Raw genomic sequence first — 288,358 nt, forward strand, 5'->3', positions numbered from 1 at the left:
AACTTTTGATATATATTTGGGGATTTTGAGTTGGACTTACACTGGAGAAAACATTCCTTGTTTTTTGATTTCTTATTAAAATGTTGATCTTGCTAACTGGAAAAAAATAGAGCCCTGATTCTGAGCACATTTCATCCTGGCACAGCAGAGGAAGTTTTATTCTGCTTCAGTAAAGGTTATTTGCAAACCACAGAACCCATATTAGGAAAAATGAATACTAAACAAAAAGACTAGCTGTACTTATTTATCAATAACGATATCTTGATTGAAAAGTTCCTATACCAGCTCTACTTCTGGCTGTAAAGATTAGGTATGTTGTTAAATAGGATTAGATCTGAGAATAATGATCAGCCCATGCATAAGAATTTTTGCTTTTTTTTCCTGTGGAAATTGCACATTTTTGAGAATAAAATTTGACTGCATTCTCTGCTGCTCCAGTACCACTTTTATTTAATAAATAGATACCACAAGTGATTTAGGCCCCCTTTTCTTTTTCCATTATATACTTCAACATTTAGTCCTGGATAATTTTAATATTTGAATGGTAAAGCATTCATCTGCATTACTATTATCATTGCTGCTGCTATTATTATTATTACTTATTGACACTTCATTCTTTTTTGTTAGTATTTATACATTGTGACCTATTTCAGTAAACTAATTACAGCTACAATTCTCTCAAGTAGTTAAAAGTAACTGAGTGCAGAAGCCACATATTTAAAGCTGGATGCTTAGTAAGATTTTTCAAGATTTCAGCACAGAACCCTCACTGAATTCAGTGGAGCTTTCTGTAATTCCCATAAAGCTCACCCTGAAAAGAAAAAAGACTCTGTAAATGACTTACTGCCAAATCCACATCTTTACTATGTATTTAACTGTCTTTATAAGTTTGTGATAAAATACATTAGGCCCATATTCTTTTACTTTCTGTGCAGCTGAGATCTCAAGTAGTTCTTATGGGCAAAAATTATCAATCTTTGTACAGACTGAACTTCCACTGATATTATTTGATCTATATACAGACAACAGGATTTAATCTCTTGTACTGAATATTCATTAATAAAAGCATGTAATATTTTCCTTAACATTACCTACCAAAGAAAGAGAAGAGGTGAGGAGATAATATAAAACAGCATCTTCTCATTGAAGTCAAAGTAGCTTTACTTCCCCATAGAAACTGGCCTCTGGACTTCCATATAACTTGCTATACAAACAAAATGAACCAAAATTTATGTCTCAGAACTAAAGTATGAAATAATATTGTCTAGAAAATAGCTAGTGGATTTTTATATTAGCTGTGTAATGACATAGAATATGACCTGTACACATGTATAAGAAGACACAGTTGTTCAAAAAAATCTCAAACACAAGACAGCACAATCTTCTACAGTCCCCTTCTCTTATATTTTCTTAATATAATAGTATGATCTGCTGTAATTTTATTTTAAATTAAATCATGTCAGTGCAATAATTTCTGTAGTCGTTGGGCTTTGTGAGATGTATCACTATTGTCCTGTCAAACAACTCTTTCTATGACTCCTTCTTTCCATCCCTCCTCCCAGCCCAAAGGAAATGTAGCTAAGGAGAAATCATCATATGGTGGGTGCACAGCTGGGTTTGTCCTTGGCCAATTCTGTTCAATTTTTTCGCTAATGACTTGGATGTTGGAAAAGATGGTACATTATATGTTATGTCTGACACCAAACTGGGAAGATTACCACCTCTTTCAAGGGCTGGCTCAGAATTCAATTACCCCTTGACAAAAGGCAAGTAGAAAGGGCTATACTTCATCAAGGATAAATCAAATTCACAAATGGGGAATGACTGGCTAAGCCGATATGGGGGGGCAAAAGGTTTCTCACAAGCTACATATGAGTTAGGGTCATGGGCTCAGAGTGACACCTTGGTCTCGAACCTTCTTCCCCACTTATTGAATAAGGCCCATCTCTCTCAAACTGTGATGACTATTCAGCTTGCTCAACTACTTTGTCTAGCTGAAAGAACCATGGAGATAATCCTAAAGTTAAGGCGACGTATTTGAGAAGTAATAAGGTGAGGTGTTGGGCTTATCTCTTTGTGTCTGTCACCATATCCTAACTGTGCTTTTCATTTGAATGAACTTGTTTTTATTTTGTTCTCAAATCTTTTCTCAGCACTAGGAAGGACTTCAGGATAAATACTAGTGAATAGTGGCTGTTTCTGTTATAGTGAATCCAATGTACCCTCGAGCTTTCCTGGACAGTGAGGTCTACATTTGTGCTTCTGAACTTCCTTACCCCCAGAGCAGTGTAGCTCCACCAAAACTAAGAGTGATCCTGGCCTGTCCCAAGCCATGTCCAGGAACTGCATGGCAGAGTGGGAGGTAGTATGGGCCTAAACTGGGATGATGCAAGCTGTGTAACGGTATAGACAATTTTGTCCCAGTGCCTATCAACGTTCCTGGGAACTGTTTAATGTACTGAAATAAACTGCTCCTATTCAATTCAGTTTCCCATGCTGTGGAGGTGGGGTAGGATGAGGTGGGGTAGAAAACATAATTAGGGTTTATTAACTACTCTCAGAATATCACCAGCTCTTTGTAGGCTTAGGAGTCCCCAGGAGTCTGCAGAGTACTCTTCTACTAAACTGAAAGGTGAATAATTCAAGTTGCCAAGTGAGCAGAAAAAGTGTCCTTTTTGAGATGTTAGTCAGATCCTACTGAAAAACATCCTAATAATGCAAAAAGGATCACAGAATGTGCATCACCTTGAATTTGTTACAGTGAACAGTATTATGTTATTGTAAAATATGTGAACCCTAGTAATTTTGGTAAATTGTAGGAATATTGTATGAAAGGCATGTGAGTAACTTCTACATTGCTCAGGCTGGGTAAGGCCTGATATGGAATACCTTTTCCACTGCTGGGTCAATGGTTTTAAAACAAGGTGTGAACAAAATGCATCACAGTCAAGAACAGAGCCCCCAAACAGTACAGGGATTTAAAAAATATGACCTATGAGGAAAGCTTGAAATAACAATTTTTTGCTCAGCCAGAAAGGAGAAGACCGAGTCGTGAAATGAGCTCCTGTTTAAAGGTTGTTATAATGAGCAACCGTTCTCAGTCTTTACTGAGCAAGGACAAGATAGAATTAACTGAATTTGGATCAAGGAATATTTAACTGAATATTAGGAAATTACTGTTATTAGGATGGTAAAACACTCAAACAGGCTTCATATCCTAAAGGGACATTTATTCTCTGCAAATTGCAACTGATTCAGAGGAACCCTACTGCAACCACTGGACACTGTAATAACAAGGGCAGCACTTGAATCCCCAGATAAACTCAGCTGAATTGCAGTTTAAGTGTTGAGGTTATTATTGGCAGTTTTTTACTGCTAATTCAGAAAGTATAAACTCTTTTGGAGCCTGACATTACCTAAGGTAAAATTCAGGCTAAACTATCTTCCAGAAGAGATATGGTGCTTGAGGTTTAACTGGATCCTAAGTCCTGTAAATACAGGGAATGGTGTATGTGGCTTTGATTCAGCTGAAGAGAGTTAGGCTTAAGATTGTCTTACTGTGACCAACAGGACCTGCCATTTAACTTCAATTATGCCATGCTGCTCAGTTTTATGCCTTCAGGTTGCCAATATTAACAGCCAAATATTATTCCACTTCACAGGAACTATTGCTCAGTTATATGCTTTTGTGGATGTAAAGGAAGGGGACCACCTGCCACATTAGTTTGTCAGACATAACAGGACTTTATTCATTGAGGCACTACATTCATATGAAGAATTATTCTACTGAACTATTTCAAAACTTCAGCAAAAGTTGCTGGCATTTTTAGGGCTCCTACAAAATAGCAAGCTAGGATTTTTGAAAGCTTCTACCCAAAGGTACTACAGACTTCATAATTAGACAGTGTCTTTCTGGCTAACAAATTTCTCTTACCAGACCTTCATATTCTGAAGCCAAAGGAAATGGCTTTACCTTGACCTTGTCAAATGACAGGCAACTGAGACCTGCAACAGATTGCTGTACTGATCATCTGTACTGGCTTGTGTTTGGGAAGGCTGCAGCAAAAGAAAACCTCTGGAGTAATGGCTTCTCCTTTTTTTTTTTTTTTTGGTTCAGATGGGCTTCCATTCTCATGCCAGGTAAATTGGGCCAGGAACTGTTTGTTCTGAGATAACTTACTGCCTCAGCTGAATTATCAAGCCACTGTTCTGACTGAGAGTTTTCAACCATCCAAAGTGCCCTCTAACAAGCTCTACCCTTTCATACTTATCCCTAGCTTAAAGAAAAGGGTGTGAGGAAACTCAGAAGTCTGACATTCTTCACAAAGTTCAGTAAATATTTAATATCTATAGGAAAACACCACATAACATGCATATCAGTTATGAAAAATGTTAAAAGAAATAAAATTCAAATTGGAAATCAAATTCAAAATTGGAAGAATGACTCTCCTGAGTTTTTCAGGAAGAAAAACACATCATTAGGGAACTTGTTATGCCTTAAGTCTTTATAAAACCTGTGTTAAGAACACCCTGAACTCATATGTTTATTTTGTCTCTCCATAGAGTCCCCTATCAGGCACAAAGAAGAAGAACAGAAGATATGTGGGTTGCTCTCTGCTTGGGAATGTGATCTACTGGGAATGAGGTACACTGTACAGGAGCCAATATACATCTGAGACTTCATATTGATATATATAACTCTTTTTCCCAAATCAGTAGTCTGTCCAGCTACCAGTGATACTATATATTTATCAGGGAGGGCACCCTGTTATGGAGTTCATTCCTGGTCATCTTGTGGGAGAGCATCTCCACTCAGAGGAAGTGAGTAGTGCATTGAACATGTCATCTTTGGCAGTTAAGCTGTATCTCTCTAAAATATGGCCTTATAGTTTTTCCCAGCAGATAGGCCACCTGTAACTGAGGCAAGGCTTAGAATACACTTAGGCTTAGAATATCTTCTAATAGTAAAAAAATCATTATGTGCTCAAAACCTGTATATTTTTTTTAGTACTCAGCTATAGTGGCATGGTGGTAGATGAATACAGGTTTTCACAGAACTGAACAAAAGCTGAGATTATTTTAGTTTAAGTTCCTCTAACCTCAGTATTATTTCCTGTTTGCTTTTTCACTGCTTAAAACAGAAGCTCTTCAGGTAACGTACTTCTTTGTATTTATACAGTTACTGTCACACTGTGAGTGCTAGCAGAAACAAACAATAATATATAACATTGCACAGAAACACATATGCAATAATTCAGCAAAGGCAGCGGAGATATGTTACCCACAAATTAATGCCTCTATATCTACAAAAATCTTCCTAGAACTACACTGATGTCTTTTGAAGGTTATAAAGTTTTTCCCATGGCAAACAGTTAAACAGTTCTGCTCTACAGCCAGTCTGGTGACCCATTAAAATGTACTTTATGAAATGTCAGCTCACAAATAATAAAAAAGGGACTAAAAACCAATATAGGAAGATACTTTGGTTGTGTTCTTTGAAGGATTTCCTAGTTTCTCTCTTCCTGAGATTCTCTGTCAAACTATTCTTATTAATATACTGAGACTATGAGTTATGATGGTATAATCATTGATCCTACACTGAGAGATGTGCTTGCATCCTGACTATCTATTTCCTTGAATCTGACGTAGAGAAATAGCTTTATGACATACTGTAATACAATACTGAAATAATAAGGAAAAAGGATAATGTGGATGTTCATTGCCTTAATTATTTTAGAATAACAGTGGGACATGGGCGATGCCAATATCTATTGGCTGTGTCAGGGCTGACTGATTTAGCCCTGTGTTCCTGCAGTCCACACAAAGGGACCAGTTGGCACAGTTGGGTATGGAGAACCCCGGCACCTGCTGATTACACAAGTGTTTCTATTCTCACCCAATCTCACCCTGTTCTTCAAATCAAAGTACTTTAATTGCACCTAGCTCAAAGATTTGGCAACAGCCTAAGCACAGGCATCAAGGGACTCACAAAAGCAGCAACAAAAGAAGCTCAAATCCTTGAAAATATACATCCTAAGTATAATCATTTTTTTAAAAACTTTTTCTCGTTGCTGACTTATCTTAGCTCTTCACTATGTATCCATGCTCATTTCCTATACAGATAAACACAGGCAACTTTTTTTCCTTTCAACTTAATGATTCAAATCTGCCTCTTTCAGATTTATATATTTTTTCAAAATTTTACTTCATCTTTAAGTTACTTGCAGGCCCATTTATTTCCTTGTTATTTTATTTTATTAAGCAAAATAGAACCAGAAGAATGCCTTTCCTCTTTTAAATGAGCGTGTTCATCTTTGACTTAAAACATGGTGCTGAAAGTCAAGGGGCACTTACCTTATCTTTTTTCTATATGAAGAAATACAAAGTAATTAAAATTAATATTATACTTGTTTCTTACTTAAAATAGCTATCAAGAAAAAAGAAATCATTTTGCTTAGAGTGTATACTTTGCATTCTCCTATAGGGTCATTACTGGCTCCGAGGGTGGCCTGGGTGGCAAGAGCATGTGGTAGCAACAGCATTCACCAGCTCACTGCATGGTAGCTGGGAAGCCTCCTGGTGGGCTCATTTGGGGATGCTTTCCCTTGGGTGGTCAGGGGGCTGAAGCACATGATGGTGAGGAGAGGCTGAGAGAAAGCTGGGTTTGCTCAGCCTGGAGAAGAAAAGGTCCAGAGAGGACCTAATTGCTGTCTACAACTACCTAACCAGAAGTACAGATACAGACAAGACAGAGTCAAACTTTTCTCAGAGGTGCACAGTGTTAGGACAAGTGGCAACGGACACAAGCTGGAACATGGGAAATTCTGATTAGGTATTAGGAATTTTTTTTTATTATTATTTTTTTTACCACAGGGGCCATTAAATACTGACCAGACTGCCCAGAGAAGTTGTTCTGTTCCATGGTTCTACGATTACCATCGACTTTAGACATACGGTTTTTGAGACCCCTATTTCCACAGGTCTTGAACATATGTCGGTGAATGTAGTCACTTTATGGACTTGTGTGCATTTAATATTTCTTAAAATCAGTTTCTAAATACATATGTACATATATATGAAAAGACAAACTTTATGCATCTTCTCATAAAATATTGCTGAAAAAGATAGAACAGCCCAAGAGGCATTACAAATAGGTAAACATTTTCCTGGGTTTATGGGGGAATACAGAGAATTTTTGTAAGGTTAAACATCACTATTTCTTACAGAGAGATACAGTTGCAAATAGCATCTTTTTCTGAGAAGGTCATAAATTTTATTGCAAGTAGAAAGAGTCTGGACGACTTGCATTTTTCAGCCAGTGTTTCTAAACCTAATGAGCTACGTCAAGGGACAATAGAGAGTTGTGATATGACTTTTCTGACTGAATAGAACCTCATTAAGCAGTTAAATCATTTTTGTATTATAATGTGTTTTGAAACTGAGGATGAATATGCTGTATCAGGAGAGTGCAGGGACCGCCTTCCCTTATCAAGAATTGTCTAAATGAAATCCACATGTTTCTGCAGGCCAGAAAGTGTCTGGCAGGTTGTTACTTCACTAGTTTCTACCATCTGAATCTAAACCAGCAGCACCCGCTCTCAAATCAGGCCTGGCGTGGGACTACGCTGTTCAGTTCTGGCTCTTTACAGGGAGTAAGCGGAGGTCAGATAGTGCTAATTTTTGCTCTCTGCTCCCTACCTGTTTGTGCTGGTTAATGCACTGAGGTTGGACTGCTTGCATGGGGAAGGGAAGGACCAGTTCCCCTTATCTGGGGAACCAGCCTTTCTTCCTAGACATGGATGGTTTTGGATAGTTAGATGGAGTATTGGATTGGGCCTTACAGTTTTGTAATCAAGGCTCATGATCCAGCCTTTTGTGTGTTACTTAATTTGAAATCTGTGATTGTTACAGGCATTTGTACTTGTATAAATCACTTTTTTGGATTTGTTTACTTTAAGTGATTCCACTCCTGATTTTGATTTCTGCTGTTCATCTATTAGAAATTGTTTTGGGTGAAGTTACTCTGCAAGGAACTCAAATAGTGTATATGTTGCAGTCCATGTTTGTCAGGAATCATCTGGGACTAAAGAAAGGTTTTGCATCTGAAAATGCTGCCTGAGAAGATGAGAAGGCTTCTGACTCACAGAAGAATTTTCTGTCAAAGTTGTTAGATTGGATTTATTTCTCCAATGTGGATGGAGCCTGTGGACCTGCACCCATCGGAGAGGGCTCTGCCTGTGCTGGGGTCACCCTTGGCTCCAGGCTTGTCCCCCTCCGAGGGCAGTCCTGCTCTTGCTGCTCCCTGACAAGAGTTTTCAATGTTCCCAAGTTTCTTCTCTCAGCAAAAACCTGCGAACAAACTACGGATTAGCTGACCTGACAGTCTTTAATTTGTACAGTCTTTAATTTGTACAATTCTGTGTTTGTGTAATGTGTCCCTGATCTATACAATTCTCCTAATTAGAGTTACATTCACAGTCCCTGTTAGAATTTGAATCAGTCTGTGGATTTTCTTATTTGAACTGCTCTTCAGTGAATTGTTAGATTGTGAAGGATTGCTGGTGTGTCTGGGTATTAAAGGCATATAGAGAAATAAGCGTTCCTTTGTCTAAAATCCCTCACTGCTACTGAAAATATGGATCCTGGCCTTCCAGAGATATAGGAAAGCGAAGGAATTTGTTCAGGAGCTTAAATACACAGTTCTTGTTTTATCCACCAGTTTGTTTACTTACACGCTCATGTACATGTGGTCAAATTTATCAGCTATTTCAGAATATTCCTATTTTATATTTTGTCAGCTGTGACCTCTTTCTTATTTAGTAAGGCTACACTAAATGATTGAGGGAAAGATTTTAAACTTTGCCACAGGGATTTTGTCCTTATGAGAAATAGAAGCAAATTCTGTGTCTCCTGTTCTTCGGCTTTGCTCACCACTTCTTGTTACTCAGGTGTCAGACTGCTACATTGGGCCTATTGAGTCACATGAAAGATAAAGGTATATTTCTGCCAAGGATACAGGAGACAAAGCTAACCAATACCGTTTTTTATAAATGCATGTATTAATAATGTTATTACGAAGGGTGGTGTTTTAGTGGACACACTGCATATTCTATTTTTTTCGTTACAAGTTGCTACCAATTAATTTAGTGCTGACCAGAGGAAAGTTCTTCCCAGAAGAGGAATGTATCTCATGTTGCTCCATAATAGAATGTTCCCAGGCATCTCAAGAGTGAAGAACTACAATAACCTGAAAACAGAACAGCACTGCGAGGAGTATAAACTGCAAGAAGATGAAGCTTGGTAAACCTCGGGAAGAGATTACATGACAAATTGCAGCATTCCAACATATAGAAAATTCAGCTTGTAATGTGTCCTTGGGTACCCATTACTCTGCTTTCTCCAAAGATGTTGAAGGGAGATTGAACTGCTGTTTGTTTGTACCTTATCTGTGTTACATTAATCGCACACTTCAGGACACTGGTGGGGACAAGAAGATTTTTTTTTCTCTTTGTTTTACTTGTACTCAGCTTTTCTTCTTTGTCCTCCCTTTTTCCTCTGATGTACTATTGGTTGTTGCATCTGTAGACAGTACACTGTCTGGGATGCATGGGTGTCACTAAAATGTAAAAAGTCTGAAGTGCTTGGCTGGTAAATCCTGCTCAGATTATGAGAGTTAAGACTATTGCAGATTTTAATTCATAAAAGATTTCTCTTCAGGTGAGAATGTGGGCATGTTTTGGGGAGAGCAGATAGGGTCGTCTTTTAAGAAACATCTTGCCTTATTTAATAATTTCCCTGCTATTGGAGGCAATTATGAAATTCACAATACCCATCATGCACTTGCTATGTCATTATTTACTTACGGCTTTTGGTCTTTTCATTCTGGTATATTAGTTATAGGGTGTTTTTGAGTGTTTTGTGTTGTGGGTTGGGTAGTAAAGTGGAGTAGGCATTTTGGGGATCATTCTGAATGTCACTGGCTATATTACAGGCAGATATGATTAAGTCATATAAGTGGCACTTCTCCAGGCCTCTGTTTCAAGTCGAGGGGCTTCTTGGGGGAAAAAAAAAAAAGTAAATTTTCAGTAAAGAAGGATTTCTTTTTTTTGATATGTCTATTTGGGTATCAACAACACAAAGACTGTAAATCTTTTAAATGAAAAATGTGACAATTGAATCTATATCATCATAAAAGAGAATACATATGAGGAGTCAAGAAGCCCAGAAAAGTGCAGATTATCTGCTTATGCATATAATGGTTGTATATCTTTTACTCTGAAATATGAACAGCGTGACTTCTACTGCCTTGTTCACCAGTGTCCTATCAATGTAAGGATCTATGTGTTTTGAGGAGCAAGGGGCATGCTTGAACATATTTAATTCTATAATTATCATTCTTAAGTAGTATAAATTATAGTTACCCTTTAAAGAATAAGTCCATCTGTGAATAAAAAGAAACACTGGGTCAGTTGCAGGGGTTCTTATAATTTTAACAGAGTAAAAATAACTGATGTTGCTAGAAATATTTTGCTAAATAACATAGCATGATGAATTGAATAATACACCTCACAGAGGGAAATGAGGGAAATTATAACCTTAGAATTAATGCTGTTTCCCATTTCGTACATCATGGAAATAGTTTTGCTTGGCAGAAGCTTGCAGCCATTAACAAACACATGAAATAGAATTCACATTTGCAAAAGTCTCTATCAGAAATTGAAAACAAAAAGGAAATTACTATATAATTTCCCCCCCCCCCCCCCCAGGCCCCCAAACATCAATTCACTCTAATTTTTTGAACAGAGATAGAAGGTAACCTTTTCTGCCTGGTCAAACATACACACAGCTAAACATCTATCTATAGCCAATGGAAATAATCTAGAAGCTTCAGCAGCATTTCTCTTGGAACAACACCTGCTTCACTCTGCTGCTTTTTTGTCAGAGTAGTGAAGTAAAGAATTTATTTTTGCCAATTGGTTGTATAGAGATTAAGTATCAGAGCACACTTCTGTGCAAGTTTTTTAATGTATGTTTTTAAACACCTGCTATTAATTAGGAAAGAGATTCTCTCTGTGCAATAGGCAAGCTTGAGTGCTATGAATCATGTAGAAATACGAAGGAGTATAAGCTTAGCGAATGCAGAGCCTTCTTGCAGCAGGAAAGAACCTCTGTCCTGTGGACTGGGGGCACCGGGTTCTCTGCTTATATTCCAGTAATTAAGCTGCTGTAGCAGCCTGAAACAGTAATACCTTCTTTTATTTCCCCCAATGACTTTCCAACACACATGTAATTCATTAAAACTAGGTTCAGAGGAACAGGTGTTAGTCTGTAAGATTCACCTCAGGGACACCTTGCAGTGGAACACAATTTTCACCTCCAGGAATGCCTAAGGATACACAATACCTTTGTTAAGACACTGTGTATATATATATATATCAAGAAAACATTGTCAGGATCAGTATGATGCTTAACACTGAAAGGTATTGCAAGTATTTTTATATTTTAAAGATGAGGAAAAAAGAGTTAGGAGTGAGAAAAACAGTGTGTTGTATGACACTAGCTCATGATTCCTTATTCAAAAAGCTAAGCCTTCTTGTTTCTTATTAGTATTTGCTAACTGGAAAGTATATGCAGTTTGCCCAATAAGTGATATTTTTAGATAAAAAGCTTTTGCCTGTTAACCACATTTCTATTCTTCCAATTCACCATTCCTCATGACACCTAGGTACCATTCATAACCATGAGTAGTTCAGTGTTAAAAACCTAGTGAGAAGGAAAAGGAGAGATGTACTGCCAGAGAGAAGAAGGCTTCGTTTGCATTTGCTATCTAGGCATAATCAAACAGTTGTGTGATTAAGAAATTTTGCAAGGTGACACTTGCAAAAAAACCTGTATACCTCTGCAGGAGCTTCAGGACTCACATCAGAGTGCTCTTGTTTTCCCCTGTGAGGAAGATGCATTGCTGTGCGCATGGCTGAATGTTGTGCTCTATGATAATATAGACCATGCAGAGAACTGACTATGTCTGCTGAGGACTACCTGTCTGCTCTGCCAATATGGATGAGGTTGCCCTTGCTAGAAGGCTCTTGAAGAGGGTATTTTTAATTTTCTCAGATATTGAATATGAGCCTGTGTTTGGGTCAAGAGGAAATTCTTGATGAAATTCTTGATTGTGAACCTTTTGGCTGATGTCAAACATGTGGCAGGAAGGTTAGGCTAGTATGTATCATTAAATCCCTCAGGACTCAGACAACTTAATGCTTGGGGTAAGCACTAGTATGAATTCAAACTAATGCATTGCTCTACCTCACTGTGTGGGGACATAACTTTCATAGGGTTTAATTCATAACATTTTATGCTCCATTTACTTTTCTTTTTCCCACAATTAGTAGATATCATATATTTTTTAAGGGGAATACATGGTTTTCATATGCATTAAAATACCCATTGTCCTGTCTGGGTAGGCTGATATGCCATGGCATTTTGGAGCAGTCTGGAGAAATTAAGGGAGAAATAAGGTCAGCAAAAACATCATACAGTACGAAAAATTAACAATTACTCTGTCAGTCTCCTTGCCTAGCCATTATATAAAGTCTTTTCTCACCCAGTGAACCCATGAAAATCTGAAGAATCAGCATATTAGAAATCTTGTAAAAAACATTGTGTATATTGCTTGATCCTTTTTTGTGTTTTGATGACCTCATTAAAGTAGCTACAGAACTACAAACTGGAAAGTGACCTGTAGATCCATGGATCCATTACAGGGGATGTCTATTATTGCAGCTCATTTATTCATGGGGACCAAGGAAAATTAGCTTGGCAAACAGCTCTACTGCAGTGTAGCTTTTTCTAGTTTGCTCACACCTTCTATTTTCATTGCAAAATATAGATGCTGATTACCTATCCAATGGCACTCATGCTGTTAGGATATGTCTAAATATTTCCAAGAATGTAGCATCCCTCCATGAAAGAAAGCCCTGGCCAGGTCCATGGGCTGCCTATAAGAATTATTTCTTTATGGCTCCCCGCCTAAGGGAGACAGTGGTACATCAGGAATTAGGGGCACTCGATGCACATGGTACACACAGACCATCACAGCCTGTTTTTACTGCCTTTATTACCACTGGGTGCCTCTACCATGCAGTCACCTAGATGCTGCAAATTTCCAGAGCAGAAAGGATAAAAAAGATACATTAGAAAAAAAAAGAGACAAAAAAAGGAGGAAGAATTCTCCAGATTCAAATGAAGAGAAGACAGATGAAGCGGAGAGACTTACATACCTAGGATGAAGGTAGTAGAAAAGGATTTGACATATTTAGGGTGCTGATAAGTGGGGCAAGTGAGGACTAAGACATCTTAAAAAAAAATGATGATGAGGTACATGAACTTGAATAAATAAAGACAGTTGGCAGGCCAGCACATGCCTAACACAGTTGTTGCTGGAAAAAGGCAGTTGTTGCGGAGTGCTGCTTTTGTGACTGCAGGCTACTTACCTGAAACACTGCTAACCTTTTTGAGGCCTTGAAAAATTAGTTACTTATATTAAACTTATATAGAGTTCCCCAGAATATATACCACTGCTCTCTTCCCTTGGGCATCCAGCAGTCTCTAAATTACTTCTCAGAGCTGTGCCAGGAAATGCTTTTAAATGTTGGAAAGTATGCCATATATTTCATAAAACCTTTTCTGCTTATTTAACTTCTGTTTCAGCCATGTTAGCTACAGAAGAAAGATTGCAATTTTATAATTTTGCTGTGACATATGCAGAAAAGACATTTTAATAATATTGATTAACATGAATTGATTTAGAGCTTCATTTGAAGACTGCTTTTTTTAATTGCTAGTTTTTATTAATATAAGAATCTTTGTAAATCTCCTCCCTAAATTATCTAATTACCATATGCCAACAGAAATGGCATTTATACAAACAATTTTCTCAGGAAAGGAAGAACAAGCCAAGTACAATAAACAACAACAAAAAATTTGTTCAAGGTCACAGATTATCTTTTTCATCTAGAACATGGGCAATTATGAGATACTGTACTCATGTTTTTTTTTTCTGGATATATTATGTTGCTAGTATATGCACAAAAAATTTAAAATAAGTATGGAAAGTACAGGAATCTTGTGTGAAACAGAAGCTTGCTAATCATTAATTAGCACTGCTAAAGGCAGAAAGTGCTAAAGCTTCTGTCAGAATCAGATTCATTGTTGCCAGCTCTCTTGGTTTTAATGCAATAAATATTTTTTCTTGAAGGCCTACCATAAGTTCAGTGATTATGCAAGAATTTCAACTTTCATTAAAAAAAATTACAGGTTTAGGTGTCCTGTAGTTAGGCAAAGAAGCTTGCAAATGTGAATCAAATATAAATTCATACAAAATCAAAGCATCCTGATCTTTAATACATGCTCTTTTTCTGAATATACAGGAGCAAAACATCATTGATAGGGGAAGGGAAGCTTTTGTTTGTCATGAAAGGACTTCAGAGTGTCCTTCTTGTGCCAAATTTGAGTTCTTATTCACTGGTCTTTGTGCTGTCTTAGCCATTTTCATATCTTAGTTCACCTTTAACTGCCAATAAGTCAGATAGCAGTTTCTCTTTCTTCAGTACAGAACTCATTTCCCCTATGAACAAACTGGGCAGCGTATCAGGGTAACATTTTTATTGGCTAGCGAGCGTGGTTCATAACACGAATGCATGGGAGGAACATTTATTTTCCCTAGATAGACGCCTTCCTTTTCTCCTTTCCACTGCAATTCTGCAATGATTTCTTCTTTATACAGTGGGAAAATTACCTTTCTGTATTCTTCACATGTTTTCTTCTGTTAATTAAACATAAAAAGATTAGAAGGGAAAAAGTGATAGATCTTGGGAACACCTGTAGGAAAATGCTTCTTTTTTCCCCATTGCTCTGTGTGTTGCTTTAGGACCACTATGAAACTGGAGTCCTCCAGAGCATTCTGTATAACGATTTTGTGAAGCTGTTTCCCCGACATTTTCTGTGAGTAGAATCAATATCCTCACACCAAACAAAACCACGCTCTCATGCTTATTTACACAAGTGAAAATAAGGGTCAGCTTTGGCCATGCTTGTTCGCCTTGTGTAGTGCTTAGAGCTGTACAAGCAAGTTGTCTCACCCAAGCTGTCATGGTTGCAGTGCAGGGTCAAAATGGTGCTGTGGAAAAGGCAGCAGGTTCTGTGTTAGAGTAGTGCCCTCAGTCTATTCAGCCCCCGACTCAGCAAACCCGTCAATTTGGGTGGGGAGGGCCATAACACAGCGTGTGGGGAAGTCAAAGGGCTTCCTCAAGTTCTGTTTAGCTGCACCACATTTGGACTCCCTGTCTAGACCCATCTCTGTACCTCGAGAGCCTGTGTCACCGTTGTATGTCCCTTGTTTAGATGGTTCCCAGGAGCCAGTTATATACTACATACTAGTGGGAACCATCATATATTATACGGCATATGAGTTTTAAATCTGTGGAGGCTGAAATACTGAAGTGTTATTTCACTCAAAAGCATTTCTTTTTGAAAAGAGTAAAGGAATTGTTTTTCACTGAAATCAGTTTAGTGCTGAAAAGTCCAAGGAGAGATTTCCCAAGATGCTTAAGTGGAATAGGTATGCCATAATAAGCATGATTTAAATATATTTGTCTGTGTATATCAGAGTACAGTACACCAATATATCAATACAATAGCAATAGACTAAATATCCTGATCAGCACTATGGTTTCCTATTTCAGTGCATTGCATTGCTATTGTTTTGTTAGCGATTATTTTTACTACCAGCTCTACTCACAGACCGGAAAATTAGTATGCAGACACAAACAAAAAGACACTTGTTCCCCAAAGACTTTACGCTGTAAAGTATAAGATCTATCAGCTCTGTGCTCTCAGTATCCTCAGCAGGATAAGTTAAGATCCAAGAATGTCTGAGACACCCCTACTACGTTGCTCCAGAGTGAGAATGTTTTCCTTTCAGAATAGTGGTGGAAAAATTCTATTTTGGGAAGCAATGTGTGAGTTGTTATACACAAAGTTGCATTCAAATAGTTAGGTTTCATTTCCATTTATCTCTTTGAAGACTGATTGCTTTGTCAGAAGGCATCTACTCAGACTTCACCCAGGGAGCTCTGGGCAGCCATCAGCTCGCACCTTGACATGGTTGTGATTTGGCAAGTGGGCAGCTGGGGTACTTCAGTGACGACTGATGAATAATAATGCAATTACTCTTTAATGATGAACTTCTTATCATTAACATTGACATTGCACTGACTTTGATACATTGTTGTAGCAAACACTACACCAGGATAGAGAAGGTCAGAATACCTGACCCAAACATACCAGGAGGGAAAGTGAGGTAAAACATAATGCCATCTTCTCCTTTGTGCTTGAGAACCAAATTCACCTTATTTTATGTCTCTTCATGACAAACGGTTGAGGATTGTTAACTGTAGTATAATCTGTGGAGGGAAGCTGGAGGCTTTGGTATCTGGCCAGGACAAAATGCGGATCTGTGCATTAAGAAGGGAGTGGGTGACTGAAGCTGTGGCATAAACAAACTTGTAGGGTCTGTCTCTTAAAACTGTAGTCTGTGAAACAGTTAACGTTGGGAATGACAACTGTTAGGTTTTAGTGTTGCTGTAGTCATTTTATGTAGTCCAAAGGCTACTTATTTAGGTGCCTAGATAGAGATGCAGATATTTATTTAAATAGGTATTTTTAATATTTTACCTTCAGATTTTCTTGGAATGGAAAGAACCAGAATCACCCATAAATTGTGTAAGTCTGAGCTACTGACTTCTGTGGCTGAGAGTAAAGGAGTATGTGATGATAATCTTCCAACCTTTTTTTTTGGTTCAAAATATATTTGAAAATAGGTTTTTTTAATCTTTCAAAAATATTAATGTTTATGCGTAAATAATAATGTTATGCAGTAATGCATATTAGACAAAATTGGTCTTATATGTTGCACTGGAATATAAGTATTTTTTTTCTTTTTGCTTCAGATTCTGTGTTTCTTAACACTTCTTAATTGTTTTTGCCTTGGGTTAGCCCATCTTCTTAAGCTGATGCAATATGTAGAACAAAACGGGTACGACAATGCAATTGGTAGGAACTGGAAACCTTCTCAACATTTATCAGAGACTTCGTACATGTAGCTGGTCTTCAAAACATATGCGTTTATTCCACTCATTTTGATCAAGGTATAAATCACAGAAGAGAATTCTGCCCACTGAACATTTTAAAAAGGCAGACAGAGCTGCAGATGGGTTCAGTAAAACAGGAGGCTGTGAATCAAAATTTGAAATGAAAAATAGATGAAAATGCCTTGCCTCAGACAGTTTAAATATTAATACCAACATATCTTGGATGAAAAAGACCAATATTTTGTGGTTGTGACATTTCCCACAGTTACAAAATAAGCAGATTTCTTAGGGATATTTTGGAACAACATGGAAAGTTTTTCTATTTTGTAAATGGCAGTATGATTTTGGACTCAATTCAGCCTGAAACATTAAGTTCAATTACCTGTCAATCTTTTTTAGATTTAAAAATAAAGAAAAAGAAACAACTCCTCATGGCTTTAATAGTAAATGTCTGTTATGCAATGCTCAGATTCTGCAATAACTGTTAAGTAGACCTACATGTTTCCGTTGTTCATGTAAATCTTTCTCAGAGCAAACATTTTGTAGAGTTGGAGATAATGAATTACTTCTTTATCTTAGATAGCAACCACCCTATTTCTAATAGAATTGGATCACAGAATCACACACAACGGTTGAGGTTGGAGGGGATCTCTGGAAATCATCGTCCATCCCCCCTGCTCAAGCAGGGTCACCTAGAGCAGGTTGCCCAGGACCCTATCCAGATGGCTTTTGAACGTCTCCAAGGATGGAGACTCCACAGCCTCTCTGGGCAACCTGTTCCAGTGCTCTGTCACCCTCACAAAAGATGACAGGAAAGAATTTTTTCCTCATCTTCAGATGGAACTTTTTGTGCTTAAATTTGTTGCCTCTCATCCTATCATTGGTCACCATAGAGAAGAGTCTGGCCCCATCCTCTTTATACCTTCCCTTCAGGTATTTATACACATTGATAAGATCCCCCTCAGTCTTTTTTCCAGGCTGAAGAGTCCCAGGTCTCTCAGCCTTGCTTCATATGACAGATTCTCCAGTCCCTTCATCAGCTTAGTAGCCCTTTGCTGGAATTGCTCCAGTGGGTCCAAGGTCTGATTTGGAAATCCTGACTCAAACTCAGATGTTCTGTGCTTTGGGTGTTTGATCTTAAAATGAACAGTAGATGGCTTCCAAGAACATCCCCATCAGTGAATGAGAGTTGCAGATAAAGATTGAAGAAACAGCCACAGACGGTACAGAAGAATGCCAAAGATCTGTTGTGGGAAGATCAGGTTTTCTTATTTCCACTGCTTTTAAAAAAATAATCCAAAACGGAGGCTGTTTGACACTGCCAAATTCCACACCTAATATCATTTAAAACTGTACTAATAGCTGTACTGGGTTGCACTAAAAGTCTGCAGAGTCTAGTATCTCCTGTGAGAGAGGCTGGTAGCACAAATGTAGGAAAAGGTTTTCAGAAGAGGGCAAGTATATAGTGAAGCTTCCCCCCATATGCCTTCCCAGCTTCCAGCAATCTGTTACATCCACAGTGTTGCCGTTAATAATAATTGATGGATCTTTTTTCTGCCAGTCTAGCTAATCTATATTTGAACACATAATGCTGGATTCAACAGTGTCATGGCAATGATTTCATAGTTTAGGTATGCACAGTGTGGTGAAGTCATTTTTGTCTTTAACTTGATGAGTGTTTATTTCACAGAATAATCATTCACTGTTACCCCTTCTGTGACAGTCACAGCTTCACAGACCTCTATCGTATCTTCCCCCACCCCAAATTTTTTTCATCTAGCTGAGAGCTCTGACCAGTTTTATCTCTCTTCATACAGACACCATTCAGTAACTTTGTTCATTTTTGCCACCTTCTCTGAGCTTTTCTAATTCCACTAGCTCTTTATTGAGCTAGTATGATGGCTGGGTTTACACAATACCATAATGGCATTTTATATTTTTCTCTTTTGTTCCTTGTCTAAAGGAGAAAAACACAAATATCATACTGTCTTCTTCATCACTGCTAAGCATTGAGCTGATGAAATGTGCTGTTTATTGAGGTTATGTCTACACTGTAGTCACAACACATTGTGTAGTTTAGGCATGTTAAAGACTACATTAATTTAGTGTCATCATGACAGCAAGGAGCTTAAACCAGGCAACAAGCCACACCCCAGGAGTAGCCATTAAACAAGCCTGTCTTGAGCTCTGTGCAGCCATGGGTAATTTGAGTTCTGCAGAGGTGTTACGTAGCCAGTCAGTCTCAAGCCTCCACAGCTGTGTGCGGTTATTTCATCCCAGGTATTCAGTCTGATTTGTCTTTGCAGATCTTCAGGATATACCAGCCAGCCCTTTCCTTCAGCTTACTAAGGTCTCTCTAGTTGACAGCCGTGACCTCCAGCATATCCCCTCCAATCACCTGCAAACTGATGAATGTGATGTTTGTCCCACTCTCCAGGTTGCTGGTAAAGATGTTGAACAGCGCTGGTCCCATTGCTGGCCCTTGAGGACTGTCATTGATAACCATCCTGGGCTTGACAGTCCTACCATTTTTTCACTCACCATCCATCTGGTCCATATATCTGTAGTTTGGTGGCAAAGATGCTGTGGGAGTCAGTGCTGAAACCCTTGCTGAAATCAAGGTAAATGGCACCCTCTGCTCTTTATTGGTTCCATTGTGCGTTTGTTGAAAACTGAGACATTTTGGTTTGTCAGTGTTAAGTGTGGAACAGCATAGAGGGAAAAGCAGTTAAAACCACAGTGAACACCTGCAGTAAATGCTGGAGAGGCTTGAGCCTTAAAGACTTTAGAATGTTTTTAGGTATGAAGATGTGCTTTGTCCCAGATCTTCTTGACAAACTCCAGCTTAGTATTTATATAGGCTGACATAAATATCCTTTGCTTTTGCATGAAAAGGAAATGTCTAAATTTTCTCTAACCTGTGGGATTTTTCCAGTGTTTAGTGACAGTATTGTACTTTTTGTAAGATTAAATTATTTTCATATCTATACATAGGTATGCATGTACATAAATATGTGAGACAGTCTTCATATTCTTCATGATTCAAAAATAAATGTAAATGCTATTTCAGAAAAAAAAAAACAGTGCTCAAAATAAACCCTATTTTGATACATTAATACATTTAATACATTTTCGTCTTAAAATATTAGACATACTTAGTCTTCTGGCCTGTCCTTAGCAATGTTGTTTCTCTCAAACCTTTAGACAAAGTGAGGACATTCAGATCTCCTGTGTTACAATCAAGTAACTTTGTAATATTTAATTCATAAAAAGTTTTGGTAGGTATCCTTGCTGTTGGGTTTTATAAGCTGAAAATGATGAAGTTAACAGTAGAATGGGAGACTAGTTTTCCCTATAGTCCAGAATGGTATAGAACAGAATAATCACTTGTTTACCACTAATTGGCTGATACCATATTGTTCCACATATTTTTTCTCCTTTTCCTACTTGACAGTTCTTCAACAGTCAATTATATCTTTGATAAGGCATTATTATTTTCTGCTCTGTAACATCCCATACAGAACAACAGAATTCGCTGCTATGTAAACATGTAAGAATTATGCAGATAATTTCAAATGATATGCTTTTAAAGGAAAAAAAAGAAGAAAATGAAATTTGATGAATTTTTATCTTATACTACACTGTCTCTTTTCCTCTCTTTTGCATACATCCACATATGTACATGGATACACTCACATACATCAGTTTCCTTGTCTAGCCACAGAGAGCAATAAATTTTATTACCTGGAAATTCAGGTAATAAAAAGCCGGTGAATTAGTTACATCAGATAGATGGAACGATGCCATTTATGAATGCCCCAAGTCTCCTTAAAAAAAAAAAGCAATCCTTATGCAGGGCATTAACTCTGTGCACAGGAGCAGCCTCCTTGGAGTTTGTTTGCATGTTTGAGAAGACCCATCATGCTTACACATGCTCACTGTCAAACCAGTGCCACCAGGGGCTAGTGGGTTTGCTGAATCAGAGCGACACGCTGCCTGGCTAATGTCTCCCTAGCTCCTGTGGTGATAGGTATTGGCAGCAAGGAAGCTGCCTGTTTTTGTTGCTAATTTGTTTTCTGATTTATAGCTCTTTTGTGTGTGTGTCACTTTTATGTACGATATATTTCCACTGTTGATGCTGTCTTCCTTCTGCTCACGATGGTGTTCCTATGTCCCAACAGATTCATGTGTTTGTGGCAATGAGAGAGACAGAAGTGACAGCTCTCCTCCTAGGGTGCAGCTCATAAATTATCCCTTACAACCAAAGCATAACACAAAACCGTTTTTTCAAGTGGTCACAGATGAGCAATGTCTAAAGGAATTTTCTTTTTCAGATGCTTCATTAATTCATCTGTTTACTGATCTTAAGTATGCAAACTGCAAAAAGGTGAAAACAGGTGAAAATGCACTCACTAAAGCCTTTTGGAGAATGGCTTGATTCTGCTATTGGTGAACACTAGGTAAACCTAAGTTCTTAACAATATATTTTTTACTGCTCTTTCTTATTGAAATGTTATATTGCTTTGAGTGCAAAATTTTATTTCCAGCAGGAAGAAAGCACAAAAATAAAAGATGAGAGAGAAATGGAGGCAGAAATTTGGGCAATTAATACTACCAGCTATGAATAAAGTGGCTATGAATATGGTGAGCTCAGAACATTTAACATTTATACCAAAAGATGTCTTAGATATCTGTAATTATGTAGTGACATGACTTCCCATATAAAATTGTATCACATATAGAATTAAAGGTAACTACATTCCATACAGTAAAATAAAGATAAAGCTAAGAGGTGAACAAAACCTGGCATGTTCTTCCTGAAAAAATTCTGAAGAGTGAAAAGCTAAACCAAAATGTCTCTCTCCTAAAGCCTCTGCATATATATATACATATATATGCTCCTAGGAAGTAGCAAGGCTTCCTAGTCACAGGAGTTAACCATGGAAAAGCCAGTATTCTTTTAAAAGGTGTTTTCTGTTTCTTAAGGAGGAACTGTGAAGAACTGACGGAGATATCACTATTCAGAATCACACATAATATAACCCAGGACATTACTTTCTAGTTTTATAAATGGAAGTTATGTGTCAAGCTTTTGCTTGTTCTGGACACTAATTGTAAGAAACCAATGGAATGACCTTGCCCTACCTCCTTTAATGAAAGAATATGCAATAAAGCCAAGTGAATAATATTTTGTATATTTTATAAGACTAAATCAAATGACTTTTTTTTTTTAACATTTTTGCCTCATATAAAACAGGATTACAAAACCTTTAAGATTACTGAAATGGCTGAATTGGGTTTAATCTCTACTATGGACGTATAGGTGTCAATGTGTTGGTGAGATGAAGGAAAATTAGACTCCCCTAGGTCCATCTATGAGGAAGTATTTGTGGAGAGAGAGAGAAAGGGAGAGTGTGTGTGCACTCTTACAGATCCCTTATCCAGACCTATTGGTACCTGCCCCCTTCAGGTAGGTTTTGCTCCATCCCGAGGACTGTGGAAGTAAAAACCTGTGAAACTAAGTGACTGAAGCAGAGAATAGCATTCAAACCTTGAGACATTGAACTGGAAAGATCTTTTTGCTACTTTTTCATGACACATAACCTCAATTTTAAATCAATACTTTTTTTTCAGTAAAAAGAGAGGAGGAGGGTTGTCAATATACATATTTCAGCTAAGCAAAGTTTGGGCAGCCCTCTTTTAAAGGTCTGTGTCAGTTTACTGCTTGTCCTTTTACTTGTCATTTTCAGTGGCTTTTGGTACCTTTCTTATTGCTTTATTTAACCTTTGTTCTCTGGGTTCTGTTTGTTCTGATCAATGATAAGTGCACACCTTTTTATTCTGGACTCTCTGGGGACTATAACATGGTTTTGTTCAGTTGATTGAATTGTTCCATTATTGCTATTTCTGTTTTCTCTCTTAAAGCTTGCTTTCTTTAATTCAGTTAAACCAACATCTGAATAGCTCTAAAAGGCTGATGATACCAATGCTGTCAAGATCCCATTGGTCTTCCAGCTGAAGCTGCTGGAAGGCAATCTGGCTGGTTTCTCTCAGTATTTTTTCTCTCAGTATTTTGGTTTTTAATTTTCTGATTATTTTGATAGCTCAGTAGTTTCTGTAGCAATGAAGGTGAAATCATCCTTGCTTTTCATGTACATTTTTTTTGGTGTTAGTCCCAGCCAATATGGCACTGTCAGAAAGTGTTAGATACAGCTTTTTATGTTGTCTGAAACAGTTTTTCAACTGCAAGCTGGAAATAAGAATTTGAAAGCCTGTGTCCAGGACTGTGTTTAGCGTATTGTGTTAACACTTATCATCATTATGGTTATTTCTACCAAATGTTTTCTGCTTTTCAGATAGTGCCAATTTTCCTGATGGGAAAGATCACTTGAACATCAGCTGTGGAGGTAAATAATTGGTGGTGAAGAATGTAAGAGCTGAACTGAACTGGATTAACGTTGAATGGATTGCATTTAGGCATACAGAAATTTCTGACATATTGGCTCAGGTACAGGTAGCTGTGTTTTATACTTTAATATTGCATCCCTTAGTATGAATTTCAGATTGTAAATTTTAAAAAATGACAGCACTTTTCTAGGATAAAGAACTGTGATGACCTGAGGGTGGGTCTGCACTGCTGAGTGGAGATGCTGTAGAGATTGCAGAATCACAGAATGGTGAGATCATCTAGTTCAACCAGGCTACCCAGGACCATGTCGAGATGGCTTTTGAATGTCTCCAAGGAAGGAGACTCCACAACCTCTCGGGGCAACCTGTTCCAGTGCTCAGTCACCCTCACAGTAAAGAAGTATTTCCTCATGTTCAGATGGAATTGTCTGTGTTTCAGTTTGTGCCTGTTGCCTCGTGTCCTGTCGCTGGGCACCACTGAGAAGAATCTGGCCCCATCCTCTTGACACCCTCCCTTCAGATACTTGTACACATTGATAAGATCTCCTCTCAGCCTTCTCTTCTGCAGGCCAAACAGGCCAAGCTCTCTCAGTCTTTCCTCATAAGAGAGATGCTCCAGTCCCCTAATCATCTTTGTGGCCCTTCTCTGGACTTGCTCCAGCATGTCCCTGTTTCTCTTGTACTGGGGAGCCCAGAACCGGACACAGCACTCCAGATGTGGCTTCACCAGGGCTGAGTAGAGGGGAAGGATCGCCTCCCTTGACCTCCTGGCAACGCTCTTCCTGGTGCAACCCAGGAGGCTGTTGGCCACCTTTGCCACAAGGGCACATTGTTGGCTCATGGTCAACTTGTTTTCCACTAAGACCCCCAGGTCCCTCGCTGCAGAGCTGCTTTCCAGCAGGTCAGCCCCCAGCCTGTCCTGGTGCTTGGGGTTATTCCTCCCTAGGTGCAGGACCCTGCACTTGTCTTTGTTGGACTTCATGAGGTTCCTCTCTGTCCATCTCCCCAGCCTGTCCAGGTCCCTCTGAATGGCAGCACAGCCCTCTGGTGTATCAGCCCCTCGTCCTCATCTTGTATCACCTGCAAACTTGCTAAGGGTGCATTCTGTCCCATCATCCAGGTCTTTAATGTAGATGTTAAACAGTATAGGCCCCAGTATTGACTCTGGGGAACACCACTAGTCACTGGCCTCCAGCTGGACTTTGCACCACTGCTGACAACCCACTGACCCAGCAGTTCAAAGAGTTTTCAGTCCACCTCTCTGACTATTTATGTAGCCCATACTTCATCAGCTTGTCTATGAGGATGTTATCAGAGTGTTAAAAGCCTTAGTCAAGGTAAGTCATGGTAAACAACATTCACTGCTCTCCCCTCACCGACCAAGCAAGTCATCTCATCATACAAGACTATTAGGTTGTTTAAGCATGATTTCCCCTTCGTAAATCCATGCTGACTACTCTCAGTCACCTTCTTGTCCTTTGCGTGCCTGGAAATAGTGTTCAGGATTAGTTACTTTATCACCTTCCCAGGGATCAAGGTGAGGTTGACTATCTGTTCCCTGGATCGTCCTTCTTGCCCTTCTTGAAGATAGGGGTGCCATTTGCTCTCTTCCAGTCCTCAGGCACCTCTCCTGATCGCAGTGATCTGCCAAAGGTAATCAAGAGTATGTCAAGTCTGTTTAAATGTTCCCTAACCCAATCTTCCTCCATGAAGGGTAAGTCTTCATTGCTCCAGACTTCCCCCTTCAATGCCAGAAGCTTGACATGCCTGAGGGTCAGTGTTATCAGTAAAGACAGAGGCAAAAGAAGGCATTCAGTACCTCTGCCTTTTCTGTGTCCTTTGTCACTAGGGCTTCTGCCCGATATAGCCGCTGGCCCACATTTTCGCTAGACTTCCTTCTGCTGCTTATACTTAGAGAAGCCCTTCTTGCTACCTTTCATGTGACTTGTCAGTATCAACTCCAGATTGGCTTTACCTCACCTAACCCCATCCCTGCATGCTTGGATGGTGTCTCTATATTCCTCCTGGATCACCTGTCCCTGCTTCCACCTCTTGTATGCTTCCTTTTTATGTTTGAGTTTTGTCAGGAGCTCCTTGTCCATCCATGCAGACCTCCTTCCATCTTTGCTTGATTTCCTGCTTGCTGGGATGAACCATTCTTGAGGTTGGAGGAAGTGATCCTTGAATATCAGCCAGTTCTCTTGGACCCCTGTTCCCTCCATGGCTGTATCCCATGAGATTCTTCCAGGCAGATCCCTGAAGAGGCCAAAGTCTGCTCTCCTGAATCCAGGGCTGTGGTCCTGCATTTTGCCCTGCTCCCTCCTCTCAGAATCCTGAATTCCACCATCTTGTGGTTGCTGCAGCAAAGGCTGTCCTCAGCTTTCATGTCTCTGACCAGACCCCTGAAGTGTTGGAGCTGAGCACCACTAAGTCTTCACAGCACAGCAGTAGTTTCAGGGTTGTATATAAGTCATGCTCACCAAAGCTCCTGCTTCCAGTGTGAGCACAAGCAGGGCCATTTCAAGTGTCTGTGTGCCTGATGTGTGAGGCACTCTGTGTACTTGTCAGGTTCTTTCAGCTGTGCCAAAAATCAGAAATTTAAATGTTTGTTTATTATAGCAACATGCTGATCTGATTAAGGAGGTTTATTGGCTTTCTTACAAAAAATAAAATAAATATTATTCTCTTTGTCTGAAGCAGGATAGGAGAATAACGAAATGGCTCTATCAGGCTTGGCAGATTGGGAGTCCAGAAGGAATTTTCCTCTGTCAAATTAGTAGAGATTTTTTTTTTGTTGTTGTTGCCTAATAGTATTGTGAGATCTACTTTGCAGAATCATTTGGCAATTTATCTAACCAAGCACATGGGAACAGCAGTCTCCAGGAGTGCATCCAGGTGATGTTTTATCTCTTGCCTTATTATGTGGTGATTCTCTTGGTCTTTTCCTCTCCCTTCTTCTGACTTTTTGAGACCCTCAAAGCAAAGAGTGGGTCAAATCTGAATTCACCTAAAAATCTCTGTGGACCTTGAACATAATGCCTAGGATAATATATTAGTACAGCAGAAAAGGGACTTAAAACTCATGTCTGCATATTATCCTAAAGCATCTGATACAATTGTCCTACTTTGAGGAAAAGCCAACCCAGTAAATGTAAATAACCTCTTAGACCAAACAAAACAGAAATGTAATAATATTCCAAAATAAAAAAATTATTAGTCTAAAAGATCAAAAAAAAATTAAATAAAAAAACCAGAAAAAAATAGCATAAAATACTCTGGGGCCTTGATCCTGCTGGTTTATTTTACTTCAATTTTTTTCTAATATTATGATACTGTAATTGCCTATGATATATTTCAGGCCAAGAGCCCAAAAAATCTGTCACTGACATCTTTAACTCTTCCAAAGACAAATTATTTTAAAGATTTGGTTTTGACAGTTTAACTCTTCCAAAGACAAATGATTTTAAACTGCCAAAACCACCATGATTAGCTGTAGAAATGCATATGCCTGCATAAATGAGAGCTGCTGATTGCAAAAGGAATTCTGAATCCAAAATTTATAGCAGATATATAGATAATATACTTCTTACTGTCTATATTTTTCTGTAGAAAACACAGTTACGGTGAAGTATGCAAGCACATGTATAGTGCTAATGGTATGATAAGCATTGAGATGTACAAAAAAAGGAAGTAGAATTTTTAAATTATCAAAACAATAAAATTAATATTGTGTAAAACCAGAAATATTTGTGAATATTAGAATATATTAATCTTTATGTGTTTGTGTACATGTGTATGTATGAGTGTGTGCATATATATTCTTTCCCTCTCTTTATCTCACTGCTTTGTTTTGGGTCTATGCAATAGCTGAATCTCCTAATAACATTCTAATAGTAATGTGACCACAGATATCCATGTCATGTCCAAAGTCTTAGTCTTTAAAAGGTAACCGTCACTATCCAAGCCTACTGCCTCCAAGTAAAGGTTCAAATGTCCTCACTCAGAACTGATATCATAGCATTAATGTTCAGATTTAAGACGTACATTGCTAAACAAATATTTAGCTATATAGGAAATAAGGAGGTCAGGAATATATTCTGAATTGGATACTACATCCTGGAAAGCAGTGTTGGAGGGCAATTTGGGGCTATAGTGGACAAACAACTACATCTGAGCTTGTGTTATGCAGCAGAGCACTGGCAGATCCTTTGATGTATAAACAGGGGAGCAATAAATGGGAGCAGGAAAGTGATTTTCATCCTTATATATGGCAGTGCTGAGCCTGGTACAGGAGTACCATGTACTGTTCTGGTATCAACATTTTTTAAAAGGATGTTGGAACAGTGGTACAGAAAAGAACCATAAAATGCCCTACAGAGATTGCACAATCTCTAAGAGATAATTTGATTATAGTGTGTAAGTATCTTCAGGGGAAAAATATAGAACAGTGAACCAATGACTGGGAGCTGCAGACAGACAAGTTAAAATTAAAATGAGGCACAATATTCTTAGAAGTGAGATTGATTAACCATTGGAACAAAAGAGGTGCTTGAATTCTCTTGTATCATGGTCGTCTAATCAAGGCTAGATGTCCTTCTGAAAGTCAAACACAACTTACTGGGCTCAGAGAGAAGTAACTGGGGGAGTCTGAATGACCTGTTAAATACTGTCTGACAGAACAACTGAATTATTTAGTCCTTTCACTAGGGAACTCTCTTATAATGTGAAGCCGTGTATCCATTCTGGACTTCCGTCAGGTAGGCTGATTTCTGGGCCACATCTCTCAGTGCCCCCCACATCAGACAGGAAATTCAGAAGCGTTCCACTCGTGTTATCTGCTGAAAATGACACCAAATTTCTCTTTGATTAATCTTGTTGATATCAGAATTAGAACATTCTTTGTATAAGAAATATCCCCCAAATTTGGATATTTCTTACCTTCCCTCAAGGCTGAATATTAGTGATGTTTAATGCATGTAATATGATATAAGGGCTATCTGTCATCCGTACGTTCCTCACAGACAGGACAAAATCTTAGAAACCATGAAATCTTTCATGTGAAAACTGGTTGTTCAAAGTTGGGGTACTCCTAGATGATATACCAGCATAGGCTAGCTCTAAAGAAAACCTTTTGGACTCTGATGGGAGTTGGGAAAGCCCTATTTTCCTATCTGGGTTGTGGCCTATGATGTCTAGTTTAGGAGCCCTATCATAGGCTAGGCAGCACTGTGCCACTTACTGTACAAACACAGAGAAAGGTCAGTCCATCCTGAAGAGATCTTATATATTATTAAGTAAGGCACCATATAAAGCCTTGGTGCATCATCACATAAAGGGCTTACACTTTTGCATGTGACCAATTTACTGGAGAGGACAAGTTATCACCCATTAGCCAGTCGGTATGAACTGTCTGTCTGCACACACAGTCCTCTTGAGGGCTAAGCTAATTTCACTTTATCCGGCCCTTTCTGTGGGCTAAGAGCATGTATATGGACAGTTACCATGGACCAGCTGATGTCTGGTGACTTGTGTCCCCATAAGTGATGTGTCTGAGCCTATTTTAAATCTGCGTCTCTCCCTCTAGCTCAACACACATAATAGAGTTACTCAGCCCAAGAAGTATACATTTACCCATGTTGAAGAGAAACAGTAAAATGAAACAGTGGATGACAGCAAAAACTGCTGTGTTTTTTTGCCTTGTCTATCCTGCATATATGTATAAGAGATACAGATGAAAAGAAAACCTGTTTATTACTAGCTAATGGTAGACATAGAAAAGATTGTAATTCAGAATAATTCTTACTCTATGTGGAGCCAACTTTTCTGTTTAATTAGCTAAGAAATATATTAAATACCCAGTTTTTTTATTGTTTTTTCCTTTAAAAATAAGTAAAACATTTAGCAAGTTTACTGAACTGTTGCTACAGCATACCTTGGGGGAGGAGGAGGCAGCTGTCAATGGTTGACTGAACTGAGATGCTTAAAAAATAGTGATGAATAACATGTACAGTTACGGCTGAAAGTGTACATCACCTTAGAGTTATCAGCAATGGCAAAGAAAACAATGTTACTAGCATCTATAGCCATCTGTAAGAGAGAATGGACAGAGTGTTTTTTGTTTGTTTGTTTGTTTGTTTGTTAACCAAAGCCTTAGCAACAAGACCTTCTGAAGACAGGAAGCACTTCCATTATTTCCTGTGAAAATTCAGTCAGATCCTGTACTTTTTCTGTTCCACGTAGGATGGAAGAACACCCCCTGCCCTGCGAATTAGTGGGTTGTATTTTTTTTAATCTGATACTGTTCCAGTCTCATCTTTTTTATATGCAGTGCCTAAAATACTCTTTTGTGCATTACTTCTGATTCCTGGTCCTGTTCTTTTAATCCTCATAGGCTTATTTTCAAAATCAGACCTATTTTTGCTGCCTTATTTAAGATATCATTCTACTATCTTATTAAATTACTTAGCACACACTTTGCAAAAAACTCACTGGAGGTACTAGTGGACTATGTTATATCAAGTATGCTTACTGCTATATTTTCGAAGCACCACGATTTGGAATTTGACTTCATGACTCCACTTGGCATCAATAGGAAGCACATGTGGTTGTTTCTCTAGTTTACTATTTGAAAATGAATGGATACTTTCCTAAATTATTTTAAGAAAAAGCCTCAGTAGTTGATCCTGCAGGACTGGATCTTAAATTTCAGTATGTGAATCAAAGATGAGAGGAAAATCAGTTATGGCAATGGGGGAATGGAGTTTGGGTTATTTACAGAGTTATAAATCTCTTTCATTCCCAATACGATACATCTTTACCTGTTGTCACATGAGTATAGTGACTCAGCAAGGCCAATGTGAGAACTGTGCTGTGCTCTGGGTCAAAAGGCGGAAGAGATTTGCTGACCTAAATGAGACTGGGGTCTTTCAGGTTTGGTTCCACCTCTTGAAGAGGCCAAAACATCGTGATTTAAAAGACTTTAATACTCCCTGTCTGGCCAATTGGGTAGAGGGGTTGGAAAGACAAGTGTTAAGAGTGACTGATGTACTTTCCTTATTATAGTGTTTATTTTTTCAATTTCAAAAGAAAGTCCGTGTTGCAGAAAATGCTATTAATTAAATGAAATGGACTCAGCTGCATCATTTGGAATCAACTCATTCCTCTCTGAAAACCCAGAAATCACAAAACTCATTCTATTTAATATACATCATTCCATAAGACTTTAAGACATTTTCCAAATAAGAAACAACTGGAACTTTCTATCCTTAGAAATAATAAACTGAAATTAATATTGAAGAATATTTGATTTTGGTTCTTAGATATTTTTGAGGAAGTATTGTAATTTCATGATCAATGCCAGGCCAGTTTTGCTACTAATTTTTAAGATAATTATCATCCTGGGAGATATCTGGTCTATTACACCCTCTCATAAATAAAGACACTGGCTTGTGTCAGATATGGTCACAATGAATGGGAATGGGTGAAAGTGATTTATACCAAAATATGCTCCATCTGCTTGCTTTGGAATACTCATTGCATTTCAGTTTCATATTTCTCTTGACCAGAGACTGTTAACATCATTGAAGTACTCTGATTTCCACAAATAGAGGCCAAAACGAGAAGATCAAACTCATTTTCTTTTACGAGCCAAGCCTGGATTTGAGTTTAGGTCTCAGGAAAGACAAGGATGTAAAGCTGATATTCTCTTTCATCCTATTCTTCTATTGCTCTTTTTGTTTCAGCTTAGCTATCCTGTGTCTTACTCATAGACTTATGTTACAGATTTAGGTCACTTCCAGAGTTTTACATCTGGAAATAAAATTCTGCTATTAAGCGGCAGCAGTCATAGGAAGGCCTATTTTAATGTGACAACATAAAAGCTGCATATATTATTTTAGATTCAGAGATAAAATGAAGGCTAGTGTTGTGAATCTGTGCTACAGTACAAGAGCAAATCAAGAAGTTACAGCTTGTTCTGGTGTCAAATGAAACAACAAAATAGACAGCTGAGCTGAGGATTTCCATTTCAATTCCGATGAAGCTTTTCCATTTCAATATATATGGAAAATTCATGGCTTTCCTTGCTTCAGCCTGACTGCAGTCTAACCTAAATGATTAAAGGCATTGTAAGAATTAAAATAATAGAGTATTTATTCATTCATTTCTGTGATAATTTTATTAAGCTAATGTGCAGACAGCACTAAGAAATACTCTTCAGACCTTTCTGCATCCTTATCTACTATTTTATATTAAATACACCTGCCCACCATATTCAGGTTGGTGTGAAGGGGGATTCACCTCAGTAGATATACAGCTGAATCTCCAGGCTACTATACTGGAAATGGAAAGCTGCTTTACTAAACTTGTTTATCTGTCTAAAACAGGATTTGTTGAATCATCACCAGCACATTACAAGACTCTAACAAAGACTGAGATAGATTATATCACCTATGAATAGGACCATGTGTCGAATCTAATGTACGCAATTGTTTGAAAATAAAACCTTTCATTTCATAATCATTAAAATGTTCTGTCTATACTGACATAAATAATAAATGGATTCTTCTTGAAGTAAACCACATGTGTGCTGACCAGTGAATGTGCCATATAATTGCAGTACTTTTATGTTCAGATGGCAGAATACATACTTTGTTTAAAAATATTGGTTTAGTAAATATTTTACAAGATAGTTATGAGTAAATGTGGTAAGAGGAGGACAGACCAATATAATTCAGTTTGCCACAGCCATAGACTTTGAAGTAACTTAAATGTATTTTTGACACATATAATTTTCCTTGATACTTAAATACAGTTTAACATTTACATCTGCTACATTTATGTAAGCTAGAGCTTACATTAAAGGTAAGAATCTTCAAAAAAGCTTTCACCTTTCCAAAGAAGAAGAGCAGACCTTTTCTTCTTTGAAAGATGTAGAAAAATGTAATATTTAAATTATGATTTATTGATAATGGTCCATTGCACATCCTGAGTGATACGTATTTTGTACATTCTAGTTATTAGAGTGACCATAAGTGACTTCTTAAAAATATGTTTACGAAAGCTTTTGTAGATAAACATGAAATGGTATAGCACTAAAGAAGAAGCACCAAAACTATTGTGTGAGATGAACATCCTGTTTTCTGTATTTCTCGACTCATGTGCCCACGGAAAAGATTTTCTTCAAAGACTTTATCGTAGCCATAGCCATAAGCATATACACTCACTGCACAGCTGTGTGGTGTGATCTGAGAAATGAATTTATATTGTGGAGTGAAATGTATGAAATGATTCCCTCGGGTTTGTGGCTTCCTTTGAGCCAACATTTAAAGAAAATGAACCAAAACAAACCTAAACAAAACAGTTCCCTCTGTGGCTAACCCCACAGTTTACAAGTAGTAATAATTAAAAAACAACTGAATAAACCTACTTTCAGTCCAGCCCCACTTCTAGATGTGCTGATGTGTTACCCTAAAAACCCAAAGTGCCCTGACATCACCTGACTACTTTTGTGTTTCCCATCTCACAGAACAAATACAGAGAGAGACAAGCCCTGCTCCACTCCCAAAATAGGGGCCTCTGGATTTCTATTATGGCAATTAAGATGCTAATACAACTGAAGATCACACAGAGGCTTGCACAGACCTTTAGGCGTATCATTTTAAGCTGAGGTGAAGGTGTTATGAGCTGGCACAACGAGGCAATTCAATGATTAAAATGATTCTAGAGCAGGTGGCACTCAGCAGCACATAAAATCCTGCACCTCAATCATTCAGGAATGGGAATCAATTAAACCACTTAGTAAAAGACAGAATATTAAAGTTTTAAAGATATGACTAGAGACCCTCTCTCAGATTTTTGGTAGCAAAATTAAAAAAGTGGAGAGAGTTGAGAGGCAAATTACAGAAGATTTACTGTGAAGCCTGGGTCTTTATAGGGAAGTTAGTGATCCCAAGTACTTTGTGGACTGTGCTCATTAAAGTCCTATCTAAATGAAACAGTTTTTTTTCAAATAACAACTGAAAAGTTGATGGCTAAATATTATGTACTGAATTTATATTAAAAAGGATTGTATTAAAAAGGACTGTTTAACTCCACCTAATCCATGCAATTAAAATCTCTTAGGTATTTAAAATAAGTCAGAAAACTGACATCATTGGTATTTCCTGCTTTCTGTCATATTTAAAGAATTAAGAAATGTTTCTTTTTGCATTTCAGCTCTTCTTCAGCTGTGATCAGAATGAACGTTGGAAAGAAAGAGAAAGTAAGGTAAACTACTTTTATATTTTAAGAAAGACTATGTTTGAAATTCAAATGGAAACCTGCACTTGCTTTTTCTGTTTGAAAACTGATGACTTCATTGTTTCCTGTCATTTAGACTGTGGCCCTATAAATCTTTTTACCCTTAATTAACAGTGAGAGTCTTGGTGATGGTAGCCTACAGAAGGAACACTAACCAACACTAGTAACTATTCCTGAAGCACAAGAATAATTGGCACTCTTGTGGTGTTACTTGTGCCCATGTAATTCTTTATTTGGACTAAAACATCACTCATTCTGCTCCTTCTTTTCCTTCCCTCCCTTTTAACAGTCATTAAAGGAGCATCTCATAGCATAGTTATTTGTAGACATAATAAATAAAAGATGCTTGGCAGACTGACAATAACGTCACTGCAAAGAACATTGTTCTCAGTGCTGTATCAATAGCACACCAGCAATTTTTTGATGGGAATGATGTTCAGGACTGTGCTACTGACAGTATATGAAAATGCTATGGTTAACCACCATGGAAAATTGTAGAAGCCACCTTTTGCTCGATAAGTGGTCTTGTTTGTAATGCCTGCCTTTGCTTTAGTGATCAGCTTTTCCCTTGTATGGTATTGCAGGGGCCAAACTCAAATTATAAGTCTTAGTACAAAAGGGAAGTGGGTCAGGGCCAATATATTCTCAGTTTCAGCACCAAACTTAATCTCCTTGACTTCTTTAATACTACAAAATCTATCTAGTTAAATGCAATATGTGTGGAACAAGAATATTTGTTTTTGCAATCTTTGAGAGAACTCTGGAGGACCTTTGATTTATATTTCTCCCTCTGTTGTTGTTCTGGCCTTAATATCATATTTTATTATATTTTTAGCTTACTACATATGTTAAATGATTTGCAGTTCATGTCTGGAGAAAACATACATACAGCTGTTCCTGCTTCTTTCTTAGAATTTCCTTTTTTTTTCTTTTGTGTATTTAGAGCATACTTTCTTTGCATGCGGTGCAGCTGTGCCTACTGCTGTTGTGGGAGTGGTTTTTCACTTCACACTATAGGGGCTTCCATACATCAGCAAGCCAGGGACTGCACCCAGATACTGAGTGTCAGCTTCATGTCACAGTAAACAGTGGCAGCCTGTGACCTTAGATTCTTTGCTAATACTTCTTGACATCTTCCAGATTCACAGGCTAACCTGTAAGGAAAATAAATAAATAATGTGCTGTGCAAAAGCACTTTAAGACCAAAGAAACAAATAAATGGTTAGCTCTTCAAGTTATGGAATCTTTTTTTTCAGTTTAACCAGGAAAAATTAGCATAGCAAATGCTGTTCTGCAAGAGAACTATTCTTCTTTCTAATAAATATTCTGGGAATAGTGTTATACACTTAGCAAGCTTGAATTCCCGCAGTTATAAATCATCAATGTTCCATATGGCACAGGCACTTTTTGAACTGTGTATCCATTGGAAAAATCTTTATATTGTTTTTTGGAATGCTTTTCCTTTGCCCCTACATTTATAAATCACACTGTCACCTTCAGAATTTGTTTATTTTCCAAATGCTTGTCTGCAGCGAGGAGGGTAAAACAACAACAACAGAACTGTCTTTTCCTATACTTGTACTATTTCAGCTGGTACAATTGATGGAAGGCTTACATTGTATTAATGATTCAGCTCTGCTTTCAGACAGTCTGTGTTGCTATTGAACGCCTTTCCTTAAAACAAGTGCAAAGAGTGTTTGAACCCCTACCTAAAAATAGGGGCTTTTAATGGAAGGTATAAGATGCTAACTTACAAGGGAGAGAGTGTAGGAAGCTGGTGGGGCTGCACTGGCCTACGTGCAGCCACAGAGGATGCTATCAATAGCAACCTGGGTAGATTTGGTCCAACCCCAGGTGAATAGGCACTTATGTCAGTTGCAACCCCTGCCGGGTTTAAGCAAATGACCTTCAGGACACTGTATAATAGAAAGCCTTTCATGCTACTTCTGAAAAAAGAAAAGTTTGCATTAATTATTATTTTAATCCAATGGTTTTACAGTTAATAAAATGCTCAGATGGCAGATTAACTCTTGCTGTAATTATCATTTCTCCTTGCTTAGAAATGGATACATGGACTGAAAGGTCAATTCTATCATAGTTTCTGCTCGCAGCTCAATATATGCTTCACTGAAGTACCATGCAGCTACTACGGCATTACCTGTACAGGGGAACTTACTTTATCATATGTGCTCTCTCCAGCTCTCCCTGCTGCACTAGACACTTCCCCCCCCCCACAATTTCTCAGCATGAGTCACAACTCATACAACTCTTCGTTGATTTGCTCCTGTTCTCAAGTATAACATACCTCACTGCTGAAAGTGGCACAAGGGCTAGACTTAATGATTTTATTACCCCTCATTCATGCATGTGAATCATCTAAAGAAATATATGCTATTTAAATGATAAATAGCAAGAAAATTAAAAAAAAAAAACTTATTACACTAGTCAGAGATTCCTCAGGCAGAGAGGACCGTCTGCCTGATGCAAGTCATAGATATCAAAGTACTCTGTAGTATATAAAGAAATCAAAATCATATTGATATCCAGTGAGATCCAGCTTCAGGTTACATTTCTGAATACCCAAAATGACTGCAGGTGCTTTACATCTTTCCCCCAATGATTTACCATGATGAGCATAAGAATGTGAACTCAGTTACTTTCTAGCAACTTCCTACCACCAGTAGTGAATGAATACTTGCATGAGCAGTCCCACTAAAGTTAATAGAGCTACCACTCACAAATAGGACTGGGAGTTCTGTGGTCCAGCCTTAAGGATGGTAAAGGGAGCAGAAGGTGAGATACATAAAAGCATATGGCCTGAAACAATGTAGGGAGTAGGTTGCCAATTGATTCCATGAATTAAAAGTAAATACTCTTTTCCTTGACCCTTTTGCTTGTGCGCCAAGATGTGGGAACTCTCACATTTCATGACTGTCATGAACAAGGATTATCTGCTTTTCGAGGAAAACCAAACATCCCAAAGCACCAAACCTTTGAAGCTTGAGTAGTTGAAGGAATCCTCACAATTCCACGAGAAAATCAGGAGAACAAAAACTCAGAAATCAGTGAGGAAGAAGTCAGGGTTTGATTCATGAACCTAACTATAATATCTGTAATATCGAGATGGGAGTGGTCACATGGAAGGCACATTCTTTTATTTTAATGTTTATAAAAAGTAACCGCTGTAGTAATAGAAGGTGGTGTCTGAGATCGACCACAAAAGTGCTGGAAGTTCAGGAGGAACTCTCTGGTCTGTAAGAAAAAAACAAAACAACCCCACAATATAACAGGCAGTGGAAAAATAACAAGTTACAGTAAAGAATTCATTGTCTGCCTAAAGGAGAATAAAGCTGAAGAGGAAGAACATTTCTTTCTAGGAAATAGAAAGAAATCTATGATGAAATTAAAACATAAAAAGGAGTACACCTTCTCTTAGGGAAAAGAACAAAAAATCTAAAGTTCAGGTGCTGCAAATGATATAAATGTCTCATGTTAGCAATTATTAGATGATCTGAAAACAAGAATCTCTTATTTTTAGGCAGCCACCAATCACTTTAAGGTTGTCACTAGATTTTTTTAGTATGTACTCTCCTGTTAATTATCTCCAAGTAAATGAATGCCTACAAGCAAAATGTGTAGGTCCTGAATCACTTCTCTGTAGCCAGACCTTTATTTTTGTGGATTTCAGCAGAACTCTAGTCAGATGTGTCTCTGGAAAATACCTTCTCCCTGAGTGGGAAGAAAAGAGGGTGACCAACCCATGAGCTTAAATGGGATCTGCAACTAACCAACTGAATAGCAAAGCAATACTGAAGATTTCCCCACACATCCACACCACTGTGTGGTGTCCCTAAGCCAACAGAGATAGATAAGTCTCTTTCTGATTAACCAGACATGCTCTCTATAGGCAAGCCCAGACAGGTACTGCAAATTGCCTGGGACGGTTTTGGTTTAGGGAGCTCTGACAGTGGCCGGATCCTATCAGTGCTCACGTACTTTTTTTATTAAAAAGGGTTATTTCAATGAGGAAGCCAAAGTTAAAGGGTTGATCTTCCTAGGTCTGGTAATCTGTAACTGGTGACCTTTCAATATTTCCTAATCAAATCAACAGCAGCAGCTTAGCTCAAGTTTAAGTGTTATTCCTGGAGGCTGCTCACTCTCACTGACTGATCCATCAGCCATATAGACCAGCACCCAGACTAGCTGCTGCTTAAACTCCTGACCTCAGCAAACTCCAGACTATGCCTGTAGCTTTACTTTCCAATTCTGGGTCTAATTTTTTCAGCTCTTGATGTTGCTTGTATTCTTGCTTTTATGGAGGCTCCTCTCCGCGTAGTATTTACTGGACACACAAATTTGAAAGAGTTTGTCTTTCTTCATATAAGATTTCATATACAATTTTAAAGCTTCCACACTGTTGGTGTTTCTTTACCCATATCCTGTTTAGCAGATCTCCTTTATATTCTTGCTTTATTTTTTTGTTGGGTGGTTGCATTAGAGTCAGAGTAAGTGAAAAAAAGATGATGACTCTCTTGATGGTATGGAGAATATATGGAGATGTGTATACCAATAATCGGAAATATGGATTATAATTTTGATTCAAAGGTTGCATGACCTATCTGAGATGCAGCAATTTTCATCTGCATCCTGTAGATTTACCTTGCTTAAAATGATGCAGTAATACTATGACACTCTCAGTTATAGATAGTGTCTGTATGAATAATTCAGAGGATGAAGGTTCTGTGACTCTTCATCTACTTCCTTCCCTGAAATATGCTGTGAATATGGTGTGCCATTGTTTTAGGTAATCTGATCCATAGTTGCTTGAGATTAGCTGGCATTGATTTACAAATGGCAAGAGAAATCGTACTTATAGTACACCCTGGCGCTTGTATGATATAGCCTTCCTTCTGAATCAGAGAATAGGTTCTTCTTTTTATTAAACAGTTTCTCTTGTGGTTAGAAAATTACTCTCTGCAGAACACCATCACAGCTGTGAGTCCATCTGCAGTTGGATAGAAGTCTGTTCTGCCAGATAAATGGCTAGGTCTGAATAGCCCTTTTGTGTTCAAGAACTCTTCTGGGTAGAATATGGAACAGATTTTGAACAGGAAAGGAAAGTATTTCAGGCCAGATGGTTAATCTGATAGAGCTATATTCTGACAGAAGGAAAGAGTAGTATTGTGTAGTTTTGCAGTCATATCAGGAACAGAAAAAAAACCCTCCACTAAGTTAATGGAGATCCGTGATTGTGCTGGACTCTAGGGTAATAGGACAGTTCCTAATATTATATAATGTAAAATTGCTAATGTAGTATGATAAAATTTTCATGCTGTTCCATTGTTTCAGCATTTCCTGAGTGGAAAGAATGTCTCAGATCCATATTCTTGCAAACAATTCTTCATTAACTGAATAAAGTTTGTATGTGTATCTGCATATGTGTGATCTGGATTTGGTGAACTTAATCTGTTTTTGTGTTTCTTTGTAAGATGAGTTTCATCTATATGAAATCCTGGGGAGGATCTTCCATTTAAATTGTAGGGCTAGAAAGGATTGATTCATTCCATGGAAAAGGTGAAACTGAGACTATCAGCTAATATGATAGTGTGTCTAAACTTGTGACCAAATGCCACCATTTATAATATTAGACCAGGGGTCAGCAACTTAAAGAAGAGCAAAACCTAGTGTACGGGCCAATTTAGGGTGCCAGATAAAAGGTCCAAGGAAGCCACAGAATCTAGAGCAAGGCAGCTGTGAAAGGCAGCAACAGCTCACTCTCACCAAGTTCCACATTTCCTGGGATCTGGGCCTCTCAGAAGGGCTGATATACTGCCGATAAGACACTTGTGTTTTCTGAGAGGCAGTGTCTTTTGTTTCTCACTGAGTTTCCGCTGGCCTATTTAATGTTTTAGTTGAGAAAGAAAAATGCAGTCTGGCATACTGTCCTCAAAAGATTGCCAACTTCTGCATCAGAGAGTGGTCCTTGAGAAACCTGGACCAAGTTTATGTGTTGGTGTTTTATTAGTTTAGAAAGTGAATGTAAACTTGAAAATGAAATGCATGAATAACTGGTTTCATTATAGCATAATAAAAGAAACTTGGTGAGATCTTTACAGATTGTGTTCGGAATACACCTGTGCTGAGTACCCAAGAAAGGGATTTATTTACAGTGTATTTAGGCAGTTTATGGAAGTTCTAATTAATCTCTTCATCTTTAACTGTGATCTATGATCTAGAAGGCAGAAGTCATTTGACATACACTATGGTGGCACTCATTAAAAAAATTAATTTCAGAGCCTCCTTTCAGGGTCTTACACCTAAGCGTGCATGTCTTATTTTTTTGATGTGTAATGTCAATCATCTGAATAAGAATTGGATAAGAAACTGTGATGAAGGGACAGAAGTTTGTGCAGATACAATTTAAAAATGTGAGAAGAAGTAGAGGTAAAGAAACCTGGAAATCTAGACATTATGTTTCTAAAGCATCTGCAGTCCTCAGCCTTTGAGTATGTACTTATCAAAAGAAATAGGGATAGGTGAGTTAATGTTAGCTCTTCTTTCAGATCATACTTCAAACTTGTCAGAGTATTTAACTTTGATGGAAATAAACAGGGATTTTCTTTTCCAAGTCTCATAGATAGATAGATTACACATTAACATAGTTATTCGCAGACTTGTAAGATAATTCAGGTTGGGAGGGACCTCAGGAGGTCTCTAGTACAACCTCCTATTCAAAGTATGGTGAGCTATGAGATCAGACCAGGTTGCTCATGGCTTTATCCAGTCAGATCTTGAAGACCTCCAAGGATGCAGATTGTGCAACCTCTCTGGGCAACCTGCCCCACTGCTTGATCATCCTCGTGGAGAAAATGCTTTTCTTTATATTCAGCATGAACCTCTCTTTCTTTCAGTTTTTGCTTGTCACTTCTTATCCTCCTGCCATGCACCACTGTGAAGATCTTGGCTCCACCTTCTTGTTAACATCCCCATAGACACTGGCAGGCTGCCTTTAGGTCTCCCTGAAGCTGCCTCTTTCTCAGGCTGACCAAGCCTGGTTTGCTCAGCCTCTCCCTGCAGGGCAAGTGCTCTCACCCCTGACTGTTGTGGTGGCCCTATGCTGAACTTGCTCCAGTTTGGCAACCTCTGTCTCATATTGGGAAGGCCAAAATGACACAGTATCTAGATGCGCTTTCACAAGCACACTGAGGAAAACAGTGTCAAAAGCCTTGCTACAGTAAAGGTAAATGACATCTGCCCCTCTCCCCTCATCCACAAATGCTGTGTGCCTTTGTGAGGGCATAAGTATTTCTTCAGGTAAACACTCTTGCATGATCATTTACAGAAATTGCTCTGCTGATTCTGGAAGAGTAACTCCCCTGAGATGTTATCCAGCAGCAACATCCTGCAATCAGGGGACAAATCAGAGTTATTAAACAGCTAAATTTATATGCAACTTGCAGTTCTTAAACTGTCAGTCATAAAAACCCCTTTCACTGGGAAGATCCAATAAGAATTGAATATGGAAGAATACAAACATAATATAGCCCAGATGATAAACATTGGTTTTGTGATCTTCCTTCCACAAACATATCTTAGAGCTTAGGAGGGACTGGCCACAATAAAGGTTGTATTCTAATATGAATGAGATGAAAGTTCAGATGTCTTTGTATTTGGTTAGGGCTCATCTACAGTGCCAACTTGATGAGCTGTAGGTGTATGCAATGACTCAAAGGCCTTACTCAAAGGCCTTTAAGCATTCTATAGATGTTTGAGTCACCACAGAAATTTTAATGAAAAGGATATCCTTAGACATTTATAAGATCCTACAAGATGCTTTTGTCTTCTTAGATGCACACTGACAGTTTATTATTTTCTTCTAGCTGTGCAGGTTTCAGAGTAGCTTCTTTAAAACATGCTATTATATCCATGGGACTTTCTCAGTAAGACTGGTTTGCAATAGATTTAACCCATATTTGTGGTTTGAAAACACAGAGTAACTTCAGGCTGGCATTGTTTATAGAGCATATTAATTATATTATTAATGATTTATATTTGAGGCAATATTACTTCTAGAAGCCATTTTATGAAGTCCCTATAACCTTGTAGCATGATCTTCAAAGAGGAAAAAATTGCAATATATCTAATGTAATTATGGGTAAAAATCCTTTAAGTACTGCTTGGTTTACCAGGTAAAAGTTTATGGTACTATTGGAGCCTTGGGGAACTGGAGATAACTGCATGGTCAAAATGGTTCTGATCTTGGATAAGCTGTTAATTTGTTATTAGAAGTTAATTTATTAAACACTAGCAGTTGTTTAGTGAGCTGTCTAAAGAAGGGAGATGAATGCAACTGGCAGCAAAATATTAATAAATCCTCTGTACAGGAAGGATTTTACACTGTTATTGAGACCTTCCTCTTCTGGGTAAGGGTTTTTATTTTCTCATGTGAATTTCTGTCGCTGCATACTTCCTTTCAAACACAAGACATGAATAGTACTTAAGTCACAAAGAGCAATAGTACATTGAGTTTTACACATTTATGTGACAAGGCTCTCAGACTGCTTCAGTACTGAGGTTTTTGACACTAATCGGATCAAGTATATCAGCACAGTGCCTATGTCTCTGCTGCAAAAAGGCAGCTTTAGAACTGTTTAAAAATATAGGAAAACTCCAGCATCTTTACAAAATACTTTACTTATATTTATCTATCTTCAGGTAGAGGAAGCATAAGTTTTGCCAGACACTGACAGATGCAGATTCAGAATGGAGGTGTGTTATCTTGTTTATGGCAGGGGTCAGTATGGCCTCTTTAAGAGAAAACAAAAGAAGATGACAGTGGCTTTTTGGAAAAATTCTTCTTCCCTGGTAGTCTGATACTTCTTTCTATCCCAGCAGAAAGCCTGGTTATTAGAGGCTGAGCTGTTTGTTGCCACTGCTTCCAGATGATAGTGGAATGCAATATATGGGGGTTAAAAGATGAGAGGGAACCTGTGGTCTTTGAGGAGGTCCTGCAACTGGAATTTAACCTGTAACTGCAGCGTAAAAGATTGAACTATTTTGAGAGAGGATAGTTCATGCTTTGGTATATGAGAATATATCTAGTAAAACTCTTGGGTATGCTTTAATTCTACTATAACTTATGTCATTATCTTGATATTTTTTGCAGGTTTGATCCTTTTCTGGAACCTGACTGTTCCATTACCAACAGCAATAACTTGCAGCAGAAAGCTCCATAATTTAATTGCTGTTGGGTGAAAAGGTTTTTCTGTTATCTGATTGATGTTTCAGCCTTTCATTTTTATACAGTTCTCTTGCGTTCTCTGTCATGAAAAAGGGAATATAGCAACACCCCATGTAATTTCTCTTAACTAGTCATTTCATTTGCTTTCATTATGTCATATTTCTGCTTGTCTCTTTTAGAGGAAAATTGTCTCAGTTTTTCCTTCTCCTATATTTCTTCATTGTCTTTTTCTTTATACAACCTTTATATTTATTGTTGTTGTTTTGTGATATATGAGGACCAGAGATATTAATATGATAATCACCTTTGACATTTTTATTAGTAAAAAAACAAGTGTTACATACTGTTAAGTGAATGAGCAAGCTGAATGAAGGGACTTAACCTGCGTTCCTCCAGATAGATATAATGGCAAGTAGATCTGAGATTACAAGAAAAGCCAGCAGTTTTGCCTGATACTTTCTAAGCCTAAAATCCCATCCATCAGTGACCAGGATTTCTCACAGTCCACGTGCTCTGATCTATGATCACGTAAAGATATTGGGGTTTTAAGGTGTCACTGGTTTTGGAGCCTTTGGTAAAATTTGTGAAATGTTGTTATCAAAATATTGATAGCAAAACTTGGTATTGTCAGAAGGAAGATATTTATTTTTATTATTCACATTTCAATAGCACCCATTTGTACGGTAAATGCTTTCCAAGTGTCTGAAAGCACACTCTCCTCCAAACAGATGTGTGATGTATATCACCAGTCCTGGAAAGACTTCCATGTGTTTTTCACATGGGAGTTACACTAAAGGATTAGATCAATGTGGAAAATTAAATGTGTGTGTATATTTATAATATGGAGGCCTGAGATTTAGCCAGTTAAACTGTTTTATTTCAGAAGATATTTACATAAAATTTTATTCTTTGCATTCATTAGTCTGTTCCATGCCAGTTTCAGTCTTGTATCTTGGTCTATTTCAGTTTATTCATATCAGCCTAATTTTTCTATGGTTATGCAGTTACTTAAATATTAAGTATGAACAAAATAAAAGGGATAAGTGATATTAAACTGAAATCCATTGGCCATTAAAGTAATTGGTGCAGTGCTGAAATATTTAAATTGTTGCAGCATTAATACATGGTTAAGCACAGAAACATATTTATTAAAAATTGATTTTATTTATCTATCTATCTATAAAATAACAGATAGCTTTTTTGTAACATAAATGATATAAAAATCACATAAATTCCATTTTATACAATTTTATCTTACATAGTCAGTACATAGTAACACAAAATGCATCCTCAGCAGTTTTCCTGTATGCCTTTTTCTTTCTAGGGTATCACAGAATGGTTGAGGTTGGAAGGGGCCTCTGGAGATTATCTAGTCTAACATGTCTAGTAAAATATGTCTTTGAATCTTTTTCAGGGCTAATTATATTGCTATGAATAAGTGAGATTTTTCATGGTTAGGATATCAAAACATTTTGTTCACTCATCTTACCTTACATGAACATGTGGATAAGGTATTTGTAATTTATTAAATGCTTTCTATTTGTCTGCATCATTGTAAGGCTTCAGTGAATTGTTGTCAAACCCCAGCCTTGAGATCCAAAAGCATTTACCCCCAATCCTTTCCAGATAAACAAAGGCAGCCATCATAGCCAAACTGGAAAGTGCTGCAAGTATTTAGACAACTATATATAACCCCACAACCACCGGTCTGGGAGATGGGAGTGTATTATGGCTTTAATCATGAGGATGTACCCATTTCAACTTCAGCCAAAACCAATAATGCAGAATATTTTGTCAAAATTTTTGGTGGGTTGCATATTTTAATGGGGAAAAAAAGGAGACCTGAGACCACACTACCCTTCACATTGAAAATTTTACTTTTGATACAATTTTCAAGTTTGGAGTTAGCATTATACAGACACTGGTTAGCACAGAGTTCTATTTTTATTTGTATTTGGAATACTGACTGGTATTCCAAAAAAAAATTGACTCCTGAAAGTTAAATGAATTTTAACATGAGTTTATATTCATCTGAGAGACTGTGAAATTGACAGGGAGCAGAAATCTCAGGAAACAAATGCAATGTTTATGTGACGCAGGCAACCAGTGAAATAGCAGAGCACTACCCAACCGCCAGAGAAAGCTGCTTTAAATAATGGTTAGGGTGAAGATAAACTCTCAGTGAAGATGCAGTAAATCAGAATGTAAGTGGATAGATTTGATGATATATCATGATATCAAAAAAACCCATGCTCTTAGGTCCCAGATAGGCAGCTGATAGTACCCTATATAACATTGCCAGTAATTATAAAGTATGAGACTCTATATTGTGGCCATGTGGGACTGACCATTGATCTAATGCTTGTGATGGCAGTGATATTATCACTGCGTATACCGGATGGTGGCATGTTCAGTGTTTGGAGTAAGGTCAGGAGTCTTAGTGAAAATGCTAGGTCAGCAGTAGTAGTTTTAGGATTCACTTTCCTTTTACAGCTTCATTAGCTACCCCATATTTAATCATTGCAATTTGTAAAGCTCTTTTCTCCATTCATTACTCATTTCTAATTTTGGCTAAAATATTTTCACCTGCATTTTTTATCATTAAAAATATAGTTTTGTCAAAAGCAAAAAAAAATAGGGAAATTTATGTATTGGATTTGATTTAATATTTTACTTTTTTATTTTGGCAAGTATTTTCCAAAATTCTTCCATTCAATATTTTCCCTGAATGATATTGAAAGATTATTTTGATACTACACAAAATACTTTACAATATAATTGTTACATTGTGAAAGATTAATTATTCAAAGTCTTAATATAAAACAGAATTTTGCTTCCAAAAAAGACCTGTCCATCTTGTGGGCTGTTACCAGAACTCTGTGTTTAGAATTGTCCTTTACAAAAAAAAAGGAATTTTTTTTTATTCAGTGCTGTTAGCATCCCCAGTAACCCTGATGGTTTGTACAGAACAGTAGTAATAGGATGACACCTACCTCCGATTTTGTCTGGCATCTTTATAACAATGTGTCACTTGTCACATCTGTTTGATCATGCAGACCTACAAGTGTATCAACAATGTGGCTGAAGACAAAAGGTTTCAGTTTAAGAAATAATTTGTCTTCACTGCCAGACTTGCTTCAGTCTATGGATGTTATAGTGAAGATTGCATGATAGTTGAATTGTAATTAATGAAATGAGAATAGGACTAGTACATACACTTTTGTACTGATATTTCAGAAGCTTTGAAGTATATTACCTTACTGCTTTCTGACCTGACTGGTCTAAACCTAACTAACTCCTTTTTTCAAAAATGGTTTTGGCTGTGGACAGCCACATTTTTAAAGGTACAGAAGGGCTTGAAGATGCAGAATAACACTCTCTGAGAATGCCATTTATAGACACTTTAGTTTTACTGATCTACTGCTTCCATACTTTCAAAGCACTTGAAAAATCTTGCTTGTATTAGGGATACGGCTGTGAGGGCACGAGAGTGCAATATAACTCTTACAGGCACAATTAACAGCTTCCATTTTCCTGTGTCCCTGCATGACAACATCCTTGGGATGATCCAATGCTCCAACTGAAACATAAGCGCCAATGCTCCATTCTGTCATACATAGGATTATTTTTCTTCTTCTATATTGTGCAGTTTTTTCTTAATATGAGCTGACATATTTATGAAAGGAAACAGCCCTCTGGCTAAGCTACTGGCCAGAGAAGGTGACTGTGAGTGTCTGCAGCCAAGTCCCTTCCCTCAAGCCTCTATCTTGCCAAAAACAAGGCAGCCCAAAAATATGAAGGCATCCTGATTTGCCCTTCAGAATGCCTTTACAACCTTCATCAACCTTTTATACCAAGCTCAGGATATCACGTTATTGCTGAGGTAAAAGCCACAGCTCAGGGTTTGCAAGACAGAACATTTCAATTACTTTTAGACGTCAAGCCATGTAGCATTCACAAGCCCAAGTGAAACGCCTGGGCTCTCCGTACATTATATAAAGGGAGTTGAGTGCATAAGAATGAAACTGGCAGTTGCTAGCAAGTGTTAAGTGGTTGCTGGAAAATGCTGAAGGGATAGGGCACAGCCTTATCCTAACCACGCAAACATTTAGGAATATACCTCATGATCCGAGCGCCTCACGGCTGCCAACCCTGCCAACGCTACAGCTGGGTGTCTAATTCAGGTCAGACATTTATTTCAAAAAGAAGGCGAAAAAGTGAAGAAGAATATATTTACCTAGAAAAAATCTTTAAAGTAATACATTACCCAGGAACCAGAGCAACCGGAGAGTTGTAGGTTCAAATTCTGCATAGGAATGAGAGACTGGCACCAGTGATTTTTCTCTGCTTTCCTTTTTCTAGGAAGTGAAATTACATGCTTGGATTGCCATTTTTGACCTCACTCCCCTGAATCATATTCTCTAGATGATGAGGACAGTGAGTTTCAGAATAGGCTAAAAATGGAGCTGCCACAAGTAGAAAAGCAGCATAATTCTCTCTGGATATTTCAGAGAGTAATGTAAGCTGTTGATTATTACCTAATTAGAGGAGAAGATGGAAAGGAAAAAGAAGTCTGCCTGGATTACGTGTTTGACGTACTTAAATTATTCCTGATCTGAACTGCAGGTTTGTGTTCCACACCAAAATTTGGAGTACAATATTAGAGCCTGAATTCTGGTTTTATAATCTCCTTGTAGCAGCTGCCACTCAGTCTTTCAAATCACACACATCTTTGATGTCAGGCTATTGTTCCATTAAGGTGCAGCTCACTGCTTCTTTCAGCTCAATCTCTTTTAATCTTGCAAATCAAATAAAGCTCAGTAATGCAGATAATATGTCAAAAATGTCCTTACCTCATTGACACTCCCAGTGGAAGTCTACTTTTGAAATCATTTCTCAGCCAAGTTCAGATATGTTCTGCAAACCATGAAACATCATTGAGAAGTGCTTAGTGCACATCAATAAAGGGAAAAAGATAGCCAACAGGTATCGTAATAATAGTTAACTGCAGGGTTTTTGTGCAGTGGAATTTAGAGGTGCATAAAAATAAAATCAGATTCCATGTGCATGCTATTATTACTAAATATCACTTCTTTATGAAAAATAATATCAGATTGTATTTCTAGTGATATATCAGTGGGCAGAATAATAATTGGCTAAGCCTGCTAGGAAAGTTTTGATACTACAAATAAATGGTTGTTGCAGGGCTTTAAGCAATGTAGCCTGTTATGAAATTTTTTCTCGGTGGTAAATATTTTCTCTGGCAGTTTGAAGACATAAAAAAGATGTCATCTTGATGTAAAATCAGGGGCATATTTGAGGTACCGGCATTTTTTCTGAATGTATCTCTATGAAGCCAAATTCAGATATGAGGAACGTTATAGCCTCTGACTGCATACAGAGGTATCTGAGCTTAGTGGGTGAGGAAGCAGATGAGCAACCTAGAGCTCTCTTACTGAGCAGTCCTATAATGAGGCTTTGACTGTGTTTGTGCCACAGAATATTCATTGTGTTTTTACATATTTAGAGTGACATATTCAATATGAAAAGTGAATATATAAAAGTGACATGTAAAGTGACAGAATATATTCCTGATATGGTTTTTGTTCTTTTTAGGATGCAGGAAAGGTTAGGTTGGCAGACACAAGGCAGGCTGCACCTAATCCTGGTGCAAAATCAGTGTCAGTGTGAATACAGGTATTAGAGCTGTGCTAGGTATTCTGTCCCATGCCATCACACTGCACGATGAATGACAGTGCTGGGAGTCTCAGCTGGAGCCATACATCCGCCCTGATCACAGAATGCAAGTTTTAACAGTCTTTACTGTCACAAACCTGCCCTCTGTACTTGGGACTGAAATACATGTAGTTGCATTTTTAAAAACTTCAAGGAAACAGGAAGAAAATAGACTGTGGGTTATAAAGGCTGGAGAAGGAAAAGACTCATTAGCCATTTAAGTCTTCTTGATAGCGTGAGATTATTAAAAATAGTATATTCTTTAGTGTTTAGTCCTGCCTAATCCATTGCTGATTTCAGCATGCAGATTTCTATCATTTACTCTGGGAAAGTTGTCAACAGCCTCACCTTTCTCCTTGTTAGAAATCCTCTTCTTGAGATTAGCTAGGATTTTCATGGAATCAAAAGAAACTAATTGCCTATAAGCCTCATTCCCTAAATTTCCTTTTAGAAACCCAGCTATTAATTTTTTGTTTTCTTTAAATAACTGAACACATTTCACACAGCTCCTGTTATATGTGCTGATCTTGCAACTGCTGTTAGCTCTTTTTGGTTCATCAAAGCTACTGGCCAGTAATATCATGCTCTGATGAACCACTGACAACAACTGTTGGTACAGTAGCCCTGGAAAAAAAAATCTTTAAATTTCTCTATATATGTATTTTTAGGAGAATGAAATTGTATCCTCTTCTAGCAAAGAAATTCAAGCAGACATGGTGTTTTTATTTCATTCAGTTATTGTTTAAAATCAGCTTGAAATGATAAATATGCGCTCAGCATCTGGTGATCCATCAGCCGGTGGCATATACTGCAGTAAAATGTACTTCTAAGAGGCACATAGAAGAACAAAAGCAGGAGTGTAGGGAGGTTTAGCTCAGTGGTAGTAAATCACTTGTAAGCTGTCTCCAGTGGTGTTGCAAATCTGGTGGGGCAAATATAAATGTGCCATGTGAAATCCTTTCTTCTGATTTTCCATGCAGAAATTTCAGCCATGCTATTTGTTATATTTGTGCTCTGAGTCTACGCAGGTATATTGACATACACTACTTCAGGTATAATTAATGAATTATGATCGTTATAAAAGCAGTATTTTCGATTCTATTTTTCTTCTTTTGGATTCTTCTTCTATTCTTAGAAGTCAGCACAACTCTGAGAAAGAATAAAGCCTTTAATTTTAAATAGGCCGATAGCCAGTAACTCAAAATTTTAATCACTGGCCATTTTTTTTTCTACCTGATATTATTATAAGGTGGATTTACCATTAAAGTGGAGAAGTATAAGGTGGTTAAAGACTATGCATTAGGTAATGTAATACTAATCTTTCTAGAGAGCAGAGATCATCTCCTGTCACACTCTGTGGCTGCCTCCAGCTCTGTTTAACAAAATGGTGAGTAGGTGAAACACTGAAGAATTTGTCAGAAGCCTCATTCGGGAACCTTAATATGCTGATGAAGGGGAGGATCTTTAAACTGTCTTAAGCCTTCTTAAATGGTAGTTCCAGTTAAGATCACAAATATCAGAAATCTTTTGAAACTGTGGGAGTGTCAAAATCAATGGCCTATGATTGCTAGGATGAAAAGATTCTTACCAAAAAGGGCACTCTGTTTTTGTTTGATTTATTCCCCAAACCTTATAATTTTCTGTTTGTGTGCAAGTATGTGATTTACAAATTTATGGCATTTTTGATGAACGCAGGGGGAAGAGGATTGCAAAAATCACTACTGAAGCATTTGTGCTCTGAAATAGTTGTTAAAAAGCTGTGAAAATATACTTGATGTATTTATGACCAGTTGTACTGGTGCTAACTGGACCACACTGAAATATATTGTATGTTGGTATAATTCTAGCTTTCATTTAAAAGATTTTGTTTATTTTTTTAAATTGCTTTTAGATCGCCGTTATTAACTTTTTTCCCATTTGCCTTTCAAAATTATCACTGTACTATTCTTTGTGTTATAATAATAAGGCCTTTTTTCTCTTATGCCATTATTAGCAACTAAAATAATTTGACTCAGGCCAAAAAAACCCCCTGTCTAAAAACTAAAGATTATTGGAGGATTTATCAAGAAGTTGTAAGGGAAATATAGTTGTATTAAAAAGTTCTTATTCTAGACCTTATCCATTTTTCAGAAAAACAGGACTTAAATTTTTAAATATATCTTCATGTTCCTCTGCTAACAAGAGAGAAGGACTGTGTGAAATACAGGTGTATCATCCATGTGGCAAGAATAATAATTATTACTTAATAGATCTGGGCAAATACTGCAAGAAACTGCTGATGATAACTTTTTTTTCAATTAGCATACTTGTTTTGACTGTATTAAATTCTCTTTTATGGTCACTTTCTGAACATAAGAGTGAGAGATTGATTAAACTTGATTGTTTTTGCAAATATTCCAAAAAGCGAATTTCAATGTATGTGAATTGGCATATATTTAACTTACAATTATAAACTCTTACAATAAAAATTCTTGGAGTCATCTAAGTGGCAATCACAGCTGAGAAAGTCTTTCCAATTTTGAATATATCAAACTCCTTAACAAAGAAAGAAAAAGACATTATTTAAATAAATCTGTCGGACTTGGAATCTGGGCTTGTAAACATTTGTAAGTAGAAAGAGGATAAAGATTGTTCAAATATAGTATTCATTTTTTTCTTGTTCTGGTGATCAGTCAATGTTTAAAGATTAGAAGAAAGGTTAGTGAAATCAGAAAAGCATTCTTAGAATACTTCTTTAGGAAAATTAACTTGATCTGTAAAAGTCTGAAAAACTTTCAGGCAAATTTCTAATTTACCATCTTGATTAAGAATGAATTTTCTTTCATGGTTATTGTGTGCTCATAAAGACAGGTTTGTGGTACAACTGTGTGTTGAATGGGTGAGGACTCTGCAAGTAGACTAGATATTGATGATATTTGCCATCAGTTTATTTTCAGTTGTGAATCCTGGGATTTCTGATACACATTGGAAAGTTTCATACATGTAAAGTGAGTGATAAGAAAATAATTGAATGGTATACATAATACTGATGGCATTACTGTCATAATATTTGTGGAGAGAGATGACGTTACATTAATGAAATGGAACATAGCATATTTTTTGGAATTAGTATTTAGGATTATTGCTGAATAGCTATTTGCAACACTGAACATTAAAGACAATCATTCCTCCCTGCATTTATGTAGTATCTGGCAGAACAATGAACACTGGAACTTCCAGGTGCACTATTAGAAAGTGAATAATAAATAACGTGTCAGCTAGGAGAAACATTCAAAGAAAATGGGATTAGGTATGAGCAGGTGCAATCGCTATGACTTCCATGCAAATTCATCCAATTACATCAATGGTTATTGTTGATTTCCTGCTCCAGCTTTGCTTCAGTTTCATCAGTTTAGCTTTGACTGAGTAGACTTCCGTCATTTTCCACCAGCACTTTTCTCCCAGGCTCCTTTTCTTCCTTTGTGTCAGTTTTCACAGACACTGATTCCCCTAGGGGGTATTTTGTTGCGTGGCCTATTTAGCGAGACTCACTTGGTAGTTGCTGGGGAAATAAACCAGACCATGTCTTGTGTACTTTATAAATTTGTGATAGAAGATCTCTGAGTCACAGTGACTATGTTTATGCAAAAGGACACTGGTGCTTTTAGTGCACACCGAGGACGAGGGAGAAGCCTGGAAGAGAGCTGGATATACTGGAGGGGTTGGGTTTTTCTGCCCTTAGCACCAGCGTGCTTTCGTAATCCCTTTGTGCAGTGGGCTGCTGGAGGATCGTGCCTAATAGACAAAGCCTGGCTCTGAGAACATTATGCTGCTACGTACAGTTCAGCTCTTTTTGATACATTTTCCTCTGGGGAGTGAATATGGCTGCTTCAAGAGTCAGTGATTCCAGGAGGGCACACGAAGGTTGCTTTCAGCTGAGATGCCATACTTCATAAACCAGGGATTTCAAGGCCAGATGGGGCTGTTATGGCCATTGCAGTCTATACAATACCGGCCAGATGAGTCTGTCTCATAATCTCTGTGCGTTGAAGGAGCATGTTGAAGTACAGCACAAGTTTTAGGAGGATGTCCAGTCTTAAGTTAAAGATTTCAAGTGACAGGGAAATCACTTCCTGTGGTAGATCATTTCCATGGTTAATTATCTCCATTCCTGAAACTATTGTGTATCTTTTTCCAGTTTGAATTTATACAGATTTGTCTAGCCACTGGGTCTGTTCTTTGTTTCACCCCACCATGACCATTACATCTCTGCCTTTCAGGATATGGCTCTCTATCTTTTAAATTTGTTCTTCTTAGGCAAATGTCATGTCATAGTCTATACAAAGAAGCATAGAAGATGTGAATGGTTTGTTTTTATTCAGTTGTTAGGAGACATCACCGAGAACGATTAATTATGTAGGTAGTAACTACCAGTTTAATCAGCTGACTTTACAAAGTTTCAAGACATTTCTGCATAAACACAGAGAATACCCAATATTCTGAAATTTTCATTCATGGGTGGTTATTGAATACCATTGGCTAGCTCTGGTTTTGTTTCAATTTTGAACATCAGTTAAATGGTACAGCAAATGTCAATGGTCCTGCTGGGTTTTGAAGAATCAAATTTATTTTATTAAATGAAAAATGGTTGGGGAATTTTATGATAATCAGCGTAAAGATTGTAATGTGCTGTCTCAGTAACCGGAGTAGAACATTTGGAGTTTATGCAAGTGGATATCACTGACAGTGATTTGCTCATGGTGTCTGCTTTTATTTATGTGAGAAACAGGTGGAGTGTAGAGGGTCATTTCACTATAACCTTTGTAATTGTGGAGCTTCAAGTAGTTGGCAGCAGGTCCTGCAGTTGCATATCCAAAAGGTATATTTGGCAGTGATGTTGATCTGTAATAGATAGCAGAAAGTTTAATATTACCTGCGTGCTGAAGGTTGTATGTAGAGCTTAAATAAACTCAAATCCCCAGCATTTTTCCATCTGGAAAAAAAGCAGAATTTGAAATATGAAATGTTTCGCAGATCAGCCTATGTATATTTATATGCTAAATTCCATAACATCTTCAAGGTCAAATTAAAGACACTGTGATTCATAGCTCATCTGAACTTCATACACTTTGGATTTACTTTTTAAAATAGTCCAGTGCTTTGGGGTATTGAATAACTTGCACTACTTGATAAAGAATATTATTTTTGTCATATTTTAGGTTCAGCAGATTCTGAAATGATGATCTCCTGTTTAAGGGATGTAGTTCATTTATTTCACACAACTGGGACCAGAGAAATACTGAATGTTCTCTAGACTTAGCTTATTTTGCAGTACAGTATGGCCCAGGGCACAACAAGTATAACCAGATTTCACTAGATGAAAACTGTTGCCATTCATGTATGTAGATTACTATAATAGGCATCTGGTACAATAGTGTTGTGTCTCATTGTTATAATTAAGTTTAAGTGTCAGCTATAAATTTATAATTTTATGAATTTAAGCAGAAAACTGATACTGTGTAAACTGATACGATGTTGCTCTTTACAAAGGGAAGATAGACATTTGGTGCTATAAAGAGGTAGTACATCCCCTGAGAGAATGCTGTTTTTGCAAACCTCTTATGTATCCTTGATTCTGGCTTTCAAATTTTCCTTCCACACACACTTCTAGAATTTTTACTCAGCATTTCATCAAATAAAATTCTGACAGGAGTTGGACTAAAGGTTATATAGCGCTCATGGGAATTTTTCAAATGATTTTTTCCTTCATAAAAATAGGTGTCTTCCAGGCAATTAAAAATAGAAGAAATTATATTTCAATTGAATTCTAAATTTAACAAAAGTTTGTTTTTTTTCTGCAACTGAATTTTTTTCTTGTCAAAATCATTATTACATTTTTCAAAGAGTACCAAGACCCAGAAAGGACTTTAGATTTGGCTTATTCTTCAATATGCAAATAGGTGATCTGATCTTTCCATAAAAGCAATCACCACATTTAATTCACTGAGAAAAATCAGGAGCTGCTGAAGCAGGGAGCTGTGAAGGGGAGAACCTACCATGGCTTCTCTTGAAACCAGCACAGGGCTAGGGTGACCCCAGCCCATCCTCACTGCAACTAATCCCATGGCACTGCAGGGCTGCCAGTTTCTGGTGGAATAGAGACAGACTGTGCTGGACCAGCTTACTGCAATTATTTGTCTGGCCTTGTATATGCCTCAGGAGAACCCCTAACTCTTTGAAATCTAATGGATCCATTTTTCATCAATAGCTCCCTTCCTCCTGTAAACCAGTTCAGTAAAGTTGTAGTTCCAGGTCAGAAGTTTCAGAAATCAAATCCCCCAACAAAGTATTGTGAGCAAATTATTTCTCTGAGATAGAATGAAATGTCTTTGTTTCCACCTTAAAATACCACTGCCTTCTCCAAGAATCTAGGAAATTTCCGTACAAAATGCCTACAATAACAGAAAGATATTTCTTATTTTAGGTCAGATGATACCTGCTAATTAGGAGAGGGTAATTTTATTGTTGCCCAAACATTTTTAATAAGTAAATCACCTTGCACACCCATATTAATACAGTACCAATTTGTATGAAAAATAGCAGTGTCATAACATCTATACACATAATGGACATAAAAAGCAGATGATCAAAGATGCGATCTCAAATATAAATACATTTCTGAACATTTGGATATTAGTATATATGAATATATTGCTTTCTTACATTGCAATTCTTCTGAATGTGAGAGTTGAATAGCTTCTTTCCATCCAAGTTTTTTCATACAACTTCTTTCTAAATGCGTTAATCACAAATAAGTGTGTACATGTGCTGGGGGCTAAAGAATGAGGGATGCCCTCAAGAGTTTATTGATGCTTTCACTGAAGAATGAAAAGATTAATGTAATGTCAACAAGGCAGTCACCGAACATGGATGAAAAATGACCAGAATGATGTTTGGTGCTCAGGCTGTTTTTCCCGTTGTTTCTCTAGGAAGTCAGCACTCTCATTAATATGATTTAGTTAGAACTTCATCTGAGTCCTTAAGATATTCATCAACAAGAAAATGTACAAATAAACACTAGTTGCAATTAGGGACTGCCACTAATAGATTTACCATGAATTCACCCATCTATTTTAGTCCATAGGCGAAAAGAAAGAATTTTCAACACAGATTCTGTGATTTCAGATTGTGCAACATGCAGGAGCAGATCTTTAAAATATGATATGACTGGATCAATATTTGAGTGACAAAAGAAATGCACTTGATGCATTATTGAACGGGAAAATAATCTGATGTTGGAAAATCCTGGCCACCCTAGGAAGCAGTCATGCCAACTCGCAGGGACAGGTTCCTCATTCTTTGTTATGTTCTTTGTCTGACTTAGAACTTGCCTTGTAGAATTTTTTTTAATTAATGAGACTTTGCTAATAGTACAGTGTAAGTTCAGGGAGAGCAAAGTTCTCATCAGTATTTTTGGGGTTGAACTACAGTTTGCGGGGTACATCTTTAACATAACATACATTCAATTATATAGGTTAGCAGAACTCTTCACTCAGCCTTCTAATGATCTAGTGAAAGCCAGTCCTTAAGAGGTATGGGGCTACTCAACAGTCAGCAATTTACTGACTTTGGGGATGGAGAGGTAAGAGAGGAAAGATGCAGAAGGGTGTTTTCCTGCACAACAGCAGTGCTCAGGTTGGCATGCATTCCTGCCATCCTTCACTGGCATTTCTCCCTTGTCTTAGTCTGGTTCAACTCAGCTGGCTTGAGCCTTTCTTGAGATACAGCTGGTGTGCTGCTTTAATGCTATGACAATAAATATTGGCCCTTTCAAATTAATGGCAGCATTTCCAGTAATTTCAAGAGGCAGAAGATTTCTCCCTAGTACTTTAAAAAAAAATCTAGTCTTGATTTAAAGATTCAAAGTGATGACAAGCTACCGTGTCTCTCAAGAAGCTGTACCAATAATTAATTAATTTACCCTAAAAATAATTTTTTTAAAAACAGGTGTACCTTATTTTGAATAGGATTCCTCCTCGAATTCTAGTCATTGCACTGTGTTTTCCTTCCTCTATAGTTTGAAGTGTTCTTTTTCTGCCTATGTTTGGAGATCTGTCACTCCTTCCATTTCATTTATACAAGATAGATCTATTGAGCTCCTTAAAATGCTTATTCTCTGAACACACTTCTGTTTCTCAATATTCATTTTTGCAGTAAATAAACAAGAACTAGGCAGAATGGAATATGTCTGATAATACTAGGTACCTTTGGGCTAAAAGTTGATATAGTTGCCTTAAGTTCAGAAAGGTTACACAGCACTATTTCTCTCCTTCCAAGGAGAACCTATGAGTAGCCTCCCTCCAAGCCACCTTTAGGTAGAGAAGGAGGACTGTAAAATCATCAGCAAGGCAAACCTCCTTTTCCCATTTAAATCGCAGCAAAATGTAAGTCAGTTATCCTTTTCCCTCAGATACTAATATGATATTGTAAATGTAGCCCAGGTGTGAGAAAAGATGAGGTATTTATTAATGTGGCTAAGCATAGTTCAAAAATCTGATAAAAAATGGACATTTCTTTAAGATTAAACTTTTGAGATGCTTTCCTAAAATCTGGCAAGTAGATTTCTGCATTCTGTACTATTTTAATCAGTTGCAGACCCTGAAGACAAATATGATGAAGACTGAATTACTTAAACAACTGCATCAAAAGGGAAAAAAAAGTAAATGGATTGTCCGAAGGATATGATCATCCTTTAAGTATTCAAGTGCGGTATGTATTCACTATAATTAATGACTTAATTGAGCATCAACATTTAGGTGCTCTGTAACTGTTATCTGCTTATAAGTACTCTGAAATGCTTTGTTTTAGTTATCTAGAAAGTATTCAGTATATATGATTTCAAAATAATGAAAATGCTTTTTTAAAAAATATTCTTTATTAAGATTATAAAAGATGTATTTATTATTATATTAAGATTTTAAAATATCATGCAAGATGACTTAAAAAACTGCTTATTATGAGAATAGAAAAAGTATGCATAACATTAAAAAGGTAATACAACAATACATTACATGACAGATATTATTAGAAGATAACAAACAATTAACAGAGTTATTACAATAATTATAATAACACATTTTACTGATGTCATATCCACTGAAAAGAGATTATTCAGAAAATTTAAACTTCATTCCTAGAGAATATCCCTTTTAAATTATGTATCTCAATTCAAATTTGGATATACAAATCCTAATTACCTCATATTTTACCTTACATATTCATAGATGTCAATCTTGCTCATAAATATCAGCCTTACGCACTGGTTTATTGTGAAACTAAATAAAGGTTTGAAAGTATTAGAGGTCTCCAAATAAAAGGCACTATAAATATTAAATAATATAACAGCATTTTTATTATTTTGTATTTTCTATTACAAAACTCTCAGATATTATTTTCAGGTAACTATAATGACCTTCCTCCAAGATTAAATTTCTCAAAATAGTATTTGGAGAATTTGAGTCTATCTTATGTACAGCTGATGTGGAAGCATTCTTTTAAGGATGCTTCTCTGCCCCTTGCCTAACAACCATGCTTGTCTAGTCCTGTACCTTTCTTTTGTATTGTGCTATACCACAAGATTTTTCCTTGATCTTTATCAGTGAAGGACTTTTAGTCTATGAGTTTTTAAAGAATGGTTGTGAAAATATGCTTGTCTTTACATATGCCAAACGGATCTTCAGTAAGGTCCTGATTCAACAAATTCTTGCATAATTTTAAGTGTCTGAATATTCCCATGAAATGCACAATAAGCCATGTGCTTTCCTTAACCGTGATGGTCCTCCAAGTCTTCTTAGCCAGAGCATAGTCTAAACATTAAATGCAAAAATGGTAAGTTCAGTTGTTAAGCAAAACAGGTTAGCACCCTATTTCTAATGTGCCCCATTATGGGAGTCAGTAATGACACCCATGATCACTTTTCCTTTATTGAACGGCTCAGAGAAGATAAGTTTTACCTTCTGGCACCAGATGCCAGTGGAAGCTGGTACCACTGTCGAAAGAAGCTGTCTGGCCCTTCCGCCTCTGATGGCTGGTCGTTCTATGAAATCAGTTTTCTCTTGAGGCACCCTGCAAAATAACAGGAGCACAGCAGTATCGGACCCTCGGGATTTCCTGGATTCCTCTTTCATGCTTTCTTTGTTAAAGACTGATTCCTCAGAACTGTCTGATTCCTACCCTGGGAAATCTCTCTCTTTTATACAAAGGCATTTTATAGACATTGCTGCTGGTTAGTTAATTCGGATGAAACCAAGAGGCAAGTGTTTGATACGGCATGTCATAGACTACTTGCTACTGTCTCAGCTGATGCAGGAAAGCAGTGAAATTTGTCTAAAATAGCACCTTCCTTCTGTGACTTGCCAAACTATTCTCTGGGAAATTCTGCTCCTTGCTTCTGCATCCAGAGAAGTATATCATGATTCCTCCTTTCCCTTTTCCTTTTGTTTTAAAACTGCTTAATTTTTATTTTTAGCATAACTGTTTGGCTGCACAATCCACCTGGTTATCTACTGAATGACCTTTAAAATCAGCCCACAACATCTCTGTTTTCCACATGAAGATCTTGCCACAAAGCTGTATGAAAACACATCACCTGAAACATTTCAAAGACGACCTCCATCACAGTGAGGCTTCTGACCTCAAAGTAACACTCTTTATGAGAGAAGAGTGAAAGTTTATTCTTTAATATTCTCATCTGTAGAGACTTATGTGTGTCTGCATTTCTGCCTTTTTTTTTAATTTGTTTTTTTTGTCTTGTTATCTCAATGTTTAACCCAAATGAAAATAGAAAGGTCAGGAAAACTTCTTTAAGAAAAGTAATACCTTGTTTTCAGTAAATTAAACCTGTGAGGGAAACACTTTTTGTCTTTATTTTTATTAGAATCTGTGATGCAAAACTTCATAGCTCCTGAATGACTCTTCAGGTACTTTTCTCCTTTACAAATGCCCACACAATTTTTTTACCGGTCTACGGAGCTGCATTAGCCTAGGCATAATTAATCATAAAAATGCTTAAAGAATAATGAGTATGTGAATTCATTCCTGAGCTCACAAGCAGGAAAAAGAATATGAAATATATTAGGCAATACAAATTATGTTTTAGAAAGAGAAATTGCAAAGCTACTGCATCCTAAAGTAAACAGCAATTCGGATGAATGTTTTTCATTATATAGGTTTCAATTTTGCCATGTATAATACGTTGCCTCTGTCCAAATTAGCATTTTATATTGCATAAACACTTCTATTTACATTATTGCTGGGGAGAGATTTGTCCAACATCTCTTATGTTTCAAGTGGACTTGTTTTAGATCCAAAATGTAATTACAAATTAGGTTGGCATGTGTTGATTCTTCCTCATGCCTGTCAATTAGATGGGAAACCTACTGTAAAAAAAAAAAAAAAAAAAAAAAGTAATGGCCTAAGAAACATTAAAGTAAAGATCTTAAACAGCCTGAAGTAAATTGAACCTGCACCTTCTTCCACTTAAATTCCTAGTTTCCTTTGCTATATATTTGTTATGTTTTCTTTTCTAATCAATTTTTAGGTTTCATTAATCAATTGATTGCTCCTGCTTCAACTATTCAAGTAAATAGTGCCAGTACATTGCATGCCTGAAATAATCCTAACTCTTCAGGGTACATGAAAATAATCTTTACCCCAAAACCTGATATTACAAGTAAGGTGTGTGAGAAAACAGAATCTCTTCCTGTGTGAATACTTTATGGAATAGACACATAGTCTTAACAAGATATATTGGCCAGTGAATGTACATAATTCTTGCTTCCAAGCCTCCAAGACCATTTTTCTGACTGCCCATCACTGTTGATATGTAACAGGTGCTCTCTTATAAGGTACATACCCTTTGCATAAGGTAAAGGGATTACATGGAGCCCCATGTGATCTCTTCCACTCCGACCCCCAGAAGGGAACCAAAATAGGGTCTGCTGCTGTCATATTTGTTTCTCTGTTCTGGGTCACATAAGCTGGAAAGAATCGGTAAGAAACCAACCTTATGTGAGGTTGTATCCATATGAGACACTGGCCTTCAAGTCAGTGGGATGGCTGTTATCTGAGAATGGGAGGAATAAAAACAATCACTGCCCCAGATGCACATCAAACCCAGAGCCTTAGGGCTAGGTTGTTCAGGACTGAGTCCACATTCTGATAACTTTTGATGATTTTATTGGTGCTGGGTGATGTATGAGACACAGTTGAACACACTCCTTAATGAAGGGTATTTAAGATAGAAAAGATAATCAAGATTACAGTATTTTGCTCTGCATTTTCACCTGTGAGAATACATCTGAAATCTCAAATATCATATTTTTTCTTTTCCTTTCTGTTTTTAATGGAAGTGTACTTCATCTTTAAAGTCTGCCTGAAAACCAAAATTAAACCAAAAGCACAGAATGGCAGAGGAAAACCTGACATGATAAAGATATGAAGAATAAATGAATCACCCAAAAGTTTCTTCTGGAGGTCTTGTGTGTACCTTCCAGAAAAGGATCCTTTCTTTATGCAGGTCAAGATTAAGCTAAATATCAAATTAATGCACATTTTATTGCTGTGCTATGCTTCTCATTGACTCAGTTCCTTGCACACATGGTTTGTGGTGAGCTATAGGGAAGAAAGAGAAAAATGTGTTGGAGGCATAGTAAATGTCAGCAAATTGTGTTAAATTCAAGATCTTTATTACTGATGAATGCTGAATAGGTACGTGACCTGAAGTCTGCCACAAATATCATTGATAATGTACAATTGTAGAGGGAAGCAGGGCAAGCTGGTTAGATGGAGAGAGTTTTAGATACTGGTAAGGGGAAGAGGCTGTGTATAGATTCAGTGTGACCAAATGATTTACAGTAAAGGCAGGATCACTTTGCTGTAGAAGTATTGCTGTATTTGGTTTGTAACCAAATCTTGGGTTATTTGCTTTGGAGCATTAGTCTAACTGTTTGGAAACAGGGATTTGTACATCTGAGTCTCTCTGTTTTACATGTGGAGCTCAGTCTTGTGTTTTCTGTCCTAGAAGATTGGCCCTACAGGTGTCATGTGATTTATTCTCATCTTTCAGGCATCCCAGAGATTGTCATCATGCACAACAACAGCAAAAAAGAAATTTGCCACTACAAGATGAAATTACAATTTTCAAAAATAAATTGCATATGCATAATTTGCAAAAGGAGCTCAGAATGGGCACTGCCTGAAGTATGAATAACAATCCTCAGTACTCTAATCAGCATAGTCACTGAAATTTTATTAAGTTTTGGCTGCTGTGTGTCATATTTGGCTTCAAGCAAAAAAGGTATAAGAGCTTGTCATCTCTGTCTGCAGCTCCTTTTTTGTTTTGCTTTTTATTCTTGTCAAGGCTGTATATATCCTTATATGATTCTGTTTTCTTTTTTGAAACATTCCTCTTAAATCACACTATAAAAGAATCCATTTAGTGCCTACCACTGTTTCACACTGAATAACAGGAAAATAGTAATGGCTGAACCTCAGAAAGTCTACAATAGGAGGCCCTTTGAAATCGAAACCTCTGCATTTCATTCCAGCTGGAGATGATGAAAAAAGACTACCTCTGATAATAATCTGAAGGAAAAAGGAGAGGTAGGAGGTTTTCAGAGCATAAATGGCAGAACACTTTTATAGTGATTCAAAATACCTTGCCTACAGAGGATTTCCAGTAGGAAAAAGTGTAAGGCCAAACTTGGACTCTTGCATTTAACTAGGCAGAATTCATAAAAATTGTCACTTAAATGTATGCAGGTAATAATAATGTTTCTGGTAGAGAGAGAAATGAGAGAAAGATCATCTTGAAATCTATTTTAAAATATATTGTGAGCTGAAGGGTAGATAATGTTTCTAGAAAGAACAACCCCCCCAAAAATAAAACTCTTATAGCATGAATTTTAATCAGTATCATTTGATACTAGAGCTAGAATTTTAACCAGTCCTCACATTCTCTTGAGTGAATAATTTCTTTCTTTGTTATTTTTAAAGCATTTTTACAGTGCTTAATAATATATGATGGGATCCTATCTTAGAATGTTTTCAGTCTGACCCTACTTCTTAAAATACTGATGATTTTCCCCTCGAATTTCAAAGGTATGTATTGCAGTTTAAAATTTGCTTCATTTTGCAGGGTTTGTATCTAGGCTGATGTTTGTTCAGTAGTAACTTTTTCCCTTTATTCAGTTTATCTTTTTGCACTTTAAGCAAAAAATACGGTACTAAGTCAGTTGTTTTGTTGCCAGTGAGTTGTGGGACATGGGATATAGCTTCAGTAATTATGATCCTTTTGACTGGTAGAATTCATACACAGAAAGTTAAAGTTAAAATGAGATGAAAAAAAAATATTTATCAAAGGGAAATGACTGCTTGTGATTAGTAATTATTCTTTCTAGGATTATAGAAAACTGTAATTACGTGAAGGAAAATAAGCCTTGTGTCATGCCACACAGAGGTTTTACAGGTTTAACAGAGAATGATCCTAACCAGAATTCCTAATGTGCTAATTTAGTGTATGAACAGTAAGATTTTATTAAAAGTTTTAAAACAAAGGCCATGCATTTTTTTCTTATAGGTGTGTCTTTAGTTTGCATATATTCAAAGCAGTTCAGATATATTTTAGAATAGACAGTAATGTTACTTCCAGAAGGATTTTGCTTTTAATGAGTTTATTGAAGATATTAACATCTGTCATGCCATTAAGACTTGTATTCCTGATGAGTCTCATGATGCTGTTCCTGACATGTTGATTCTTTGTACCTTTTCCAAATCAAACCTTTGCAAGCACATGAGTATGTTAAAATCAAAAGTATGTAAAGCTGAACAGAAAAAAAACAGCTCTCCCATTGGCCTCAGATGGATGAGCTGCTTTGATTCCTGGAGTTCTGTTCATATTTCCTGGAACAAATATTTGTCTCTTTCTAGTTACCAAAATTACCAAGAATGGAAGCCAGATTCAAAAGCTTCCTTCAGGTACAATAAACTCTCACTGTTCAGAAAAACAGATCCAAAAATGGATCATGATCTGGGATCTAATTTTTATTCATGACTTCTCTCCCCAGATCATGATCCATTTTTGCCTTCCGCCTAATACTGTTGCATGGCTCTTCATCATTGTCCCTGGACAGATCAACCTGTCAGTCAGCTGAAAGTGCCCACTGCATCGTTAATAGTATGCTGATTTATGATGCTTGTAATATGAGCAGTCATCCATCTAAAAGAAATGTGGACAGAGCTTTTCATCTGTAAGTACATCTAGTAGTATTTATTTTGACTGTATTATAGTTTCAAATACCATACTTCAGTGTTTTCATGAGTTAGACATTGGTTTACATGGTTCTGATGGCTGTTTTTCTTTTCTTTTTTTAATAAACTGATTAGTATCTCTGGGATAAAGAGTAGGCTAAGAAAATCATGGCTGGTTAGCTGCTGTCAACATCTGTATGCTCTCATCTCCCTTAATGTAACTTTAGACTTGATTCATAATGCAGTTGGTTCCACAGAGACTCAAATTAAACTTTCATTTTCAATATAAATGTGTCTAACCAGTGTTAGGCGAGCATTAGTGGCATGAATTATATTGATCTTAGACTCATAATCACTCTGAACCTATCCCTGAAAAATCATCTGGCTATTTGTAGGGAATATCTTAGAAACTTTAGAAGACTTATTCAGCCATTAAATCCTCATCACACATTTAATAGGAATTTTTCTGTTGCTAATCTCAGCTCAACAGACTTAGTCCTTCCCTTGTTGCCATTGTAATTTATGCGTAATCATAATTTGACAACCTCAGTCTAACAGTGCACTCTGTCCTCTAAGGAAGTTTAATACATTGTGCTGCATACACTCTTAATGCAACATTTATCACTTGAACAATAGGTGTGTATGGCCCTGTTTAATTACCCTCCAATGCGTGCAATGGCTTGCCCAGTACAACCAGATTCCCAACAGTTCAGCTTCAGTTTGCCACTGTTGACATGCAGACAGGCTGCTGTTGTTCTTTTTAGATTGAGCTAATTTTTCAAAGAATTTGTATTATTTCAGCAGGTTTTCCTGTGTTATTTTTGGTGATATGCTACCATTAATAGGCAAAAGACAGATTTATACCAATTTTCTTTATACCACAATTTTTTTCAAGCTGCTATGTTTTAAATGTCTAAGGAAGTGCAAGCTAAAGCGTGTCCTGGAAAAGACACGCAGTGAGATATTTCTGATTAGCACGGTCAGAGACACCAAGATGGTGTTATGTATTCTTGGCCAGTTTCCCTCCTCTTCTCTCATTGACAAATGAAAATGATCTTAACAGTTTTGTAAAGGTTTCACTGTGAAGGGAGTATTGACAGCTGAGATGTACTGCAATTCCTGATTAAGTCTGGTCAGCATTGCCCTGTTAGAGCAGTTTAAGGATAGCTCTCATTTTTAGTAGCTTGTACATAATAAGAAGGCTGACTGAAAGTGCTGTCAGAGTCTTTCCCCTGTAGGAAGAGATCTGCACTGTGGTCAAGTGGGAGGCCTTGTTATCCAATCAGTTCCGAAAAATAGCAGTTTTTGCTGTATCTGGACAAACTTCATGTGATATTTTGGGAGACTGTTGGTTCAGTCGTTCTGAAGGAATGCTGGCGAAGTTTTGTAACCCTCGGACATTTCTGGGAAGGGGATACAATTAGGAAGTATCTCTTTATGTTCATGTTCCTATGCGCTTTCCATAACCATTTGCTACAAGACACTGGGCTTGGTGTACCTTTGGTCTGAACCTGTATGGCCATACATTCAGGTATCCTTTTTGTGATTTATTTCTTACCTTTCTGAGTTTTCTTATATATTTTTAAAGGGGGAAGAGGAATGTAGCTCTGTGATAAATAGCTTGGGAAATATCAGGAGATTTACGGAGCAGTCACATTTATATGTAACACTATGTTGAGTAAATATTTTTCTCCATGGAAGATTGAATATAAATCTACTGGGCATTGCTAAGCCTGGGAGAGCTGTTACAAAAGTGTGTTATGAAGAACTCTTGGAAATGCTGGAATGACCAAGTAGCTCACACACAGCAGAGTAATTTTTTAAGCATTGCTAAATTGTCTGTCACGTGTGACTAAGCCAACACATGGTACTACCCAACAGGAATAGCTGTGAGGAATACGGTCCATCCTGGAATGCAGTATGCTTCTCCCACCTTAAGCCAGTCATCCTGCTTTCAGAGCCTGTGGACTAGTTCTCTGGGCTGTATTTGTTAGCTATAACCCCTAGCTGCAGATGGTACATTCTTGAAGGGGATATGAACTGTGAGGTGTGTTACCAGGCCTCATGCAAAATGTTTTTTGAAAAGAAGTGTTAATCAAACCTGCTGTAGACTTACCATTTTGTCTTAATTCTCTCCGTGGATGTACATATATATAGTATCAGTATAAGACAGTTTAAATAGTCTATAATGGAAAATATGGTTTATTAGAGAAAGAAAAGGATAAGAACATGAACAGCAGTTTAGCATATATAAATAATTATTACAGGTGCTTTTTTAGCATTAGTTAGGCTAAGCAGTAATCAGATGATCAGGAAATATAGGATGTATAGGGCAGAGAGGAGTTCATTGGCCAAATAGCCAATAAACATACTTTGCATATTCCTTTGATTTAATATATATTATCATATATGATTTCATTCTTTATATTAAGATACTTAATAATTAAAATAATGTTATTAATATATCAAAAACAGTAAAATAAAAGGTAATTGCATTTTTCTGCCCATGAACCTGTGTTCTTGCAGAGATTGCAATGCTTCCTTAAGATTAGTTGTTGAACACAGCAAAATTAGGTAAGATTTCTGCCCTAATATGCCTTCCTTAAGTTTTATATCTGTTTTTTATTTCATTCCATATCCATGTTTTAATCATTTATCTAAGTTTCATAGCATTGTAGTATATGAATTTGCCATATAATATCTATATTGCTTTATCCTTTATGTATTCATTATAGTTGATGATTGATTTAGTAAGTAATTTTTGAAAGTCGAGTGTCTTTGGAGAGGTTCTCCTGAACTTTTATGATTTTTCAGCTAAAATTTGGAGGTCTGTATTGCCTTGTTGACCAGTTCAGAAATGGAATAGAAGTATGGTTCATGGCTGAAAAGTCTACTGTTTTATAAAGAAGGTGGCAATTAAATCTGCCAGCCATAGGTTTCCCTAAACCTAGCTTGTGGAAACTGTTCACAGGATTTTTATTTTTATTTTTATAGTTAAGTTAGTAGTTTTTATTGCAGCTAATTAAAGTTTCTTAAATAAAAGTGAAAGAAGCTCTAGGAGATTACTGTTGAAAAACAGCACACGAGAAGAACTTAGGAAGAAGGATAGTTTTAAGATTGCTCATGCCCGTTGGCTGGTCATCATTTAATATAGCATCACTTTTGCAAATTTCAAGTTTCTTTCTCAATTAACAACTAAATACAGAGCAATAAAGCCTTGTTCAGTCTTTACAACAGAAGTGTACGCTCAGCATGTAGAAGTGCCTTTCAGTTTCATGGAGAAGTTCAGCAGGAGGGAAGGGAAAGTTTGCTAATTCTTTCAGAGAAAGGATTTGAGATATCTTTGATTACAAACGCTCCTGAGCCAAAATGCATCCTTCAGAAAGCTGGGAACCAGCTCAATGTCTGTAAGAAATCTACCCAAGTACATTTCCTTCAATTCGTTTTCTTGCTTGACATTTCCAAAACAGAAATGTCATCAGACTTTTTGCCAGAGGAATAAGGAAATATTGAGGTCTTTCATCATCTTGCTGAGGTATCTAAAATAAGAGCCCAGTTGTCCTAAGTCAATGAGAGCCTAGGGAAGTAAAGAAAGATAGACACTTCCAGGAGGTGATTTATTTTCCTTTACACTCGCCTTTGGCTCAGTCCAGCACTTAGGTTGGGTGAAATGAATATGAGCTAAAGAAACCAGCTACAAGCTCAGGAAAGTAAGGAAGCTGCCTTCTTCTGACCCTCAAGTCTCTGCAGCCGGAGCAGCAAATCGTATCCTGAGCCTGCAACATCACTTTTATCGTTTCAGAGTTTTTCCGTATGCTGAGAATATGCCCCGTTAGGGAATTCAACAGTCTTTGCTGCTCTGTATATTTGTGAAAGACTAGAGTACGGTGGGATATTTCCTTTTGATGTTTTTATGCTAGTTTACCATGCTTAAAAGCCCTAATGAGTTACTGTAAAAGTGAAACTAAAAGGAGTGGGGTAGTAGGATCCAATAGGTCACTAGAAGGGCTGGAAGGTTGTCTGTTACTTCCAGTCTGTGAATGCGTGCTTCTTCCTCAGTCACTTCAGAGTCTGAACTGCTGGGTTTGAACTGCTGAAGAAGGCAGTTAAAACTAGAGGCCTAGACTTGAAGCACTGGAGCACATGCATCTGCTGATAGGAAATGGCCAGATCATGGGGACAGTATCATCCAAAACTGTTGCAGCAACATTCACCAGAACTTCTCTCTCTGTCCTTCAAGTACCTTGGAATTCAGGCTTAAGTCATGGCCCAAGAGAGTTTTGCTCGTTACTTGTCTCAGGAAGTTGAAAAACTTGTGCTTCTCCCTTATCTTAACCAATTTATTAAATATCTCCTAAGACTGTAAAGAATTTGGTGAAGGAACGTGCTATTCCCTGTTTCTCTGCATGCTCCCATATGCCTGAGGTCTCTTTCTGGCCTCAGTTGCATGGTGAAAGTCAGAAATAAATTAAATTATTAAGGCTCCATAGGTCTGAAAACAACAAGAGATCAGAATTCTATTCTGTGTTTTTAAACTATGCATTCTCTTCATAGCCTAAGGTGAGCAGGTACTCAGTTTGTCTGCACATCATGTGAATCATTAAACACAGCTACAGTTGAATAAGCAATGGCCAGCATCTTCATACAATAAAGTGTGACATGCATCCAAAGTAGTGCTTGATTCTGTCATTATTAATTTTACATACTATCATGTTGTTTCTCTTCAAGAACACTCCTAAAATCACAGTGGCATATTTCAGCAAAAAGATATCCACTTAGCACACTTGCTTCTGACTTCGCCAATGTCTGATTAAAATGACTGTTGAGTTGTGCTGTTAGTAATGACTTCTGATTGCAATAACTTGCCACAAGCTGCACCAAATGAACATGAAAATGGCTGGCCAGCTTATCAAGTACTGCATGACTCTTGCTGATCTCAGTGTTAAAATCTCTGGGACAATGAGTGAAATTAAATTTTCTCCCATCTCATCTGGTAGAGGGAAAAATAAAAACTAGAAAATAGCATAATTATTAACCAACACTCAACTATGTCTCTTTGGTTCAGTATTAATATAAACCCCTTTTGTGTGCCATGGCTCTTTCAAATTGCATTTGTGAATATTTAATTGCTTTCTTCTCCTTATTACTAGCAGCTGCACTTTGTATCCTTTTATTTCTGTGAATTATACCTCATGCCAAGGAGGCAACTGTCTGCAGAAGATAAAGTGCAGAAGCACAAACATTGAGGTCACTGAATCTCTTGTGCTGAAATACTTTCTTTTCTGTCCCTCTATTTTTAGACACCTTTAATATATTTTAAAGCAGGCAAGATATGCAAACAAAAACAGAAACAAGCAAGCAAACGAACAAAACCCTGAAACAGAATTCTGATGGATCCAGCTAAAGATTTGAGTAAGTCAAAATGTCATCCCAAAGAAAATTGAACTCTGCATTTTAAAAAGCATTTTTTTCCTAGGGTGAATAAAAGTTGTATATTACTACATTTACAAGAAGTACTGTGGGCTTATTTTAGGGTAAGAATGATCACTCTTTCTTAGAGTTTATTTTCTGGCACTATGATTTACAAGGAACGAATTTTTTGATTATTTTATTACTGGTATACTTGTGCACATTTCTGAAGTATCGAATGGTCTTTCAGTTAGTCATAAAAATGTGCTCAGGGCTAAAGAGTGGAACGTGTATTTGTGTGCATGAATTTTGTTTGTGTGTGCACAAATCTTTGGTTTTAGCTGTGAAAGCATTTGATTTCTTTGGCTAGTTTTCATTTATTGAACTGCAACAATTTGTTAGCTTTTTACCCTTCAGACATTTGCTTTTTTTTCCCTCCTGTTAAGCATAAGCAGCCAGGCTCTAATGTGGGCTTGGTACGTCTGGTATTGGGGAAGAGCAGTATATTACATCTTTCTCATTAACCACAACGCATATAAAATGATTAAGCAAATCAGATACCTAGAGACTTTAAAGCATATCAGGTATTTGTCATCTGTTGCATAGAATGAATGCACTGATAACCTTTCTGCCCAAGTGAGGGAGGTAGGGTAAAAGGGAAAAGACTGTAATAATTTCCTACAATGTTCATTTAACTTTGAGATGGTTCCTCTCAGGAGACCATAATGAAAAGATAAGAGACTAATGATCCATAAATTTAACAGAACACAGATTGAACAATCTTTCTATCTGACAAAATTAATTAACATTAAAGCACATTTTCTTGAGATATTCCTCAGTAAGTGTGTATGTGTATGTGTGTGTGTGTGTGTGAAATCAAGGCCTAGGATAAGAATATTCCATAACTTTTTGAGAAGTTCATTTTTAGACTGCAACCTTAACCTTTCAAATCTGTCTCATTTCTGCTTCCGCAATCTAAATTTGAAAATTTTCATTTGTATTCATGTGTTGTTTTTCAAAAGTATAGCTGTCACCGATCATGTTCATTATGTTAAAATATTCACACTTCATACTTCATCTTTTCCTTGTATGTACTGAGAGTCACAACTACTTATTTAAGTGACAAAACTAAGGTTTTTCTTTAATGATTCTTTTTATTCAAATTATCTCTCTAGCACAAACATAATTAAGGTCTTGTATTTACTACAAAGCTAAATCAATCTGTTGCTCCAATATAGGTCCTACGTCAAGCTCTATCCATGCAGAGACAGCTTTAATTCATGTATGGAGCAGCTTTTAAGTTGAGCTGAATGGCCTTGTCACCTGCTAAGTCAATGACTCTGTCATTTCATAGAGTGGACACCTTCATTTGTGTGTATGTAACTGGAATGCAGATTTAACTCCTCTGTAAAGTCATCCCTAAAGGATGTTAGATTTTCTTTCTCATGGTGAGTTACTGACGCATACCAGAGTTAAACCATTAAGACTGAGTTTGAACAGGTACTTAGGTATTAGTCTGCCCACAAATACAGGCTTGCTCTATCTCATGACACATGCACGTGCACAAATCCAGTGTGACCATCAGGAACATTTACTAAGATTATGTCTATGCCTCCATAGGCAGTGTGGTTCTATCACAGGTAGTCATATTCATATAAATGTAGCTTTAATGTAGCTGCTGCTACATATAAATGTAGCTTTAGTAGTAAATATAAATGTAGCTTTAGTAGTAAATATAAATGTACCTTTAATGTAGCTGCTGCTAATAGTAATAAATTCTCAGTGGCCTGTGCTTTACTTTGGGCCTCTACAAGCTGAACTGAGCCCTGACTCTTTCACAAGGGGCTGGTCGATACTCTCCTAGCCATATTCAAAGTGCGTTATATGCCTGCCTGTGCTGAAGTCTTATTTCTGATGGCATTACAGAATGGATATAGATACTTTTTTAGTAATGTTTTTTAAACTTTTTTCTCCATAGCAGAAAAAATCCAATAGGCATCTGTAAAAGTTATGTATTGAACAGATGATCTATCCAAATTTCACAGATAGGAATTGTGTAGCAATAGAGTTAACTCATGCTAACTTCATGAATCACAGGAGAATAATACATAAGTTGTATGGTCTTCTGAAGCCTTATCTGTTTGTTGTACTATCTGCTATGCTGCATGGTAGAAAATACACCAAAATCTGCTGTTGTCCTTACTTTTGGGCCTTCTTTTGCTAAGTTTCAAGCAAGTTCTTGAGAAAGAACCAGTTCATTTTTGCTCTGTAAATTAGTAGTATCTTAACAATATTTTCCTTATTCTCCCATCACTTTTTAATGTGACACCACTCCATTTTTATGCTGGAAGCAGTGCTCTTCATAATCATCCCCTCTTCAGTAGAAGTCATTAAGTCTACATTGTCAAATTTCACCTTGATTACAAATATACACATTTTCCATGCTGTTAATATAAAATAAATGTCATGTATTTTTATTTGCAGCTCTAGCCAAAGTGGTTGATATTAAGGAACCATTAAGGAAACCTGAATCCCAGATCATTATTCATTCAACAGTCAAAAAAAGCATCTGTGCATTAGATGCTATTAACACATGCAGAATGCCAGATATAATGATCCCATTAAATCAGACTTGATTAATAGTTTATAAAGACTGAATTTATGTTATTTTTGGAAGTGTGGTTTATATTATTTTCCTCCATTACTTTCTGGAAACACCGGTCCAGTGAAGAACGGTCCGAAGGCCTTTTCTTGGCAGATACATAGCGTTCCACTGATTCCAGGCTGTTCCCACCTAGAGCAGAGCTGCAGAAAGTCGTTATACTGAGAAGACTGGATTTTTCCCAGCTCACATGTACAGAAGTATGCTTTTATTGCACTGCTCCACATAAACTGTTCTGTGTCCTTAAAAGTTCCTCAAGGTTTCAGCAGGAGTTCCCACTATCTATGTCTGGCTATCAAAAAATAATGTGATTAGCATTATAAGTGTGCGGAGGGGGGTGTCCTGTATTAGTTAATTAGTTAAAAAAGGTGAAGGCCCTGTGCCTGGCTTCCCACTGCCAACCTTGGTCAGTGCCACATTCGCTGCTGCTGTCGTCCTAAAGCATCCTAAAGCGTTGCTATCATCCTAAGGCTTCCTAAAGCCTGACCTTCATTGTCATATCAAATTTCTTCAGGCAAAGGTCCATTGAAACCAATTAAACTTCTAGCAATAAGAGCAGTTCTGGGCTTCATCTGTAAGTATTACATTAAATATTGCTTCCATTTAGGATGAAAATTCCAGATTGTCAAATATAATTATTGTGGGTTTTATAAAGAAAAATACACTTTTTAAAATTAGCAGGAAGCTGACTAGCAGATGAAAAACAATTGTTAGGTGTAGAAATTAGTAGAGTGAATACATGCATGTTTGCCTTCTGATAACGACTTAAAATTCCTTGTTTCATAGTGCTCCTAACAAATATTCTGGTTTGGGTTTTTGAGGAAGTGTTGGCGTTTTTACTTGTTTGGGTGTTTTGATTATTTATTTTGTTTCATTCTGGAGGCTATGATTATCTCAAAGCTGAACAAGTAATCACGTTTAACATTAAAGGTTTATATATTATAATACTTACAAATGGCTGTTACAGATAGTAGGCCTTGTTAATGAATATTCTGGGATACTTAATGAGAGGTAGAAGAATTCTATTCCATAGTTCAAAATTATGTGTTATATCAAAGGCTGTATTCTAGTTTTAATGAATGGTGTTTCAGATATCTAATACACAATCATATGTATAGGCATGTGTATATCCATGTGTGTGCTTATTTGTGCATGCATACATGAGGATTGTGCATAACTTTAAACTCTAGAGCTAGGATAATACAATATATTGGTAAGTCCTTTTATTAAGTAATGCTTTATTTCAGGGTTTGACATGAAAGATTAAAATATTCAAAGAATTTAACTCTTCTAATCACAATGGGAATATTTTCATTCTTCTAGCAGTAGATGGAATTGCAATTCCTGGATTTGGGAAATTATAGTTAATCTATATGCTGTTCCTTCAAAAGCAATCTTTATCTTTTCTCTCAAGTTTAAACCACCCACCAAGAATACCTCTTTTCTTGCCTTGAAGGAGCTTCAACCTCAAAGAATTATAGACATCACTGTGTTTATTGAATTGTAACTTCCTCTCCAGATGTTGAAATCCCTGATATTCCAACAAACATCACATTTTTGTATCATATCCTGAAAAAGTTTTAACTTGTCTGGAGATCTACTACAGTTTGTTATTTGCTTGAAACAAGTTGCTACTAAGAACTGATGCAAAGTTAAATAAAGTCATGGGGGAATGAAAGAAAATGAAAAAGATGCAGTTCATACAAACAGTGGCTGGACACTCTCGTCAAGGGGAAAGATTGACTGTTTCAGCAGGCAGTATGCCCCTGACTGTTTTAAGTACAAGCCCTTCAGGAGAACTCTTAGTTTTGCTCACTGAACCGCAAAATTAAAGTACCATGGAAGAAATCCAGACATGCAACAATACCAAAATATGTATCACACTATACTGAAAGGCTTCAAAATTACTGTATTTACACAGGGGTATTACAGACGAATAAATGAAAATTTTATGGTCTAAGAAAAGAAACACAATTTTAGTTAACTAGCATTTTTCTACTGCTCTAAAGCTTTTAATGGGAGCACAGGGAATTTGCACTCAGTGAAGTAGATCAGTGAAATGATAATTTGTCTTTGAATGGAGTACTTTTATCCCATTAATTTCTGCCATTATGGTGTGAGATAAGATGTAAGGCAGTGACTAACTGAAAATTAAGGCCCCAAAAAGAGGCAACAAAACAAAAGAATAGCTTATGCAGTATTATATAAAGCGTGTGCTAAAATTAATTTTTACCCAACCTTTTATTGTAGCTACTTTTAACCCCAATTCTTTATATACTAAATCATGCCTGCTTCTGTTATATCAAAATATATTGGTTTTACTCATCAGATCTCTTTTTAAGGATATTTGATTAAAGTCCTTTTTTGTTGTAGTTAAGAGGAGAAAGAGGGCACTGTAGTAGAGATATGCCAGAGGTGAATTCGTGGTGTTGAAAGCTGCCTTTCCCAAAGAACGGCAAAGGAAGAAACTATTCAGTGTATTACAGAAGAAGCATAAGAAAATCCTTTAGCTCATGTTATTTGCAACATTAACCTGACATTGCATAGTGAGTATGACTATCCTTTTTCAAATAAGTGTAATCACCACAGTATTTTGAAAGTACTTTTTGGGGTGACATATAAGAGAAAAGATGAAAGGATCATAAACATATGTAGTCAGACAGAATCTCCAAAGTTCAGGGCATCTCATTCAATCCTTTGCACTGAAGCTGAATCAAGTTAAACTAACATGTGCTTGTCTAATCTGTTCTTAAAAACAGTGAAGAATGTTTCATCACATCCTTGGGTAGGCGGCTAAAGTGCCTCATTACTCTTCATTAGAACATTTTTATTAGTCTCTAAACCTTAAGTCTTTGCTGATTTCTTCTTGTCCTTTCCCCTGTGTATGAGAAAACAAATGTTCATCTTCCTTTTTATAACTGCTTTTTAGCTAATGGAAGACAGTTATATTTTCTACTAGTCAGCCCATTCTTTTTTTAGACTAAACACATCTCCTTCCACTTTCTTCTCATATGTCATGTTTTTTAAAGCTCTTTGCATCTATATGTTTTCCCCAGTTCTCTTCTCCGGATTCTGCAACTTGCCAGCATCATTCTTAAGAGCGAGAAATCCAAAATGAGCCTGAGTTCTTCAGTAGATCCTCTCTAGTACCAGTAAACAGGGCAAAAATAACTACCTCTCATGTCCTACAGGGGACCTCCTAGTACACATCCTTAAGTGAGAGCTGTCTTTGCAACAGCATTCACTACCTTATGAATTTACAGTATGCTTGTGATCTTTTTATGCCCTTAGTGTCTTTTTTGCCTGGCTGTTTATTCCCCATTGGGAAAGGTGCATTTGGCTGTGTTGTAGTTGCTCTTTCCTGAGCACTCTATGCTAGTCTTTCTTGAATTCATCTTGTTGAACAATCTTGTTAAGAATGTCCGTCTGTGTGTGTTTGTTTGGTAGCTATGCTTTGAGAGTGACTCTGCTGCTACAAATCTTTTGGAGACAGCAAATAAATCTTTTCATTTGAGAAGCTGAATAAACTCACTCTGAGTTTTTGAAGGTCTGTCCTGGCTTCCTGCCACAATTCCACCAACAGATTGTCATTGCTTTACTTCTTTTCATGGTCTGACATATCAAGACTCTAAACAAGGTCTCTGGGTTCTGCTGTACTGGAAACATTGGGAAAAAAAGCAATGTAGCATAAATTAAGTTCACAATTCTATTTCCTTCAGGTTCCCTTAGGTTTGTTCTCCACTGTCACTCTTTACTAAAATGGCATCGTTCTTCATGGCTGATCTGTGCAGAATTTCCATCTCCCCACCAGATTGTCCCACTAAGATGGTTAGTTAGCTGAAGCACATCATAGCATCATGTCCCTCCTCATGTTGCAAGATGTGGGCAAATTTCTTGTTCGTTCATAGAAAAGGGTGTTTTCTTTTTGTTGTTCATCTTTGTTGCCTAGATGGATGCCTATATGGTAGACTTAAGTACAAGACAGAACTGAGTACCAAAAGCCATACAGCTGTGAAGGTGGACCACAACTTTCAGGAAAATGCACCTTGCTTGCATGAGTCAGAAGGCATAACAGAAACAAGAGCCATTCCTGTCCTCTCCTTAGCCATTCACTCCTTTTCCTTTGCTGGAGTTGCCATTGCCTCACTTATGCAGACTGATGAGCTGACTACTTGTGTCACCACCTTCTGACAGGGAGGGCAGAAATTTCTAGCAGAGGTTGCAGCTTAAGGAGGGCCAGGGAAGCCATTTTAAAATGATAATAAAAAAGATAAATGGATGAACACTTGTAGAAATGGTAATCAGGAAACTGGTCATTAGTACTAATGTTTATTAGCACTAATGCCAAATCAAGTGAGCTTTTAAACATAAAGTTAAGTTCATGTTTCAATATTTTCTTGAATCTGGACTAGGTTTTAGCTGGGAATCCCTAGGAGATTCTCAAACTAAAAATATATCTAATTTGCGCAGAGCTGATGTGGAAACATGGTACTCCTTCAAGAAACACAAACCACTTAGATCTGTAGGGTCTGTGGAGTGAAATTCAGAGCAGGCTTTTCAGGACAAATGTGCATGTGCAGTTACCATATGACCTGCATTACTATAGGCCAGGAGATTGAAGCCATAATATGGGTTTTGTAAATAAACTCATTTTATGCGTGGGATCAACTTTAAATGAATCCTTTGTTTCTTCTTCTGAAGAAAAAAATGATTATAAAATCAATAATACAATTTTGGAGAGGGTTAATTTTGCTTTGTTTTGTTGTTGTTCTTCTTCTCTAACAGTTAACGACTATTCTCATGAAGTAAAATTTCCCAAAAAACTACTGAAAGGAGGCTAGAAAATAAAGGAGAAAGAACTTTTTTTTCACAGCAGTAAAACATTAATAATATAATGCCAAATTCAGAAATTGTCTGTGAGAGGTTTTCAAACACAAGGGAATCTGTGATGTCACTTAGACTAACAAGGTATGCATTAAAATTATTTTTCCCCCGAATACCTGCTAATTTTATTTTCATTGTGCACCTATAATTAAAAAATCTTTCAAAAGTGAACTGCTGATGGGGGAAGTAATTGGAGGGAATCTCATGCTTTTTTAAGTAAGAAAAGAACATTAGCCTTATTAAATGGTTTGCACTGAATTTCAAAGCACTTTACAAATTATCCTGCTATTAGGTTAATTCTTATATTCAATATTAATTGACTGGGAATTAGAAGCCTTTGGAAAAAGAAGCAAGGGAAGAGAACCAAGTAAAAGACATTAGACTGCAGGAATCTTATGCTGTGAGGGAGAAAGCAGTGTGACTTATTTCTGGTGGTGAGAGCATACACTGATTAGCCACAGTTATATTAAAAGAATAAGGCAGAGCTTTTAGGTTCTCTGTTCTATAGCACTTAGTTCAGTGTACTTTTTTCAGGCTGTCTGATACAGCTTAGTCTTTTTAATCCATCTCTTCTTTGGCTGTGATCCTCACAAAGAGGTGAGAGGAGGAGAGGCACTAAAAGGGGACATTGGTCTTTGAAGACATTAGGTGCCCCTTTTGTGTGTAGATAGGTCCACTAGGGAAATCTCAAATCTTTTAGTCCCAAGAGTTGGCTTTTCATTTCCACTGTATATCAGCTGCAAACTGTAACAATGAAGCATTTCTATACATTCTTTGTTTTAATGTCTTGGTCCACCTCCCATTTAACCTGACTGTATCTCTATAAGGCTGTGAAAATCACAAAACACAGTATCAGTTCTCAGCCAAATCAGCCCCAATGAGAGAAAAAAATCTGATGCACAAAACAAGTGACCAGAGTGATTGTCAGCATCTTCCAGGGATAGCAGCTGTTCCTATGGCACTACGTAGAAGGAGAACAGTCTGACTAATTGAAAAGATAATTACAGATTCAGCTACAATAGTGCCTTACAGTATGTCTAGCTTCTGTCTCCCTGCTACTGACAGGTAAAGAATGTTTAACAGGAGGGTTTATTAAGAGCCTCTCTTGTGTTCGGTCTTGTGCATCCTCCCTTCTTTACAGAACTTGCCTTCTATTCATCTCTCTTAGCTGATGAAACAGGTGGGTACTATCACCTACAAACATAGCAAAAATAAAGATCAGGAGTCATTAAGAAAAAAGTAACAGCAAAGTAAAATGAAAAAAATACCTCAAAACGTCCCTGCACTATAATAATTGTTTTTAATTCTTTGATATAATAACTACAATTTGCTTGTCACTTAGGATGAAGAAGAAAAGTGTTTCATGTCTTAAGAAAAGTTTGTAGTAAGCTAAATAAAGTTGTGAATATATGAGTATATCATTATAGTGTGTGATGTGATATTTACTTTGATGTTTTTCAAACAGTCAGGAGGAGAGACACTTTACCTACATCTCTTCATGTTTTCTCAAAAAGAAAAGATGACTCAAGGCATCAAGAAGTTTCTCTTTCTTCAAGAATAATTATGTCACAGTTATATGACTGGAAGAGAAAATTCTATAAAAATAAAATTTTATGCAAATAAAAGATGGAGTGGATGGCGATGTCAAGCCATAATTTACACAATCAAGTTCAGAGACAGTTCTATTTTATGATTCCGCTTATTCTTTGCGCATAATGCTCTTTGCCCATGATATTGTCTCACAATGTCAAGGATTGTTTTTGGCCATTTAAATCCAATCAAAAAAATGTATTTTGTCCAATATCTGCAGTCATTTCCTCTCTTATTTATAGAAGCTGTTTTCCATTACTGCATTATTCTTCCCCTTTTTGCCCATTATCTTATTAATATAATGGACCACAAGAAAGTTAAAAAATGGCAGTATGCCAAAATGTCAACATGTACCTGGAAAATAAATGTAATATTTAGATACTGACTGAAAAGAAGAGCCTCCTAGGCTGCATTAGAAAAAGTGTTGCCAGCAGGATGAGGGACCTCTACTCAGCACAGGTGAGGCCACATCTGGAGTGCTGGGTCCAGTTCTTGGCTGTACAAGAGAGACATGGACCTGCTGGAAAAAATCCAGCAAAGGGCCACGAAGATGATTAAGGAAATATATAAGGAAATGTATAAGGAAAGGCTGAGAGACCTGGGACTGTTCTGCCTGGAGAAGAGGGCTCAGGAAGATCTTATCAATGTGTATAAATATCTGATGGGAGGGTGTCAAAGGGTGGGCCCAGACTCTTCTCAATGGTGTCCAGTGACAGGATAAGAGACAATGGGCACAAACTGAAACACGTGAAATTCAGTTCAAACATAAGAAAACAATTCTTCACTGTGAGGGTGGTTGAACACTGGAACAGGGTGCCCAAAGAGGCTGTGGAGTCTCCATCCTCGGAGACATTCAAAACCTGACTGGACACAGTCCTGGGTAGCCTGGTTGATCTAGGTGATCTCCAGAGGTCCCTTCTGACCCCAGCTATTCTGTGATTCTGCAATCTCTACAGCATTTCCACTCAGCAGTGCAGACCTACCCTCAGGTCATCACTGTTCTTTATCCTAGAAAAGTGCCTGTCTTTGCATTAGTGATAGGGACAGAAATTTGATCCAGGCTAGCTCATTAGGTCCCAAATAGTGGAGCACAGTTGGAAGGGAATTACTTCCAGGGTGCTCTGCCTCTCTCTGAGCAATAGAAAATGTAGTGATCTTGCAAATCTTTTTCCACTTGGGAAACTAGCCATAAAGAATGTGAGGCTCTTTCTAGCTATGAGGTTATTAGGATGAAGAGCAGGATTCAGTTCAAAAAACATGCAAACATTGAATTTGGGTGTCTATGCGCAGGTGTTTTATTCAGGTATTTTTCTTTGCCTTACTCAAGCTGAAAAATGTCCTCAGCTGTGATAGGGATATACATTAATCTATTGATGTCTTAGACTTAGGTTTCCCAGAGCATACCTGATGATACCACCTATACCTTAATGAAAGCAGAGCCTCCACTTCCATTATTGCCTGTACTTCAGTTCCATTAACACAATCTTCCATAATGTTTTTAATATTTTCTAGGATCAGGCTGGGTTAGTTCAAAATACCTATATTTCACTATAAAGTAGAATGCTAATACCTGTAATGTTTTTAGCATGAAGAACTACAATCATATTTATCTTTTGACCTTCATTTTTTAAACATTTTTCTTTAAGCTCTTCTACATCATTTTGAATGTCTCTGTTTTATGTGCTGTATGTGTGTTATGTCTTTCAAAAGATATACAAGTAAGGTATGTGCACACAAATAAGAGATCAGAGATTTCAGATAACAAAGAATGTAGTGATTCCTTTATTTATTAAGGCTATCACATTAAGCTGATGTCAGCCACTTTACAACAGGACCTTATTTCATCATGCTGTGTTGGACTTACTTATTTTAAGCTAGAACTTTTGCCTCCCTTAATTTAGCTGACATAAAGCATACAAATACTGAGGCATAAATATGTTTTCATATGAGTTAGGAGTGGGAAACCTGTGTAAACATAGGGCTAAATCAGGGCCTGAATAGCCTGGCTTAATTCTCCTCCTTCCTGGCCTCTGCAGTGCTTTAAAAGATGACAAGGTTCAGAGCTTTGATTCACAATATGTCTTGCAGACTGTCTCAGTGGCTCCCAGCAGTGCACCACCTCTTTTCTGGGCTGGTGGGAAAACCATAGCTGATCCTGTAATAAGTGTACCGCAAAAGGATCAAGACTTTCACTAGATAGGAAATGAAGTCATTGCTAAAGAAACAAATGATAAAAATGGTCTGGGTGCTGAGAGAGTCTCAGGAAGAAGTAATTTCTTTTCAAAGTTCAGGCTTGGAAAGTCTGATCCTGTGGAAGCTGAAGCCTTCTGAAAGGTGTCACAGCCATAGTACAGAAATACGGGCATAGTACCTACTTATAGATGTGTTTGTGTGTGTATATGCAGAACAACAGAGTTAAAGTGCAAGATTTTACTGCAGACCTGCTAGTGGAGCAGATGTAAGCTACTCCCTACTGTAAGCTCCTGTGCCTTGTGCAGCTTCAGACCCCAATGAATCTAGTGAGCAGGCACTGATCCTGACCACTGAACCAACACTTTTCATGCAGTTTAGTAGAGCACCAGCAGCTTCTTAGGGAATCACGCTGGGCATTTGAACTGACCTGGTTCAAAACTAATAGTGTTCAAAGTTGTGTACAACACAAGGGTCAGTTTTCTGGTTGCCTTAAGCCCTGGCCACCAGCTGGTGTCTGGGATTTGTTTTCAGACCACTGTTTTCATTCCATAATTCTAGTTTACCTCCTAATTGTCTTCCTATGTTCTTCTTTTTGTGACACTGAGCATCTTTGGGAGATACTATGCAGGCACAGCAGTTCTTTTCCATGGCAGGATCAGCTCTTCACTGTTGTGTATAGTGTCAAACGTGATCACTTTCAAACATGATCCACTTGGAGAGAAATTATACTTAAGTGGAAAATAGCTTTCTTTAGTATAAGTTTCTAACAGCTGAAATAATAGATTGATTTTTCAGTGTTTATGTTTCTAAGTACTTAAAAGCTTGGACAATTTATACTCATGTGTTTTCTGTTTTTAATAAGATCTTCTGATACATCTGAAAGAAAAATATCAGCTTAGTTTTAGAGAACACAGTCTAGAGGACACTTCCTAATGCAAACCAGTATATCGTGGCCTTATTTGCCTTTGGCTCATGGTCACCTATCACCTGTATCAGGAAGCTGTCATCAGTGCTCTTCAGAAACCTCCTAGATTGCTTGTGCCCTGCTGTGTTGTCCCTCCAGCAGATACTGGGGTGGTTGAATTCCCCCATGAGGACCAGGGCCTGTGAACGTGAGGCTACTTTCAATTGTCTGTAGAAGACCTCATCTACTTCTTCCTGATCAGGTGGCCTGTAGCAAACACCCACAACAGTGACACCCATTTTAGTCTGCGCTTTAATCCTTACTCTCAGCTCTCAGCCAGCCCATCATCCACCTGTAAGCAGAGCTCCATACATTCCAGCCCCTCTCTCACATAAAGGGAGACTCCCCCTCCTCACCTTCCTGGCCTGTCCTTCCTAAGGAGCTTGTATCCATCCATTGCAGCATTCCAGTCATGCAAGCTGTCCCACCACATCTCCATAATTGCATTGAAATCATACCCCTGTAACTGCACACAGATCTCTAATTCCTTCTGTTCCTCATGCTGCATGCATTTGTGTACAGGCACTTCAGAGAGGCATCTGAGCATGCTGATTTCCAAAAAGGGGTGCAAATGGTTTCCCAATAGTCTTGTCTTGTAGGCATTTCCTTGCCTTCATGCAAATGCTTGAGTTTCCCCACTTAAGCCCTATTTCATTGATTGTGTGATCCCTATAACTCTCCTCTTCCCACATCTTTTCTAGTTTAAAGCTCTCCTTACCAGATTGGCCAGCCTGTTGGCAAAGACATATGTGCCCCGCTTAACAAAGCACATCCCATCTCTCCCAAGCAGATCCATCCTTAAACAGGGTTCCATGGTCATGGAAATGAGAACCCTGTTGCTGACACCAGCTGTGCAGCCAATTGTTGACTCACAGTATCCATCCACTCCTTCTCACATCCTTTCCCCTCACTGGCAAGATTGAGGAGAAAACCACCTAGGCCCCCATACCCCTGACCACCGCTCCCAGAGCTCTGTATTCATGTTTGGTACTTTCCAAGTTGCCCTTGGCAGTATCAGTGGTGCCCACATGGAAGATCAGCAGGGAGCAGTAGTCAGAAGGGTGGACAAGCTTCAGCAGTCTCTCCACAACATCTCGGATCCAAGCCCCCAGCAAGCAGCAAACCTCTCTAGACAGGGGGTCAGGTCAGCAGATGGGTGCCTCTGTCCCATGCAGCAGGGAGTCACCCACTATAATCACTCACCACTTCCTCTGGGTGCTCCTGTGTGGCTCAGGGTCTGTCAGCCCAGATGCTTTACTCAAAAGCACACTAAGCTCCTCCTCAGCTTTGAGTGCAGTGAACCTGTTCAGGAGCTGCAAGCCTTCAGGAAGAGCAGGAGCCTTCGTCCTGGTACAAGAACTCACCAGCTTCCAGCCTTCATCTTCCCCAGAGTTACCACTTACTGTCCCACAAGGCACAGACTCCACATGCATCTCCTCTGCTGTTGGGGGTTGGGCTCTTGAAGCTACAGAGTCTCTGAGAAGATCCTGCCTATCTTTCGCTCATCCTCTCTGATGCTACGGAGCCTGCTGACTTCCTCTTGTAACTCCTTTACCTGGAGACGCAACTCATCAGCAACAGCAGACGTTCCGCAGGAAAGATGACTGTCAGCCCCAGCCTTATAGAGAGGCCCTAGGCTGTCCCTGCAGCCTGAGACTTGCAGAGCTGCATCCTCCATCAGAAAGTCTGTCAAGGTCAAAGCCTCCAAGACGGCAGGGACAGCAACTCTAAAAGCTACTGGGGAACATGGCCTGTGGCGTGTCACAATCATATCTGAGAATGTGTGTGCTGATCTGGACAGAGGCAAGGATCCCTTCTTTGCAACCCACTGCGTGAACTGCTGCACAAACTGTTGGCTGCACTCTAGGAGCTATGCTGTCGGCCTGGCTCTGATATAGGCCTGTCCCTAGCACTGGCTAAAAGGGTGCTTGACCTTTTCTAATCAAAGGTCAGCTGGAACAAAGGCCTCAACTCCCTCTGATCAGGGGCAACCCACAGAGCTCATTAGCAGCAGCTAGACCTTGCTAAACTGCCCAGGAGAAGTTAAGGCCTCCTGTAGCTGTCCTTACCTAGCTCTCCTTAGCTGTCAGCAGCAAGTACCCTCTAGTTCCTCAGAGGGTTCCCAGAAATCCCCCCCAGTCTCCAAAAATCATTTCAGAAGATCTAAGCAGAGCCCAGAAACTGCTGCACAAACTGCTGCATCTGTTGGCTGCCTTTGTTAGCTGCGCTCTATAGCTGCTCAGTGTCCCTTTTCATTTAGATTTCATGAAAATACTGTAAAAGTTACATGAAGCTCAGAAAGGTCAGACTTGGCTTTAGAACCTAGAAATATTAAGTATTTCATCAAAGTTATTTTTATGAGGCAGCACTGAAAAGCTTTGGTGATCTTAAATGCTGCATTGTACAGGAGGCTAAGAAATAATAAGTCTACCTCACCCCTTCCTTTTGCAGAAGGTAATACAAGGCAAGCTCTCTGTGAAGTCTGCTTTCTTCAGGAAAGATTTGTAACAAAACTAACAGACAGCTGAGAGGCAAATAAAAATATGACTGCAAATTTGGCTGAAAATTTTCTGAATAAATCAGATAGTAAAATATCTTTAGCAATTCAACAGGATTGGGGTAAGGTTTAGGGATTTTAGTAAATCTTAACAATGGATCTAATCTTTCTTTCACTCCCGGAAAGTTGTAAAAGCAGGTCCTATCACAGGCTACTGTGCTAACCGCAAGTTTATTACACAAAAGGTGGTCACAATATATAGTGATTTAAAAGAAAACAGTAATTTTTCTCTCTATGTTCAAAAGCATGATTTTGGCATCTAAGTCAATCCTTTTACGCCCATTGTGGCATTGAGACAGAGTGAGAAAGAGAGTTATGGATGTACCCCTCTGCCCCAGTATTCAATAGTTTGGTTATTCTGAAACCTAAACTGAGGCACTTAACTCACTGTTATTGATTATATTAGGTTGAATATATATAGGGTATTGTTATTATTATTCAATATTATATTGAATATATATAGGGTATTGATTATGTTCCCCCAACAGGGTAGCAGGTGGCTATATTTGGGTGGCTAACTTTTGGGCCCTGCAGTGTTGAAATTACAATGACCAGTTTTATCCCTGGAACTGACTTCTGCTTTCTAGCTTGACCTATTTTCTTGTGTAAAAGCTATACTCTTCATTAGAGTTTTATTGAGAGCTAACACCTCGGGCTGAGGTCAGCTCTGGCCTGGCCTCTTAGGAAAAGAGACAAGATGTGGGCAATGCAGTTTAATTAGAATACAATTGTATTAAAATACCACAGAGAAGGTCATATTTTGCAGACTATTTTTCTTTCCTTATTTATTATCATGTTGTAGGGAATGCTGGACAACAGCCCTGGCTCAACCAGTGAACTCTCTTCCAATAGGTACTAAGGGAGGGCTGAGGAGAACATTTTCTCTCTGCTGCATATGATGTTAGCATGATTCCTCAGGCTCCTTAAGAGACTTCTGCTAACTTTGTTTTCATCTCTGGCTTACTAGAGAACTAGATCTCTCCTCTGGGAAAATACCTGCACCAGATTTTACCTTTTACTAATTTGTGAGAATCTGAACATAACCTTTTTAACCTACCAGGATGCTGAACTGGTATAGAGAAAGTAGATAAACATGCACTGTCCTAATTCCTCTGCAGTGGGTGAAAATTACAACTTTAAGTCTGAATGACAGAGAAGAAGTTCAACGACACCCAAAGCAAATCATAAAGCCTGATTCTGGTGTCATGTGAGTCATCCAGTGGATGAAAAAGCTATACTATTTTGATACGTCTCAGATCATCAAATGTATACCAGGCCTTCTGATACACACCAGCTGCAGGATGAACAGATTTCATAATTTCTGTGACTGTTAGTCTGTACTAAGAGAGGAACAGAGTATGTATACTCTTCTCGGTGAATTGCCCTTTCCTATTTGTATCAGTCAGACGCAGTGCTAAAAACCTGCCCTCTATCTTCCCTCTTGTTCCCCCTTTCATGTGATCCTTCCAGCTCCAAGAAAAGCCAGGGTGCAGTCTGTCTGCAAGGCAGAGATTTATTTACTAGAACATGTGTGAAATCTGGGGAATGAATACCAAAATTACCCAAACAATTAACCTGTCAATCAGCAGTTCCCTCCAGCAGATGTGTTATCTATCCTTGGTAGATCAGGGATTGTGGGGTGCTTTTCTACAGGCAATTCAACCTAATCCAAATCTTTCAGTATGCGTTTTTCTACCAGTAATACCAACTGTATAGTTGGATGCATGAAGAGATTCCTTTTGACAATCTAATTGCTGATATTTTTTGCTAATTTACTAAATATGTGATTAGGCATAAACTCTAACTGAAGCAATCTGATTACTAAACTCAGGCAACCCAAAAGAGAAAATCTTTGTTCCATACTTTACAATACTTTTATCACTTATATCACTTTTTCTTTTTGCTTCTGTATAACTTCTGGTTAGCTTTTTCAGCATCAAGCTTTCAATGGCTAAGACACAAAAGTATAAGTCAGCATGAGCAAGGTTTGGCCCTTATGTTCTGTAAATAGGAGAAAGTGAGGGATACTTATGCTTTTTTTTTGTTTGCCGTGCAGACAAAGTCTGTTTTGTGTCATCTGCAAGCCTAATGAGTGTCCTCTGAAGACATGGTCCTGGAGTTTATTCTATGAGCAGCCCTGGAGAAAGTTGAGACCACTAGCAGGCACTAGGATCTAAGAAGAAATGTTTTAAAGTCTCCTTTGCAGTGGTGAAACTGAACTCTGTCTTTTTTACCGAGAAACTTTGTTCCCTAAACACAAACACTATCTGACTGCTATCAAGTTACTGGTAAATCTGAAATGAAACACCTGTATTTCCAACAGGTATTGCTATACAGTGGTAAATGTCTGCCTCCAGCAAGATTTCAAGTTGGGTTATGTTTCTTGAAGACACTGTTTACTTCCAAATCAATAGGAGTAGTAATGATAAGTCACATTAAAATGCCATAATGATGCTTCATTACCAGCTATCATCACCATTAGTACATTGTTATTATACTGTAAATATACATGTCTCCATTCGTATATCTGCCAAACTTGACACATCACCACATCACCTTTAATTGCTTTGAATGACCTGAGAAAGAATCTGGTTGGAGAATGAGGTAAAAGTGGAAAAAAAAAAAAGGTTATGTTACCCTTCCATGTTATGTCCTTTCCTCTCCTGTTTTTTTTCCTGACTTTTTCTTGGTGCTTTGATGTGTAGAATTTCTTGAATTCCTCAAAATGAACTGAAAAATATTTAGTGAGATAAATAATTACTGAATGTTCTTTCCATGATTCATCTAAGTTTGCTGGAGTTGGTTAAACAGTTTAAAAATATACTTTGACAGTTTTCTTCCAATTGCATTACATTTGGTATTCTTTAAAAACATTCAACAAACAACTGTTCTTAATCAGTAGGTGAACAATTAAACAATATATGACTTTACATGAGGCAATCATACTTCATAGTCAAGAATCAATCCAGACTGTTTTGATTACCATATATCTGTGATAGTTACAAATAACTAGGTGAGATGATGAATTATATATAGGAAAGCCAGCATTTTGCTTCTCATGGAAAAGATTCTCTAAAACATCTTAATCCTCTATTTCCCTCTTCAACTCCAGTGCTGTCTTCATCTACAAAATCAGCATCCTCTCCAAACTGTCAGACATCACATACACTTGAAATGATGTTCCACAAGAACTGTTTTAGCATGGACTTCATTTTAGTCCTCTGTATTGTGAAACCCAGTACAGTCCCCTTTTTGCACTGTTTGAGAAGGGATTTTTTTTCTCAGTCAGATCTCTTTTTGTGTACTTTCTGCTGCCAAACATTAATGCTGAAAATCCCATTGTAGATGTTCTACCTTTTTTTTTTTTTTTCTTTTTGGGAGAACTCTAAAGATATGATATTAAAAATTATTAAAAACTACAATTTTGTGAATGACAGCAACTGTTATATAACACACACACACACACACATATATATATATATATACACTATATATACACATACACACACATATATGTGTGTATAACATATTTATAGATCCCTTTAAATACTCACTCTTGTGCAGAAACATTGGCTTCCATCCATATCTCCTGTGTATCCCAAATGTATATTTAGGATACTTTTCAGATTTTCCAGACATATGTTAAGTGACGGTAACATCTGAGCTGAAGAACCATTTATTCTGAAAATTTTCATTTTTCATTTCTAAATCTAGTTTTAAACTTAATAATTTGTAATACTCTTCCCTTTCAGGTGTTCCCATTGTCTTGCATGCTACTACCAAGGTAGACAATAAATTAACCTCTTGCTTTTGCCTTTGAACATAACACATGGTGTGGAAGTTGCTGATGCTCTCATTAGATGTACTGTTTCATTTTTACCATGTTGCACAGCTATTCACAATTTTCTGATGTGGTGGCTGAGTCATCATTTAGAAGGGTTAAGTCATCTAAATCTGGAATTGGACTGACAAGCCAGGTATATTCATCATTTGCATAATGAAATCAATCAAACAAACCAGGAGAACTGAAACGATTCTTTCTCAATTTATGTATCCACATTAAAACATTTGTTTTAAGGCCATAATTATATTATCTATGTGAAAGGCATCACTTTCCATTCATGATCTTGGCTTCTTTTTTGTAGCCCTGGGCTTTCATTCTAACTTTACTGGCAATATTCTTGTTTAGGTAATAGAGCTAAGTGTATTTATTCCTTATAAATCTCTTGCTTTTATATTGACTGCTTCTGCATTTGTGCATTTTAACAGTCCCCACTGTTTTCAAGTCTTTCAACAAATCATTTGCCACTTCTCTTTAACTTCTCTCATTTTCATTATTGCAACTTGAATGGCCTAAAGAATTTCCACATCTTTATGATCCAGGACTGTAAAAGAAAGTGGAGGTCATCAGATATTGAAGACAAAAAAAGGCAAATAGGTTATCCCCTGTGGTGGGATTGAACCTTAGAGGTTCTAGAGTTACCCAATCTCACAGTCTTTCTCAAGCTCCTTTCAATTAATTGTAGAAAGTCTGTACCGGCTTCTTATAGACAGTGAGGAGCAATGGAAAATATTTTAAGTGGAAAGAGTTCCTGTGAGATGTGTGAAGGAAATGCAACTTGTAGTATATTTGTGGTAAAATAACCTAGATAATTTTAATCTAAAATTGAATGATTTCTGAAAAAAAGCTAAAAATGAAGAATATTAGTATTAAGTGTGATTGTTAAGTTTATTTAGAGCATGTTTAAAATACCTTAATAAAATATTGAAAAGCTGTGCAAATTAAAAGGCCTTGTTATAGTGGTGCTCCTTCATATGCTAGTAAAATACTGAAATCAGAGATTTTCATTACAGTTGTTTCTGTTACTATTTTCAGAAGCTTATAATTCATCAGTAAAAATTCACTGCAGGCGAAAGCTTGGCATACAACTACTAATCCACAGGAAATACTTTTTCTAGTAGATTGCTTTTATTAAGTTACAGTATTTGCAAAAAAAAAAAATTCTGATCTATACACAGCTTGCTGTTTGTTTTTGATCCTTTTATTAGACACAAAGTGTTTCTGTTAAAAAACATAAAAATACACAGAAGCTTCCTCCTAAAAAAAAATGTCACCTGTTTTCTATCTCAGGTGATGCAGAGGTACACAAATTAGAATATTTGGCCTTGAGTACACTGTAAGAAACTCTGAATCACTCTGTAAGAAATGGAATTTAAAAGCTATTGTTATTTTAGGCAAACTGGGACAATAAGGCTAATGAAAAAGTTAAAATCAGAAACAGCCTGCCAAGTGGCAATCAGTTCCTTTTCTGTTTTTATGTTATCTGCCTCTCCAGATGAATCCACTCCTGTCTTGTTGCAATATGCCCTGCTGTCAGGTGTGAGAGACTCAATCTCCCCATTGCTCTGCTTTGGCATTTCAGTGAAGGGTTCTGCTGCCCTCATCCAGCCTGCGTGCTTGTATTTTATTTCTGTGGAAACCAAGGGTGGCAGAGACAGGGTGAAAGGAGAGGCTGGGCCATGATCAACGTTTCACACTGGGATGGAGCAGGGAAGTTGTTGGCGTGCCTGGATCTGAGAACATGGTTGTGTGTCTGGATTCAGTAATATAGATGTCACTTACAATGTCAAGGTATTATCTGATGCATGAAAAGTACCAGTTCAATTGCTGTGAATTATTTATTGTTAAATTGTTAACTTGTGAATAATATATATGTGCCTATCAGTGCCATTCACCCTTTTGAAGAAGAAATGACTTATATGACATTAGGAAGAGCTATTTGTTTCACTCTGCATATCTATTGCTAGAATGTCATCTAATGCAGATGCATTTTGCATGATAATCTGAGACCCATTAGGCCTCAGTAATGAATACAGAATAGTCCAACAACTTTTTCTCATGGGCTCCATCAGCTATGGTGTTTCCTCTCAGCACAGCTGCCATGATCAAGAGTGGAAAGCAATGATTCTTGTGGTGTATCAGTCAAGCATTCTTGTTGCCACAAAGTCCCAAAGTCAATAATATGTAGCCTGAACTGTTTTTAAACTCCAAGATTTGATTTATTCTGAGTATTTGTTTAAAATACAAAAGTTCAAAATCATACTGTAGTTCATTATTTCTTGTTGCAACAAGGTATGTTTTGTTTATATTTCCCAGAAATAGGAGCTCACAGAAGCAATGGAATTTGGGATAGCAATTTTAAATAGCCTCATGGAAAGACAAATAGCTCTAGGAAGAAATAAAAATTATGAGCATGTATGTTCTTAGCAGTTTGTGTACAGTATAACTTGACTATATGCAGAAAGAATAATATTCAGTGCTAGTCTTTGTTCCATTTATGAAGCTTATAGCATCCATGACTATCACAGCACAGCTTTCCTTTCCTGACCTGTAGTTTGAAAAAGAGTCATAAAAGACCCATGAAGGACATTGGGATGCCTGTAATATTTTATGAATACTGTGTGTGCTGTCTGTTTCATCATTGTTGAGTGGTTTGGGAAGAATTCAAGTGGGAACAGCTACATGTGAAGGGGAGATGGTGACCTGACAACAGCTGCTCTAAGAGCACCTGAGACAGTTCACAGGACCAGTCCTTTGTGGGCTATTGATTTGTAACATTTTTTTTCTTAGATTTTTCTCATACTTGATCATGGAATCAAAAATCAATTACTCATCTAGTCCTTAGTGTTACTATTAAAACTACTTTAGCTGCATTGATTGGGGTTGATATATGAGTCACCAGTAGTGCATGCTTCACATGTAAAAGTCCTTTTGAAATGAATGGGGTATACCATGTTAGAGGAGACAGGAAACTGAGGTCTTTTATGTGTGTCTTTGAGAAGAACATGTATTCTTGTGGAAACTGCTCTGAGGCAAAATCCAGACAAAGACAAGCAGCCTATACTTTTTACATATTTTAATGGGTTGCTGTAAAGCTTACGAGGAATTTCAGAGTTTACCTTAACTTGCTACGTGATGGCAAAACTGCAAGTGTCTTGTCTTTACAAGGATTTAAGCTCAAAATATTTAGTGCTTACCAGTGAGTATGAATTAAGAATATACACATTTTTTATTAGTAAAGATAAAGCTGCAATGTACTAATTATCTTGATGATCTCAGAAAGCATGCAAGCCGAAGTGTCCTAGAAACACAGATTCTTCACAAGTCCCTAGAACAGAAAAATGGGTTGGCCTGTTGTAATGACTGCAATTCTGTAAGATGGTGTTGAACCAAAAACAACTAAACCTAAACCCATGCTTTTTTTAAAGAAGCAGTTCCTAGGATTTTCCCTTTTGTTCTCACCTTCTGTTTGCATGTCTGACCTTGTACCCAAGCAGAAGAGCAGCTCCCATTTCAGAAGCCACTGCCTTAGAGCCTTTGCTAAAACAGGATCCGTAATCAGTGTTTTCAGCTTACCAATCTACTATGTGGGTCAAGTTCAGAGGTAAAACTTGTCATCACTCACCAGAAATGGGCTCTGTGGCTTATTGATCCTGGCTACTCTCATGTAGTTTATTGTTACTGTGGACATTGCTTTCTAGACCTGTTTCTGATCAGAACCCATCTGGAAGCCAGCTGGAGATTGTTGCATCCTGATGCAAAACAAAATCTCCACAGAGTATAACTTTAGGGAATAAAAATAAAATCTTTGCATATTGCACAAAATTGTATGCAGTTATATCAAGTGATACACTGAGATCAAGATGAAAATGTGTCTACTACATCTACATGAACTCTTGTAGTCTTTCCCTTTCTTTTTGTTTCCAGCTTTTACTTTATTTTTTAAAATATTAAATGTGAATTTCTGTCTTTCTGCATTGCTTTCCCTTTCTTCTTAGTTCCTCTCCTTTTTCCTTGCCTGTTTGTTTAAATTCAAGCTGGAGTGGAGTTATAATAGATCTCACACTGAAGTGATTACCTGCACCACTTGGATTAAGTGATAGTGACAAGGATCACCTAGTGCCAATGAGTTTTATTCTTATTTACTTTACAGCTGTTTCTCCAGACAAGCAGTGTGAAAGAGCCTTCATGTAAATGAGAATGAGGTCCAGTGAGTTGTTTTAAAAATGAGTTCTACCACATTACAGTCTATTTTGATCAGGCTCTCATCGATGCTTGTCATTTATCACAGATCCCTGACATATGCTTTTTTTTTTTCTGACTAACCTTTACAATTATTTTTGATTATAGGTCACACTGTGAACCATATTTCACAAATTTTCTTTATGAACCATGGAATATTGCAAAGCTGAGTTCCCCATGTCCCAGTTAAGTACTGAAATTTTAATGCATTTTTTACAACTATTGTAAACCATTAACCATTGCAACTCACTGATTATTAGTTCAGAAGGAAGTATGCAGCAGCTGTGTGTTTTTTTTCTTTTAATTTAAAAGTCAACACTTTTTGTTAATCTATCCTAGATTTACTTTCCTGTTTACCTGCATGTTTTGAAGGCGTTTTATTGCTGATAGTGCTCACTAAGCTGTGTATAGTTTGTAGAAGACTTTTTGCAAAGCAAAGCTGAAATGGCTGGATGGATAGCCATCATAGCCTGTAAACCTGCACATGAATTCCACCCTGTTGGTGTATGCAATGGCAATTAGGACTGAGGAGGATTTTATTTCTGGTTCTGCTAGTTGCAAGGCTTAGTAAGGCAAGCCATTTCACCACCTGTGTTTTCCATTCTCAAGAACAGAGCTAGTGCTATTTATCTCCTTTGTAAAGCACTTTGAGATCTGCTGAGGAAAGGTGCTATATAAATGCTTGCTATTAGTAATAGTCATATAAAAGGGACAAACTAAAATGAAACTAAAAGAAAACAAACCTGAAAATAGTCCAGTAAAAGTCCTGCCTGTCTTGATAGAAAAGTTAAGAACGCTATTATAAGGAAAGGTCAGCATTATAGAAAGTGGAAAGCTTGCCCAAATGCAGAGAGAAAGAAGGCCCATAAAACATGGCAGCTCAGATGTAAATACAAATTGTGAAGACTAGAAAAGAGTTTGAAGAGTGCCTTGCAAAGAATGCTCAAGTTGCTAGTAAAGAGAGTTTTTTCCTTCATCAGAAGGAGGAAGACAAACAGGGAATTTGATGGCCAGGGTATAACAGGGGTACTCAAAGATGAGCGAGACGTAGCAGAAAGTGTAACAGATTTTTGTATGTGTGAAGACTTTGGGCAGATTCTCACATCCTCCATATTCTTTATAGCAGAGGGATCAGAGGAGCTAGACAAATTTGACCTGAATACACGGAAAGAATTAGACCAAACAGATGTTAAATAAGTCAGGAGGACTGGATGATACTTAGCAGAAATCTTTGAAGTGACTCAGATGTGAAACTGCAGAGCCTCTGGCAAAGCTGTGCAACCTATCCTTACAAACAGTTATGTGCTAGAGGACTGGCATATTACCAGGGTAACTCCCATTACAAAAAGGAGTGGGAACTGTGGAGGGGAACCTGGAAACTGCAGACCAGAGAATCTCATTTCCACCCCAGCAAGGTGAGAATATACTGAAGAATAAGATCACTCAGCACATGGATAAGCATGGGATATTGAGAAAGTCTGCACAGCTTCAGTAAAGGGAGATCCTGCCTCACTTGCCTGGTGGAGCTCTGTGAGGGTGTCACTTAGTTTGACCCATGAGGGCACTTCTTATTCCTTTGTTTTCACTAAAGAGAGGTATGTCTCTTCTCTTCTATTTCTTAACTAATCAGTTGAGTTAAATTTGAATCTTCTCCATGCTTCAGGGCTTCTGTAGGATGTTGGTAGGGTCCCTTTTTCATTCCTTCCTGCAGATGGGTGCCTTTGCATCCAGGAACTGTCACATTTTGCCATCCTCTCCAGGTGCTTGCAGACGGCCACAGCTAGACAGGAGATGGCTTGGCAGGTGTTATCACTCTTCTGACAGGTTTCAGGAAATTGCTGCGACTGCCTCGTTCAAGTGTCTTACTCACACGCTTAGAGGTGCACTGATCTGTTAAGAAGGAATTAGACCTCTGTTTTGCACAGATCATTTTTGCCTTCCTCTGTAGCATGGGTCATAGTTTACTTCCTAAATTAATCTGAGTAAATTCTCTAGTTTGCCTAGGACACATACACTCTCAATCACACGCACACACACAGAGTCCCTCATCCCCCTGTACCCTGTCCTGGGCAACTGGTTGGCAAGTCAAAAGGGCCTTGAGGAATCAGGCTTCTGGGAGCAGGTGGTGGGAGCAAGGGAGAGCTGGGGGCCCTTTGGGCAGGCAGGGAGAGCAAGTGCTGCACTCCCAGCTCTGATGATGCCCATGTAAGCAATTCCCATGATGACAATCTTCCCTCTCCAAATTCAGGATATTGTACTATATAAGATGTTGAGTTTCTAGACAGTTCTTAGCCTTTGGTCTCCATGCTTCACTCCTCAGACTACATACTACGCAATGCTGGTAGGTGTTGCTTTCCCATGAGGTGGCAGGTGCCATATCCTGTAGCTCAGCTGCTTTTTCATGCGTAGCTGCTGCTTTTTTGTTATGCATAAAACAGTCTTTTCTCAGCTCTCAGGGTTGCAAATCTTCAGTGACCAGTAATTGACCACCAGTGAGTTGTTTACAGCCATGGGGGTTTAGTTGTGTTTTCAACCTGGGACCGCATTTTCAAGTCCTTTGCTGTCATCCTGTGCTTAAACTCCATATCAAAACAAGACATCAGGTATCAAGCTTGTCCTCACATGGCAAGTTCTCATAAGAGGTTGCTAGTAGACCTAATAGGCCAGGTCTGGGTGGGGCCTTGTAAAGTTAGCATTCGGCAAAGTTAGCAAAAAGCCTGTTGCCTGCTGCTAGCAGTGGCAATACTGTTCTTACAAGGCAAACCCCATATCATTGCATCAGACTTAGATTTGTGGCTTTTAAAGTTTTACACCAAAGGATTTAGGCTGACTATCAGGTTTTGCAACTTGTAGACCAGTCTTTTGGACCCATAGCGTATATTTCATACTTGAAATACTCACTCATGGCTCAGTGCAGCACATCTAAAAATCAGTCATTTGTGGGATATACTGTGCAACTACTCTATAAACAGCCTCAAAGAACCAGTCTTCCTAAGAGGCAGTAATGAACAAACCAGTGTCTTTACATGTCCAGGTGGCCTATATCAGGAAAGAATCACAGAATCACAGAATCGCTGAGGTTGGAAGGGACCTCTGGAGATCATCTAGTCCAACCCCCCTGCTCAAGCAGGGTCACCTAGAGCACGTTGCACAGGATTGCATCCAGGTGGGTTTTGAATATCTCCAGAGAAGGAGACTCCACAACCTCTCTGGGCAACCTGTTCCAGTGCTCTGTCACCCTCACAGTGAAAAAGTATTTCCTCATGTTCAGATGGAATTGTCTGTGTTTCAGTTTGTGCCCGTTGCCTCGCGTCCTGTCAGTCAGCACCACTGAAAAGAGTCTGGTCCCATCCTCTCGACACCCTCCCTTCAGATACTTGAACACATATATAAGATCTCCTCTCAGCCTTCTCTTCTCCAAGCTAAACAGGCCAAGCTCTCTCAGCCTTTCCTCATAAGAGAGATGCTCCAGTCCCCTAATCATCTTTGTAGCCCTTCACTGGACTTGCTCCAGTAGTGCCACATCCCTCTTGTACTGGGGAGCCCAGAACTGGACGCAGTACTCTAGATGTGGCCTCACCAGGGCTGAGTAGAGGGGGAGGATCACCTCCCTCCACCTGCTGGCAACACTCTTCCTGATGCACCCCAGGATACCATTGGCCTTCTTGGCCACAAGGGCACATTGCTGCCTCATGCTTAACTTGGTGTCCACCAGCACTCCCAGGTCCTTCTCAGCAGAGCTGCTTTCCAGCAGGTCAACCCCCAGCCTGTACTGGTGACTGGGGTTATTCCTCCCCAGGTGCAGGACCCTGCACTTGCCTTTGTTGAACTTCATGAGGTTCCTCTCCGCCCACCTCTCCAGCCTGTCCAGGTCTCTCTGAATGGCAGCCCAGCCCTCTGGGGTATCCGCCACTCCTCCCAGTTTTGTATCGTCAGCAAACTTGCTGAGGGTGCACTCTGTCCCTTCATCCAGGTCATTGATGAATAAGCTGAACTAGACTGGACCCAGTACTGACCCCTGGGGGACACCGCTAGCTACAGGCCTCCAACTAGACTCTGTGCCACTGATCACAACCCTCTGAGCTCTGCCATTCAGCCAGTTCTCAATCCACCTCACTGTCCACTCATCTAACCCACACTTCCTGAGCTTGTCTATGAGGATGCTATGGGAGACAGTGTCAAAAGCCTTGCTGAAGTCAAGGTAGACAACATCCACTGCTCTCCTCTCATCTACCCAGGCAGTCATTCCATCATAGAAGGCTATCAGATTGGTTAGGCATGATTTCCCCTTGGTGAAGCCATGCTGACTACTCCTGATCACTTTCTTGTCCTCCACATGCTTGGAGATGGCCTCCAGGATGAGCTGCTCCATCACCTTTCCCGGGATGCAGGTGAGGCTGACTGGCCTGTAGTTCCCTGGGTCCTCCTTCTTGCCCTTTTTGAAGACTGGGGTGACATTGGCTTTCCTTGTGATAAGTACTGTGAGTGAGGAAAAACTTAAAAATGGTTTACTAAAAAGCTTTCGGTAGAAAGGGGATCTGAACACCGTATCTGAAAGAATTCTTCCACAATATGAGTTTCTATATTTAGCTGTCTTTCTACAGCTGTCTGTCTACATTAGTGATTGTAGTAGGAGTGGGTCTGGAGAGAGCTGAGGATGTGTTGTCTCCACTGTGTGCATTTAGGTGTTAGGGAGGTTGCTTCAGATTAGCTCAAGTCTGGTCCTGCGGACTGAATGCCCAATAGCAACTGGAGTACATTAGTATTCTTATGGAATATACATTCTGCTTTAGTTTCATCTGAAAGGAATCCAGATATTATGAAATGACTTCATGCTGCCCTGTAATGAGACAAAGCTCAGTAGGTGCAAGCTATTGGGAGATTTCCTTCAAAAGTGCACCCAAAGATCTAAACTAAAATGTTAGTGAAGGTGCAACTATATAAGACTGATCATTAATTCAAACAATGTATGGACATGTTAGAGTTTTAGAAGAGAATGTATGCTGTAGTTGAAAATAAAGTACAAAATACAAATTTGACATGTCTTTGTTAACTGTCCTTCCCCCATCCCACCAGAAAGCAAAATCTAACAGCTTTTCTAAAGATGGATTTTTGTTGAAATGTTAGTTTTTGCTCACCAGAATTCCACATCATGTCATCATAAAGGTGTCTACAGTTTTGTTTATCACACAGACTTTTATTCTAGGGGAAAGTTTAGTTTTTAATACTCACGATTTGCACTGGATATTGCTTTCGAGTACTGTTTGTATCCTAGATAGTACACATTAGAACAAATGCTGTTCTCTGCCTGGCATAATCCTCCTCACGGACTGTTATTTTGTTTTTAATCTTTTGCTGCTCCCACCTGAAAAGGGGAACTCAGGATGGTGAAAGACATTCTCTATCTGTATTTAAGTACAATTTCACTACATAGGATGGGTTACTTATTTGTATAATCCTGAATTTGTAGTTAGTAGGCAGGGAGTTATGGTGGGTATATGGCAATAGCTCAGTAGATTCAGGAATGAATTATCTTCTGCAGTACACCTATGTGTGTTGCGCAGACTTAAACCTTTCGGTAATGTTTCTGGTCTTAGAAAATCCATTGCTATTATTTTATTTGATTAAATTGTTTTCTGCAATATGAAACTCAGACTAATCATTTAAATCACCCTCGATATAAAGAAATGGAAGACAGCAAATGAGAAAATACACGGAGTGCCCAGAATGTATAAAAGTATGGAGCACTTTGCATATGAAAAGAGTTTGAAGAGAGGAGGACTCTTCAATTTGGAAAACAGGCAGCTGAGAGGGGATATGACAGAGGTATGAAAACCATGAGTAGCATGAAGAAATGTAATAGGGAACAATTATCCCCTGTTTTTCACAACAACAGTCCAGTGGAGCATCAGATGAAATGGCCAGGCAGCAGGTATAAATCAAAGAAAAGGAAATGTTCTTTCACACAGCAGGCAGGGAAAGCCTGGAACTCATCACCAGAGGCTCCTGTGGAGACTATCAGTGCAAATGGGTTTGAAAAACTCTTAGGCAAATTTATGGAGAAGAGTCAATCAAGGGCTATCCAGCAGGAAGAAGATGCAGCTTTTAACTGAAAAACTCTCTATATGTCAGATTGCTGGAAGCTAGAATGGTAGTGAGAGAATGCAGCAATTTCTGCTTTCCCTTAAGTTCTTTCCCCACACATTTACTACAGGCCTCTATCAGAAATGAGGTCAGGCTACATGGACCTTTGCTCAAATGCATTATGTTTGCTTTTCTGTTCTTATGTTTATGTTCTTATTATTGCAGTTTGTCTCAGGTAATACTTTTCCAGCAAAACACTGAGTGGAGGAGGCCACAGAGAATGGAAACCAGGATTTCCTGACAAATATGAATAATTTAAAATGTTTCCCATCTAATCCATTGATTTGTGTTAGGTGTTCAAAACTAATTTCTTCCCCAGCAGGTCATTTCCAGTTGGAAACATCCCTGTTGACCTCTGTCTTTAGTTCTTGTTTAAACCATTCATATACCTTTTTTTCCCTCCTCTGAGTTTACAAGTTTAATTTCTTCCCCAGAGGGTGTTCACAGTTCCTTCAAAACCTTCATTTCTTATCTGCAGGCTGTGATGTTCTTTGACAACACTCACACTTTCTGTTTGGTGGGTCACTCTGGTCAGGCACAGAACAGGAGGTGATTCTGGTTAGAGATGTACTGAACTAGTTGATTCTAATTAGAGAAGGTTAGAAAAACACTCCGTCTGCTGCTTTCATTTCAGATAGTTTATCCAATATCTAAATTGGAAGCAGCAGGTATCTGATCTGAAAATAAATTGTTTTTCCTTAAATCTCAACCTCAGTGCTTTGGTATTTTTTTTCCTGATGTTTCAGCCTGAGTTAGTGGGAGCAGCCGCATCAAATTCTGTTTTGGAATTCTAAAATTTGCAGAACTGCGCCACTGACTCTAGGGTGCTGTATGGGTTTCAGAGAAGGCTTTTAAATGGTAGTTTCTAAAATACACATACAGTCAACTGAATATACATTACTTGGAAGCATGTTTTCGTTACTATGTCGAAAACGTTACAGAGTGAGAGAGGCCCAGCTAACACAACATTAAGGACTTTGACCATAGTGATGTAGGATTTTGCATAAGGTACTTTATACATATGTTGTATAATTGACTATTTTATTTTTCACTTTATGCAGGCTTAATAATACTGTATGAATTAGTTTAATAGTCTATTGGCCATGCATTTTTTTTAAACCAAGGAAGAATTGAATCTGAATTCAAGATCAGGTTAAAGTGTCTAATAACATGTATATGCCAGAACATATACTCTTGAAGTTGTGCATTCAACTATCAGTGGTGTTTAGGTTTAAGGTTTCATACCAAAAATAAATAAAATGCAATACTAAAATATTTTAAATATAAATATTTTGTTCAGAGAAGGAATCTGTGCAGGCCCAAATGTTTATCTCCCAAATGACTCCATGCACTACTGCAGAAGAGAATGCAAGTTTAAGAATGATGCAAATGACACCTTTCAATTGCTCTTTTCAGAACTCTTCCCTCCACTTAAAAGTGGGGATACAGCTAAAACCTGTAGTTTCTCCAGAATCAGAACTGACTTTTTAGAATGAGGCCACTGAAGACAGATTAGCTAAAACAAGCAGAGAGAGGCAGCAACAGTTATTTCCAGTCTTGACCTTTATAGCACGATCTTTAATAGCTCTAAAACAAGTGATATCAACTGCATAGCTGAGTCCCAGAGCTTTATTTTTCTACTGGGAGACAAATACTGATTTTTGGGCTAGACCTAATAAAGGATATGTTGAATACTGGGTCCTGTTTTGATCTAGACATTATCTGACATATGACTATTATGCTAGAAAATCCTTTTCTAAAGTAAACAGCAAGCTATCTTAGCACAAGGAACCCTGTGATCTGTGCACTGTGTAATGGCTGGGTAAAGCGAGGATCCTGACCAGTGAGCATCCCTCCTACAGACTGTCAATAAGAAACAAGGCAGTGCCCAAAACTGTGCCCACAGGACTGACTATCTGGGATTTCACATTCTCAAATTCTTTCTCCAGTGCAGACACCTGTATTCTTTTCTGAAATAATGGAAGAAAGCTTGAATTTTCTTTTGAATCCTGGTAGTAATGTTGCTGGCAGCAGTACCTGTAGTCTATGTAATGCCTCCTGGTGAAAACAGTTGCACTAGTTGCATGTAAACCGACAACACTTTGGTCTTAGAAGCATATCTCAAGGAAGGTGCTTGACCCAGCAGAACAGAGGTTCCGTGGCCGGGCAGGGGCCGGGCCATGGTGGGGCTGGAGCTGGCACTGCTGCGGTGTCACGGGGCAGTGACTGACAGCCTCGGGTTGGGCTGAGATGAGGCTGGGGCTGGGGGAGGCCTGGGGGTGGGCAGGGACAGGAAGGGCCGGGAGGGTCCTCAGGACCCAGCAGCCTCTTCCCCAGCAAAGCTTTAACTTCCAAGTTGCATTATGCTCCCTTTGCTCTCATTCCTTCTCCTTGCATAAGGAATCTTGCACTCCGCTGTCCTGTGGCAACATGGAAGGTGGAGAGTGACCCAGTCCTGAACTCATCCCGGCTTAGAGTGAAAGGAGACATCAGAATTAATAAGATTTCTGCTGGGTAAGAAGCTATTGTTCTTTGCTGAGGTGAAAGTATTTATCTTCTTGGGCATAATTCACACCATTTTGTCTCTCTCTATTGAACAAACCACGTCACAGAAGCTGTTACATCGGTTGTTTGTTTTATATCTGGGACATTACAGATTGCAGTTAGACTTGAGCTCATGTCAGTAATGTGGTGAGTTAGCACAGGGTTAACTACACTGTAAATAACTTACACTTCTTCATTGCATACTATGACATTTTCTGTATGTGACAAATTTTTGAATTTGTGCTTTTCTGGCAGGTGATTGCTAAAGAGTTTCTGGTGACACTTTAGAATAAATGTCCAATGATTACTAATTCATTTGGCAGTCCTCTGTAATAATGTAAATCATGATGTTCTTCTATGACATTAGTGGATGTAATCTCTTTCAAAAATCCCACAAAATCCTCTCTCTTGTCTGACTATAGTCAAGTATATCTGCTTTAGTGTATCAAGATTTGGCAGCACTCCAGTTTCTTTGATGTAGTTAGTAGAAAGAGACTTGATAAGTAGGTACTGGTGTTTAGGGTTGAGCAAAGACAGTTTCGTTTAGATACCTTAATTTGGTTGAGTTTCATCAGTTTGTTTTTTTTGTAATGTCCCTTCCTTTTTCTATTTACATTTAAATTTAATTAGGTTGAGGCTTATTAGGCTTGGAAATAAAATCTTCATATCTAACTGAAGAGCATAAAATGGCAATACTTTGTTGTTTTAGTGAACAAAGACAGAATGCTTTTCACTCTTTTTTCCACAGTAATGGACAAAAAGCAGATTTTGCATTGAAATGTTTTTACTAACTCTGAGACTACAGTAACACAGAAAAGTGAGTGACTTTTACCAAAGACACGCTTGTAAGTGTCTTACAATATTTGAAGTAGTAGTATTTCACTGTTTTTCTCTCCTATCATGAAACTCCTCATGTGGAGAAGCCCTCCTTTGTACTATACAAGAGCATAGCTCTTCATACTGAGGCATTAAGTTGATAGGTTTACAAAATTGAACAGTAAATACTTAACCTGTGCTGCTGTTGCTCATATAACATCATGAACAAGCTGATGGATCAAAAAATTGAAAGCAAAGATAGGCAGCAGAAATGGAACTCCATTTTACTGTTTCTTTCTCTCCTGAAGTTAATGGGAAGGCAGCTGTGCCCACTTAAACACATCATGCCACTAGATTCCTCATCTGTACATGGAACTACATTAAATATGCCTACCATACTCACACTTTCCTGACAAGAACGTGGTTAATAAACACAGTAGCTTAGTGAAATAGGGTGGAGAGTACCTTGAAACAGACTTGTTTTCCTGAAAGGAGGATTAACCGTCCCTGTGTCATTACTATCAGAGGTTTGTCTTGCATATCTTGAAGATTTCTAATGATGGAGACCCTCAGTGCATCCTAATTTAACCAAATTCTGTGCTTCAATATGGATAGGGATGTCCAGCTGCAATCACGCTTTTGTCAATATAAGTTTTTTTTCCTGTATTCTGGTATGATTCAACAGATGACCATGCCAAAGTCTCCTCATTCTGTTTCTGTGCTTTCATTTAATTTCATAATAATTCAACTTCCAATTCTATAACTCACATTTAAATACAGATGGAATTGTAGAGGCACCTATGTTTCTCCTGACTTTTTTCCTTCTCGCATCTTTTTAAAAATTCCATCCCTGCATGCATATATCCATTGTAGTTATAGACTTAGAATCAGATTATGAAAGCATATCAGCTCTGAAAATATTATTTTTCAGGTCCCCAGTCATATTTTGGAAGGTCTCATCCAGTCTATGCCTTACAGAAGTGACAGGAAAACACTCTGCAGTTTCTCAGGGAAGTGTGGGTTCAGCATAAGAAATGTGATTTTTAGCATACGTATAAAAGATATTGCATTTGAACCATAAATCAGGAAATTCCTGTAAGGAAAGGGCAGTTAAGTGTGCTGTAATTATTATTCCTGGCTTTATACATGTCTCAACCTGAAGTTCTCTGTCTCAGTTCACCCCACACCAAATTCTTTGGCTCCTTTAAAGATAATCTCTTTATGTGTTAAGACAGATTTTTAAGGTTCGTTTTCATTGTTTCTGTGTTGTTAAAAACCAGCATCTGAAATGGCTTTGCAGCCTAAGGCCGTGGAGAGGCAGCAGGAAATAGAGATGCAGGAGTTCAGCTTTGTTTTTCTCTTGCATGGCTCTTGGCAGTCTCTCCATATGCTGGGATTCAGTCTCCCCCAAACCAGCGCCTGAAGCCCTCACAGTGTGTTGCTGCAGTAGAGCAGCAGGAATTCAGGGGTTTATCTTTATTAGATTTGATGCCTTGCTGTTTATGAGGCAGCACAGCTTGTACTGATAATGAAAGACCTCCCCTTCCCCCCACTCCCAATTAGTCAGTCTTGTCTGAGTTATACTCTTTATGAAAAAGTTTTGTGTCAATATTGACAAGATGAGAAAAAGAAAATGAATTGACTTTGCATAGCATGACTCTAATCCTATGAAAAATTCTGTGAGAGCAGGGTTGGACACCAGTGGCTCTCTCTCATTCTCTAACAGTATCCTGGAACATAATAAATACATTAAGTGATGAGGATGATGCTTCTGACCCTGAGTTTAACATTTGTTTCATATTATGCCAGACTGTGTTCAGGATGTTATATGAGACAGTGCACAAAACACTTAAAAAAATCTCCAAATGACCCCCCACAACAAGCAACCTCCCCCTGCACCTCCCCCTCCCTCCCCCAAGGGAGGGAGTACCTTGAACCAAGGTACTCCCCACCAAACTTTCCTTAGGACTGAGTAGCTGGTTTATTGAGTTGACATTGTGAAAAATCAAATGCCAGAAAAAACAAAATTCCCAAGGAAGGTTGGTCTTGTGATGAAGGAACTGAATCTTGAGAGTCTTGAGTATAAGATCCAGAGTAAAGTGCTTACTCTATCTGGGTGCCCTGTTTACAAAATGATGATAATGTTTCTACTTACCTTTCTTCTGTCTTGCCTAACCTAGATAGATTCCAGGCTTTTCAACTGGTACCTCTTTAAGGAAATGTGTATGCATAATACACAGCCAAAGGCAAGATGAGAAGATGAGAAAATTTCCAATCCCAGTCTATCCGGGTATTTGCTTGGTATCAATCTTATTTAATGATGATATAAATAGCAATAAAATGGATGCCTAAGTGATCTTTAAGAGTTAACAAGTGCAGACATAGGACACATCAATTAAATATGAAAAGAGGGATCAGTACTAAGCAATAACAATTATAGGTCAAAAGAGCAAAGCAAAGTCAATACATTGCTTAACAGGGATTCAGTTAACTGATTAGAGAGTAACTCTGGTGTGCTTCTGTTCACCTTGCACAACTGTGAATCATCTGCAAATACTGGGAAATCATCTGCAGGTGCTGGTTTATTACAGATACCAGCAAAGAAAGTTTGAGTCATTGAGTAAGAAGGCTGCAAAGCACCTTTTCTATAACAGAACATAGTTTTGTAATCTACTGTTAGTGACACCAGTAAGAACCTGATATTTTAAAAACACACATCTGGTAAATGAGCTGCATCAAGATTTGTTAATCTTTGCACTGATGAGGTGCACTTCATCTTCAAGGTCTTTGGGAAACCAACCCATTTTCTACCTATTTTCTTTCCCTCCTTTTCTTTTCCCAGTTATGAGTCACATATTTCTGGTACAGAAACAAAAAAAAAGTCTGATAAGAAATAAATAAAATGCAGCATTTAAAGAAGGGAGCAGGCATTTACAGTTCTTGGTTTTTTTTTCTCCATTAATTCTGTAAGATCTTCAGTTGTCTTTGTACTTGCAGTGTGCCCAGTCATGAGAATGTCATCTGGGTTTGTAATTCCAATTTCTATTTTTAACACAGCAATGAAGCTGAAGTAAAGAGCCAAATCTGATCATTGCATCCAATGCAAGCAAAATTATCTTCAGGTGGGAGTTCCTGTGGGTTTTGTGAGAAGCAGGTAGAATTACCTCTCAAGAGGTAGACATCCATTATGAAACAATGTCTTAGGAGAAACTTCCACAGAGCATTAGCCAACCGCAAAGATGGACATCAGGGCTCCTTGCTTCGCTCTTTCACGTCTAGAATTTCATGGACAGTGGAACTGTATTGGAGCTACTTCTGTAGTAAACTCCAGAAGCCTTTCAGTAGGCTTTATGATTTGGCTGCCAGTATTTGAAAGTGATCAATATGGGACAACTACTGCTTGAAGACATCTCTAATTAATCAGAATAGAAATCAGCCAAGCATTTATTGCAATTGTTAAGTGAGAGGTATCAGTACAAGGACAATTAGAACACAGGATACTTAACTACTGCAAAACACAGAAGCAGTGTTCAGTAGAGTGAGTGTCAACCCCCCCCCCCCCAAACCAAACAAAACTGAAAAAAAACCTGAAAAAAACCCCACTGTAGCTAGTTTTCAAGCAGAGGATAATAAATTGACATGATTGAAATTGAAATACTCAAGTACTTTTTTAAAAGGTCTCTTTCCATAATGTTTTTATGATCTTTATGACAGTAATTACTTCAGCCTGGCTTTCTCTTCTCAGGATCTCATGCCTAACTGATGATTGTTTCAATAAGAATGCATTTCCAAAAGTCTTCTACCTGCACCACAAAGCATTAGAACACATCCAAAAGAGTAAGTGATGCACTTTTCTGTGTATCCAAACAAGCCTGTTTTGCTAACACCATTAGCTATCTGAAATAGTTCTTAAGGATACAAGAGTTTTTTCTCATTATGAATTATTACTGCATCCCTTAGTTTTTTCCAGAAAAATCCATTTAACATAGCAAGCATCTTTTCAATGACTTGTGGATGTCTCATCTATAGTAGTGGAAGATTAGATTACCTTCCTGTTCACAGCCTTCAAACAGCAAAACATCATATCTATTTCATTAGTGACAAATATAAATTCTCAGTTTTATAAGATGAGCTTTTTCAATTCCCAGTGTTGCCAATAGGAATATATGTCTCAATCTTAGATGCAGAACTTTGTAAGGTTAGCCTCACACATATAAAAAGAAAATAAGTAATGTAACCTGTAAGTAATAAAACAGAGTAAGACATTAACTAATTGCTAGAAGGTGTTTGACTATCAAGAAAGTTCATGTTAGACATTACTAAATGCTAGTCATATATTAAATATATATTTAAGCAGCTGCTTATAATTAATTTTCACAGTTATTTTAAAATGTCAGTTGCATATGTCCTTATATAGCTGTCTTTTAAAATATAACTGACATTTTAAAGATGATAAATTTTTTACTCTGTATATTCAGAAAACACTAGTAGTGCCTGTGACTATGAAACATAAATGACTCTAGGAAATTATCAATGTTGATATAAGGTATTTTGACATGTAAATTATTATACAGGAGACTGTTGATAGATGCCAAAAATACTGTGACAGTTCTTTAGCATATACAAACAAGCAGGAATCTAACTCAGTTGCTAGCTAGTTGCTAGTTCATGTTTCATGAAATGTACAGTTGCCATGTATTATAAGGATTCAATGCTTTATAAGGTCGTATTTCCATGTGTGTGGGTGAGGCTCATAAAGAAACAGAAGAAGGTTGCCTCCCAGCAATGACAGTGCATCTCTAAATGAGGAAAGATTTAATCTATAACATTCATCAGTGTAATTAAAACTGGAACAAACTTCACTCAGATATGAATGTAGATTGTCTTCTAATTTTGTGAGAATTTTGAGCAAGTTGGTTTATTCTATTGATTGAGTATATTGCAGGCATCTAATATTTCCTGGCACTAAATATTAATACTAATTAATGCTCACTAGTGCTAAATAGGAATACTAATTAGAAATACTATTAAATAAAGATATATAACTGCCCTGGTTGCCATATATCTGTATATAGGTGCCTTTCTTTCATTTTTTAAACCAAAAGGAACTCATTTGGATTTGTATCTTCCTTACTTTGGAATGAAACCGGAGAAGCTTTTCAGAAGGCTCTGTTGTCTTTGCTGATACCAACTGCATTTTGATACAAACATCATTTTCTTCACTCATCTTTGTTGGTAGAAAAGATAATTGCCTTAGCCCCGAAGAGGTGTGCACTGCCAAACATCTTCTCTTTATTTATGGGCTCCTTAGCATGTAACAAATCATATGAACCATACTAGCAAAGGGTTCATTGTTTTGAAAACATAGGAGGGGACTGATGTCAACTCATTTAATTAATCTCACCTAACTCTAAATCAGCCTTCTTAGTCTTTATTTAAATCAGCAGAGGGAAAAAGTAATGACATGATGATTCATTTCATATGTCTTTGACACCTATTTTAAGATAGAATGTGCTGATTTCTCTCCATCATCTTTCAAATGGATTTAAGGTGCCTATCTTTCATATGGATGATTAACATTAATGTGCCTAATTTAAGGCAGATAAAACCCCTTCATAATATTTAACAGGTCTTCCTTTTCAAATGTAAATTAGGATCACCTTTCACATATATCTTGGATATCATGTATTTTTAAGGGGAAGAACTAAATGGCATATTTACTGCCTTCTGATTTTGTTTGTATAGGCATTTAAGCATAGGAAAACCATCCTTTTCAGAAAGTAACTAATTCAGATTGTCTGAATTTGTATGAGAAAAAATAATGATTTTTATTTCCTGATATTTATAGTCAATGATCCAAGCTTTGCTCTGAGTTATAATGGTCTAAACTTAGAGAAGCTTCACTGATTCTAATGAATTATTTTTCTGTTTCCATAAGATAAGTCTCATATAACAGAAAATGGAGTAAAACCCTCTGTTTTATTCCCAGTGAGATTTTCTTTAAACTAGTCTAAACTAGTCTATAAGTAACATAGCCTTTTTTGTAATCTATGCAGTTTATACTAGCACTGAAAATAGGATTTGTTATTATCTCATACCTCAGATTGAAACATTAACCATAAAACTGGTTTTATACATTAGCATTCCTTCTGGCAAAGTAGACAGAAGACTAAAATACTTCTCTAACAAAATTCTTATAATTTCACATTATTCAAGTATTAACCAAGACAGAGAACTATAGTGATTTATTCTGGAAAAATTAAGAGACCTATTACTTGCCGTGGGAAGTACAGGCATACTGTTAGTTTGACATAAACCACATAAAGATATTAAATGTGACTCTAATTAGTTTTGTTCACCATTCGAGTTTCTGCAGTTAGATTCCTTTGATGCCATCCTGCTTCTATCTAACATGAGTAATGGGATTGGTTAGTGAATAATATTTCATAGTAGAAGTGGTTTCCACTTGTATGCACAGTTCCAGTGGATGCACTTTGATAAAGTGGTAAAAATGAGAAGCTCATAACTATCTCATTTCTCAACACACAAAATCCTGTAGATTGGTGATACATCAGCATGTGCAAAATTACCCTTTGCCAATACAATGAATCTGTTCATTATATCACACTATCCTTACTTAATGACTGTTGTGCAATACATCATGTTTGGTATATATACTTATATAATGCTACTCAGCAATAAAGGAACATTGTATAATGCAACATAGACTTCATTAAACAAACTAAAACCAACCTTCAAACTTGTTTAAAAAAGAAAAAGAAAAAAGAAATAATTTGCAGCTTATCCTAAAAGTTCCATTCCATAAAAGAATAAGGTGATCTGGGAAAAGTCTATAAGCTTGCTCCTAAACTAGTATCATAGCTTGACCAAGGATGTGTGAAGCCTCATTGACTAAAGGAGACTTCATGATCAGTCTACTGTTGACACAGCAAGCTTTGAATGAGGAAATAAGTAGAATATACTCATACTATTTGTCCCTTCTCACAAGGAACTTATTAACTGTACATCACATTATCTAGGACTTCATGTATGGTTGCTGAAAAGAAAAGGCAACAGGGAATGCTGTAATTAAATTTTAGTATTACAGAAATTGGACATCTGTGTCCACACTGAACAAGGACAACATTGCTTGGATTGGAGGGGGAGGTTTCAGCTGGCATATGATTACAAATTTGCTTTGTCAGCAAGAAGTGTGAAAAAAACTCCTATATGTAACCAACAAAATCTCTATGGTAAGTGTAGTTAGAACAAATAAAAATGCTTACGTAGCTTACATGTTGGAAATCAGTGATACTAGTAAAGTAATCTTTTTCCCTGACATACACTGCTTTCACTATGGGATTTTCCAGGTGTACTTGTACTAGAATAGTGACAAATTGTTTCCAGAAATAAGATACCACTAAGTAGTTTTCCAGACAACAAGAAAAATCTAAAACAATTATTATATTTTATTACATTTTATGTTTGCAGCACTAAAATTCACTCGGTGTTTTTCAGAGTAAGTCTATAATGTCTTATATGCCTCCCATGCAGTTTTAGCAATAAAGTTAGTCCCTGCTAGGAGGCAGAGGATAGCAATCAAAAACAAAATCAGAAGGAAAGAGGAGCTGCAATGAAGAGTAACAGTGATGGGAACAGTGACTCATAGTTACGCTGATTAGGAAATAGTTCAGTTTTTTATTTTTTAATGGCTTAGGAAAGGCATGAAAAAAATGTGAAAGAAAACAAAGTAATTACTACTAAAGAGACTGTGAGGTAAAGGGAGTATTCTAAGTTGTGTATGGGGGCAATATGAAACTTTTATGTTATAACCTTAATGACTTTTCCCTTTTTTTTTCTTTTTCCTTTTTTTTGCTGGCAACCTGGGAAACATAGGGATGTCATGGATTCTTGATTAAAGTGAATTGAATTGAGGGAATGCTGATGATTCCCTGTTATCTTGAAAACACCTTTGGAAAAAAAATGAAGAAGTGAGAGGTCTGTTTAGTTACAGAAATGCTAGGATTAATTTTAGTTATCTATTTGCTATTTTTATGTATTGTTAGACTTGCAATATGATAATAACTGCTGACATAAATTTGACAAAAATCAGGTTTAACAAGTGACTTGTATAGCCACCAGGAGCTTGATACTTTGATGTTTTGGTGAATATGTTTAAGAAATGTTTAGGGAATAAATATGTAAGGTAGAAAAAGTAATTTTAAAAAGTTGTTTTAAAAGAGTGCTTTTCTGGATGCAAGGTGATAAATTTCCTCATACATCTCTTTTTCCTGTCATGTATTCTTCAAGGAAAATAACACAAAGACATCATCTTGGCTTGAAGACTTCTTTACCTTAAGTAATGAAGAAACGTTAACCTTGCCTAGCTGGTAATTATGGCAATATTTATTAAAGGGGAAAAAAAAAAGGTTATGGCTAAAGAATGAGCCACATTTTGTTAGGTTAGAACAGAATAAAAAATAATGACTGAGATTTTCATTGGATCTGCATTGAATGTCCATCTAATTGAACATTAATGGGATTTGATCATCTAATTCCCATAAGTGGCTGAAAATTTCAATCCTAATTAGCAACTGAGAGAAATAAAAGGCAGAAGAACATGAGACAAAGACGTGTGCATAGAAGACAGAGGATAAAAAGACTGTTTATTAACCTCTCAGCTAAAGTAAAAGCAAATCTTTCAAAAGCTGAAGCTGAAGCCAGAACCATGAAAAGTATAAGCAACATGTGCTCTTAGTAGAGGTGTTGGAAGAGAATCAGGAATGCATTTTTTTCAGTGTTTGTATGAGAAAGTAGCCAATGCATGCTGGTAACAGCAGTGTGGAGCTTACTGACACTACAGTGTTTGGGACGATAGGTCTCAATGATGCATATTCATGGACACTGAGAAACTTTTGTCTGTATCTTTGAGACAATGATATTATCTTCTCAACACTCAGATGATGCACCAGAAAGAAATAGTTACCCACAGAAAGACTAGGACACCACAAGGGGTCAGTCCCTAGAGTGTTTTCCTACTTCTCAGAAGCTATTGGTTCAGCTTTTCTTCAGTTCATCTAATCCTGAAGGGAGATATGTCTACTGGAACCCGCCCCCCCCCCCCCAAAAAAAACATTAAATGCATCAAACAGAAGCATACAAACATAGATAATGTTTAATTAATGTTACAATGCATTGGAGAGAGAGTTGCCAGCAGGGAGAACTGAGCTCCAGTGGATTCTCTGAAGAAAAGCAATGGATTTCCTCGGTGCAGGATTTCTGAAGTAGAGCATCTTCAGTTTGCTGATAGACTTCTTTGGCTTCTTACTTCACCTGGGAGGAGGAGAGAGACAATACCCTAAATGTCAATGTCACTGTCTAGAACTTCCTTTGATATGAATGACAGTCTCTGAAAATTCCACATATATTTGAATCAGCTAACATTTCTGAACTGTCAAAAATGCATCCTAATAATATCTTACACTTAAGCAAATATGCTCGCTTCATGATATTCCAGAATGTCAGGTTCACCATATGACTTGGCTACATCTCTTCCCCTCATTCCAGTCCTCTAAGCTTTTCCTAGAGAAACTCCACTGTAAAGGGTTAGCATGTAACACAAAGCTTCCCTAAAGCTAAATCTACATTTATTCGTTGTCAATTTAAGTTTATGAAATGTCTAGTGTTTTTTTACATAAGCTATACTAATAAGGCAAATAGGTAGTGTCTTATAACCCCTGTTTGTATAAAAGCTCAGAACACATGTACTGTGTACTTCACTATAATGGGCTGCTTGAATTGTCAGATGGAATAAACACATAAATATTTTCATGCAGGACATGCCAATATTATTTTGTTAATGTCAAAATCAGTCTCAGTGAATCTTTATGTCCTTTAAAGATCATGGAGAAACTAAATTTGTATCATAAGCTAGGACACTAGAGGATCAGATTTTGCATTTAGATGTCCAGGTAAATTCAATCATGGCAGATACTTGCATTGAATTGCTTGTGACCTAAGCTTGCTACTGATTCTGAAGTTAATGTTTTTCAGTAGTGGAAAGGCATATGCAGAGAAAATCAAGGGAAATGCACTTAAAAAAAATCTAATATCATAAAATAACAATGAAGTTACAATAGAAATGTTCTGTTCTAGAAAACATAATGAAATATTTTTGTAGGTCAGCCCAGGTAGAGGAGTACACTGTCCTAATTCAGCTGATTTAATCCTTGCTTACATTGTTTTAAGCTGATCCACCCAAGTAATAATGATATATATAAAGAATGAAACATGTTTACCTGCATCTCTGTCATGGAGTTTGTGCCAGCATAAATAAATTGATTGGTGAGCTTTTGTAACACAGACAAGACCTAAGCAAATAAGGTAAACATGTTCAAAGCAACTAAAAGAGAAAACAGTAGAATTTTAATCCAAACATTTAATCACTAAAGGGACAGATTCTGTTTTTTGTTAAACCTATCAAAACCAGGATATATATCAGCAGAGAAGATATTTCCACTGTGTGAGTATATCAACATATATTTTAAATATCATCAGATACACACTCTTGGTGTTATTGCATCTAATTTCCATGTGTCTTCATTTGGAAGCCATGTGGTATAAACATGTTAGGTGAAAGCTTTCTGCCAGCACACAGTGATGAGTCCAGCTTCTCTGCCAGAGGTGACACCAAGTACACCAGCACAAACATCCTGGCTGTACTTTCACCTAATGCTGGGAGATAGACTAGCCCTACAGTCATGCGCTTTGGGACACCACTAACCAGTGACAGCAACTCATGACAGAGGTATGCCAAAAGAGAAAAGATGATAATGGTGTGTCAAAGAGATATATCTAGCAGATGTAAATCTCCTCAGGTGTGGAAACAGTGGCAGAATATTTACTCCTAAGATACCCAAGTGCTAACTGTTTTGTCTTCCATAAATATAAACATGAGTTAACATATTGCTGCCACATTTAATTGTGTCTCTTTTCTGAATGTTGTTTTGCTTTTGTTTCAGTTTAAACAAAAACTTGGTTAATTAAGAATGCTTGAAGAAGTTAGTTTCCACCAGTTTCTAGGTGAGCAGACCTAGAGTTTCAGGGGGCAGTGAGGGGAGGCTGCCCGCAAGGGAAGGGAGTCGGGAGCGAGACTGCAGGCAGAGCAGCAGCCTCACCACCAAGGGCACTGTCCCACGGTGCCTGAACAAGGTAAGCTCAGGAAAGGACCAAGCGTGAGTGTCCAGGACTAAATGCAGCTTCTGAGCGAAGGGGGCCGTGACCCCCCCCCCCCGGCTTTTTCTCATACTGCTCTTTCCATACAGCTCTGTCATTCAAGACCTCCACTCAGTGGCATCAAAAGCTGGCCCTGAGCCTAGGCAGCCAAATCCCTAGGGGTAGAGGGAGGAAAATGTTGCACTCATGACCCTGACAGCAAGAGTCCTAAGTGGTACATTTGTTAGTTTTGAGAGGAGTATGTATGTATTTGAACTTGATCCTTGCTGCTACCAACAATTCCTGACCAAAAAAAAAAAAAAACAGATCAAAAAGAATAATGCATCCTTTTCAGATCACAGAGTCAAGAGCTAACAGTACTGCTACGTTGAGAAGACAAACTCTTAAGTAGAAATACAATATAGCCATGGCTGTTCTTGCCAGTGAAGAAAGCATGCAGACACAGATGAAAACAATTATGAGTTGGCTTGACCTGATACAGTGAAAAACAAATAGAGATGGTGTTTTTTTGGCTGTAACACTAACCTTTTCAATGAGTATGAAAAATGGAAGCTATGTAGTAAGGTATTTATTATGATCTCTTCTGAGACTAGTCATGTCTTCCATCATCAGTATGTCCTATTACTTAATGATCCACATGTCCAGTAAGAGGACATTTGGATTACACCATTCAGCAGCTATAGGCCATTCAGCTGCAATAATGAGTGCCTTAGCTGTGCTTCTGAACTATTCAGAGATAAATTTCAGTCTATCCCTAAAATAGCTACATCAGTGTCAGTGTAGTTTGTTCATTGGTAATAAATTCCAACTGATTGATATTGGTGTTTGAACTGCTTTGCCCTAAATGAGTTTCAGATCCATATCATTATGTGTTCAGCTGACACCAGTTCAACACTTCTTGCTTAGCATTTTGGATATTCTATGTTATCTGCTGGTCTTGAGATCAAACAGCATCTTGTGATGACAAGTGGTTCTGGATATTGCAGGCTTAGATTTTATCCATATCACATAGAATATAACTCCAAAAATATTCAAGTATGAGGTCTTTCTAGCTTTGCATTTGATCGGAATTAGACAGAGGCTTTTTTCTTTTATCCCCGATATTAGAAAATATGCACAGGTCCTTGAACTCTGATGAACTCTGATGCAGTAAATGCGTAAGTAGATGCTTAAGTTTAAGTTCAGTAGTCAACAGCTGTCAATAAGTCAACAGAATCTGAGAATTCTTTATTAGGAAAGGAGAAAACAGTTATATCAGTGTTTAAATTAATGGTGAGCTTAAATTTTGAATACTTCACATGATTTTGGTTCTCCCATCTCAAAAAAAAAAAAGAAAAAAGTAAAAAAGAAAAAAAAGAAAAAGAGAAAAAGAGAAAAAGAGAAAAAGAGAAAAAGAGAAAGGGAAAGAGAATGGGAAAGAGAAAGAGGGAAAAAAAAGGAAGTATTAGAACCAAAAGAGGGAAAGATAATGGTGGCAGAGGTGATCAAAGGTAAGGAATGATTTTTGCACAGAGATTAAAATATAAAATTATTTAACATGGAAAAGAAATAAGCGAATATGTGATAGATTTTATAAAGCCATATATCTAGCTGATGTACATATCCTCAAGTGTGGAAGCAGTGACAGACTGCTGTAGAAGCCACAAGTTTAAGTGAGTTTGGAAAGCAGTTAGAGGAATTCACAGAAGAGAAGCTTAAAAAGGACTCTTTAATATGGATGTACAGATATAGTCTTTCACTTGGGAAGTTCTTCAGCCACAGATTGTTAGTGGCTGGGAGGGAATAATGGGGGGATATAAGAGTATATTTATTTTTAGTCTTTAGCCTCTGTCAGAGATTAGTTCTGTTGAGCTCAAGGAAACATGACTTCAGTGGGGCTACCTACAAGTTTAAAATGGAGCATATTCATTGGTGCTTGCTGATTTAAAAAAAATACTGATTCAGGAAGCCAAACCAGTTTCTTAGAACTGCACTCATATTTGTTATAAACATGAACTGTACTATTTGTTTATAATATATCAAAGTGTAATAATTCCCTTGGGAGGAGTTTAATAGGTCCATAAAAGCAGTTCCTCAGGAGAGAAAAAGACAGATAGAAACACACAGCTTCATGAACATAATTCACCTTAACATTTTCGACATAACAAGATAAAATTCAGCAAGTGGAAATAATCTATTAATTTGGATGTAGGTTTAACATTCAAGAAACATCAAAGTATGCAATGGCCCGATAAGGCCCCTGTCCTGCCAGTAAGTCTGCTTCTGCCTTGACCTGTCTAGCTAAAATGGCTCTGCCCACCACAGCAGTGTTGTATAGGAACACAGAGCAGGAGCAGGTAAACTTTAAAATTTTAATTTCTAATTTCAATGCCTAAATTGTATCCCAAGTAGTGGTAATTATCAGTGCTTTATAGAAAGGGGAGACCCCCTTTCCCCTCCAAAAAAAAAACGGCAAAAAAGTCGTGCATGAGAAAAGAAATACTGTCCCCTGCTAGCAGACATTAGTGGAAGCCCTGCTCATAAGGACTGAGACGATAATCTCTCATTTCTAACTTGAATGCTTGTAGTGTTCTTTGCAATCCTCTGATGGAATATATTGTTAAATGCGCAATATGTTATTATCTTAGAAGTCTGAAAGCCCAAACAAGATTCTGTTTTTCCCTGTTAATTTCTGAACCACTTTGTTGTTCCATCAATATGCTATTGATAATATGATGTTCACCTACCATTGGGAGCATTTCATAAAAACAAAAGCATGCACAGGCAGATGGCTGACTCTGGACTACAGCTGACCAATTTTAGTGGAGAGGTGTAGTTCCTAATAAGAACAGGCATTGGTATCTTTCTCATGCAAATTATTACTCCTAACTAGCACTCCCCAAATCATTACAATCCAATATCAGATTCCTTGTAACAAAATGGAGTTGCTAGGCAACATGAATGGTCAGCCTTTTTCTTGTGAGAGCTCTCTTTAAAGAACAATGTATGTATTCTTTTCTGAAATTCAAACAATTATTCTTTAAATATGATTGCAGATGTGTTAAAATAAGAAGAAAATGAGAGACATCACTTAACTTTTGCTCTTGAATTCCAGTCTTTCTCATTTTGGGACACATTTTCCACTGCAGTTGTGCATGCAGAACCATCAGAAAACATTAATTAGCATGTTGTTAGGATGTAACGGATTTTAATGGCACAACTGGAAGGTCACCCACATGTCCCTAGAAAATTATAAGCAGAGATTCTCCAGCTAAAAGAGATAACCAGATGGATAAGTATGAAGTTAATGTTATTTCTTTTGGGGCTGGAATGTCAAAGTGAATATCTAATGATGTTTCTCTTTCTTTTTTCTTTTTTTTTTCCTTGAGCATGAACCACACAGGGTAGAAATAAATCAAGTATCAGTTTAAAACTGGAACTTAAAGAGGACTTAAAGTCATTTAAACGTATATGAGAAAAATAAGATGATGAGCTGAAGCTTTACTTAGAGATAAGAGTAAATAATGGCCTTTACTCATTTTATGCACAGACTGACTTACATTAGAAATCCGTTTTGAGTCATAGAATTCAGATCAAAATGCAGCTCTCAGGAAACTGAATCCAGGGTCCCCCATACAATTCAAGGACAAATTCAGGGTGGTCTGCCTATGATTTCATGCCAGTGTCACAATGCAGCAAGCAAATGTTGATTTTCCCCAGATTACTTAAATAGAAGTTGTGTCCAAAGACTGGACGCTGAGTGGAACCAAAAGCTTCTCCAAATTCAAAATGACCAGAGGAGTAGTTTTGGCAAAGGTCTGTCTCTGCAAAGTCAACTTCATACGTACAGTATTGTCAACATTTCGGTAAATAAGGTTAGAAAGTGGTTGTGCAATGACCATTTGGCCTACTGCAATATACATTATGTTCAGCAATGACTCAGGCTTACTGCACTGAGGATCAGGACTTATTTGACTGACAGATAAAAGAACATTGGCAAGGACGCCAGGATTAGCATGAACGTAATACTACTGGGGGTCTTTTAACTTCCATCTGTCAAGTGAGGCAAGCAGATGTGACTTCCCTTTAACACCTCATTGAAAGGATAACAACTCTGACAGTGCAGTACCTTGCCAAAGACCATGCTTAGTGAATTGCTTTATTTGGTTTCACAGAAATCATTTTGTACCTTCAGAAACAAGTCAAAAAAGTTGATCAGCCATATAATATCTACAAAATAAGTGACCTTAGAGAAGATACTCTCTATGTTCATTAAAATAAGTGGTTTCAGAAAACGCAGTAAAATTAAATCAGTAATTATTTGCCCCATGTCCAGGCTGTGAACCAGAAAAGGTCATTGAGATAATTTCTAATTAGTTCTCTTAAATAGATTTGAAAAGGCTAAATACTAGCAATGTTAATGTGTCAATCCATCACAGACATGACCTGTGCCTATATCTCTAACAGAGTAGCAGTAATGGAGCAGTAAATATCTGTGATCACAACCTAACGACTTTGATTCTGGATTTTGGTATGCCTGAGGTGAAACTACAGAGAACATCTGTGAACCACAGTGTGTTTCATTGTTAAATATCTTTGAGTTTGTGGCAAACTATTAGGTTTGACCTTGCATTGAAGATTGTGATCGCCAGGAATAGAGTTTGATATTTCTGGCCTAAAAGCTCCCACATCTAGACATCCAGCATAATCTGTCTCCAAGCAAATAATGAGCAAAGGCTATGGAGCAATACTGAAAAACAGGGATACACATTTAGGCAACTAGGATGTAGTCTGTGTCACTTCACTTTAACCTTTAGCAGTTACACGTTTACGATGTATGGCCTGTATTCCTCCCTCGTCAGTAGAGAGAGTCAAGAACTGCTCATTTTTTAGGCACATATTTGAACGTGGGTGAATCCTCCTGTGGCACGTCAACCTTACAGTGCAGTATTTTTGCAGATAGACATTGTTTTATACTGCAGTCAGTGTAATGACATACTGTTAGGGTAGAGCTAGCTTTAAATTAGCCAACTTCACGAGCAGAAGTCATCTGGCCAAACTCCATATGATGTAATTCAGTGTCAATCAGGATAAATTAGCCTTTGTAAAGCTTCCTGCATAGACTAGGTGACTTTTGATAGCTGAACTGGCTTACTGAAAGGTAGTTTCATTATCTCTACAGAATACAGTAGCCTTCTGTATAGTCATAATGTTATAGCCATATTTATCACTGGATAATCTCTCTTCTCTTTCAGATCAGAAAGACCCTGAACTGAAAATAGTTGGAGGCTATGGGAAAACACTAGATGTAGGTGCCTCCTTTTTAATCTTGATAGGCATATCGATATGGTTACCATCAGAGACAAGCTACTGGCCTAGATGGACATTTTGGTTCTCTTGTTCCCTTTCACAGTTTATTTTACATAAATATTAACTTTTCAAAATGAGCCTGTGTATGGTGGTACATCATGGTTTTACTGGGACTTTAAATGTTTCCTGTTTCTTTTCGGATTTCAGTTGAAACAAACATATTTGAACAAGTAAATATTACTTTAAAATTTTCACACTTTCTCTTCTAAATTTCCATTTTGAACAATGAAAGTTCAGAGCTGTTGACTTCAGGGATATGTCAAAACAAAAGAAAGGGATGGGATCTGGCTCTTCTGACTGTGAAATAATGGTGATTAATGTGCAGAAGCATTGCCCTCTTCATTTAAAATAGCAGTAATTCCATTTCTAGTAAGGAGATGAGAATGGCATGCACAGTAAGGATCCTTGGGATTAGCAGAGTGATTTCCCCTGATCCAAGTGCTTTTCCTCTAATTCTGAGAGATGCAGTTCTATATTAAAGAACAAAACAGAAAAGCTCTTTTGCTGAACTAAAAAAACCCATAAACTGAGAAAAAATACATAGTCTGTTTATGATAGCAATTAATGGACAGTAGAAGAAATTATAATTAATCAACAACAATTAAAACACAAAGGGTTTCATTTGCTTCTTTTTTTATACTTGTAGTTTGTGTTGCTGGGCTTGTACAACTGATAGTTCATTAATGATTCATTAACAAGAACTAGCATATAAATTATGATGCCTATACAACAAAGTTACGGTAGTTGTATTCTTACCATGTTAGTTGTAAAAACTGTCCTCTCCTTTTCTCTTTTTGTAAAAGTGATGTTTCATTAAAGTATTTCTACCTATATAAGTTTCTGGATTAAGGGCAACTTCTTTATTCTGATTTTAATGGTGCATTGGTTCTATTTACAAAGCTGAATTTATATTAGAGTATAAATCATGTTGGAGATTTAAAACAGATAAGAATATGACAGAAACAGGTAAGCTGAAATGAGAGCAAACAGAAAAGATATGTAACAGCAAACAGAAAGTAATGATAAATACCTAGGCTCTTGGTTCAATCTTCATGTTCTATGATTGCTGAAGAAGGAATAGAATTTCAGCTTTTACCAGGAACAACAAACCATAAACATTCAGGGGCAGATCTCCAGCTGATGCAGATTATCACAGTGATCTGCCCACCGTTTGCAGATAAGCCCCTGACCGCTGTGCAGAGTAGAGCAGAATCCAGGCAGAAGTAATTCAGTGTTGTATAAAAGGAGCTTGCCAGAATCTCATGGAGATGTCATCGCTAGGTTTTGATAGAAGCTCTATCCGTTTCCCTCAGTGAAATCTTCTCATTAGGTTGCACTCCAACCCTGTGGCGAATGATGGAGAATTCCATTATGTAGGACATGTGGCTTTTTCATCATGCATTAGTAGGCTGTGGGTGACAGTGAAGTTAGTTTCCTTGTGTGACTCTTACAGAGATAGAAGGCATTAACGTTAGAACATGACGGTTTCTTGTTCTTTGGGGAGAGATGGTATTATTTCTTATTGTTTGTTTGGATAGGTCTTAGCAGAATGCCTAGTTTTGTTTGTAGCAATCTCTCTGCCCTTTCAATGACATGCATTAACAGAATTCCCAATCAGACAGAATGGAAAATGGCATGTTTCTTTTTAACTCTTTCAGAATGTACAGGGCATGTGAAAAATGTAAGAAAACTGTGTTTAAGTGCTGCTTCCAAATCTTAGAGCTAAAGTGTTCCTGTGCCAAAACATTATTCAAATGTGATGAAAATTGTCTCCAAAGATGTTGTAGGTGGTAGGGAGACTGATAGCCCTATTCACAACACGTCAATCTCCCTAGCAAATACAGTTTAAAAATAACGTGACACTGGTTTGACATAAATTGTTGCAGACTATACATTTGTCGTTCCTATTACTGAATAGAAACCAGGCATTATGGGCTGACATGCATTTCATTTGAGTATGTCTGAGACACTTAGATTGGAAAATAAATGAAACAGTCAATACAAGTGATGTAATTAATACAAGGTCTGGCTTGGGCTGACTTTACAAGGGTGCAAGAAATTGCTTGTTGGACATCAGCGTATTTTTACTGTGCAACAGTAAGGGATTTGTGGCTATAAACAGCAGCTTCAACCTCAGTGAACCTAACTACTAGCCAGCATCTTTAAAGAGCATTTGTGTTTACAATGGCATTAACTATGCTCTTGTATCTTCCTGATTTGATGTCCATAAACAGCAGATGAAGAAGGGGTTCAAGTGAACCAACACTGTAACAGTTCCTGCTGGCGCAAATACCTTTCCCTAGTATTAACTGCTACAGTTTTCTGACAGCAATGTAAAATGTGCTCCTCTGTATGGATTCAAGCATGCCTCAACAAAAAAAAGATGTGGATAAATCCTCTGTCCATACTTACATGAATATCATAAGTTTTTTAAATCAGATAACTTGTAGAATGCTTCTTTTCTATGACTGTGTGAACAAATTCATTTGCAAAGCATGGAGGAATCAAAGAAAAGCATCAAAAGTTAAGTAAATTCTGCAGAACACTGTGGAAGACACATTGTGAAATGCTTCTCATGAATGTCCATGCTAGAAAGCTGATAGTGGCTTTTTTTCATAATTCAATCCTTTGCAGAAAAGTTACAAGTGTCCATAGCATTAAAAGTCCCCCTCCTACTAAAGGAGAAATCAGTGACATGAAACCTAAGTATAATTTGTTTTATTTTCACCTATTTACTCATTTTGGAATATAGTTGGAAGCAATCATTTTACATATATCAATTCAGCATTCTTGTTGAGCAAACCAGTCTCAAGAATTTACTCTGATCAGAGCCAAGTTTAGAGATGAGAGCAAATTTTCACATAAGAAAAACTCTTGCTACCTTGAATAATAAAACTAGGAGCAGCACAGAACATGACTTTTCCTGACAGAATCACAAATCAGAATCCAAGAATAAGAAAACTCAGCAGGGTAATTGTAGCAGTGACCCAGGATGGTATCCACAACAACAACTGTAAATATTTACAATTCACGACAGAAGCTGGCTTTGGGCTATAAATTTACATACACTGTTTGCAAAAATGAAGCCTCAGACAGAAAACAGGAATGGCGGCATTCATGTCACTTACTTACCTTTTGATTAGGTGTCTTTATATGATTTTCTCACTGGGATCATCCTTTGTACCCAGTGGAGAGAAATAAGAACTTCTAGGGCTTAAACATACAGGATGCAAAATCAGTTCATTTAAAAAATGTCTGAAGTTATAATGGATATTTTAGATGAAACAAACTCTCATCTGAATATATCTTGCATTCTCCTACTTATATAAGTTAAACATTTATGATTCTGTTTGCTCTTGAAAAATATGGTGGATCACAAGGGAACAGGGTACTTTACCTAGTGAAATAGAGATGCATGCCTCATTATTATTTTCTACAAAATGTATATTTGCATAGAAGAAAGTGGCTAAAATGATAAACCAATACATTATGATTTTCTTGAATCTAGAATTTCCAGTAGAATTTCTTTTACTGATTTAAGGACCTTCCTGGAACTGAATGTAGTTGTCATGATGAGTTCATAACAGGATTTAAGTTTGCTGTCAGCTTGCTGCAGTGAATGAACTGCTGGAACCCTTCATAGTCAGACCTAAGATACTGATAATATTGATCAGACTCACCAGCAGCTCAGATAGGGCAGCCTGTTCCATCAATTTGCTTGCTGCTTTGCTTTCCCAGTAACACAGACTATTAGGTAAGGCAGACTGGGACAGTTCTTATCCCTGATGCCGAGTGCTTCTGGGAAAAAACAAGGTAAAGTGCTCTCAGCATCATGGAAAGATGTTGGGTGGAAATAATGTGTTTACTAGACACTTTCTAGGAAGAAGAGGATTCAAAAATGGAGCCACGAGTCAGATTTGTCTGCTTGGTCACTCATGTGACCCAATGAGCTTTGATCCAGACTTTTTTCTAGACTGATTCAGCTAACCAGACCAGATTCAATCATGCTGCTATGTTCTTCCTGCATATGCTTGGGAACTAGAGCAGACACAAAGACTGGGTTTGTTTGACCAAATTAGAGACATCTGCAGTGCAGGTATTTACATCCAAGGTACATGTCTAGATTCTCTTCCTTGTCAGACAAGGAAGTTTTCTAGGGTACAAAACATCTAATTCCAGAGGAACTCTCTAAATTAGGCCACTGAACCCCAGAAGCACCTCTTTCTCTCTGTTGTCCAGGAGGGGAATTGGACTTTACCATTTACCATGTAAATGTCTATATTGTCAATAGTTAAGAGTTATTGTCAATGGTTAACAGTTAAGAGTGAGGAATCTAACCCCGGTGGGTTAGAATGTGAGCAGTCCTTACTCCCTCTTTGTCCTGGGCTGCTGCAGACAAAACAAACCATAGTGAAAGTTTGAGATAGCTCTGTGAAGCTGCCCAGATTAACTCTTCCTCTCTGTGACCACTCCTAGGAATTCATGTATCTAAAATTAATAACTCTAAGCAGTAGATATATATCTTTACACTCCCTGATTCACTACTTGCCTCCAGTTAGAAGAAAGCACCAGACTGGGCAGTTCTGTTCCCACAGGAGAATCCTCTCCAGATCTCTGGAGCTTTTACAGAGGAGCTCCTCATGCAACACTAAGTATTATAAAAAAAGGCAAAGCTCTTTGACCCTGAAATCGTCAGTTGGTATTTAAAAAGAATCCTGTCAAACAGAGAACACTATTTTGTGGATTCTTAGTATGCACATATAAAAGCCCACAGGTTATGCTCTCATCCCTACTAAGCATGTTCTTCAATACTGTACACAGTCAGCATTTCAAAGCTAATACAAGCCCTAAGGTATTTCTTTCTTTTCATCCTTTATTTTTCTCGTGGCATAAAATATTTTCAGGAGGATGTTTAAGCCACAAGCAGCCCAGATTTCTTGAAACAAACCTATTTTATGTATATTTTTTGTTAGAAAATATGCTGGAAATAATTATTCACAGTGCACCATGTGCATGTATCTGTGTGTGTATAAATTGCATGGTGAAAATACACACACACACACATATATATAAATAAAATGTACGTATATATTATTCAATCATAACAGAGCAAATACAAATTGAAAAGATGCTCAATTAACGAAGATCAACAATGACTTTCAGGAGGCTATGCTGCTTTATGCTAGTTGATGTTCAAAGAGAAGTGTCACATCTGTTCATAGCTGAAATGGGCAGGATTTTGTTAAGACCCTGACCTATGCCTGATTTTATAGAGGTGCCCCTTGGTGGCACATGGGTTTCACTGACATTTAAGGTCTAAAGTTTTGTTTTATTTTATTTCTTTTTGAAGAGCTCCATCTCTTTTTCTTTTCCTTTTCCCTTAGTTTTTTTCTTGGAAGAAAGATGAGGACAGCTTGTGAATGAAAAGGATGACTTTACCAGAGTTCTTGTTTGATGGATGTAGGGTTCTATTTCAACTTGTACAATTGTGCTACAGGGTAGTGAGGGTAAGGATTCTCAAAGGCATGAACAGGAGGTAAGCAGAAACTGCTATTAACTTTCAGTGGGTGCTTAGCAGCTTTTGATGATCCCTTCTATTAAATCTAGATATCTGTGTATGTTAATAAATCATCTATAAAAAGAATAAAAACGAGCGTCTGCAAAAGCAATTTTCAATACTGAGATGTCTTGCTGGAAGGTAGGGTATAAAGCAGCAGTGTTATAAGACTGAGAGAGCTTGGCCTGTTTAGCTTGGAGAAGAGAAGGCTGAGAGGAGATCTTATCAACGTGTACAAGTATCTGAAGGGAGGGTGTCGAGAGGATGGGACCAGACTCTTTTCAGTGGTGCCGAGTGACAGGACGTAAGGCAACAGGCACAAACTGAAACACAGACACTTCCATCTGAACATGAGGAAAAACTTTTTCACTGTGAGGGTGACAGAGCACTGGAACAGGTTGCCCAGAGAGGTGGTGGAGTCTCCTTCTCTGGAGATATTCAAAACCTGCCTGGATGCAATCCTGTGCAATGTGCTCTAGGTGACCCTGCTTGAGCAGAGGGGTTGGACTAGATGATCTCCAGAGGTCCCTTCCAACCTTAACCATCCTGTGATCCTGTGAACATCTGAGTTGCAAAAATAAATACGTCTCAGACTGGAAAATCCTGCTGCAGAAACTTGTCTGCTAGCTGCTCATCCTTTGTATTTCAAAAACAAAAGGAAGCATAAAAATACATCGGGAGTAATCAGCATGAGGACTGAGCTGATATTATGTGGGATGTTGTGGTTTTGATATGTTTTGATATGTACTTCCCAGTAGTGAAGAGTTTGAAAAAATAAAGGAAGCCATGCTGGCCTATAGAAATACATAACTGTTTTAATGCTGCTTTTGGAAAGGCACTGTCATTACCTCCATAAGATCTCTGAATCTCCCGTGATGAAAAATCCTATATTCAGATGTTACGTGAATCAGATATACCAAACTTTCCCAGGGGGTGAAGGGTGGGGATTGAAGGAGATCATTCTGCAGAGAAGCAATTAGAAAAATAACAAAAAAGAGCCCTTTCCCACCAATGTCCTGTAAGAAACCAGGCAAAAAAGCAAAAGGGAAATTCAGGGAAAAAAAAGCAAACAACCCCCCCCCCCCCACAAGTGAATGTAGTATATAATTGATTGTAAGAAAAAATGTAAGCTTACTTTATGGTAACTTGTAAAACAACAGAAACAAAGGAATTTATATAAAAACATGTAACCATCTTTGCAATTAATTTTTCATTTAATTTGTTTCCCTCAAGTGTAGCCCTACCTCATTCCAGGGGGAAAAAATGGAAGCTCATTAGCATTAGCAGGCCATTTATATTCTTCATGCTTTTTAGCTTAGAGCTGCCCAATCTAAGCGATTTTCTTTGTTATGAATATTTATATTATTCTGCACCGTGATAGTCACATTTTATCACAATACTTCCTTCAAACATAAGGGTAGGTTATAAGATTTCTTCCCACACATTTTTAATAATCACTGCTCAAACAACTCCTGTTATAAAGCACTTTATGCAGCAGATCAGCTGTAAAGCAATATTCACTGCATACCTGCATTTGTACTAAATATTCTTTATGTAGCATCTAGATCATTTAAAAATGTACAGATGTCAACTTGCAGTGCTATGAAATAGTCAAATTCACCACCTTTCTATATTTTGTCTCTTTATTCCATGGCAACATCCATATTAGTAGCTTTTCCTCCTTTCTTGAGCCTGATTTTATTTTAATAGCAGCTTTTCCCTCTTTCTTTAAGACTTATATTTATTTAATTTAATTTAATTTAATTTCATTTCATTTCTATTTTTATTTTTATTTTTTTCTTCCCCATCCAATTTTGCCTTATGGAAAAAGAAATCTGGGAGCTTTTGCTGAAGTAGATTGTATAAAGAAGCTGTATAGTAGGAGTAGTTGACCTAGTAGTGGTAGTCGTGCACAGAAATAGAAGAACTGCAGGGTGAAGTTTTTGATCCATAGCATGGAGCTGCGCAGTGATCAATTGCCTGTCCAAATCTGCTCCATACTTATTATTTTTATGGAAATGTATCATCCCAGCTTCTGTTAGGTATTCTCAGCTTCACTCTGTCTCCACCCCTTGACGTTCCAACCACTTCTGTGAGATTTAATAAAATACACTGAAAAACAAACACAAGGCCTTTTGAAAGACTGGATTTTAGTCAGATTGCAGTTGGAAAATCAAGGCTCCATTTTTTGGAACTAGTATTAGAAAATGCAGATTGCGGAGAGCTTAATGGAAGTGCCCTACTTTCCAGAGTCATTTGTTTTGATGAGAGCCTGAGTGTAAATTCTGTGTGGAACACAGACAGCTATTATGCAGTTAATTATGCACAAAGTAAACATGTACAATTGCAAACAGCAGAATGCCACCTAATAATGGATAACCTGAGATTTATGGTATGCATGCCCAATCTGTAAAGGCTTCTACTCATGAATCTAAAATGAATGGAACATTACCTAAATGATCCAGAATGAAGGATTTAACATATTGCTCTACCCTTATTGCTACTTATTTCCTGTCAGCAGATTTTTCATTTGGCTTTAATTTATTGCACATAAACACTATGCAAATGATTTGGTCATATTTAAAAACATATGGCCTGTGCTTCTGATTACCGGTTAGGTATTTTGTTACCAATTACTTGTTAAAGTAATCACTTCTTTAATTATACTGGTCAGCAGATAATGACATGCCCTCATTTACTTGAAGCCTAACTGCAGCAAAAGAAGTAGTAATGTCCCTAGAAAAACATGGTGCCTCCTTTTTGCACATATTTGTTAGCTTCCAATTTCTTCTTAGACATATTTATATGTTTATTCTTACTTCGGGTTTTCTGTCCCAATGACTGATCAGTGCTCAGATGCAGTTACCAGAGTTGTGGCTGCACCAGAACCCACCAAAGGGAGTGCTGGCTCACACACCACAATTAGCCCTCATCATCTCCATTGCATCTTCCCTGCAAGGAATAGAGCTTCAAAAATTTGTAACTGTTTGCAAAGCAGCAAGGAACCTATCTGAACTGCTAGAGCAGCATGTCAGTAGAAGGCAGCTGTTACTGTCTCTTTGTGTGATCAGATTTCTAGCTTGTCACTCTTTTTTGAGGGGAATACAAGTGAACAAGCCCCCAAACCTTAAGCCATCTTTTGTACTTATATGATAACAGTGATCTGTGACACAGGGGACAGAATAATTTGTATGTTTGAGTAGGTCATCACATCACTGGAAATATTGCTGCCATGGCTATCTGAGCATTTGTTTCTTTCTCAGATTTGGATTAACATTAATTGAAAGTAATGTCTCACTGTAATCAGGTTTTTGTTTCTTTATACTTGTTTCCTGTCTTTATTCTTTTCTTTGTTGACTGCTGGTTTCTGTTAAAATATTCTGCTGACTCAATTGCATGGTACAATACTTTTTGCCCGGGGCATTAATAAAAGAACAATACAAGAAAAGTGGAAAAATTAATCTGGAATGTGTATATTTAGCTGTGCCTACACTGCTAAATAAAGCAGATCCAGGGAGTGAGCTTAAGGACTGTTCTGTCATCATGCATGTTATTTAATTGTTATCATGCTCCCAGTCATGGTTTTGGTACCCATCATAATTTTCTGAGTCAATGTCTGGGCAGGATTTGGGGGATAGCATTTGTCAGGGAGTTTTCATACCCTTGCCAATAAGGGGTATGAACTACAATTCTGCCCTGCACATTCTTCCAGCAGTATCCCAGCAAGCTTGGCATCCTCAGGTAATCCCACGTGCCTACACCCATGCTACAATCAGCATCTCCAAAATTTACCTTCTGTTTCATGCAGTAAAACACTGATAAACTGTAACACAGGTCTCAGAGCAATCTAGACGCTTTGACCTGAAAAAAACCCACACATAGAAATGCTATGTATGACTTAAGGTGACCAAGACCCATGGAAAAATGAGGACTAAGTGTTACGTAGTCTGGATGTAGCTACATCAAACCACTTGCCCAGGGATTGGTCCCTGGCCTGTTTTTATTTAGCAGTAAAAATGTAGCAAGAATAATCAATTTAAAGGCTGCATACGACTTTGTGTGGTCAACAGCAGAAAATACAAAAATTGGGATTAAATGAAAAGAGATGCAACTGCATCATACTATGAGACATCCTTGTCTCTGGATGGATGGATAGAGTGCTCATTAGATGTAATGACTAATTTGTCCTCAGTTGTTCTGGTGTACATTATCCATTACTCAGGAAGGAAAAAGGATGTTTGCCCTGAAAAACATGGGGATTATCTGAAACCATCTGTTCTATGCAACTTTATATATCCTTGTAATTCTACTACAAAAGAGCTACTATTATTATTAATATTGCCAAGACTGAACCGACAGGTGTGCTGTACTCTATAACTCTCTTCATATAGATCACATCAGGAAATTCATTTAGAATAGTGAAGGAAGAACCACAGATATACTGAGATGGGCGAGTGAAGAAAGGAAGTGAACAAGAACTGTGAGAAAGGACATGTGAAAAAAGGAATGGCGTGACAGTCTCAAGCCAGGCAGACCCTACAATGAAGATAAAATTACAGAGCAACTCATGTAAACCTAGTGGAACTGGCTCTGTGGAGCTCACCATGTGCTTCAAAACCTATCTGACAACTTTGTAAATACACAAGCGGCTCAGAGGCATATTGCTTTTGGCACCCAAGCTATCTAGTTCAAAGCTAGCTTGTATGCCTTTGACTGCAATCCAGACATGCCTGGGTATTCAGCAAATAACATCACTGGTGTTTGCACTACTCAGACATTCTTGGCTTTCCAAATAGTATGTTACTATGGCCCCTTACCCTGCAGGTGGATGAGAAGATACTGTACAGCCACAGTTTCTTGACAGCTGTGTAGTTTTTTAGGGGGAAATGTTCTCCTTTAGGAGACACATAACACTAAAATCTAAAAAAGTTATAAAATTAGTAGTAAGGATATAATGTGGGAAATTACAGTGAATGGAAGTGAACCAAGCTGGAGAACCAGTGGCCATAGAAAAAAGAAACAAACCCAAAAGTAAGGAATTAGATACCTTTCTCTCCAGGACCATTAAAGGCTACAGATTATAAATATGTACTGCATTGCATCATTCCTTTTTACTGCCTTAATGGTCCTTCCTTCTCTTCTTGCAGCATTTTTGCTGAAGGCATCCTGCTACCTTCCTTAATGGCTCATTTTCTTACAATATTCAAAGGAGGGATGGAGTCCCACTTTCATCTTTGGGAGACCATAGCTTTCTTTTTCGCACTTGTTCCTCTGTAATTAAAGCTAACAATTCAGTTGCCCTTTAACAGCATTTTTTGCTTGGGTAGTTTGTTAAAGATTTTTCCTCCTTCCATTAACTTTTCTCTGGATCAGTTTGCTTTCACATCAGATCTCTTATTGATGTTGTTGTAGCCTGCTGTGTGAATCAGGTAAGCCTGGTAAGGCACTTTTACAGTGGCAGTCTTGGCCACAGGGTTACGAGGAAAACACAAAACCCTAACAAAAACAACTCAGAAGTTTGCTTACAAAAGAATCAGCCCCAACTGAATCTAAAGTACAGAAAAAGGCAAAGAATTCTACACTTAAATTGAAAGTGTCTTATTGAAGTCTTTTGCTGAGAGGAAACCATCTCATGTTGTTAGCTTGATCTCAGCAGTTTTCATCTATCTAATGTACTGCTCCCACAGTATGTTATACTCACTTTGCATAGAGGTAAATGACAGTACACTGCCCACGGCAATGGGGAGTCAGGCCCTTATTCTTTACCAAAGAGCTGTAAGAAGCAGAGCAGTCACTGAGGCTAGGCTTGAATTCACATGGCAGGAGCTATGCTGACAGGAGGAGGCACAGCTGCAGCGTGCCTCTGGGGCTGGAGGGACCTCTGCCTTTAATGCAGCTGCAGCAATTACTGCCACGCACCCAACTGCATGTGAGGGTGACTGCTTCCAGACCCAAGCCTACGAACAAGCATCCTCTCTTAATTAGAACAGGAAGAGGAGATCAGAGGAATTAGTAAATCAGTGCTTTGACCAGTTAATCCTGATACTTTTTGTTACACCCATGAACATTACACTGGGACTGGCAAATCCTACCTGGCCTGTAGGGAAGTAGGAGACAGGCACAGAATGAGAAAGACTCTTTTTTTCCTTTAGCTGCTAGTTTGAAGTCTGCCTGGACTAGAAATGACAAAGCTGTACCAGACGATGGTCGCTCTGAAGCTAATCAATAGTCTTGAAGTATTTACTTGATGGCAGGAGTCCATATCATAAAAATTCCTCTTTAGCAATGAAATTCCCTTTGTTATTAGAAATCAGGCCCAGGACTTGGGTAATCTGGGTATGTTACAAGAGTGAATAGCTCTCTGATTATGATGGTTTTGCTCTTCCTGCTTCTCCTCTCTCCATCCCCTGAGAATTTAGTTCTGGTCTGGAATAGGTGGTGGGCTAGGACTGGACTATAGGATTGCATCCATGCTACAGAAAAGAGGAGATAGGGAGTGGCGGAAGACAGAGGAAATACATCTTTTGAATAAGAAGATGCAGCAGCTGTACTGAGGTCTTGGAGCTGGCGTAGACTTGGTGTTGGGCCAAAACAGGGCCCAGCGGTAAATGGGGATGACGATGAGTAACTAGTTAAACATGAAGTTTCTTGCACGGTAGCCCGTGTCAAAGTGTGCTTGTGGGGGAAAGATGATTTCTTCCTCTTGCCTGACATTCCTCCAGTGCAGAATTCTGGGAGGTCAGCCTTGGCCTTGGATAAACAATAACTTTTATTTGTTTGAAACTTCTGCTGGTTTTACCATCTGGCATGAATTGTATTGCACTGAAAATGTTTTTTTAAATCAAATTCTATTATCACTTCATGTTTATCGTGTACTCTATCACTTTGCAACTGCTTGTGTAAAAATAAAGTAAAGCAGGGAAATAAAGCTATTAGTGGTTTGAAAACCCTTTAAAATCTTGTTGCAACCATTCCTGCAAACACCTGAGGCCTGAATCCTTGTCTCAAATACAGATAACTTTAATGTTCTTTTTGTTGTCTATATCATTTCATTTCTGTATAGTGTTATTTTACCAACAGATTGAGTACCTTTGGTTTTAACAAGCAGTTTATCCCTTTTATTTTGCTTCCAATTATTTATCTCTAGTTCTATTTCATGCAGTTGCATTCTGTTCTTTCTCTAGTTGACTAGTATCTAGTTCTACTTTCATTGCCAGAGTTCTTTGTTATTTTTAAAGGAGCGTTTTTTAATTTTTTTTTAACCTGGTTTAACTGCTTCACTTTAAGTGCACATTTATTTTCATTTACCTTTTATTTCAAAATCATATCTCTATTTCTTTCTCTACCTCTCTGTTTCATTTTCGTTTATGTTTTTAAATATACCCTGTTTGTAGTGTAGAACTTAAATGCTGACTGCTTTCTTTCTTGGTACTGTTAGCTACCCCTAGTCACAGTTGGTTGATTTATTTTTTGGAGGGGTTTTTTTCAAGATCAAGTCCCTCACAGTGTATCAGATAAGAGTCTGAATGGCATGAAAATAATGAACAGAATAGATCTCACTCACAGTCCAAAAATGTTAGGGAAGGCTACTTTCAAAAGACACTTTTGCAAACTATTTATATAGCAGTTTGAAATTGCTGAAGTATCCTAAATCTGATAGCTTTAAATTTCAACCCTTGCTTCTGTTTTCACATTTTGAAGCTTCTTTGGCTTTCATGCAGATGTTCTATACCAATAAATACTTAAGTCTGGCTCCTCATGGGAAAAAACCTTATCTTTTGGCAAAACCTATGAACAAGAACACTTGACCTGACCTGATGATCAAATTGCAAAGAGTAAACATAGACAACACTTTTTTTCTTTTTCTTTTTTTTTTTGCATTCACAGGAATATGTAGTGGAATAATGCAACTGAATTTATTCTTTCTTAAATAGTGGAAGATGAAATTATTGTGTTGAGAGTGCTCTTGTTCAAAGTGTTCTGACCCATAATATCAAATGATCCCATTCTGTCCTGATGAATTCAAAAAGGGAAACAGCCTGTAGGATTCTGACCTGTTCAGGGGTACAATGTAATTACATACTAATTCCTCAGAAGAAAGTTGATGTCAACTACTGGTATTTTCCTACCCTGCCTCAGTATTACCTTGCCTTCTGCTGAGACGCTGCTGAAAAAAAGTTTAACTGAATTATAATACTGTAAATCCTTTGCCAGATCCAGCTTTCTGTTACCCTGATGTAAACACCAAAATCCATGGAGTTATGCTAGCAACAAAGTGACTATGATCAGAATATAGCCATTCATGGATATAAATGGCAAATTGCCCATTTACAGATTAATCCTGGAGGAAGTTATAAAAATGCCATACTCTGATGCAAAAATGAATGGTGCATCAAAGTAAATAAAGCTAGATGCCTCACTCTTCTTTAATTTACCAGTGTGAATCATTATTAGTTCTGCCTGCCTGAAAGGACTTTGAAAGAGTTCTTGGGTTATGCTGCTTTTTAGTTTGAAATGCACATCTTACAGGGGAAAAAAACCTCTCCTTGTTGAAATGGAACATCCAATGCACAGTCAGAAAACAGGACTACCACTGCTCGTCCTGTTGAGGTTTTCTCAGCCTTACGGTTCTCCCATCATAATCATTTATGAACAGAGATGTGACTTTACTAATTTTGAATAATAAGAAGTGGTGAATGCAGTCTAGTAGGAAGGGGAGCCTGTTGCTATTTCATAATAAGCTTTTTCTTTGCTTTGAGGTTTTTTAGTTTATATTTTTAAATAACCTTTAGAATTTGAAATTACCTGATCAGGCCTCCTTTCCAAATGCAGTATCAAAGGGTTCTGAGTACTGTGAAGGTATCTTTCACTAGAGATCTAAATACCCACACAACTACAGCCAGGTTTTATTTCAGCTTCTGAACATATTGAACATGGATAAAGTGACAAATCACCAGAGCTGTGATTATACTTGTAGTCACAATAGAGCCAAAAGGTGCTGAAAGAATTGTCTCGGAGACATTAATGCTTATGCCAAACAAACTATTCTTAGAGAGAGCGTTACCACACCATAAGAGCCCATCAGTTTTCATTTTCATAGCGGGACATGGAGGGTTAGTAAATAGCAAGATTTGTACGCAGATCCCCTGAGTAATGGGTCAGACAATCGCGTTATTGATTAGCCACCATGATGGCACTAAACCTGAACCTCTGTAATGTCATCATCTCTAATCAGCTCTTGATTAGACATGCTAAAGTATCATCTCCACGATCAGGTATAGCAGTGGAGAGCTTTGACTGAGCAAATCCCTTTGAAAAGGATCCCTGGAGAAGAATTTGATTTTCCAGGCCAGAATTACCATCTCTGTGCCTTTGAATCTATACTAATAATATTATGGGGGAAAAAAATGTTTCTTATGCCGACATAAAAATCCTGTTTCCTCCCTTTCCTCTGGGTCAGGGTTATCGAATTATGAGCTGGGTACTTCACTGCTCTTTTACAATAAGCAGAACAGACTGATAATAGATAGACATTTTTATTTCTTATGTTATCTGCTGTATGACCATTGACATATGGAATTATTTAACATCGCATTTGAAAATGCTTTTAAAACACTAGATAACAACAGATAATTAGTGTCCCTTCCCAGAAAAGTAAATTCCATGCCAACATTCCATAACTGAAACTCACAATATTATGCCAACCCTGATCTTAACAGATTCTGTTTATGATTAGAGCTGCAAATCAATGATATCCTAGTCTGTGGCTTACTCTGGAGAAAAGCATTCCCTCCTTGCCTCCGCCAACATTTGCTCCAGCAATTTAAATTCTGTTATTAAGCTGTTGACAACAGTCAAGGCATCTGATAGTTTTTTGGTTTTTTTTTTTTAGGGCTGAATTATACCACTGTTAGGTTACACTCAGAGAGAGAGAGCTCAGGAAGTCAGATGAAACCAGTGAAGCCTCTCTATGGCTGAGGCTGGTATTACAGATGTAGTAACACCAGTTTCACCTCATCAGTGCACTGCTGAAATTTGTGGCTTACATTGAAAGGTTCCTGTGGTATCAGCAGGTAGAATATCAAGCCAGTGGTCACTGAAATGTCTCTGTGTCTCTTTAATTGGGTACAATAAAGTGGGAGGCTCTGGGCCCACTGTTCATGTTCCCTTGGAAAAGCTATGATGAAGACTCCTAAAAAGGTAGGTACCTTTAAAAAGAATTTAAGTACCTACAGCCCAGTTTATGATCTGTCCCTAAAAGTCCCATGATTCCTGGAATGTTTTCACCTAATATTTGGAATTGTTTTCCTGCATACTTCCAGAATTGCCCCTATCTCTGTGGGGCCCAGAACATGATGTTCATTTTTCATTTTTCTATTTTATTTTCACTATCCTCTACTTTTACTATATGTACGGCCTTGTATTGGCAGAGCTGCATGATTAGGTGTCTCAAGTTCTTTGCTAGAGACTTCATGCTTTCTTGATGCACACAAATTCCCTTTGAGGAATTAAAAAGAAAACCAAAACACGTCACAGACAGGAAGGGTTACAATCTCACAGGTGCTTTTGGAAGCTCCATAACTAGATAATATAACCACAGACCTTGAATCCAAGTGTTGTTTCACATCTGCACCTCTTCATGATGTAGCATTACATTATCTGGTCCAAACATCAGCCCAGAGACTGCACCTGGCCTATTCAGTATCTCCATCCAGCCTGTTGCCTCTGGCAAGAGGAATGACTTTGCCTAAGCAAAATCCTGCAGAAAATTGCAGCCCCCATAGGTGAAATTGGCAGATTGGAGGCCTGTTGTACGTGTGAGTGAGGACAAAATTGCTGCTTTGGTGCCACTAGTCCAGGGCAGCCCTGTGGGGATTTGGGTCCTGCGAGAGCAGCAGCTGGGCCACCCAAGGGAGCAGCTGCTGTCACAGAGGGGCCCAGGCCAGACTCAGGGTCGCTTATACGAGGAGCTGTGCGGTCTGTGGAAAAGGCTGTATGGTGCCTGCAAAACTGCTCTGGAGGGTGGCTTCAATAAAAAGGAAATGTTTACAGGCAATGAGAAAGGAGAGGGGCAATTTGCTTAGCTCTGTCTAGCAGGAAAACATGTCTTAGTTTGCTCCTACTGAGTGTGGGCTGTGATGGGATAAAATCAAGTACTGCAATTTCTTTTCTGTGTGAAAAGAACAGCTAGGGGAAGGCAGGGGAAGGAGCTATTGAAAATATGCAAATTAAAAAAATAACTGCGAGTAAAATGCATGCAAGCTGTTCTAGCAAAAGAAAAATTAACTTGCGGTCAAAATGAATTATTTGATATATTTCCTATCATGCTTACTTCTACAGACATTTAATCTTTGGATTACCCATGAAACTTTTAAAACAATTCAACATTATACAAATTAATGTTATCTTTGGACAAGAAATTTGGCAGAGTTTTAGAAGCAAAATTATTAACACAGTAGGGCTCTTGCTTAATATTAGTGAAGGATAACTACTCATGAAGTATCAAACCAATATGGTACAATGGAAATTTGCCAAAACATTATAGAATTGAATTTTTTGTATCATACAAAATTACTAGAAAGAACAATTGCAATACTATATAATGTAGCATAAGGTCACTAGCCTTTATGAAGGGATCTATCTAAGAATTTTTGGGTGGTGATGTTAAAACCAACATTGACTTATCACTGTATGGTAGACTTTTTCTGGCACCATAGATGTATTAAGCAGGCATCTGTTTAAAATGATTGCTCTACACAGAAGACAAATGATTAGGCTACTCCCAGCTAGTTGCATCCCATTTATAATGAATCCACAAGAATCTACTCTGTTGTTAAATTGTTTACCTTGCTTTTGTCCTTAAAATTTTTTCTTATGGAGATTAATTCATCTGGATTGAAATGGCAGTAAACTGACTCCTTTTGAGTGCACGCAGAGAAGGAAATTTCCCAGAGATCCTTATTTTCAGCAGCACGCGTTAGACTTGTATCACAGAGAAGTCCAAGATGTTTCCTATAAGTATTCCTCACCCTTTGAGGAAAATTTAAACTTCAGATGTTCTTCTACTCTAAACCATGGGGATTTTGAGAAGTCTTGTGCCTCACACTGGATCCCTGAATAAGCACCTTAAGGCATATCCTGGCGTTATGCCACAACTATGACCTACTGTATGTTGCACAACAGAGAGGGGACAGTATAAATTAGTCAAACTGAGCTTATGTTTTTTGTTGGAGAATGAACAAACAAATAAACTTCAGATTCTTGAAACTTGCATGTCAAAAGTTGGGTGTTTTCATTTTGAAACTATATTCTCCTTAATTCAGTGTCCATATCTCTTTTCTCTTTTTCTCTTTCCCCTTCTCTATCACTCTTTTTTTTGTGTTTTTCCTCTCTCTCTCTCTCTCTCCACTTTGCCGTTGGGAAAGGCAGCCAGGGAAGAAGACATTCAAGCAGGAACAAATTGGAGAGACTTAAAGATAAAAAAAGAAGAAAGAAACAAACCAAAAAATGGGATCAAGCTTCCCAAGCTAAAACACTGTGAGGGGGAAAAAAATGTTATTAAGTTTGTTTTCTGCATATTAACTGGGGAATAGGGCAACATATTTATGAGGAACAGTTTGTTTTCTTCCCAAACAAAATTGCTGACTACTCCTGTCTTGTCTAAGCCATGTTGAGCTTGTGAAACACGGGGCCACAAAAGTTGATCCTAGGCCCCAGAACAATCTATGAAAGGGCTTCATACCATTGGGAGCAAGGAAGAAGATGCTATGGAGAGGACCTCGTGACTGAAAGCCCCAAACTCTAAATACAAAGTCTGCAGGTTTTCTTCTAGTTCCTTGGAATTGTTTCACTCTCTCCTATACACTTGTTTGGAAGCACTAAAATAAATATATAAATATATCCATATGCTTACCTCAAAGTCATCGAGGATGCAGAGATATGTAGATTTGAACTAAACATCTGGAAAGAAACATAAAATTCAAGGACTGTGCAGTCAGGATGACTCTATTGCATCTTCATAATTTCATATTTACTGTGCTCTGTAGAGCAGACTGTGATGTGGGAGCGGGATTGTAACTTTGTCAGATAGTCACCAGCTGTGCTGTAGAAAGCACTGAAGCATCTTTCTTTCTTTCTTTGCACCACAGAAATACAGGAAAAAAATACAATACAGGATTATCTGTACTAACACAAATTGGATAGATCTGTTCTATATGGTATTAGCTGAAGTAATAATCATGATATAAAAAGATAACTAAACCAGTTGCATATGGCTAGAAATATGCTAAGTGTGAAATTCATTTTTTATTCTGCATTTCAAAAACTTAATGATGCGCTTACTAATTTTGGATACCTGCTGTTTCATCCTCAGTGCTGCATGCATGGTTTTTGCATGAAATTTTCTTTCTCCACTCTCCTTTGTGAAAGAATGGAGAGATAAAGAACACAGATGAAGTTATTCTATTTGAAATTGAAATCTATGATATGGGGGTCTCAATATATGCAGTTAGGATAACTTTGTGTCTTTGTCCTTTAGTATGAAAGCAAGCTGTGTGCTTCCCCAGTCCCTGTACCTTAAATCAACTGACTAGGAATTTCACAGAGATTACTTAGCTATGAGTGTATGTTTGAGATTGCAACTTCATTATTAAGACTATTTACCACAGCTCATGAGACACTGTGTGTTTTAAAGTCCTCATAAATTTTATCTTTCACAAGCACTTGTTTTCAAATGGCCTTGAATGCACAATAATCTTTATAGTCAATGTACATATAAAATACGAAGTTTAAATCTATTACCTCAAACCACAGTGAAATCAATTTACTTTGCATTTTGGGGTGAGAAAAGGGTGATTTAAAAAAAATCATTTATTTGTTTGAAGGATTTTTTCCAAACATGCCAGAAAGTTGAAGAAGGGGAGAAGTGTTCTGAGTCAAAATTAAATAAAATATTTCAGTCTTAAAAGCAGATTTCAGGAAGTGATGTCCTAATTTTTCAGTAATTAATAAAACTTCTGGTCATGATTTCCATTTATAAATATTCAGAGCAGCAAACGTCTGTGCTTCAAATTTCACTTATTTGTTTTTTCCCCACCATCATCTCGATGAGCTAAAGCTATACTGCTTGATACTGCTGATCTAGGCAATCTTCCTCCATGTAGAATAAGGATGTAGTGTTGTGTATGTCTAACAGGTACAAGGCAGCACAAAGCAGCCTCAGCCACCCCAGGGGTTTGTTCTCCATTCCCCAGTGCCTTCTGCACTGTGCCAACAGAGGAGAAGCTGCTGAGGGCACCACATGGGCGAATCACCTGCACTAAAACCCTGGAAGGGAATGTAGGGAAAGCAAGCTTCACCTGGATTGCTTCCATGGTGTTGTTCACCTCATGGCTGTACAAGAGTGTGAATAACAAAGTGCGGGTGGGAGGGCAGAGGCAGGAAAAGCAGCTGAGGGAAATAGGATGACCCCTGCTCTTGTTGGCTAGCGTAATATGGTTGCAGGCAGCGTGGCTGAAAGTGAAATTATTATTTCTCTTATGGCCTTGTAAAGGTTTCTTACCTTATGCTAGTATCACTGTTAGCTTACTCCCAAATGGATTCCAGCTGTCTATCAAGTTAGGAAAAAAAGAGAATACTTGGGCTCAGGTATCACTTTATGAATTTCCACATTTATTTTAAATATTGAGCTTTATCCAACCTTCCCTAAAAGATAAGAAGTATAGAGCATATCCATCCTTATCCTTTACCCTTGGAGAATTACTAACTTTGCTACATAAAAGTCCTACCTTCTTTTTTAGTGCCATTACTCACGGGTCATACCCAACGACTTTCTGTCTCACTGCCTTCCTTAGACACGTCAATAAGGTCTATGACATATTTATGGACAGATTTTCACCAAAACCCTAAAAGACACATAATGCAACTCTTTGCTGTCTTGAGATCTATTTTATTATCTCAACATGCCCCTAGCATTTTTCCGTATTTTTCTTTTGTCCACAGAAATAGCAAGATGGAGATGACCTTCATGGGGAAACTTCAAATTATTCTTGGCACGAGGATGAAGCTGTTACTCCTAGCTGTGAAGGCTAGGAGCTAGGAGCTGGCTGGGATGGGAGAACCTTCCATATACCTTCCATATATTTCAAAGAATGACTGTGGTATTCTTAAAGGAAATGTACATCTTAGCACTTGGTTGTTCTGACACTTTGCTGTGTGTATTATATGCTCTGGGTGAATAGATAACATTCTGTTTTGGAGAACCTGTTTTCTGAGTCATTAATTAGCTGTTGTCTTTGGCTCCTGGAGATCCTCAACTCCGCTGGTTGTCTTGTCTTCCATGCAGCTGGAAAACAGATGGAGCTCTAGCCAGGGAGTCTGATCAGCTGTAGGTGTCACCCTTGACATAGGTGAAGAAACCTCAACCTGTCACTTGAAAGGAGGAGAAAAAGAGTCTAAACATGAATTTCCCCTGATAGCATGAAAAAAAAGTATGTTGGCATGCTGTATAAGTCATGTTTTATGTATTTAAGGGAGGAAAACTTTGACAATTTGAGAAACTGTAGTAATAAATATGTACACAATTATGTCAGGTACACCAGCTAAGAGCATGAAAGAATGAAGTGTAAAAAATAGCAGAAGCACTCTAGATCCTGGAACAAAGTTGCATCTCTAAATTGTAGGCCACCACTTTATACATGGGCCATTGCAGCTGCCAAATAAATGACAGCATTTGAGTCTGCAGCCAGTATGCAAAAGACCCAGTGTTTGAAATTGATTGCCTAGGTGGAAGGAAGCAGAAAGTTTTCTCCTTCTATTACCTCTCATATTATTTTATATACAGGCTATTCACTGGCCTCTCTCCACCCAGGAAGTATTCAAATGGCATTGAGTGTTTTGGCAGGGAATACACTGACTGATGTCTTGCACACACTATCCAGTAAGAGCTATTTTTGTTATTTTTGTTTTATTTTAGTTATTTTTGTTTCTGCTAAAACTACAGCATGGAAATATGTGCTGTTGAGACATTTTGCTGTTTGAAGATACTCCAGGAACTACTTTCATGCCTGTAAATCAAGAATTATAATGTCATCATAATAATGAAGAACTTTGTTCTAGTCCCAAATGTGAAAATTTGATGTTCAGCTCACATGAATATCATAGCAGGCAGAGAGGGACATGAACCATTTGATAGCTTACTCACTGGATGATGATGGTATTTCACCACTGAGATTTTGTTTTTTGAAATTTTGCTTCACTCATTTTTGCATAAAAATGCTCCCCTGTCCATAGTATTTGAAATGGCTGTTCTCACAGTGAAGACAGAAAAAGGATGTAATCTTCTGATTTCCTTTTAGTTTAAACCTACTTAAAACTGTGACCCAGTTGAAAAAAATATATATGTGCTTTAGCTTTTATTTTTTTGCCTATGAAATGCTCATTGGCTTAATCTGCTTCTGAGAAATATTGTCATTCATTTTTAAGTAGTTTGCTTAACTCTGAAAGTAGGCAGAGAGGAGTAAGGAGAGAGAAATTCATTACACTGACCTTTCACATTCCAAAATACTTGGAAGGTCAGTGTCATGCTCCTGACCTGAGACTGGGGGGACATATATTTTCTTTTCTGCCCCATCACATAATTCCTACTTGGATTTATGACCAAGTTTCCAAAGAGATTTTCTAAGGTGTGTTAGAAATGTAAATTCTCAGAATGGAAGTGAGCTGCAAAAATAACTTGGCTGCTGCAAGGCCAAATGTTACCATGCTTAACTTTCAGATGCCTGACATTCATCTGAAATCCACAACCCAAAGATGGATACCTTCTCCTAAACAGTGCATTGAAGGAGGAGAGCACCACAGAATACTATCCCAAAACATGCACATGCACAACCCTCCACATCCTCTTGCATGCTGAATGGCAGTTTCTAGAGGTGTATATTGAATTGCATCCCTCTTCAATACTTAGGTGTCTTACTGGGCACTGCCAGGAAGGTGTGTCTCACTATGCAGGAGTAACAGTGTGGCTGTGATTTATCCTCACTTCAGCCATCTTGCAGAACAATACCTTTATTGATGGACTGCTTAGAGGCCTTTCTGGTATCATGTTTTTAATTGAACTTGTGCCTGTTTACAAAAACACTGAAGCTGCTGTGGACCAGATGGTGACAGAGGAGAAAGGTGAGGAAGTACTAATGACTCTCTTTCAGGAGATCTTTCAGGAAATGAGTTGTATTTGCTCCAGAATAGTATATATATAAAAAAATTTTTCCACAGGGACTAGAAACCTAGACTCTTCTTCCTAACTGAATGCATCCACCTGTCCTGTGATCTTCTGAGTTACATATTCTTTATTTTATAGATGATTTGGCAGGAAAGGGATGGGGAAATTCCCTCCACAAATTTAGGTGCATAATTTCTACAAGTATTTGAAAGTGGGCATCCTGAACCTAAAGTGAGTGCTCTATTCTTTAGCTTCCTTCCCACTCTACATACACATGCATACACATACAACCACACGCTTACACTCTTTCTCTCCATAAAATAAGACAGTTCTTACATCTTTAATGCTTCTGACCAGGGTTTAAAATGAAGTAACAGCCATCCCAAGCCGTGAATTGTTTTCTAAGAAAACTCATAGGGCTGAACTTGTGGTATACAGATGGAGAAATCATGGTTTATGGATCTTTGCTGCACTTAAGTGTGAAGCAGGTCTCAAACTGCTCAGCTGGCAGGAGCAGGCACTTCAACCATTCGCAAAACAGATAATGAGGCACCAGGCAACCAAAACACTTAGACTTTATGGCTAGGCCTATACTACTAAACTGAGCAGTGCCAGAGAAGAGAGCTGGCATTTGCTCATCCTTGCTGCTGGAAGAGTCCCTGTCCCAGGTCTGGCCTGGGTCATTCGTCACCGTGCCACTAATTCCCGAGCAGTGCTGGGGAGTTTGGTGCAGGCCAGGGAGCGTTACCATAGGTGTTTTGTGTGCAGCCACCCTGCTCTGGAGGCTAAGGGAATTTCATAACATGAGTACCGTTCATCTGTGACAGCCGGTCTTGGGGCCAGGGCATGGTCTTGAGCACATTTTGTTTGCAAGTCTAGTTTACTACTCTGTATTGTCCTGAGCTAGGTGGCAACAAAGCCATACGGGATTTTTAGACCTCAATTCTAGGCCCCTCTGTGTTACCTGAAGCTTACTTTAGATGCATCCAACTTCATTTTTAAATCTAGACTTAATTTTTGATCTGGAATGTGGGGTTATGCCTATCTCAGATAATCACATTTAAGATTTTGTGGCACTTAGATACTATGGTAGAAGACTACTAATTGGGAAAGGAGTTAAAAGTGCCTTGAATAAACTGTGTAACTCTCTACTGGTAAGACATGGGTGCTGGAGCTTGCTGAATCTAGTAGTCCGACAGAGGCGAGGCTGCCGCAGCTCCACCTCCCAGGTCCAGCCAGTGACAAGCCTGAGCCTATATCCCTAACAGACATATATATATTTACATGTACACAGCTGGCCACACAAATTAACACAAACAAATTTAGGTGGCACAAATGGCCTAATCCTGGCCATCCTAAATGCCCTCTCTGTCAGTTCAGGATGAAGGTCCTTTAGCCAGAAATATATACTTCAGTGTGGATCCCTGCAGCAGCTGCCTTAGACAGCCTGTTCAGGAACTGTCCTTGGATCCCAGGTATCCCCAGCTGCTGCCACCTGGACGTATGAGCTCCCAAGGCCACAGCCCCACTCCAGTTGTGGGTACTCAGACCTGTACACACACACACACACACACACGCACACGCACACACAGGCATGCGTGCACACGCACAGGCACACGCACCCTGGGTCCCTCCAGTACCTGGCCTCAGACACTGTCTGCCCAGTAACAGGCCCAGGACCTCCCTGGACTTCCAGCTTCCTTACACACCCATGTTCACCCACATGTGTTATGGGTCTTCCAGTAACTGGTTTTAGGCACCCAGACCACCCAGTAACAGTCTCCCAGATCCCTGGTCTCCCCTTGCCTCATGCTCTGACACACACCCAGCTGACCCCCAGACCTCATGATTTCCCCAAGAGCTGGCATGGATCTCCTGGTCCCTCCAGTAGCCATCTCTCTGGCCATCTGGTCTTTCCAGTGTCGCCACCAAATGTAGGTGGCTTCGATGCCTGGCTTCCAAACCTCTATCCTACTCGCTAGCTAATCCAGCTTGATATTTGCTAGCAATGACACACTGACATTCATACTCATGCGGTAAGCACACACGCTGGTCTCTCTGGTTCCTGATGCCCCAGACACACAGACCTCTGTGACCCATCATCTGACCCCAGGGGCTGGCACTAAGACCTCCATACACACACAAGGGAGAACCCTTCACCCAAGAAAATAGTTAGAAATGGAGTTTCGTAAGAAGATGGACCAGGTGCTGGGCATGGCCAGACACACACACTGATCAGCCGCTGTTCATGGGTCCCCAGACCCTTTTATCCCCTTATCCGTCTGCTTTCCCACGCTTGTTCCTCCCCAAACCACTGTGATCCCTCCCTTTCTCTGCCTTTGGTTCCCCCCCCAAACACCCCACAATAAGTCTTGCACAGCCCCAGGATGCTCTTCCCCCACATCCCATAACGAGCCGGCACCCTGGGCAGTGCCGCAGCCTGCAGGGTGCTCGGGGAGCCTCCCCTCGGCTCACGGTGATGGGTCTTGCCCAGCCCCTGGGGCTGGCCCCCTCCTGGAGCTCCTGGGGGTGGCCAGAACGCCCTGTCTCTGGCTGGTTATAGGAGTCTCCCTGTCAGTGCGCCCCTGCGCCCGTCGGGGTTGTGGAGGTGAGTCTGCAATCACATCACCTAACACCATAAACAGAAATATCCTGGTGTTTTGCCATGTAAATTCAGGAGCCATGGCAGACAGTTTACCAACTTCTTAATGGTTAAAGCCTATCAAGACTAATGATCTATGTGTGCCAAAAGCATGAGGAAAATATGAAAAGTCAGTAGTTGATTAAATTGTTGCCATAACAGAGACTGAGAACAACGCAAACAAAATGGAGTGAGAAGAGTGCATCTGTTACTGATATTCAGCACAGGTGAATCATGGGGGGAGGCATGAAGGGTAACAGGTTAGGAGGAAAATCATATTTAAGTAGACAGAGGTAAGAATTATTTTACAGCTTGCTAGTTTGAATTTATTATGCTTCCAAGACTGCTTAAAAGAGTAAATACAAATCATAAAAACAGTGAGCAAATCCTTGACATATCATTACATTTTTTTAAATGAAACTTTATTATAAAAATAAAAATCCTGTCTTATACAATGTTTCTGATATGCCTTGTGCTGACACAGTGCCGCCTTTTATTACACAATATAATTTTATCAATCAGATTTAACAGAGACTAATAAGACATGACTGCTATGATATGATAGATTTCAGTCTAACTCCTTAGTAACTTCACCCAAAAAAGAAATGTGATTTCCTGGAAACAGAGCCTGTGTTAAAAAACATAGCTTTTTGATCAAAAATGAAAGAACAAACGTAAAAAAAAAAACCAAAACAATGAGCTGGCATTTTCTGTTAACTTGAAAATGTGTCAGGGCATATTCTTTACTAACGAGCACCAAAGCACCTTGTGTGTTTGGAAGTTGAGAGATATACCGTATAAAAGATATTTGATAATTACAGTCAGCAGAAAGAACTGTAAACCACTGAGTTTGAAATCTCACCATTGCATCGTTGCTGTTGTTTATCCATCAAATTTCACTAAGGCAAAATATTTATACAGCAAAATCATTAGGAATTTTTTTTGATATGTAACAAATTTGGAAGCATTCTTGATATGTTTTCTTTCAAGAATGCAATAGGAACATATCAACTACACTGTGTCAAAAACCCCTAACACATATAATACTGAAATCAGTGGTAGTATTGAACAGCACTGAGAATCACCTTCATCTTTTTCTTCTTCCTTTGAAAAGCAGAGGCCAACAAAAATTGCTGCTACATAAAAAAAGAGAAAAAGACAAACACTCTTTAGTGTTTTATGTCCAATAGCAGTAAAGTAAGTCCTTTAGTTAGAGGAAGAAGCTGTCTAACCCCAGGACTGGGTCTATGTTAAGACTCCTGCAGGAGGTAGGCATTTAAGATACAATATAGTGTAAGCATGAATTAGAAATAATAACGATAACATACATCTTTCTTCTAGGATTGATTTTTTTTTTTTTTTTTTTGTAAAATGAGATTACTTCTTTGGACTGAGATAAATTGAGTCATAACCGAGCCTCTTAACACAGGACAAACAATACCACACCATGTCTATTTGAGGCCTCTTGTTTGAGTCTGAATAAGAGACAGTCCTAACTATTAAACCTGTAAGGTTTTCTATCTGTATGGAATCAGTTGCAAGACTGAGGCCCTCCCACCCTCCCACCCTGTAACAAGCATGTCCCAGAGTAATCCAGCTGTTGAAGATGTATCAGAAGATTTGGAGAATTGTAAGGTCAAAGAAAAAGAATAAAGTTCATGAAGGGGAAAATGAGAAGGAAAGTAGAACTACATGATTAGTTAAAGACGGGTCCAGTCGTGCCAGTAAACTATTACATTTGAATGTAGAGGGACCTTCCACTGGCAGGGCAAGTAATTCTCACTATTTACCAAATCTTACACACATAAAATTCTCAATGATGCTAACAATCATATTTATTTCAATATGAAAGCCTAAAAGACAGAGAGAGAAAGATTTGAATATATTGTTTACACAAAGATACCTTTCTGTTTGCTACATGTTCAGTCTTTCACCCATGCACAGGAAGTACTAGATTTGCCCTTCAGCTTTTGGATGATGCATTGTGGATATTCACAGGGAGTCAAACCATGTCAAATGTAGCTCTTACCTGTTTTTCTTCATGTGGAATCAGTTGTGCTTTAATTCGGATGCAATCTTTGGCTACACACCTGTACCAGAAAGGTACAGGTTCCTGTTATTATTTACAAGATACTGTACCAAGCACGAGAAGATCTAAGTGCCCCTACATTTTCCTACACCAGAGGACTTTGGAGTAAGAGTTGGAGCACAGTTTCATTGGAACCTATAGTACAGCTGCTCAAAGCCTAATGCTCACTGTCACAGATGATAGCTCCTACGGGGGGGGGGGGGGGCAGCAATCCCTTAAAAACAACAACCTTGTGCTCACAGTAAAAATGAATTTCAGCTCTCAGAAGAAACACATTTCAGGAAAGGTAAAGGATGTGAATTTCAGTATCGGGGAATGAATTTGTATTGAGAAGCCTACTCCACATCCCACTAAAAAATCTATTAGGAATAGGAAAATTTCTATATACAAAAAGAAAAAAATGTAGAAAAAATATTAGGAGAGAGAGAGATGTGCAGTCAAAAGACATACATCAAAAACAAACCACATCTTATGGAATACAGAATTAAAAAGTTAATAAACCCAAGGAGTTGTGAATAGGCAAGTAATAATGCCTGCTACTCTGATGCTGTTTGGTTATTTGCACTAATGATACAAAAGAGTATAAAAATTTTAAATCAGAAGAAGCCATTTAAACAACTGTTATGTTAAGAGGAAGACGCTATTGTGTCAGATCTATTGTTGATCTGTGATTTTCATGTCTGAATCAATGGGACTTATAAGACATTTACAGCTGCCTATTGGTTTTCTTCCTTCTCCTGTAACTCCTGATTTATAGACCCTGGCAAAACAAAGGTGGGATGAATTATTGAATGCTTTATTGTGACATGATGTAATAACTTTATTATTTACTGCACTTTATTATGTAGTAAATGTTGTTTTACTAGATGTCCTTTAAAGTCCTCTTGTAAAATCCAGGAATCTATGTTTTTGTCCTTGGGTTTTCTGCTAGTACATACTACATGGAGAGTATATGGGTGTCTCCCCTAGTTTCCCCTACTTGCAGAATGAGGCAGAATCCTCCATATTCTGTAGGACACCAGGATCCTTTTAGTCCTTTACACTATGTTGAAGACTGTGAAGGTTCAGAAATGGCATACATTTCTAGCAGAGTTTGCCCACCTTTACCATGCTGAAGGTGTAAAATAAGAATGAAAATTTATTCTCTCTGTTTTGCCTGACTTGAGTCCCCTGTAGAGTCAGGATATACTGACAAAGGGTTTGTGCTGTTACAGTCAACAGCTTGGGAAAATGGGGAAGAGGAGGGAGGGAGTTAAAATGATACTAGGTAATGCTGTTTAGAGTTACTCTTCTTTCAGAATCAATGGGTATCTGCCTGTGAAAAAATTTGCAGTCAGGTGCAGCCAGATAAAAATCAGCCACAAAGGGAATTTATCATTTATTTCAGCTTGATGGAATGATGGTTTCTTAGTACCACAGTTACTTTTTTTATAATGCATCTCTTCACTGTGAGAAGCAGATATTCTCCCTCTGGTATAAAACTGATAGGCAATAAATCTATTTAATATCTTGTAGTTTTGTGGGATTCTAGCTGAGAATTTTGCCAATACAAATGATACTCCAGATCACATTCAATGTTTGCTCACACTCACTCAAACATCAAATTTCAGTGCCAACCATCTTCTATTATTTACACCATTGGACAAGAGCAGAAACTGAAAGCACAGTTTAGTGCAAATATAGTACATCTTTTGCACAGCATTATCTCCTTACTTATCCAGTATTTTGTCTTTCTTCTCTCACTATGAACAACTGATACTATCCACTACGATAAGATAATTTTTTCAAGCATTATTTTAACTTCAGCTTTGTGGTGTCTGCATTTACAAATGATGCATGAGTACACACATGCTGACACTTACTTTTTTTCTTTTTTCTGGAAAATATTTTTTTCTCTGATATAAAACTGTTTTTCACTCTTTTTTGCAAGTGTAGTAGAGATCTCTAATACTGTACATCTATAAATTAAAGGGTTGTTTTGTAAAAGGCAGCTTGAAAGTACAAGGCTGGAAGCCTCTCCAGTAAGAACAAGAAAAGACTTCTCTTTCTTTTAAATCATACTAGAAGGCTAGGGAGATATTCAAATTTACAGCATTTATTTAAATATAGTTTTATTTCCATTTAGAATTAGTACTAGGGAAGCAAGGACCTGCCCTGCACTATAGGTGTCTTTCACATGAACAAAACATGAATAAAAACACTTGCATCCCCATTATCCTTAAACCAGAAAGTAGCAGAACAAAAAGCAGGTTAGCAAGAGATTGTGCAGTTGTGAACTAGCATTTTGGAGATTTGAATTCTATTTTCTGCTTAGCCACTAATGTCATTTGTGACCTTGAGTAAGTCACTTAGCTCAGATCTCTGCTTTAGTACTTTTTCGCAGAAAAAACTACAAGTGCTTTTGTACTCATTCAGTCAAGTAGCCAAGAAGCTTGGCATCTGTTTCATGCCTTAGCCTGACTGGAAATGTCCATATAAACATTCTACTATTTAACTTCTCTGAAAGACCTAAAGAGGCCAGACATATGGCCAGGGCATGCCTAAAGATGCCTACGTGAAGGACTTCTTCATACAGTCATACAGTCATAGCATACAGTCAGCCACTTAGATTCAAACCTCATCCCGGAGAGGTATTTTGCGGTCACAGAATCACAGAATCGCTGAGGTTGGAAGGGACCTCTGGAGATCATCTAGTCCAACCCCCCTGCTCAAGCAGGGTCACCTAGAGCACATTGCACAGGATTGCATCCAGGCGCGTTTTGAATATCTCCAGAGAAGGAGACTCCACCACCTCTCGGGGCAACCTGTTCCAGTGCTCTGTCACCCTCACAGTGAAAAAGTTTTTCCTCATGTTCAGATGGAAGTGTCTGTGTTTCAGTTTGTGCCCGTTGCCTCGTGTCCTGTCGCTGGGCACCACTGAAAAGAGTCTGGTCCCATCCTCTTGACACCCTCCCTTCAGATACTTGTACACGTTGATAAGATCTCCTCTCAGCCTTCTCTTCTCCAGGCTAAACAGGCCAAGATCTCTCAGCCTTTCCTCATAAGAGAGATGCTCCAGTCCCCTAATCATCTTTGTAGCCCTTCGCTGGACTTGCTCCAGTAGTGCCACATCCCTCTTGTACTGGGGAGCCCAGAACTGGACGCAATACTCCAGATGTGGCCTCACCAGGGCTGAGTAGAGGGGGAGAATCACCTCCCTCCACCTGCTGGCAACACTCTTCCTGATGCACCCCAGGATACCATTGGCCTTCTTGGCCACAAGGGCACATTGCTGCCTCATGCTTAACTTGGTGTCCACCAGCACTCCCAGGTCCTTCTCTGCAGAGCTGCTTTCCAGCAGGTCAACCCCCAACCTGTACTGGTGCATGGGGTTATTCCTCCCCAGGTGCAGGACCCTGCACTTGCCTTTGTTGAACTTCATGAGGTTCCTCTCTGCCCACCTCTCCAGCCTGTCCAGGTCCCTCTGAATGGCAGCACAGCCCTCTGGGGTATCGGCCACTCCTCCCAGTTTTGTATCATCAGCAAACTTGCTGAGGGTGCACTCTGTCCCTTCATCCAGGTCATCTCCTTTTGTATGATTGCTCAGTAGTGAGACTGCTTGTCCATGAATGGGAGAACTGAGTTTGCCGTGTATCTCAGTTTGAAGTCTCTGCAGCTTCGGGAGAAGCTGGAGACAGTGGTCCCCCTCTCCAGGGGGAAGTGGGGAGTGTGTAACTCTGGAAACTGGGCCATCGTGCAGTAAACTCAACACATCACCCTACTTGTGCATTTTAGAAGTGGTCCCTTGATTTGTTTTGAGGTGAATAGATTAGGCAAGTAACTGTAGGGAAGTGTTTCTGTCTCTGAGTCCTGATATGGTGTGCGCATATCTCTGAAGACAGTTGGGAGGGATGGCCTCAGTGGTGAGGGGCTCAGACTACGCTCAGAATCACATGTGGGCTGGATGGAAGGTATGGAATATAGGGAAACATCCTGAAGGATGATTTTAGGATTGATCCTGGGCAATGTGGATTTCCGCATTTTTAGAACTGTAGAATAATTTAGGCTGAAAGAAACTTGTGGACTAGTAGAAATCCCAGTCAAAGCAGGAATAATTTCAATGTTAGACAAACTTTCCCAGAGGCTTGTCCAGTTGAGTTTTGAACATCTTTCAGAACACAGTCTCTGGGACTGATCTATTTCCATAAGTGTATATCCTGTGGAACCAACTCCATATGACTTTTCCATATTCTTCACTTTTCTTTTTCACAGAACCGTAGCTAAGCAGCTGAAGATTGTAATATATTGCTGAAAGCATCAGGTGGGGTTTAGTTAATGTCTATTTACATCATTTTTTCTGAGATATCTAATGAATTTTCTTATATTAATTTTATTATAGTGATGCTGAGTTTTGCACTCAGCATCACCTTGTAGCTGAAGAAAGGGCCTGTGCCTTATTTTAAAGACTAAAAGAAGAGAATAAATTCACATCAAAAGTCAGAATTTGGCAATTATAATATTTTGAAGACTTCAGTTTCCAAACCATGATGCTCTTCTTTTCTACTTTTTTTGTTAAAGAACAGAATTGATTTGACTGGCATGCTGGTATATTAAAATAAATTGTCTCCATATTCTTGTATGTACACAGATCTTAAAGGCTTTAAAACTTTGGCAGGCCAGTGCAGCAATTTTCAATTTCTGATCCCTCTATGATCTGATTTATTGATTATTTAAAGATACTTATTATTTATGTGTGAATCTCAGAAGTTTTGTTAAGTGAAGAAAAGTAAAAATTCTTAGTTCAAGCCCAAGTTTACGCTGTCTAATGTTTCATCTTGTTTTCCTGAAATTCACCTTAAAAACTATGGGATTGCTGTGTTTTTTTGTTTTGTTTTGTTTTATTTTTTTAAGGAAGAGTATGATTGGCCATGTGATATCAGCTCTGGCAAAGAAGTCATAATCTCAGGTCAAGAGCAACACTTGATGAAGACAAAAGCAAAGCCCATGGTTTAGGAACAATTCTACCTCTTCTATATATGACATTTTCAGCTATTACTTTACTTGTGTTTTTAATACATCTAAAAGCTACAAGGAACAATTACCAGTCATCCTTGCTGAACTCTTGCATAACCCAAACTGCACAATTTCACCCAGGGATTCTTGCACATAACGTAGCACCTTGTGATTGAATTACTAGAGCATGCTGAATTGCTGAAAGTCCTTATGTGGAAACAAGATGTTTGTTCTTTTTGAAGTTCACTCTCTGTTGCACTACCAGCAGTTAGATTTGTAGTATCATAATGGTCTTTAGCAGCAGTTAGCTGTGATCTTGCCATAAGATGATTACGACTGTAGGTGAACTGTAAGAAAGCAAACAGGCATTGATTTAAGCCCCAGACAGTCATGGTTGAGCCTGAAATTTTAAAAACTTTATTTTGCTTCCAAAGATGCTTCTTGGACCAAAGAATGCATTTTTATACTTTTAAATAAAAATAGTTTATGTGGGCAAATAAAGCTCTTGTTATCTTTTTTTGGAGGGGTGGGGGGGCTGGTGGAGAAGACTCATCTGTGAGAAAGCTCTGCATGCGTAGGGCGGTCTCAAAGGACACTGTAGGATTCTGATTTTTTTCAGATGAATGCAATGGCTCAGGTGAGTGCCCTAAAGACTACTGTCTGCAGTGAGGATGGACTATCTCTGCAGAGCACCCCATTAAATGTTCTTGCAGTGTAAAGGGTAAGAGGAATATTTCCCACAAAATATATCTGTTTACTCTGTCTTTTTTATTTTTTTTCTTCCTAATATGGGCCCATTTTCTGTAATTGCTTCTGGACTAAAATGCTACCTAAATGGAAAAAAAAAAATAGGGCTATTATCTTCCATTGGTACTGCCAATTTTTGCTCAACTCTTTCCACTACAAAAGTGTAACAGTAGCAGGGCCATTTAATAACTGATCTGCAGGAATCATCTCTGTCCAGTTATTAGAGAGCGTCACTGCCAAAAACGTAAGATATAAACCTAAAATAAGAATTGGATTAATCCAGTACCACTGTAATCCACAAAAGGTTCATATTTGACATCGGCAAGCAGTGTAACAGATTAGAAATCCAATGTCGAACTTAAAACAAAACTAGACAAACAGACTAATCAGCTCAGTTTGAGATCAGGCTCTATGTACCCAAACCTGTGAAATGGTGAAATCTGGGAATGTGCTGTATTTCTAAGATGCACTGAAAATGAAAAGAGTGGGTCTTCAGCAAAAAACCACAGAGGACAGCAATGGCATTTCTGCAGAACATTACCATTGATATACTCTATACATAGCTGAGATTCTTCTGGCTTTTCTTTGACTGCTTAAGCATGTGCTTATTTCTGTTGAGGTCAAAACTAAATAGATATTCAAGTGCTTTGCTGCATTTAAGTTGACTATTATAATTTATTTAGTGGAGGCAGTTAATTAAATATTTCCCAGTGGTTTCATTAGGCCTCTAAGGTTATTCTGTGAATTATTTTTTTTTAAAGTGAGTTTGTTTACATAGGAATGTATTCTAAAACACTTTGAAATTGTAGGCATGCTATTTGAATGTATACTGACAGTGCACTTTCAAACATATAAACCAATATACGGAAGGGATGTGACAAACAGTAACTATGTATGTATGTGATTTATTAAAAGCATTGATTAAATCTCTCAGGAAGCTATTCCAAGGATTCTGTTCTTTAGGATTCAAAGTGGTGCTCATTTCACTGAACTGAAGGCACTAACAGTTAAGTCAGTCATCGAGATATCTTCCAGTGTGAATGAAGAGAGAAAGACGTACTGGTCTAACAACGACTAGGAAGCTAGATTAGGCCCCTAACTTTTAGATGGCCAGAATTAGGTAAGACAGACCTCACTCCTGCAGTGTAGGTAGCCATTAAAATACTACCCATTTGTGCCTAATGCACTCCTCAGTAGCTGTAAAGTGTACTAGGGACAGCATTTCACAGGCTTTCCATTGTTCATCATTTCATATATTGGTCTGTAAAATGGATATGACATTACTTGGGATAAGATGCTTTTTTCTGACATATGGGACATGCAATTGTGGCTTTGAATATGACTTTCTTACAGGTATGGTATCTACTTACGCTGTAACTCATGTCACCTACTGCTCATAGCAGTTTTCTTGACATCAGCTCCCAGTTTCACAAAAGTTTAGAAATGATATTTCTATTTAAAGCACTGTAGCTGGAGAATAACACTGATGTATAGTGAATAAAAGACAAAAAAATACTGAATCTGGTTTTAACTGGAAATGAGCCAATTACTCTGGATTGAGGCCTGCTTATTTCAGTACTGTTAATGGCTTTAAAAAGAATTCTACAGAGAATAAGTGTTATTTTTTTCCTCCATGTTTACTTTGTAGTTTGAGATCTCAGTCTGTTCACTTTGCCAATAAAATCCATAGAAATATATAGGCTGATAATAAAATGTACAAGGTACAGCATGTTGAAAGATGTTAAGAAACTGATTGTGTTTCTATTATTACTTTATTTTTATTCTTTCACGTGATGTGTCATTCTACAGCAGATTTTATAGAGCATGAGGTGAATTGATATAATTAGCTTGGTTTCCTGCCATCTTTCCCATAGGTCAAGCCAATTAAAGGATAACTGAGGGAGACTACTCCAAACTGTAGCATATGGCACCATGGCATAAAACACACAGGAAATGGAAAACAAATTGGCTGAGATTTTAGGTTTGAAATTAAATTGAATATAAACCATGTTTGACTCTGAACCTCCTTGAAAATTCCTTCTTTCTGTTAGTTTCCTATATTTGTCATGAATCAGAGCACTATTCTATTCTTGGGTCACACAGCAGCCTCTTGTTTGCCTTTCAATGAGCACCCTGCTGCAGCGATTTCACTGTTCAGCGTTTTTCATGGGTTGCAATAGAATCAGTTGAAAGCCAGAATTTCCAATTTGAGGTATATTCAGGAATTCTAAAATCAGTTTTACTGCAGAAAGCAATCCCCCCTCACACAGCCCCAGCAAATCGAATAAAATGTGTAGTATTCAAATTTTTTTGCTGTTGGGGACATTGTAAGATTAGCAATAAATTAAACTGTATTTTTGCTTCAAGATAAGTCTAGTTTCACAGGACACTTCCCTATTCAGTCTGAGTCTGAATTCTTTAGACAAGGAACCTCATTTGCCTTGGAGCTCACCAGTCCCAGGGTAGTGTGATAAAAATTGGTTTGCCAGGAAGTTTCTAACAATGCTTTATCTCAAGGGTGCATATGTAGGATTTTTTTCAATGCTGGACACTCTCCTCCAGGCCTATAAGCTGTTAGGAGGTTCCTTGGTGTGACCTTGGCATGCGTCAGTGAGGATTTTGCAGACAATCCCTGGGCAAGATTTGAGAGTTAGAATGACCTAGGGCACATTCTTGCTAGGCAATTTGTATACAGTCATCTTGTTTTGGAGGCAGAGGACTTACTAGTGAGACGCAGGCTATTTCATGTCATTTGGCCTGATGAATGTTTTCTGGCAGCTTTATTTTACTAAGATGTTAGTAAGGAGGGAGATAGGATGCACTATGAACATGTTATGTCATTGAGTACAAAGGGTGAAAAGAACAGACTTCTTTGCATGAATTCCAAATATGAACATAGTATTTGGAAAAAAGCTATTTTTCCCATTCTATTTAGGTTATAGCTCTTCAAACAAGGCCTCTTTTTCTATGAAACTTAGTGCATCCCTCATCTCAGCTGGGGCCTTGAGTATACTAATCCAGATGCAGAATAACTAATTGTTTAGGAGAGGTAAAGTGTTCCCTAGTTATTATTTAGGTATTCTTTTAAATATAGGATTTTTATACTTCTTATGATTTTTTACACAGTATAGCTCACACATGGTGACACTGTTGTTTTGGTAACTCCTTCAAGTCTAGATGTACCTTAACTGTGGTTATACAGCTGGTGGATCTGATTTTCCATTGTTATGACATTACACAACAGCATAAATGGTATTTCCACAGATAATGATTTCAATGGAGGAGCAATGGTATGCAATCAGTATAGTTACTTTGTAAATAAAAACTTACACTTTCTGAGAACTGGCAAACAAGATTAAAATCCAGAATAAAGCTGTTTTTCCTGGTTTTCAGAAAATGAATAAATGAATGCCCCTATATGTTATTCACTATGATCCTTGAATGTACGTTGGGATACTCTCAAGTGAGTATGAGAGAGAAAAACATGGCTGCTTAATTCTTAATCTTGTCTACAGGCTAGTCCTTGTAAAATAATAATTATCAAATCAGATTGTCTGAAAGAATGAACTTGTCAAACTCACATACTTTATCTGCTGTGGCAATTGATGTCAGTATAATAATGCCATGCCAGCAGTGCTTAAGCTAAGAGTTTGTCAGTTGCCCCATGATAAACTCTAGCATTTGAGGGATTTTTTTCATCCCAGTTCATCAAATCACAGAGGTCTGACATTCAATATGCAGTCCTCAGGGTTTCAAATGTTCTTTTGCTCTTGATTTATTCTAACAATAGAATACTTGAAAGAATAAAGACTTAGTATCATTGCAGTAGGCTAAGTGACTCTGATTAAATCAATTCCAGAAATTTGCTGTCGACAGCTGGACTGAAGTAGATAGTTTGGATGAGAAAAATTGGAAGTGAAGCAAAGCTTGAACTTTGAACTATGAACTGGTGCAGGAGAGCAGGGGAAACAGGGGAGCATCTTATTTCCTGTATATCTTTCCTCTGAAGGTGAAATGGATCTTCAGTGTGTGCTTGGTATTTGGAGAGTAGGCTCAGGGACTCATCTCATTTAACTTTAGAGGTCTTCCATGCAGGGAGTATAGGTGTGCTCATCACCTTAGGTTCAGGTACTGGCTTTTCCAGGACATGATTCTTCTGAGCTTTCTCAGCAGGTAAGGTGAACCACACCTTCTAATACTTACCTATTTTCATTGACAAAATGGAGTGTAGACACTAAACAAAAATGTATGTATCTGTGTTGCATACGTCTATGATTGTACAGCTGAATCCCACTCCCTGCTCTGGAGGTCTGGACAGAGAGTGGTCAGGAAAGGAAAAGGATAAATGTTGGCAGGGAAAGTGGAGAGCTTTGCTGCAGCTTTAAGATTTCTTCCCCTAATGGTGGAACAAGTGGTAATTCATAGACATGGACCTGGAAGTCTCTTTACAGGCACAATCACATGACAGATTAGATTAAAGATCAGACGGAAAGTGGTCACAATCAAGTGCTTCACAAGGAAAATGTCTTTTTTATGCATATATTTTTACATCCTGTCCTAAATGTACTAATTATTTCCATTCTCTTTTTCTCTCTCTCATTCTTTCATTTTAAACTGTAGTAATCATAAGATTTTGTGCAGGAAATTGCATTATTCATTTTCTTCTCCATTTAGAAATATTTTTCTAAGCTAAAAACCCCTTTTAACTTATGGCAATTTTGCTTCCCCATACATCAGCATTCTCAGAACATTGTTCTGAGAAATATTTTATCAGATTTATCATCCTAGCATTTTAGATAGCCTGATATCTACAAAGCTTGCGTGAATCCTGCCAGATATTCTTAAGTGGGGAAAAACATACGTACATGAATCATACATACATCATACAAATGAGCATGGACAACTTTTGTATTTAAAATAAAGGTACTCTCTATCACATGCTAGGTGAGTTCAGACTTAATATCTTCTGCTGCCTTGTCTTGATTTATATCAAACAGTAAACAATCCAACTGTTGCCACACGCACAACTAAGTTAGAAAGCATAGGGTCTGTGAAGCAAATGTTTTCCAAGCAAAATGTCTATTCTCCAAAAAATCAGGGGAGAGAAGAAATGACAGCTTGATTGTCACCTTTCCGACCCTTCCTTCTCTCCCCCTAAAATCTCTCAATGTTAATATGAAATTATACAAAAACTCCAGTTCTCTGGAAAGGCCAGTGATATTTTCCTTTAAAATAAACAGCTGGACATAAAATTTTTTCCCCGTTAGCACTTAAAACTACCGCAAAAGATCGCACAGAGCACACTAGAGGGCACTAGCGAGCTATAAATATTTTCTACTTTACCACTGGCATTTACATTACAATGTCTCTCAGGAGCTTTAGAGTCCTGTTCTCCCCTAACTATGGGCCGTTCTTGAAGTATCAAATCTTTTGGAAGATGAGGCCAAATGTACTGATGTGCTTTTCCCACTGTTCTAATGATTTGGTATATTTATAGTGAATAGATGAAAACAGTGACTTTCATTACTCCAGAAAGTTACTCACTGGGCAGTCTGAACTGTCCCTGCATGGTCAGGCTTTGCTACAGGGCTGAAACACCCCCATTCTGCACTCGGTCTGCTCTTCTGAATAATGGCTCTCGGTAGTTTTGGTAATACCAGACAAGAGTGAGCAAGTATGGGGGTCTATGCATTTCCCTTAGGGATTTTGTTTTAAGCCAGTTTAAACTCTCCTCTTCAGAGAACAAGGGCTAGTATATGAAAACATTATACCTTGTTTCTGAATATATGAATGAAATACAAGTGGCAGGAAAGGTGAAAGGAAGCGATACAGCAAATATTTCAGGAAAATATAAGAGGGCACAGTTTATGCTTCTTGCTTAAAATTGTGACTTAGTTTCCCAAATAAAGGAATTTTGCCTTCGAATCATTTGTGAGAAAGCTAAACAGCACTTCCTATCTCTTTTTAATTGCTCTGTGGCTTGAACAGAATGACATTTCCAAAAATAGGAAGTTCACCTACCCCAGCTTTCTAAAAGTATTGTGCTACCGTCGGGGAACTGCAAGTAGGAACAACCTCTTTGCTCCTTTGACCTCTACCTCTTGTTGTCTTATGGATTTTTCTCTGCTTAGGCTGGCTGCTGGAATTAAGCTTTTCTGACAGACTCGGGAGGGAGGAACAAATTTTTCCTATCAGCTGCCTGTCCTGTTTGGATGGGTGCAGGGATCTAGAGAACAAATCATTATGACCTTATATATGTGCAGTACATTTTTAAGTGCCGTTGAGATGTGACCTCACTGAGTGGGGAATATATAGGCAATATTTAAGAAATGTTTGAGACGTACTTTTTCCCAGAACTTTCCTTTGGCATTGGTGAATGTTTTTTACAAATCAGCAACATGCAGTAATGCATTTTGAAGGTGATTTAAGTTTGTAATCCTTGCTCATCTTAGGTCTTTATCTTCATGGAAAGGGATTTACTAAATGCTCTCATTTCAACATGCAAGGTTATTTGCTTTCTTCTGTGTTTCTACAGCATCCAGCCCATGACTTGGGTGGCTACAGTGATACAAACAATGATGGTAACAGATGCTATAAACCGTCATGGAGTAACTCTGCTTCTAGTTTCATCCTTGGGCACTTCTGCAGAAATAAGGGAGTTTTTAAAATGTTCTCCAAATAGCACTAAAGACCCATCCCTGTACACCAGATCAGGACATCTGATCTGGTGGTTGCTACGTCGACTCTTTCTGAACTTTCTTTCCTCCAAATGCCTGCCTGATCTTCCTTGTTTTGGGTCTATACATGAGACCACTCTTGTCAGTGACAAGCTCTCAGGTTGTGAGCCTATGACCAGAGGAGGGCCGAAGCTAGCACTGTCTCTTTTGCCTTTATTTTCTGTGGTGGAGGACAAGAGCTCTAAACCTGTTGCATAATTGACTTTTATATTTAATAGACTGCCTTCCATTACATCAGACTGCCCCTCGGGCCGTGCTGAAGTCCTGATTGATTTCTAATAGCTTTTAAAGTTAATACTATAGCCTGCTGCTATTTCTCAGTGCATTTGATTTGTGTTTTTCTGTATTGGCTTCCTAATACATACTCAACTGGAATACATTGAGTATTTCTGATTGGGGAATGCTGTGGGGAGGGAGAGAAACACCCACGATTGTTTTTCACTGCTTTTAGTTGGAAATACTATCAGAAAGCATTTCAACAAAGCCTCCTAGCATAAGTCAGCAGTTCCAGGGTCTAGGGACTAAGCCCTAGGATCTCATTAGTAGACTCAGAAGATACACCAGTTATGGCTGTGGCCAGCGAGGTCTGATTTTACTTTTGCCATATTTCATTAATTTATGAAATCTTTGAAAACTGCCCGGAATCCACATAAACTTCAAATAAGGCTGCACTTGAGACTGAAAAAATATTCTATCTGTCCCTGAAATGTCTGTCCACCAGGCCACTTAACTGAGGCAAAGATAAGGTATGCACCATTACCTCGGTTCATATGGTGGTACTCATGTCCTGCTCTTGTGCTGCCACCTCCCACCCTGAAGAAAATATTAACATCATCCATCATGCCTGGGAGCTTAAAAGCAGCACAAGGCTGACGTGTTTATCCAGTATGGGAGCAGCTTTCTGAGTGCTGAGTGTCCAGCGACAAGGCAAGAGCAGATCAAATGATCAGAGCCAGACTGGGCCTGGGCACTGCTGGCTGGCAATTCGCTCCCCCCATGCCCTGACATGGCTCCAAAACGATCTGTGGGCTTTGGGCCCATAAACCAGCTCTTCATATGGATCAGGGCATTCTCTGCGTTGGCGGGAGTGAGGAGCAGATGTCTGCGAAGCAGCTGGCAAAGCCGCCCCAGGCTGCTCCTGGACAGACTGCGCATCTGCTGCATGAGGGTAGCATTCGTGCTTGCTCCAGCTCAGGTCGCCCAGGTGCAGCCTCCCATTCATACTGGCTCCCTACTGGCCACTGCTCCAGGTCCAGCCGTGCTGCCAGTGCTGAGCGGTTCCCCCCCCTCTTCACTTCCCGTCTGGCTCTTGTCACATGCAGCTGGAGAGAGGTACCAAGTGAGGCTGGGGTCTGCCACGTCCTCCTTTGGCAGGTTGAACAGCCCCACAGCTTTCTCCCCAGGCTACTGCAATTACCGGTTGTCTTCTTCCTGGTCAGAAAATAAAACAGCTCTCCTCAGTCTCGGCTTCATCCCACAATTCCCACATGCATCTTCCCCTGACAGTTTGTTTTCCTTCTGCTGATGGTACAGTGTCCAGTGAAATCTGTCTCCTCTCAGTACCTAGGAATACTATATCTATATCTATAAAGAGATATCTTGAAGAAATATATATAAAGAGATGCACCAAGCTCTTCCAGAGGGAAGGAGCAAAAGTCTCTGAGAAACAGCTCAATCTCATCAGTAGCTGTGAAAATCAAATATCCAGTGAGTTACCCATCTGCACAGGGTTGGATTCACTATGGAGTTGATAAGTGATGATATTGCCAGTTAGCATAGTTTCAAGCAGACTGTTCATTAGGTTTTTGGCTGTCTTTTCTATGCATTCCTGGGCCCATTTTTACATATTCTTATAAAAGGTTGTGCAATAGTTTTATGCAGCCATATGCAAAATACCACTGCATGATCTTGGGCCAGCTGACAGGTGCCATATTTATAACAACACAACATTTTTACTGGGGATCAGCTAGTACAGTAAGGCAATCCTCCAAACATCACAATTTGTCATTTCTTTAAAACAAGCAATAAAATACATGGGCTTATATGTAAACATTTTGTACACAATAATGCAGCTGGTTTGACTGTGTTACATATTGAATCGTCCTGGGATTGTGATAGCAAACAAACAAAAACACTCAAAATGCCTCATTTCAATGCAACCTTATGCATGAAATTTTAAGCCCACTAAAGTCAGAAAACGTGATTTTGAATCTCCTGTGATGTAAATAGATCAGCCTGCTTGTGAAAGCAAGAGTGAAAGGAGTCAGATGGAAGCAGCAGATTACATAGATCCTGAGCTATTTTTCTCTTTAAGCAGCTGTTTAATTTTGCTGGTAGCATGTTCTTCTGAAACAGAACACCAATCCAAACTAATGTATGATAGTAAGAAACTAAAATGCTTCATACAAGCTGCTTGTTAAGGACTTGAGCATAAGCAGAACAGCGCTTCTAAGCTCATAAATTTACTGTGTGTACTGCAGTGTGGTCTTCCTTACGATGAGAAATTAGCCTTTAAAAATCATACGATCACAAGCATATCACTGGAACACGGGCAAAAGTCAAACAGCTCTGAGTGGGAATCCTACCGTGGTCCTGAATACATGGGATAATTTTCTCAGTGACTGTGCTGTAGCAATGGGTTGTTTGAAAGGATTATCCATTTCTGATGGGTGTGAATGGCTGTAGGTGTGTGCATTGTGTGTGATAGGAGACTTGAGTGTCACAAACATGGATTAAACTTCAGAAGCATTCATTTTAATGCTTTTATTTCTTGGAGATTGTGTACTTAATCTTTATAACGGTGGCCAGCTGCAGTTATGCAGAGAGAAATGCTTCATAGGCACAAGAGAAAAATAAAACAATGCAAGTGCTCTCCCGCCTTCCCCCCCTTCTTTTCAGAAGACAAGTTTGTGTCCTGGGAGGGTTTGAAAGCCAAGCTTTAAGAGCATAGATGTGCAATATCTTTTGTGAAATGTGTATATGATCTTCCTATATATCACTGAACATGAAAGGGATGTTTTGCTCTTTCATCCATGCATCACTTGTCACCGCTTAAATACAAATTGTGAACATTTTCAAAGGCAAATGCATGCCCAGAAGGATTTCCCATACTTCAGAGTTCAGATTTTAGGGTGCTTATTGTAAACTGACCCAAGCCCTTTCTTTCAATTGACAAGATTTTAATTTTTCTTTTTTCAGAAAATGTTGTCCGTATACATCGTCATGCAGCATGTAAGTAACTCAGTGGACAAAGTTTTATATAATTAAAATACCTTATCTGAGTATCTGTCTGCTTGTAAGAAGAATAAATTGACTTGACACAGTGTATGTTTATGAGCTGGATAAACTGCTTTAGGTTACAGCATAGGATGCAGAAAGAGTCTGAAGCATGATAGTGCCCAATAAATTTCATTAATGGATATTGGAAGAGGTTTATTATTATTATTATCATATATCATATGTAATCTTATCTATGTGTGTGTGTGTGTGTGTGTGCATGTATGCATGTGTGCATATGTGTGTGTTTGTGTGTGTGTGCACATGCGTGTATTTTTAAATATCTAGCCCTGTTACTCAATATCAAGGCTCAGACTCTGCTGAATAGATTTTACCCACTGGATGCCTGGTTGCTGTGGGGCTAGTTACTGTTCATGGGTTGATGCTTGTCTAAGTCTTGCCATACATTAGCATGGTTTGGGGAGTATTAGGAAGTATATAGTTTGGGGGGTAGTATATGTTTCAGCTGAGGACTGTTGAATATGGTGTGATCTATCTCTGTCTACTGTCTTTTGATTGGGGGCTAAGTGGTATCATCTGTGAAGGCTGGAATCAATGAGGAATTCTTACGTGGAAGAGAGACAGCCATTTTGGAAGGGCACAGTCTCCAGTTCAATGGATATCTCCCCATATGTCTGTACCTTCCAAACATACATTTGAGCAAGCACTATAAATGTAGCAAAGTCATTATCCTGTTGATATGCCAAGATTAGAAGTAGGTACACCAACATCCCCTTTTTGCTACCAGTAGGACTGCTGTCTTATTTTTGTAAAATTCTTTATTCCTGCCCTGAATTTCTGTACTAATAAAACTGAACAGATGGTGATGTTTGGGTAGAATATTTCAAATTGCATCTATTTCTTAAGAACACAGTCCTGTCATTGCTTCCCATGAAACATCTTGTTTTGGTTTATTGATTCCGGAACTTATAACTGCAGTGTGTGGGTATGTGAATATTTAACCAGATTACTATCTAATGCTCCATAGAGAGAAGGAGCCCCTTCCAGTTCTTGATCTGCTGTGTTTCTTCTCTGAGTGAGGACAGATAGTAATGACAGCAAATAACCTTAGCCCCTCCTTATCAAACCTGCAGCAGTGGTTGCCTGTAGAGGACAGGAAACACGTCACGTTGCAAGAGGGCTGCAGTGCACTTTTGTGGCATGCCTGTTTTCAAGAGACCCTATTACCTGGTGCCCTCTGTTTCTAGAGCACCTCAGCACAGTACACAATGTGACATACATATGAATATATGCATGCACAGGAACTGTCCTGTTCCCTACTGGCTTGAGATGCTTCTTTTGTTAAAGCACTGTCGAGACTGAGTCCATTTGTAGTTGAGGTCATGCTTTTTTACAGTTGAGAATTCCAGTAATTTTGGTGGCTAATGGTTTAAGGAGCAAGAGAAAATAATCAGGCCCGACTGACCACACAAGGTCTGTGTAAGCATACATAAGCACGTTGGCTTAGTGTCAGAAAAACTAGAATGTTTATGTGAGAGTGAAAATGTAACCCCTGAGCTGACAGAGTTCTCCCAACATCCAAAGGAAGAGGGAGTTTTCTGAAAATGTACACTTGCCATGTTTGAAATTAGAGTGTAAGCACCACTCTTACCAGTGTAATTACTGAGTCTTAGGGGCATTACCAGGTTAATAATATTAAAAAAAGTTCTAAAACTAAGAAAAATGTAATTTGTAAAGACACTTAGAACAAACATTTGTTATATGGTGTGATCAGTGAAAACGGAAAGAGATGATATGCCACTAACATATTCAGAAAGAAGGGTAGAAAGTCATACTAGGAACAGAGCAGACTTTCATGAGCAGAGGTGTATGTGAGTGTTTATTGACATGGTAAGCTAGAAGAGGAAATGTAGGACTGCCAGGGAGATACAAAAGCACTCAGCAAAAGAAGTGGGACTGCTGCTTGGCCATAGAGCCTCTACTTCTGATCTGATGGGACTTTCTGAAGGTCCATGAATCCATGGCCCTGGGAAAAGAGATAACGGCAGCAACTGAATTCCAAGCACTTGCAACATCAGTCCTGACACAGACTTGTAATTGTTGGACTGTCTGGATCACAATGGAAAAGTAGTGACTGAGTAGGAAAAACTGCATAGCTCAATGTTTTTGTTCTCATTTTCTTTTCATTTCTTTAAATATTTTGCAGGGCAGTAGGATTTCACTTATAATGCTTCTAACTTTAATAGCCTCTCTGTGGAGTCTATATATCTGTACATCTCACCATAAAAAACCTTTGAAGCTCTTGCGTCTTCAGTAGTAAACTGGTACATGGTCCTGTAGTGCTGAAATTGTATCAGAAGAAGGACTGGAAGGGTTAAATACTTCCTGAAATAGGAGTAGTTATACTTACATTTAAGGAAGGTTTCACTGACCTATACATTCTAGTACTGATGATATTGCCCAGTGAAAAAGGGGTCACCATCATTAGGCCTTTTCTTTGTATGGTTCACATAGAACGAATATGTGATATTTATGTTCTGTTACACAGAGGGCTTTCTGCATGTTGACAGGACATGAAGGAATGCATACCTAGGGTGTCATGAACCATTTGTCTATGGAAATATAATTTTTTTGATTTGCTCACCATTTTTGCAGTTGAGTAATGTGTTGACAAAAATATTAGAACTGTGTGTGAGCATAAACATATATTTTACACTGGCTCAGCAGTTGCAATTGAAACTTTAAGTAGTTTTAGCTCTTTAACGAACATTGTTAGGTGTTACATAAAGATCTTTCCTTCATTTTCATGCTAGGCTTTACTTTTCTCTCAATGTATTCACCCTTTAGAAACATTTATGTATTTTTAGGAGTGAACCAGAAAAAATGTATTTTAATAAACAGCTTCTGACTCAGTAACTAATGGTTTTGACTTCAGTTCCTTTGTGGCTTAAAAACAAGTGTTTATTTAGAAAATGCCTTCAGCAAGGATATATTTGGGGATTTATTATATGTCACAGATTAAATTATTTCTTGTTTATTCCTTTCACTTAAAATGCATAATTAATATTTCATAGTATGTTTAGATTAGTAGTTACATTTCATTCTTTACTTAATTTTAAAAGTCATTTAAAGTGATCTTAGTGAGACTTAGCTTTAGTACTCTCAGAGCACAACCTATAAATCAGGTTAAATGTTTGAGTCAGGGAGCTCTAATGCTGCTTATAAATACTGAACACTGGCAAATATTACACTTTATCTAGTGCTACAGTAGCTTGTCACCCACCAACAATTAATGACACAAGTTTCACGGTTTTACAAAAACACAAATCAGGAATTTCAAAGGCATCTCTATATTAATTAAGGGGCTTTAAGAGCTGCAAGGTCTTTTTTTTTTTTTTAGTATTATTGGTCTTCACTCTGTATTTTTCTAATCATCAGAAATGGTTGTGGAAGAATGCTCACATATATGTAAGTTACATTTATGTATCTAAAAGACTGAGATATGCACTTGGAAAAGTCATCAAAAGTACAGAGATAAAATGGGGTAGCAATTTTTAAGAACATAGGATAATTCGGGTTGGAAGAGACATCAGGAGATCATCTACTCCAGCCTCCTGCTCAAAACAGGGTTAAGTTCAGATCAGGTTGCTCAGGGTTTTATCTAGTCAGGTCTTGAACTTGAATTAATATTTCCCAGAACAAATTAATGAAAAATTTACATGTACAAAGATACAGACCAAAGATCTTTCATTAGTAAGCTAAGGCTCAATGAGTTTTTCCTCCTTGTACACCATCTTTCTTTCTCTCCCATTGCTGGCTGCTTTTGCCTTCTCCTTTCTGATCTCTTTCTCACTTCACTTTTCTCTCCTATACTTTGATCTTTTTCTTCATGGTAATCTCTAAAATGCACAGTAAAAACATCAGCGGAGTGCTCCTTCCAAGACACTGTTGGTCTAATCATAGACGCACAGAAAAGTGACCGGAAGGTTCATCATGAAGTCATTTAGTCCATCATGCTATTTCCCTCTGATGTTGATGCCCAAAAGCAGAGCCTGTAAGACCTCCTGACTGGCATCTGTCAAACCTCTGAGAATAGAGGTTCCAAACCCAACCAGATGACAACCTGCTGCAGGGCTTGACAAACCTCACCATCAGGAAGTTTTTCTTTATGTCCAGCATAAATCCTTCTTTAAGTAACTTGAGTGACTTTACTATCCTGACTGCAGTGGACATGGAAAACCTTACTTTTTGCTAAGATCAAGCTTTTCAGACTGTTACCATGCTTCAGTGCTTTCTTCTACCAACTAAATTAACACTAGTTAATGCTTTCAATGCATCCTCACAGATCATATTTTTAGATCTGTGATCATTTTCATTGCTTGCCAGAGCACATTCTTTTCTTGGCTGATTTCAGTTTTGAAGTTTGATGTCCACAACTGGACACAGTATTCAGTTTAGGCCTTAGCAATGCACTTAGTACAGCAGAAGAATTAAGCTCATGTTTTCTAAATGGTGCTTCTATTTGTATCTCTGGCATTTGCCTTTTTCATTACAGCATGACACTGTTGATTCATGCTCAGCATGTGATCTATTATAAGGCCCAGACTGTTTTCTGAAGAACTGCTGTTGCTTTTTTCAGTCATTCTCAGCCCAGCATTTGTGTAGTTGGTTATTTCTTTCTAACAGTAAAATCTGGTACTTGTCTTTATTGCATAATATCTTACATTTTTAGACCACTTCTCCAATTTTTAAACATTTTTAATTCTAATCCCATCTTCTAATGTGCTTGCTTGCTGAAGCAGCTCTTTGCAGCTTGAGGTCCTCTTCCAAGTTAATAAACATACCGTCTATTCTATCATTGAGGTCATTAACAAAAACATTAATGGAAAGTATCTTATTCCCTTCATATTCATGTTTGAACAAAAACAAGCAAAAAAAAAAAATCCATCCCACCAAAACCTTCTCTTGTTCAAAACAGATACTGAGATGACAAAGCATGTGCTCTTGCATATATGCTGTAGACCTGAGTCATCTGATATTCTTGACTAAAATTCTACCAGTAAATTAAACTGCCTAGGACCAGGTCTTGACTGCTGTGTAATCTACATCCATAATATGTAACTGTTGCTTTTTTATCCATGCCAATTAGCAGCACCAAAGATGATATGCAAATACATTTCAGGAATTAGCATGAGCCATGGACCATTCCCAACAGGCAGCTTGGGATAACCAATGGGCAGTATTTAACCACCTGCTTGGGTGGGGAAAAGTTTCTTTGTGTGTACGCTAGCCATGCCATGCCATGCCACTTGCCTTGAGGGTTACCGCCGGAACCCTGGTTTCCTTCTAGTCTTTATGCTGTCTAGGTATTTTCAGAAAGGAAGAGCTTGTTTCCAGACCGGGCTAGAAGTCATTGACTGGAAGGGACTAAGACAATGAAAGTTTTGTTTCCTGTCATGATGGAGTAATAAGAAAATGCAAATGCTGTGAGGGCCTAATCTAACATGAAACTGTCAATGTCCTTTTTGTGTAAGTGGTCATAGAAATTTCCATTCACTTCAGATCAGTCGCACAATTAACTGAAAACTATACATTCAAAGCCATATCTTTTAAGGCATTTTACACTCTGAAACAGGACTATCATCCTGGAAATGTCACATGTAACACCACCTCCTGTGTGACTTTGGAAAGAAAAATTTCAGGTTTATTGTATGTCATGAACAGTCTTTGAAAAGTATAATCACAGTGCCTGAGTGGTGGCTGGCTTTTAAAGGAAGATAACCTACACATACTATTGACTTCCGTGGCACTGCAAGTGTAATCACTTCATACTAGCTGAGCATCCTAAAGACTTTAATCTTGAATACAACACATTTTTCATGTTGTGTTTTCTTCACTACTTAGGTAAATTAATAAAAAATTGTCATTGGTTCAATTTAACATTTTTTAGGAACCACCAGTATGTTACAAGAAAGTTTTTTCTATGATAATAATCCCCTTATACCCAGAACAAATAGGCATGGCAAGTATTTATCAGTTGCTATCAGTGTATTTGTATTAGTGTAGCTGTATTTCTGTTTCTCTGTTTTCTGGTAATTGCAAATTAATATGAGAATATCATTGCTTAAGACAGTGTCCAAGTCTCAGATGTGGAATTTGGTAATTTGAGAGATTTGGTAATCTTTGGCTTGAAAATATCACTCCAAAATGCTGAAAACAGTTACATTCTCATTATTCCACAGCATTGTAATCATTTCATTTTGTCTTGTGAAGGCAGCACACTGCGTGCTGCAGAATCTGCAAAGATCACAGACAGCTCTGCAGGACCCTGACCAAAATTGTGCTCTACTTATTAGCTCAAAAGGCATGAAAAGAATGTGCTTTTGGGGAAGGCAAATTTTTTTGCTTCTAACATAATCAGTTGTACCATAGGACTTATAAAATAAGAAAACCTTAATTCTCAACATTTTAAAAAGGGTTAGTATCCTATTGGTTTCTCATATATCAAAGCTTTAACCTTTTTGGTACAGATTTAGAAGCCTTGTTATCCCCTTGATAAATATGTAGTGCTAACGTAAGAGACCAGGGGCTAAATGACTTAAAATAAACTTAAACCCTTAGTTTTGATCACATTTGGGTCTTAACAGCTGCATCTATGTTCCTAAAGGCATTGGCTCTAGAGAAGCTCCAAGTCCACATGGTAGCTGGTGGTTTGTGTCCACACGCACTCCATGGAGCAGATTACCTGTACTCACACCAGGCAGAGTACTCGCCTGGTACATGGCCTTGTGTCTCCTCTGGGCCCCATGTCAAGTCTCCCATGTCCTAAAGATATGGTTATTTTTTTGTGTTATTTTTCATCTCTAAATGCCTGAAATAGCATAAGGGCTGTACTGCTCACAATGGTAGTATTTTATGGAATGAAACTGAATATATGTGAAGTATACATCAGAGTTTGTCATAATATCATGGGGAATATTTGGGAATATGAGACCTTCTGGGATAGAGCTGGAAGGAAGACACTGTGTAGGGGGCAAAGACAGCATAGGGCAGATGCCAACAGTCTGCCTTTTGGGAGGAGCCTCTGACATGAACTATCCTTTCAGCCAAGTTTTGTCTTGAACAGAGGTAATTGGAGTGCTCAAAAACAGAATTAGGTAGTGAACTAACAATTCTTCAATGTGGGCAACCTAAGGTCCTGGTCAGTAGAGCTCCTCATGTGCTTTTTTTAGCATAGTACACACATCCAATATAAGCCTCGCTCCCAAAGCTCCTCAGGAAATAATGGTATAGTCTAGATTTATTTGGGCCTCAGTCTTGCTGGAATTTGCCCTTGCTTTTTTTGTTAATTAAAAAAAACCCCAAAAATTCCATCAGGATTGAGCCCGCTGTGTTTCATAGGTCTCCAGAAATTCCCTGAAGTTCTCAGTAATAATGTCCAGTCTTAGCACAATAGCCTGCACTGCAGATATTAAGGTCACAGAATCACACAGAATCACAGAATGATTGAGGTTGGAAGGGACCTCGGGAGATCATCTAGTCCAATCCCCCTGCTCAAGCAGGGTCACCAAGAGCACGTTGCACAGGATCGCATCCAGGCGGGTTTTGAATATTTCCAGAGAAGGAGACTCCACAACCTCTCTGGGCAACCTGTTCCAGGGCTCTGTCACCCTCACAGTGAAGAAGTTTTTCCTCATGTTCAGATGGAAGTGTCTGTGTTTCAGTTTGTGCCCGTTGCTTCGCGTCCTGTCGCTCGGCACCACTGAAAAGAGTCTGGTCCCATCCTCTTGACACCCTCCCTTAAAATACTTGTACATGTTGATAAGATCTCCTCTCAGCCTTCTCTTCTCCAAGCTAAACAGGCCCAGCTCTCTCAGTCTTTCCTCATAAGAGAGATGCTCCAGTCCCCTAATCATCTTAGTAGCCCTTCGCTGCACTTGCTCCAGTAGCTCCATGTCTCTCTTGTACTGGGGAGCCCAGAACTGGACACAGTACTCCAGATGCAGTCCTCTGCAGGAAGATGAACCTCTTGAATTCAAGGACAGGGAACTAAAATCATTTCCCTGTCTTGGGCAGATGATAAAAATACTGCAATTTTGAGTGCAAGGAATACATGTGTTGACTCTGCCTGTTGTAGTTTTCTTTTAAAAGGGGTGTGCAGAGACATACAAACACCCTGTGCTCTAAGCAACAGGACACAAGCTAGCACAGAACATAGCTGAGATCCATTTGGAAATGCCCCTGTAAATTTACCCTCAGGCAGCTCCCTCTCTGAACGTTCTTTGTGGCTCCCTTTCTGAGGTATGTCTGTCTGTCATATTATGTATACAACATAAATGCCCAGTTTGACACTGAAATCTCATCTCAATGTACTTGTTCAGCTCTTAAGAGGGAAATCCTTTTTCCTCTTATGTCTTGGTTAGTATGATTAGTGCCCCTGTGGTAAGACAGAGTTTCCTGCTGACAGACCATAGGAACAACCTCTTTTTCTTTGCCTTTTTCTTGTGTGGACCATGCAAAGAACTTCTTCTCTCCACTACTCCCAGTTTGCCAAGATCCTTTGAAAAAATCCTTTCTGAGCCTTAAATGTGGTGAGAACATACTGTTGGACAAGCTATTTAGTATACTACCACTACAGAAATAGAGAACGGGGTAGCAAGATGGTTTCTGGAAGCCTGGGTTATGCTTTATTATTGATGGGATATGGATGTAGAGATACAAGGCTTATATAAATTATCTGAGCATGAGTTGTGAAGTTTCTTTTTCTTTTCCTCTCACATACTTAACTACACTGTTTCTCCATTGCCTTCTGTTGGTCTAACCTTCTGTCTTTCTCACACTCTCTATTCAAACCATCTCAGCCACCTGCATCCTTCCATGAGGTAGAAAAGGCATTTCTTCAAGCAAATTCATCAAATAGAATGTGTCTCATTGTTACTGGAGAATCTGGACACCGTGATTATCGGGTCTACTTTCCTTTAATATCAAGTTGTTTCTTCCTATTAAATGTTAATGCACAGAGATTTGGGAAGCTATTATTATCTGGTAAGGAGTACAGACTCAGTTATAGTCTTTCATTAATTAGCTAATAACTGCACTTTGTCAACCTAATTCATTTTTCCTGCAATTAGGATCACAGTGATCAAAACCAGCTATTTCAGTGTTTGCTCAGTAAAGATGGAACTCATCTTACTGGAGAAAGCCTGCCTAAAGACTTGTGTGGCACTGAGACTTTGTGACCAAACTTTCATGAGTGCTTAGCACCCAGAAGTGCCTCTGAAGAACTGTAAGGACAACAGCAGAAAAATTAGTCATTTCTTGCAGATGGAAGATAAAGTTCATAATAAGAGAAAGAAGCTTAAAGCAGTTAAGAACATATGCTAGAAACCAGGCTGATGTATAGCATTTTTTAAAGAGACTGTATTGGTATGAATTTCACTTTCAGTCATTGAGAAAACAGATTTCATTGCTCTTAAAATCCCTGATAATTGTGACAAGAAATAAAAATCCTTTTATTTCCTAAATTATTCAAGTTAATACTCCACTGTGAGCAAATAACTCATAATTTCAGTGTACCACCTTTTAATCTGACTTTGACAGATTAATTAAGTCCAAGGCATTTGTTTGCCAAAATGAGTTTTACCTTTATGAGTGCAAGAAACCCCTGTTAACTATGTACCCTTGAGACCAATATTGCACCCTGGACTGATTTCTACATAGCAGTTCTTTAAAAAATTGCAAATGCTGTTTGCAGATTCTGATAATGATTCCTTTTGTGATTTTTAAATCATCCCCTGTTTTACTAATCTTATGCTCAGAAACAAACCCACACATATCAACAAATGTGAAATGGAACTAGACTGTTTCAGAGCAACAAATGCCAACTCTCTCCATAACTACCATAATTAATACTCTTCAAAACAAAACCTTCAAAATCTATGGGGCCTATGAGTGTTCAGCCCAAACTATCATATATTATATCCAATGGACCAAATGCCCTTGTTAATGCTGCATGCGTGCAATTAAACGAGTGCTATGTGCTAGCATGAACTAGCTCAGGAAGTTTGTAAAGGACAGAAACAGCCACTTGACAGTAGAAGAACATTTTTCACTCTATTTCTGACTGCTCAGTCCTGATCCTCAAAGGAATCCTACAGTGTACCTTCAAAAGATGAACCTGAAAACTAAAATTCATAACTCTATTTGCTACTAAAAATAAAGGGCTCAATAAAGACATTGGTTTAAGGGTCCATGAAATTTTCCAGCTAACCCATTCCTCTTATACAGGTGCTAAAACAGATGCCACTTCTTTCTCTGCTCCACATGACCTAACAGCTTCTCCCCTTTCTGTTTTTGCTCAGTGGATGCTAACTAACATTTTCTCTCAAGTCATCTAATTGATTAACATAACTGCATTTTACTAAGAGCGATTGTGTCTATCTTCTAGCTAGTTCTCCCTGGTTTTTGTCACTTCTTATCAGGTCTGATGAACATTGAGGCACTCTTGAGTCTAGAAGCTTGCCTTTTCTTTTTCCATCTGTGTTCATTGCTCTAATACAAGGTATTTATTCTTCCCACAAATCCTTTCATGATCAAGAAAAAGCGTTCATTAATGAAAAGCGCAAGTACCAGCCAAAAATAACTAAGCGGGACTATTACCATATGGCTCAGATTGAATGTTTGGATACAACTGCCCTGCAAAAAACCTTCATTCCTGAAAGTTAGATTATTTTCCTGTGATTTCTTGCTTACCTGACCTAATCAGAATGCCTAGTGGCAAACACTGTCTACTCAAGCAGTAAGTTAAACAGTTGAAACCTTCACTGTCTGACAGTATTGTATCCTCAGTAGGGGTTTCTAGTTTTACAGGCCTGGAGGATAAGTGTCAGCACTTGAAAAACAGTTCAGTAGGATCTCTGGAGGCAACAAGTTAATGACCAAAGATCTTAATGGTCTACAACAATTGATGAGTGTAAATTTGAGCTGTATGGGACTTATCTGAAAGAAACTGATGAAAATGTGCTATGTGGAGGTAGCTGTTCCAGAGATAACATCCATTAGGCATGGTACTACATTTGAACTCGAAGAGGAAGCGAGGCTGTAAAACCATAGACAATGTTCCTCAGAAGGCAGCCAAGAATAAGCAATATTTATAGACTGGTTAGGTAGCTATAGATAAGATGAATTTGAAGTGGGTTTTTCAAAATGGTTGCTGGAGGTGAGTTTTTCCCAGTTGAAATTCCAGATGAACAATGCTAATTGTTTTTGTGAATTCCAGCTGCAGCTTCCTTGTTGCTAACAAGATACTGAAACATGGTGATGGAGCTATGGTTTATAACGCCTACAGATGTTAACTAAAATGGGCTTTATTACTTTATTGTCAATAGAATAAAAGGGCAGAGAAGGTTAAAGTTGTTAGCATGTCTCCCTTAAAATACATTAAGCAGCTACCATGTTGTGGTAGTTTGTCTAACTCAGTTAGTCCAACTTGCTCTATTTAGTCCCTTAGCAAATTATGTCCCATATTTAAATCTTCTGTTTTGGAGAAGAAGAGAAAAGAACGGCTTTCCTTTCAACAGCATCCCTAATTCTCTTTGGTTTAGCTGTACAGGTTCTTCACATGGCAATACTGTGTTTCAGTGAAACCTGTTCCACCAGTCTTTCAGATGTTACTGTAGATGTAGCCTTTTTTCTTTTCTATAAAAGACAAGAAGTTGCAATGGACTGCTTGTGTTACTGCTGGTGTTCTTGCTGGAGTCTATTTACTTAAAGGTACCAGTATGAATGTACTAGAAAAGGAGAGAAAAAAAATAAAGGTGGAAAATTATGCTTCTGTCTTCCTGGTGCTGAATGATATTTGCTGCCTTCCTGCTACAGATTCACCATCTCACATCCTATTCTTCACTCTGCTGGCAAGATCATACCCAGTGTGAGCCTGTTAAAAATATTGTTTTCAGCTGCCTCTCTGGTCACAATCTCACAGCAGTGCTGCAAAATATACATTTTTGGCTGGCTAAACCAGATAATTGTTGAAAAAGAAGAAATAACAAAGAGGAGGGGAGGGGAGCATGACAGAAAGAACTGAATTTGCACATTGCACTTAGCTGACATCTGTAGAGAGGCAAAGTTATCTTGATCATTCTCTCTTTCTCTTTGTCTCTTTTTCTTTTCTTTTTTTTTTTTTGTTAGTTCATCTCTAAGAGCTTTTAGAGAAATAACAGTTGTAGTTGTCAAGATAACAAAGATTCTTTAACTCCAGTTGTCCTCTGGTGTAACTGTAAATGAAGGTCTCCAGCAAAGTGTTTTAAGAGAATTTTCCTATTCTCTGTTTATTTTGCTCTAAGTCTATTTTGTTAGATTTAATTTTCAATACAACTAAGGGGTTTAGCTGATCTTTGTTGCCATTTATCTCTTGTTTCCTAGATGTGATTGAAACACAGGCATTAGAAAGAATAAGGACACCTTCTTTTTTGGACTTGTCTAGTGTTTCTATCTATAATTGCTACTATCTTTGATAACCAATTTCTGTGGCAGCTTAGAATGGCCAATTTAGCATATTCGTACATATGTACATAAACATTTTTGAGCACGAGCTTAAGACCAGGTGATCCCAGTTAACTTTCATCCATTCTTTTTCCCCATATTAAACTATTTGCAAATTCAAGTACCTTCCCTGGTAACATGGTAGAGTTGATAGTATAGAATAGAATAAAGATAGTGTTTTGGAAAAAGCTGGTCAGCATGGCTTCCAGAAACGGGAATCCTGCCACACTGATCTGCTGGACTTCTGTGAGGGTGTCTTTAAGCATGTGGAGAAAGGATATCCAGTAGGAATAATACATTTGGATTTTCATGAAAATCAGGAAGAGAGTGGATAAAGAGAATGAAGAACTGTTATTCACCAAATTCCTCAATACTAGATCAGCTGGGGATAAAGGTCACTTGTTTAAACAATAGGAGATCAGTTTAGGTTAGATAAAAGGAAGTGCTTTTTACACAGTAGATAGTGAGCTTCTGCAATTTGTTGTCTTAGAAGTTTGTGGACATTGTACAAGCAGGTATCTGTTCAAAAAGGGATATTACAAATTCATAGACAATGGGTAAGTAAACAAAAGCTAAAGGGAAGTGTACCCTCCAACATCCCTACCACCAACACTGTTGGAAGTACAAGGATTATAGAAAGTACACAGACTTCATATAGTCCCTAAGTAGCATCTCCCATTGCCACCACTGAAGACAGAATATGGGGTTAAGCAGTCTATTGGTTTGACCTGCTAGGGTATCTGTTATGTTCTTATATTCAGCCATGACCAAAATAGCTGGAGAGTTACTCTCCAAAACAGAATGGGATATTCTTAGCTGGGCTAACTCTGAGAAGATGCCACTTAATACACTTAGGTTTTTCAGCTGACAGGAGCAAGCATTAGAATTGCAGCTGTTCTGCTGCCTACAGTGCTCTCTCGCCTTAGATAAAAACGTATGGTAGAACCGGCCTTGCTTATTTGTGCTATTTTTCCAAATTGTATGTAGTCCTGGGTTTGCTTTTTTTCCTCTTCTCTATAAATATAAATACACTTATTGTAAAAAGAATTTGCAAGTCTAGGCAAGTCTACTTGGCAGTAAGTGTTCAGTCATGCTTGCTTTGATAGCTCTAATCATAATTCATGAGTTATCATGTATTCATCTGTGATTCATGCAACAAGAAAATATACTGAAAAGAAGCTATAATAAGCTACGTGAGGTCTGGTTCACAAAAGACTGAAGAGGATAGCCTGGGGTCATTCCTCTAGCATGCCCAAAAGAATTGATAGAGGACTCCCGCATGCTGGGGGCACTTTCATGCAACTTTGGGAGAAACTCCAGCTTGGAGGAACAAAAGAAAAGAAACAGCTGAAGCATGGGCCTTCTAAGTTATGGAAAAGTTTTTTTTCCAATTCTTACTGTTTGCTCCAACCCTCCAACGTCTGTTCCTCCAACCCCCTCCTCCTTTGTCAACCCTGGATTTTTTCCCAAATATTAATAAACAAGGAGCTAACTTACTAGTTGTTGATGTTTTAGTGCTTGTGTACTGTGCCTCTTCCACCTCTCTGGTATGTCTTTTTTAGATTAGCAACTCTTTGAAATTGTCTGCTGCTCTCTCTGTATGGTGTTCAGTATGGTATGCCCTCACTGCTGTCTGAACTATGGCTAACAAGCATAGTGGATTATTAAAAATGCACATGAGGATTCCGCAATATTCCCTAAAAAACATATACTCTGAAAGACCACAGCAGTTTGGTCACTGGGCATCACATACATAATCCAAATTCTTGAGTTCCCCAAATGCATCAGTACATGCGTTCTTGAGGAAGATATGATGGGTCTTCCTGTCCTCCTGAGACAAGAATTTCATGTATTGTGCAGAAATTACTTCTATTTCGCATGTTACTAGTATTGTAGCAAGGTATAGATGGGAAGCTTAAAAGTAACAAATTCAGAGATGGAAATACATTTTAATGGATGCAGAATCTTCCATGTGTTCTTCATTATGTGTGGATGAGAGGAGGAAAATGTAATACAGATTACAGTTTAGTTCTGTTCTTGCAGGGAGTCTCCCTTCTGCCATCCACTTGGTCCATTGCTTTTCCTGCTGGAGCTCCTTAGACCTTTTAAACACTGATATGTAGAGAGAGAACAAACTTCAGGGTTGACTCGAGTAGAGTTTTCCAAACCTGAACCATATTTTTGCTTTTTTAGTGCTGTATAATGTAGCCTATGGTGTGAGCAGCTAGATGGATTTGTGCCTTCTTAGGTAAGTTTAATAATTTTTCTTAATACCTTAAATAATATATCCCACTGACTTGGAATGGACTTGGTAAATCATCATATCAATGGATAATTCTCTTGGAATTATTTTCATCCAAAAAGAGGATGGTGCTGTTAATTTTCTGTATGATACTTGACAGTTCCCTTTTTTCTTTAATAAAACCTAAGTATTAATAGAAATACACTTGAATCTGTTTCAGAGTGTCACTTGCACAAATACACACTTTTCTTTAAGTGACAATAAACCAAGATACTTCTATACAAAACCATGTTTTGGTTAAAGAATATAATCTTTTTATGATGATTGTACTTAGATTTCCAGAAAGATATTATTCAAAGTCACTTTAAAGTAGCACATTTGTAGTTGCTTGATATAAAATCATATAATCTAAATAACATGAAATTAATCAAGCAAATATGTCTTTAAAATCTATAAAACCAGTGGAATCCCATAATATTTATCTCAGCTGTAAGAAGATTATGAAAGTGAAGTGTGAAAAGATAAACGCATCATTTCACAAAAATGGGAGAGTTAAGGATGTGCACAGCCAATGATCTGTTAATTTCAGAATACTCCGAAAGTAAAGAAAAATCCCAACCACCCCTATGCACTTGTCTATTTTGCTTCCCCCAAAAAACTAGACAAACTAGACCAACTTGTTGCTAGTACAATTGCACTAAATTCCACAGTATAACAGCAGGAATGAATTTGGCCATATATTAATAGACTCACCTTGAATTATCTTCTCTGAAGAGATCAACTTCTCTAAAAATCTTTAAGTATTTTTCTTCCTGTCTTCATAACTGTTTGCCATTGAAACTTTTGTAAGGGAAAAAAAACCCAAACTTTCCAACACTTTATTGCATCAGAATATGTTCCAAAATATTATTTTTTAAAAATAGCTTCCGAGTACTATATAGAGAACAGTTTAATGTCTACTTTCCTGTGTTTATATATGGACCATCATCTAGGTAAGTTCCATTAGGCCATAGACTAATCTCTCAAAAAGAATTGTAGAAACTTCAATTTTTGAAGCCAGAATAGATATATTTCTAGATAGAGTGGTATTATAAGGAAACCTTATGAGAAAAGTGCCTTTATTAAAAAAAAAAAAAAAAAAGACATGTTTGATGAGGGGATTTTTTTCTGGGACAGGACAAAAAAACAGATAATCTTTATTCTTGTGAGGAAAAATATTTATTTACTGTATTTACTGTAGAACTGAAATTCTCTAAGAAGAATCTCCAGGCATGTTTTTTGAGGCTTGTGGGCAAAATATATTTTGTCAAGAGACTGGCTGCCTTTTCTGTGGCAGCCTACTTGGGCTTGCATTGAACTGTGAAGAAAAAAGGCTGTATCAAAACCAGACAGCTGTCTGTCAGAAACTTAGTTTCCATCAAAATACATTGTTTCCAAGTGGCATCTCCAAAACCAAACTGTAGCAGACCTGGTGTGAGAGAAATAAGGAAATTTAATTGCCCTTTACTGTCTTTTACTGTTGTCTAGCCAGAAGGGCTAAATTTGTCCTACCTGTCCATCTATTGCTACGGCAATAGATGAACACCTGACTACCTAAACTCCCTCTGTGATGGTGAAGGACAGTCATCTTCTAGAGACTGTGTCAAATCTTAAGTATGCTGATTTTTTTTTTCTACAGATACCTGTCTCTTCCAGATGAACTGCAGGGGGACCCAAGGTTTATCTGGCTTCAAAAGCAGAGTGAGACGTAGCATGACTCTTTCTCCCCACATCTCCAGCAGTACTTTCAAGGGAGCACCACTTCCCCTCCATGTTTCCCTTCATCATCCTGTTGATTTGTAGTGTAAAGGAGGGAGATGCCTGCCTCCACATAGAGCCAAAAAATGCTGTGGCCCTGCTGACAGTACTCTCCTTCATGAGAATTACTTTGTGTTCCAGGATATGAACCCAACAAGTCCTTTGCTGACCTCAGTTGAATCAGGGGGAATCCTAACTGTGGCCTGGCCTTTCAGTCATCCAGCAGTGAAGCATGAAGCAAGACTAGATCATGTGCATTTGACCGATGTTGGGGAGAGTTATAGTCAGTTAGTCCGAGGTATCCCGACCTACTCAGTAGTGCCAGGAGCGCTATTTAGCTTGCTGGATCAAAGATGCAAAGGGCAGGATTCCTTTGCCTAAATACAGCTGACTGGTGACAGTGGAGATAGACACCTTGCAGTACCCTGGTTGTTGCTGGTCCAGAAAGGCCTGGGTCTCCCTTAGGTCCTGTGTCTTATATGCCAATTCTTGTCCCAGTCCCCATACTAGGGTCTTGGATACCCTAAGGCATCTCAGATGCCATGACATGCCACTGCTTATATTTAAGTAATACAATTCTTCCCCAAGTGGCTGGTCAGCTGAATCACTCCCCACTGACTATATTGACTAGATCATGCTGAAGTATAATGGGAGCTTAGATACCTTTCCACCTGTACGCACCTATCTCTAGCTGAATAACTCTTCTAATCCTTTTTACTAGATAAAAGCTAAAATAATTAAGTATAAGCCACTGTCTTGAAACAGTGAGGTTGCACCCAAAGTTAGGAACTGCAGGCTTGCAAACAGAAGAAGCATTCAGCTCCAAAGAAATTTCAAGGTAATATTTGAAATATCAGTCTGTTTGCTTGTACGTTTTCCAGGATCAGGATGGGACTTTGAATGAATTGAGATTTGCAGATTCCTAGGAACTGTGAGAATAAGTAAAACTTAATGATCTGATAAAAGTTTACACTATAACTATTTCAAACTTCTCTGCTGTTAGTCATCCCTAGTCCTTTAAACTGTTTTGCATAGAAGGAGCCCTCTTTAAATGAACAAGAATCCATATAGATAATGGGATCTGCCTTCATGGAAGAATTCACAAAACCAGGGTCACTGATGCTTATGAAACTTTACTGGAACACTGTTATTAACTAAATCAATATTCACTCTTCATTAATACAATGTGCACCTCTACAGCAATTGTTTGCCTGTGGGAGTATTGATTTGAACTGACTCTACCCCTCATCTTTTCTGCTTTTCCCTATGATGGGAATAATTACACCTCTTTCTGAGCCCATTGCTTTGTAGTTAGAAAAGCACAAATATAGTGAAAGAGAAACAAGACATATGGTGTCTGCTTATTCCATTTAGTAAGGAGTCCCCTGTAATATTGCTGGTATCAGCATGAATCAGCCCCTCTCAAAATCATCACTGAAAACACTGAATCAACACTGAAATCAACACTGAAAACACATCAATTAAAAGATAAAACATTAGCTTACAGTCAGAGCACTTTGTATTGTTGTTGGTAAGACAATCATCCTTCATTTGCTGTAAGCATCTGTTAATGAGGACAATGAGAAAGTTATATGTGTTGTGTTTAAGTATAGGTATTGTGCTTGCTCCTCCATTTACCATTGTCCTTCCTCAATGCACTGAGTTAATCCAAAACAGACTGTGTGTGTATGTATTTGCGAGAGAGAGAGAGAGAGAGAGAGAGAGAGAGAGAGAGAGACAGAGACAGAGAGAGAGAGAGAGAGACAGAGAGAGAGACAGAGACAGAGACAGAGAGACAGAGAGACAGAGAGAGACAGAGAGACAGAGAGACAGAGAGAGAGAGAGAGACAGAGACAGAGAGACAGAGAGACAGAGAGAGAGAACAGAGGGAGAAGGGATGAACGGGGAGTAATGGTGGTGTAGTCAAAGAAATATCAAGGGTTTTATGGGAACAACAGAAAAACTCTTTCATGGAGATATAACCCCTACATGGTCTCAATACTCTAGCAGGATTTATTCCTCCAAAGTTAGACCAAGATTTAAAAGTTCTATAAATATCTTTTTTAAGATATATATATCTCATACATATGTATACAGTATATATATGCTAACAAATGCTAGCTATTCAAGGATGGTTAAGGGAGAATGCATTATGAGGTCTCCATGAGGTCTCTATTAGGAAGAGATCCACTTATAGAAGGCAACAGAGCACAGCCTGTCTCTTCCAGACAGAATAGGCTCAACTGAGTTGGATGTAACTGCCAAAAACTGTCAGAGTAAGGTGTAAGTAGGGGAAACATGCATATCAGGCCTCTATTGCAGATTCCTTTAGTTCTGCATGATATATTTTCTTTGACAAGCCTGTTTGGAAAGGGCTGGTTTGGACATGTCATGGAGAAAGCAGATTTATAGGTGTGCCAGAGAGGCTGAACCACACAGACCCACTTGGAAGAAAGTGAAGAAAGCCAGCAAGGTCTGTTATTGAGGGATACATTCAGGATGGACACAAAGAGCCTAAAGTGCAGCTTGCTCTGAGACAGGCATATAAGCAGTTTATAAGCAAAATATTGTGAAAAATGGGACAGCCAGCGATGTGATTACTTGTTGTTGCACTGTCACGCTATGAAGGTTCGATAGCAACGACTGAGACAGTAATATAATAATAAAAAAAGATGTTTACTTCCTCACACAAGTTCTTGGATTAGTAACATCCATTAAAATAATGTGATTACTAATTTAGAAAGGATAACCTGAAACCATCGATTACTGCGCTATTAATTGAAAGCACTGCTTATCCCTGCTTGAAAGCTAACTTGTTCACTCTCCTAGTGAGAGGACTCTCAACCTCGAGGAGATACCTTAAGCCAGCGTCCTAGGAAAAGGGGATGGGGGGGAATACTCACGGTCCAGCCGGAGAGGATGATCAGGTCACGTTCCCGTCCCTGCTCAAACTCTCTTAGCTGCCAAGTGTCTTTTTACACGGCTGGGGCTCTGGGCAAACACTGCTTTTGCTGACTTTTTGCAAGTTTCACAATGACGGGACTGTTTGTCTGCTTGGGAGGACCCTGCTAGCGAGGCAAGACCACAACACCTCCGTATTGCTTCTTCCCTCCCCGGGGGTCCGTGCACATTCCAGGTGGCAGACCTCTTCAGTCTTGTTAATGCTTCCATTTCGCAGCCTTGCGCATATCAATCCTTGCGCATATCGGTTGGTAAACTTCTTTAGTCCTGTTAACTGCTCTGTTCAACAGCTTTGCACTTGCCAAACTTCAGTCCTGTTAACTCTTCACTCGCCCATCACTTTTCTTTTGCTTGTTGCCTTTACTGTTGCGTTATTTATTCTTTAGTGGATGGTTTTAGACTGTTTACTTCTTAACTGTCCTAGGAATACGCTGCCTTCCTTTCTCTTTCTATCTGAACAATGTGGTTGATGTGACCTGGGAGACAAGCTTATAGTTACTTTAATGAAAGAGGATAAGAAGGATGGCCTTAATGTGCAACAATAGAAAGTGATGAAATCCCTTTTATTTTCAAGGCTGCATATATTGCTGAAGAATTGGGGACTTTATGAAGTCTCTTGCTTTATATCTTTGTGCCTTAAATATTGAAAATATATTGGAAACATATAATCCTATTACTTCTAAGCTTGAGTTTTAGTGTGCTTTTTTCTCTAAAGGGAGTTTGAGTCCTCCTGTGCTTTTTTAGCATGGTTGATATAATCTTTCCTAATGGTAAAGGAATGTTTTAAAGGAGGACAAAACATTTTACAATTTAAGTGGTTTCATACTGAAGGATAAATGAATCTAGGAGTTGTGTGTCTATGGGAGGAATATTCTGTTTTCTTTTTTCCATTAAAAATATTTATCGTAACAGTTTTGTTATCACTGCAAACATGTTGAAGATTCTTTTAGAAATTCCAAACTTCTAAACTTCTTTACCTAAGTAATACAAAATCTGTTTAGGAAAAAGACAGGTCACTTTATCATGTTTTTGGTAAAACTGGAAATGAAATATAAAAAGAGTCATTTATTAACTAAAGAAAGTAAGGTGACTTTCCCTTTGACTAAGAAACAACACTTTGAGAAATAAATCAACATCTTCTGTCAAGTGCAGATGTTTGGTATTGCCAAGGGTAGATTGTCCTCTTTACGCTGGAGTCTGGATCACTTTGAAGAGAAGGCCTGACCACCTTTAAAAACTATCTTAGAGGTAAATACCTTCTGCATAGTGGTGTACAGAGATCAGTTATATAGCTCCCATCAGCCTTATTAAAAATCTTATGGTTAAATTCACAAAAGCTACTTGGAAAACTTACTCAGCAAAACTGACTTATTTTGGGTTGTCTAATAATGAGAAGAACTACCCACAAAGGAATTCTGCAAACATAATAATTGGAACACTAATTTACTTCTCTCCTTGAACTGATAAATTGTTTCCTATTTGCACATGCTATCACTACATATGCTCATTCTTTCACTGATTTTTTTTCTCTGAATTATTAAGTATTTGTCTTCCAGCATTGAAATTAACATTCAAATCTCCAATCACAACATTAAACTGATTTAAAGAACCTTTTCTACTTCTTTTTGTTTCTTTTTAAAGTTCCTTGTTGAAAACCAAAACAAACACTTAGTGTGGTCCCAGAAACAGGTTAATGGTGAAAAGCCCTAAGGTTTGTTTCTACAAAGTACTGAGTTTCTGAGCCTCCTGCTGACCTTCCTTTGCTGAGTTTTTCACTTATACTTTGCTAAGCAACTGCCAAATAGAAAGGAAAATATGTCCACCCACTGTTTGGAAGAGTGGAGAACATACAACAACTTCAGGAAGATGCTCATCACCTAACTACCTCCAGCACATAAATTCAATATTTTTCCTTAGATCCTGGATATCTGCATTTGTTTAGAACTCATCAGAAGCAGAAGTTGTCCTGCTTTGGAAAACTCTTCCAAAACTGTTATATTTTAAGTCACAATAACACCAGTAAATTTATTTTCCTTTTTAAGTCATACATATCAAATCTTTCATTTTATAGTTTATCAAGTCTTTAATCAGTTGAAGAGTTTGTATTCATCTGTTTTTCATGTTCACAAATTTAAAATGATATGGTTTCCTTTTTTGTTTATTCCTTGAATAATATAAAATTCTAACAGTTAATTTACTATATATTTTAGTGAATATATAGCAAAGTATTTTATTGTCTATTTGTCAGAAGCAGACAGCTGACATCAATACAGTTAGCAGCTGCTTGAAAACAGTTTACTTTCAACAGAGTTTTGTTATCAGATGAATTTGTTTAGTTTGAAAGAGCTTGAAGCTTCTAAATGCCAAAAATGTCCTCCTGAAAAGAGTGGTCTAACGTCCTGCATATCCTGCTAGCAGGTAATCAAACTTTATCATCTGCTCTTTGTAGAATGTGATTTCTTAGTATTAAACCCTCAAAAAGTTGCTATGTTTGAAGGAACTCCAGGCACAAGTAGATCTTTATTTTAATGACAGACTAATTTGTTCAATGTTATCAGGCGCCTACTTTCTGGTGAATCAATGGGAGATCTCCAAATATCCTTGGGAATCTCAGTCCAGGTTAGCCCTGATATCTCACCAAACTGTGAGTTTGCAAAACAACTATAAATCTATCAACCTTTGCCTGAAATACTTGCCTTATTTTGATTTTCAAGCAAAATCTAAATGCAAAATTATTTCTGAGATTTGTAGCAAAATATTTTACAGTTTTTCTGTCAGTACTATTTTTTAGGGCACGTATGCCTGTTCAGGGAAGCAAATAACAATTTGATGAAACCTGAAACTTGCTGTCTTAACTCTGATCTACTTATAAAAGAAAAAAAATCTTCTGTTACAGTTGTGCGTGCTGGCCTAGTTTCATCATAAAGGATAAATTAATAGATTTAGCAGACCTTAACTGAAAATATATTCTGTAGCAAAAATGAAAGAATCTGGAGACCAACGCACAATGCTGTTTGGAAATGAAAGGATTTTACTTAAGCAGAACTGGAATAATTACATTTTCTATTATTATTATTATTATTTTAAATCAGGTCAGCATGCTGTTTCAACCACTAATGAATGACACTTCAATTCAAAAATATGTAATAGAATGAGCTCTCCTAAGCCATAATTATGAGAATAGTACTGTGAATGATAAACTGAACCTACTTTTTGATAATTCTAGATTCCACATTAACAAGTACTTCCAATGTTTCTTAGTCATAAACTTTTTTTCAAAATACTAATGTAGAGTTCAATATAGCTTAAATTCTTATTATAGCCTACCTGAAAAGACACTTCAGAAACAAATAATATACTAAAACTTTCAATGATGAAAAGGGAAGAGAGAATGTTGGCAGAGAAATAAGTATGTAATCCTTAAAATTTTGCTTTCTCTTTGTAAAAATATACTTGATTTGGACTTTTAAACTAACAGATGGGTTTTAATTTCTATCTTCTTAAAACAGATTTGTATATACTTTAAAGCATACAATTTTGACATTATTTTTGTTATTACTAAGCTTTAAGCATTTTGGTTCTTCTTTCACACAATAAAGAAAATGACTTTAAAATTCTCAGAAGTGTTGACAGCTACCAAAACCTTGGAGATTTTTTAAAGACAAAAAAGGAATGGAATAGTGAAGATCCAACTGAGTAATTTGAGTGTACGAAGAAGCAGTCTGTGTGGCATTCACTGTACAGGGCTTTAGCTTTGAGTTAAAAAAAAAAGATGATGTGCCTTGGATTTTTTTAAAGTTTTGCACGAGCTTTGGAGAAACTGGAACAGAATGCTTTTAACAAAACAAATTTCAGAACCATTGCATCCTTTAGTCTTTAACTCCATATGCTGTATGCATGATACACAAGTAGAATAATGAAAAGAAGAAAATCTGCATGTCAATTCAGCCCCTTATGGCCTCGAAAGTTCTGTCAAAATTTGATCATAGTTGAGGTCATAGGATAACAAACACATTTCCTCTTGACCTTTGCAGAGGCAACTGCTGTTCCAGTTTGTAATTTAGATAGAAATTCTTTAGGAAAGGTCATTTTGCAGTCCCATAGTCCTCCTGTAGAACTCCACATCACATGTGGTTCTTAAAGCCTGGATACCCTCACTATCTTAGTAAAAGAGTAGAGCTAGAAGTTCTCTTTTTCCTATGTCCAGATTTTATCAAGACAGAAATTGAGGATTTTTGCCATTTCCATGCAATTTTCACATGTCAAACAATGTTTGGAATAGTAGCTGGGTATTTGGAGATTCCAAACAAACGACTCCTGTTCATACGCAGGTAAGACTGTAATGTGATGATGCAGTCTGTGCTACAGTGCCTGAATGAATTGCACTATTGGCATTGAATTACAAAGTGTTCGAGATGTCACTAAGGTACCTTCTAACTAACTAGTCTAATACACTAAATGAGTTTATCATCTATTCCTTTTGCAGTGTCCCACTGCAACTGGGAAAGACTGGGTGATGCGTGGATTAAAGGTAGTTTTAAACAATCTATTTTGCCTTTCTCCAGTATTTTAGATTGCTGAAGGTTAGTCTACTTCTCATTACAACATGTAATGTAATACAGTCAAAGCTGTATTATAGAGCACTAGTCTTATGGAGATGTTTCATGGTCAGGAGAGAGCTATTATCATGTCAGTTTCTGCATCTGGTACACCAGGTACAGCACTGGAGATTTCCTCCCGACAGGCACGTAACCCCAGTAATCTGCATCCACCAAATTTCAGGTTCAATTGCTAGCTGGAATTAGTTTCCCCAAAATGCAAACCAGAGCCACTGTCCTGTTATTTCATATAGTCGTCATTACCATGTCCCTTGATACCAGTACCAACTGGAGTTTTCTTCAGCAGCACCTGGTTAGGCAATCATTTTTATAGAAAATTTTCCCTGAAAGAAAAATATTGCCAAGAATCCAGCTTGTGAAACAGTGTTACACTTGCATGAGGTATTATTAAAAAATCATAGAAACCAGGCTGAAAAGGACGTCAAGAGGTTATCTGCTTTAGGCAGGATCAGCTGTAACCTACCTTCCAGATGTCTATCTAACCTATTGTTAAAGCTTTCTAATGACTTTACAATGTCTCATTTCAACCTCAAATTCATTATCTATTATAGTCACATCTTCCTTCCATCTTTCCTTCTCTAAATTGAAGAACACTATCTCTTTCAGCCATTTATAATACATAAAATTTTCAAGATCATTCTTGTTGCTACTCACTGGAGTCTCTCCAGCTGCTTTGCATATTCCCCTTTATATGCTGTGCAAACTTGTCCAATTTTCTAGCTCAGGAATTACAGGTGTTGAAGACAGTACTGTCGGGTCTTACAGATGATGTTGCAACAGTATGATATTGTTTGCTCGTGATCAGGTTGTCATTTACTGTGACCCTAAATAAGTCTTTGCAGCAGTGTTATAAGACTCAGAGAGCTGGGTGTGTTTAGCTTGGAGAAGAGAAGGCTGAGAGGAGATCTTATCAACGTGTACAAGTATCTGAAGGGAGGGTGTCAAGAGGATGGGACCAGACTCTTTTCAGTGGTGCCTAGCGACAGGACGCGAGGCAACGGGCACAAACTGAAACACAGACACTTCCATCTGAACATGAGGAAATACTTTTTCACTGTGAGGGTGACAGAGCACCGGAACAGGTTGCCCCGAGAGGTTGTGGAGTCTCCTTCTCTGGAGATATTCAAAACCCGCCTGGATGCAATCCTGTGCAATGTGCTCTAGGTGACCCTGCTTGAGGAGGGGGGTTGGACTAGATGATCTCCAGAGGTCCCTTCCAACCTCAGCGATTCTGTGATTCTGTATTGCAGTTTAGCCAGTTTTCTCCATCTTGCATTTGTGCAGCTGATTTGCTTCCGTCTGGTGGCGGGTTCATTAGCCTTCTAAAAATCTAAGTTCTCAGCTGCTTTTCTTGCCAACTGCAAAGCTAATTTTTTTTACTGTTCCCCTATAGTAGTAATGTGTTAAGAGGGTGGTAATACCCAGCAATACACTCTAGCACAGTCAGAAAACCAGTATCTCTCTATTCGCAGTTTTTTTTTTTTCATTTTGAATCAAGTAGGAAAAGCTCCTTTTTCCCTGTGCTTCACTTCATAATAGTACCATTTCAGAGAAGCATTCTGTGAACAGTTTATTATGGGAGACTGTACAAGATTTAAAAGCTGTGATTATTATCCCACTCCTGGAGAAAATACAAGTAAATATTCATATTATGTGTACATATCATATCTTGAGTATTGTGCCCATCACTGCTGTTGTGGTGGTGGTTTACAGATAAATTTAAGAACTCAAAATGCATACACAAGTTGCTGATTCTCAACTCAATGAATAAGATGAATAGTTTTAACATCTTTACAGCTTTAACAACATTGACTTATCTGAATATTGCTAAATGTTTGGATTGCTGCTGACCTCATATCAGGAATATTTATTGCTCATAGAATTTATTGGCAAGGGAAAACATATGGAATGTTTTGGCTTTTTTTTTAAATGAATATAACATAAACTGTAACAATTTTAATCATATATCTCTATTTCTAGTTTGTCCACACCTCAGAGCTCAAATACCCCGTAAAAGCACTGTAATACCTGTCAATACCTGTCATAACCACACAATACTGTCATAACCACTGCAGACTTTGTTTTGTATTGATATTCACTAATTTCATATGTGTTCTGACACTGATAGCACTTCTGATCGAATCATTAATGCTTACTGGTATGTCTTGGCAATCACGGAAGGAGAAAAATGCTGTATTGACTCATAATATGACTAAGTCACATACTACAGGTTCTTGGCTCCTGCTGTAACAAGCTAATACTAGGAAATGGGTAATTCCCCAATGAAAAGTTTTTTACTCAAAAAATGAGGAATATTTAAGGTTGTGGACATGACAGGAGATGAGCAGGGCTAGATTAATTTCCCTTAGCTACTGGGACTACAGGGCATACTAAATGCAATTGAACTCATATTCCCCTTGCTTATGGATCTTGGTATATTTGAGAATTAAATTCATCTGATCTTTGTGAATTTTCCAAAAATGTTTACTATCTTGAGAGAGAAAAATAATCAGCATTTGGGGCTTATTAGGCAAGGAAGCATTCTTCTTCTGTAACACAAGGAAGTAAGTATGATCTATTCTGCATCATTGAAGTCCTCTGCCTTCTTCTGCACTGTAAGATTCCCATCACCACAGGCTGCAGACAGGGGGCCTCAACAAGGTGCGCTGTCAGGTCACTGAGGTTGTGTCGCTTCCATCAGAGGCAGTTCAGACTTTTTTAATGGATAGGAAGTTACAGCCACCTTCTTAAACTGCAATTTTTCCCTGTAGGACTTTTCTGAAGGGAACCTGTCTTTTAACCTGACTTACGCTGTCAGTAGTAATGTAAATGAGAATGACTTCAGGTCTTGCTTAAAAAAAAAAAGGCAGAGAGAGGGAATTAATCCTGCAATTAAGAGTTACTGTTTGAAGTACTCTAAAGGAAGGAGTTTGAGGTATTACGGAAAACACGAAAACTTTTCTGTCAGTGATTGTAAGTGTTACATAAAAATAGGTTCTACCCTCCAGAGATGACAAGAGGCTTGATGAAAATAAATCAAAAGGGGGAAATTATATGTATGTAATCCACCCATCTACCTTGGTTTATATTTTCATCTCCTATCCTGACAAAGATAATGGTAAAACTCTTAAGATGTTTTATTAAGTTCATATGCTTGAAAATTTTGTTAAATTAATAAAGTCAGTACCCAGAGACTTCAGTCAAGGTTTGATCTTCTTTATGTTAATGATATAACAACGAATTTAAGTAAACGGGCCCTGCCTCTCCAGAATCTTGGTACAATGCTTAATTCCTGTCATTTCGAGGACCATTGATAACTGCATTTACATAATTAATGCAGTTTACTTTTAATAGCGCTTACACTGAACACAGAATGTCAAAGACTGAATGACTGTACACCAAATGACATAACAAAATTAATATATTTCTGAATAGTTCTTCTAATGGGGAAAAATTGCGTAGAGCACTGCTGAATGTCCTCCCATTACATTCTAGTCAAAACATATGTGAATTGACATATGCAGTTACTAGCTGAAGTATACTTCATAAGGAAGAGCTTGACATTTTCATCTTGGAAACGTATTATTTGAATGAGATTAGGCTTTGTTTGCTTCTTAATTTGTCAACAAGAGCTGAACAATTACGGTTTAGAAAATCTGAAAAGTTGCTTTCTTGCTTCATGTTGTTTAATAAGAAGAATAGTTGGGTGTTACACCAGCTGCTCACTGCATTCTTTTAATTTAACTGTATCAAATCCAGACAGAATGGGGGCATTACAAAATGGCTTTAATTCCCATGTCATGTGTAGGACCAACTAGATTAATGGATAATTTACAACTGCCATCTATTTGACTAGTGACCTCAGTTGCATAAACACTATGATAATTTTTCATTTGAAATATTTTTAAAATATATTTTGCATGGGATACTGTATCATAATTCTTTTTGTTGTTCTACAAACTGTTTTTATCAATACAATTTGATGTTCTAATTCAGCCTCGAAATTATGAACTATGACATGCAACTTTCTAAAAAACTTACGTGTTTCTGGATCTAACTTAAGTCTTTGCAAAAGAGGAATATTAGTAGCAACAAAAATCAAAGAAACTGTTTATGCCTCAGGTGTGAATTCCCTTAAGGAAAACTTTTGTTGTTGTTAAGTCATTTAACTTTTGACTTTGACAAAGCAAATGTTTGCATTTGATCTAATTCCCTTTAACTGTCAGAGAGAAATAAGCGCTTTTAAGATGTTAAACTGACTGTGCTCTTCAGAAGTGCTGCCCCTGATTGTATGTACCCCATAAATAAAAATAATTTCACTCTGGGTGGCTGTCATAGGTAAAACAGTCTTAACTTGGGGAATTTTACTTAATTTAATTTATTGCCAATTCACACAAACTTTTGTTTTCTGATTTGGGTATTGAGAAAAAAAGACCACATAAAACTGTAAAAAAGAAAACAAACTCTTGGGGGAAACACCTTTTTTCCCCCTTCCCGATGCTCAGTTGATCCTCATGCTAATCCAAACACCTCTCCTCCCCTCTTTCCTAGTCTCAGCTTCCCTTGCTTTTGCCACAGGTTATACTCAGTCCATCCCACTTCCTTCAGTGAGGTGACAAGTGGCGCAGGAAGTCAGGATCAATGTGCAATGTTTTTTTTCTGCTGCTTCTTGCTAGACTACAGGGGTTAATATTATAACAACCTAAACACATGCAATGATCTTCAGGCCTTGTCCCTGCAAAACACAAAACTAAGAACATAACAGCAGTTTAAGTTATTCGCTATACTTTAGCATGCAAATGATTAAGATAGTAATAGCAATGCTTAACACCACTGTTGGAGATGCCAATAGGTTCATGACCTCAATAAACTGTAAGGCTTCATCCAGACCAGAAATGAAAAAGTGAACTGCGTTCACTTGATGCAACATGGGCATTTCTTTATTTGGGGAGTAAAATGATGCGCTGAAAGGCTTTGTTCTCCTGGAGTTTTTTCCACATCCCTTAACAGCATTAACCAAGCTCTGACCTTTCTCCTGTGCTGGCAATTCCTTAACTTGCAATTCTAGATCTCTAAAAGGCTTTCTGCCTGACTTCATTGTATCCTCTCCCTTTTCCTTCAGGAACACGTGTAAGTCCTGGCATGTAAGGCAGGAGTATGGAAAATTTTCAGTCCTTCTTGACACTTTTTTTCCAAGATCAACCATATTACTGGACTCTCTGCATTACCCTTGGCCATGCTGCTAATCTCAAATCTCTCTTCCAGCATGTTCACCCCAGTAAAATATATATAGGTCACTCCTTGATCAACAGGACATCCCCCCAGCTTCTCAGGTGGTACCAGAGGGGTGTTTCTAACTGTGCCCAGCTGTCAGCACTTTTGGTCCACAGCGTTAGTTATCACCACATTTTCGGGGTCCCTCCCCCCTTGCCTGTAAACAAATTCCAGCGGTCCAAGCAAGTAATTACCTCCTGTGTAGTCCCTCTGCAAGAGTATCTCATTTGTGGGATCAGCAGGACTGGGACATTGCTTTACAGTAGATCCCAAAGCTGTTCTCTGTTGCACAGGGCAGCACTTACAAGCGGCATAGGTCCCAGACTCCCCAAAGCAACCCTCTCCTGAGCCATTAGCTGTATCCCAGCAGCTCCAGTTTCCCAGCACTGCCAGAGTCACTGCAGCAGCATCTTTCTGGGGTGGTGGCTGTAGATGTCCTGTATTTCTCTAATTTCACCCTTGGCAAAAGACTGATGAGCAGTTACCCCCCCCCCCCCCCCGGGTGCAGCACACACATTTCTGTAGTCCTACTTAACCACTGTAACTGGGGCTGCCTGAACAGGCTCCATTTTTAGTTTCTCAGTCCAGTCAACCTCAGCTTCCCCACCCCAGCTGTTGGGTGCCACGTGGGGAAATCCCTGCCTTCCCACGGCAAGAGCTCTCCCAGCTCCCCTCGGACTCTCCGCTCACACCTATTCATATGCTGCTTGCATCCCCCCCACACACACACCAGGCAAAACCCAGGCTCATTCCAGTTTCAAAGTCACTACAAGTACTCCAGTCCCAGGCCCTGCTGGGTCTAGGTGGTGCTGCGAGCAAAGCACTTTTGACTTGGGAAATTCCACTTAATTTATTGCCCATTCACACAAACTTTTGATTACTGATCAGGGTATTGAGGAAAAAAAGCCCACAGACAATCAAACACTTAGGGGAAAGCCTCTCCCCCGCTTCGCCAGGCTACATAAGCCTAACACCTCTCCCGCCCCTTGTCCTAGTCCCTTGTTTTTGTCCCGCCTCGCCCCGCCGGCGAGGCGGGGAGCAGCGCAGAGGTTTCCGTCAGCGGCTTCGCGCTTCTTGTTTGTTTCCTCTGCCCCGGCATGGGTCGCCCGCAGCCGCGGTGCCTCGGGGTGTCCCTGCTGTGCCTGGAGCGCCTCCCTCCCAGCGTGTGTCTCCGCCCGTGCCCCCAGCACCACCTCCATCCACGGTCTCCTCTGTCCCCCCCCCAGCGGCTGCCGCTCCCCCTGAGCTGCCGCCTTGGCGCCGCCCGGGGCGGTGTCGGAGCAGGCTGGAACCGGCCGCGACCGGCTCAGGCCAGCGCCCGGCAGCCCCCGCCGCCCAAACCCGGCCCGCTGTGTCCGGCAGGGCGGCTGCCTCCCTTTGATCCTAGAAAGGAGGTACGGCAGCCGGCCGTACACCGTTTAACCCTCCGGATGTCATGCAGCCCTGCTAGTGGTGACCTGGCCTCAGAAAATTGCAGCTTCCTTCACAGGAAATGATTGTTTCCTACCCTTATACATCAGCAGTGCGCTCGCTGCTTTTGCAGTGTGACCCTGAATTCGTTACGGCCTGTCCTGAGGAAACCCCAACGTATGATTTTCTAAATTGTCACAGAGGCTTGTGGGGAGAACTTAACTATGGTCTGTAAAAATGTGGAAATTAGTAAAGATCCTTTAAGTTTTCTTTTAAGCATTTTCCATTCATTCTGGTTGAAGTCAAATGAAGTAAAAGCTTGCCTCTCCTATGCTACTGATGTTCAATATTTATTTCATTTCCCAAGCAGGGGCTTTCCTTGAAGAAAGCTGCCTGGTGAAAACATAACCGTGGCACCTGGTCAAGAAATTAAATGAACGTGGTATAGTCATCTAGATCTGTCTGTCAGGCTCTTTTACTTACTTTCAACTTCCATCAGTAACCTGCAGCCCTTAAAATGGAATTTTAGTTTGCAAAGCCAGTTCTTTTAGTGGATTGTTCATCCTGGAAAGAACTATGCTCAAAACATTACATCCAATATTAAATTGTCATGGCTTTAAACTGGATGTAGGATATCTTTTTATCATACATAAAAATCCTTTTAAAAGTTTTTATTGCCTGTGGCTGAATGCTCTTCTACCATTGTGTTTTCTGGCAGGATAGAGTAAACACTGGTGGCTAAATTTTTTGGACAGTGGACCTAAATATTATAAGGAGAAGTTGTTTATTTATTTAAAGTTGCAAATTTATTCCAGTGCATTGCAACTCTTTCAGAAAGGAAATTTAACAAGTCAGAAACAGCTGAGCATCTAATTGAGAACTTGAAATGTATATGAAATATTCTCCATGTATATTTTGCTGCCTTACAACTTCATTGCTACTATGAAGGTGATGAGAGGTGTTTTTAATAGGGAAAGGCAACTGTGAGAACATGTATGAAGGATTTCACCCAAAGACAGGTTCTTCAAGGATGTTTAGAAACTGCACTTTGAAGGCAGCTGAGGCAGACACATAGTAGCCAGGGCTTGTGCACCTTGTGCTTGCTTTGATCATAGACATTTGGCAATGGTGCCAGGTACTATCTCATACAGAATCATTGCAAAGCCCGGCAAACTCTGAGATCAAACTATGAGTGGGTCTTTTTTCACCTGACTTAGGTGATCTAAAATTGAGTAACCTAAATCTAAGCTGGTCAGCCAGGTTTCCTTTACAATCAAAAAGAATAGGTACCTTCACAAGGTAGGTTTTTTTACTTGTTTTTTACCCTGTCTTTGGATGAGATGAAGGTTCTTTGGTGTCTATTTCTTCTTGTTTATTCTAGGCTTACTGCAAAATAATGAGAGACCTGTAAAACTTGCTATGGACACACCTAAGTTAACTGAAATGAAGTTAACTTCAAATGATGACCGGAGAATTGAAATCACTCCAATGTAAGAGTGACTATCCTATTTAGAAATGGGATTTATGCAGGAGAGGATAGATGTGGAGTCTGTGAGAGTGAGGTGAGAATGGGAGGATTAAAGGATCTCTTTGCTAAAATTTGGCTAGAAACTGTCTTGATAAGAACTTTACTAACAAAACACACCGGACATCTGGGTTCTGTTTCTGCTGTAAGTCTAGCAGAAGAAGGAAATAAGGAAGTCCTAGTGCCTGTAACACACTGTGGGACTAACACCAGGAGTATGGGGCATAAGAGTGTTACCCACCTCTAAGTGTTTTGAGCAGCTCCCATTTTGATACCTTTGAGTTGAAAAAGGTTTTGCAGGCAAGACGTGGAAAGAGTGCTTCATATGTTTAGCTACGTTTAGAGAATGAACTTGGCACTGCCAAGCCTCAGGTAGTTATCTGATTGTAACTATTGAAATTTGTGTGATTTTTTTTTTTACTGGTAGAAACACGATTGCCTAGGGAATCTTTGTGCCTCTCTGGTTTAGCAGTTGTTGACTTTGAGCTCTGAAGATAGAGAGTTCACATTTAGTTATCTTAATTTAAACTTAGGAGATTGTGGGTCTATGTTTCTTTGTGACTGTGTCCAATACTACTGACTAATATTGCTGCCTAGATTTAGCTCCATGAAAAAAGAAAACAAAAAATGCCAACCATTTGTGAAATGGCTGTCAAAGTTGCTTGCCTTGCCATGCCATTTCCCAAAGTGTAGTTTCAGAAAAAATAATTATGCTTACTGCTGTAAGGTACGTGGATTCTTTGGATGCTTTCTCGGTCTATCTACAGAAAAGAAGAAAATGATGGATTTTTTTTTAATTGCTTTAGTCCTGATTTATAAAGCTTAAGTATACCTAAATTTCAAACTAGATTCTTATCCATGTTTTAGACCTTTAAATGAATTACACTTCAAATAAAAGTGAAGAATGAGCATAATGGTTATAAATGGGAAATCAAAATATGCAAATAGTGTTTGGTATGAAATAACAGATTATAGTGACATGTTATATTTAACAGTCACATAATTTATAATAATAGTATAGATTGATGAAAAGGAAAATGGCTGGATTTATTTTTCTTCTTTGCAATGTTACTATTCACGTTGCATTTCCAATCTTTCTTTGCTCCTGTTAATAAGATACAGGAAGGTAGGATAGGCTTTATGAAAGCTGAAGATAATAGAAATAAACAGTATTTCACAAACACATTATTTTAAAATAAAGTGCTTTTGAGGGACTTCCATTGGGCATTGTTGAGGTGTAAGGAGAGGGGTCAGCAGTAATTCCTAAAAATGCCAGGGTGTGTAGCCACAGCGCTACTTCTCAGGAAAGATTTTTTCCCCTGCTTTCATTTTTAGCCAGCTTCACTGACTCATGTTTAGGTGGAGTGAATGGATCAAAATGATGTTTAGTGGTACAAGTTTCATGTAATTTCTGTATGTGTTTGCGTGAGGGACTGCAGTGTTGCTCAGTTCTTACGTGGTAATGAGAGAGAGAGAATGTTTTGTGGTCTTCTCCCAGAGTGACACATGAACAGAAAAGTCTGCCCTTTGGTTGCATGGGTCTGAGTATTTTAAATCAGACATTAAAATGTTTATACTGTCACATATTAGGCTATGAATGTTTGTCCCTGCTTATTATTACAGATAATAGTTTTTGAGGTACAAAGGGGATAGGGAGACTTGTGATCAGATAAGAAAATCTCTCCCCTTTAAGCTATCCTGAAACCACAGTGCCACTGTCCCATTTGGGTTGTGAGTGAAGACAGCCAAAGCAGTTCCTGCTACCCACTTTGCTCCTTAGTTGCTGTTACAACTGCATTGTGAATATATAGTGAATAAGATCATGGGACCAATTCAGGAAGAAAAATGACCTTTTATTATCTGTAATTTTCTCTCTCTCTCTCTCTCTTTTTCCTTTGTTTTTGTTTGCAAAAATGCAGGAGAAGGAACAAAGACACTTTCAAGAAAAATGAATATAATCTCATTCAACTGGATTGATTTTACTAGATGTTACATTCTGTCATATTTTTCTTTGTTGTATTTCTATTTAAAGATTTAAGAATTAATAAGTGGAGTTGCAGAAATTATTATTCAGTGTTAGAACAACAACAACAAAATCATTTTGTACCAGCAAGAATATCAAACATAAATTTTGTTTTCATGTTGCAGCATGATAGTATGCTGTAGTTTAAAGCCCGTGTTAACAATCAGATGTATATTTTTCCCTGTAGAGTTTATAATACATGATTGTGTTATTTTTTAATATGATAAAAATATACTGAAATTTTCAGTTTAAGAAAATCCTTTGTTCCAGCTATTTTAAATTATTTTTATTAATGGAGGCTGGAATTTTCAAAGGAAACTCAGGAATCTCAAAACTGAACAACATTTAAAAGGTTTATATGCTGATGCTGATGGAAATGCTTTGGTTGGTGCCATTTGTTTATAATATTTATCATATTTTAACTTTTAATATTTTTAAACTTTTAAACTATAAACTATTCAAAATAACACAAGAAATACTAATTCAAACCACTGTTGTGAAATTGTTATTTTACACTATCTTGCAACAAAATGTTCAATTTTATTTTAGCAAAATGTTCTTCAAACAGGCATTATTCCCAAAATACTAATTTTGATGAATCTCCATTCTTTTTTAATAGGAAAATATTCTTCAATTCCTGTTACCAACTGTAGTGTCAGCAGGAACGTAGCAGAGCTAGGAAAACCTCTGGGTAAAAATATATGGACTGTTCCTGTGCTGTTTGAGAAAGAAGTGTTGAAAACAGAAATGAAATTCTAATGTGAGAAAAATCTAAAGATACATTTGGGCCTTTCATTCTTCCTCGCTCTGAGTAAATAGAATTCCTTTTCACATTTTAAAATTGAGAAAGCAAGTTTTTGTAAAACACTGAAATTGTGGACAAGCAGCATACTAAGAGATGAACAACAGCAAAGTATATACAGTGTTTTAAATTTACATTTACCTTTGCACATATGAGATATTTTTATAAGAGACAGCCCATTTAGAACCATTAAATTCCTCATCCTGACTGCTGACACAACAGGGACAATGTGATTTTTACATACTTCTACTTCCTCCAGTTTAATGAAGAGGAATTGCAAGATGGCTGTATCCCTGAAGTAATTCTTCAGCAAGAGTAAGGCTGAAATAGCCAGAAATCCTAATGAGGAAAAATGAAAGAGCATCACTACTTAATTCATCTCATTATTGGCTCTTAAAATGGAGATAAATGAGAGATATATAAAAAAAGAGAGATACAGACATGCATTTCATTTCTGAATTGTTATCCTGTTTAGGAAGGAAACACATCTGAGTCAGGCTGTGATCTGACTCCTGGAAGGCCATTACCAGTTGGCAAAGATACTGACACATCAGTCAGGCTCAAGGCAGGCACTACTGCAGACAGATGCAGCCAGGAATGCATTTGCTTTAATTGTACCCCCTCCTGATCTCTTAAAATAATTTCAGATATTTTACTAAAACTTAAAGTTCAATTACAGGATCTGCTGTTCCAAGTTGTTTGCTAAGGGCCTTTTCTTGAATAGCAGCAACTTGCCTGGGAATCAGTGGGGCACTGCACACACAGCTGAAATCTCTGAGCCCAAAATAGGCAGGATTACCCCCCTGCCACACCCACACCCACACACCCCTTCGTAGTATTGCTCAGGCAACAGGTAGAATACATGATAGAATACAGGAAAAGAGAATGACTGTTGCCTCCAGCTATAAGCCAGTCAGAACAAATATATTCACCCACAAATTTTACACTAATATAATGTATTCTCTGGATAACATTACTGTTGCTTGGAGTGTATAAACAGGGGTGGTTTTCAGCAGGGGTCGCAAAGGCAATAACTCTCATGTTTGTGGGGCGTTTGCACTTCTATCCTATGAAATGGTGTTGAACACCCTCCTTCCCTACCAAATGTTTCCCTACCACCTCATATATTAGCCATGCCCCCCAGCATGTGATAGAAGGCATAAGGCCTCATTTCTGACCTAAAGGATGCACTAGTACTTTGACAGTTGTCAGCCCTTGTTAGTTAAATTACTTTCAAAAGCATATCCAAAAATGTTGTGCTAAAAAAGAACATACCAAAGCTTGTTTTGCTGATATTTAGACATACACTTGTCCCTTATTTTGGAACAATGAAATCTTTTAAAACTTTTATTATTTTTGAAATCTTTCAGACTGATTCACCACGGTCTGATTTGAGTTTTGTGCTACTTTTGTTCAACCAATGTTAATAGTGCCTTAATCAGGTCAGGGGCTCCTATAGCCACAGGGTCCCCTAAAGCCTCTTGCAGAGATACAGCTGCTCCTATTGGTGGTGTTACTGAAGTCAGGGGAAGTCCATAGTGGTGCGAGATAAAAATGTAGAAGTGGAATAATGCAGTAGTAAGCAGAGCCCTTGATCATCAATTAATATTTCATTTTATTGTCATTTATGCAAAGAAATTATGTAATTATCTGTTAGAGACAGCATTTCTGCATATGCTCCTCTGAGTTTGGTCATGAAAAAATTCTTTAGTAAAAATGCTTGTCCTGGGAAAAACTTTGTTTTTTATCTAAATTTCTCCTTGCATCAAAAATAAAACTAAGTCTTAGTAAACCATAATGAAAATAATCCAGCACTGGCGCTGTCAGAGAAATGATGAGCTATCTTGCCTTCCTAATGAGCAGGCAAAAATGACTTCTTGTCCCTATTTTCCTTTCTCATGGAGAAATGAACTGTTGCTCCCACCTCTTCCCTTCCAGTTATGAACATGGGTGTTTCCCATTGTGCCACCCAAACAGTGTTTGACATCAAGCCATTTCCTTTCTTAATCATCACCTGAACGTAGCAAATGGTCATGCACCAGCATAAAGAGTCCTTTTTTCAGAGCGTGTCTTTCTCATTCCTTTGCCCTTTGTGACTCTCTGTTGGGCTTAGTTTCTTTCTTCTGTTTCATCAGTCACCACCAATGAAATTGCTCATTAGAGAGTCATGTTTTCTGGGTGCTACAATTAAACTTTATGCTGTTTTGAAGATCTGCCTGTGTGAATGTGTGTGTTTCAATTTTGCCAAATGAACTGCATGCATGCTTACACCTCGTACTGATGTATTTCACTGCATCCTTACAACATCCCAGTTATTTCTGGATGGGGGTTTTGAACAGATCATTTGTCATCATATGGATCAGCAGCATCTGAATAATCTTACCCTTCAAGAAAAATGGACTCTTCCAGAGAAGGATTTAGACTTCTTGGTGACTTTGGTCCAAGATAAAACACACAACAGACATACGTGGGCAGGAAGAACCCCCCCCCCAAAAAAAAATTTAGATTTTGCGCTATATCTGTTTTTTCCCCCCTGTCTTTTTCATTTTGCTTCTTGCTTTGGTCTCCATGTCTTAATACGAGACAAGAAACTTTTGCTGCTTGCTTTGGTTTCCATTGTTAGTTTTACCTCAGTCTTATTTTGCACATGAGTTTACTCCTACAGTTGTTGAACACAAGAAGTGTAGGAATTTCTTTGCTGACAAGTTTGGATTCTGTTTTCTTTTCTTGTAGCTCTCATGTATTTTCCTAATATCTTTCTTTAAAAGGTTATTTATTCACTTCTCTATGGAGTTCTCCTCCACAAGATTTTTCTTCCCTACACTATTTTTCTTCTAGTATTTCTGGGTCATTAGACTTGGAGAAAATTGAGACCTCCTACTCTGGAAAGTCCTTCTTTTCTCTTTTGAAATCAAAAATTTCAGTTACAGAATGTAATTAGGTCATTAGCCATAATGGGTTGCTTGCTGAGTGTTATCCTGGGAATGTGCATGAGGGATCAAGTATTGGGACAATATTTGAATGCAGTTCAGACTTAATAAATTTTAAGACCTCTGTGATCCTAGACTGGTTTTAAGTAAATGGGTTGCTATAAAAGGCTATTTCAGTCCCTTCCACTGACTTCATTCTTCTCGTACCAATTGTTTATATTAGTTTGTTAGTGGTACAACTGAAAATGGACCCACTGGAAATAATGATTTATGGAATCATATCTTGTCACTGAGACTTTCAGGAAATCAGTTAAAATTCATGGCAGGTAAAAAATTAATCTGTCATTCCTTAAGTGTAGCCTTTGATATTATAAACACATGAGGTAAAATTCTGCACGTCTAAGAATGAGTATGTTCCTTATATGCCAATAGAGACATGTCCATTTACTCCAAGACTGTGTATGGTTGCTGCTCCAGATATACCTGTAGATTTATGGATTCTTTTACCAGCACTTTTTAAAATTTAAAAAAAGTGAAAGGGCTTGAGATATTCATTTACTGAACAGCACATTTTTCATTCACTGTATTTGGGAAATATGATGGGAAGCTTATTATCCTTGAGAAGTTGCCATTTAGTGAGAACAGTGTCAGGATTTTACTGTTTGGATGCTTTAAGTGCCAGACATTTATTTTATTTTGTAGTGTAACACTATACAAAGTTTCAGATTTCTTAAAACAATAGATATATATACTTGAGGTTAAACAACTTTTAAACTAAAAATAAAGTCCCAATTTTTAAACAACTGTAAAAGATCATTAACATTACAAATTTAAGAAATCCTAGTAAGGCACGAATCACTGAATTCTACTGACAATATCTTTTTTTATTGTTAGGTAACTAAGATCTATTAGCATTCTTAGGATGATCACGTTCAGTTTCCAAAATATCTGCAGCATGAAGAATTTAGTTCTATAAACTCTTCATAGTTTGCCAATTGTTTGTAAAACCAAAAGACTCATTAAGTTTTTTAAATATCAAGAAATAGATATTCAGAAAGACATATGTGTATATATTCATTTTTAATCAGAATAGCTAAACATCTAGAAATTGCATTGAGAGTTTCAGGTATTCAACCTTTTTACAACTCTCTGCATGGAAATCACAACCATGAATAATTCAACCCAAGTCCAGGAATGGTTTTCAAGGACTGTTACATGCATTTCTCTGTAAAAGAAAGATGAGAGGGGAAAGTCACCCAATGTGAGACAGCCTGCTGCTAGCATTTCTTAGAAAGTAGGCAGGAGACCAGCAGGAGGAGTGAACCAAAGTGACGTGTCCATGTTTATGAAGAACTTACTGATAGGAGGCATGCAGAGACTTCCAACGACAAAGCAGCTAGGCAAATAGAGATCTTCTGAACTGCCAGCAGTGAACAGGGAAATAATCATTCCCACCCAGAGACAGTGGCCTCTCTGGAGGCAGATGGTGTTTTCTTCCCCTGACTGCTATCCACCAATATTAAAAATAACCATGCTATTTTGGCAGGAAGCAACAATCCAATTTCAATGAGAAAGGAAAAATGAGAAACACCAGAGACTAAATCTGAAGGATGCGAAAGCATATTGTATTCGTCATTGACTGAATCTGCAGATTATTGAAATTCTATTCAAAGAATCAAACCATCTCTTAGAAAAACAAAGCTGTCCTTGATTTCTGGATACTTGCATGCTCATTGTTAGTGTTTTCCCTGAAACAATCCGGGCATATTCTAGTACCTTTATCTCAATCTCTGGATGCCAAACAGCTTTTCAGCTTGAATCTAGTGGAAGAATGACCTCTGGACTTGGAGCTACGAAAAGGCAACAAAACTGTAGGGAGTGATATAGCAGAAAAAAGAGACATGGGATAAATTTTAAGAAAAAAATGTGGATATGTCAATGAGAAAAAAAACAAGGAAAGGGAAATGTTGGAAAGACAGAGGAAAGAAAAGGAAAGAAATGTAAATATATGAGGAGAATATATAAACAGGGAAAGAAAATGTACAGAAAAAGAGAATTGAATAAAAGTGAAACAGATAATGCATATCAGCTTCAGATTAATAAACTGATATGGCCAAATCTGTACAGAAGAAGAGAAAAGTAAGTTTTGGAGGCATTCAAAAAAGGCAAACTTGTATGTGGTATGGAATTCTGGTATTTCCATGTATGGTTTTACTGAGATTTAAGATAAAAGTTGAAACAGAGAAACAGTACATGGAGCAGGAGCTATATATTTGGAAATTGTGTTTGCCAGCGCTGTTGATGTACCTCATGGGAATTTTAATTCTGGATCCCTCATGTATCTTACCACAGACTAAGCTGTATCTCCCATGATGAATTGTTGATTTATTATGCTTAGAATTCTGGGGCACTGTATGGTCTGGGATGTAGTCATAGCTCGTCTATGAAATATAATCTTCCTCAAAAATTCTTAATACAGGAATAATAGCAATGTTACAACAACAAAAGAAAGATACAGAAATAGCAACAAATACTTTCTGTTTGAAGTGAACTGTTTTTATTCAAGTCAAAGTGAAAGGTTTAACTTCAATTTTCGTAATGTATAATTGCTTCAGAATATTAAAGCTATGAACAGTAGGCATGTACAAGTAGAATGGGAGACGATACCTTGGACCAGTTGGAGTTCAGAGTTCATCGAAGAGTGAAAGTACACATAGTATATGTGAACTTTGGAAAATTTGCATAGAATTTCTTCACCCATCAGGTTTACTCACCTTTTATCTCTAACTCCCAATAGTATTTAATAATCCATTGCTGTTTCCCCAGTAACAGAGCTTCAACTTCTCAGATCCTAATCCTACTGACTTTTTAGTCCTTTCAGGCTACCTTTCCATAGTAAAAATCTCAGAGCAGACTTCTTCCATTTTGTCATTGAAAGTACCACTTAGATGAAAATGTAAACCAAACACAGTCTATTCCAAAATGTTGCAGTCATTATCCCAGCCTACAAAATGTATTTTAAGCTATAGTCTCCCCCAAGTTTTATAACTTTATTGTAGAACTAGTTTTAACAACCTAACTAGTGGTTATTTCAATGTTTTGAAATGCAAACGTGAAGACAACTGCCAAATATATCTGGTGTGGAATATTTATAAAGCTGTTTCTAGACTGCAAAGCAACAGACAGGCAGCTTAAACAGAACTGGGTAAAATACGTTAATAATTTTCAATAAAGAGCATATGAAGTGGCTGGCAAGAGCCACTCATTTCTATCACAGGCAGGTTTTTTTGAAGCACAAAAATGTCCATTTATTAACAAGCACTTACTTCTCCTAATGCGCATTAATATATGATTGTTAAGCAAAACTAGAAAACAAACTGAGAATAAGAACTTCTGTTCTGACATGATTTTTTATTATTGAAAACCTTTAGTTGTAAAACTTATTTTTGTGGTGTTACTGTTCGCTTGTTAGATTAAAATTGTCTAATATGTAAATTACCTAAGCCAAAACATGATCTTTTAAAAAATGGTTAATTTTCAAAGCCAATTATGATAACCATGCTTGCGAAATATTTGACAAGTATTTTTTTACTGTCACATAGCTACTTTTCTGTCACCATGCACAAGTACCTATTTTTCGTGCATGTGTGTTTGTTTTCATGTGAGACTCATTTCTGTGACTATTTCAACTGTATGAACTGCTGATTTAAAGGAGGGCTAAGAAACTCCTGCTCCTATTTTCATGTAGTCTACTTACCTTGGAATTTGTGTATGCTCATCATCTTTGAAAGTCAAATCAGTGATAGATACAGTTAAAACATCTGTGGAGATCTTGTTTCAAAACTTGTTGCAATATCTAACTTGTAGACTCCCTACTGTTTGATAGAAACTGTTTCCTACAGTCAGATGCATGGATCCCTATGTGGTTCATAGCGGAGGTCATTACCTAAGAATGGGGTTTCACAGAAGGTGACAACCTCAACAGGGAGATATGGTTGATATACAGTGCCGGATGCAAGCATAGATGAACACTCTGCAAGCTGGGTTCATGCCCAATCAGCCTGGTGCACACAGAGTGAGCTAACCTGTGTTTCTACTCCTCTGTATAGTCAGAATATCCCAGTATGAAATGCCTCAGAATAAGACTGAAGTCCTACCCTCCAAAATATTTCCTCTTGATTAGCTTTCTCATTTATGTATGTTCTCCGTAAGCTGGGTCCAAGTATGTGTACAAGTATCTGAAGGGAGGGTGTCGAGAGGATGGGACCAGACTCTTTTCAGTGGTGCCCAGTGACAGGACGCGAGGCAACAGGCACAAACTGAAACACAGACAATTCCATCTGAACATGAGGAAAAACTTCTTCACTGTGAGGGTGACAGAGCACTGGAACAGGTTGCCCCGAGAGGTTGTGGAGTCTCCTTCTCTGGAGATATTCAAAACGCGCCTGGATGCAATCCTGTGCAATGTGCTCTAGGTGACCCTGCTTGAGCAGGGGGGTTGGACTAGATGATCTGCAGAGGTCCCTTCCAACCTCAACCATTCTGTGATTCTGTGATTCTGTGGGTCAACCTTTTCTCAAGAAAAAGCAGCAAGAAAGCCTCATGTTTAAATTGCCAGCGCCTAAAACTTAAGGCATTTACCAAAGATACTGGAAGCGTATTTTCAAAACCCTGACCTGCCTGGACTTGCAGGAAAGATACAGTCCCATTTTTTCCCACATGCCCGAACCATTAGACTAGTGGGATCTCACATGGCTTTTTTCTCCAGTTAAACTTATATCCTATCTGCATAATTAAATATTAACCAGGTCAAAAGAAAGTCAAAAGAAAACTTCAGATGCATTCTGCCTGGAATCTGTTAAGGATCTCTCCTGGAATTAATTGTATTAAGGTGCAAGTCCTTGGTCCAAATGGCTGTATTCATACTAAAAAATTAAATGTGCTCATGACTGTTCTCTGTCTCTGAGGCTAGTTTTCACCTGTTAGGATTAGTGCCTGGCCTGTGCTGACTTAGGGGAAAACTTTGCTAAGGGCCATTTTAAAAGTGCAAGTGTAGACAAACAAGTTTCAGTGCCCAGGGATGGTCCCTGGAACTCATTTACAAGTACAGATGCAGCTAAATTGTCTTCTGACTGGAAGGATACAGGTGCTCAGTCAGTCCAGAAGGGTCCTTTCTGCAGCAATATGTTGTGCAGACTGGGAGTGAGTCTGAATGGATAGAGCAGATAAGTGGAATAATCTAAGAGCCTACCTGTGGTGGAGTGAGGGCTTTGGATATGTCTGCCAGGAGAAATGCAAACATTTACAGGACTAAAGAGAGGCCAAGCTGATGTCGGTAATAGCAAGAAACTGGAAGGAAGTTTCTAAAGCTACTTTTAGATCTTGTTCTGGGTTTCAGGATGTGCATGGCCAAATTAGCAAATTGGATACATTTAATTTATGTATATTTTACTTCTCTGTTTCCTGATTTACTCAAGCTGAGAGGCCTTTTGAGTACATTATGAGTTGTTGCTTTAAAAAGGAAATAAAGCCATGCCTGGTTCTCTGCCAGCATGGAGGTTGTAGGAAGGATTGTGTTGAGGCAGTGCTTATCAGTTGCAAACTGGCCACTGTTGTACAAATGATGTTTCTAGTTATTAAAATATGAAAACAGGTACATAATGGCATTCATAATTGCTGTTTTAATGATATAGATTATTAAACAAATGGCACTTCATAAATATTAAACTCTGATGTTATCTAGAAATGTTTTGCGAGTTTTAATTTAAAGGCAGAATTTGGATGCCATTTGTCCATTACTACAGATTTCCTGCTTGTTCTTTATCTGTTTTTGAATGTCGATGAATAGGGGTTCCAATTAGGCATTAATATTCAGGAGGTGAAAATCTACTTGTTATCTCTTTGGTTAATCCAGCCTATTGTACCTTATAGCATCAATCACAAAATATTCTACAAGGTAATGAATTACTATGTGACTGCTGGAAACCATAAGGGATATTAAACTAAACTTAATCTTTCTAACTAACGATATTCTAAAATGAATGCAGAAGATAGAATTTCTCAATAAATGGCAGGGTGGAAGGCTTGCATTGGAGTTTCTGATAGATACTCGTGTTGCACTCTTTCTCTGTGAAAGACATAACCACTAAAAGAAGAAAAGAAAAGAATACATCTTTTCTTTTCCTGCAAACAAATACCTGGCTTTGGTGAAACAGTTTTTATAAAAGCTAATATTTGGAAGTTTCACTAAAAAGCCTTTAAAGTTTAGTTACTGACTTCTTGTGCATGTTAAAAAAAAGTTTTATTTCAATAACCCATTTTTAGGGAAACAAAAGACTTAACTAATGGTAGGATAGGTTCACCGAAGGCCTTGCTCATCTCTTTATGTGAAAGCCTTCCCTACGCAGCACCCTTTGGAAGCTTTTCTCTTGCCCTTTGGTAGTAGCAGGAGTACAGGAGTGAGCTTCCAGAGACCAACTGCAAGTTTCACCCGATAAAGGTGACTAGAGGGTGTCAAGCCTGTTAATATCTGAAGAAGGTTATAGAAATTCTAGGCACAGGAACAGACCCAAGAAAATCCCTTAAAATGAATTGTCCTTTCCAGTCAATGTTTAAGCAGATATATTTGTATGGATAGTCAGGTTCTTTACCATCCGTTGCCTGAATTATGCCTCCTTCTTCCATAAACAAACAAACATACATGGTGGAAAATGGAGCATGGAAAATTTGTTTTGTGAACACATCTGTTCTTTTTCAATGCATCTGCTTAAGAGTTCTTTTCTGTACAAAAAAGAACATGACTTTCAGTAAATGTAGAGTGGAGTAACAAAGAAAGTATAATAGGCTGGTGCATAATGGCTTTCTGCAGACTTACCAGAAGTAAGGTAATTATTAGATTTCCATTTCATTTTGGTTTAAAATCATACCTGTCTCTTGACAAGTATTGAGCCGCAAACCCCAAGTCTAAATCTAATTTTACCTTGAGTTTTGAAAAGCTTATTTTTGTGTAGGTGCAGAGTTTAGCAGAAATCCTGGGCTACTGTGACTTTTGCTTGAATGAAGGCTACCCTGCTATGTTTGCTGAAGGAGGATTAGAGAAAAGTGGCATTAATAAATTATGAAGCAGTTAAAATAAAACTGTAGGCTGTCAGAACAACAGAGTAGAGAACAAAATCAGCAAGACAAAACCTACGCATTTTACATCTGTACAGCTCAGAATATGACATAAGTGTGCAGTGCTTGGGATGCACAACTATGAAAGTGGAGATTGCTAATTAGCTGTAATCATTGTCAATGCATTGTCTAACATTTTGGGCAGAAGCAGAAATCTGAGGGCTCTTAGCCCTTACTGAATTCAAAGTGTGCTGAGAACAGAATTTTTGCAAGGCTCATCTCATGGGATTGGTGCTAACATAGCCAAGTCTACTGGCGTGCCCACAGTATCCCTACCCATATAAGTTTTAAAGTAACAGGTGGAAAAGGAAGCTTGAGCAATTTGAAAGGGACATTTCTGTAGTTCAAATTGTTTTGGAGATTATTTCTGGGAAGAAATCTTTTTCAAAACAATGTTTCAACATTGGAACTAACTCTAATGTATCCACGTCTTAGCCTGTAACTACATCTTCTTGCTGACTGAAAAGTGAGATAATTAAAACTATTTGAAATGACCCACCTAGATTACAACTGCATACCTTTTGTCACAGAATCAGAAAAAGTCCCTGACTCACCTACAGTTTCACACAGATACCTATACATGGAGATACCACAGGGAACAAAACACAAGCTACTGCGCGCTTTCATATGGTATAGATGCTCTGCAATACTTCACAGGTTAGATTTATGTTATGTGGTAAAGAGGGAACAGTGGAGAGGTATTATGTGGCATGAAGCCATAGATTTCTATGTTAACTTTTTCTCTGCTTCTGTCAGAAAAGAAGCTAAGAGAAAGAGGGTATGTGTCAGAGAAGAGGGCTTTTGTCAGAGAGAGGTTACTGGGATAAACAGATTTTTTTTTGGTGTAACCCAGAATGACAGGCTTTATGTTATTCATGTTCTTATGGACACAGGTCTGGTTGCCTTATTGCTTTCTTTGGGTCATTAACTACTGTTTAAAGCAGAATAGCATGCCTGAAAGAGCACTTCCAACTGAACCTGTCCTCTGGACCAGCTGAATTACAAGCTGAGCTTGATGCATAGAATTACTTTCCTCCTTTCAGTTCCCCTGCATGTGGCTTTTGAACAGGAGTGGATATGTTTTAGAGATGCAGAATAATGAGCGGAACAAAGGAGGTCAGTTGGGAGGCTTCATTTAATGTTCTGACTACACTTAGCTGTTACTAAATTTGTAAAATCACTTTAGGTAGGGATGCTTTTTCTACTAGACAATGATGCAGGGCCCAGCTCTGTGGAATCTCTGCTTGGTGAGATTGTCTCTGCCTTGTATAACTGTAAAACTATAGTAAGATAAACAAATAAGTAATGCAGCATTCAAATAAACAATCAAATCCAAGGGAGAGAAGCTTTTTTTTAGTGTTAATGCATAATTAACGTTCAAATCTCCTTGGCTTGGGGTTATCATTGAAAACAGAGGTGAGGCAGAAGTTGTAGGCAGGGACAGAAGTTTTGGAACAGAACCAGCATGATGTATTGCAAAGAGATACTGGATGCTGGTCTGATTTAGGAAAGTTAAACAATTATGGCTTTTCTACTGAGTTTTTGAAGCCTTCTCAGAGAATCTCATGTATATGTCTATGTCCTTGGTTATGATTTATTTTGCTGCAGAATTTGAAAACAAGATAAACCTACCAAGGATGCATTTCAAAAGACCCTATTTGTTTGTTTGTTCTCCTGGAAAGGTTATCAACCCTTGTTTTTTCTTCCATTTTCCCTACCTTGAATTTCGAGCAGTTCAGCAATTCTCTGAACAGTAATTGAAGTAAATTGAGGGAATAATGGGCATAAAGTTGTCCTACGTTAACAATGCCAGTAAAATCCTAAAATCCCCTAGCATTTTAACCAGATCTACCTACAAGTGTCTGTTCTCACAAACTTTTCCAGTACAGGACACTTTTGTATTTCATTAGCTTTGTTCATGTTAGGATTTATGCTAATTTAAGCTGCAATCATTGTAGAAATAAAAATGGCTTACAGAGATCCAGTAGCTATGACCGTTGGTATGGGTCTGCAGCAGAAGAGAAGGTGTTTGTTCTGCTTTAATGTACAGTACCTTTTCTAAGGACTCATGAGGAACAGTTTATAATTTGTGGCTGCTGATGCAAGGTCAACATTGTAACTAGAGCAGCTTAGAAAAAAATTGAGTCAGACCATTTTCCACAGAATGATACACTTCTGTCAAGATCAAAACACTTCATAAAATTGATTTTGATTTTGTCAATATGTTCTTTTGGGCGTGGGGGGGTGAGGGGAAGAAGAGAGTCCTGACAAGGTTGAAATATGCCGTTTTGATACTTAATAAATTAAATGTTGTAATAGTTCCTTTTGAAATTGCCTATTGTTTCTTTTTTTTCTTTTACATTATCTATTGTCATATACAGTATAGTCAAAATGGAGAAAAAACATTTAGATGTAAAACTATTTTTTGTAGATATTCATTTTGTGGAGAGTGAGGTCATTTCTTTAAAGAAAATGATTTCAAAATCTGGAAATCCACCATTAATTGATTTTCTGCATCTCCCCTTAGTTCTAACTTGTAACTACAGTTATATACATAATATTAAAGTATATTTTAATGATAGCAATTGTATTTGTACATGTTTATTTTTAAGATTATATCTTTAATAAAACAGGAATGAAAATTGTCGTTGATCAATATTGCAGAGTGAAAGACTCTGACATCGATCACATTCTGTATCTGTTTCGAGTCTGACAAGACCTTGTATTCCTTGTGTTAATTCTCACTGCCAAATGAGTTGATAGACTGATGTTTAGATTCTTCCTTTTTACATATGAACACACATTCTAAAACTTCTTCAGTGCTATGGCAGTATTTTAAAAAATAAATGTAAACAGCTACTTGCAACTTACATCTCAGAATTTAGCACATGAATCCTACCCATTGGATTGAATTTTTGCTACCAGATGGCTGCATCTACATTAGCTTTTTAGTTTGGATCACGGAGTATTTTCATGTAAATTTCCCAAATGTTTCTATTCACACATTTGGTTTTCATCAAGAACGGGCATCAGTGACCACAAATTTGATAACTTTCAGATGAAATTAAGCTAGAAAATGTATGCCACAAATACATTTTATGCACTACAATTACTGCATTCAGTCCTTGGGCCTAGAGTAGAGAGAGACAAAAGTAATCTCTCCTGAAGTTCATATATTGTGAATGTTGACTACTCACCATGAACTGTGTTGTTCTACGTATCTGCAGCTACTCCTATTTACTACTAGGCTACCTTTTAGGATAGATGCACCCATAGACATCATGACACCAAATTCATTTTATAAATCAGTATGTCGTCTTAGAAGTACTATAGCTGGGATTTTATTTTTCCTGAACAATTTCTGTTCCTCTTCCAGAACATTTCTGCTCTGAAAGTTTTCTTCCCTCAATTTCTAGACTGAATGCATTCATGGTCAGTTGATATCCATTTGTTGATGTACTAATACTATTCTTCAGCTTAGACAGGTCTTCACTTTCTCTGAGATATCCTTTAACATACTTAATGCAGAGCAATCAGGTCCTCTTTCAGTTGTCTTTTTGTTAGACTAAACTAGCCAAGCTGTTTTATACATTTATATATATTTTTATTTAAATAGAAGCAAAGGTTGGTGGGATCTGAACATTTGCTGTATTTTTAAACATTACATTAAATTAACCATTATATCTTCTATTATAACTGTAATCATGACAACACAGAGATGGAAGGTGTCTTTCCTTTTCTTGTTGCTATGGTTATAGGTTTAACTACCACTTCAGATTACGGCAGTGCTTCATTAAATTTTTCAATTTTCATTAGATTTTATTAAAAATTTCAGAATAATTGGTGTTTAAAAGCAGAATGAAAAATCATTTTCTATTTTAAAGCTTAAATCTTTGTAAAATATCTATTTCTTAAAACAGTTAGGAAGTTAAGATCTATGATGTATCTTAAAACTGGCATAATCTGGGGAGGGAGGATGGACAACTCCAAGGTTATGTGTATATTCAGATCTAGTGCTAAGAAACTAGAAGAAAAGACTCTTTGAACTCGATTCTATTTCATGATAATAGTTTTCAGAATGTACTTTCTCTGTCCCTTAAAATATTCAAGATTTCTGAGAAATATTAAGAACAAAAATTCAAACTGTTCTTAAAAAACAGGGATTGGAAAAAGCAATCTTACTAGGAGAAAAAAGACCTCTTGTTGTTCTGACACCCTTTTGAATTCCTACAAGTGCTTTGTTGTGTGTAGTTTTTTTTTTTAAGTGCTGTGCGTGCTATTGCCTAAGTGCTGTTTGTGATGTCCTTTTAAAGAAATCCTGAAGCCATTTCAGAGTTTCCAATGTGCTGAAATGTCTTTTGGATTTTATGAACAGGGGTTAGAGGCTCTCAGTCTGACAGTATGAACTGATTATTTACATGTCTTATTCTGAGATTCTGATTAGTATGGGACTAAGTTTGAGTTGGGCATAAAAGTTTAAAAAATTTCTTCTTTCACTTCAAAAGAGTGCAAGGCCCAGACACACTGGACATGTCTCTGGTAAAATGCCTCAGGAATATATAGCTTTCCTCCTGTGCATGTCCAGAACTGCCTAATTCTTGACAGAACTAAGTGGTTTAGCACTCATCTCATGCTAATCCTGACTGGATTTTCATCATTTTCCACTTTAGTCTCCTGCAGAGCACACATATCCCACAGTTACAGCTGGGAGCTCCTCCAAAGCCTTTGTGTCCAAAGACACAAATGTTATTTTTCCTTGAGCACAATGTTCAGGGTACTGACTTGGGTGGGGAAAATTAGCTCTGGTTCCCTTCCAAAGGCAACTGATGATTGCCTAATACAAACAAAATAAGTAGACTTTGGAGAGTAGACTTTCAAGAGTAGACTCTTGATTCCTAGGCAAATGCCCAAGTCACTGAGCCGCATATGTTTCTCTTGCTTGGTCAGCTTCAGGTTCAAGGAATCCTGAATTCATTGCCATGCAATTATACTTAATTTGGTAAAGGTACCATTCCTAATTCAGAATAGCCTATAACTTTAGGAAGGAAGCTAAAGTAGTATTCTATAAAACAGACAGTTTCACATACTTCACTCTCTATTACCTGAACCCAGAAGTTGAATTACAGTAACATCAAAATAAGTTTTTACAGTACTCCAGCATTTTATAGGGCTTCTGTCATAGCATTGGAATACTTTGAATTGGCAGTATTGATAATGTTGGTAGCAATATGCCAATGACAGAAAAGACAAGGTATATTTGATTTTAAGCGGCTATGACAACGATGTGCATTCATGCATCAGATGTATATTTCAGTAAGACATAACAGGGGAGCAAAACTGATTTATTGGGACATCTCAGTGCATGACTTTTGGCATCCTGAGAGAGTTTTGTGGTTCCCAACCATGTAAGAATCTGAAGAGGAAAAGGCTGTTTTAAAGCTGTCCCTGCTGCTTTCCTTAGAGTTTGCAACCAGGGGTGGTTATAGCCACTCTTTAAATTGGGGAACTGCAAGTGTTTCACAGGACACACATGGGAAAGTCTTAGCCATTAGGACTAGCAGTAAAAGGCTTCTCATCATCTCCTTAGTGTTCAGCTTTCTTGCATGCCAATCTGCTTTTAACAAGTAGCTCATAATAGCAAACCACAGCTTGATCTACGATGCCTGTATTTGTTATGCTATTCTGTGCAGTAGATGAATATAGTCTACAAATCTTTACTCCAGAGTACATCTTGAGTAGTTTACTTAATGTGCCTTGCTTCTAATATGCACTCTTATGTTTGCTTGTAGCCTTTTACTTTCATATTTAAAAATGATCACAGTCTAAACCAGGAGAGCTGAGAACCACATGATTATTCTCTTTCAAATGCAGAGCCATCAGAGCTCTCTCCTGCAGAGGGCTGATAAGTGCTTTAAATTTTTCAAATATGGTAGAAATTGTGGCCTTTCCCCTTTAGCCTTGATTAGGGTGGGGATTTAACACATGCTGCCTCCGTATTTTCTGTGATTAGATTGTCCTTGGGCAAGTGCATTCATTATGTGCTGGGCAGGTCAGTGATCAGTCTTCCACAGGGAAAAAAACAGGAAAACAAAACCAGGAAATATTCATAATTCATTGCAATCAGGCATTTAAGAGTACTCTAGAGATATATGCTGGTTGTGTGCATTTATTCTATGCAGTTATTATTATTATTATTATTTTACAGTTTGCTCTTTATGTTGATCATTACCATATGCTTTGGTTATTTTAATGCATTACTATTTTCTGTCTTTGTATACTCAAGCCAGAGTTTAATTTTCACCATATTTGCTTGTAGAAATATTTTGTTCTTTCAAGTAACATTCTCAGGGCTAAGGCTAATACTCTCTATTTAAAAATAAATAGATAAAACTAAGACATGATGTTGAACTTAATAAGAACTGCTGAACATTAAAAGCGTAAGACACTTTCTTGCAAGATTTTAACTGTATTTTCTTCATTGCAGTGAAAGAAATATACATTAGTGTGTGGCTGTATAAATATTTACAGCACACCATCCTCAATTGTGGAAGAACGGTCACTTATTTTTTCTAACTCTTTTTATCCCTAATTGGTGTATAAAGATATAAAAATAAAAGCATTAACCTGCAGGCTCATGTGCATGTGTGAACACTGAGGAGTGAAATTTACTTTTCTGCAGGAAGCCAGTGTTGTCCTGTGCAACATGAGTTGTGCTTAAACTCAACTTCAGAAAGCTTAACGTTTCACAGAATCACAGAATGGTTGAGGTTGGAAGAGACCGCTGTAATCATCTCATCCAGCCACCTGCTCAGAGCAGGGTCAACTACAGCAGGGTGCTCAGGGCCATGTCCGGTTGGGTTTTGAATATCTCCAGGAACAGAGAATCCACAACCTCTCTGGGCAACTTCTTCCCATGTTTGGCCACCTTCACAATAAATCTCACAATAAATAAGGTTTTACTTATGTTAAAATGGAATTTTCTGTATTTGACTTTGTGCCCATTGCCTCATGTGCTGTCACGGGGTACCACTAAGAAGGATCTGGCTCCATCTTCTTTATGCTCTCCCATCATATATTTATAAACATTGATAAGATTCCCCTGAGCCTTCTCTTCTCAAGGCTGAACAGTCCCAGCTCTCTCCTCATATGAGAGATGCTCCAGTCCCTTAATCATCTTTGTGGCCCTTTGCTGAACTTGCTCCAGTAAATCCATGTCTTTCTTGTACTGGAGAACTCAGACCTGGACCCAGCACCCCAGATGTGGCCTCACCAATGCTGAGTAGAGGGGAAGGATCATCTCCCTTGACCTGCTGGCAATTCTCTTCCTGGCACAGCCCAGGAGGCTCTTGGCCTTCTCAGCTACATTGGTACATTGGTTGCTCATGCTGAATTCGGGCATCAGGACAAAGCTGTTTTCCAGCTGGTCAGCCCCCAACCTGTACTGGTGCTTGGGGTTATTCCTCCCCAGGTGCAGGATTTGGCACTCCCCTTTGTTGAACTTTGTGAGGTTCCTCTCAGCCCATTTCTCCCACCTTTTGAGGTCCTTCTGAATGGCAGCACAGATATCTGGTCTATCAAGCACTCCTCCCAATTCTGTATCATCTGCAAGTTGCTGAGGGTGCACTTGGTCACAGAATCACAGAATCACAGAATCGCTGAGGTTGGAAGGGACCTCTGGAGATCATCTAGTCCAACCCCCCTGCTCAAGCAGGGTCACCTAGAGCACATTGCACAGGATTGCATCCAGGCGCGTTTTGAATATCTCCAGAGAAGGAGACTCCACCACCTCTCGGGGCAACCTGTTCCAGTGCTCTGTCATCCTCACAGTGAAGAAGTTTTTCCTCATGTTCAGATGGAATTGTCTGTGTTTCAGTTTGTGCCCATTGCCTCGCGTCCTGTCACTGGGCACCACTGAAAAGAGTCTGGTCCCATCCTCTCGACACCCTCCCTTCAGATACTTGTACACGTTGATAAGATCTCCTCTCAGCCTTCTCTTCTCCAGGCTAAACAGGCCAAGCTCTCTCAGCCTTTCCTCATAAGAGAGATGCTCCAGTACACTAATCATCTTCGTAACCCTTCGCTGGACTTGCTCCAGTAGTGCCACATCCCTCTTGTACTGGGGAGCCCAGAACTGGACGCAGTACTCCAGATGTGGCCTCACCAGGGCTGAGTAGAGGGGAAGGATCACCTCCCTCCACCTGCTGGCAACACTCTTCCTGATGCACCCCAGCATACCACTGGCCTTCTTGGCCACAAGGGCACATTACTGGCTCATGGTCAACTTGGTGTCCACCAGCACTCCCAGGTCCTTCTCCACAGAGCTGCTTTCCAGCAGGTCAACCCCCAACCTGTACTGGTGCACGGGGTTATTCCTCCCCAGGTGCAGGACCCTGCACTTGCCTTTGTTGAACTTCATGAGGTTCCTCTCCGCCCACCTCTCCAGCCTGTCCAAGTCTCTCTGAATGGCAGCACAGCCCTCTGGTGTATCGGCCACTCCTCCCAGTTTTGTATCATCAGCAAACTTGCTGAGGGTGCACTCTGGCCCTTCATCCAGGTCATTGATGAAGAAGTTGAACAAGACTGGACCCAGTACTGAGCCCTGGGGGACACCGCTAGCTACAGGCCTCCAACTAGACTCTGTGCCACTGATCACTACCCTCTGAGCTCTGCCATTCAGCCAGTTCTCAATCCACCTCACTGTCCACTCATCTAACCCACGCTTCCTGAGCTTGTCTATGAGGATGCTGTGGGAGACAGTGTCAAAAGCCTTGCTGAAGTCAAGGTAGACAACATCCACTGCTCTCCCCTCACCTACCCAGCCAGTCATTCTATCATAGAAGGCTATCAGATTGGTTAGGCATGATTTCCCCTTGGTGAAGCCATGCTGACTACTCCTGATCACCTTCTTGTCCTCCACATGCTTGGAGATGGCCTCCAGGATGAGCTGCTCCATCACCTTTCCAGGGATGCAGGTGAGGCTGACTGGCCTGTAGTTGCCTGGGTCCTCCTTCTTGCCCTTTTTGAAGACTGGGGTGACACTGGCTTTCTTCCAGTCCTCAGGCACCTCTCCTGTTCTCCATGACCTTTCAAAGATGATGGAGAGTGGCTTAGCAATAATGTCCGCCAGCTCCCTCAGCACTCGTGGGTGCATCCCATCAGGGCCCATGGATTTGTGGGTGTCAAGTTTGCTTAAATGATCTCTAACCCACTCCTCCTCCACCAAGGGAAAGTCTTCCTTCCTCCAGACTTTCTCTCTTGCCTCCAGGGTCTGGGGTTCCTGAGGGCTGGCCTGAGCAGTAAAGACTGAAGCAAAGAAGGCATTCAGTAACTCTGCCTTCTCTGCATCCTTTGTCACCAGGGCACCCACCCCATTCAGCAAAGGGCCCACATTTTCCCTAGTCTTCCTCTTGCTACTGATGTATTTGAAGAAGCCCTTCTTGCTGTCCTTGACATCTCTCACCAGATTTAATTCTAAACGGGCCTTAGCCTTCCTCGTCACATCCCTGCATACTCTCACAACATTCCTATATTCCTCCCAAGTGGCCTGTCCCCCTTTCCACTTTCTGTATACTTCCTTCTTCTGCTTGAGTTTTGCCAGGAGCTCCTTGCTCATCCACGCAGGTCTCCTGCCTCCTTTGCTTGACTTCCTACTCATAGGGATGCACCGCTCTTGAGCCTGGAGGAAGTGATGTTTGAATATTAACCAGCTCTCTTGAACACCCCTTCCTTCTAGGGCCCTAACCCATGGGATTTCTCCAAGTAGGTCCCTGAAGAGGCCAAAGTTTGCTCTCCTAAACTCCAGGGTTGCGATCCTACTTGGTGCCCTGCTGCCTCCTTACAGGATCCTGAACTCCACCATCTCATGGTCACTGCAGCCAAGGCTGCCCCCGACCTTCACATCTTCCACCAGTCCTTCTTTGTTTGTTAGTACGAGGTCCAGCAGCACACCTCTCCTTGTTGGCTCCTCCACCACCTGTGTCAAGAAGTTGTCACCAATGCTCTGCAGGAACCTCCAGGACTGTTTGTGCCTAGCTGTGTTGTCTTTGGTCCCATCATCCAGGTCATTAATTAAGAAGTTAAACAGTACTGACCCCAGTATCATCCCTTGGAGCACACCACTGGTGACTGGCCTCCAGCTGGATGTCATGGTGCTGATCACAACCCTTTTAGCCCAGCAGTTCAGCCAGTTTTCAATTCACCTCACTGTCCACTTATCTAGCCCATAGTTCATCAGTTTGTCTATGAGGATGTTATGGGAGACACTGTTGAAAGCCTTGCTAGAGTCAAGGTAAACAGCATCCACTGCTCTCCTCTCATCCACCAAGCTAGCTGTTTTATTGTAGGAGGCTATCAGGTTGGTCAAGCATAAATTCTTCTTTGTCAATCTGTGCTGACTACTCCCAATCGCCTTCTTACTCTTCATATGTTTGGAAATGTTTGCTCCATCACATTCCCAGGGATTGAGATGAGGCTGACCGGCCTGTAGTTCCACAGATCCTGCTTCTTGTCCTTCTTGAAGATAGGAGTGGCATTTGCCCCTTTCCAGTCCTCAGGAACCTCTCCTGATTTTCATGGCCATTCAGTGATTATTGAGAGTTGGCTCCCAATGACAGCTAGCTCCCTCAACACTCATGGGTGAATCTCATCAGGTCCTATGAACTGGTGTATGTCCAGTTTGTTTCAGTGTTCCCTAACTTGATCCTCCTTCACCAAAGCTCAGTCTTCCTCGCTCCAGACATTCCCACTGGTCTCAGAGACCTGGGATTCTTAAAGGCAAATCTTACCTGTAGAGACTGAGGCAAAGCAGTCACTGAATTCATCGGCCTTTTCCATGTGCTTTGCCACTCAGGTACCCTGCCCCATTCGTCAGCAGGCCCACATTTTTCCTAGTCTTCCTTTGCTGCTGATACAGATAGAAGCCCTTCTTGTTGCCCTTCACATCCCTGGCCAGATTCAGTCCAGGTGGGCTTTGACTTTCCTAACCCCATCCCTGCATCTTCAGATAGTGTCTTTATATTCCTCCTGTGACACCTGTGCCTGCTTCCACCTCTTGCACACTTTCTTTTAATGGCTGAGTTTTGTTAGGAGCTCCTTGTTCATCCATGCAGGCCTCCTACCATGCTGATTGCTTGCTTGTCAGGATGGACCATTCTTGAGCTTGTAGGAGGTGATCTTTGAAAATCAGCCAACTCTCCTACACCCCTCTTCTCTCCAGGACCCTATCCCATGGGATTTTTTCGAGCAAATCCATGAAGAGGCCAAAGTCAGCTCTCCTGAAGTCCAGTGTTGTGGTCCCTGAAGTCCAGGGTTGTGGTCCTGATATTTGTCTTGATCCTGAACTCTGCCTTCTCATGGTCATTGTGGCCAAGGCTGTCCCTGAGCTTTGCATCCCCAACCAGTTCTTCTTTGTTTGTAAGTATAATGTCCAGCAGAGCACCTCCCCTCATGAGCTCCTCAATCACCTGTACCAACAATGCACTCCACAGATCTCCTGGATTGCTTGTGTCCTGCTGTGTTATCCCTCCAGCAAGTACTGGGGCTGTTAAAATCCCCCAGGAGGACTAGGTACTCTGAATTTCAGGTTTCTTCCAGTTGTCTGAAGAAGGCATCATCTACTTCTTACTGATCAGGTGGTCTGTAGCAGACACCCACCACAACATCTCCTATGTTAGTTTGCCCACTAATCCTGACCCATAAGCTGTCAGCTGGCTCTTCACCCATTTCTGGGCAGAGCTCTGTGCATCCCTGCTGCTCTCTCACATACAGGGCAACTCCACCCTCCTCGCTGACCCGGCCTGTCCTTCCTAAAGAGCCTGTATCCATCCATCGCAGCCCTCCAGTTGTGTGAGCTCTCCCACCACGTCTCTGTGATCACAATGAGATCCACGAGGCTAGCCCTGCAACCGCATACATACCTCTAATTCCTCACGTTTGTTCCCCATGCTGCGTGTGTTTGTGTACAGGCACTTCAGAAAGGCACCCAGTTGTGCTGATTTCCCAGAAACAGTATAAGAGCTTCCCTCATCATGGTGTCTTCTTGCAACATCCTTGTTGGTGTGCATATGCTCAAGGTGCACTCAGGCCTTCAAGCCCTGGTTGGTTGGTTACCAGGTCTGTCCTGTCCTCATCACTCTGCATCTTTTGCTTCCCAACCCAGACCACCATTTTCTCACTTGGTTGGGTGCTATCATGTCCCTCCACTGGTATTCCTAGTTTAAAAAATTTAATGGAATTCATGTGGGCTGTCTTCACAGGAAAGAATTTAATACTTGTGAGAGATAAATGTCATAGTTTAAGACTCTTCCTGGATTACTGTTTTCCTCTGAAGTATCAATTGCAAGATTAGTGTGACTGTGCCTTGAATTTAACAATCACAGTGTTCTTTTATTTCAGCATGAAGTGTTGGACAAGAACGCACTTTTACTCTAAGTAAAAATCTGAAGACAATGGCATTTTTTTATATTCAAAAAACATTGCTCATAATCAAATCTATTTAGCAAGATGGAAATTTTCTTATGTAAAATACATTCCTTTTAGATGATGAAAAAGTGTTCATCTTTAAATAAAGACAATAATAAAATTGGAGCTTGCTTCAGTCCTTGTTTTTCTGACCTGTGGAGTGATGAGCTCTACCCTTCAGTATAGAGGATGATCTTCTGATTTCATTGGAACAGCTCTCCTCACAATTATAAAGAGTAATCCACAGTATTTCTGGGAGTACTCCTCATAAAGACTATGGTTTCCCTGAAGTCCAAAGTGCTCCCTGTTATCCTGGCCTCCAGCTTGGGTTTCTGACCTGGGTTTTGACCATTCAGTTTTCCAATAGTCAGCTAACAGAGACTCCTCTTCAATCCTGAAGAAATTTTTCTTCAATGGAACAATTTGCAATTGGTTCTCTCCCCTGTAATGAATTTCAGTTTGTTCTTCAGCATACATCATGAACTAAACCTTACTGATTTTCTTCTATCCAAGTTCCTGTCTTAACCATTAAAATTAAAATCAGTGAAGGTGAATAATATAGCCATTGAAACCCAGGAACTCAACTTGATAAAACCTCTATGGTGGTACCACATCAAATCATAATACATTTTTAGGCACCTTCACCTTTATGTGTGTATGTGTTCCTTCCTGGGGTTACTTTCATAGCTAATAACTGTTTGTCTGTCATTTGCATACTTTAGGTTTACTCAGGCTTCCTGAAGGCGAGTGCGGAAATACTGATGAATTTACATTTTGCTCATGCAGTTTTTGAACATATGTCTTTTGTTAAATTGTTTCTTCAGTGCAGTAGCTGCATTATTCAGCTCTTTATTACTGCATTTAAAATCACAGGGAGGACTCCTGTTTTATGCAGAGGAATCAAGAGTACACCAAATACATTGTTTATGTGTCGGTAAACACAGAATATCTTATGTGAGCTTGTCATTTTTGAACAATTCTTTTTCTATTTAAAATACAAAGTCTATCTTATAAATGTTTCTACACTGGGGGAAACCCTCAATAATAAATATAATAATAGAATTTATAAGAATAGAATTACTCAAAGTTGCTGTTTAGGAAAATCACTTTGGTAGGTATTAACAATAGACTTTATCTTGCAATTACCATCATTTTCCCCAGTTTCTTGTTATTTGCAAAACAATAAATATTTGGGCAGAAAGTTAATTGTTCATGTTCAGACATTTGACACATTCTTCATTACTTTTAGAGCTTGTGAGCCTTTCACCCAGCCACAGTTACAATTAAGACTGATGAAATCATTAGTTGTGTTGTAAACATCCAGTTTATCCAAATAGAGTTTGGCAACATCTTAAAGGTCTTCTGTCAGGTTCATTCAATGTTTAATTATTTGTTGTTGATACTGAATTCCAGTATGATTGTTGTCATTTGTCATTGCGCTCTATTGCAGGTACAGCAACTGATTTTTCTTTGTATGGCTGGTGGTTCCAAGAAGGGTTCATTTAAGAAAACAGGAGGGATAATAACATATTCCGAAAGTCTGCAGTTTCCTGGTGGAAATAAAATGACTCTTCTCTTATGATTCATGAGGCAAAACACTGAATACTATAACAGATAAGCAATGTACTTTCCTAAAATCAAATTTAGCTTTCTTTTCTTGATAATTATTATGACTTCTAACCAAACAAACCAAGCCATATTTTCCAGGATTAGACTTTTCACTTCTTGGTACTGAAGTATTTTTAAAAGAAAGTTCATAAGACACAAGATCAGTTGTCTTGGTTAAAGACATGTAAAAGTGACGTCTGCAAAATAACTTCAGTAGTTTGGATTCTGTGATTCAACTGCAGAGTCTTATTACATTTTGTATTTTAACAACCTGTCTGAACTAGTAGATAATGTGTGATACCTTCTTTGATTAGTTCATTAGGACTGAAGCCATGGAAAAATGATACTGCATGACTGTAATTGTGCAGCTAATTTATAAGCCATCTATATCCTTACCTTGACTTTTATCTGTGAAATATTCCCTGCGACTTCTCTAGGGGTAAAGTCTAGTCATCTTGACTATATTTAATTGCAAGTAGAGTATACCTTATGATCTTTTGGGACTGTATCAGCAGTGGGGATCACTGCAACACTTGTAATTAAAACATTTTTAACAAGATTTTTAGTGAAGGAAGAACCCTCATTTTCATCTGTTTTTATCCATTTCTCTTATAATAGCAATAAGTAAAACAGATATAAATACAGCACAAAATTTTTTAAGTATGGTGTATTTTAGGTTGGCAAAAGGTCTTTGTAGAGGCTGATATATATGCTTTGCCTTTCACATATATGCTTTTCTTCTCGTGAACACGATTGATTTAGTTATGCATGCCATCTGTACCATATGCTCTACAACTTACCCCACATTAACTGAAAGGAGAGAGGCACAAAAAGCTGGGGATTTGAGATCCCTATTTTCAATCTGTGCCTAGTATTAGCCTTTGTGTCTCTGATCCTCTTCTTTCTCTACAAACAAAGAAGACGAGGTATAGGATCTCCTTTCTGTAGTTTATTCCTTGTTTCATTTCCATTTTTCCCTCTAAATTGAAAATACTTTTTGATGAAAGGCCCTTTCCTACAAATGTTGCTTGTTCATTTTAAGGGTAGAAACATGTATGAAGCTGTTCAGTTTGAAAGTTAATAGAAAACAATTAAGCTGCCTTCTAGGTCGATTTCTACACTTTTTAGCTTTCCACTCAAACGTACTTGCGGTTCCTTTCTGCTGATGCTTCAGATGGCTGAATCCCTGAGTATCTTTTCTTCAGAACTCTAAAACTGTATGACATCAGTGAAACTTACCTTGATAATACTCATTTACTTGGTCATAAAGGTGTTGTGAGGCTTAAATAATTAATACTTACAAACATTCAAAATCTTTAGTTTAAATGAAATGGCAGCTCTTAAAATCTGGGACTTGTCTTGAATTCTTAGAGAATATTATCTAATACATAAAGCAGTGCCTAGGTATTATTTGAGACTACTTCAGAAATCAAGGTATTTTTACCTGGATATGGAAATCCTATTAAATGCAAAATAGTAACAACAGTCAGTCTGGCTGAATGCAGGCAGTGAGAGTTTTGTACATGAAGGACTGTGAAACACGTACTCAGTACAACAGCAGTGGGACTTAAATGGGCTACTTTTGTTCCCTCAGAATGACTCATGACCTCATGTGAAACACATTTTCAGCTGTGATCTGGACTTGCTTATTTCTGGGAGAGCTCAGTGTGAAAAGATTAAATAACTGTGTAGCATGGTAAGCCTTTCATAAAAGTTAAAGCTGTTGTGACTTGCAATAAGAAGCAGGGTACATTAGTCTGGGCAGAGCTATGTTATTGTACTGCTTCTACTATACTCCAAGTGGTAGGAAGACATTTGGTAATAAAGAGAGTTGCATCTCCTCCTTTCTCTGCCCCTTCTACCCCATGTCCCCTAAACTGTTATTCTTCTAGCTATTTGGGCACTCTTTCTAGCTACTGCCAGGGATCTGCAGTTTCTCTTGGCTAGGTGTCAGTAGCAGCTGACAGCACTCCAGCTTTTTTGTCCTCATTTTGATGACATCCTTCTTTCCATACTCTACTGCAATGCTGATGATACTGTTTGCAAGAGGTAAGTTGGTTATTTTAGTACTGTGCATTGTAAGCATCAATGTAGACATCAGTGTAGACAGATGTGTGTGTCTGAATCTGTTAACTACCCGTGCAGTCAATGCAGAGAATAGGCATGGTTAGAATTCAAATAATGAATATATTATCAGGCGATAATGTGATGAACCACTCTTTAAAATTCCTAGGAGGAATCTAGAAGAAATGAAGACAATTAACTCTACCTATGGTATCAATTTTTAGTCGTATGACTCTCCCGCCCTTAATGATTAAAATTATTATGTGGTTCTGTGGTGTGTTGCCTGTCACTTAAGGAATTCAGCCATGTCTAACATGTATCTTCCTCAGTTTCTCCATTTGTAAATTATCATTTTTAAAAATGCCATTTTGTGTTAACATTTTAAATCCTCCATTTGAATTAAATACATTTGAAACTCAAAGCATCAGATAAGGAAACACTGGCTGATGGCAGGGAGTGGGAGGATCTAGTGTATTCATGTTTGTGCGGAAAGACCGGTGTCCTCATGGTGAATCTAGGCTCTTTTCTCAATGTTATCCTCTCCAAGACTGCATTACTTGAAGAGAAAAAAAATAAGTCATTTGATTTTAGGAATTTGCTGGTATTTTTCCAAATGTGTAACAGCCTTTAGCTGTTATTGTCTCTTTTGGCAGCTAGAATTTTCCATAACTCAATTCACAGCAAGGCTTGCTGGCACACTCATAGTCTGGTTTGACTCATTTGCCTCTATCTGGAGTAAGCTACATCCATCCAATACAGTTTAAGCCTTGGCATGTCTCAAAGAGCTATTGTAGGTCTTCTGTATTTTTAATACTTACATTCCACCTTTAGGATGGATTTCTCATCAGTGTGCCATCGGTTTTTTGGGTAGGTAAATGACATCCAAGTCTATTTTACACTTCCTTTCAGTCATCACACTGTAGTCTCTTATCCTAGGTAATGACCTTTATTATGTATAATTTTGGATGCCCCATATCTTTATGAAGTTAAAATGCTTTGTCATCTCTGGATTAGCTATAGTATATTAACATCTGCAGTGTCTTCCAATGAATGCTGTCCATATTTTTCTAGCAAATGAAGGTGAATTTTTTTTATACTCTAGTAGTATGCCCTGTAGTCTTCTTGCAGGCACCCTGTGAAATCTCACATTAATTTTAAGGTGCTTAAATAAATTACAAAGCCTGACATCTCTTAGCATTTCTTTCTGACCTTCTATTGTCCTGTATTTCTAGCCATTTAGGCAGAGCTGTAGCTGATGATTATATGTCACATTGTCAGTCCTTTTGAAAAGTTCTCTTTACCTTAGCTGGGTGGCAAAAGCTGCAGCTTTAAAGGGATTTATGTTTCATTGCAGTTCAATGATATTTTGAGTGACAATGGCAGCCGAAAGCATTCAGGCATATTAGTTCCCATTTGACCACTTCTTTCTTTTTTTTTTGTAACTCCAAGTATGCTGTTTCTCAGAGCTACCATGGATGTCTCAGTATCCTGCAGTGTAGACTTCAGAAGCAAAACTTGTCTCACCTAATGGTAGATCCACACATATAATTTTAATTTTCTGTCTATATTAATGCAATATGAAATTCTTTCATGCTAGTGATAATGCTTGTTGCTTGCAGATATCATTTATTGATGACATTTTAAAAGCCAGAGCTTTTGAAATGAAAACAGCTGCTGTAATACTGTACCTAGTTAATCAATTCTGGTCTTAATATGCTTACATGAAGGCATTCTATTTAAAATGACTATAGTTTTCCTTCTTGCTGCATTGCACAGAAAATTCATAACAGATAATAAATAGTCAAAGATCTGGGTAAGTGACTGTAATGTGTGACAGGATGCACAGACAGTCCAGGGAGTGATCTAAGCACTGTGCTAGGCAGGCACTTTCATACAAGCTTTTCCTCTCCATCTATGTGAAGCTTGAGTTCTCTGCACAGTGAATTACCTTTGTAATGTAGGGAGGATGGACATGCAGGTACGTACACATATAAGTCCTCACTATAACCTAAAAAGTGACTAGGGCACTTGAGGGAGCTCAAAAGAAATTCAAACTCTTTGTATCTCTTCAGGATAAGGAGGTACACAATTTCAGCAAGACTCCATAGCTTAAGTATTGTTTTAAAAAGCACAAGGGACATTGCAATTTAAAGACAAGCACAATACCTGTGTGGAATCAGAACCTGTAGTCCTAAGATAGCCACATTAAAGCTCTCACCATCCATTACACCTCCAAGGGCGTTGGTAGATGGGACTCCAACACTAGAAAGCCTGAGACACTTCTGAGTTTGCACAGGAACAGAAATTTAGGTACCTGGTAAAATGTAACTTAATTAAAATATATATATATTTTCAGGACTAGGCAGATTTGGCCAAGCATTCTTGGAGTTACAAGGTTGTATGCAGGTGCATTCATTCTGCCCACAGCCCTCTTTCAGCTCTGTTTCTTAAGGAGAATTTTACTTTCTGTAATGCAGGAGATATTTCCTATACTATAGATTATGTTTTTCTTTCTAATTTTTTAAATTGTGATAGAAAACATTGGAATGAGGAAAGAAAATTTCTCTTCCACAGGTGTTTTCTGCTAGATGTTTCTCAGTCTGAAATGTGTCATTTATGAATCAGAGAAAACTACTTCTGTTTGTCACCTCAAGTGTTCCATCCGGCTATCCATATATTTCACTGGTTGTCATCACTCTAAAATAAAATACCTCTATTAATATACTTTTTCTTTTACGATACCTCTGTGAAGTCAGATAGCGTCACAACATGGTCACCACGTAGAAATCTGAGACAAGGAAAGAATGAAAGAAAAGTTTCCCCAAGCAGCTGGAAAACTTTTCATTTTCAGAAGGGAAGTAGATAACAGAGGTTTATGTTTCATTGCAAGTCAATGTATTTAGAATTTTAAGTCACCTTTGAAAGTGTTACTTCTAGTGACCTGAGGAGGAGATGCACAAGAAGCATATGGCAGCAGGGAGAACTGAAACCAGCCCTCCTTCCTTTAGGTGGTTTTAACTTAAATGAGAATCTTTGGATGAATTTGTAATGTTGACAAAGTTAAGGACTTTATCTCTTTGTTTCCCTGGTATATATAGACTATATACACTTGCTGGCTTAAACTGCCTTCCACTTCTACATAGAAGTGAAAGATAGTAAGTTACACATTTTTTCCTACTGTCCCTATATTTTTATATTTTACATTCAAATTTTGGTGGTGCTTTTTACTAATGTTTTATGGTCCATATTTTACCTGTATAAAATAGTACTTCTTTTAGATTAATTTGTCTATGATTGTTTCCCCCTCTATTCCTTTTCTAAGTAGCCATTACCTTTGTCCTGTTTACTTTTCTGTTTCTTGAGTAAAATCCAGTCCCTGCTGTGCAAGTCAACAGTTTTCCTGAAAGACAAAAACTGCTGATTATCTTTCCCCCATTAATCTCAGTCATATTAGTGATTACACTGTTACCTCTTTGACTGCACTTGTCCATCCTGTACTTCTCCCTGAAAATACAAGCAAGCCTGGGGCCTCAACCTCTAGTTAAAAGCTTAAGTGGCAATGGAAAATCTCTAGATCTTAAGTTCATTATTCTTTTTAGAAACAGTGTCAGAATCTTTATATGAATGACATGTGGACTAACTTGCTATTACTCAGGGTTAATTGCTGCTGGAAAAGCAATCTCCAATTTCCTTTTAAAGCTATTGATAGCAATCTTCACCCATTTACTAATAAAATTTCTACCTTTTGTCTCACAGGAGAGCAGTGACCTATCAACACTTGTATTATTTAGACTGGTTAATTAAAAGAGTGATTTCTCACTAAAGACCTTCAAAACCTGTTTGCTTACTCTTGTTGCCTTTGTTGCTTTATTATGCAAATGCAAATCCATCTTCAATAACTACATTTGTCCATCACCCAAAGCTCACAGTGTCCTTGGTAGCCTTGACTTCTATAATAAATGCTCTGCAGACAGCATGATAAGTTGGACTTTATATAGTAAATTCACATTGTTATTTGGTGGTCTCAAGGAAACTTGATTGTTTTTCCTTGCAAAATAAAGCTTCAGTAGTATGGACAATGCAAAACTGCATGAAACCTTCTCATCCCACTATTGCAATCCTAATATTTGTAAAGCTAGTTGTCTACTGACACAGTTTAGGTATCTTCCTCTGTGAGGGATTGTATGTTAATAGTATGTTAAAACTTGTCTTCCAGGGGAAAATGTGAATGAATTCATTCAGGGCCTCTCCAGGTTTCCAGTTGCACATCTGATTTAAGGTTCAGGTAGCACACAGGGGCGTGGAGTCCACAAAATATTTCGGAGATTAGCTAAATGAAGAAATAGGAACAGGTATATGGTATGGGTTCCTTTTGTTAGGAATATCTTTTCCTTCTGTCTGAGTTACAGCGTTCCTCACCACTGTTATATAGGCAGGCAGGGGAAGGTATAGCCTTAGAAGCTGAACATCTGCAATTTCCACACACTGTTCCGGGGAGCAGAATCTGGGCAGATTCCAGATAACATGTATTAGACTAGAGAAAGAGAACTATGGATGGCTTTTATTGCCTCCTCATTTTTTCTCCAACATGGTATGCCACCAGCTACTCCCAGTTGCACCATCGGTTTCTTCAGTGTGAGCCCATCAGCTGCATGCAGGGTGAGTTTATGCTATGCAGGGCAGCATCGCAGGACATTCCACAGGGATTTCTGTAATGCAGAGTGCTATATGCAGTGTTTCCTTTCTCCTCTTTTTCCATTCCTCTTTTCTTTTCCTATCTGGACACTTCACCAAACAAATGGCAGAAAAGATCATGGAGGCAGTAACTTACTGGACTGGGAAATAGTCCATTTTCCTCCGTCAGACTGCCACATTATCATTTTCTTGATATTTCAGTACTTTCGTTCTCATTATCCATCATGAAAAAGGAGAAGGATGAGGAGTTCTAATCAGTCTTAGACAAGTGTGATAAAGTTGAAAGAAATATTTGCAAGTGAAACAGTTTTTGCTTTGTACCAGTAGAATTTGAGAATTTCTGCATTGTATCATCTGATTTCCAATAAGGACTCTTCCAGGCATTGCTTGCAGGTACAAGACAACAACCTTCCCATTGTGTCCCTGTTACCTGTTATTAATTAACACAGTAACTGTCATCAGAAGGCCAGTAGGCATTGATCTGTTGATCTCCCAAAGTGATTAGCAACATGAAATTTGCTAATAGGATTTGTCTGGAACATCACTGAAAAACAGAAAGGCCGGCTCCGCATGTGTAACAATTTAATGTGGAAGGTCTGTCACATCCAAAGTGTGACTACTTAGTTCTCAAGGTGAATAATACTGACATTGCTACTTTACAAGAATATTGCTTATAGCTATTCTTTCACTGAAAGAAGATTGTCCTTCATTACCCTAGCACAAGCTGGCAATGCTAAGTTATTACATGTGAAAATTTTAATGAAAATACTTAGATGAACTGCCCTCAGTGGGGTTATGAAAACAAAATGTTTAAAGAGCCACTGTGATTAGGTAAACTGCATTTCAATAAAATAAAGAGATCCTGTTAAAACATCTGCTCCATTATTAGTATTTCTATTTCTCATTCAAGTGGAATTATAAAAAAGACAGCATATGTATTTGTTTCCATCTCTGCATGTGTGTGAAAGAGAGCGAAAGAGAGAGAAGTATTTGATTTGAGGGAGAATTTGCTAGAAATGCAACACCAAAGTTTGTATTTTGCACAGATTCATTTCATAGGGCATTTTCTATGATGAATGAAGCTGAAGGAAATGTAACTGTCTTGTACAGCTTTTCCACTTATTTCTTGTAATAGCATTTAGCTTGTGATTGACTCCGTTGGTAAGGTTGCTGTAAAATGGAATGTGATAAAGAAATAATCATTTGCCAACATTTCATATGCCATCAAGAAATTCCTACTTAAAAACTATGATACTTAGACAACTGTAATTTTTAATTGAAATTGTTGATATGGTTCTCCACCAAACAGAGTATTGAAACTGTGCAATTTACATAACAGTAGTCTTATTTGCATATTTATTAGTTTCATTTAATTTTCTGCAAACAAAATGTTCTAATCTGGTTTCTGGATAATCTCTAACCTTCTATTGTTCTTCAGTTAGACAGCGTGCACACGCACACGCACACACACAAACACACAAACACTGGCCTTTGCCTAGATTTCACAGAAAGTGATTTTTTTTCTCAAAACAGTTTTTTCGCATATGAATCCCAGAAAAGGAAACAGTGGTTTTTTTCAATTTTTTTGTTTGTTTGTTTGTTTGTTTGTTCCATATTTTTAATTTTTTTTGCTTTTGGGGTTTCTTTTTCTTGATTTGTGGAGTCTTTTTGAGAGTCTTTATTTTGCCTTTGTGGGGTCGGAGCTAGCAGGTATAATCAAAATGCTAAAATTAGCAACTACCTTCATAAAAAAAAATAGAAAGCTATTGTTTTTTTTTTCTATACAGGTTTTTAGTAATAAAGAATTATACTAGAAATTAACATTTTGGGGAGAATGTCCCTTCAACCTAAGAATTCTTTGTAAAAAGTTAAAAAGGTCACTGCAGGTAATACTAATCTAAATGCTAGGATGGAATCAAGAAGTAAAGACCATTCTCTTATTCACATTTCTGTGTGTTATATCTCTAGTACTGTAGCCATCAGATAGGGGAAAAGATATACTGTAGCAGGTCATGACTATGATGCAAGTGAAGTACCTGGGACAACAGACCCTGTGCCTTGCCGGAGTGCCCGGAAAAAGCGGCGGGTGATTGTTGTTGGGGACTCCCTGCTGCAGGGGACGGAGGCATCTATCTGCCGACCTGACCTCTTGTCTAGAGAGGTTTGTGGCCTGCCAGGGGCTTGTGTGAGAGATGTCACGCAAAGACTGCCAAGGCTCGTCCACGCTTCGGACTATTACCCACTGCTGCTCTTCCATGTGGGTGCCAATGACACCAAGGGCTAACTGGAGACCATCAAACAGGATTTCAGAGCTCTGGGGTTGGTGGTCAAGGGTCTGGGAGCCCAGATCATCTTCTCCTCTATCCTGCCAGTGAGGGGGATGGATGAGAGGGGGAGGAGATGGACTTTCCAAGTTAACGACTGGCTGTGCCGCTGGTGTTGGCAACAGGGTTTTGGTTTCTGCGACCATGGGACCCTGTTTGAAGATCGACAACTGATGGCGAGAGATGGGATCCACCTCACTAAGCAGGGCACGCGGGTCTTTGCCAACAGGTTGGCCAACCTGGTAAGGAGGGCTTTAAACTAGGAAAGATGGGGGAAGGGGAGAGTTATAGTGCCAGGGTAGTTGGCAAAAGACAGCTCAAGTCAGGACGCCTCCAGCAGGTGAATGCAGCTAGGGAAGTGCGCATGGGATGTGGCTATGGAGGACCCTCTTTTACCCCTCCTGGGAAACCTGCATGCTCGATCACCTCCCTGAAATGCCTGTACACCAATGCACGCAGCATGGGGAACAAAAAGGAAGAACTAGAGATGTGTGTGCAGTCGCAGGGCCATGATCTCATTGCCATTACAGAGACATGGTGGGATAGCTCGCATGACTGGAGTGCTGTCATGGATGGCTACGTGCTTTTTAAGAAAGACAGGCCAGGAAAGCGAGGTGGTGGAGTTGCTCTTTATGTGAGAGAGCAACTGGAATGTATTGAGCTGTGCCTAGGGGTGGATGAAGAGCGAGTCGAGAGCTTATGGGTAAGGATTAAAGGGCAGGCTAGCATGGGTGACACTGTTGTGGGTGTTTACTACAGGCCACCTGATCAGGAAGAGGAAGTCGATGAGGCCTTCTACAGACAGCTGGAAGTAGCCTCACGATCCCAGGCCCTGGTTCTCATGGGGGACTTCAACCACCCCGATATCTGCTGGAAAGACAACACAGCTAGGCACAAACAGTCCTGGAGGTTCCTGCAGAGCATTGGTGACAACTTCTTGACACAGGTGGTGGAGGAGCCAACAAGGAGAGGTGTGCTGCTGGACCTCGTACTAACAAACAAAGAAGGACTGGTGGAAGATGTGAAGGTCGGGGGCAGCCTTGGCTGCAGTGACCATGAGGTCGTGGAGTTCAGGATCCTGCGAGGAGGCAGCAGGGCACCAAGTAGGATCGCAACCCTGGAGTTTAGGAGAGCAAACTTTGGCCTCTTCAGGGACCTACTTGGAGAAATCCCATGGGTTAGGGCCCTAGAAGGAAGGGGTGTTCAAGAGAGCTGGTTAATATTCAAACATCACTTCCTCCAGGCTCAAGAGCGGTGCATCCCTATGAGTAGGAAGTCAAGCAAAGGAGGCAGGAGACCTGCGTGGATGAGCAAGGAGCTCCTGGCAAAACTCAAGCAGAAGAAGGAAGTATACAGAAAGTGGAAAGGGGGACAGGCCACTTGGGAGGAATATAGGAATGTTGTGAGAGTATGCAGGGATGTGACGAGGAAGGCTAAGGCCCGTTTAGAATTAAATCTGGTGAGAGATGTCAAGGACAGCAAGAAGGGCTTCTTCAAATACATCAGTAGCAAGAGGAAGACTAGGGAAAATGTGGGCCCTTTGCTGAATGGGGTGGGTGCCCTGGTGACAAAGGATGCAGAGAAGGCAGAGTTACTGAATGCCTTCTTTGCTTCAGTCTTTACTGCTCAGGCCAGCCCTCAGGAACCCCAGACCCTGGAGGCAAGAGAGAAAGTCTGGAGGAAGGAAGACTTTCCCTTGGTGGAGGAGGAGTGGGTTAGAGATCATTTAAGCAAACTTGACACCCACAAATCCATGGGCCCTGATGGGATGCACCCACGAGTGCTGAGGGAGCTGGCGGACATTATTGCTAAGCCACTCTCCATCATCTTTGAAAGGTCATGGAGAACAGGAGAGGTGCCTGAGGACTGGAAGAAAGCCAGTGTCACCCCAGTCTTCAAAAAGGGCAAGAAGGAGGACCCAGGCAACTACAGGCCAGTCAGCCTCACCTGCATCCCTGGAAAGGTGATGGAGCAGCTCATCCTGGAGGCCATCTCCAAGCATGTGGAGGACAAGAAGGTGATCAGGAGTAGTCAGCATGGCTTCACCAAGGGGTGCCTAACCAATCTGATAGCCTTCTATGATGGAATGACTGGCTGGGTAGGTGAGGGGAGAGCAGTGGATGTTGTCTACCTTGACTTCAGCAAGGCTTTTGACACTGTCTCCCACAGCATCCTCATAGACAAGCTCAGGAAGTGTGGGTTAGATGAGTGGACAGTGAGGTGGATTGAGAACTGGCTGAATGGCAGAGCTCAGAGAGTTGTGATCAGTGGCACAGAGTCTAGTTGGAGGCCTGTAGCTAGCGGTGTCCCCCAGGGGTCAGTACTGGGTCCAGTCTTGTTCAACTTCTTCATCAGTGACCTGGATGAAGGGACAGAGTGCACCCTCAGCAAGTCTGCTGATGATACAAAACTGGGAGGAGTGGCGGATACCCCAGAGGGCTGTGCTGCCATTCAGAGAGACCTGGACAGGCTGGAGAGGTGGGCGGAGAGGAACCTCATGAAGTTCAACAAAGGCAAGTGCAGGGTCCTGCACCTGGGGAGGAATAACCCCATGCACCAGTACAGGTTGGGGGTTGACCTGCTGGGAAGCAGCTCTGCCAAGAAGGACCTGGGAGTGCTGGTGGACACCAAGTTAAGCATGAGGCAGCAATGTGCCCTTGTGGCCAAGAAGGCCAGTGGTATGCTGGGGTGCATCAGGAAGAGTGTTGCCAGCAGGTGGAGGGAGGTGATTCTCCCCCTCTACTCAGCCCTGGTGAGGCCACATCTGGAGTACTGCGTCCAGTTCTGGGCTCCCCAGTACAAGAGGGATGTGGCACTACTGGAGCAAGTCCAGCGAAGGGCTACAAAGATGATTAGGGGACTGGAGCATCTCTCTTATGAGGAAAGGCTGAGAGAGCTTGGCCTGTTTAGCCTGGAGAAGAGAAGGCTGAGAGGAGATCTTATCAACGTGTACAAGTATCTGAAGGGAGGGTGTCGAGAGGATGGAGCCAGACTCTTTTCAGTGGTGCCCAGTGACAGGACGCGAGGCAACGGGCACAAACTGAAACACAGACAGTTCCATCTGAACATGAGGAAAAACTTCTTCACTGTGAGGGTGACAGAGCCCTGGAACAGGTTGCCCAGAGAGGTTGTGGAGTCTCCTTCTCTGGAGATATTCAAAAGCCACCTGGACACAATCCTGTGCAATGTGCTCTAGGTGACCTTGCTTGAGCAGGGGGGTTGGACTAGATGATCTCCAGAGGTCCCTTCCAACCTCAGTGATTCTGTGATTCTGTGATATGATATACTAAGGAAGCACAGACAGAGATTCTCCTACTAAATGAAAGGGAGTGCAAAAGATCTGAATGGCTGTTTCCATGAAGCAAAACACTAGAACAGTAACTCAGAATGGGAAATATTTCAGTTTTGGAATGTATCTATGTAAAAATAAAAGATCCAGAGTAGGAAAACTATTTTTTTTTCAAGCTAGAAAATCATCAGAAAAGTTCTTTTTAATCATAAACAGTTTTGTTAACTATACTACTTTTACTAAGAACACCCAAAGTTTATGGATTTTGAAAGCAGACTCTTCATCTGCCTTTACAACAGACTTATGGTCCTGTGGTTAGGTCTGGTCTGAAATATATATATTAAAAAAAAGAAGGAAATGCTATTTTAAACCCTTAAGGAACAAGGTATAAAATAATATATTTCATTAGAAACATGTAAACGTATTCTGAATATTTCTGTAGGGGAAAAAAAGCTTTTTTGAAAAAATTCTTCCATAAATTCATCATAAGAACTCAGTAACTAAGTTAATGCCATGACAAGGGCTTCAGATGTCAGGATTTCTTGCAGAGAAATTATTTTAGCCTCAACCTAGAAATCAGAGGTTATGATGGAAGACAGTGCAAGCTCAGTGATTAAAAGAGGATTCAAATAAAACTGTTTCTGAACCCTAGTGCAAATTTTCTAATGAAATGACAAAGCTATCTTCCCTTTAGAAAGCATTTCTGACAAAGTTCCACATCTGAGGTTAATGACATGTCTACCTTTTTGGAGTCTTGGAATAAATGAAAAGTTGGCTAAGGACACAATGTATGAAGAAAGGAAACAAGAAATAAAGCAATTATAAATACCTACTACCATGTTGGCAGAAGGAAGCCTTCTGTACATAAGTGTATCCTGTCTGTGCTAATCTCCACTGTAGTAAGTGGAAGTGTTGCATCCAATTTCAGTGGACTTAGTACCAGACACTAAAAAAGCAAGAGAAATTTTACCTTCAGAGTAATTATAAGATGGTGATAGATACCTGAAGTAGAATATTCAGATATATCGAAGAACCATTGTAGTAACTTTAATCTGTTTAGATGGCCAATAGCCTGTGTTTCTACTTACATTTTTTGTAATAACTTCATTTTGAAACTATGGAGAAAAACACTTTCAAAATGTCATGAAAATTAATTACGTACTCATTATAATCTCCTGCCTGTATGGAAGTGCCTTAATTCCTGTCAGGAAGCACTGTGATAAGCAAGCTTTTAATCATCCTTATGAGAATTGGTTCCTACCAGCTCATAAAACTGTTATTGGTACCAATGACTATAACTACCACTGCCTGCTGTGGTGAAGATACTCATGAAAAGGAGGGCAGCTTTATGGTACATCACCATTTACTCTTTCCCACCCAGTGCTTACTGGGTGGAAAAAAAAAAAAACACAATTAACATCTTTAGGAAACACTTGTCTATTGATCTGTAGAGGAGTTTCACAGAGGAAAGTGTTTTTATCGTACTTGCAGCAAGTATTATAAATACCTGCAAGAAGTACTTTTTGTAAATATGCTAAAGAATAGTGTGCAAAAGATTTCCCTAGGCGGTTTGAGTAAGTTTCTCCAAAGAATGTGAAAAATATTGATTTTATCTTAGTTATTCATAGTGCAGAAGGGTGGGGAAAACAAGAAAGAAGGGAAAAAAGTTGTTGTGAGTGGCTTCTCAAATATGTGTCCATGGGCTGTAAATACTGTTCTGCTCTTTCCTCATACACTGTAGCATTGCAAAATGGGACTAATCCTAAAACACCGCTTGGGAAAAAAATGTGTCAGTTAGTCAGTTTTGTCCTTTCCTCCATTGTTATCTAGTCCATATAGGTCTGCTCAATGTCAAATCCTGCTGACTCTAGTAGGTGTATAGCTGTGAATAGCCAAATCACTGAAATCACTTTTTTCTCCTCTGCCTATCAGAGAGTTGGATGGTGGAAATGTGTTGCCTGAAACATTTTGTCATGGAATTTTTGTGTAATATGCTCTAAAATCCTGCCAAAGAACCATGTCCACTTGTGGCTCAGTTTCCCCATTCTCAGTGTTTTTTCTACTATGTTGGTTTTCCTATTTATGTTATTGCTTCTACTTACAAACATTACCTCGTGTACCCCTAGATCATTGTGATTTCCACAACACTACTTCTACCATTCTTTGGCTATATATATTTAGTGGCTTTAAACAAAGTACCAGTCTCTTTTCTTCCCCTGTTTCTCCTCCAAAATGAGTGGAAAAAAAAATGTAGTGAAAACCTTGTGATACATTTGCTACCTTGGATAGAATGAGGTTTGTCTGATATGTTAATATCCCCTGTATTTCCAAGGTTATTTTCAAATCTAGCCCATTCTTGCTCACTCTAAGAATATCCTAAGTGTCAGTCTCCCCTTGCAGATCCAGGTTCTGCCAATCTGTCAGATTTGCTTTATCTGTAGGTTGTCTGTTATGTTGACCTACAAAATAACATGTATACAATACAATTGTATATATAGTAATGCAGTAACACATTTTAAGAATACACTGGGTGCACAATAAAATAATATTTTTCAACTAGTATTGAAAACAGAAAATACCAATGTTTTTATTTTGTTTTTGTTGAAGATGTGATTTGTGCATGTAAGCCACATTCTGTGTCTTAAATCTGTTGACCAAAAGCCAGCTTTTATTATCTATGGAGAGAAATATACATGGGAATTGTAATCAGGCAGAGTAAAATTGCAGCACTGAGAAGTGATAGCCGGAGCATTCCTCCAGTTCCTGTCTAATCCTGCACCCAGTGGGGCTGCACAGTTTCCTGGGGACTTGGTCACAGCCGTGTCTGTTTGCTGGAGGCTTCAAATTACTGTGAGTATAACAGGCTTTGTTTGGCTGGCTTGCAGACATAACTGGATTGAGGGCTGCAACAACATTGAAGATCTTGCTACAGAACACTGCAAGGGTCAGGATAAACAATAAAAACAGTCTCCATTTTAGTAAAATCTGAAAAAAGATACACACAAAATATAAGCACACACACAAATGTTTCACCTCTCTGCATTCCTAATGCAGGAACTAAAGAAGTCCCATATTTAGAAAAAGCAGTGTAACTGCAAATACATGGTGTTTAGTTAATTGTAGATGCTTTGTGAGGTGTTGTACTTTTCCAAATCAATATCCAATTATATATTTTTACTCACACTAATAACAAGTTCAAGAGAGCTGGAAGATTTTTTCAGTAGAAAGTGAAGTGGGAGAGTAAGTATAAAATATTGTTGTTTGCCAGTAGGCAGCTTACTTTCAATCCCAGCTGGAGAGAAGAGTGAAATAATGCAATTCCAAATACCCTTTTGCTGGGTTTTCTGTTTCTTTTTGCTGTCTATCCTGAGCTGGATGGCTGGTAACACACATTCAGGTGTTACTTTCTATGCTTGCATCATTAAAAAGAGGATGATCAGTGATTAAAAATGTTTGAAGCAGACAGTAGACCAGAAGTGAAATGTAGTTGGAATAGGGTATTGATCTATGCAGCCTTATATATTAAAATGGAAACTAGCATTTGTTTTTGATCACCCAGAGACAGAGGCTTTGAGTGTATTTCCTCTCTCCCTATTTTTCTTACTGTTGGTGTATCTCAGAAGTTTTATGTGTTCGTAAAAAAAGCATCTTCTCCATTTATTTTATGTGAGTATTCATGAGGCAAGGAATGTGTTAATATCCTTGTTCTCTTGTTTTAGATAAAGAATGTATTTGCAACTATTTATTATGTGTAAGGAACATAATAACAGTCATTTTAGCTTGTTGCTCATGACAATTCTGAGAAAAAAATTATGAAGGGTATTGAGATTTTATTGGAAAATATCCTGCAGAATGGTGTGGTTCTGCTTTAGGGTTTTATTTCTGAGTTCTCCAATTGATATACTTTGTTTTGCATACATTCCTTATCAAATCCTGTGGAATATGGATTGCACAGATAAAGCTGCAGCTACTCCTGGAAAGAAAAAAGATAGATTAAAAAGAATGAGAAACATAAGGTCAAGAAAACCTGGACAGATGATTTAGAAATCAAGCCTATATTTAGCTGTATGTCTTTTGTCACATTTACTGTTATAACTCCCTAAATGCCATAAAACAAATGTCTGTTAAAGAATGTCCATGATTTCTATACAGTCTGAGAACCTCCAGCTTTGACAAAGGGGTTATAAATTACTTTGCCTCAGTTTCACTTGACATTCATATGCATAATTTCTTGATTTCATATGCATAGTTCTATCACTTAACCATTTTCAGTGATTATGTATTCATACAACCCATAGGTTTAAGGTGTAATCTTGCATTCAGCAAATAATCTGTCAGGTTATTTTTTACTGCACACCAGTGAAGATGCATATGTTTGTAGTTAAGGTAGATGGAAATCTCACAAGGGCGAAACAGAAGCCTTTTGGGAAAACAAGAACAATAGTATATAAATATTATAAAAACTGGCAAAAAGACAAATTGATTTTGATTTCCATTAACCAAACAAAATGACTGGCGATTATTTTGGTAGAGAGAGACACTGATTACTTAAATTCTTTCTGTTTCCTGTGTAATCACATAAGCATTGTGACAATGACAATGAAATCTGCAGACAATGGCTAAAGAAATTTGCTTCTAGAAGGATAATGAGTTTATCTGTAGACATTGTGCAGATGACAGCAAGGTCTGCTTCAGCAGAGTTGCATGCAATGATCCTGAAGTTAGCAAAAATACAACACTTAAAGAACAGTATTCAGGCTAAGCTAATTAGTAAGCTAATGGGGGCCAGGACGTGTGCGTGAGCACCTCGTCACCTACACTATTAAATCAGTAGTCTGGTCTCTTGCCATGCCAGACAGTACACAGGGGTTAGCGTGGACCAAGGATCATTTCCAATGAGCAAACTGAGTTGGGCTCCACTGTTTTGGAGCTCAGGAAGTTTAACGTTATGGGGGCAAGCTGTGCTGTGCCAGCTGTCCCCCGGGACAGAGAACGGTCCCTGGCTGATTCTATATACTAATGTAGACGTAACTTTAAAGTCCAGTCACTACTAGCTATTGTGAAATCATGTCATTTGGCAGAATTTGAGAGAAAAAAAAATCTTTCGTTTGGCAAAGGTAATAAATTTAAATCCCAAATGGAGGAACCCCCAAAGAGCCCACCATAATTTTGGATCTTGTATATCTGCAGAGCACTGTATATAATAAGCTGTACGGGCAGATTTCAAAAGTGTGAGGTCATGTAGAACAAGAAACGTATGCCGAAAAACTGCTGGGCTGACTAGCTCTGGTAGCAAACTTTTTAATAGTTACTCGATCATCAACAGGATCCTTCAATAAAGGCACCTCAGGAAATGACACCACAAAGGTATTAATCTTTCAAGCCCTTTAAAATTTTGAAGTAACAAGACTATGGCTGCTTCGTGCTTTTCTACACTGGATTTTTCAGGAAGACATGAGCTTATCCTGTCAGTCCCTGAAGTTTTCACTGAGACACCTGAATGCAAACCATCCTGAAGCCCTAAACTTTTGTATCTGCATCAAGCGTAAGGCTGAGCCTAAGCTAATATGCATTGTTTCTCAGAAGGGCTTTAGCTCAGGATCAGTATATCAGGCTAGCCATTGCTATGTAGCTTCCAGCTTAAAGCTGGCTCAAATCCAACCACACTGGTTTGCAGGCAGTTCTCTCTTGCATCTGTTTGCAAAATATAGCCTGCTGACGTATCCATATAATAGCATTTACAATAGCAGTTGAAAACAAAGCTCTGAATAGTTAAGGACATCATCCATCTTATGCTGTCTACAAATAAGCACATTATTCTTACCAAATATAAAGAAGTACAAGCTTCACTGCAACAATATAAATGAAATGGATTTTTAATGAGTGAAAAAGGTCTTTTAATGCAAGTTGGAATCTGTAGCTATTCATTCCCAGCTTTTTTTAGTGGCTGCGTTTATGAAAGTGTTGATTTTTCCCTAAGGAAAATTTTGGGGATGTGATCTATACTCCATCACTTTCAGCTATCATTCTTTCTGGAAGATTTTGCTTCTGGTATGATTTTTTATGGGGTTTGAGTCTGTAACAATGAATCCTACTGCTAAATACAACAATCTTGTCATTTCTAGTTTAAACTGAAAGTAGCAAATATCAGATATCTCAGTCAGGCCTAGCTCAAAACATGATGATAGTTTCATCATAGATTCAGTGTGTGCCTGAATGTGAAAAACCTTTGAAATTGCTTTTTTTGTCTGTGGGGTTAGAAAATGAGTCAGTTTTCTTTGCCTTGTCTTGCCTTGCCTTACCTTGACTTTCAGGGAGAGCTGGAAAATAAATCAGTATGCTAAAGCTTTTTTTTAATCGCAAGGACAAAACACTTTCTGTTTGTTGGTATAAATAAACAATTTTAGAAAAAGTCATGAATAAAACATAAAAAAAAATTAATTACAAAACTTCCTATCTTCAAGAAACCCTGTTTTTTGACATTCCTATTCAAACAGTTCTTCTTATTAGAATACAGAAATAGTTTGGGTAAAATTTGGCAACCCCCCTAACTACTGGTACTTACTTGAGCTGGAGAGAATCTAACATGATCAGTAATGCAGACACACTAATTATTTAAAGTTGCTTTTTTACTTAATCGTAGTGAAAGATATCTCTGTCTTAACATTAATTAAATGGTTCAATAGTTCTAGGCACTAGGCTGTCTGTTCCTGTGGTTTCACATTTCCATATTGCTACTGTGTCTTATAATTTTTAATTCTTTCTCTTTTAGGATTTATTTGACTACATGGCATAGCTTAAAATGTGTGCTTTACTTTTGCAGAATCCTGTCTGAGCTAGGCACACAACACCATACTCTGTTCATCTCCCTTTTATACACTTTCTGCAGATTTCTATCTTGTAATTCAAAAAAAAAACCTGCTTGCATGATCTTTTTTATTCTAATTATGAGTATTCACCCTATGCACACTTATGTTGTTAGTAGGCTTTGTAGTAAATGTTCCAATTTAGTGAAGTAAAGCAATAGAAAATGTATTTTGAATGTTGTTACCACTGTTAAAAGATTTTAGGTATTTTCAAAAAACCTATCAGATTTAGAGCCTTTACAGCAAGCAAACAAGCAAGAACAGCAACTGTGAACTTTTAGCTCAATAATGTTGCATACTGGCCATTGGGAATTTCAGATTATTGAACAACATTATGGAATAGATATGTCTCTTTTCTTTAACAGAGCTGTAGAAATATATTGTCTCTCATTACATTTCCATTGCCACTTTTCCTCAGTCGAACATCAGAGCTTTTCAGGCTTTTGGACTGGATTGTTTGCGTTGTTAGACGGAGCTCAGAAACATTGGCTCATATTTGTTTGACAGACTGTCACTTACAGTGCAATGAAAAAAGGCATCTTTCTGTCAGCATAATCTGCCCACAGTTCTTCACTTTCATTACATTCTGCTACATGCTGATTGTCGCCATGGTATTACCTTAACCAAGGAATGAACTGTAGGGAAGAAAGAAAAAAAAAACAAACCCCAATCCTCCCTGTCTCCTCACATACCTCTGTTTTATTACCCACTATGCTGTAAATCACTCAGTGCCTGATGACATTAAATCAGGGACAGCAATCAATGAAGAGTAGGCCAGAGCTCTTACAATACACATCTGTTGGCTTTGTCTGCTTAGCTTAGACTTAAAGTCCTGTTCACAGTACTCACCGATTCTGAGCTTGCAGCGTAGCACAGAGTAGTACTTTTTTCCCCCCTACTCAGGTGTAAATATTCAGTTACTGCATATTTAACACTGTGATTAACACTATGATGACTCATGCCACATTTTTTTTGTCCCTTTCACCCTGAAGAATCCCCAAATGCTTTCTACATCTCTGATTACAAAAAGACTACCACAAAGGTCTCTTAGTCCAGTGTGTGTGGGGGGAATTCCTGCTTTAACAGCACAGCACAGCACATCGCATTGTTATTAATAATAATCTTTCCTGGCACCTACTGTAAGTTCTGCTCTTTTTATGAGGCTCTCAGAAAGCAATTTATAGTCAGGTATTGGAAACCTTCACATGCAGCAGTTTCACAATACAGATAAGCTTATATCTCATATCTGCAGTAAAAGGAAAATGGAGGCACACATGTTGACTGAGTTGCTCAAGTCAACAATACAGTTATAATTGGAGATCAGAAGAGTTTTGAAAGAGTTCACATATTCTCACCTCATGCTCCTATTTTAGCTGTTATGGCATATTTCTGAACTAAATTTCAAGATAAGACCTAAAAGAATCTAAGGAAGAAAATTCAATTCCACCCTATTTGGAGAATTAGGATTTTCTAAAATGGAAAAGCTCTCCTTTGGCTCTGAGACAGGAACTCTAACAAAGAGCAGGAGCACAGGTGGAAATTTCCAGGAATTCTGGAAGGATACTAGTTAATTTTCAGGCTTACAGAGTGGACAACTACTATCCCAGCTCCCTGTAGAGGGACAGCATCAGTTTAGAAACAATTAGAAGTTTAGTTGCCTAAGATGTGGACTTGGGAGCAGTTAGCTGACTCTCTTCTTTCTGGGAAGAGGAGATGGAAACTAGTCAGACCATTTGCCCAGGGCATGGAAATCCTGGGTTTTACCTTCTCTATAGCCTTCAAAGATTCATACCTGCCCCTCCCATTTCAGGTCCCTAACCCTTAGACTACAGACTACAGACTTTTTTGATGTCCTGGGATGGAAATCACAGTGCAGAGACACATTTCATTCCCTGCCCTCATTCTGTCAGACCACCATAAAGCCAAAAGCATACCTGATTCTTGGGACTAATGAGACAAGGATCATAGGGAGTCTGATTTTATAGTCTAAGTGAATGAGGAAAACAAAATGGTGAGATATGTCCCCGCTACTTCACGTTATATGTGCTTTCCTGTCCAGTTACTTTCTTTCCTCCAGACAGTTACTATCCCTCTTTCCAGTTCTTGCAATCTCATAATTCTTAAATTCTCGTCTTCATAGTGCCCGAGCTTCAACTAGCAAGACAGGGAGAAGAGAGTGCTTTCTTATGTTCTGTAGCAGATCTGAGCACCTACTTGACTAAGATAGGGTTTGTAGGATATCATGGATGCTGGTTCTTTCATTTGTTTCAATTTGCATGTTAGGCATCTAAGTATTATTTGGTCTCTTGCTGTAGGATCCTCTGGTTGACTGTCACTGTGTTTGGATATCAAAATTTGTCTCTGCCAATTGAATGCATATGACTTGGAAGAAAATTTTTCCATATGTTATAAATCATCCAGATCCATTTGTCTCCCCCTCTAGGTGAATATTTATATTGTGCCTCCTACTTCTCTTCTCCCTCCCAACCCTTTTTGATTACATTTACTGATCATGTTGTTTCAAACGCAGCAAACATTCCCTGTAAGAACTGGATTTAGCAAACAGAAACAGATGCATCCAGCAACCAGCTATCTTCTTTTCTGCCATACATCATAATCATTCCAAAGAAGATATTAATCTCTAAGACTTTAGTTATGAAATTGCTTTAGTTGCTTTTGTAGATAGCAGACTTTTTTTTCACTCCACTGCAGAATCTTTGCACAGCCCCATTCATTAATCCATCAATACTGAAAAAAAATCCTGAAAGATCATCCATGTAATTAACATAGTTGTATAATTAAAGAATCAGCCTTTTTTTCTCTCCTCTCAAAGTTTTGTAATTTTAAAGCAAACATTGTGAATGTTTTAATGTAGCCTGTTTTTAATATTTATCCTAATTTTAGAAACTAGCAATCTTTCCATATAGATTAAGTGTCATATTTTATTATAAGTATTAGCCACAAAAAGCCTATTACTCTGACAACAGTAACAATATTCTTAATTTCTTTAATATCTTTCCTGTTTTGCAGACTGGAATCAGATATAGAATGTGAGCCTTTCTGAAATAGGCATAAAGTAAACAGCTTGTTAAATAGGTCATCATTATTAAACATTCACTTAATGCTGTATTGTTCATGGCTTTGTAATTTAATTATATATATATATGTAAAAGTATTCCATTGCAAGGCAATTTGGCTACAGCACATCTCTTATAAAGGAGTACTTTTAAATGTTTACATATTTAACATAGAAAAGCTGTATGAATAAACCCTAGAGACTGCATTTATGTATACATGTGTTTCTGTGTAACTGACCATAACTTAAAAAAGTAAAATCTTTGCATTCTGTCCCCTTCCTGTTAATGAAGAATAAAATCACCACAAACTACACTTGAACTATAAGTATTGGGAATTGTCTGTGTGACCAAAGAATGTCATATGTTGATGAAGGCTGAACGTAATAATTATCAGTGCATTCAGCAGACTGTGCTGGGGACCCGAGAGATATTTAGTAAGGTTGTATTTTGTGCAGCTTGCCATGAAAAGACACCTTAGTCACCTTTTTTTTGTGAAAGATTATATCGACTGCCAAAGAACTCCATGACATCAAAATCATTCACTTCAGTTCATGATTCCAGGAAATGTAAGAGAAATGGGAGTTTGAAAAATAAATTTGGGTTTGAGTAGTAAAGCCTTATAGTTCCTTACCTGTTAAACTGGCTTCTATCAAGCACAAACAGGCAACTATATTTTACACAACAACAAAGGGACTTGAGGCATCATGTGGGAATAGGGTAACCTTATTTTGTTTAAACAGACTAATAATTCATTCATTATATTTCATGAATATGTTAATAAAATTTTAACAACTGCCCAAATCCTTTTTATAATGACATGTTTAAATCATCTGGGTATAAAAACCTCTTATAACTAGATGTCATCCTCCTAGTGAAAGGTCACAGGTCACCCCCAGGGTACTGCCTGCCCTATAGCATTAGTGGCTATAATTTGTGCAGCTACCCTGATATCCTGCCATGAATTTGCTTATGAATGTTTAGTAGGCACAGAACAGCCCTGTTGTGAAAGGAGAAAAGTGAGGGACAATGTGAAGATAATTCAGAGGTAAATCAGACTTCCTTGAAACACCTAGATACATTTCTCAGTTATGAAGGAGTTACTTTAATTGCCTAGTGGGACATTCTTCAAACCTACTGGATAGAGCAGTGCAAACTGGAGTGCAGTCAGTGGTGATTACTATCACATTGCATTGCAAATACAATTGATTTTCACGAGCGTAGAGCTATGTGGCTTTGATCCTCATTTAAATCACTGCTTCTGTAAGACAAAACATGGAACGCAGATTTGGGTGATGCTGTGCCCACCCTGCCTCTGGTACCTGAGCAGAAATTCAGCCTGGCTGCTCAAGGACTGACTGACAGGAGAGGACTTTAAGTGTCCGGTCAAAAATATTTTCTTTAAAACCACTGATAAATAGTTAGATTTAATGTATAGGAAAGGCTCCAAAAGGCATGTGGCTAGATGCTGTTCAGGTCTTTCCCTAAAGCTTTTTTATTGAGACTAGAATAGTTGACATCTCTGACTGTACTTTTTTTCTACAACTGAAGGCAAGCAGAAAAAAAAATACCTGTTAATATCAATGTTTTCTGTTCCTTATTTAATATCCATTTTCTTTTTCTGTCAAAAGAAAAGACTTTTAAAAATTGGTATAAATGTGAATCAAAAACTTAATCAGAAACTGATCTATTTGAAAAGTCAACATTAGGGTACATTGGAGTTCTATACAAGCTATAGCATTATGAATTAGTAAGCATCTCCTGTATATGATGCTGGTTTGTCTAAATATATTTTTAAGAAGAGTTACCTCATTCTACATCTGAGTTTGAGCAGCATGCTTGACAGCTTTCTGAAATGTTGTCTAACATGGACTCTATGCATAGTTTATTGTGTAAGCAGCTGGGTGAAACACTTGTTGTTGCACATTTATTGTATTGTGTTTCTTCAGACTATAATGTTGATTCCTATGTTTGCTTTCTGTTTTTCCACAGATCTATCTGATGAAGAGACAATCAACTATTCAGCAGTGGGAGTGTTTTTGTCAGGCATATGTTAAACTAGATGACCAGGCAATTTGATTTACTGGTGACTTCAGTGACCATATACAACTTTCAGTAGGAGTCCAGTGCAGAAACTTTGGTCTTCAGCCAAAGAAACCTTGGGCAATATCAATGCTGTGGAACTTAACAAAGCAAGAATGTTGATTCAAGCACTGGCATGTGACTGTCCTAGCTGCTAATTAATGGCATAGTTTTGTCCTGCACCAGCCACCTGTCTCCCAGAATGCTTGAACAAAATTTTGGAATGATAAGAATTAGCGATTGTTTTGAGTATAGCTGTATGCAAGTGCGCTGGGCCACATGTACTCAGGGCCAGAGAATGGACTGTTGCCCATTTTATTTATGAATATAGAAGTTGCCTTGGGAGGTGGATCCCCATAGCTCCAAAATGAAGATCCTCAAAGATCCATCATGAGTCAGAGCTGCATTATGAGTTCTTTGGCTTATATATCCAAAAAGAGAGTGGGTCAGGCCTTTGGAGCCTGGATTTTGGTCACTGTGGAAGTCTTTGATGTTGAAATGCCAGGTAAGTGGACACAGCTCAGTCAGGCTGGCCCACTAGAAGAAACAAAATTATTATCCAGCTGGTCTTCAGTGGAGGTATAAAAACCCTCACTGAGTTGTGTTTTGTAGTTTCATTACAAAGCCCCCCAACTCTCACTGTTGTGTTTTGTGTTTTCATCTGTTTTCCAAACTGGCATGTAATGCAATTCAGGCATGCAATTCTTCCTGTAGTCCTAAACAGCCTATCCATTTGCAAATATCTTTATGTCTTTATAGTAAAGCTGTCTGGGCTAATGAAGTTGTGTATTATGTCCAAGCTTCCTCAAGTTTTTCTAGCACATTTGTTACTTTAGTTCCCCCATTCAGCAGTTTTGCCCCAGCACAGCCAGTTTCCTGTGAAGGGAGAACATCCAGATTCCAGGCTAACAGTTGTTAGATTGTGTGGGCAGTACCAGACATGTCCTAGAAGTGAATGGATCCCCAAATGAGAGAAACGGTGAGAAATGAGAAGAGAAAATGTCCTTATGAAAGAAAAATTTGCTTGATAGACTATCCTAGGCATATAAATTCCCATCTCTTGTGGGGTTATGGTCTACAAAATACTGTTAGCTCACAGAACCTCTTGTGAGAGGAGTTGGTGAGAAGAGAAGGAAAACTGTCTTAGGTAAAAGCAGGTGTATCGTTCACTGGCAGAAGACATAAGAAGACATAAGTTTGCTGTAGAGAAGGGAGAGGGAATGATTTATTTGCCCAGAAAAAAAGATTCAAGGGGTAGGAGAAGGGGATAATGAAGACAGGATATTTATCATAAGAAATGGAAAAGAGTCTTGAGGAGATTATAAATGAGCAATATTTGTGCATATTTGTGCAGGCCCATGTGCTCACTTAAGTACTTGTTGCAGTGTGCTGCAACATGTGTACTCAGAACATGCGTACCTAGGACATACATATATGTATACTGTCTCATAGATTGCCCTTTTTTATGAGAAATGGGCTTACTGTCTGTGTTAGTAGCATAGCGAGCAGGTGAGCCAGTGACTCTGTTTTGCTTGTTCCTATCTGGATGAAGGTGCTCCCCAATCTTGTTCATGGCCTGAAAATCACAATAGACCACACAGTTCTGGATGCAAATATCTTAGAGATCCCTTGGAGTTTGCTATTTTGAGTTTGCTTTAAACTCATGTTATATGGAGACTCTGCAAGAGCTTATAACCAAACTAAGGAGCCAGTGATGGTTGGTATTGTCCAGGTAGGAATGTATAACCCCTGTATGTGGCATAGATTACAATACGGATTGGTGTGTATCACAGAATCACAGAATGGTTGAGGTTGGAAGGAACCTCTGGAGATCATCTAGTCCAACACCCCTGCTCAAGCAGCGTCACCTAGAACACGTTGCCCAGGACACTGTCCAGATGTATTTTTAGTATTTCCTAAGATGGAGACTCTCTGGGCAACCTGTATGTACTTGTCAATGATATTCCAATGATAGTCCAATAGCAGACTGGCCCAAGACTGAAACATTCATCTGTTGTAGCCTATCTTAGTCCATGAAGTGTCCCACTAATCTAAAAGCCTGCATTATGCCATAATAGCAGTTTTTCCTGTTCACATAATCATAGACTTCTGGGAGAAATGTTATATAGATCTCTATAGCCTTTTAGCTCCACACAGAGTTCTGTTCAGATGACCTGTAGACTCTCTCAGATAATGCCTCTGATGCCTTCTATTTATAGAAAGAGTGTATGATTATTCAGTTTTCACATTAGTAGTATGATTATCCAACACTGAAGTTTCTAGTCTGTAAATGACAGTTCATTTAAAGGGAGGATGGTTTGACTCCAGAAACCATGCCTATCTCATAAATAGTAGAAAGAAAAGGTTGTGTGCTATTGTTGAAGAACTGGGATAGTTCCGGGTACAGAGCACTGGACATTATCTTCCTTATCTGAAATTCCTATAGGTTTGTATAACTGTGTGAGAGAAAACTGAAGAGTATGAGCATTCTTTTCTAAAAAAGCAGTATGTAATCAAGTTATGTGAGACAGAGCTAAGGCCTACACCATGGCTGTACCTGGCTCACAGTGTTTGTCTTGATGAACTGCAACCCTAACTCAAGCACAGATACTAAGAGCAATACAGAAATAACATAGCAGCGTAAATCGGTTTGAGGTTTAGCTTTGTGTAATTGTGTGGTATAATGTCTATTGTTAAAATAGATTTACTATATATTTTGAGTGTGTGATTAACATATAAGCAATTATTCTGTGTAGAATGAACTATCTATGACCCTAGAACAAAAATGTAGCATACAGGAATACCGGGAAGGGGTGGTAGTAGAGGCCTTGAAAGTCTGAGCATAGTTTGATACCCAAGGCCTCAATTCTGTAAACAACTCACCAGTGGTCAGTTACTGGTTCTTAAAGGAATGCAACCTTGGGAGTTGTGTAAAAAGAGAGCAAAGCAGGAAAGTGTGGCTTGTACTGCTGAGTCAGGTTTACTAGAAATAAAAGAAATGATCTGGGCCAACCCAAGGGATGATTCTTGCAATCTGGGGTATAAAGCCTGAAAGTCTTTTAATTCAGGGCAGCGTGGGCACTCACTGCTGAAACCAGTTGTTAAGCTTGTGTTTGCAAGTGCTGCTGCTGCTGCTACCAGTATCTATGCTATGTTGCTTTTCCTACTTTGAGTAAACTACTAGGAAAGAGTAGAGGTATCATATTAATTCTTAATATGCGGTTGCAATTTGTGTGTGTGAGTAAATATATATATGTATCTATGTGTATGTGTGTGTATGGGTATATGTATTTTTTTGAACTATGTGTGGGTAAATCAATAAATTGTAGATATTTAAAACTGAAAGAATTGTGATTTCCTTTCTCTCTTCTCCCTCCCTTTTTGCCCAACTGTTGTTTTGGCAACAATAATCAGTGAATACATAAAGCATGCAGGAAAAAAAGGGGGGAGAGAAGAGCATAGCCGCTAAATGGAATTCCCCTAAGACCTTTGTCTGAGAGAAGACTTGGCAGAAGTGAAAGATGCTTCTTCTTTTGTGCTTCTGGAAAAAACCTGCTTTCTTTTATATTGCTTTCCAAGCCCTCCAGTTTTCATTGGGTCTATGGAAATAGCTCTAATTGATAAATATTCCTATCGAAGCTACAATAAATGCCTAAAAAACATGACTAAAACAGCAGCATCATTCTGCATCCTTTGATGTATTTGTTAGACACTCCTATAGAGATTAAAATAGAATACAGCCTCTACCACCAAAACAATAAGTTGTGAAACAACTTTCTTTTCCAGAACCAGAAGCAGTTATCCACAGCTTAAAGCATTTCAGAAAGCATAATGAGGGTATGATATTTACCGCTCAAGTTGGACTAATCTGAATGACCATCAGTACCCCAAGGAAAAGAGGCCTTATTACAATTACAGTTATTACACTACTGCAATTACAAGGTTACTTAGAAAGCAGAAGTCAATCTATCAACATATTAGAGACTGAAATGCCAAATCAAGAAACCTCAAGCCTTAACATACCACTTTGAAACAGTGAGATGAGAAAGAGGCCTATATAAAAACTTAGAGGATGTAGGATCTCTTTGACATAATTCTTCTCCCTATCCTGAACCAGTCATTCATTTGCATGATGTATTGACAGTTCCCCTGGTTCTTCATGTTTCTGGAAGTTTTCTTCAGCTTGCCACTTCCAAGAGGTACTTCTTGCATTGTAGGTCCTCATTTAAATGAACTCACAGCAAAGAACATATGTCATTATTATAGTTGTATTTTTAGGGTTTTGGCTAACAAGAAAAGTGGAAGAGCTTGAAAGTTAGCATAAGTGTTGTTCCTGCATTACAGGATCTGGAGGCATTAGTAATCAGGGAAAGGAATAGGTTATTTTCATGACTGGAGAAGTTAATCAGATTTTTCACTCCCAGGTGAGGCCACAGAGTGTGCTTTCCAACTAAGAACAAGCCTCAAGCCTGCTTTATAACTTGGCCATCAGAAATGGTCAAGCCTTCTGTATGCTACAGTAATCATCTGGAGATTAGAAGTAAGGTGGACCAGGACCATAAAAGAAATAGATTTTCTGCTTAAACCTGACAGTTGGAATGAGGGAGAACCTGAAATGGGACTTGGGTCAAAGTAATACAAGAGCTGAATTAGCAAGGTCAGTAACAAAAAGGCTATATGAAAAAGCAAGGCTCACAGAAAAGGATAATTTGTTCTGATTCATACATAAGAAACTCTAAGAAGTCTCTGGAGTTGCATAATAAGCAGTAGATGGGCGTCTAGTAGCGAAAGGAAAAGGCTATTGTGAAATTGTCTTTTTATTGTCTGGATTGGAACAGAGAGCTTCTTCTGCATTCTAGTACCTATGGAAGTTGAGGAAGCCACAGTTCACACATAACAGAATGAAAACTCTTGGTTAGAAAGAGCTATTTTGCCTCTAACTCAAAGAAAACAAACAAAATTGAAGGAAAAGTTCTGCATCAGAATGCAACAGGACAAAAATGAGTATATGACCTAGCAGAGGAGGGAATTTCTTTGTCTGGATTCCTCTGATACCGGCAGATAATGGCTTTCACCAGGGGACCAAATCATAAGTTGAATAAGACAATTGGAAACCTGATGCTAGCGTGACCTGATTTTGCCTTTGCAACTAGGCTTAGAGGCTGGTTGGCTCTGAGGGTTACTGTTGCATTAGCTATGTTGCCTTCCTTCCAGAAATCACTGATCTTAATCTCAACCAAGCTGTTAGAAACACTAACAGAAACACCAGATGGTAATAGAGAATGAAAGTATGGCCAATAAATCTAGTCTTTAGTAGATATTCATGTGTAGAAGCCTAAGAGTATATCTATACAATATTTCACAGGCAGATGTGAACTTACTCTAGCTATACTCCAAGCCAATTGGATGCAAGCCAACTCCCACCCAAAAGTTATGTAGCTGCAGTTATGTGACATGCTATTCAAGGTAATAAGTCCTGATTAGATTACTAAAAGTGCCATTCAGCTGATGTACAGTGTATGGGAGAAGCTTATTGTACCAATCTGATAGAAAGAGGACCTGAGGATTTTTTATGACAATTCATCAGTCCAAGACACTTAAGGGGGTATTCTGATTGTGACACATATTTTGATTTTATTCTTGAATAATACAGAATTTCTTTGAAACACTTCCTTCACTGTTCAGTATTCCCCTTTAGTAACCCTCTTTTAAAACAATGATTCTCTTTTATGTTCCTATTTTGTCATCATTCCTGTTCTCCCTTCTGCTCCAGCATATTCCAGTTCTGTTCCTCTCTTATTCTGTTGCTTCTGGGCTCAGAAGTTTCTTCCCTCACTTGAGGAAATAGCCTCTAATGCAGGATTACTTTCACAGAATAAGCAAGATGGTCATCCATCAATCCAACATCAGGAGGAAACAGAATAATCTCTGTAACTGTGGAAGTCTTTGTACTTTGAGTGTAACCACATTCATTATAAATCTTGTATATTTATATATAATTTTATATAATTATATATAAAATTATATATTTGCATATATTTAAATATTTATATATTTTAGTATACATTTTTTTCAAGGCAAAAGACATTCTCAGTAATGTTGCTGGTTTACCTCCCACTAACAGATGATTCAGATATATTAAATTCTGTCCTAGCAGTGCACTTTTTAAGTACTGCAACAATAATAAAAATATAAAAAACTTCATTAATGTTATATTTGGGCAGAATAATTCCAAAGTAAGCATATTTAAACAGGTCTGAAACATTCTAAAATAATATTAATCCTACTTCCAATAATTGTTTAAAAGCAGGGTTTTAGTTACCCAATGATAGGCAAACATAGAAATCTTTGTCCTCATAGAAGAAAAAGTATCCTTTAATTTTTATTTTATTTGTGAAAAATTCAAAGAATTTTGTAGCCCCATAGTTCACACAAAGTTTTCTTTTTAAAAAGGTTCCATTCAATGTTCATTTTCATTTAGCTGTTCTATAATGAAGTTTCTGACTAGAATATTTATAGTTGGTGCATAGATAAATCATAAACAGGAATTCTAATTCTTTGCTAGTTATTCATATGAGTTCCATTACTGCCACACTGCAGGCAGTGATGCACTTCAAGAATTGTGCTGATGCTGATGCTATAAACCAGAAGAACAAAGTTTAAATGGTCTGTAAATGTCAGCAGAATCCTGATAGTAAATTATGACCTTGCTATTGACTCCTGAGTACCTTTAGCTACATTTTACGCATTCACATAATGAAAGTGTAATACTCTTCAGATGACATAAACAAAAGGGTAGTGCAGCTGACCAAATTCATGAACTGAAAAAGAACACCAGATATTTATCAGGAGTTCTGTGAAGTTATTTATAGAAGTTAAAGTCATCTTTAGGAAAGCAATAATATGCAGAAAGTAGTGTTGCAAGAAATACTAGTGTCTGTATGCTTAGGGGAATTAGATTTTTTTTTTTGTTGAAGTTCAATATACAGAGCTCTCAGATTCAGCACATTAAACTATCTTTATTCTTAAGCATAAAATTGGAATTCTTGGCTTGCTTGTAATTTATATATTGAAGCTTTGTGGCTCTGAGGGGATATATTAATGCCCACTGCAGAGTCTGTCAGTGGCACATTCCATGACTAAGATAGGTGCCAAGGCAAACTGAATTCAATAATACAGAGCTGATTATGGATAACAGAACCGCAAGTTTGTGCCTGACATATAAGTGACCTTGTAATCCACTCCTTAGAATTCTTGCCTGCACTCCTCCCTCTTGTCACTCTGTTTTATTGTGCTTTAAAATTAGATTAGAAGGACTTTGGGGCAGAGACCATGCTGGCTCGTACATTCCAAAGAAGAGCTTATTTTTCAGTTCTGCACTGAAAATGTTTCTATCATACAGATAATTTTTTAAGTTCCTATTTTGAAATGTTAAATGTTCGTAACTTCTTCATTCATATTCCTTTCATATAATTCTAAGTGGAATTAAAGGAAGGAAGTTATATGTTGCTCCTTTCATTGCAGTGACTAAAATGTACTCTACCAGCATCTTTCTTCTCTCAGAATTACCCAATAAAGCATTCCTTACCCTTGCCTTTCAGACCATTTTACTTACGGTTGAAAATGTGGATGCAGTCCCACCAATTTTAACAATATTTTCTCTGCACCTAACCAATCCTGAATTTTATTTGCTCCTTAGTAGTAAACACACGGTTGTATAAGTCAACTCAGTAAGGTAGTTGTTGGACTATATCATGTTTAGGATAAACATCTGCCTATGCTGCTGTTCTTTTGTTCAGAACATGAAGGTAGTTATACCATTCCTCTTAAAAACTTAGTCTGTTGGGAGAGGAAATTAATCCTTTTCCTGAAGGCAGGAGGAAGAAAATGCATAGAGGACAGCTACAAAGTGAAGGAAAGCTGTTTATACATTGGACCAATTAAGTCCATACACAGTTGGGATACTCAGCTTCAGAATAGCATTGCAATTTCGGAATGACTCTCTGACAAATGTCAATACCCTAGAACAGGAATTCTTCCACTTTAAGAATTAAAGAATTATCACCTACCTTTAGTGTCCTTATCAGAAATAGCTACAGGCTTCTGCTGGTAAAAATGGCTTCTGATGAGTATGCAGCATTGTATTGCGGATATATTGGATGATATTGTCTGTGATTTTTAGAGGGCATATTATATTAGAAATCAATACCTCCTAATATCAGGGAAATCCAAGAGATGCCTGAAATTTGTGAAGTTTGCTGCATCAGAAAGCATCTAAGAAAAAATAATAAATCAGAATTTATTATTGACGGAGGTATTCAGAAAGGTCAGAGAACCAAAGTGTAAAGCATCTGACAGAAGTGGTCAATAAAACAGGTGGTTCCCCTTTGACCATGCACAGGAGCCAAAGGCCTTGAAATATTCACAGGAAACTTAATTAGTTTTTTTTTTTTTCAATGCCTCACAACTGCTTTTCAGGCACTAATTAGCTATTGGCTTTTATCACCAAGGGCCAGCGAAGATGTTGCCATGCTTTGGCCACAAAAATCTTGCCTGTTAATGAAGCAAGGTAGAGGCAGACAGCTAGTGAACTCTTCTCATGGGGCCTTCTGAACTCTTTGAGTTCAGGCGTCATGTAGGTGAGTATAAAACCCCTACAGTCTGGTTAGAGAGCTATGATGTTAGTCAGTCTTCTGCATGTCCTCAGTAAATCTAATGCATCGTCACTGTTCATACACAGCTGCACTGTTCAGGTTATTCACAGTAGATCACAGCTTTTTCAAGTTGGGAGCCCATGGCCGAGGTCCAAACCCTCCCTTCATATACATCTTATCACAGTTCCTGGTCTTCTGGCCATGTTTGCCTAATTCTCAAGGCCACTATCCTTTCAATGTTTAAGTTCCTGTTGAAGACCCGCTTTTACAGAGCTGTTTATTAGAGATCAATCACTCTAAATATAAAGGTGAACAAACACTACATCATATAGTGTAACTTCTCCAAATGTTTTGATATGGTTTGTATGTTCTCATGTCAGAGCTAATGCTTCTCATACTCATTTTAGGGTGTACTAGCAGCACTAAATAAATTCCTATTGACAGTGGAAATCATTCTTATTCAAACAGCTGTAGGGAAAAGTGAATTGCCAGTATTCATACTCTCTGGTATTAAATACCCCACAAACACTAGAATGTTTGCACAGACCATTCATATATCTCCAGAGGTTTACATATAAACGCAATTACCCAGACAACTACTCTGGAGTACTCATACTGATTTGCAGTGGTCTACTTAGAGACAGAGAGTATGACTGCTCAAGAAGCTACACACAATCTTCTGCAAGGAAAGACACTTATCTTCTGATAGACCACCACTGAGTGGGAGAAAACATAAAATAGTCATAGAATCATAAAATAATTTAGGTTGGAAGGAACATCTAGAGATCATCTAGTCCAGCCCCCTTCTGAAAATAGGTCTAATCAGATCAAGTTGCCTAGGGCCATGGCCAGTTGAGTCTTGAACCCTTCCAAGGGAGAAGATCCCACAGTCTCTCTTGGAAGCCTGTTCCGGTATCTGACCACCTTCATGGTAATTTCTTTTTCTTATATCTAATTGGAATTTCCCATGTTCCAGTTATATTCAAACAAAACCACATAAATTCTGACGTGGAATATTGTATTAAAAGATGTTTCCCAGTTTAGATACTATTATACCAATATGTATACTACCTTCTGTACTAAGACAAGAGTGTTCATATGACCAAAGACTTTGTTGCTTTTGAATATAAAGCAAATTTTACATCAAAAATTTAATCTTATGCCTAAAATAGTGCTTGTACATGTTGGCTTCTGTCCGTGTTCTAACAAGCATGGATTTGCTGACTGAAGAAAAGAAAACTTCTGATATTTCCTACCACCTTTAGAAAATGCACTATGTCCAAATGAAATAATAATAATAAAAAAACCCAGCACCTGGCACCTGGTAGTTATAGCAATCCTAGGTACGTTTTGTACTGATATTTCTACCTACAATGGAAGAAGAATGCAATCTGCTCTAGCTAACGTAGTGCATGCACTGTCAGGCTGATCAAAGTTATGCTGCTTGAAAGTCAACTGGAGGAAAATCCTTATTTATTTTATTTTATTTGAGATGAAATGAAAAGAAACTGCAAACCAGCTATAGGCCCTTGAGACGAAAAGCGAATCTTGTGAAGAGGTAATGCCTCTGGAAAGGCATACTGAATGCTAGTAATTCTGGGCTACACTGAGACATTTCTCCACGCTGGTAAGAAAGGAGATTAAAACCTTCTGTGTGCTTTACAGTTAACTAGTGGCAAGTTCTCCTGCAGGGAAAATGCACATGTAGGAGAGAATAAGATTCTTTTTCAGTCACAGCAGACAAGAGCAGAAAAGTGAATCTATAAGATGTGAGTTGCTGGACTGAAACACCAGAAAGATAAACATTCCTGCTTGTTATCAAGGACAAGAGGAATTTTTAAGGTTGTGTAATCACTGCATCAGGTTTAACAGTCCCTAATGCATCGCTATACATGGTGGCTGCAACAATGAAGAGGAACCTGATTGCTTGTTTTCTGACGTAAGAGTCTAGAGTGTTGTTTAGTAATTGCAGAGTTCTGAAGTGGTCTCTTTCATTCAATATTTGCATTTTAACTATAGACACCATGGACCTCTGCCTAATATAGCAACTTACTCACACCAAACTTCAAAGTTGTGAATTGCTCATGTCTTCTTTTCACAGCCAGATGATAGTGGCAATTAACAAACTTTGTCAACACTGCACAGAATATCAAATGCTGATTGTCAATCTATTGACTGAAGACTTCAGCACCACGGTGATGGTGAGAACACAAATCCTTTCTTCTTTTTTTGTGCTGTGCACTAGGACTCAGTGGTACCAGTTTGCTGACATCATTTTCTGTCCTATCCATCAGACTGGAATTAGTAGAAAGTAATGATTGCAACGTCTGAACTAATTTTTGGTACTACACTTATATCCTCAGCTATGAACCATTGCTGCACACCTCTGTATCCAGTTTAAAATGGATCTGATATTCATGGTCATCTGTTCAGCAACACCAAAGCTAAGTAAGAAAGATATTTTTGATCACAAAACCCTCAGCATTTAGAGTCAACCTCTGCACAGTGAATTTGAGCTTGCTGACGATAGGCTTATTTACTTCTGTTCTGGAGACTTCTTAAAAATAACCCATGGGTCACCCTCTTCCTGAATTTGCAGGCCACAGGTTGAAAATCACTGGCCTACAAATACCTTTGCTTTCCTTGCCTTCCCTTCCTTGCTTTGCTTTGCCTTGCCTTGCTTTGCCTTGCCTTCTCTTCCCTTTCTTTCCCATCCCTTCAATATTGTCCAGCCAAATTAATCAGATAAGTACATAATTCTTTCAGTCACCATGGGTTCTTTTGCCTTGAATTTGTTTATATTTTTGGCATTCATGACAATGTCAGTTTCTATATTCTTTTGAGGTTATTATAAATCTTCTGCTTCTTTCTTAGAATTTCCTATTCTTTTTTTTTTTTTCCAGAAAAATACAGGAAATTCTGCCTGTGTGCCTTTTGGTTAAATCCTGTCTTGTAATGAAAGCTCCACTTTAAATTGATGATGGTGACTATAAATATGATATGAGCTAACTTGTGTTAATAATCTTCATTCCTTTTCCATTCTCAGCAATAGCTCTGTCATTCACAGTCCGCTTAACATCTGAGCCAATTCCATTAAAAAGGAATCCAATTGCAATGTACAAAATTTAGTTTAAGACTTTATTGCATGGCATTTTTGTCAAATGTGACCACTTATTTCTTGTGCATATAATCAATTTTCAAAGCAAATATTTGCGTCTGAAAAATAGTTCCCATATTAGGAAAGGGTAAGAGTGAAAGCCGGTAGTCCTTTAAACAAAGGACTTTAGGGCAGAATGCAAGAGAACTAGTGATAACCTCCTTATAGACATCTGTAGACATATGTGTGTGTGTGCTTATTGCCTTAGTATTTGACGTTTTGGAGGAAATAATTGTCTTTTGTTTTCAAATCATACAGATTCCTCTTTTAGGAGACAATTTATAAAGGCAAGCAGATAAAGTGTAAAGCACTGTCCAAAGGTCAGAAATGGATAAGTTGTGAGGCTTAGAGATATACTGTGGGAAGTATATGTGGAGCAAGAATGGTAAGAAAAATGTGGTGAAATAAGAACCTATACTATACTAGAACAAGATTATGAAAAACAAAGATCAAGGAAAGATCTTCAGTAGGAAGATGAACAGTCAACAGATTAAAATAATTGGTTGTCTTGGTGTTATAAGAGCAATGTTACTTCACAAGGACTAAAGAACACAGAATAAAGTTGTGGGAAGGCTAGAAGGAAATAGCTTCCAGCACTCCAAAGGGAAAATGTTCATGATGTGGTCTTGGAGTTTAAATGTTGAGATTCAAAGAAAGGACAACTTTTGTGATTTTATAAATAAATTATCTGATTCTACTGAGGTCAGTTACAGTTTTCCAGCTGATGTCCAGTTAGTAGAAATCAAGACAGAAGCTGTGAACAAAACCATGCCATTCATAACCAGCACGGAAGAGACTGGACATGTTAATTCCACTAACTTCTATTAGAAAATTCTGCTGAACTTCACTATTTTTTTCTTTGGTTACTTTTATATGAATACATTCTTCTGATATTAAATTTCCATTAAATGGATATGAAATATTCCCTCAGATATTGACTGAATTTTGTTTGCCACCAAGTGAAGACATGATGCAGAAATCATTGTATTTTCAGATGGAGAACTTTTTCTAGATAAAGAGTTTTGAAGAGTCATGTACTATCTTCAAGCTGTACTTGTTAGTCAAACCTCCACTGGAATAAAAACTTTTGACTGTGATTTTCCTTTTTTCAGAGTTGGATCTGAGCCTTTCTACAAATTGCTGAAGGTCTTTCTTTTCAAACATGAACACACCTAATGTTTTTCTTTTGCAGGGAGCAGCCAGCTGCCTGGAAGAGAGACTTAGGTTATTAATGGATTAAGTTTGTCTGTTAATAGCTTCTAAGTAATGTAGCTCAATATCTGCAAAAGAAGCCACCTTTTCTTTAATACGGTAAAGAATTATGGAAACTATATAAAACCTGCAGTTGCAACCCAAGTTTCAAAATCCTACTTTTGGCATTGATCTTATATTCATATTGAACCTTTCTTTTAAGAGTTGGGCAAACTGCCTTACTGAACAGTGGACCTTCTGGAAGCCACCATTTCTTCTGAAAAAGGACTGGACTGTTTACAGTTTAGAAGGACTTAACTTGCTCCAAGGCTATCCTGATACACTGTGCAGGGGAGCAGAATAAGAATCTAAATAGAGCAAACCAAAAAACCCAGGGTGGATGTCAAAAAGAGCTGCCTTGAAGTGATTGTCCTTGAAAACTCTGCTGTCCTACCTCTTCAGACTAGCAAGTGTTCTTGATAGTTTTCTTTGTCTGAGATGTCCTCATTCAGTAATAAAAGTTTCCCACTCTCTTTTTATTCTCCCTTATATGGTCAGTTCAAGATTAAAGACTAGAAGCACTCAGCTTGTGGCAAAAGGTACAGTTGCTAAATTTGTGCAAAGAGGTCTGTTTAGGAGCTTCCATTAAATAAATGAAACTTCTTCTTGCTTGCTTGTTTGATTGAAAAAAATATATATATTGAGAGCAGCATAGCTTAATGGCAGCTATACTCTCACAGAATCACAGAATCACAGAATGGTTGAGGTTGGAAGGGACCTCTGGAGATCATCTAGTCCAACCCCCTGCTCAAGCAGGGTCACCTAGAGCACACTGTACAGGATTGCATCCAGGTGGGTTTTGAATATCTCCAGAGAAGGAGACTCCACAACCTCTCTGGGCAACCTGTTCCAGTGCTCTGTCACCCTCACAGTGAAGAAGTTTTTGCTCATGTTCAGATGGAAGCATCTGTGTTTCAGTTTGTGCCCGTTGCCTCGCGTCCTGTTGCTGGGCACCACTGAAAAGAGTCTGGTTCCATCCTCTTGACACCCTCCCTTCAGATACTTGTACACGTTGATAAGATCTCCTCTCAGCCTTCTCTTCTCCAGGCTAAACAGGCCCAGCTCTCTCAGCCTTTCCTCATAAGAGAGATGCTCCAGTCCCCTAGTCATCTTTGTAGCCCCTTGTGTGTGTATGTCTCGTTCAGGATCCTTGATCCCAGATTCTGTAGGAAGTAAATGTAGTAACCAAAATCCTATGGAAAGTCAGGAGGAACTGAACATCTCCTGAGGCACTTTTGAATCATTTGCACCACACTTTAATTCTTTTAAATTGATGCATTTGTAAGTGCATGGATAACTTAATCTGTTTGGTTTGTTCAATCCTTTTTCCTTACCCTCCTCTTTTGAATGAAAGCTGTTCCCCTACAGAGTACCAGATGAATATCTTAATGTGTTGTGAAAAATCCTGGTGGGAGAGTCTCCATTTGGCATATGTTGTTTGGCAAAGTCCCTTGCTGTCATTTTTCCATCTGAATTATGAGGAAAATTAGACCAACTATGTGGTACAGATCTCAGCAGGGTAGCCCCCTAAGCATTATTAGAACAAGCAGCACGTACTAGGGTTTTCTTGAAGTTTAATGTTGGGAGGGGCAGGAAAACTTTAATATTTGAATCATATTTATCACCAGAAGTCTTAAACAAGGGCATACTTAACCTCAGTTTTCTACTGAGTTTTCAAAATATATTAATGGTAATTTGGACAGTTTGTCTGAGGAAGCTAATATATTCTGAAAAGCTGAACAGGTAGGACTTATCTCCAGTAGTTAAAAGTCTAGCTGCAAAATCAAATTACCACAGTTCCCAAGTGCTCTGTTGTGGTGTTTGTAATTAGTCATTCTATAGAAAGAAGCAAGTAGAAGCATTCAATTGTGATCTTACCCTGGATAATTTTCTTCTACTAGTCAGTAGGACAAAATGATTTTTTTGACATTTCTACTGCTAATTCAAACAACAATCTTCTGCTTGCATCTATACACAGGTATGTTTTACAACAGGAACCTTCTCAGCTTACAATAGCTCCTTCATTTTCTTTCATAAATATTTCTACTTCATTATGCTGTTTCTCTTTTATTTTCATCTGACTCTTATATAGTCTAATTCAGAAATCTGTCTACATAGTACATGGCACAGATTAAAATGTCTGGCAATTTTATTTCTTTAGAGGTTTAGGCCAGGATGTCTTCTATACAGAAGAGAATGGCATCTTCTGTATTTGCAAATACCCCTAAATGCTAAAAATTTGATATGTAAAGAAACATTGAAAAATGAACAGAAATCTTTAAAGTAAAGCTGATTTCTTTTGCTTTAATACGGTTTTGGGTCACATACAATATCAAAGAGAGACCAAGTGTGTTTGTCTGTTTACGAGAGCTGACTGGATTTGTTTATGAAGATCCTAGAAGAAAAGCAAACTAGATTTACATTTACAAAAGCAACTATCTGTGTTCAAACAAATAAGTTATTCAGTGCCATATCTCAAATTGAGAGACTTAAGAAACTGATTTTGAAGTTTTGGACACATTTCACTTTCACTTTTAGAATCACCAGTGTAGCGTGTTGTTCATTATTTCCAGCTGATGACATCTTTTTTGGGAAAGGGACAAATACTGTGGAATAAATATAAATTATGGAAGTGTAGAAATAGGTAAATTGTTAAAAGTATTTAAGATGGAATGGAACTATGAATTTCGGAAGTCTGAGAACTGCCAGTTGAAAAAGAGAATTGTGTGGGAATGAGGCAATTAAATGTAAAATTAGTGGAAAAAGCAGGCAAAAGTAAAAATATCCAGAAAATGTAAGTTGACTGTTATGGATCGTCTTGATTGTGACTTTTATGTTTCTTACATTCAGGGAAGATAACCTGTCTTATTTTATGGTGACATTTTCTTGATTTTTAGAGTAGCAAGCACGTTTTTGGTTGCCAAACAAATTATACGTTGGTAAGATTCTATGATACTATGCTGCAGCTCTAGAACTAGTGACCCATCAAACCATTTTGACCTTTCTATCTTTTTGGATAATGACCTTGTCTTGAGAATATCTTTAGTATGTTACTGTTTTTTTAAACCCTGTTTGCAGAAAAGAATTCTTTATAAATTATACTGGATCTTTTAACTGAAATTAACAAGTAATCTATCATGTCAGAATACCCAATAACATATAATTTAGATCCATAATTTGTTTAGCTATTTTGGGGGGGCTTGTTTGGGGGAGTTTTGTCAAAAAAAAAAAGAAAAAGAATGGTGGAACTTTTTCTCCAGCCATGCAATTTACTTAATCTCCCTCACTGTGACAGATTAGAATTAAAGTGTCAGTTCCTGCCTGACATAGGCTAGAATTAATTTTGAGAACATTATAAGAAATTTAAGCCCATTTACTTCAAACTTGAGTGAATGGTAGAAGACAAATGGGATTCAGGTTAACTCTTAGAAGTAGCATGTAGAAATATAGCTGTGAATGAGATCAACAACAACAAAAGTTCTTTGTAGCGGAGAATGATAATTTTATGATAAGAGATTGAGGTGGACTGGGAAATAGGCATTGTGTGTAGAGTCCATAAAATAACTTTATTAGTTATTTATGCATGGCCATGGAAGTTAGGGAACAAAACAGAACAGAATAGATTAGAATGGAACAGAACAGAAAACAAGACAATAAAGGAGAATAGAAGGGTGCAGGCTAGAGCCACCACAGTGAAAGCCAAATAAGAACCACAGGTAGAATGGATCTGGGACATAAACAGCAGGGACCTCATTCATCCGTGACTGCAAATCTCTCTGTGGCTGTTAGCACAAGACCTAACAAATTAAAAATGATTGATGAGGGTGACACAGTGCAACTCTCAGTGTAAATAAATTTTGGCCCTCTGTCATGGCTTCTACCAAAAGAGTCAAAGAAAAAAAAGATATCTGTTTGCTTTGTTCTAATGGAACAACGTAAAAGAGAAAAAGAAGCCTGTATGTGCAAACCCACCTCTGTAGCTTTAAATCTCTCCGTAATACTCTCCCTAACAGTAGCCTTTAATACAAAGTCCAAAATAAGAATGAAAATGATTAAGTAGTTAATGTGTGAGTGAGTACAGAATTCTCTCACTTGTATCTTGCACTCACCTCATCATTACTTATGCTTAAGCTTCAAGGTTTCTGAACAAGATGATTTTTCTGTCCCATTTTTGTGCAGTCGCTAAAGTAGCAGGATGCTTGCCTGTGATTGGGATGTACAGTGTTACTGTGATACTTCTGAATCAGTACCAATAATCTCAGCTAGTGTTTGCCTTGTTTAAGATTAGATATGGCATACAATGACATTTCTACGGTCTGTTTTGAGACTCTGATATCCTTTTTTTCAATTCTGCTGCTTCTATCCACATGCACTTCCCTTTTTATTTAGACTGTTCTTTCATATTCCTGACTTCTGGCACAGTGGCAACAGAAAGTATGAAACAAAGACATACAGGAGTCTATTCAAAAGGCACGGACTGAAGTGTATTTTGCAAGTCTTTTTAAAGCAGGGGCTATAGTGCAAATAATGAATGACAAATGTGTGAGGAGAAATGTCTAATTATCACAAATCAGGACCAGATTTATAGGTGGTGAATGGTAGACTGCATGTCTTCAGTAGGATGTACACTCTGAAGCTAGATTTTGCATCAGCTGAAATTAAAGTTATTTCATGTTCAAACATTTTCCAACTGAGGAAACTACTGTGTAGTGAGGGCTCATGGTTCTCTGAACTTTCACATGGTGGGCTGTGTCCCTCTTTTTGTCTGTTGAAGGTAAGAAAGGATAACAAAGCAGACTGTGAGATGTGTGCGGCAGTGCCACACGAGCAAGCTTCTTTGCATCCTTATTCATTCTCCTCAAAAAAACAAACTCCACAAACTAGAATGATCAGCCCCCAGCATCCCTAATAATTAAAACAATGTAATTATTGTTTAGGAGCTGATGGTTGCAATTGTGTATCATTTCCCTGGCAGAGCTTCTCATCAGCCATAAATGCTAACACAGAGGTAGGTAAGAAGAAACTCATTTAGGCTAGGTACTTGCTCTGTATGCCCTATGAGCACAAACAATTTTCAGTGTCCTTGGGTCCTACAGATAACATCTGTTTTTGCAATTCAGTTGAAAATTCATTAGTAAAACTATTCCCTCTGAAAATTCATGGACTCCCACCAGTCTTTTTATTCCTTTGGGCTTTAGACTCCATCTCATCTACCGTATCTGATTTTAAGATATATTGAGATGTCCCTGATTTTTCATTTCCCACTTGGTAAATTTCTATGCAAAAAACTTCACTTTAAAAAGCAATCCCCTGCAACAGACATCCAACAAACAACAGCAGTCATTTCTGTTTTAAGGGAAATACATTTATCTCTATGTATATCTCATCCAGATAAACTGTCAAGTTATATCTCTGTTGGTATAGCAATTACGATTAACCTTTCATAGATTATGAAGTTAGCAGTGGGCCACAGTGGTCATATAGTATAATACACGATAATTCATTTAGAGAATGGTAGAATTATAGACTGTAGCACATAAAAATGCTATATTCTTCATAGATTATACAGACAGGACCTTGTCTTAATAACTTAAAAATTTAAATACTATTTTGGATATTTTATCTGTTAGAGTAATCATTTCATTTATTTCTTAGTTAGGTATTGAATAATAATAAAAAAAGTTTAGGTTAATCTGCAATGAAAATGCTTAACATTTTTCATGAATCGGAATAAGCCAAGGTATTCTGTGCATTCTAAGAACACAGCTGTTGTGTAAATCAGGAAAAAAGATGTAGGAAAAAAATGATGGAAATGATGGCTTAGTGGTCCCTCTGTAATTTTGATAAATGATGCTTCTAAATGAACTTAAGTCCCAAAATTTATATTCCTTCCATTTTGGAAATACTGAAAGAATATGATTAAATGTTTACAAAATATTTTTTCCTGAGTTTCATTGCTTAAAATGATCTTGTATTAGCTTCCCAAATTCCCACCTTTTCCCACAGTCAGCTTTATTATTTGTGGAAGTCCAGGAATGCTGTCCAGAATCTTTCCAGGTGTGTGCATCGGCCAGACTGCAGAAATGGGACCAGACTGGTGGCTCTGTCGGATAAATCTTCAGAGAAGATTTCAGAGAGAAAAGGCCTTTAGTTACAGTCCTCATTTCTCTGATGAAGAGAAAACAGTGTTCAGTAAATATCTCTTTTTTGAGCTAGATGGCAGTGTATAATATTTTCTTTGCCAACATTAATTAGCTGGAAGTGTTATAAGTATTCTCTTGAGTTAAACATTTTTTCCAACTACATGAATACTCCAGTTCTGTTCAAGAGTTTAGAAAGTACTGAGAGGCTCTCTGAGTCATTGGTATTAGTAATTAACATTTTTTTTAATACTGAGACTTGTAGAAGAAAAGATGTTTTGTACCAGTATTTTAAGAATCTGAATGGGATGAACTGGGTAACTATCTTATAACCTGATTTTGGAGACCATGGAAATACTGAATTTTAAAGTTTAGTAAGTAAGGAATTTTAGGCAGTATTAGCATAATTAATGAATGCCTTGTCAATGTGGTGTTATGGAAAAGATTTGCTACAGAGCTATTGTGATTGACAGACCTCTCCTAGGATGGCTTCCCACCATTTGGACAGGAGCTTCTCAAAACTTGGATAACTATTGGTACTCGCCTGTGTAAACATTTGTAGTCTTAAACACAAAGGTACAGAATCTTAACTTGAATCTGAAGCTACCAGTTTTAGAACAAAAATAAGCTACTTTTTAAAAGTAATTTTCATGATTCATTTTGGAATATTCTATGCTTTAGAGGTATTAAATCAAGAGTGGGTGTCTTTATAAATTATGCCATATGTATTAGAACCAGTCACAAAATTAAATAAGATTACCAGTGGTTTCATTCTGTTATTTCCTACCAGTTCAAATTTTTATTCAATGGCAAGGTCACAAAGTGTTAATTGACTTTTATTAAATAAAATTTAATTGAACTTTCCAATTATATTGTAATCCTTTATGAAATATACTTCTCAATTAAGGGGAATTTTTTACTTTTTAAAGCCCCTTTTCACCACTGTTGTTCTAGCATTTACGTAGCTCAACGTAGATCTCAGTACTGGAAAATAAGCATATATATAACATTATCTAATTATCTACCATTTGAAATTTGGTTCATTTTTTTCCACAAACTTAAATTTGTCTAAATTTGAAACTGTAGATCCCCAGTCATCAGCCATGACCTGTGTTCTTTCCCACTTTTTTCTTCCTTCTTTTACAAAAATTTGATAATTAACTAAAGATGTGCTTTCAGGGTAACTTTCTGCAGAAACTTACCATTCAATTTTTCAGCATCAGAGAAAGTGTACAACAGTTCACCGGCCCAGAAAAGACTATCCACTTCCTTCTAATCACTGTGTACAATCTGTTTCAATCAAGAATATGTTCAGGATTTTTTCTGGTTCATATACAAGCAAATCAACTTCTTGCACATGACTTTTCTTTTAAAGTATTTTCTTACTGACTGTGAGCAAAAAACTGCAGATTAAAAAAGTCAGCCTTCTCTCTTTCTGTCCTACTGTAAAAACAGGGATCAAATGGTTAGTAATGTTTGCCTCTTTGTTGCTGGCATCTTTGAATCATGTAAGTATGTAGATTTTAATGATGAAGTAAATGCTGATACAAAGATAGAAGGTATGGGGATTACATACTGAGAGAAAAAGGAAGGACATCTGCCAATGACAAACCATTAAAACATTATCCAGCCTTGGAAGCATTTAAATATCACAGGAATAAGTATTTACTCCTATGTTCGCACTTTGAGAATATATGTAGCTTTGATTATTTCCAATGTATCATACAACAAATATATAAAAACACTGCTAATTAAAACATGTTATAAGGATGAGGAAGCTGTTTGTGGGAGAAAATTGGAAACAAGTACCTCTACAAAGAAGTGAGACAAGGAAAACTGGATGTACATCTAAGGTGTACTCCTAAATAAAATATCTGATAGAGGCTCTTCATGTATCTCTTCATGTATCTAAAGACTATGACTTAGAAGATGAAGGTTGAAAATTGTAACTGGAAATGAGAGAACTTTTTTAACATACTAGCATTAAATAGAGAATCTATTTAAAAAAATACAATTTGCATTTCAGTAGAAATTACTAATTGCTACTGATTCACTTCATTGTGCATTCATTCTGAAGGTGCCTTGCTTCACACCTTATGAGAGCCGAAAACTGGAGCCAAAAAAAAATGTTGATAGCCAATTCTATGGCAAACTGGCCAAGATTCAGTCAGGCATCCTACAACCAAGTGAGGCAGCTGGGCCATGTGAATTCTGGACAGCAGACAGCTGCCCAGTCTGCCTGCTTGGTTGTCCTTGGAAATTCTTGCTGTTGGAAGCTCTCTTTCCATTGAAACAATCTTTGTGTGATGAGAAGCTTTTCTGTTGAAAATATTGGATTGATGTAGTAGCTAGCCCCTGAAAGAGCTTCCCATTGTCACAGTAAGACTGGCTGACTTTCTAAAATTCACATCTGCTGAAACCAGGCTGTGCAGAATGGCAGGGAAATTCGATTCAGCCCTTCTCTGTTACCAGCTACACTTTTAATCAGAACTCTTAGTTCAGATTTGCTAATTTTGATCTTTCAGACTATAGCTTTTCTGAAGCTCAATTCTGATTTGGTTAAAATCTATCATCTTCCTCTTTTTGTTGGTCCTTCTTCTGTGACATCCATGTTCATTGCCTGCCAGCTGAAAATGATAGGCAGATGTCCCTGTCCCTCCCTACCAATTCTTCCTTTTTCCTGGAAGCCAGTTGTCATTAATTTGGCAGCACATCCCTGTACAAAAGCCATTCATCAGAGATTTAAAGGGTCCCTTCTTGAGAAAAGCCAGTGGAGAAAAAGTATAGAAACTTCTTCTGAGAAGAGAGGATGAGCAAGGGACAGGATATAAGTATTGGGGAAAAAAACTTTTATGGTGAAAGAACAGCTCCTGTGAGGAGCTGTGAACAAAAGATTAACAGGCTGTGAAGGCACTGAGTCCTGCAAGTAAGTTTCCTTGAGGTAAATCCCAGGTCAAAGACAGCTAGGAAGAGAAAACAAAGTTGCAAACCTGGAGAAGGTTGGACTTGGCAGGGTCCCTTCTTTCTAGGGTTTTCAGTGCTTGTGGTTGAAGAATGAATTCAGGAAGGACTAAGATATTTTGAATGGACTACATGTTTTCTGATAATCAAAGTGGAAACTATCTAGGATTTTGAGAATTTGTTAATAAGTTAAAATTAAGTCACTAAAAAATTCTAAAAGGCAGGTGTCTAACACAGGCACTTCCTGAAGAACATCGGCATGCGCTCCAAGGCTAGCAACCCTTATGATTTTCCCTTTCTTTTCTTCCCACCAACAGTTAAAACACTGTCTTTGTCGAGGTTTACTGGACTTTCTTTATTTCACTGTAAATACATAGCATTATCACATACTAACAACAAATAGCTTTTCAGATGATTACCACTTCCCTTGAATTTTAATCACTCACCAAAGCCATTTGATCCTCTTACTTTATCTGCCAAGACTATTTGCACTGCTGTGTGCTAGATAAAAATATTATATAGAGAGATTTGCAGCTTTCATATTCTATATTGTACAAAATGGGGCAGGCTCTCACTTATTTTTCCACATATTTAATAATAAATCGAATTCAAGCACCTCTTCCTGATTAAATTAACAGACTCATGTACAACTACAAGTTGTTGATGAAGGAGATAAATTGTTATCAAGATAAAGAAATGTTTAAATAACAATTTATCTCTTTGCTGACTACATCAATGGAATTGTCTCCTTGAATGTTTTCCATGCAAAATATGGATGCTTGTTCATTATATATCCACTATGCAGAGAAATTTTTCCGAGATAAATTCCTCCTGTTTTACTTGTTTTGCTGTCTAATGTGATAGACAAACATCATTTCATTTCCCTTTTGTTTGCCAAATGTGACAAGGACAGGCATTTAGACAAGCTCATACATCAAAACAAACAAGCTGGTTTCAAGCTTTTCCTAGTTTGAACCAATACACCTGAGGAGGAGTGTGAACAGTACTTTGAGCAGCTTACAGCATCCTGAACAAGTTTTTATGCCTGGACCACTGCAGTTTGAAAAGTGCAGGATCCAAGGAGACTCCTTTATAAGTGCAAAAGTTGAAGCAATGACCATCTGCCTTTCCCTACAATAGTCATCCTTACTCAAGAAACAGGAAAAGAAACTGGAGATGAAACCACCTCACTGCATGATTACATCTGACAGCCTTTGATGTGACCTTGGACTGGTTATTAGCAGACAGGACTGGTTATTAGCAGACACTGTGAAGAAGAAGCAATACCTGTGGTCTCTGGCTCAAAATTCTTTAAATATAAAATGGGAAGGGTGAAATTTAGCTGCCTAAATATAGGCCTAATTTTAGATGCCAGTTTAGATTGTCTGTTTCCAGGTGCTGACTGGAAGGAATACAAGCTCCTCACAGGTCCTGTGTTATATCTTCCTGCTCCAAGCAGACTTGAATACCCTAAAACATCTCAAATGACACTAGACATATATTTATGCACCTAAATCCCATGTGAATCTTGTGGTTAGAAACAAGCAGGAAAGAATGAGAGTGCATGAGAAAAGCATTACACAATATTTATGAGAATGGTAGGAACTGATGACAGATATGAAGAATCATCTTTGCAGCAATAGTCTCAGTGGACATACATTGATCACATAGATTCAGCTTGGGCAATGGGATGTAACACTCATCAGGATATGAGATGAAAAGAGCCTGTGTGAAAATATTAGCTTTTGGAATACATAAAGCAAAATCTTACAAATGATATGCAGACACAGAATCCTGTAGGGAGATCAAAAGAAAGGAAAATGCTCACAGGATGTGGTGTGATGACGCAGTGATGAGGTGGCATCCACAGTGATCAAGTTGGGAGGTTTTAGGAAGGAAAACAAAAAGCTTTAAACTGATGGCAGAATAGCCCTGATGAGATGTCAGGCATTCAGACAGAAAGAGACAGATCTGAAGGAGAGAGATAATTCACAGAATCATCAGAGTGACTTTATCATAAAGATGATAGATGAGTTTTTGTGTATGTCTGAGGTTACTAAAGATAATATAGAAAGAAAAAAAAAAGAACACAGGGGCTTGCAAAAGACCTATAGAAACACTGAAAAGAGAATGAAAATCACCTAGAGGGGAAGCTAACATATCTTTTAGAGTTGGAGGCCACAAGAAGATGGAATTACAGAAGACAGGAGCGGACTAGATTCCAAGAAAACAGTTGTCTCAAAAATGAAACCAGACAGGTCAAACAGATTTCTAACATTTGGATAAAATTACGTTATTGATAAAAGTACTTTGCAGAGAGTGCAAAAGACAGAAAATTGTACTTGGATTGAAGATGAAAAGCAAAAATCATCTTTAGATATGTTTAGCCATTTAGTTAACTAAGTCTAAGCTAATTTTTGAGACATCTTTAGAAACTGGTAGAAAGCAAGCTCTAACTTTAGAAGACAGTTTGACCCCATTATCTTGCATAAATCCCCTCCCCATTGACTACACAGATGACTAGCTGAGGTTTAGATAACTATCAGCTATGTTTCCCATATGTAATATTTAGGAGAAGTTTGAAAGTGAGAAGCTCCAGACAAGGGAATAGTGCTTTCATTATTTTTTCGTAAAAAAGAAAGATGAATGCTTATAGTGCAGAATCTGTAAACACAAACAGAATAAGCTGTCCTTGGAAAAGTCCATGCCATAAAAGAAATTGTTTCTTTTTGAATAAGTTTTTGGGGGAGCCTGGAGGGCAACTTTATGCCTGGTATTTGCTACTGTGACAGTGAAAAGCAGCTGAGAATTTGACTTAGAGATACAATTCATATCTGATGAAACTCAGGTTCCTCTGGAAAGCTGGAACAAATTTGTTGTAATGTTTATATTCTCACTGAAAAAAAATTACATTTTATCAGCCTTGTAATATTCCTCCATATAGCTGTGAGTTTAGTCTGGTATGAATTTACTAGAGAGAAAAAAACCCTTTGGTACTAGACAAATAGTGACAAAAAGGCTCAAAGTGTGTTAAATATCAGCTTTAGTTTTTGATAGGGAACAGCAGCAATAAAGGACACTGCAGATCATCCAGCGATATTTATCCTCTTAAAGTCCTATATATTTTTGACCAATTTAATGTTCCATGCAATTGGTGATGGTCAGAATCACTGACACTATGTATATAATACAAACTCTTTCACAATGCATACAGAGTGATATTCTCTGTTTTGAGCACTTTTTACATCCTTTGATTTGTTTCTTTGTACGCCGGTCTTGCATGAGCCAATACTTTTGTGTAATTGATAAATTAGTTCCTCCAAATTTCTGCAAGCACCCTCTCAAGTATAGCTTGCATTCAATTTATAGCAACTTGCCACTCCTTATCTGGAAGCAGTGCATTCAGCGTTCTGTTTAATAGACTCATTTAACTCACAATTCTCCCTTTCTACTTCTTGTTTGTTTTCTTTTTACAGTGAGGAAGCCATCCTTGACAAAATAAAAATAAATGAAGAACAGATTGCACTTGCAAAGAATGAATAGCACTCCCTCAATGATTTGTCTGATCATTCACTTAATAAAATCAATATGGTTAAGTATTGTCCTAAGTCTAGAGGTGACCTTTCAAATGCTTTAAATAATGAAAGAAAAATGATTTATGGTGATGCATCCCATGCTATTACATTTTGACATGTATAAAAGATGTGTTGAAATTCTATAATGCACCAATTTGCCCATGCTATCTGTAGGTATGGCACCTTTACTCAGTAGGGGACCACATTTATACACTTCTTTAATATAAGGATTATTAGAAATCAGACTAGTTGAAAAATAACATGTATAAATACCATATTTTAGATTTTATTTGAAGCTATTATTTCAGTTATGTATTTCACAGTGATGGAGTTTTAATAATTACGTTAAAAGGCCAGAGCTTAAATTGCCTCTCTCACAGATATTTCCATACAGCATAAAGAAAATTAGCTTTTATAGAACCATAATATGAGAGTTCAGTTCTGAGTGCTTTTTGCTTCATCTTGTTCTTAAGTCAGGTAACATTCCCTTCCTTTCTTCCCTCCTTCCTTCCCTCCTTCCTTCCCTCATTTTCTGAAACAAGAAATACAAGATCTGCTGCAGAACAGTCTGAAGACAGAAGACAATTAGAAAGTGTCCAACCCCACCTTGGAGTTGACATGGTGTAGTCACACCATGTGCTATGTCATCTATGTGCTATGGTGCTGCTACTGATCTCCAAACTCAGGTAAGATCCTTTAATATCTAAATATAGTGAATAGAGACATGGCACCATATTCAGCCTGTCCATTGTAGGGGATTAATTTAGGATTTATAACACTTGGGTGTGAGGTGCCTGGCCTGAAATTTGCCAAAAGCACTCTATATAGGGAATGGAGAAAGACTGCAGCTTCTGCCTCTCAAATGTGATTGTCAAAGAGGATATTTCAGAATCTCTGATGGACTGTGGCAGGATGCATAAATATTGCCTCAGTTATGATGAATAAATTAAAAAAAAGAAAAATTACCTCGCCCATCCAAAAATGAAATGAGCAAAATGTGACAATTCCAGTGTTTATTTTGAATGTTAGCAGAATAAGCTACTCTCCCACTCTTTACTCACATGTTTGAAGCACTCAGCTAGTTGAAAACATTTACCACATTCAAACAAAAAAAGACAGAGAAATTTTCTGCCAAATAGAACCTAGAAACATGTCACCATGCTTGTCAGGAAATAATGCTTATTTTTACAGATTTTTTATTGTTTCAGATGTAAATCAAGAATGTGAAGGCATACAAATTCTCTGGTTTCCTTTGAATTACAGTTTAATCTATACAGAGCTTGAAATACTCAGATTTGGTGTAGGTTTAGGAAGGAAGCTGTAGTTGGCTATTGAGGTCTGAATTATTTTACATTTTGGCTGAGATGATAACCATGTCTTTAATGGCACAAGTGGATTGGTGCAGGTGCTTATATCTTCTCCAAATGGTCCATGCTAATGCAGGGATCATGTGTACAGTGTTGCACTCATTTATGTTTTGCTGTATAATCTGGTAAGTTCATAAGCACATCTATCTGGGTCAACTGATAGTATTTACTAATTAATTCTTAGGGAATTGTGAGTGCTTATTTATATGCTTATGTTGCCATTAGTTAGTCTGTGTTATGAACAATCTTTATGTTATTTTGTGTAACTTCATTTCTCTGCATGATTTCCATATAAAATGTTTCATTAGTTGATTCAGTGATATAAAATAAAATCTGGTGATTTTTGTTTGGAAGAATTTCCTAGCCAGACTTCCATAATTTCAAAGCTTGATTTTCATTTCCATGCTTAAATCAGTCTATTGTAACTTAACTTCTATTTCAGCATATATGGTGGAACTGATACATATTATACACCTCTTAGAATCTCACTGATACTACATGCTTTCTGACTTTTTTTGCTGATATATATCTGTGCTATCCTTACTGTGTTGCAGCAGCTTAATTTCATGCCACATGTCAAATTCATTCATCGAGAGTGAAACTCATGCAATTATCTCTGTCCTTCTGACTCTCCCAGCTAAAGCTATATCTCATCAAATGTTTCCCTCCACTACTCCTGGTTTTGCCTTTACCATTTGTTTTAGGAAATCATCGCCAACACAATCTAGGAACCTCATAAATTGTGTTTATGATTCCATGTTGATCTTCCAGCAGATGCTGCATCTTCCAGGAGGACCTATGAGCAGAAGACTTCTGCTAGTAATCTGGGGAAGCCTCATCCACTACCTCCTTTTGGCCAAGCTCTCCCACAACATCTGCAGTCATTCTCCTCTGATCTTGATCCAGAGACTCTCAACAGGCATTTCTCTGATATTATACAGGAGCTCTGGACAATCAAAGAGCTCCTTAACATAGGAGTCTTCCTCCTCCCGGCCCCTGCCAATGCTTCCTATTGCAGTCTGCAATAAACCATGACTTGTTCCAATCATTCATGCTATCCCATCTAGTCACTGTGATTCCTGTCATGTCATAGCTCTGTGACTTGTTCAAATTCTTCTTGTTTATGGCCTCAGTTATGCACATTAGTATACAGCCACTTGAAGAAAGACTCTGGATACCCTCTCTTCCAAGTGAAAACATGAAAGCTGCCAGTGGTTTTCTGCTCTGCATACTTCTTCAGTTTGCAGCCCTTCCTCTCTTACCTTTGGGATTTGATCTACACCTATGAATGAACTTATTTTAAAGCCCCCTTTCACCATGTTAGCAAGCCTGATCAGAAAGATGTTCTTCCTTTTTTTAGTCAGATGTGTCACACCTCATCCTAAGAATCCTTCATACTCAAATGAAATACCATGATGAAGGAAACTGTTGCTGGCCCTACCATCTGAACAGCTAAATGCTGGTCTATCAGAAGTGTGTGTTGAATGTCTCCTTTCCCAGCTGGAAGGACTGAGGAAAGCATCACCTTCACCCTTGTTCCTAGACCTTTATGGTTGCCTTTGATATGCTCAAGGATTCCCCTTGGCATTGGTGTCCATATTGATAAGTAGCAAGAGGTAATAGAAGTTCAGATGAGCTTTGGGAGTCTCTCTGCAAGATCCTATAACTGGCTTCTGAGAGAACAGCAAAAGTCTCTGTCAGCAGAGCAGTGCTTTTGTCCCATATAGGCAGGAGTTGCCAATCATTAACGCTCATCACTCCCTCTCGATAGTGCTGTTCCTAGTATGAAAATGTGGGATGTCCAGCCCAGTATCTGTCCCTGAGAACTTGTTCCTCTGCCTCTGTTGCCAGGTCCTAGACCTATTCATAAGGTGAAGAGCTGCAGGTGGAGATGGAGACTTCCTCCTGCTGCCAGAAGTCACAAGCTCCTACCTTCTCATCACTCCTGGGAGTCTGTGTTGCCTTGCTATTCCTGTGTTACAGTGGCTGTATCACTCCTCTTGCCTTCAGGGAAGTTTAAGCTCTTCCTGCTGCAGAGTGTCTGCAGTGAGTCCATTTCTGTCTTGATCATTTCTCCTGATGCAGAGAAGCTTGGCTGATGCTTCTTGCAGCTCCTGCACCTGACACCAAGGTGGCCTTATCAGAGCACACATCCCCTCACAGATGTGGCTGTCCTCACCTCTCCTAGCCCCAACACCATGAAGAAACACCAGTCTGCCTGACTCCTGCATGGCAGCATCCACTCTTGTGAGCTGTGTTGGGTAGAGGCAGCTGCAGTATGGGATGGAGTAGGACAGGTGCATCCAACAAGTGTGCCCTTTCATGTGTACTTTGTGACTGTGGGGATTTGCTAGTTGGCAGATACTTGGTTTTGGGTAAGCAGGAGAGCCCAGAGAACTACAGCCAGTTGGCCCCCATGCAGTCTCTGGAGAGCTCATGGAGCACATCTTCTCGGAATCCAGTTCCAGTTACAAGCTTGACCAACATGATTGCCTTTCTGGGATGAAATTGCTTGTTACATGGGTGAGGGGAGCATGGCAGGTGTAATGTACCTTGACCTTAGTAAGACTTTTGATACTGTCTCCTGCAGCATTCATTTTGGAGGCTGAGGAAATATGGGCTGGAAGAATGGACTCATGGGCAAAGTGACAGTTGCCTGGACTGCCAGGCTTGAAGGGTAGCCATCCAGTTGGTGGATGGTGATGAGTGGAATACCCCAGGGGATACCAGAGCCCACATATTTCAACATCTTCATCAGCAACCTAGATGATGGCCCATAGTGCATGTTTAACACATTTGCAGATTAAGTTAGGGAGAATGACTGATACAATGAATAGCATAGCTTCAGAGAGACCATGAGAAAGTTGAGGATTGGGTCAACAAAAACCTTATGAAGTTACAGAGAAGGCCCTTCCTGAACATTATCAGCTAGACAAAGCCATGACTGACCTGATCCGGTGCTGATGGTAATCCCACTGCAGCAGAAGATCGAACTAGAAGACAAATACTTCTATAGAATTGCAGGATCTTGACTACTTGCTGCCATGGCAAACTCCTCTCATGACAGGCATTCTTGGTATGGGACCTTCAAACAGGCTGCTTCTGTTAACTGCTTGTTTGAGAAATTTAGATGTAGTTCCTGTGTTATAAAAGTGTCCTAGAAAATATTCATTTATTTTTTGATTCATATTTAATTAATAGACTGCTTTGCTTTTTCATCACATTTCCAAACAACCTGATGTACCATTGTTCAGTGAGTGGGCACAGTTACACAAAAGAACTTCATATCCAGCTGTATGCATTAATTAATAATCTTTGATGAATGGGGGTCCACTAATGCCTAACTAAATTTTCACTTGCTTCTCCATTAATAATAGCATATTCAGTAAAGCTTGTAATAATTATAAGTGCTTTAGAAAACTAAAGTTTGAAAATAGACAGGTTTATTCTTCTTAGATTGTTCCAGTAATTTTTTAGTTGTTGTAGTTTTTGCAGATGAATTGTAGTTTACTGTAAAGCATGCATGATGTGTTGACATGCAAAGGAAAATACATTGCATAATAGGATGCAAGAATACTTGATAGATTTTTTTATTATAATGCTGTTAAATCAAGAAAAAATGCCATGCATATAACTAACTTGAATCTCATGTTAACTGCAATTTCTACCTGAAAATAAGTTCTTAGAGAACTTGCATCCTCATATAACCTGAGCCTTTGAAAAAAAATTGGAGACAGGAGAATGCAAATTATAAGTACTTTTGAGGTAGAAGAAGCTAAGAATGGGGAAATTAACCTGGAGAGGTTATAAAGAGACTGATGAAAGAGTAAATTTCCTTTGATTTATCTATTCACTCATAAACTACATGGCTGCTGAATCACAGTTTTTCTGTGTTTTTTGTTTGTTTGTTTTATAGACAGTCAACCTGCAGGTTAAAGATACAGTATTTATCACTAGAGAATTTTGTATAGAACAGCATAGTTGGTTTTCATTAGAGGAATTTTTACAAATTTTGTTGCTATAAAACCTTTCATAATTCATTTGGGTGAAAGAATGCCCTCATTATTTCCCTGTAGTCATGCATTTTGTGTGGCTCACAAAATTCCAAATTTGATGTGAAATAAATTGCTAAACATGGCCACCTTTCTTCTCTTGCTTTTATTTTTATAGAGAAAAACCTGAAGTCTCTGCATGTGTTTATTAGCTGGATAGCCCTGGTGATAACTTATGGTCTTGAAATTTATGACTAATTTGTCTGTCTGTCTGCTTCTTTAGTGAATAGAGGGGGTGGCAAGATGATGTCTTCAGCAGGCTTACAACAGTTGCAACTCTGTAGTAAGACAATGATTAAAATTACAAAGGCTTTTGGTCAGTTGCTTCTAAGGATCACGAAAGACTTTGTCCCTGATGTAAAATTATTTAGATGCATCAATTGCTTCTTTTGTTGGTATTTTTTTTCTGTTGTTGTTATTGTTTTAATCCTCCTGCCTTTTTTGTTCCAGAACCTGATTAGAGCTGGGGCAGATGGATCAATGCACTAACTGATGCGTGGTATCCTCCATCTTTGGTGCCTGGTCGTGTACTCAGAAACAAAATAATCATTATATGTGGGCTCAGGAAACCATCTCCTCCCATTTTAGCATGGCAGGGACCTGAACACATTTTGCATCCTCTACCACATGGGGTATGGGTTGCCTGCTAGGATCATCTAGGCATAGCTCAATTCATCAGTTCCCTGCTAATGTAACTAATACTATATTTTAAGTGGCAATCTGCACTGGAAGTCCTCACACAGCTTGAAGAATTTGTTTCTACCTTATCAATTAACAATTAACTTACATACCACATAACTTTTGTATTTTTATCCTCTCTCATATGACAGTGCATGGAAGTTCACAAAAAAAAAAAAATCAAAGCTTCAATATCTTGAAGTAAGAGTACTACATTTTAATTAAGTATTTTTAAAAAGCTTATTTATAGGTATGATGAGGTTCTTGTCCAACTTCCTGTATGCTTCTTTATGTCTATATTATTGGATTACTGGTATTATGCCTACTATTATTCTGTTCCTCAGAAGATGGGAGCTTTTAAATTGATGTAAATAAAAATAAATAAACAAATAAAAAGGTCTACTTCAGTATCTGTTTGTCAATTATATAAGATTCTGTTTACACAGCTCTGCCAGTATGATCATTTGTTGTAAATGCAGGAGAAGACCATTCATATAAACATTCCAGTATACATGATCAGATCACTGTAGATTTAAATGATATTTGGCAATTGAGATGATACAGAGTAAATATGGATTCCAGAAGGGCTTCCTTCTTTCTAAAGACACAAAAAAACAAGCATGAACAATTTTTAACCCTGTGAATCTGCCCTGCTTTATCTGTAAAGCAAGAAATGTGTTTATGATAAAACCTACACTTCCGATGATGTTGTACAACATAGTTGTACAACTCACAATGTTTATCAGCATTGTGAGTGACAAAATGTATTACTGTCTTTTCTTCAAGACAGTTATACATGCATTGCTGTTCTCTGATGTGTTCTTTTCCCTTTCTATGTGAGAGATGCTACAGAACTGCACAGAAATGCAATGTGATTTGGAATGGGACTAAGGCAAATTTCATTCCAGCTCCATCATTGGCTTAATAAGCAATGTTTGTTAAGTATCTTCCGTTCTCTGCACATCAGTTTATTTCTCTGTATAAGCTAAATCATGATGCTTCTTTTGTTTATAATGTTCTTTGAGATGTCTGGAAAACTAATACTTGATCATGTGCAGAAACAGAGACCAATAAATACAGCTTTGCCATTTACTCCATTCCAGGATGTGCCCTTCCATCAAAGCAAGATCAATTGCATCCCTTCATGTAGTGATCAATATATTATTGAATAGTAGCAGTACATTCCATTCTTTCTTTTGTCTTGTCTAGGGCATCCATCACTATTAGTTTTTCCTTGGATTGCAAGTACTATAGAAAAATCATTTTTATGGTATACAAAACTGTGACCGTACCATTGTTATGGTATACACTGAGGTATGCACAAATTAAGACAATTTAGCTGTGAAGGTTGATTTATTTTACCTATCTCTAGATGTCTACAGCAATGATATCTACCTCTGAGCTAGTTTTCTAAATGTCCTTTACATCAGTGGGGAGAAATAAACACTTTAAAGGCATGAATCATTTGACCTGCTTTAGATGTCTCATTAGAATGAGAAGAATTGTGCCCTAGAAATGCCCATTCTTTCCATTGATCGTGAAGGGAGTCTAGCTGACTAGCTCTAATGTCTGCACTGAATCAGATGAATCCCCCTCTGTGTCTCTTGCATCTGATCATATGTTCCTGCACATTTGCATAAATGCTAAAAGAAAAATCAGAACAGAAAAGACCATTAAAGTTTAGCTTCCCATCCATCTGTGGCTAAGGATTTCCTCCATTGCTTACTGCTTCTGACTGTTTTAAGGGAAGTTAAAGCTGAAGATGCCATCAGAAGTTCATATGAAAAGCATGGTGGTTACAGCTGTAGCCTGCCTATCTATAGAGTTCTCCCTTGCGAGTCTGTTGCCTGTGTAATCCGTAGTTTTTGATGATTTACAGTTAATCTCTTGATTCTATTCAAAGAACTGGTTTTGATATAGGTAAGTCCTAAATGGCACAAACCCAGTTACTTCAGAGATAGCTGTTGGATGTTTGCAGCTGCTCTGTTCTTGTCATGTTTCCACTGAGATGGCTGACAGACCCCAAGTTTAACAACCAAACAGAAGCAAATGGAAGGGGTTGTTTCCACTGACTACCACAAAAGAAATATATAGGATTTATTTTGCAAGTTTAACAAGAGCATTTGCCCTCTTTCATTATTTATAGTTAAAATGCAAAATCATAAAATCCAGAACCTCTTTTCTGTACATACAGCATGTTAAAATCCAGCAGAAAGTCTCCTTTAATATGTATACACAGAAGCATTCTGTGGAGACTTATGGGTACCTATCTGTTGTCTTAATGCAAAGCAAGGGTACATGGCTGGACAAAATACTCTTGCACTTTTGATAGAAGCACCTATAAGATGACAGAAAAGAATATCCGGGGGAGGAAACAAAGGGATATTTCTCCATCTAATGTTAGTCAGAAGAAAGTCAGAGAAAATATTGTTGACATATTAATGGCATTTTCGCTATGATAAAACCCCTAACAACTTAATTGTGTTGTCTGTTTAATGTAGATGGTAGATATATATTTTATATGCATAAATGTATGTAGAAATCCATATGTACAATGCTGTAATCTATTTCCTGTCACATGGATCATGTTCAGTGCTAAGCAGAGATTAACCCTTCTGCTTTCTTCCTTGATCTGTATAAATCAAACTTATTTCCTTTGCCTCTTGTATTTTTCTTCCTAAAGGATTAGATTTTCTTGTTAATAAGCCTGAAATTCAAGTTCTGCCAGCTTTGCTTGTACATCATAAAGTGCATAAATGTCTATTTTTTTTAGTGTATTTATGAACTGTTGATTTTGATGCTCATTTCACTGATTAATCATTTGGTGATTTAAATAAACACACTTCTTGTCTGTAAGCGCAAATTTTCTGAGAGCCTCCCAGCAAAAGAAAGGCACTTTCAGAAAACCATTGCTTGTGTTTTCAAAACTAATCTGAAATACAGGAAGCTTTCAACACAGTGATTAGAAAAAGAGTAACTCTGTAAGGAAAAAAAAATTATTGAAATTAATTACTCCATGCAGAGCATCCATTAAAAAAGCAAATGTGAGTCAGTACTAGTGGAAAGAGAGAATGCTAAGCTGAAGATTTCTGTTATCATATCATGCACTTGGGAGTCCTCTGGCAGAAAACTTTGTGAACAATTACTCACTGATCTATAGAAAGGATATTAATGTCTTTCAGAAGATGCAGCAAAAGTGTTATTGAGTCTCAGGAGTCTACATTTCAATGAAAAATTAAGGAGCTTCCAATTATCCCCATCTGAATGGAGAAGATTTTTAGGTAACAAAATGAAAAACTTCAAAACCATGACTTGAGATGATAACATTAATAGGAAAAGGTTTGCTTAGTTCTGTGAAGCTAAAACCCCCATAAAACTGAAGGATATAATCTAGAAGATAGGAAATTTGAAGTAAATAGGTGGTTCTGGGAGAAGTAGCTTATACAGAAGGTAGTAAATGTATTTAAGATAATAGAGAATAACAATTGAAGCTGAGTACCTGCTAAGAGGATGAAACTGAGTGTTCTGATGTTTTCTTTACTGTGTCCACATATTAACATTCTCTGTTCCAAAGCAAAAGGAAATCTTAAAAAAATAGATAACACAACAAGAACAAAAAGGAAGAATATCTACAGTATTCCTGGGTAATTTTTTTTTCATAAACGTGTTTAAATTGTACCTTTCTAAGGCTTTCCCATGCCCACACAAGTCATTTTCAGTCTGCATCCTCCTTCCATTGTGGGTAAGGCTTCCACACAGAAACGTGTAGCAGCAAGTGAAATTTGACCTTTTGTCCCATGTATTTTGTATTTTTGTCCCTTTTGTCTCAGAACCCAAGGCGCATGGGAATTCATTCCTAATGAAAGTAGAAAACATGTCTCTGTCTTAAAAACAAAACAAAACAAAGCAACAGTGAAAAACAACCTCTATTTGCATTTTACTTATTAAAAAAAAGAGAATTATATTAGCAAAGCCTAATCTTATTAACATTTTCATAAAAAACACAAAAAGGAACAAAAATCAAGAGCTGTTTTGCATAAATAGCTTTCAACACTGACCTTTAGGGAACTGAGCTTGCTATGTTGAACAATTTGTTTTAATATAGCAAAGTTTATTCTTTGGATGAGCTGCTGCTACAGGTCCAGATACTTCAAATCTCTTCTAAAGTGCAGTGTGCTTGACTTTGTGAACATGGCAGGTAAGTCTAAATTGTGTCAAAAGGAAGCTTTTTAATAAGATGAATACTGGTAATTTCTAATCATGCTTAATGATGCTGTCTATGGCATGAATTCAGAAGTCTAGTTGGGAAAGGAGTATTTCTTTAGTTTTTTTGAGCAATACCCTTGGGAGTGCCAAATAAAGTTTGCAGGAACTTTTTTCAACAGTGAGAGTGAATTATTCAGGAAGCCATTTGATTGTCCCAGGAATCTTTGGAATATAACTATTTCATAAGACTAGGATGTGGATATATCCAAGCAACTCCCTGTTTTGTTTTTTTTATGATCTTGAATATTTTTGTTCATAAGAATTCACAGGAGTGGCCTGAGCCTACATCATTAGTATCTTCAAAATAAACTGTAGCTTGGAATGAGGCATTTTGTGCAATTAATCAGGACCCTCAGAGGAAGGAAAGGATGAATTTGATTAAGACTGTGGATTGAAATTGAAACATTTCAGCTTCATTTCCTCCCTGTGTCGCTTCTGGTACTTCTTCCATAAATTTGTGCACGTTTATCTTGAGCATACTATCTAATTTCTAGTGCTCAGTCTCCTGTTTGTTCTTTAAAAGGACTGATACTATTTCATGTATATAGATTGCAATTCTTTGGGGCAATAATTGCTTCTTTCTGCCTATACATTTAGAATAAAATACAATGTGTTTTTTAATACAAAAAATAACCATCATTCACACAATATCAAGTAAATCCTGGTACCAGTTGTATTCCACACTTGCACATACATCATTGGCCAAATCAGCAATCTGTGGGGGTGCATAATTTATTTGCATTTTTCCTTGCTGAACTCAAATCTGCACTTGATTCCAAACACAGCTAGAGTGTGTTTATTACAGTTCTCTCTTCCCATAGAGAGGCTGATATCCCATGAAAAAAAATATACTGGAATAGAAGAAAATCATAATTTCCCCAATTTAATAAGCCTTAAAGCATTGCTAAGCTATGTAGGTATTGAGGGGGGTTGTCAATATGCTTATCTCCAGGTCCAAGAATGGGGTAAGACTCCTCCACACTCAGCTTGTTACCAGAGCTAGGAAGCGATGCTCTGGGAGTGAGCATGACTAGAGAAGTATTAGCTATTAGATTTAGCATTTGAGGAAAGGCAAATTAATTTTGGAACCATCTCTCTGTTGGAGCTAACTCTTGCTGTAGTGGAGCCAAGCTGAAGGAAAGAGGTTTCCTACTGAAGTGTGGTGTAACCACTCAAATGAGCTTTCTTTGTTTGCACTGACTCTGTGGTACAGGGAACGTGGCAGCTACTTCCCTAACAGCACAGTTTACTCTTGGCAGATATCAAGCTAGCTGTGACTTCTGCCAGAGCTTTTGCTTGTGGAATTCAAATTAGACCCCATCATAAATGTGAGCAGGTGATTTGGCTGACTCTTCCTGTGGAAACTAACTAGTTGCATTATAGTGCCTGGATACTTCCAATGGGATCGATCAGGATATGTTAATTGTGCCAAGATATTTTTAAAGTGGTGTAATGGGAATTTTGTTAACTTGGAAGAAATACTATATTTTTAACAGTAAGGGGTGTCATTATTATTATTCTTTTGAACAGGTGGTCTAACAGCATGGAAGGAACCATGCCGCTGACAACAAGAGAAAAGAGAAGGATGCAGAGAAATGAACCAGCAGGAAGTTCAGAGTTTGTTTGGATAATTCAAAAAACTTATTAGTAGATGGCTCATCTGCACCAAGAAATACAGTATCCTCAAAATGAAGGGATTGCAGCAAGGCTTTATATTGCTTTCTCAGTTGCTTTTTTCTTTAGCTGCAGAAAGCTTTAATAGAGGGGAAAACCCTGGCTGGCCATCTTTGAGACAGTATTAAAGGTAGTAATATCTATCAATTTGGAAGAAAAAAAAAGTTAGTGGAGATAATCTGGAACTGCAGTTGTAGCTCTTGTTAAAAGTCTGATCCTGTTTTCCTAAAGTTGAGCACACACAAAAGAAGAAAGAACACAGTATCAAAGATAATTTGGTCATCTGTTTGCGGTGCTGACTCTTATGCATAATTGCCTGTCAGGATAATGGCTACTACAAGGTTTGGACCAGCATCTGGGGGAGAAGTTTCTTTTGGCCAGACACTCTCAGGAGTGCTGAAAAAGATTCCTTCCTGGTCAGAGAAGACTGGCACCCTCTTTGTGCTATTTATTTTATTACATGAACAGCACACTCAGCTGTCAGTATTCACATTTCTTTTGCTCATTTCCATTTTTCTTTGGCAAGAGTTTACAGAAGGTCTTTACACAAAAAGAGGTATTCCTAAACTGCTTGCAGCAGAAAACAAGCTGTAAGGAAAACTCAAACATTAGCAAGACTCAAAATTCAATTGTTTACCACAGTTAAAAAATGTGTCGAATGATATCTTTGCAAAAGCTCTACAACTAACATGGGAGAAGTACTAATAGCAGTAAGGCCACTATGTGGCATATGTTTTTTGAGAGAAATGCAGATCAGTCTAGTTTTGCTTCCTTTAAATAGGTTCAATGCAAGACTGGCTGTCTCAAAGTATTTCAGATGCCACCCTCGTTCAGGGCTATTTGGAGCTGGCAACTGTGTTTGCTAGCTGAAGACAAGATGAGATGCAGGGAGAACAGGACATCGCTGAACAGAAGCTCTGCCAGTGGGTGCAAACTGCTTATGGTCAGCAGTGGAGGACAGTGTATGAGAAAAGGAGTTTGGGGCTCACAGGATCAAAAGCAAGGACAAAAGGGGACCTTGCAACCTCAGACCCTTCTTCTTACACGTCATTAAGAGTAGGCTCTTCCCTATTTGCTGCCTTATAGATACAATTTCTGCACCAAGTTCTGGGAGTGTTTCTGACTGTAAAGCCTGATCAGAGGATCCAACTGCTTCTGCTCAGCCTTGAATTAAGTGCCTCTGCCCTGAATCAGGACAAAGCTTAAGATGCTCTCTCTCTATTTCTTTTTTTATTAGCCAGCTCTTTTTTCAGCATTCTGACTATTGCAAATCCAGCACTGAAGTGATCTTCTTCCTCCATGTGTGCCATATGATACTTGTGGAGGATGAATGGCACGGACTCAGGAGGGTTTGCGTCCTGAGACATTTATTGTTTATTTCTGAGCATATTTAAAAAGTTAGCTGCTTCAGCGGTTTCACAGACACACTTTGCTAGGCCAATCACCATGCAGATTATGTCACAGGGAGCCAGTCATTGCACCGATCACGCACGCAGCGGTCATGCTTTGTACTCTGCTACTTGTTTGGAAAGGCTGTCTTGCCCTTAACCTTGGTTCCCACTGGCTTCTGCTAGTTTATCTGTACTTTCTCAGGATGTATCATTCCCACCTGCACTGGTGTCCTTGGGTATGTTTGTCTGAGGCTCCTGTTGCTTGCTACTTGCAACTTTCCACCAGTTTAACCCTGTCATGACCCTCCACAGATACTTGCTCTGGGATCACAAATTCCTCTTTGGGAGCAATATATCTAAAGGTTAGACAGCACAAGGCAGGGTGTTATGGTGCCAAGTACTCCCAGAAGATTTGTTACAAGAAAGTCTTGTATGTGGATGGTGGGAGCTGGAGAGGAATTGTTTTATCTTTTTATCTCATTTGAGGAGACTAGGAATTTTGAGAAATAAACAGATCTGTAGAAAGGAAATGGATTTCTGCTGCTGTTCATGCTCTGGTTCCAGGCCATGGTTGTAGAGTTGGGCCACTGCTGTGTGGCATTTCTTTATGTTTGTTCAGGCACTGAACAAAAAGGAAAGTGAAAAGGCATGGGACCTGGTAACAGACAATTGACTACACTGTTCACGTAATAAAAAACGTAACATGAACTTCAGAATAAATTTCATAAAATAAATTTGGGGATAAGTAAAATAACAGAAAAAATGCTATGGTTACTTTATAATCTATTTTATTCATTTTCAACACTGTCAAAATAAATGTTAATTGTGCAGTACGTATTATCAACATAAATCATAATTTCACAAAATGCTTAAGCCCATGCTAGAACACGAGTGGTTCCAGTGACTCCCTGTTAATGATGGATGATAGCTACCATTTTAAAAGTAGATTAATTATGTTTTTATTTTACATATAACTTGTTTAAGTTGGATATTTCACCTATTTTTCATTACTTGTGGGGATGCAGCACGATATGATGCAGAAATATGACAGCATGCAGTGACTTGAAATAATAAGGGGTAAGTTTTTCCTCACATAGGCTATCTGCCTTTAGAGTAGCAAGTGTGCAACCAAGAAAGAGAGAAGATACAGTAGGCTGGGGCAGAGTGAATGGCAAATACTGCCTGCAATATAAATGCAGTGTAAATGGCTGAGACAGTCATTCATCATTGGAAATAGGGAGGCACATTTTTAATAGAGGATTTTTATTTATCATGTTTACCCAACTTTTAGAATATTTATCTTACTGGGAGGTTGATACAGCTGACTTATAAGTCTCATTTATTAAAGTGTATGGTGAAATGGCTATTGACAAGATTATAGAAATGTCCTATAAAGCATCATTTAATAATAAAAAATGATTAGAAGAGATTGTTGTGACAACGGTAAAAACATGCAGAGATTTAATGGGGTCATACACAAAGTGAAACCAGATCAAAATTTATGAATTTATCAATGTTCTCATCTGTGCTGCTAAGTTATCTTTATTTTTTGGTGTTAATATATGCTGGGAAGTTTACTGTAAGAGCAATATATTCCTCATTCTGTTGAGATCTATGAAAGCTATTCCCCCCTTATCACTTTTCCAATTTATTCTTCAGAACTACCAGTTCAAAGATAAGGTAGATTCAGGTCTCTACCACGATGAGGGCTGAGTTTGCTTTACTGCAAATGGTTTGATCTCTACTGAGATATATTCTGGGCACTTAGGACTAAGTGGGCTAATGATCTCCAAGGGACCCAGCCCCTTGAAGCAGTAACTCCCAGCCGAGACCTCACTCAGATGAGCGATATAATTCCTCCCGACTTCAACAGTACGTCACAGAATCTTACAGTCTAAGAAGGAACAGGGTCTTTTATTGGAGACAATATTATTTTCTTAAACAGCATGCCCGAATCTTAAGAACATCCTGTTTGAACCAGTTTAGACCAGGATGTATTATTATGTTTTGGGGTGAAGGGTGAGGTAAGCCACAAGTATTAGTGGCTGGCCAACTAAACATTTGAATTTTCAATAGCATGAAAAAGTTTAGCTGAGGCAATAATTCTATCTCACTGACAGTGCATAAAATTGTACTAAGAGGTATAAGTATAACTTTCTTATGTCAAATTGCTGATATTCCACAAATTTTTTTATGATCATAGATGAGAAGTTTTTCTTTGTTTATCACAAATCTGCTTGCAGCAATGATGAAAATATTCTTTTTTTTTCTCCTTGGTGGGTATCAGTCTGATGAAAAGTGAAATAGTACACAGCAACAAAAAAGGCCTAACTAGATGTGGACAGTAGAGAATGACCTTATCAGATATGTGGAAATTGACCTTATCAAACATGTTAAGCATTTTTGCCATTATGTTGAGAGGCTGTTCTCCATTAGCTGTTGTAGTCATTTAGCATTTCATTTTGCCGTGGTATACAAGTGAAAACATTATTTAAATTCTCAAGCATCAATTATACTTTACATTAGTGAGAAATTTAATCAGTTGTAATTTTCAACAAATGTGCGAGTAATAAAACAGTGTCCCTGTAATTTCAGAAATAAGAATATGCCCTCAGAGTTTTAGGGCATTTCTTTTCTACACTTCATGCATCTAGCTCCAGATCTCTTTGAAATCTATGGATAGAAAAGCAGGGCAGATGAGCAGAAAACTTCTGGGAGAATATTGTTTGTTGGGATTTTTTTTATATATAAAAGTCTTCTATGTGGTATAAAATGAATTCTAACTGCTTTCATTCCTTTTTTGCAGAGTGAAAAACAGACAGGGAGAAGTTAAGTGACTGTCTAAGGGCACTGGAAAGTTCATTAGAAAAATATGAATTTGGGGCAATTGACCTACAAATTTTATTTTCTGGTCTTTTGATCATGTTTCTCCTTCTATTTCCCTACCTGTATTTAATTCAACATTCATGGCAGTCAGAAAGATTTTCAAAAAATATATGGATATATTTTTTCCTCGGACTGTCAGAGCTTAGTGAAGTACATATTTGTATATTTATCAGGTGTACTAGAGGTGTCATTAAGTACCATAAGCACATACCAGCATTTTCTAAAATGTGAGACCAGATGGTGGATTTTTTCTTTTTTAATTTTCGGTATTCCAAAACCTATTTTCTGAGCATTTTCTTTGGGAAGTGGGAGAAAATGAGGGATTTTATTTTTTTTAACTGCAACCCTCCTCTCCCAACACCCCTAAATATGAACAGACATTTGTATTCCTAATTTCAGGCTGGCAGGGGCTATTCTTGCTGTTCCTCTGACACAAAGTCATCTTGCAGCGACATGCCTTTTCATTGTTCTGGTAGTTTAGCTAACTAGCCATAAAGAAATACTCCAAAGAGAGGGAGGGGAGAGAGCTGTTCTTCATGAAGGGGAATCTATCTGTGTGCAGCTTATGAAGGAATGGTTATGAGCGAGAAGGGAAAGGAGGATGGGAAACAACGATTTGTCCAACTGACAGTTAGTGCACCTGATTACTGTCTGATTCCTTTTCTACGTTTGTGGTCCTCCTTGCTTTGAAGGGGAGTATTACATAGTGTGTCACGCTTTTATTCAGAAATGTACTTACGTCCTGAAAACTCCTCAAAATACTGGACTGTGCAAGT

General features: G+C 38.2%; 1 long non-coding RNA gene across 1 annotated transcript; it reads left to right on the top strand.

Annotated features, from left to right (window-relative positions):
• Positions 1-26,375: 26,375 nt before the first annotated feature.
• Positions 26,376-139,236, top strand: LOC136991682 (uncharacterized). The gene is made up of 3 exons (XR_010883897.1): positions 26,376-26,453; positions 33,774-33,824; positions 139,110-139,236. It is a non-coding gene; the product is annotated as an uncharacterized lncRNA (long non-coding RNA).
• The last annotated feature ends 149,122 nt before the right edge of the window (positions 139,237-288,358 follow it).

The sequence above is a fragment of the Apteryx mantelli genome, chromosome 3 (genome assembly GCF_036417845.1).
Source record: "Apteryx mantelli isolate bAptMan1 chromosome 3, bAptMan1.hap1, whole genome shotgun sequence".
Lineage (NCBI taxonomy): Eukaryota > Metazoa > Chordata > Aves > Apterygiformes > Apterygidae > Apteryx > Apteryx mantelli.